Source organism: Heteronotia binoei, chromosome 6, assembly GCF_032191835.1.
Source record: "Heteronotia binoei isolate CCM8104 ecotype False Entrance Well chromosome 6, APGP_CSIRO_Hbin_v1, whole genome shotgun sequence".
Taxonomy (NCBI): domain Eukaryota; kingdom Metazoa; phylum Chordata; class Lepidosauria; order Squamata; family Gekkonidae; genus Heteronotia; species Heteronotia binoei.
Genome location: NC_083228.1, coordinates 73,217,229 through 73,461,021, shown reverse-complemented (window position 1 = coordinate 73,461,021; position 243,793 = coordinate 73,217,229). Strand labels below are relative to the sequence as shown.

Here is a 243,793-nt window from a genome sequence, read left to right as displayed (position 1 = left end):
TTTAGCTCACTATAATTTCTAAAGCATAGCTTATTAGAGAACAGAGAAATGATTCTACATAGTAGGAGCAGAAGATGGATTTTTCCTCTCACCTTCTTCCCCCAACAGCTCCCCAAGAGCCTCAAAAAAGGCAGTACCAAGGGGCTCATGAGGACAGAAAGCTATGCAACTTGTGTGGATGAAATGAGGAAAGAGAAGCAAGTGAAATCATCCCTTTTTGCTTCTTCCAGAATCAGAATCTCAGAAATGCCACTGGCAGAACAATTTCACCCACTTTCCCCTCCTAACTGCCCATGTTGAGTGTCCCCTAACCCTCGGTATCAGCTTTCCAAGGCTCACAGGGAGGCAGGAAGGGGAGAGTTGTGAAAAATCCACTTATTTCATGACCTTCTATTGACATTGCACAGGATTCAGACCTGTTTGGAAAACACTGGGCACAACACAACAGCTTGATGCTTATAACTACGAAAGGCTCAAGAGCAACAGAGTGTTTAAAAATGAAGGTTCCATAGCATTCATTGTACTCATCTCTCTAGGCTGTTAATATTCATCACATTATAGAGCCCAAATGCAAAGTTCGTTTTTTCTCCTATGCAGCCACAAGAGGGCATTCACAACATGACAACTCATTTAAAAAATCCCCACAGTTCCTGGAACATCAGAGTTTTATAAGCCAGTTGCATCTTTTGAAAAGTGAAAAAATAAAAATTTAATGATTTAGCAACTTCTAACTTTTCTGATTTAGAATAAGAATTCAGCCAAGTCTTTGAGAACTGTTGTCCTTACTGTTCATGGCCACTGGATAAAGTTTCACCTCTACAAGTCCATGCCTTAAAAGACAGTGTAATATTCCTCCATGGTAGTGACAACATCACTGTTGCTCTCCATCAGATCCAGGAGGTAACGAATCACAGGTTCAGTGACAAAACAGCTGTAGTTCTGTTGAACGCAGCTAAGAATGTGGCGAAGATGGCAGCCCTTTTCAGCATCTAGAGGAATAAAGGCAAATGGGAAAATGGGCAGATGGTCACTGTAGGTGATCCCACACAAGTGAAGTCTCATGATCCCCACAGCTTGTAGTAGAACAAGGAGCAAGTGTCAAAGGCTGTAGGATATGAAGGCTGCCTCCTAGAATATTACGGGCAATCCAACACTCATGTCTCATTGTGGTAAACAGAACCTGAACTGCACCTTGTTTAACCAGGTCACATCATTTAAAATCATTTAACACTTTCAAGTAACTTAACAGGTTTCACACTTCCAGATACTATGCATGAAAACTGTCTTTCTGGAACTAGAAAGAACAACTGAAATGTACAATTTATATGTCAGTTATGAATGCTGAAGCTAAAGTCTTGCTGGCTGTGCTAAGCATCCTCATGCCACATAAAGACAAAAGAATTGCCAAGTCTTCAGTCATTGTGAATTGCCAGGTCTCCAGTCAAGTTTGCTTTTGTGTTTCTGACTCTAGAGCAGTTTTGTTAGATATGGGGTTTCTTAGACTGCCCTTTGCTAAGTTGTTTTTAATCATATTTTTATCTTGCTGCTTTGTGCCATCGTTTTAGATAGTTTTTAAAATTAGTATTAACTAGAGTTGCCAGGTCTGACTCAGGAAATATCTGGGGACTTCGGGGGTGGAACCAGGAGAAAGGTTTTGACTAGCATGATTGAACTCTAAAGGGAGTTTCAGCCATCACATTTAAAGGGACTACACTACTTTTAAAGGCCTTCCCTTCATTGGAAATAATGCAGGATGGGGACACTTTTTTTGGGGGGGGGGCTAATGCTTAGAAGGAGATGGCTTAAATTCTTCCTTTTATCCTTAGTTGGGATAGACTGATACTACTCAAGACCTGTCGGAGGGAGAGTGAGAGACAGATAGATAGATTTCAGGTGCAATACCAGACTAATATCCTATTAGGTGTAGAACCAAGTCTGACACCCTTGTAGTCCTCTAATAGTGCAGGCACAACACGCCCACAAGAAGGGAAGGCTACACCCGGATAAGCAGGAAAAACTCCATTTTCTCCTTTGAATCCAGTTTGGCAACTAGGTCTTTACTAAGATGCAGATAAAGTTCATTGTTTCTACCAATGTAAGTGTACCAGGGATACATTTACTCTAAATTGGAATGATGCTTTTCTTAGAATCCCCCTCTCACTTTCCCAGAGAGATACCAATTAAATACATGTACACAATAAAATATCCAAAATACTGACGGCAAGGACAATAAGCAGTATGGAATTATCAAGAACCCCTGAAATACTCCTAGTTAGAAGCCACAAGAAGATAGATAGCTAACATGTATATTTGTTAAGCAGTTTATTATAAGACAGGGGTATGAAGCACCCTTTTTTAGCTGCCCAAAGCCCCCCAAATGCAACACCTACCATGAAGATGTGACAGCAAACATAATGATGGAGGAGAGAAGGGTTGTCCTTGGCCAAAGATGCGGGGAACAAGTCAAGCCCCAGTAGCATGGCCAGCATCTCAGGTATTCACCTTAAGAGTAGGCTGGCTGCTGTGCATATCTGGGAGATGATGGGCATAAGCCATACCTACTACCTTCTCCTGTACCACTGGCTCCAGAAGTGATGTTGGTTAATATGGAGTAGATCTGGCTGTAGGGAGATCTGGCCCCAGGAACCAAACAAAATGGTCTGGTGTGTCACTGCTGGCAAGTATGCCAGGGGGTGTTGCTTAAACATGATTTAAACTTTTACTCCCACTACACATCCATCCAATGTAGTTTCCCATTCTAATTTGCATATGCCTACCACAGAATGTCTTCAAATTTTACAGGAAGAAAGGTAGGTCAAATGACAGAGAAAGGAAGGCAGAAGGGAAAGAAAAAAGGAAGGAAATGTGACCAGCTCCATATTTACTGAGGTTAGGAAAAGAAACCTAGCTTCTTCCATCCAAGAAATGGATTGAGTAAAAGATGTGCAATCACCTTTACTTCAGAAAATCATCTTTACTTCAGAAAAATAGCATACCCCTTAGTAATTTCAAAAGTGGGTTAGATTCTGTTCAAAATTTCCACTGACAGATGGAAATTTCATCAGCACAACAGGGTTCTCCCCCTGCAGCTCAAAAATGCCCCTCCCCAAATGCTGCCCCTAAGGAACAGAGCCTCCCAGGAACAACAGGAGGGGAGGGTCAGAGGTCTGCTGTGAAAAGGGGGAATTAGTGAAACCATCCCATTTTGTTTGTTAACACTGGGTTTACTTTCTTTGTTTTATTTGTATAAAGAGAGCTGTCAGTTTTATTACAAATTGTTGCAACTTGGCAATATAGTTTTACAACTCTTAATATTTTAACTTTCATATTGACAATAGTTTGCACCTGTAATTTATATGACTTTCATTACTGGAAGCCACCTAGAAGCTTTTAGCTGAGAGGCAAGGTAGAAATAATTTAAACAAAAAGTAGTCTCAGGTACCTATGGGATAGCATCTCTGGCTTCCTAATGAGCCCCTGCCATCCTACTCCCTAGTCAAGTTTTAAAAGTGAGAACTTGCTTCTTTTATCCCATGAGACTGATGCAGGCGTTTACATGAAAAACAAAACCCACAGCTATTTCTTCTGTGTCAGTGTTGTGCCTTTTCAGCAGCCTTTCTTTTGATTTTTTTTTCTTCAAAGGATGTACACATCTCTTTCCAGCACTAGAATTCATCTTCTGCCCTTCCCAAAGAGACCCCCTGAGCAACAAGGCTCCCACACTCCTTTCCATTTGCACTGGTATTACACTACTGAAGCAGGAAGAGAAATAGCAAAATCATAACACTAAAGTAGGTCCTGTTGCTCCTGTTTATGGCTGCTCAGGGTGGGAAGTCTCCCAGAAATTATATCCTGACTAGAGCGACTGGGGCCTAGGAGAAATATGGCAGCTATAGGCATACACAGCTCAGAGAAGAGAACCTCTAGGTGTTCTGTCCCACCCAGTATCAATGACACAGTCACAGAATGCTAAGAGTGTCTGTGCATTGTGGTTGGCCTCAACCAGTCAGCATGACTCCTCAGCCTTGTTCTACAACCATTTGCTGCAACTGGAGATGGTAAGAACCCGGCTGCATCTGTTAAACCATGTGATCTCCTGGCTGCCCAGTAGCCAGTCGCAATCCCAGGTTGGGTTTTTTTTTTTTTTTAGTTTAAAACAATTTATTGTAATATATTGTAATAACATAGCTTCATTTGTCATTAAATGTTAATACACATTTTTTCACCCCACCCCTTTTGTGACCCCCAGCAGTGCATTCCCCTTTATCAAATGTCCCCGTATTATTATTTAATCTAATTTGTTATACGGTAATAAACTTTGTCTATTAGAAAATCTTTCTCCGAACAACTCAAAAATTATAATCCATCTTCATGATATGTCTTCTTAGTCATTAGGAATAAGAAAAAAAGGTTATAATCCAATAATCATGTCTTTTAAACTGTAATCCATACATCGCTTCTTTAAAAATTAATCATTGTCAAAGATCACCAAATGTCGTTTAACGTTCCATTGTTTTTCAATGTATTTTTGAAACTTTCCCCAGTCATTTTTAAATTTCTCTAAATCTTGTTCTTTTAAGATTCTCGTAAATTTGTCCATTTCACTCCAATGCATAACTTTCAGAGTCCAATCCCATACTTCTGGTATTTTGTCTTGTTTCCACATTTGCACATATAATGTCCGTGCAGCTGAAAGCATATACAAAATTATTGTTCTATCTTGCTTTGAAATTTTTCCATTTGTAATCCCAGCAGGAAGATATCTGGTGCTTTCTTAATATTATATCCCAAAACTTTCAAGATCTCCTGCTGAATCATTTGCCAGAATTGCTTCGCCTTTTCACAAGTCCCCCACATATGGTAAAAGATCCTTCATGACATTTACATTTCCAGCATCTATCTGACAACTGATTGTTCATTTTTGCCAGTTTCTTAGGTGTCATGTACCATCTGTATAACATTTTGAAGCAATTCTCTTTAATGTTATAATATACAGAAATTTTCATAGAGTTCTTCCATAGGTGTTCCCACGACTCCATCTGTATTTCCTTATTTATATTTATCACCCATTTTATCATTTGTGATTTAACTACTTCATCTTCCGTAGACCATTTCAATAATAGTTTATATGTCCTTGAAATCAGCTTTTCACTTTCTCCAAAAAGCATTCTCTCCAGTTCTGTTTGTTCTTGTCTTATTCCATAGTTCTTAATGTCCTGTTCAAGCAAGTTCTTTATTTGTTGCAGTTGAAACCAATTATATTTATGTTGTATTTCTTTATCTGTTTTTAATCCCACCTTTTCCCCTTGGATCTTTAAAAGTTGTTTATATGTTAACCACTTTTTTTCTTTAATATCTGAATACAATTTTATTACTTCTGTTGGTACTATCCAAAGTGGTTTCCTCTCGTCACCATTTTTAAAATATTTTTTAAACCAGGTATTTAACAGATTGATTCTGATATAGCGATGTGAGAAGAAACCATCCATCTTATTTTCCCCATAGTACATATATAAGCATGCCATCCAAAGATATTTCCATGTCCTTCTAATGTCAATAACTTTCTATTTGATAATGCCATCCATTCCTTAATCCACACCAGGCAAACTGCATCATGATACAGCTTTAAGTTAGGCAGCTGGAATCCACCTCTTTCTTTGGCATCAGTCAGAATTTTCATTTTAATTCTTGGTTTTTCCCCAGCCCATACAAATTTTGAAAGTTTCCTTTGCCATCTATCAAATTGTTTATTGTCTTTCACTATTGGGATTGTTTGAAACAGGAACATGATTCTCGGTAAAACATTCATCTTAATTGCAGAGATTCTACCCAGCATAGACAGGTTCAATTTGTTCCATTTAATCATATCTCCATCGAACTTGCACCAGTTTTTCATAATTGTTTTTATACAAATCAATATTTTTTGTTGTTATTTCCACACCTAAATATTTTACTTTTGAAGTAACTTCACACTCTGTTAATTACTGTAGTTCTTCCTGTTTGCTCTTTATCATATTTTTACACAAAATTTTTTCTTTTTCTTTATTTATATAAAAACTTGCCAATTCGCCATATTCTTGTATCTTACAAAGCAGCAATGGTGTTACATGAGTGGGATTTTCATTTATAAACACGTCATCTGCAAATGCTCTATATTTGTAAGAAAAACGTTTCATTTTTAGCCCCTCTATCTGTTTATCATCTTGGATTTGAATTAACAAAACCTCTAAAGTCATTATAAATATCAGTGGAGATAGAGGGCAGCCTTGTCTTGTTCCTTTATTTATCATCATTTTTTCTGTTAAATCTGCATTAATGCAGAGCCTTGCTGAGTGTTCAGAATATATCGCCTTTACCATTCTAATGAAGTCTTCTCCCAATCTCAATTTCTCCATCACTGCAAACATAAAGTCCCAATGCACATTATCAAATGCTTTTTCTGCGTCTGCAAAAAATAATGCTACTTCTTTTTCAGGGTGTTTTTCATAATATTCAATAATATCTATAACTGTCTTTATGTTGTCTCTGATTTGTCTCTTGGGAAGAACTGTTCAAATGCTGTTTAAGGCACTCTGCTAAGATCCTTGCGTATATTTTATAGTCATTGTTTAGTAATGAAATTGGTTTGTAATTTTTCACATTTGTGGTGTCTTTGTCCTCTTTTAGTATCAAAGAGATTACTGCTTCTTTCCATGTACTAGGAACTTTCCTATCTAATCTTATAGTGTTCATCAATGTTTTGGTAATAGCGTCTCAGCGAGAACTTTATAAAATTTTGCCGTGAAGCCATCTGGACCAGGTGCTTTTCCTAATTTCATTAAGTTGATCGCCTCTTCTATTTCTCCTCTCTCAATTAGTTTATTCAACAAATTATCCATGCTTTTTGTTAATTAGTTGACCTTAATATTCTGTAGATACTCACCAATTCTTTTTCTATCAACATTTTGGCTTTTAAACAGCTTGGTGTAATATTTGTAAAATTCCCTTTTAATGCCTTCATGGTCAACAATGTCTTTTTTTCCAGCTACATTTTTAGTTAATTACTTTATTCTCCCTTCTTTTTTTGAGTTGCCATACAAGATATTTTCCAGGTTTATTTGCACCTTCAAAAGATTTCTGCTGTAGTCTTTTTAAATTTCATTCCAATTCTTTATTCAGCAAATCACTCATTTGGCTTTGTAGTATTGTAATTTCTCTTATAATCTTTTTCCCAGGTTGTTTTTTAAGCTCTTTCTCTTTTTTGCCAATTTCTTTCTGAATGTCCGTCATTTGTTTATTTTTGGCTCTTTTATGCTTTTGGTCAGTGTAATCAAAATGCCCCTCATTACTGCTTTATATGCATCCCACACAATTTGAAACTGGGTATCTTCTTTTTCATTTATTTGGAAGAAGAATTTAGTTTCCTTTTCCGGAGAAACCACTATTTCCTGTTTCTGTTGGAAATCCTCATTTATATGCCATCTTAGAGTCTTTTCCCCTGATTTTGCAGACTACAATATTGGATTGTGGTCTGCTGTTATTTTAGGAAGTATCTCTATTTTCTTCGTTAAAAGTCCAAGATCTTTTGTGGTCCAGATCATGTCAATTCTTGAAAAAGAGTTGTGCCTTGCCTAGAAGTAAGTATAATCACGTTCTTTGGGGTTTAATTTCCTCCATATATCCTCTAAACTCTCGTTTTACCAGTTCAAAGAATGATTTCAGTAGTTTCCCTTCGTTATTTTTTCCCCCAGTTCTGTCCAGAGTATTTTTCACTGTTCCATTAAAGTATCCCATTATCATAATTTGATCATGCACAACTTGGTCCAATTGTTGCATTATATCTTCAAAAAAAGTCTTTTGCTCCATTTGGAGCATATACTCCCAGCAACAAAGTTCTTTTATAATTCTGTGTCACTTCTATCGCAATATATCTGCCATCATCTTTACAAATTAATTTCGAGTCAAGTTCTTGTTTGATATAAAATACTACACCTCTTTTTTTCTCCTTAGCCAATGAAAAAAATTCCACACCAAGTTGTTTATTCCATAAAAAGTTGTAATCCGTTTGTCTGATGTGTACTTCTTGTAGACAAATTATGTTACATTTTTGTTTCCCAATCCAGTGAAAAGTTGCCCTTCTTTTCCTGGTGAGTTAAATCCATCTATATTCCAAGATATTAATTTGTAATCCATAATGGTTTTTATTCTTGATCTAATTCCCCAAAGTTTTTATGCTCACTCAAAAAGTTTGCCATTTGCTGAATGGTTGTGATGGTAAATCTCTGTCCTTTGAATTCAAAACTCAAACCCTCTGGAAGTTCCCATCTGTATCTTATTTCTTTTTCTCTCAGCTTTTCTGTCAGCCTTTTGTAGTGTCTCCTGTCACTGATGACTTTCCTTGGCAGTTCTTTCATGATTCTTACTTTGCTGCCATCCACCTCTAGTAGGCTCTTAAATTGTTTACTAAGACTTTCCCGCCATGTTGGATACAGTATTGGAACCCGAGGCTCCGTGCCTGTCTTCTGATTTTAGTTTGGATCACTTCGACGCACTTAGCTTAGGGGAAGTCGATGGAATTCTCTCTACTGTGCGCCCTACAACTTGTGATCTTGACCCATGCCCCTCCTGGCTGATTAAATCTTGTCAGAGGGAGCTAAGATATCCTATACGGGATATCATAAATAGATCCCTCTTGGAAGGGCAATTTCCAACATCTTTGAAAGAGGCCATGGTCTGCCCCCTCTTGAAAAAAAGTACAACAGACCCGGCCAAATTGGCGAATTACTGACCGGTCTCGAATTTACCATTTTTAGGTAAAGTTATTGAGAGGGCAGTGGCGGCACAGTTACAGAGATTTCTGGATGACACTTCCGCCTTAGACTCCCACCAGTCCGGCTTCCGTCCAAGCCATGGGACGGAGACAGTGCTGGTCGCCTTGGTGGATGACCTCCAGTGGCATCTGGATCGAGGCGGCGTGGCGGTGCTGATGTTGTTAGATCTGTCGGCTGCGTTCGACACGGTCGACCATCGGCTACCGGCCCGCCGGCTTGCCGACAAAGGGATTAGGGGGTCCGCCTTACAGTGGCTTTCCTCCTTCCTTGATGGTCGAGGACAAAGGGTGGCAATTGGGGGAAAGCTGTCCCAGAGGCACCCACTAGTGTGCGGGCTGCCACAAGGTGCAGTTCTCTCTCCGATGTTATTTAACATCTACATGCGCCCCCTTGCCCAGATTGCCTGGAGGTTTGGGCTTGGGTGCCACCAATATGCAGATGACACCCAGCTCTATCTACTAATGGACGGCTGGCCTGACTGCGTCCCGGAAAACCTGGACTTAGCATTGCAGGCCGTGGCAGGTTGGCTCAGGCTGAATGGGTTGAAGTTGAATCCAACGAAGACAGAGGTCCTTTGCTTGGGCCGTGGTGCCCTGGGGGGGGGGGAATCCCCCTTCCAGCTTTTGACGGTGTACTGCTGAAAGCGGCCCACAGAGTCAGGACCTTGGGGGTTCTTCTGGAGCCTTCATTGTCAATGGAGGCACAGATAGCGGCCACTACCAAGTTCGCGCTTTTTCATCTTCGACAGGCGAAGCAGTTGGCCCCCTTCCTTGGGCGCCAGGACCTAGCAACGGTGATCCATGCTACGGTCACCTCGAGACTGGACTACTGTAACGCCCTCTACATGGGGCTGCCATGTAGAGGGCGTTACAGTACTCGGCGGCTGCAGCTGGTGCAGAACGCAGCGGCTAGGCTGCTGTTGGGGATCCCAAGATGGGAGCACATACAGCCGGGGCTGCACGGACTGCACTGGCTGCCGGTGGTGTACCGAGTTCGTTACAAGGTGCTGGTTATTACCTTTAAAGCCCTGTATGGCCGAGGACCTGTCTACTTGAGGGATCATCTTTCCCCGTATGAACCCCAGAGAGCGCTGAGGTCAGCTGGAAAGAACCAGCTGAATATCCCTGGGCCAAGGGAGGCCAGATTGAAGTCCACCCGGGATCGGGCCTTCTCCATAGCGGTTCCCCTACTGTGGAACCAACTCCCGGAGGAGGTACGGGCCCTGCGATGTTTAGACCAATTCCGCAGGGCCAGCAAGACCCACCTCTTTAAAATAGCCTTCACCTAATACCGAGCCAAGAAAGTCCTGCTGGATATGTTTTATGTTTTAGTCACTAGATTTTATGAAAGATCGTAACTATAGCACCATAATCTTAACCTTAATGTAATTTTAATGATTTTAAGGATGATTTTATAACTGGAATTGTAATTATTGTATATGGTTTTATTGTACACTGTATTTACGTGTTGTGAGCTGCCCTGAGCCTGCTTGCGGGGAGGGCGGGATACAAATAAAAAGTATTATTATTATTAAGAATTCTTTCCACCATATTTCTTGTCACAAATCTTACCACCACATCTCTTAGTAGTTTATTTTTTTTTGCATATTCCAAATTTACTATGTAAATATAATCATAGTAATGATCAGTTTCTTCTGGGTCCTCTCCTAAAAATTCAGCAATAATTTTAATTATATATGTCCTTAGATCAGTAGTAGTAGACTCAGGCACACCTCTTAGCCGTAGTTGGTTCTCCATAAATTTACAGTCAACTAGTAATGCTTTCTCCTGCAATTTTGTATAGTGGAATCTGCATGGTCCATTCTCATATCTAGGTCTTTCACCTTTTCTTCTATTTTCTGCAAAGCTGCTTGTGAATCTTTTCTAAGATCTTCAATATCTTTTTTCAAATCTTTTTTCACATCTTCTGCACTTATCTCAATATCTCTTTTTAGCTCTGTTTTTGTTTCTCTAATTATATTTGCCAATCTTGCTTCCATAGCATCCATTGCTACTTGCCATTCTGCTTTATCTATCTTGTCTGGTTTAGATTTAGCCATTCCCTCTCCTTCAAGTGATCCAGCCCTCATACGTTGCTGCCTTACTGCTGATCTCAGCTCCGTCATAACTGTTTGGCTGTTGTTTTAAATAGGTTCAAAAGTTGACCTCTCAAATTCAAATTTTGAGCACACATAGATTAGGTTATGCCCTGTTAAAAAAGCCCAAAACCGCCGTTCTCCGATGCTCCTAAGTCAAGATATTAATTTTTTAAAAAAAAAAATTGAAGTTTTTCTATCAGTTTAAAAACTTTTTTCCTTTTTACTCCGAAACAGCACCAAAATTAGTTTTAAGTATATAGTCCAATAGTTTTTACCTTTTAATGATGATATCTGCAGGTTCTGCTATTTTTCAATGTCCAAATTTCTTTTTATTAACTTTTAAAATTTTGACCTTCTTTTAATGGCGTCTGATACTTCGCTATGGTTTTGGGTCCTAGAGAGGGCTGGAGGACTTATTTTTCCCTTCTCATAATGGCGCCATCCTTTACCTTCCATCCTTTCTTGACACAAAGTCTCGTTTTCTATGGTTATGAAGTCTCACGTTGTTTAAGTGACAAAATTTCCTGTACTGTAGTCACCAGCTCAGCTGATCTTCTGGGAGGAGCTTTCTGTTCAAACCGCAGGTATGCCAAACAAAGTCTATTTTTCCTCTTTTAAGCTTGTTTCTCCCAATTTTCAAGTCCCAATTTCAGCCCCACCTTTACACTCCTAGATATATTATTACTTTTCTGGCTCCAGACCTTTGCTTTTAGTTTTATTTAGTCTTTTATTTGCCCCAGAGTGATAGATATAAATCTATTACCTTCAGTTCTTTTATCCTTCTTCGCACTGCTCCGTAAGTTCTCTAATGTTAATCAGTCTCATAGAAGCTTTGTATCTTGGTGGATTTAAGCAAATTAATGGCCTCAGAGATCCTCTGTAGACAATGGAATGCAATCCTTCTTGGGGGACTCTTCAAAGCCAAAAAGAAACCCCACTGGAGTTCCTCGTCAGCCAAAATAAATCCCCTCAGAACTTCACATGCATTTCTTGGCCCCCTCCCTACCTGGAAGGGGTAGGCAGCAGGTGTTGAAGTCACCTTCTCTGCCCAGAACAGAGGTTTTGATCTGCCCATCTGCTGAAGAGCAGCTCAATCCTCCATGACCAAAACCAGAAGCCCCCGCACTCCCAGGTTTTGTTCAGATATTAATAAACAGTTATGATTTTTAAATGGTTAAATGTGAGCTAAGATTTTGGACAGTATGGTATTCCTAATTCATGGCAATACGATAAAGAACAAGCAGCTCATCTCAGAGCTGGCTTCCTTTCCAAGAAAATACCATATCAGTGTAGCTTTCTTAACAGCTGCAGCTATAAAACAAGGCAAGGGATTTTGGTAGCTGGGATCACCAGCCTTATCTTTAATGAGTTACTTCCAGGGCCTTTTTTGAGCAGGAATGTACAGGAATGCAGTTCCAGCTGTCTTGGCACCAGGAGATGTGGCATAATATGCAAATGAGTTCCTGCTGGGCTTTTTCCTACAAGAAAAGCCCTGGTTACTTCTGATCCTGAGCAATGGAAAATATCCCAAATTTATATTCCCTCCCCAGAGCATGTTATCAAGTTCTGTTCTATGCTAGAAACAAAGCATGGACTAGTAAGAATACCAGAAATGAAGCAATGAACTAAGTGGCATTAAGAAGAATCCTATGAAATAAAAGCTTTTTAAAAAGGAGCTTTAAAAGGCTTAGAGACTTTTTTTTTAGATGCAAAAGCTACTCTTCTGCACCTGGTGAGCTACCAGTTGGTAGGGTTGCCTGACTGCCAGCAGGAAATGGGGGAGGGGAGAACTTACCAAGGGGAGTGGGCGTGATCGTTGCCCCCCTACACTGATGTAACTTCCAGTGCAACCAAAACTCTAGTTTGGGACTGAGTGCTGGACTCTTGCCCCCAGTGTGACACCATTGCTTCCAGGTTATGCCAGAAGTTGTATCATTGTGCATGGACAACTATTACACCCCTTTCACCATTTGGAAAATTTCTTTCTATCCATCAACCACCTGTATACTGCCAGGCAACAACAGTAATCCCCTGGAGGTCTTCCACCAGGAGCAGGCAAATGGTAAGCCTACCTGTTAGAGACCCCTACCCTAAAGAATTTTGTTTGCACAGAAAATTAATAAAGATATGTTACTAATTTATGTAAAGCTTGCAACCGAGTTTCAAAGAACTCTGCAAAATTGCTAAATATATTCCACAGCCTGCTTTTTATACGACCAGTTTCTTTCTGTGGAGAGAGAACAGAAGATTTACATGTACGAACTAAGCAGAGAGGGTGCAGTCCCTCAGGCAACCAGACAAACAATGCTAGTCTTTAAACCAACTTCAGTTCCCCCACAGCAACAAGCATACCCTTTGTAGATCTGCCAAAAAGCTGCAAAAGAACATGATAGAAGCCATGTAACCCCCTCTTGAAGCTGGCTATGCTTGTAGCCGCCACCACCTCCTGTGGCAGTGAATTCCACATGTTAATCACCCTTTGGGTGAAGAAGTACCTACTTTTATCCGTTCTAACCCGACTGCTCAGCAATTTCATTGAATGCCCACGAGTTCTTGTATTGTGAGAAAGGGAGAAAAGAACTTCTTTCTCTACCTTCTCCATCCCATGCATAATCTTGTAAACCTCTATCATGTCACCCCGCAGTCGACGTTTCTCCAAGCTAAAGAGCGCCAAGTGTTTTAACCTTTCTTCATAGGGAAAGTGTTCCAAACCTTTAATCATTCTAGTTGCCCTTTTCTGCACTTTTTCCAATGCTATAATATCCTTTTTGAGGTGCGGTGACCAGAATTGCACACATTATTCCAAATGAGACCGCACCATCGATTTATACAGGGGCATTATGATACTGGCTGATTTGTTTTCAATTCCCTTCCTAATAATACCCAGCATGGCGTTGGCCTTTTTTTATTGCAATCGCACACTGTCTTGACATTTTCAGCGAGTTATCTACCATGACCCCAAGATCTCTCTCTTGGTCAGTCTCTGCCAGTTCACACTGGCAGGAAGGGAGGCGCCCACTTGATTGTGGTGTGCCCCAAGGGGCGGTTCTCTCCCCGATGTTATTTAACATCTACATGCGGCCCCTTGCCCAGATTGCCCGAAGGTATGGGTTGGGGTGTCACCAGTATGCTGATGACACCCAGCTCTATCTGCTGATGGATGGCCAGCCTGTCTGCGCCCCGGAAAACCTTGACCAGGCACTACGGGCCGTGGCTGAGTGGCTCAGACTGAGTGGGCTGAAGTTAAATCCTACGAAGACAGAGGTCCTTTGCTTGGGCCGCCGCGGCCCGGGGAGGGGGATCCCCCTGCCGGCTTTTGATGGTGCGCCGCTTATGGCGGCGGACAGGGTCAGGAGCTTGGGGGTGCTATTGGAGCCTTCTTTAAAGATGGAGGCTCAGATAGCAGCCGCTGCCAAGTCCGCATTTTTTCATCTTAGACGGGCAAGGCAGCTGACTCCCTTTCTGGAGCGCGACGACCTAGCAACAGTGATCCATGCTACGGTCACCTCAAGGTTGGACTACTGCAACGCCCTCTACATGGGGCTGCCCTTGTCTCGGACCCGGAAACTGCAGCTGGTGCAGAATGCCGCGGCCCGGCTGTTATTGGGTCTCCCAAAGTGGGAACACATTCAGCCGGGTCTTCGGACCCTGCACTGGCTTCCAGTGATATACCGAGTCCGGTACAAGGTGCTGGTTATTACCTTTAAAGCCCTATATGGCCTGGGACCTGCCTACCTGAAGGACCGTCTCTCCCCACATGTTCCCCAGAGAGCACTGAGGTCAGGAACACAAAATCTCCTCACTATCCCCGGGCCAAAAGAAGCCCGCCTGAAAGCCACCAGGGAAAGGGCTTTCTCCGTTATGGCCCCCGTATGGTGGAATCAGCTGCCGGAAGAGGTGAGGGCCCTGCGGGACTTAGCGCAGTTCCGCAGGGCCTGTAAGACGACCCTCTTCCGGCTAGCCTATACCTAGCCTACATTTAGCTAGGATAACAACCTGAGGAAACTGGCCAGCCATCTGTTCATAGGAAACTGCATTACTCTGTTTTAATGTTTTAACTGTTTAAATTATTTAATTGTTTTACATTTGAAATTGTTTATTTTTAAGTTTGATTAATTGTTGGAAGCCGCCCTGAGCCATCCGTGGGAAGGGCGGGATATAAATCCCAAATAAATAAATAAAAAAATAAATAAATAAAACCCCATCAACTTGTATTTGCAGCTGGGATTCTTGGCCCCAATGTGCATTACTTTGCACATGGCCACACTGAACCTCATCTGCCACGTTAACGCCCACTCACCCAGCCTCAACAGATCCCTTTGGAGTGCCTCACAAGCCTCTCTAGTTCTTACCACCCTGAACAATTTAGTGTCATCCGCAAACTTGGCCACTTCACTGCTTACTCTCAACTCCAAATCATTTATGAACAAGTTAAAGAGCATGGGACCCAGTACTGAGCCCTGCGGCGCTCCACTGCTTACCATCCTCCACTGCAAAAACTGCCCATTTATACTCACTCTCTGCTTCCTATTAATTAGCCAGTTTTTGATCCACAAGAGGACCTGTCCTTTTACTTCATGACTCTCGAGCTTACTAAGGAGCCTTTGATGAGGAACTTTATCAAAAGCTTTCTGGGAGTCAAGGTAAACAATATATTTGTTTGTCCACATGTTTGTTCACCCCCTCAAAGAAATGTAACAGGTTAGTGAAGCAAGATCTTCCCTTACAGAACCCATGCTGAGTATTCCTCAATAACTCGTGTTCATCAATGTGCCTACTCATTCTGTCCTTGATAATGGTTTCTACCAACTTTCCCGGTATTGAAGTCAGACTGACTGGCCTGTAGTTACCCAGATCTCCTCTGGAATCCTTTTTAAAGATGGGGGTGACATTTGCTACCTTCCAGTCCTCAGGAACGGAGGCAGATTTCAATGAAATATTACATATTTTTGTCAGGAGATCCACAAGTTCAACTTTGAGTTCTTTCTGAACTCTTGGATGTATGCCATCCAGACCTGGTGACTTATTAGTTTTTAATTCGTCCATCAGTTGTAGGACCTCCTCTCTTGTCACCTCAATCTGGCTCAGTTCTTTCAACACCCCTTCCAATAGAAGTGGTTCCGGGGCAGACAAACACTTCTCATCTTCCACAGTGAAGACAGAGGCAAAAAATTAATTTAGCTTCTCAGCCATTTCCCTATCCTTCTTCAGTAATCCTTTGACCCCTTGGTCATCCAAGGGCCCCACTGCCTCCCTGGCTGGTTTCCTGCTTCTAATGTATTTGAAGACATTTTTATTGTTGGTCTTTATGTTTTTTGCAATATGCTCCTCATAGTCTCTTTTTGCCTGCCTGATCACAGTCTTGCATTTGATTTGCCACAGCCTGTGTTCCCTTTTATTAATCTCACTTGGACTAGCTTTCCACCACTTAAAGGAGTCCTTCTTACCTTTTACAGCTTCCATTACTTTGTTTGTTAACCATGCAGGCCTTCTCTTATACCTGTTTGTGCCTTTCCTAACTTGTGGTATATATTTTATCTGAGCTTCTAGGATTGTAGTTTTAAATAGCCTCCACGCTTTCCCAAGGGTTTTGACTGTATTTATCTTTCCTTTCAGTTTCCTCTTCACTTGCCTCCACATCTCAGAGAATTTACCCCTTTTAAAGTTAAACGTGGTTGTGCTGGTCTTTTGGGGCAACTCCCTATTTATACAAATAGTGAAATCAATAACGTTATGGTCACTGCTCCCAAGCGGTGCGATCACTTTTACATCTCTCACCAGGTCTTGGGCATTACTTAGGACCAAATCCAGGATCGCCCCAACCCTGGTAGGTTCTGTGACCATCTGCTCCATAGCACAGTCATTGAGAGCATCTAGAAACTCAGTCTCTTTCGACCAGAATACATATTGACCGAATCAATCTGCGGGTAGCTAAAATCACCATCTTTAAGCCTTCCATCATATTATAGTCGTCCTCTGTCTTTTGATTTGGTGGGCGATAACAAACTCCCATAGTTAAATTTCCTTTTGGGCCCTCTATTTCAACTCAAAGCATTTCTAGAAGGGAGTCTAATTCTCTGACCTCAGTTTTATTGGACCGTATACCCTCTCTGACATATAGAGCCACCCCACCTCCAACCCTTCCCTCCCTATCCTTCCAGTATAACTTATATCCAGGAATCACCGTGTCCCACTGATTCTCCTCATTTCACCAAGTTTCTGAAATTCCCACAATGTCTATGTTTTCTCTCAGCAATAAACATTCCAACTCACCAATTTTACTTCGAAGACTTCTAGCATTTGCGTACAAACATCTATAATTTCCTAGGCAAGCTAGGCCCGCCACCTTCCTCCTGCCGCCTCAAGACTCTGGCAGGCAGTCCATTCTGTTTGTCACCGTCTCAGTGGGCAACTCTGTTCCATTAACCTGTAGAAAAGTATCAGCTAACCCTTCATCTCTTTGAGATGAGTCTTCTCGAACCAGAGACATTTCATCTCCTGTTGGCTTTCCCCCTAGATTTAGTTTAAAAACTGCTCTGCCACCTTTTTGATTTTAAGCGCCAGCAGCCTGGTTCCATTCGGGGACAAGTGGAGACCGTCTCTTTTGTACAGATCCTGCTTGTTCCAGAAAGCATCCCAGTGCCTAACAAACTTAAACCCTTCCTCCTTGCACCATCGTCTCAACCACACAATGAGACTTCTAATTTGTGCCTGTCTCTCCAGCCCTGCACGTGGAACAGGTAGGACTTCCGAGAAGGCTACCTTGGAGGTCCTGGCCTTAAGTCTCCCGCCTAGCAGCCTAAATTTTTCCTCCAGGACCTCACGACTGCATTTCCCCACATCGTTGGTGCCAACATGCACCACGACCACCAGCTCCTCCCCAGCACTATCTATCAGCCTATCTACTACACACGTAATGTCCGCTACCTTTGCACCAGGCAGGCAAGTCACCATACGGTCAGTACGCGGTTTTGCCACCCAGCTGTCTACTTGCCTAAGGATCAAATCACCAACTACCAAGACCCTCCCTCTCTCCCCGCCCAGGGATGGTTCCTTAGCGCGAAAGGATTCCCATTCACCAACCAAACCAAACTTGTTTATTCTTTGGTGGTTACATTCAAGCAGAAAAACTTCAGCTCCCACCCAAAACAGGTGGCATGTAACTTTTGTATCTCTGGTACAGTGGTGAGGGTGTTGGTCTATAAATGGAGGCCCTATTTAAATCCCATCTCTGCCATGAAGCTTATTGAGTGACTGTGGTACAGCTACTCTGTATCAACATAGGGTTGTTGGGTAGAAGGGCTGTTAGGTAAAAGAGAACCTCTCCTACTTAAAGAAACAGTGGGATAAAGATTTAACAGTCAAGCAGCTGTTGGCCAACAGAGTGTAAACACCATTAACTAAAAGATCTCAATTTAACTAATTAATACATACCTTTGAGAGAAGGTCATTTTACTTATCCACAAAGCATTTATTTATTTGATTTATATTCTGCCCTTTCCCATGAGCAGATTCAGGGCAGGTCACAACATCGCAATAACGCAAAATAAAACAAAACATTACAACAGACAATAATTTAATGCTTGCAATAAATTCTGCTTGCCAAAATACCATGTAGGAACAGGTTTACACTATTGATCTCATCTGCAAAATACAGTTATTCCAAGCAAATTCTGGTTCAAGTTGTCTTGTTTGACAATGTAAAGTACAAGGTTAAATGTTTTCCTTATATATATTTAAGGGATAAAATGCTAAAATTCTGAGAGAATATCATATGATAGAGATCGAATGTAGTGTAATGCTTTTTCGTGAAGAGATGTAAGTTTTAAAATTATTTTAAACAAACTGCTTTCTCATGAAGAATGAATAAAGCAATGTAAAATCAAACAACATCACCCCAGAGTCGGAAATGACTGGTGCTTGCACAGGGGACTTCCTTTACCATTTTTTTTTACTAGGGATGTGAATTGGGAGGAAAAGACTGGGGGACTGATATATGGTGGGAAATTTAAATTTAAAATTTTCATTTTCATTTCATTTTATTTGATTTATATCCTGCCCTCCCCACCGAAGCGGCTCAGGGCAGCAGGGTAAGGGAGCTCACAGGAAGGGGAGGGTCTGGAGGAGTTGATCTCTGACCTGGAAGTGACACCATAAAATGACATCATATTTCTTGCTGAGTTCTAATCTGCTTGAATGACTGTCTTCAAAAGGCATATCCCCAAAATATGCAAGATTTAGCAGGCAGGGTGTGGACTGCGGACCTGTGATACAGCATCTTTTCTAAAGTTAAGTTAAGTAAGTCTGGGTTTGGTCACTGCCAGAATGGGAAACCTCCCAGCAACTTTACATATGATCTATTGAATTTCATGATGAAAGAAAGGGAAGATATAGATTTAATAAAATCAGAACATAACTTTTTTTCTGCAAAATGTCTGGTTTCAGCATGACGCAGGCAATTGTTAGAAAGTAAAAAAACCCTCAGAGCTCAGGCCCCTGAATCCCTATCAGATGGATGCTTCACTTTCAAAGAAACCCACAGAAGAAAAATTCAGTGACGCTCATAATGGAATAAAGCACAAGCACTTACCCTACCAGAGGTACATTATTCAAAAGACTCAAAACTTTTTGAAGAAAGAAATTTATCAGATTCAAAAGTAGAAGTGCGCACAATCTGGGGAAATAGAAGTTTGTCCCAGTTTGTAAGGTCACACAAATCATGAGCCTCCCTGAACCTCTCCATTTACTGAATCAGTTTGGTTTGTGAGGTTCAGGGAAAGATCTGAGATCTTCCCTCCCTTCTACCCACTAGTGGCAGCTCCCTGAGGCCAGCAGAATGAACCAAGGGGAAGATCTTGCAAAAGCCTTTGAAAGGGAATGTTTCCTTTCAATGGCTTTTGCAAGCGAGCTTTCATGAGCATGGCACCTGCTTGCTAAATCCATTTAAAGGGAACCCTTGGGAATGGGTGGGAGCGAAAGGGATCACTGAAATGGCTTGCATTCATTTTGGTCTAACAGAATGAAATGGATGGAAGACATTTCAGCAATCCCAATCTTGACCCCACTCCGCTTCCCCACACAAGCCCCACGAATCTCCCCAAAACCACATGGAGCATTGTGGGAGAGTCATGGATAAGGGATGGGCACAAACTTCCAATTTGTGAACCACAAACTAGCAATGTTCATCATGAAATAGGTTCATGATGAGATGTGTGCCCATCCCTACTCAAAAGCAAACAGGATGATGATGATGATGATATACATTTCTAAACTGCCCATAGTCAAAGCTCTCAGGGTAGTTTACAACAAAAATCAGAGATGAGCCTTGATCAAGCACACAAGTCAGACCTCCCCTTTGGTCTGTGACAACACAGGCCTTTTCACTCATTCTTACCAGTGACAGCAAGTTTGGGAACTATTCCAAGGATTAAGCTGTTGGAATGTTGAGGATAAAGAAAAGGAACACTTTGTTTTGTGTGATTCCTTCATTTGGCTTGAACAGTAGAAGAGAAGCCTTTTTTGCACCTGATCTACCAGGGCTCTTCTGGGTTCCTTAGCTGGATCAAGTGCTTGAGTGGATTCCAGAAGTTTCATTTCCCTTTATCAAGAAGACCCACCTGTATTCCTGTAAAATGTTTCTAGGCTATATGGGGCTACAGTTGTGGGAAGACTAGAGATTAAGACTGAATCACAGTTACTAGGGAGCAAGCCCCACTAATTTACTTCCAAGTAAGCATGCATTACATGTAAGATTATGCATAAGATTACACAGGTATCTACTTGGGAGGAAGCTTTAGTTCAGAAAGTGAGATTTAGCTCATGAATGAGGACTGGACTGCATAGCCAAGGAAAGGTGCCAAGGAAAAGCACATGTGGCTGAGCCCGCCTGGCGGGGAGGGCGGGATATAAAAATAAAATATTATTATTATTATTATTATTATTATTATTATTATTATTATTATTATTACTATTATTACTAGATGAGAGTAGCAACGTGCCTGGATTCCACCAGAAAGTATAAAGCTGCTTACCATGAGCAGATGGAAAATCTTGGAAAGAAGTCACAATACTGGGTTAAACACACCTTACCTTTGTTCCTGCAGACGTTCAACATTATATTTTCAAAAAATGTGCCAATTCTCTACCCTATCCCCACAATCAATGTAATGTATCCTCCAGAAGAACCCAAAATAATTTTGACTGCAGAAACCAAAAATAAGTAGCAAGGTAGACTACATACTTTTGCACACACTCCCCTGCTCAAATAACTGCAGAGGATTCTCTCTTCCTAAAGCAGCAATTTTGTTTTGGTATCATTCAGAAAAAAATTGCTAACTGAAATTAAATTTTAATGTGAGTCATTAGGGAATTGAAAATACTTACACTTTGGCCTCTTACAATCAGCTTTGATTATTTCAAGGGTCACTCTGTACAATTCGTTATCCTGCTTGGTTACCTAGAGCAAATGAGAGAAATCCCATCAAAGGATTCTTTTTTGTAATGGATGGAACATGGCAACTCTTCTATTTGATTTCTCTCAATTAATACAGAGCTTGAAAGGAAAACTTGAGAGTAGCTTCAAAATGGGAAAAAAAAATCTAGAGGCTACACCTGTCATATTCAAACCATCTTGCTTTGTGGAGATTAAAGAAAACAATCTATGTCCTAATCCATGGCTTCCATTTACTAATTCCTTTCTTTTACACTGAGGCTTGATTTAAATATAGTGTAAGACCCGGCTGATGAAATCTATCCATGTCTATGGTACATCCCTTATTGTATTTAAATGTAATAGGAGCACACATAGCACAAGTACATGATAAGGGGGTTTACCAGTAGTCTCTCTCACTGTCAATTGGGGCTTAGGTACTTACACAGTAGACATCATTGGGATTCTTTGACTTCTGGAAAAGAGCACCCTTTTCCTGGAGCACATTTATTGCTTCAGTGAATGAACTCCTAATTAGCTTAGAGTTGAGGTCAGCTTTGAAATCCATCTGGGTGGAAACACAAACAAAAGATGACATATTTATGGGTGCCACCACAAAGCAGGGAGAAGCAGACAAGTCAAATGCAATAAAAGGTTGAGTCTAGTGGCACCTTTAAGACCAGTGACCAACAAAGTTTTATTCATGGTATAAGCTTTCATGCGCACAAACACTTCTTCAGATACAGTGAAATGGAAGTTATCAGTCCGCACTTCATTCTGCTGCTTCAGACCAACACAGCTAGCCATCTGAAAAGTTGTTTATTCAGATGTACACAGAGAATTAAAGCAACCTAGCTCTCTCCTTCAAATACCAGCAAGAATGCCACCCCCTAGATAAAAAAGGATTTGCTGCCAAAGTAATTGCTTCATGAGAGACTGATCCATTTTTAATATGGAAGAAATGAAACAGAGGATCTAGGAGAGAATAAAGCATGATAATTATTCGCTTTGGTCTAATGCATCAATCCTGTCAGATGAGAGGTTTAATTAAGTATGCGCTTAGTGTGAGCTGACATACTGCACAGCTTGGATGGCTCCTCAAAGAGAATTGCTAATGACAAACTCCCTGATAATGACAGAAAGAGCACAAGAGCAGATGTTAGCCAAAAAATACAAACAAGGAGCTTCTTGGGCATCCCAACAGTCACCTAAGTTTTATGAATCTGTAAGCACACTACAGTTTGGAACATTCATTCTGAATTCTGTCTCAGGAGCAGAAGGATGGCATTTGAACCTTTGCCTCTTCCTGCCTTGCTGAAAATGATTTGCAATTGCCCTAATCCTAAAAGTCAATCCACAGTCCTTGCCATTTGCTCTCCATATCCTTTACAGTTTAGGGACAATTGTAAAAGGCTGAAATTCACCCTGACCTGGATAGACCAGGCAAGCCTGATCTCATCATATCTCAGAAGCTAAGCATGGCTGACCCTGGCAAGTTTTTGGATGGGAGACTTTCACAGAATACTAGAGTCAGGAGGTGGAGGCAGGCTTTCAAGCCACTTCTTCTCCCCAAAAAACCACATTTGATTCAATTGAGTCAAAAAGGTGCTAGCACATAGGACAGACTGTATTGCTCTATTAACTGAAGCTGTATTAGAAAACCAGGTAGCAAAAAGTAGGGATAATTCAGCTGTACTGTAGTGTGCTCCCGTCTGTTATTAAAAATAATTACCAGTCATGCATTCCATAGTGCAATAGCAGTGAATGCTCTATCTGAGGTGGGGCAACTCACAATTTCCTAAGTACAACCCCCCAACAGAAGTGCAAAGGGGGGAAAGTTGTCTGAATAGCGGTGCAAAGAGGGAATAAATGGATTGCACTAAGAACTAAAAGTTTGTAAAGGTTCCCAAATTTTACCCATAATGAATCAGACGCATTAACCAACTGAATGTGATCAAAGGGCTTTTCATAGGGAATATGCAAGTTAAGCAAAAAGCAAGTTTTAAAATAGTAGTATGGTAGCAGATGAGGAACATTACCTTGGGAAAACTGAAAACTGATCTCATTATTCTCTCCACATCCTAATCACCATCTCACTTCGTGTTTATTGATGTGTAATGAATGGATTAAGAACAAGCAATAGTGTGCGTGAAATTACATAAACATAGTAAGAGCTAACACCATTAGCACTCATCTGGCAGAGGATGTGGATTCCGCCAGTGCACTTGAAGCATAAGAAAGACAAACAGGGTGGTGGTGGGGAGTGAAGCACCACTGAGAGTTGACTTCTCTAGAGGCACCTCATAAGGCCATGGCAAAGGTGAGATTTTAACCCAGGATGACTAAGCATCTCAAATATATTATCATAATAACTCCAAATTAATACTTGATACACAGAGCTGGGGAAATCAAGGATAGTTAACATGGTAGTAGCAATACTGTTCCTTTGTGTGTCCATAGTAAGGGGTCTGCATTTAACCCACCAAGCTGTATTAGTAGGAAGAATCTTCAATTTATATCATTATAGCCTTGAAGAAGTTAATTCCTTTCTGCTGTTTGATTTTTTTAATTTGTATTTTTCTGCCACAGACCAGCAGGGTACTTGTTAAAATCCAGGCCTATTTGCTTTATTAAAGTTCAATGACAAGCATTTCTTTTATGAAAACAAATGGTTGCCAGGAAGCAACCACCAGGAAGGAGTTCACAGAGCCCAGTATGAATGGGAGACAGTTTTGTTGTTGCTTTAATTCACTGAACAGTTCTTGGGGAATTTAAATACCCCCCTACAGTGCTGAGAATCTAAAACATCAGCCTTAAGGCTGAAGTAAAACTGTAGCATGCCAAAAAAAGTTTTTCCCTTCTTTTCTTTTCCAAGGTAATGAAAGGCAAAGCCTTTTGTTAAAGAGACACATATTTAAATAATATTCAACTGTTGCTACTAGCACAAGTAAGATTTAAAAATAAATATGCACATTTGGGTCAGATTTGCATCTGATGAGGATATAAATAACTTGATCAGCATTGGAGTCATTCAAATTTACTCCAGGTGCATATCTGGCACATGAATGTAATCTCTGCATGGTACAAAACTTTTATAAACAGAATTTTTATTTAACCAGAAGCACAATAAAAGACAGAAATCTTATGCTATTGAAAAACAGCCCACATCTCAAACAAGTAGTTTCTTTATGTACAACTCTGATTTCAATTAGAATTTTGGACATGGAGCCCCTCTCTCCCCCACCTCAAAGTTTTGCTCTGAAGTGGCTGAAATATCCAAGAAGAGGAATGTGTAACACAGAGCAGATGTCTGCATTCTCTTGACAATTTCCTACAATAAGCGCCATCTATTTAATATGTTGAGATTAATTTATCTTGCCCTTGACTAAATTCAGAGCTACTCAGGCCTGTCACTCAACTGATGCATTGTCTGTGAAAGACCTCCCATGTTCCAATATAGCTATCTAACACAGCTTTGAAAGTTTTCAAGTTGGAGCCATTAAGTTGCATCTTCCAGTTGGGTTCCAGTTTCAATAAGCTTACTCCTCTAAGCAAATACTGAGGCATCTAGTCACTTGCTGTATGTAAAAAAAGCCCTGTATACTTCATCCTGTTCCCTGAAAACCTCAGTTTTCACTAGATTTTTGGTAGTCAAATCTAGCCTTAATGATTGAGAATAAAAAGCTGAGGGGTTTGAAGCGGGCTTACTATTTATGGCTGCAGGTTTTATTGTCTCCATCTGGCAACAATTATGCAAAGATTTAGTTCACTGTTGGTGTTGCTGGATTAGCACTTAAGTGACCTAAGGTGCTCCCAGAATAAGTCGCTATTACTTACATGTTCAGTGGCGGTACTTGGCCCACACTGCTTGATTAGTGATACCAAAGAAGCCACAGTTTCTAATTCCTGCTGATAGAAGTTCTGAGTTTTGTTCTTCGATAGGAAATCCATTATTTTTTCACTCAGTACAGTGATGGAGCCCAGCATGGCTGCTGAACCTGGACCACTATCAACAAAGAGAAGGTAGAATCAATCATGAAAATTATACTGGACTGACCAGACTAAAAGACTATCTGAAGTTTTGTACCTAAGAAAACTGTTAGTTTTCAGTGGCTTAGCATGTTGACCTGAAGCAGAACCAAGTTTGAGCCCAGTGACGCCTTTAAGACCAACAGCATTCAAGGTGTAAGCTTTCCGAAGAAACATGCATGCACATGAAAGCTTATACTTGGATAAAATGTTGTTGGTCTTAAAGGTGTCACTGGATCTGTTAGCTTTCCAGTACCACTGAACACCCAATCAACCATTATAAGGCTGGATCAAGACAGGCACAAAATCATGTAATTGTTTAAGATCTTTTGGACCCAACCATAAATGACAACTCCAAGATTACAATGCACATGTCCTGGAGCATGGACACCATATCCTCCTTGGCTGCAGAGTTACAAAGTATCAGAATGAGGCAACCTTAACCTATGGTCCGAAAACTACTTAATTACAGACACTGCATGACAAGTTTTCAAACTCTCATAGTCCATTTATGCCATAAATAGGCCATTTGAATCTCAGGATCAGGGCTTTTGGGTTAGTCCAGTGGCTGAGGATGATGACAGTGCAAGTGAGGGACATAAAGGAAGAATTCCTGTCACCCTGCCAGCATACTGGTGATTCTCAAATCCAAGGTCGAAAAGAAATCGCATATGCACACACATAGAAGTGTTTCATTGTAAACATCCCAAGCTCTGTGAAACGGGAGCAAGGTTGCAGCAGAGCATTGTCCAGAGTTCTTGCAAAATGAAACATTTATCTATAAATAGTGAAATCAGTCAAATTTTAAGATAGTTCAATTTGGTGACTGGAGCTAGAAACAGGCAAAACAGATCTCTCTACAAACCTGAAAAGGGGCCCCAGGTTTACAGGTAAATATGAAATCTTTTTAAAAAACAAGGTTAAACCCCCCAAAAAACTGCAACTTTAAGCAACAGACTCTCTCAGTGATTGCTGATAGGCAACCATTGTATTGCAGTAGATGACAGAGATAAGTTCTCTTGGAGAAAATGGCTACTTTGGAGGGTGGACTCTATGGCATGATATTCTGCTCACGTCACTTTGCTTTTGATTCATTCTGATTTAAGAACCACTTTGCTTTTGATTCATTCTGATTTAAGAACCACTGGTGTACATGAGGATGCAGTTGTAGGTAACTACCCATGTGAGAAATGTGCAGTATGTCCATTGGCACTGAAGACCAAAGAATTTGTACATCCCAATGGCACAGTTAGGATACCCTTGAAGTCCTTCAACAATTGCAACATGCGCTATTGTGTATACACGGTGATATGTGGGTGTGACAGTGTTTATGTAGGAAATACAACCCATTCTGTCAAAATTAGGATTTTGGAGCACCAGTCCCGCATATGGAACCAAGTTCTATAGGCTCCTTTCATGGAGCACTTCTTGTCCAAACATCATTCTATAGACGATATGAAATTCTGTGTTATTTATAAATATCAGAATGTCCCTAATTACAATTGGGATGCACTTAAAGTGATTCTTCAAGAAGAGAGCTTTTGGATTTTTAAACTCAATTCCATGGCACCTGTGGGCCTGAATTCTGCCACTGATTCTGCTTGTTATTTGCAAAATATAATTGACATAGCCACCATTCGATGTTCTGCTTTATACATTGCACTGTGCTGTATCGCTTGAAGAGCTAGCACAGGTGTGACTGATTGACTGCATATAGTAATGGTATGTGCATAGCTCTATTGAGATACTTTTCTCCAAAGAATGGTGCCTGAGATGTTGCTGCCCATTTTGGAATGGTGATGAGATGAGAGATTAGAAGTTGGTTACTTTTGTATTGATTAATTTTGAAAGGATTTATACTATGATGTATTGACTTTATACCTCCTGTGCTTTTGGCAAGTGTGTTATTGTGAATTATTGATCTACTAGTAATAAGGCCCATTGTGAAGAAAATATAATGGGCTCTAGAAAGAGGCTCTGGGTGAGTGCCCCCCCAATCTTTGCTGTCTTCCACCCACCCAAGTGAAGGCATGCACTTCCCCCATACACACCTGAAGCTGATGTCTGTCATCTGGAGAGCAGTTGTAATTCTGAATGATCTCCAGCCCTCATCTGGAGATTGGCAACAGTGGTTCCCCAGGAGGAAATGGCATTGTATCTGTCTGAGGTCTCATCCCTCCTCAAACCCCACCCCTTAAATCTCCAGGAATCTCCTAACCTGGAGTTGGCAACTGTATCTCCTCTTTATCTGTTCCTCTTTCAGCTTTCCTTTGCCTTCCCCCTACCTGCAGCTTCTACATAGGAAAAGGACAATCTTTCTTCACACTAATGGGGGGAGACCAAAGCAGCTTACATAATTTTCATCTTCCCACTTTGATCTGCACAACCTTGTAAGTTAGGTTAGGCTGAAAGTCTGTGACTGGCCTAAAATCATCCAGTCAGCTTCCATAGCAAAAACCTGGGTATGGCAGACTCTGAAGCCCCCTCCCCACCCCTAAACCTTAGCTTTTACTCACCTCACCAATGTTCCCTCTAAAGCTGTAAAGTCTTGTGAGCAAAAATCTACTTTGTCAGCTACTGGCACTAAAGTTGTGAGCTACGGCATAAATTATTGTGCTCTGGGGCCATTTTTCCTGAGCTAAGACAAAAAGGTGTGAGCTGGAAGTTAAAAAACTGTGAGCTAGCTCATGCTAACTCAGCTTAGAGGGAACACTGCTCCTCACCCTTGCTGTCCTTCCATCCACCTGGCAGCTGAAACAGACACTGGCTTTCCATCCCCTCCCCCACATGTGTGTGTATGTGTGTCAACATGTCTGTGGTGGCTCAAAGCCCTGAAACAGGTCCAGAATGCTGAGAAGGAAGAATGGGGAGGGGGGAGTGCAGGGGGAGCATGACGATGGTCACACAGATACTGAAGCACATCATTCCTTTTGTTTGCAGTGCATTGTTGCCACATTTTCCTGTCATATCCAGCCTTGTGGTGTTTAGCATCAGCATGAGGTTGTGGCATTTGGGGGGGGGGGGTCTGGCATGGTTGTGTTATAGAGTATGTACCTCAAGATTTTATCTGATTTCAGTTTTCCATCTTCTCTCCCCTCCCTACAGCATCTCCCTAGTAAAAGTACAGTCTTTCTCCCCAATGGAGACAAAAGCAGAACGTGACCTCATCAAGGTATAATGACACAGCCCTCACTAGCAGATTGTGTAAACAGAAAAGAGCTACGTGGATAATGGAGCAGGGAAAAGGGTCAGAAAAACCTCTGCGAAAGCCAGCCTCCAAAGGCAATAATGCACGCAAAGTATTTGAATAAGTATCAAAAGAGTTTGTTGCAATACAAATTCAGAGAATAATACATAAGACGACCACAAACCCACACCCAAAGTCACTCTGAAACAAATTAATGTCCAAACATTTTAGGAAAGAGATGCAGGCAACAGTTCCATTGGTAAAGTTGTCCACAGAGAACAAAAGCTCCAAAACTTTTTTCTTCCGCACAACATGGCACAGTAAAAAGAACACAACGCGGTAGTACTTGGACCATACCAGACAGTAATGATTGTAAGCATATTGGATACAAGTGATTGCTAGCATCAGCATGTAAACTGCTTGAGACTTTCTGTAAGCTCGTAGAAGCCTTTGCGAAATGTGGGATCAAGTACTACCGCATCACGTTCTTTTTACTGTGCCTTGCTGTATGGAAGAAAAAAGTTTCTATGTCTTGTTCAAAGGTGAGTGGCCTTCTGATGGGGTTCTGGCCTGACAGGGCCAGCAGTATGTGGGTCATAACAGTACATTATTTCCTTATATTCATGGCTCTCTGTTTTAGATTCCCACCTGAAAGCTGGCAATCCTGGAAGAAGAGAAGAAAGCAGGAAAAAGGGAGAGGCAATGGGGGTTTCAGGAAAGGGAAAGAGAAAATAGTGGGGGATAGAGATGCCTCCTGTAAATCCTTGCAGGTTCCCACTTCTGGTTGTGATCACACACACTAAATAATGCACTTTCAATCCACTTTCAAACTGGATTATACTGTGTGAACTAGCAAAATCCAGTTGGAAAGTGAATTGAAAGTGGATTGAAAGTGCATTATTTAGTGTGTGTGAACACAGCCCTAGTGTTACAATTTCCACTGCCATATAAGCACTGTATTTTGCACAGAATATTGTTTTTGTGGTATCATTACCAGAGTAGGTCAGATTTCCTTTACTAATAGTCAGAGGTTTTAATACTATTTCACCACAATACTCAAGTCATAAGACATGTTAGCTGCATACTCCCACAAGGCAACTACTTTCAAAGGAAACTGTTTCACATTCAGCTGTGGCACACACCTACTGTTCAAGTAAGCATGCACCTGAGAATACTCGGCATCTCCTATTCACTGACCTCTGTCTCTCTTCTGGTAGATGGAATGTCTTATCATAAATCTCTCTGTATAGATGGGGAAGTTCTAGCATCCTTGAAATCTGAGCTTCACAGATAGGATCATCAATTTTGTCTGAAAAGATGAGAGATGCACAAGCATAATCACATTTGAGTTTCTAGGAAGGAAAACTTAATCTGTAGTTTTATTCAATGTATATATTACAAGCCTTTTTATCCATAACTCAATACAGTGTATGGCCCACATAGAACCCCTATGACAGCCAGTGATTAGAATGCTGGAAGAGGGTCTGAGAGACCCAGGTTCAAACTCCCACTCTGCCACAGAAGCTTGTGGGGTGATGATGGGCCAGTCACACACATCCAGCCTAACCTACCTCGTAGGGGGTTTGTGAAGATAAAATGGAGGAGAAAAGAATGATGTAAGCCACTTTGGATCCCAACTGGGGACAAAGGAGAAATATGAATTTAGAAAGTAAGTAAATAGTAGGGCTATGCACACTGTGTCTGTATTTGAAGCTGAGTTTGTAGCTTGCTCCTAGAAAGTGAGGGGAGACTAGCTGCTTTGCTCGGCTACTGGCATAAAAAAGCCCCAAACTCTTGCTTGTTGTATAAGGTAGTGTGTGTGTATGTGTGTTAACTGCTGCTCAGCTTATGCCAACCCTATGATTAATGTCCTCTCAGATGTCCTCAGGGCCAGATGAACAATTAGGCAAATGAGGCAGTTGCCTATGGGTCCCCATGCCTTTAGGGGCCCTGGGCCAGCTTTCCCCCCAGCTGTTTCCCCCCACGGCCCGCAGCTAGTTTGCTTCTTCCTCCGTCGGCCCCTTCCCCTCAGCTTGCCTGCCTCGTCTCCTTCCCATCGCTTCCCCCTTCCTCTGCCCGCCCCCTCCCCCCCTTATTGTTGCTTCCCTGTTTGTTTGCTTCCCTCTTCACCTGACCCCTCCCCATTGTTTCCTTCTTTGTCCGCCTGCCCCGCCTCCTCCCCATCTGCCAGCCCAGCCCCAGGGAAACCCATCTCTGGAGCGAGAAACCCGCTTCTGTGCTTGTGCAAGCCGGCTCCTTCAGCCTCGCCTGCTCTTCAGCAGCTCCTCAGCCCCTCTTCTGCAGTGCCAGGCCAGCCAACACTGGCTCTCACAGAGCAATGGGATAGAGAGAGAGAGCCAGCAGGCTCCCTTCGCAGCCGCCTGCTGCCGTCCCTTGCCTGCACCGTTCACCTCCCCGCAGCCGGCCGCCACTCTCCCCTCCCTGCGGCCACCTGCCAGCTGTCACCATTTACTTGCCCGCTGTCATCCCCTGCCCACCGCCATCCCCGCCCACCCTCTGTGCCAGCTGCCGGCTTGACAAAGTCGGGGGGTGGTGCGTGCCAATGACAATAATGATGTCACTGCCACACGACCCCCCCCCCCCGGACTTTGCCGAGCTGTTGCAGGGGGTGGGCGGGGATGGTGGCAGGCAGGGGACGGCAGCAGGTGAGGGGAAGTAAATGGCGGGCAGTAACGTTATTATGACATCATTGGGGCATGCGCGAAAATAAAAACATAGTGCGGGCGGAGGTCAGGGATTCCTCCTAGGGGCGCAGGCACCCCTAGCCCTGGGCCTGTGTGCAGCCAACAACTGAGCCCCTCTTTCCCTGAGTTGCCTGGTGATGCTGGCATCCTCACCAAGTTTGCCTCTCTCTGCCTCTCCCCCACAGCTTTGTCGAAGCGGCTTTTGAGAAGTTGCCCGCAGGCAGCATTGGGGCAAGCGCTCTGTCTCTGAGATAATTGGCAAAGGGGCCCCTAGATTTTGACTGCCTAGGGTCCTCCACAGGGTTTAATCCGGCACTGGATGTCCTATTGTTAACAGCCTTGCTCAGGTCTTGCAAACCAAGGGCCTTGACTGCCTTTATTAAGTCAGTCTGTCATCTTACGTTGGGTCTTCCTCTTTTCCTTCTGCCTTCAACTTTTCCAGCAACTCCTGTCTTTTCATGATGTGACCAAAATACTAACACATACGGTCATATACAGTACCATTCAAGAGTGTGGAGATCAGAAAGTGACTCAGTTGTGACAAATCTATATAACGATAGACCCTTTGGGTATGGCTTAGATGTCTGATAAATGGCTGGATAAACACACATACTGTTGAACAATTAACTGCTCACAATATATGGAGGCGCTTATTTCTCGCTTCTGTCTATAGGTTCTAACACAACCACGGACTCTCACAACATCACCAATATCCAGTCTACTTTTCAGCCGAACCACTTCTTGGAGCTTCCTCATCTGTTCAACTAGATCCAGGCTACTTGAGGTACTAGGATTAGAGTCATAATCTGTGACAAAAAAGAAATAACTTAGTTGGCACTGCTTTATTAACAATATTGGATGATATTGGATTTATATCCTGCCCTCCACTCTGAATCCCAGATTCTCAGAGCGGCTCACAATCTCCTTTATCTTCCTCCCCCACAATAGATACCCTGTGAGGTGGGTGGGGCTGAGAGGACTCTCACAGCAGCTGCCCTTTCAAGGACAGCCTCTGCCAGAGGTATGGCTGACTCAGGGCCATTCCAGCAGTTGCAAGTGAACAGCCAAATAGATTTTGAGATCTTATGTCAGATATTGCCTAATATACTATAAGCACTGAAGGCAACATCCCAGTCAGTATATTATTTTTAAACTGCAAATCCATGAAGGGTAGGATCCAAGCTCCCACAAATGGAGGTACAGAGTTCACAGAAGTATACATTTCCTGCTGTCTGCCTGCTTTCTCCTATAAAGCCACTGCAGAGTTCCTTCAGAACAATATGCTATGTAACAAAGGGGGCTGCAACAAATGGGGGAAACGTCAAAAACCATTCTGCTCTCATTGCTCTGTGAACTTCATTTACACAAGAGGGATACTACTTGAATACAGATACAATTCAAGAGAACAATATGTTACATTGAGTATTGCTTAGGTCACAATCAGACATTACATTAACTCTGTTTCTCCATATTTTAGAATCTCAGTTTACATTCAGTTTGCTGCAGCAAACTGGGGGCTTCAGTGTTCAATCATATTCCATACGAGGAGGGGAGGGGAATGCGCAAGCATGACAACAAGCTCCACTCATGCTCATCATGAACATAGATTTCTCTTGTTTTTGAATGTGGTCATAGTGAGTCCATAGCAGTGGCAAAGGTTGAACTGCAGACCTTCCTGATTCACAGGAAACAAGGGGAAACAGGTGATAAAAGGCCAACCTGGCAACAGCAGTAACCTGGGCCTCCATTGAAAGTGAGACATCCAGGATCACTCCAAGGCTCCTCACCCTTGGTGCTGGGGTCAACAGAGCCCTGTCAACTCCCATGATTCAAGTACAGGACCTCTATCTTCACTGGATTTAATCTCAGATGGCTCTGCTGTAACCATCCAACCACAGCCTCTAATGCCCTGGCCAAAATATCTGAGGCAGAGTCTGGCTGGCCATCCATCACCAAATAAAGCTGGATGTCATCAGCATACTGAGGGCAACCTAACCCAAGCCCCCAAACCAACTGGGCAAGGGGGTACATGAAGATGTTAAACAACATTGGAGAGAAGATCGCCTGCTGCAGCACTCCACACTCCAGCAGGTATTGCCAAGACATCCTCTCCCCAAGTGTCACTCTCTGTTCTCAACCATGAAGGAAGGAGGAGAGCCATTGTAAAGCAGTCCCCCATATTCCTACATCAGTGAGGCAGTGGATCAAAATGTCATAATCAACTATGTTGAAAGCTGCTAAGTCCAAAACCAACAACAGCACTGACCCGCCTTGATCCAGTTGGGGGGGGACCAGCACAATCTCCATTCCATGGCCAGGGCAGAAACCAGACTGGAATGGATCCAGGAGAAAGAGATAATGGAGGTGACTTAGAAAATATTGTAAAACTGGGTGACTTCAACTATATTCACTATTTAAACATGTGCACAAAACATGAGGTTCCCAGACATCATGCATGACTGTGCACTGGAGCTGTTGGTTATAGCCAGCCAGAAGGATAGTGATCCTAGACTTTGTTCTCAGTGGGGCTTGATCCTTGGTGCAAGATGTGCATGTTGTTGCACCAGCTGGAAACAGTGACCACAATACTATTAAGCTCAGCTTTCATGTCAACAGAAACTTACCCCTAAAGTCCAAAATACTTGATTTCAAAAAAGCTGAACTTCACAAAAATGAAAGGACTATTTGAAGGAAGATGAAACCAACACTTTAATTGGTTAGCCAGCTGCTGCCTTTCCTGAGCAGAAAGGATATGGCCCTGGTACATTCCCTGGTTACATCTAGATTATATTACTGCAATTCACTAAAGATTCCTGAGTAAGTTTAGGAATCAAGGATAAGAGGACAGGTGCTTTTATGGAAATTAATTAAAAGAAGGGAAAGACTAGGAATAAATGGACAGTTCTCTTAATGGACAGAAATAAGCAGTGGAGTTATTGGGGCTGTTATTCGGGCTGGCACTATTTAATTTGTTCATACATAACCTGGAACTGAGAGTGAGCAGTGTAGCCTGCAAATGACACAAAATTATTCAGGATGGTGAAAACTAAGACTGTGAAGAGCTACAGGAGGATCTCTCCAAACTGGGTGAGTGAGCAACCACATAGCAAATGAAGTTCAGTGTGGGGAAATAATAAGTTGATGCACACTGGAACAGAAAGTCTCAACTTTATGTGTGTACTAATGAAGTCTGAACTTGCCAAGACTGAGAGGAATAGGGGATAATTCAATGAAAATGTTAACTGAGTGTACTCCAGCAGTGAAAAGGGCAAACTCTATGCTGGGGAATATTAGGAGATTGAATGAAAATAAAACAGCCAATATTATAATACCCCATGTGAACTAATCTGTGTGCAGTTCTGGTCACCATATCTCAAAATGGGCATTGCAGAGCTGGAAAAAATACAGAAGAAGGCAACCAAGATGATTAGGGGGCTGAAGCACCTTTCCTATGAGGAAAGACTGAAAAGTCTGGGGATTTTCAATTTAGAAAAGAGATAACTAAAGGTCAACATGGTACAGGTTTATAAAATTATGCACATGGTACAGAGTGTGGATAGAGAGAACTGTTTTATCCTCTCCCCAAATAGTCTTGGGACATCAACTGAAACTGATGGACAAAAAATTCAAGACTGACAAAAGGCTTCTTTAAAATATGGAATTTAACTGAGGATATAGTGATGGCCATAGGCATAGATAGCTTTAAAAAGGGATTAGACAGATTCATGGAGGATAGGTCGATTACTGGCTACTAAAGACTAAAGAGAGCCTCCATGTTTTGGGCAGTAAACCTCTGAATACCAATGTCATGAGACAACATCAGAGGAAGCCTTGGCCTCTATGTCCCATTGTTGGCCCTCCAGAAAAACTGGTTGGCCACTGTGCAAGACAGGAAGCTGGACTAAATGGACCACTGGTCTGACTCTTATGTTCTTATGATTCTGTCAGGTGCCAGCACCTGTTCCTTGCCTGTCCAGGCTCCCAGAGCCAGGTTTGGACTTGCCTGGGCTACTGGGGAACCTGGCAACCCCAAACAAAGAGCCCCAGAAGCCTCAAGGGAAGAAGACCCAGCAAGCTGTGGCCAGGCCAATGACTGGGAGTGTCAGCTGCTTCAGTAGCCCAGAGCTGGCCTCAGCGCACCACAGAGAAACAGCCTGGCAAAGAGAAGCCAATGATATCATCAACCAGCACTGTGGAAGAGAAACCTCAGCTGGCCCCAACAATGACCTCTGCCTGGCCTAAGGGCAACCACCATGTCAGTCCACACCCTCTTGACAAGGACAAGGGGGAACTCAGTGGAGGAGGCAAGGGAAGTGTGCTGCCAGGCCAGAGAGGACCATCTCAATCGTGGACAGGCAGTGTCATGATCCCCACTAAGCTGGCTTTGGAATCAAATTCAGAAGCCTCAGAGGAGCCAGAAACATGGCCTGGGTCAGCAGAGATCTGTGGAAGATCTGCCCCTGGCTCATCTGTTCCAGATCCAACTTCATCCAGCAGGATCAGTTGAGACAGAGGACTTGCGCCCAGATAGCCTACTGAAGATGCAGCACCAGACCATGGTTTTGGTGGATGTAATCCTTTACAGGAATCTGGCCCCAGTTAAACTTGGACATAATGAGTCCCAGGTGCTGCTGCTTTCAGAACAGGTGGAGCTGCTTTCCTCTCAGCTTTACTTAAGACTTGGGTTGAGAAGGGAAACTCGCTGGATCAACGTGTCCACTAGGCATAAGCCTAATGTTTCCACCTCCAGCGCCCCAGGGCTAAGAGTCTGGTACCACCTGAGGAGACCATGCTGGCCCTGTCTGCAAAGAACAGGACAGGTGGGACAGGAATTGCGGAGGGACTGGGAATCCAGGGAAGCAGGGGCAGAATGGAAAGCTGCCCAGCCACTGGTTAAGGACAGCAACGGTTCCATCATAACTGCCATCTTCCTCCTCTCTTCTCTTCCCCCACCTCCATCTTTGCTTCAGCCCTCTCCTCACTTGCCTGAGAATTTACAGCACAGTCCAGAACAGGGTAACAAAGACATATCTGATGCCATCTGAAATAATGTAGTGTCTATTTTGGATTTTGTTTTTAATTTGTTTTTATTGATTGTACATCACCTAGAACCTTACATCATAGGGAATAAGCAAATCATAAATGGAATAAGTAAATAAATTAAAATGAGGTTTCAAAAGCAGGCCAAGAGGAAGGTGGAGGACACAACACCCAAGGTTGGGGAGAGCCAATGTTTCAGGGAAGAGTGAAAAGCTGTGTGCTGCAAACCCCTCCTCTTCTCATTCTGAAGCCTGTGGATGTCTTTTTTTGAGCTGATGTCAGAATGGTGGAGCTGCAATGGGTACAGCCTGTTGTGGGGAGGAGAGCCTTCCAGATTCATTTATGATCCCCGTGTGTACCTCTACATGAAATGAAGAATTCTTCATTTGGAGACACAAAGATTAACACAACTCACATATACTATATCTACATTTTGTTATAATCAGAAAGTGATTATGTGCAATCAGAAATGTGAAAGGTAAGCTAGAGAAAACTAAAACAGAACAAGACATTCGCACAAAGGGAAGGTAGTGAAGAATATGGCAGGGCCTGCTACTATGTGAAAAACAACCAAGATTCCTTAGATGAATGAAGGTTGATTGGGAGACACAGCTGTCTGCAGAAAACATCTTTTCAGTCTTCCCTTACCATGGTGGGGAAATCACATCAGGAGCAAGAGCAAAGACTCCTTTGATGTTTTCAGTTGCTGGCTGCAGATTTAATCAAGCAGGAACAGGTACTGTTTGGTTGTCAACAAAGAGATCTTAGAACTGTGTTTTCAATGGTAATCACAAAGCTAAACGAGTATCAATGTCAAGAAAAATGAGATTAGCATCTCATAATGATCCTGCCTCATTTCAGTATCAGGAAATAATTTGAAATTTCAAGCAGAAGGCAAGCAGGGGTTAATACTACAGTAAAAACAGTCAGACTTAAGCAACTACTGGTCTGAATGTTACCTGACAAAGATTTCTGTTCTGCCGAAGGATTTTTCCAACAGATGCAGCTTATAACTCCTGTGCCATCGTCCACTAGAAGATAATAGTAACATTTGCCATTATGTTGGTTTTGCCATTTCCAAATACAAAAGTATAAAATTCAAACCTTTGGCGCTAAAAATCTTTTTGCCCAGCAATGTCTGTCCTTCTGGGGGAGGGGAGCGGGGGGGGGGGTAAAAGGAAGCAAACCATTGTCCAGTACCTCACCAGCATTTTCCCACTGGCTTCCCTTTCTCAGAAAAAACTACTTTCTATTGCAACAAATCAATAGATAGAATCTGGGTGGCCAATTCCAGACACTGAAGTGAGCCACACACACAACAGCTCACCCTCTAAATTCCTTCACTTACAGCCCTTGTCTGGTGGTGATGGATTGAAGGAGAGCAAAAGCATCTTAAATTTGAAGAGATAGGGAGGATGATCAAAGACAGAAACTGTCTGAGGCTAAAGTGTGTTTTTTCAGGGAAAGAAGGAAAGGGAATATCATTGTTACAAGGTTGGGTTGTAAAGATTTGAAGGACAGCTTCCTTATTACAAGAAAAAAAGTGTTCCATTGTTCATTTGTGGATACTGCTAATGTAAGTCAAATCACTGCAACAAGCAGATTTTTAATTCCAGCAGTCTCACTGCTCCCATCCTTCCTGCTCTGTTATATGCAAAAACATCCTATCTTTATACAAGCCCTTTTGTAAAATGGCAAACATTTTGCATGCCCTGTGAAATAAATATGAGAGATATATAAACTGTGCAATAGGGAAAGGACAACATTCATTACCAGCAACAACCAGAAAATGAGTTGCAGAAAGTAGCTGAATGAGGGCAGGGGATGCCCTTTATACAAGTATATCAGCTTTTGGTAATTCTTGAACCTGATATTCATAAATCCTAGTCCCATAATTTCTATCCAAGCACCTCTGCTTCTTTCAGGTGATTTATATTCTTTACAGTTTTTCTGTCTCTTGAATCAGTTGCTGGCTCTTTTAAACAACAGGACAGTTAGCTAGAAGAGCCACTGTTCTACCCTTGCACTTGGAAATTATCACAGCAGACAATCTATAGTTTTCATCATGCTGAATGTGGTTTTTAACAGGCTGCTTTTTAACTTTGTGCTCTTTATCTAGAATATAGGGACATATTTCACTGACCTATGGCCCCTTCCTCTTATTTTTAAACTTACTGTAATTTGCCCTGGGAAATCTGCTTTAGAATAAAAAGGCAGGATGTTAATGCTTAAAAATATGAATATTTGTTTTTCTGCTTAAAAAACCAAGTTTCACAACAAAGCCAACTTTGAAAAGAAAAACCCCAACCACATTTTTTGACATAGAAGTAAAGTACCTATTGATCTCTCCCGCCCCCCTTTGCTATTTCTTTCCACACCAAAGGATGCATAATTTCTAAGGTTCCCAGTGCAGCTGATGCAATCCTTTCTGATTCACTCCCCAGCTAGTAAAGCCTCTTTTTTAAAGCTGCTAGACGCAAATAGAAGTTACAACTTATTTTGGTCGAGTCAGCCTGACTGCGGCTGAAGGAAAGACAGGGAGGGGTAACCTGGCAAGAAGCCTGGAAATTATACTGGGAGCAGTCTGAAAGTGTAGGAGAAAAAGGAAATTGATGCAATGGTAAGCAGGAAGGCAGCCCTAAGCAAAGAAAAGAGTGCAGCCCTTTCAGAGTTTATTTTATTCGATTTTATTCAATTTAATTTTTCGAGTTCACTTTGGAGTACTCAACGTTTAGCTTATGACATTACTTTTCATTTGAATTTGAGGTAATAGAGTCTCTGTGATAAGAAACACGAAGTAACTACAAGGTACTTCACAGCTACAGTTTGGTGTGGTTGTTAAGTGTGCGGACTCTAATCTGGGAGAACTAGATTTGATTCCCTAATCCTCTATGTGCACCTGCTGAGTGACCTTGGGTCAGCCACAAGTTCTGTCAGAGCTCTTCCTTTCAGGAGCAGTTCTGGGAGCACTCTCTCAGCTCCACCTACCTCACAGGGTGTCTGTTGTGGGGAGCAGAAGGGAAAGGAGATTGTAAACTGCTCTGAGACTCCTTCAGGTAGTGAAGGGCAGGATATAAATCCAATCTCCTCTTTTACTGCATTTGTAAGAGAGAAGTCGCAAAGCTGCCATTAGCTGAGTTCGCTTGGTGCCTACCATTGCTGTACCAGCAAACTTCCTAGCCATCTAGACATTTCGATTGGGTGGTAAAAAAGGATATTCAGAGGTAGTTTGGAATGCATAATAGTAGCATCACTCCTCAATGAACCACTTTCTTTATAAGGCAAGGATACCCAAAGCAATATGGACAATCATGTACAAATCCTCCTCTCACTCTACTCTGGGACAGCAGAGAAAACTGAAACCTTAAGCAAAAGGAAATAAGACCACTCAACTGCTATCCCTCAGCATTTCACCTGAGAGCCAGTTCACACATTATAAAGACTGCATGTCCCTCACATGGCTGCTCAGAATCCTGTAGGTGGGACATTCACTTGGAGGAGTGTGGTTGGAATTGGAACCATGGCACGTGAGAAGAGGGAGTTCAAGTTCTCCTAGAGCCACTGTTTCTGACCAGAAACAGGTTCAATGAACTGTTGTTTTCCCAACTGAGGAAACTAGCAGTTCCCTAAGGTATTCACATTTGGAAAATGGCACTGACAGGAAGACTGAAGGCCCCTCTCCCTGCATGCTATAATCCAAATCATCCCCTCCATACACAAACACCCCTGAGAATTAAGTTCCAAGCACAGAACTCGAGGTGCACATCTGATCAACAGGGCTTCTGGGAGACATGAGGGATTTATAATGTGTGAACTGGCCCCAAGAGACAGCTGTTACATCTGACTGTTTCCCATCTGCTACAGGGCAATGAAAATCCCTAAACTCCTAGAAGCAAAATCCCAGAAGCAAACTATGGGATTATTTGACATATTAAAAACTGTATTAGAATATAGCCTTTTCATGGCTTACTAGACAGTGTGAAAGGAAGGCTACTAGATACAAGAGGTGCAGGACTTTTCCAAGTGAGAAGTATGTGTAAAATATCATGGGAGTGCTAAAGGGCTGTTCCTTAGAGGGGTAAAATATGGGTGGGCTGTAAAAGATAAAGAAAGGCAAATTGTATGAGAGAAGGCAAAGTGTATGGGGTATGCAGAAGAAAAAATGTGCCCATTTTTTTTTTGTAAAAGTGAGATTCACAACTAAAATGCACATTGTTCCACACTCTTCAAAGAGAAAAGCTGCCTTACATCATATTGGCTTAATGGTCCAACTTAGCAGTGGCCTCCTCCATTCTCAAGCAAAGGGAACTGAACCTGGGGCCTTTTCCTCACACATCATGCTTTCACTTTATCATTATGTTGCACCTAAAGTGCTTCAGTTGGCACAAGCCCCAATAAGCCTCTTTCCAATGCTCTATAAAACTCAAATCCAAAAAGCCAGGAGTGTGCTTCACTGTCCAGAGAAGATAGATGACCTAGGTTGCCTTTTAAAAGCTGGAGGCTCCTTAATAAACTACTTTTAAATACCTGAAGACAGAATCTACCAGTTTTGACATCTGTGTAAGAGGAACGAGGGTCAAACTTACCCAATTTCCCTCTTCACAGCTGTTCCACTTTTTTGTAGCTATTTGTTCATGCACATCCTGTTATTCCAAACAACCTTGGGGGCGGGAGGTGATCACAACAGTACTCCTCCTTCTTTCTTCTAGCGAAAAAGCTAATGGGATAGGACTCATGGAGTCTTGTCCCTAAAAGTGCAGCTGCTGTGAGAGAACTCTCAGTCCCTCCCACTTCACAGGTTGTCTGTTGTGGGGGAGGAAGATAAAGGAGATTGTGAGCCGCTCTGAGATTGTGAGATTTGGAGTTGAGGGCAGGATATAAATCCAATATAATCTTCTTCTTCTTAAACAAACTGAGATTGTGAGTCCAAGGCTGTTATTGTTTACTGTATGATTTTAAACGATGCTAGACCCAACTGCCACTAGAAAAGTTCAGAATGAGGGAGCGGCAATAAATGGGCATTTTATATCCAGCCCATGAAGGAAAGTTTTTTGTTGCTCATGATGATTAGCATCTGGATAGATGAAGCCCTTTGTTCACATGTGTGAAGGGAATATAGTTGGCAATCCTAATAATACTGTCCTGGAAGTGGACCCCTTTAAATAAAATGGGAGTTACATCTGAGTAGATCACTTTAGGATTGCTCTTATGGCACTCACCACTATTTCAGGCTCGTGATCAATTCTGAAGTCATTCCTCAGGTAAACTCATATCAATATAGCTGTATAACAGCATGCCCAATAATGAACGTTTTGAGCATTTTACAAACACCCCTAGAATACTTGGAAATATGTATTGGTATTCACTTACATTTCTGGATTGTAATGAGGGGAAGTTTCATGCTATAATTCACTAAGTGCTAAGGACCACCCCCCCCCACCACCAACAGAACACTTATTGTCTTGTCAAAAATATTAACTTTGAGGCATTAATAAAACGTTGGAAAATGTTGATGAGAAACAGATGTTCTCTTACCTCCATACATATGAAAGGCATCTCGTTCTTTGGTTAGAACCACAGTTCCAAGAACATCCACTTGCCTTATTGGATGTCTATTGTAAAAGAATATACCTAAGAAGGGAAGGAGCAAAATAAAAGGGTCTAGGTTTTTAATAAAGATACATTTTCATTTTAGCCAGCCACTAACTGCAACAACTCAGTACCTCCATTTTTTCATCACCATAAATTTGTTCCATCTCTGAAAGTTGTGAGTATTATCTATGAAGACTTGGGTCCCTTAAGAACCAGTTGGAAAAGTTTTAATTTAATGGATCCCATAAAACCCAATAAAATTAGTCTGGACCGGTGTTCCCTCTAAGCTGAGTTAGCGTGAGCTAGCTCACAGATTTTTAGCCTTCACCTCACACATTTTTGTCTTAGCTCAGGAAGAATGACCCCAGAACACAATAATTTATGCAATAGCTCACAACTTTAATGCCAGTAGCTCACAAAGTAGAATTTTTGCTCACAAGACTGCAGCTTAGAGGGAACATTGGTCTGGACACCACTGTTTTTATAGATTAGATGTTACAATTTTTAATGTAGTTTAAATATGAATTTTATTGTTATGATTCTATTGTTTATTACCATGTTGTAACCAGTACTGAGCTTGCCTTTTGGGAAGAGTAGACCAGAATAAAATAAATCAAATAATAAGTATTCATGGGCACTGATTTCAAATCTTGATCAAGATACTGCATTGGCCCATCTCATTAACATTTTTTTTAATTAAGCCAGCAAGCCGTAGAACTATGAATATTTATTTTACTGTATTTACAGTAAATCAGGCAACTGGTTCCCTATCTCACTTCTCAGGACCCATTAACCCATGCAATGGTCACTACCAGACTGGATTATTGTAACTCGGTCTATGTTGCAGCTTTCCTTAAACTTGACCTGGAAACGGTAGCTGGTGCAGAATGCAGCAGCATGGATGTTGATGGTGACATCTGTGCAGGCAGGCATCACTCCTTTGCTGCGCCAGCTGGCTACCAATAGAGTTCTGGATCCAGTTCAAGGTTTTGGTCTTAAGTTTCTAAGCCCTATGTGCCCAAGGAACCGCATATCTTCAGGGCTGCCTCTCCCCATATGTGCCTGGCAGAGCTTTATGCTTTAGTGATCAACATCTCATAGTCATCTCTGGTCCTAAGGACATCCAATTAGCCTCAACCAGAGCTTTTTTGGCCCTGGCCCCTAGCACTTCAATAAGCTCCCACTTGAGATCAGGGTCCTGTGGGACTTGTTACAATTTTACAGGGCCTATAAAACAGAGCTATTTTGCCAGGCTTTTGGTTGAAGCAGAAATAAAAAGCACAATGTTCACGATTAACACAAGCTACATACCGTATTTTTCGCACCATAAGACACACTCCCCCCCCCAAAAAAAAAGTGAGGGGGGAAAGTGTGTGCGTCTTATGGAGCGAAGGTACCGGTGCCTACCTTCCTGGGGGGGGCGGGATCCGCTGCCTCCGCCTCTGATCCTGGCGCTTCCCCCGCGCCTGCCTGCCTGGCTCCAGCTCTGACGCTTACAGCAAGCGCCAGGATCGCTCCCTCTGCCCTCTGATCCCGGCGCTTGCTGTAAGCATCAGAGCTGAAGCCAGGCAGGCAGGCACGGAGGAAGCACCTGCCCCCTCTGCAAACCCAGCGCTTTGCGAGCGCCGGCTGTGGAGAGAGCAGCATGCTTCCTCCGTGCCTTTCTGCCTGGCTTCAGCTCTGACGCTCACAGCAAGCGCCAGGATCGCTCCCTCTGCCCTTTGATCCCGGCACTTGCTGTGAGCGTCAGAGCTGAAGCCAGGCAGAAAGGCACGGAGGAAGCACGCTGCCCCCTCCACAGCCGGCGCTCGCAAAGCGCTGGGTTTGCGGAGGGGGCGGGTGCTTTCTCCATGCCTGGCTTCAGCTCTGATGCTTACAGCAAGCGCCGGAATCGGAGGGCAGAGGGAGCAATCCTGGCGCTTGCTGTAAGCGTCAGAGCTGGAGCCAGGCAGACATGGAGGAAGCGTCGGGATTGGAGGCAGCGGATCGCCCCCCCGGGAGGAAGGTGCGTCCTATCATCCGGAGCGCCTTATGGTGCGAAAAATACGGTAATAAATTAAAGAAGAATAAAGAATGATGTGACTGTAAATTTCTTAAACACTACAAATCCCATCTACACATAAGACAAAGTACAATGCAGACTCGACAAAAGAGCACTTGCATAAGAGCATACAAAAAGTTAATCCATTTCTGAGGACACCATTTCCCTCCCCCCATATGGCTGTTTCCCTTCCAGAGGAGGAGAGGGAGGAGCCCTCAGCCAATTGAAGGAAGGATTTCTCGGGCTCTTTCCTTCCTTCTCCCACCCTCAGCCAATCGAGGGAAGGATTTGTTTCTCTCCTCTGAGAAGCAGTGCAACAGGCAGCTCAGCCAATGAGAACGGAGAGTCAGCAACTGCCAGAACCAAGGTTGGTTGCCTTTTACTGACAGATTCAGCTTGACTGGCTAGCAAAAGCCACTCAGGCAGGAAAGAGGAGCAGACTCAACCAATGGCATGCAAGTACTCTTGATTGATGTTTTGACAGGTCAAAGGTTGATGCAGCACAGTCCCAACCAATGAGGAAGCTTGGTTTTGCCAAGACAAAACAGCTTATATATAATGATTATGACTTAATGGTTTACAGCATGTGAAAATTCTGAACTCAATTATCCACCTATTGTCAATCCCACCCTTGTCAAAAAATAATTGAGATTTATAAAACCTGTTCAACAACATTCTTTCCTTGATTAGGGCAATTTATGGACCAGAAATCTCTTTCTCAAGCTAACACCCTGTGAAAAACCTGATATATCAAGTTCCTCAGCCTCTTTATTTTTGACTGGCATGAATCTTATTCACTTCTGATAGGCCACTTCTTACAGAGCACTGGCCATCTTACTTGACTAGCAAAGCTGATTGCCTGGATATAATTGTGTTCCATTTATAGCACACAGTGAGTCCTTAAGAGCATGTGGAGATTCTAACCTGACAATTAAATTGTGAGAAAAGTCCTCCCCTATATGTAAACTCATATTCTGATGTAGAATTGACAGACCATTCAATATCATATCCAAGGAAGTACAAGATTGTAAGTTAGAGTTCAATTCTCCAGTGGTCTATTTCTGACACAAGAAAATGTATGCCAAACTGAATATTTTTTTTCTGACTGCAGAATGTGTTTAGTGCCACAAAATTTGACTTGTGTCAGTGCACATAAAATGGATGTCATCACAGATGTTACTTTAAGTTCTTCCCAATGGTGGATGTCCACACATAGCTCTCAACATGGATTAGTCTGTGTGTTAGCAGGAGCTCTTAACATGGATTAGTCCCTCTGTCAGCCATTTCAGCATGGTTTGGTGGTCACAGTATCAGACTAGGATCCAGGAAATGCAGGTTCAAATCTCCATACTGCCATGGGGATCTTGGGCCAGTAAATCTCCTTTTGAGCCAAAACTGTCTCACAGGGTACAGAAGATAAAATGGAGGAGGGGAGAACAGTGTCATTGGAGAGAAAAGTGGGATATAAACATCTGAATTAATTAATGTGAAACAAACACAATTCAGACATTTCAAAACAATGCTGAGAGGCTTTGTGATGGCAGAGGCTTCATGACTGTTTGACAGCAAGATGCAATTCACTTTCCTCCAACTAAACTCTATTTTTTCATGCTTTTTGCCTAGCCATGCCCCCATGTATGTTTATTTTTCAGGGCAACTTTGCCAGACAAAGATTGTTTTGTCTGGAAATGGTATTAACTTCTGCCCATTATTTCTGATCAGTCTCATGCAGTTTAAGATTTGCCCACTAATCCTTTATGCTTGAAATGACAAGATTCTGAAGACAATAACCAAAAGGGTAGTCTCAGTGCCATTAAAGAAATGTGGGCAATGCTGGCTAGAACACAACAGAAAGTTTAAAAAGAGGTGTGGTGTAGGGTGACACACAGTGACCAGACAGTTTAATGTGAGGCAGTGCTCAGGCATTCCTTTTCTATGGCATGGAGGGAATTATGAAGAATTAGTGGGTTTAAAACTATATATAATTTTGTATTTGTTTAAAGCAATACATGTTCCTGTCCTATCACAGACACATTTCTTTAGCTAACTGTATTTATTAAAAATGTGGTATTTACTTGGCAAGCCCCAGCACCCTTAGGAAACCCTGGTCAGTTTCATTTCCTTGTCGTTCAAGCTTTGCCTTCAGCTTGCAGAGGGTTTTGATACAGTAGTTAAAGGCATACAAGATTTTGCTACCTTTTGCTTTTAGACTGTTGAGGTAGTGTTTCCTACAGATGCCCTTACTGATGAAATTTTCACTGCAACAAGCCTGAGCAAAAGGAAAATGTCCAACCTCAGAAACAAAAACGTTTGCTTGACAGAAGATGTTTGAATCCCCTGCTGCCACAACTGCTCAGTTTCTTGCAGGATAAAGTTGAAAGGTTATTATAGGTTAGGAGCTGAGGGATACGAAGACATTGAACTTCAGTTCCAATAATCCCACAGTTTATTTGTTTAAAGGTCAAGAAAGTTTATGCTAGAGTTGAAGGACCAAATCTAATAAAGTTCAGGACACAACTGGGAATATTCAGCATCATTTTTTATCAATATGATTAGACACACAAAATAAGAATTGGCTCTTGAATTACAACTAAAAAAAAAGATATCTGAAAAGTAAAGTTGCAGTTTGAACCTTGAATTATTCCAGTCAAAAACCTGTATCTTATGCGGTAACAAAATTTTGTGCATTAGCTCTCAGAAAGCGAAACTGTCTAAGGAAAATGTTAAATGATGAAATATGAATTTCCTTTTATCTGTGATCCTACATTTGTGTCAGTTTTAGAAACTTTCTTTTAATCTGTTTTTAACCTTGCTGGTCTTTTAACCATAATAAACTTGATTGAATTATGCCTGCCAAATAAGGATTAGACTAGAACTAAAAACTTCAAACTACAGTTTCATAAGGTAGTTATGGGTTTGGAACTCCAGGTTCCTGTGGTGGAACTCTATGGTGTCACATCCTTTAAGTCAGCTATAACTATGCCTGGTTAACGAGGCAGAAATGGGAGGAGTGCAGCATGGTCAGTTGCATCTTGATGCTGTACTCCCTGAGAGCAAAGTCCCATCTTCCCCTAAGACTGGAAAACACTTCTTCTCAAAATGTGCTGTGGCAGAGCTAGTGTAGTGCAATGATTTCACAGTGCAGGACTAGGACCTAGGAAACCCAGCTTCAGATCCCCAATCTGCCAAGAAGCTTCAGGCCAGTCATTCTCTCTTAGCCTAAGGGACCTCACAGTGTTGTTGTGAGAATAAAAAGCAGGAAAACAATGCATGTCATCCTGAGCTAGAGAAGACAGATAAATATGTAATAAACAAACAAACTGCTAAGGCACAACAAACAGCATAGCTGCTGTCTGCACTTATCCTAGGAAAGCTTCTGCTGCTCCCTCAAACTCCCTGAGCTTTCAGTCTTCCCATCCCATCTCTGACTGGTGAGGACTCATCTGTCCTACAGGTAACATTATAGCACAGGTAACTGACAGAGCATGGACCTACCCCCCAACAGTGAATGCTTAGTATCTTTGTGCATACAACAATGACATGGCTGTTCTATCTACGCTTATGCTACTCAGCACAACTTCCTGACTGCCTGCTATTTTTAGTTATGCTTGTATGACTCATGCATTACAATTACATGTGTTTCTCCAACATGGCTCCCTATACCACTATGAGAATTCCAAAATGTTGTGTGATTCTGGTTTCACTTATTAAAATGATACCTATGATAATTCATAATGTTCACCGGCTTTCTAAGCACAACACACATGGCACATGCTAGATGCATCCAAAACAGGCCTAAATAAAGAAATTCAGAAATAAGGCAAGAAAAAGTGATCAAACCAGAATATTAATGAACCCAGAGTTATTAGAAGAAAGTGTACTAGACAGATGTTTTTGCTACACCTAGTCACTCCAAGAGCTTACAGTATGCCCTGTAAGAAGAGCCCTGTAAGCTCTTGGAGGATTGGCTACCTCAGGGTGAGTGGCCTAATATGTAAAGGAGCTCCTGCTACAAAGTGAGCCCTGACATTAGTTATCTGTGGCTCAAAAGACAGGGTAACATTTACCTGCCTGGTTCCTTGAAAGCAATTTTAACTACAGCAGAGTTGAAAAGAGAGGTTCCTTTTTTGAAAGCTTTTACCAGCTAAAAAAAGCATATCCTTTGGCAATCTGGGATGGGTGAAAACAGTGCAAAACTGTTTACCCATTCCCAGCGAAGGCATTACAAAATCAATGTCCTCATTCTTAACTGATTTCAGGACACTGGCCATTTAGTATCAGGACATATTACAATCCATGTGGATTGGAATCAATTAACAGAAAAATCATACGTTGATGTTAGACAATCCTTATCAGGAGCAAGTTGCACTGATGGGTCCCCCCCACCCCGAGGAATATGTTTAAAGAGATACTTTCAACAACCTACTGGTTAATCTAGCACTGTATTCACTTCCTCACCACCAGCGTCAGTCTACATGTAATTGGATGGAGAAGAAAGGATTCAAGCACATCAGTGATAGAAAAGACATTATTCTGGATAGTGTGGTCCAAGCACTTCATATTTTTCCCAACTTCTTGCTGGGTTAGGTGATTAGAAAGCACAACAAGGCCTGGCAACACCAGCAAAAGGTGGGATCCTCCTCAGGCATGTGTAAAGAAGGAAATACTTCTTTACACATAGAGTGCTTAAACTGTGGAATTTGCTGCCAGACAATGTAGTGATGGTCACAAGAACCGACAGTTTTAAAAGCGAAGTAGACAGATTCATTGAGAATAGGTCTATCAGTGGATACTAGCCACGGTGACTGAGGAGAACCTCCACATTCGAGCACTAAACCTCTGAATCCAGAGCCAAGAGGCAACATCAGAGGAAGGTCTCGGCCTCTATGCCCTGTTGTTGGTCTTGCAGAGGATGTTGGAATTGCAGAGGATGCTGGTCCAGTGAGGCTCTTTTTCTGTTTTTTTAGATTCTTCATGGAAGGCAAAATAATCTGGCACCCCAGTAAGAAGGCCATTCTCATTCACTCCTGCCTGTCTCATCATCTCCTCTGATCTTCAGTCAAGAAAAGGGAAAGACAGTGGAGGTGACAACACTGGCTATACTGCTATGATGCCAATAACACCACTACTGGTTTTAATGAGAAGACCTGCATTATTGTGCTTTAATGGTGGGCAATCTTATCACTCACCTGGCACCTGTTTCGATTCTTTCATTTCTTGTATATCTTTAATGTACATTCTTGCAGAGGCTGAGAAAACAGGGTCCAAGCCCCATAAGAATGAAGGTACCTCCTCTTCCAATTCCATGGATGTGATGAACTTTCGGAAACTCCCCCACAGTCATAGATCAACCATCCACAAGTAGAGCAAAGCAGTCTGCAAGGCTAAAAAATAAAAAAATGCATAAATAAAATCCTCACAGTATCCTAATAGTAGTATTACAGCCTACAGCAGCTGAATGGCAGTAGCCAGTATAATACAAAGCAACTGCTGTCCTGACTATAAGATAATGCAGAACCATTCCAGTTAAGTATGATAAGAGGAAGTCCAATCAAGTTTGACTTTCACTGATTGCCAAGGTCCTGACTTGGCCCAGCTAAAATTGCTCCCAGTGACCAAACCCTCTCAAAGCCTGGATAATGGAAGAATGAGGTGGAGAGAGCAAAAGGAAGCTGATATAGCAGCAGAGAGATCCAGGTGTGCCAGAAATGTCTCCGAATGAACAAGCAACATGTACAGTGGCATTTAGGAAGTTGAGAAAGACTGGTCCCTGAGACCTCCCTTAAGATGGCAGATGGGCCATGAGGGAGAGAAAAGTGTAGCTTAACTTCCTCCTCCCTCTGAAGTAGAAAGGGACGATACTCCACATAAGCCATGGCACTAGAGTATCAAACAATGCCACCTTTCAACTAAAACATTCAAATTATACAATCTAAAAAAGTACTGTTATCATGCTTTTTGTTGTATTAGGTTTATGTACTTTTCTTTCTCATTTTACTGAACAATTATTTGATGGGAACCAATTTTGCATGGTATGTATTATGCTGTTTTGTTCTTTCCTATCTCTAAAGCCCCTCTTTACAACCAAGGAATCCTAAATGGGTGGTGTAGCCCACTCAAGAACCTTGTAAAAATCCAAGTCTCAAAAAGCTTCAGAGTTAATTTGTTGTTATCAATACAAAAGCAATGTTGATGGAAGCAACAGGTCAAATTGTTTATGCAAACTGTGACAGTTTAGTTTTGTATGTAATTATTTGAGTGCAACATCTTATTACATCACATGCTGCTTCCACAAGCATGTCTAAAATGTGCATGACACAGTCTGATTCCTCACATCCAGAGCCCAATGGAACTAAACTGTACAAAATAAGAATGCATTACTAAAAATTAACAGCTGCTATCTTCCTTGCTGATGGCATTTTGCTCTAGTAGCAATTAGAAATGCTTTCTATTCTAACAGGAGTAAAGATCTGCACGTTTTGTTTGAGCGAAGTCTATTCTGACCTAGTCTTAACAACTGCCTGTACGCTCTGTTATGGCCACACCTTGAGGAATAGCCTTCCTGAGACGGTCAAGAGGGTTTCCACACTCCTGTCATTCCACAAAATATGTAAAACAGAGTTGTTCAGGAGACATTTTCTATAAGTTAATGGGGCTGTACCATAAGAAAACAGTTCAGGAAGGTGCCCATAAAAGAAAAGGGACTGTTGATTATACTACAGTGCATAGAGTATATTAATTTGCACATGACGTAAGGTCTCTTCAGCACAAAAGGTGATAGCTACATTACTGTGCAGTCTGATTATGTTTAAAAATAAACATCCTGCAGGCAAATAACCCAATGTACTTTCAAAACTACTGTCACAGATAAGTAGGGCAATAATGTGATTTTTACAGGGGGCAGCAGGGGGAGAGAAACTGAGATATCCAGGTTGCTGAATTCTATAACTCACATTTTAATATGGCTTTGCCATACACAGCAATAGGGTTACATTATTGTTCTGCATTAAAATTTTGGAGCTGTGGACATCTTTTAAGCCTTTTACGACTTGGGAGCCATTTAAAGGATCATCACTGAATCTGCAACTCCAGCCTTACCAGTAGCTCTTCCTTCTGTAGATATGCAAAAACTGCCACTGCCCAGGCTCAGGATTTTATAGTACCAGTCCTCAGTCTTCAGAACAGTCTTATTCAAAACGCCAAGAAGGCATCTACCCACTAGTCCTTTAGGGCAGTGGTTCTCAACGGGTGGTGTGCATGCTACCAGCAGGATGCACTAGAATAGGTGGGATGCAGAGTTTTCATAATACTTATGTGGTGTACTGTTTAAAGTGTCAGACTAAGAACTGGGAAACCCAGCTTCAAATCCCCATTCTGTCATGGATGTTTGCTGTATGACCTTAGGCCAGTCACATACTCTCAGCCTAACCCACATCACAGGAGAAAATAGGATAAAATGAGGGAGTGAACAATGTAAGCTGCTTTGGAGAGAAAGGAGGGATATAAGTAAATTTAAAAAACAGGAATTTGCTGTTTCTCCAGCTCTATGTCTACCTACAGGTGTGACATGCCATATCCTGCTGAGTCTGCCTGGCACAGATTATCCATCTGTGTCCTTTTGGCATTCTAGTAGCAATAAAGCCTGTAAACACTAAATGTCTTTCTTGTGGAAAAAAGCTTTTCTGTTTCTATCGTCCTGGGACCCAGGTTCTTTTGCTAGAGTGCCTGGTGTGACATAAGATATGAAAGACTGAGAAGTACTGTTTTAGGAGATCATGTGAGGGCATGACAGGGAGTGCAATGCAAAACATTGTCAATTGTTCTGGCATTCTGTTTTCATTTCTCAAGCATATTACTTTAATGACTGTTTATTTATATTATGTTGTAAGGTTCTTTGAATTCCTTTGGGAGAAAATAAGAATAAAATGTGTTAAGTAAATTAAGTCTGTAAAAATACAAAATAGGTAAGGGCATCAAGAACTGATATGCATCTCCACTATGTAAAGAACAAAGAGCTGTTGTAGTAACTGAGGAGTGAAAGGTAGCAAATGTCACCCCCATCTTTAAAAAGGGTTCCAGGGGAGATCCGAGAAACTACAGTCCAGTCAGTCTGAGTTCAATACCGGGAAAGTTCGTAGAAACCATTATCAAGGACAGAATGAGTAGGCACATTGATGAACACAAGTTACTGAGGAAGACTCAGCATGGGTTCTGTAAGGGAAGATCTTGCCTCACTAACCTGTTATAGTTCTTTGAGGGGGTGAACAAACATGTGGCAAAGGAGACCCAATAGATGTTGTCTACCTTGACTTCCAAAAAGCTTTTGATAAAGTTCCTCATCAAAGGCTCCTTCGTAAGCTTGAGAGTCATGGAGTAAAAGGACAAGTCCTCTTGTGGATCAAAAACTGGCTAATTAATAGGAAGCAGAGAGTGAGTATAAATGGGCAGTCTTCGCAGTGGAGGATGGTAAGCAGTGGGGTGCCACAGGGCTCAGTACTGGGTCCCATGCTCTTTAACTTGTTCATAAATGATTTGGAGTTGGGAATAAGCAGTGAAGTGGCCAAGTTTGCAGATGACACTGAATTGTTCAGGATGGTGAGAACCAGAGGGGATTGTGAGGCACTCCAAAGGGATCTGTTGAGGCTGGGTGAGTGGGCGTCAACATGACAGATGAGGTTCAGTGTGGCCAAGTGCAAAGTAATACACATTGGGGCCAAAAATCCCAGGCAAAAATACAAGTTGATGGGTTGTGAACTGGCAGAGACTGACCAAAAGAGAGATCTTGGGGTCATTGTAGATAACTCACTGAAAATGTTGAGACAGTGTGCGATTGCAATAAAAAAGGCCAACGCCATGCTGGGAATTATTAGGAAGGAAATTGAAAACAAATCAGCCAGTATCATAATGCCCCTGTATAAATTGATGGTGCAGTCTCATTTCGAATACTGTGTACAATTTTGGTCACCACACCTCAAAAAGGATATTATAGCACTGAAAAAAGTCCAGAAAAGGACAACTAGAATGATTAAAGGTTTGGAACACTTTCCCTATGAAAAAAGGTTAAAACGCTTGGGGCTCTTTAGCTTGGAGAAACGTCGACTGTGGGGTGACATGATAGAGGTTTACAAGATTATGCATGGGATGGAGAAAGTAAAGAAAGAAGTTTTCTCCCTTTCTCACAATACAAGAACTCATGGGCATTCAATGAAATTGCTGAGCAGTAGGGTTAGAATGGATAAAAGGAAGTACTTCTTCACCCAAATAGTGATTAACATGTGGAATTCACTGCCACAGGAGGTGGTGGCAGCTACAAGCATAGCCAGCTTCAAGAGGGGATTGGATAAAAATATGGAGCAGAGATCCATCAGTGGCTATTAGCCACTACATATTATTGGAACTGTCTGGGGCAGTGATGCTCTGTATTCTTGGTGCTTGGGGGGGAGGGACAAAGTGGAAGGGCTTCTAGCCCCATTTGTGAACCTGCTTTTTTTTGGCCACTGTGTGACACAGAGTGTTGGACTGGATGGGCCATTGGCCTGATCCAGCATGGCTTCTCTTAGGTTCTTAGGTAACAACAGTGAAGATGAATTAGGCTGTAGTGGCAGGACTCAATACTTTGCCATGCTCAAGATGGAAGAGTAGGTCCATGGATAATATAAAATAATATGACAAAATACCTAAAATAACATATCATGGTTGTTATTGTTGTTTTGCCGGCACAACTGACTTATAGTGACTCCGTAGCATTTTCAAGGCAAGAGATGTTCAGAGGTGGTTTGCCATTGGCTGTCTCTGAGCAGTGCAGCAACCCTGGTATTCTTTGGTGGTCTCTCATCCAAATACTGACCTTGTGTAGCTTCCAAGAGCTGACAAGATCACACTATACAGGTCAGGGTACAGCATGCTAGAGAGCTCAAAAGGGACTGAAGTGAACTGGCAAGTATAGAAACATATTTAATTTATATCTTTAAATAATCTATTCAAGATGCAAAGGTTAAAAGAGCCAGGAACATTTAGTCTTGCTATTACACTGCTGTGGAGGAAAGGATGTTGTTGCTTAAACATTTAGAGGCTATCAAAAACATAACTGCTCATTACCCCTGATTACAGCTTTGATAAAACAGCATAACATTGGCCAAAAATCAAGATGGTCAGCCATGTTAATCTGTAGGTGGCTCTAGAAAGGAGCAAGAGTCCAGCAGCATCTTAAAGATTAACAAAATTTGTGGCAAGGTATGAGCTTTCAAGAGTCACTGCTCACTTCTTCAGATACAGCAAGAATGTGAGTTATTGGAAAGTGGAGTGATTCCAAATGCTGAATGACATCTCTTACAAAGGAATTTCAAAGATAACTTAGACTGCTGAATTGCAGCTGAGAATGAAGCTCAAAACAATGCATCCACCTGGACGTAATCAAGATCTAGGTTTCCCATCTTATTTCCAATGCTAATTTTCCATGTCTACTACTCTGCATATCACATCCAATCCAGACACACCTGCTATTGCCATTTACCTGCTCTTGTCATTTGAGATCTGAAATAACTCCCTTCTACAAATTTTGTTAGTCTTTAAAATGCTATTGGCTATACATTATATTATCAGTAACATGTTGAAGCTACAACTGTTATATATACATATGTATAATGCCATTTTTTATTTAATTTTGAACAACTGGAATAAATGCATAACAATGATCTTTCTAACTGCTTATGAAAATAAGCACTGTAGGAAAGAGCCATCAGGGACAAAAAAATAATACCTTGCACCATACTTCTGGATCCAGATGTTTAAGTGTTTAAACCTGTATGGGACTTTTGTTTCTGACATCTCTCTTCTTCACCCCAAATAGGCAGTTACCGTCTAATAAGGGCAAAAGACCACATACAGGTTACAATTTATTAGAGAATAAAAGTAGTAATTGAATGATGAAAACTGAAGACCTACACATATATAAAGAATGGAAAGCATATGCTTTCCAGTAGGTCTGTGTTAAGCCCTGTCCACAAGTCACAGTGAGCACATGTACAATCCATGGACAGTGAACATTTGATTTTTCTTTATGCACACAGAGTAATTCTGATGATACTTCAACATGAGTACAAATGAATATGTTGTTTAAACCTCACATTTATCCAGGTACTGGTCCCCAGTTTTATTTGTAAAGTGAACATATACTAGCTCTTGCCTACAAACAGGCAGGCTATATAAGCTAAAAGGAGGTAGAGTTAAGAGGGAAACTGAAGTCAGGAAACATTTTTAAAGAATGAAATCAAAGGCTTCAAATTCATGAAAATAAAAAGGATATTCAACCCATTTTTGATAACAGTAGCTGAAGGGTTTTCCAGAGGAAAGATATTTTACACAAGAAAAAACTTCAAAAAAATTAAACATGTCAGTGCTTTGATCATCTCACGTAAACAGTGACAGTATATATCTGCCATCTCTCAACCCTACCAGTGAGGATTTACAGTAGCTAAAACTCCTTACTCCCACAGCAGCGTGCTTTGATACACCAGCTGGAACAACAAAGCCAATAACACAAGCCTTCCCTTCCCCCCTCCCCCCCCCCCCCAAAAAAACTAGAGCAGCCAGAAGTGCGTGCCACTGACTTCAACGGCACTAGCACCAAGGGAACTGCGCACAGAGCTGGAGACTTTTACTAGCTGCCTGTAACGCATTTACTTGAGAGGACGGAACAAACTAGCAACACATTCTTCCAAGAAAAAGTGCGCAGGGCGAGGCTGCACGAAACATACGAAGGGCCAGACGGAAAACTTTCAACAGAAACCGGCACGAGGCACTTTAATAACATTTTATGAATATGTTATATGAGACAGCTCCATTTCTGATACTGAAAACTATATTCGCGTAGTCTACCGTAAAAAAAATCGGAGATGCCCATTGATACCTACAGCACCACTTTATTTAGTTCAAAGCAGCTTAGCGAAGGGGAGAAAAGCCTTCTCTTTATTTTCACACACCAGTTTTTCTGACAAAAAATTCAGAATAGCCGCCACCAAAAAAGAGGGGGCAACCGCTCTCTTACCGCTCCCGTTGCGCAGACTGAACCCCTTCTTATCAGTGCCACCAAGGCCCTCAATAGCAGTCGTCTCATTCCAGGCACCGCCAACTTGCCCGCCAGAGCGTTCGGAACAATCCTATTGGCAGTTTTTCTGTAGACCCGCCCTCTGACATCATACGCACGGCGAAAGAAACGGAAGGAAATCCACTGATAACCGCAAGTGGGGTTTCGAGTGCTTCCTTACTGCCGCCCCATTTTTAAAAACTTAAGCTTCGCAGAGTATCATAACCGTCTAACTGTATGCTGAGAGGGAGAAACTGTTGAATGCGCTAGCCTGGGAAAAGAACATCAAAGGCGATACTCGGAACTAATGCGCATGCGTAACGGGAGGGAGGGGTGGGAAGTGTTGCTCGGCGAGAGCTAATTGGGAGCGGCTCGATTTGGGTCCTGTCGAGAGCGGTGGTGAGGGGCACGCGCGCACGCGCTTGCGATCGTGGTTGGAAAAGACGCGAGGTGCGCTATGAGGAACTTGGGTGGGGGGAGGAGAGGAAGTCGGCAGAAGCGGCCTTAGCGCTCTGCCCCGCCCCCCGACCCGGAGGAGACGGAGGAAGTGGGAAACTGAGGGACCCGGGGGTTGGCGGCGGCGTCTTCAGCGTCCACAGGTAGTTAATTCTTTCATTTGCCTATTTTCCGCACCTTGTTGGTGGTGACGGCACCTCTATTATAATTATTCGTGTCGGGTGGTTCTTTAGAGATCTCAGATGGGGGCTGTTTTCCTGTTTTGTAGCGAGGAGTTTCTCTCGCCGCTCCCCGAAATAGGCTGATTCCATTTTACTTCAGTAAGCCTGAGAAAGCCGCTTCCTAGTCGTTTAGGGCAGCGCCCACGTTTCTTTTTTACTCTCCCACGGTGAGGAACATTCATGAGCTGAGAAGTAAATTATTTCTGTCCGCCCCTCCTCCACAGGTGAAGAATCGTTTCCAGTCGATGAAGTTTTCTTCTCTTCCCGCTCCCTCCGTGTGTCCTTTCTCACAACTTCGGACTACTGAATCTCTTTTCCCGAAGAAGTGGCTTGTCCCTGGGAATGATGTCTATAGTCTACGGTTCTAAATAAGTACTGTTGGGACTGGATTTGAGTATAGTCATTTGCCTTTCCATTGTTTGGCGCAAGTACTCTCTGCTGGGTTTTGGCATTTGTTAAACAAACAAATAAACATCAAACCGGAGGTGCTGATGGGAATCGTACTTTATCTGGGCCTTGCCACGTGTTGAGACATTATTAGAAGAAACTAACAATCATGTAATTCTTAAGATGCTAAAGCTGGAGTGAGATGCTTGCAAGAATCAACTCATTACTTTTATGTGCCCTACTTGAAGTTTGATGATTCTGCACTAAGTCCAGAAACCTGCTATGAGAACCTGTGCTGTTTTGGCACTGTCTACAGAGTTGTCAAGTTGCAATTAAGTGCCTTGCCTTTGGATCATAACGTAACAAAAACAAAACTGGCTGCAGCAAACCGCTGTTTATTTATTCTGTATTTGTGATCATTCTCAAACTACATTTAAAAAGACAAAAATGTCGTTCTTTAACTTCCGGAAGATCTTTAAGTTGGGAGGTGAAAAGAAAAAGAAGCAGTATGAGCATGTCAAGAGAGATCTGAATCCAGAGGATTATTGGGAAATTATAGGAGAACTTGGTGATGGTGCTTTTGGCAAAGTATTCAAGGTAAGAAATGTTTTTGCTTTATGTTGTCGTGAAATACTTGTCTTTAAACATTAATCTGTACGGTTTGTCACTTGTTGATTTCATGCTATGAACATTTCATAGTTCAGAGAAAGTTTTTGATGATGTATTGATTTAATTCTACAACTTGGTGCTGAGATGAAGGGTTTTTTTATTTTTCAGTCATAACTATTTTTGTCATAAATGGGCATAAGTCACAGTCCTTAATCACTGCCTATAATAATAGAAACAAATATGGCTGGTAGGTCACAGGCCCACCCTTTTCTCTTTGACTATTGCAAAGCTTTTCCGTTGCTGCGTTAGTTCTTTTCTGGAGTTTTATCTGTTTTTTTCTGTATACTAGAAGAACAGGGAACTTTATGTTTGAGGGTATTATATGTATAGTTGCAAGCGTTATAATTTTTTAACTGTTTTGTTGCAAGGATGTTAGCTTACTGTGTTCTTAAACAGTGTACACTGCTGGTGCTTGAAGTGTAAAGTCCAGGAATTTTTTTCTAGGTTGACACTTCTAAGGGGTTCATATAACCTTTTGTATGATATCTATTTATCCATATGTCTCCAACCCCCCCCCCCCCCCGAAGCAACTGTCAAACAAAAGATGTTAAGGGAAGAAGGCTGTGTCTTGAAATGTTATCAATTGTGTTTTGATTTTCACGTTTTTGTTTTATTGGGTGGGGAATGTGTCTTCTCATTTTAAAAAGAAGTAGTTTAAAATACAAACTCATCAGGGACAGAAATGAATATCATGGCCAGGCTGCTAGAAGAGATAAAAGTATTGAGGGGGCGGGGAGAGAACTCAAGTGTTGTTTAAAAGTAACACAAGGTTTCAGACAGTATTCTCATATCTTAGGGTAGCGGTGCTGAAGGACATCTTTTGGCTGAGGCATGATGTATTTTACCTTTCTGACATGTTTTCTTAGTTACGTAAAAGAAAGTTTGATATGGTACTTTCTTTTTTGATTGAACACTTGGATTTAAATAGCTTTTCTGGTTATTTCTCTGCTAGCACATTTGCTATGGTAGATGCAGATAACCAAAGATGATAGTTTACAAGACAATATTTATGTATTTTTAAATGGAAAATATTTTTGGTATCATACTGGAAGTCAGTGCGGAAGGTGTATCTGAAAAACATCTTTAGGCTGTACTGTAAGAGTTCTATATATTTTGATAGCCTTGATGCCAGAACAATTAGCAGGGCTTCTTCAGTGACATGTAAGCATTGCTCACAGTTGCTGTTCATGGAACTTGTCCTTGTTGATTTTACAGTGTGTGCAGAAGGGAGCCTTAGGATTAATTTATAATTCACACACCTTCCTGTGAAAAGCAGGTAGTTCTTCATCACTATGTTGCATATATGTTAAATAAAACAATTGTCGGTCTCCAGTTGGTATAGGAGAGAAAACATCTGGTTCCTGTGATTGATGACTGTTACATACAAATGAAATTGTTATCATATCTGGATGTCACTTAGATCTTGATTCAGAATTTTAAAAACCATTTTTCTTACATTGTCACTAGCTTTCAGAGTAGAATGATGTGTAATTTCTTAATGAGACTGATGATACCTTTTGCTTTAATTGGTTGTTGAGATTTTTTGTTTTTAATTCTGTCAAAATTTACCTTTGTTTTGCAAACTTTGTTTGCTTAATTTAAAATGAGATTTGTACATGCTTCATTTATACATAATTATAAATGTTCATTTTATACGTAGTTATAAATGTCTATTTCTTGATCAAATTGTATAATAATTTGAAAGCTTCTAGAAAGTTATTTCATTTAGTGTACTTCAGAGTCTAACTGCTTATAAGGGTTAAGCTTTCTTGTTTTTATAGGTAGCATTAAAATACTGCAACAATGTCACCAGCAGAGATTAGTTTTTAAATACTGGGCATAAGGCATTTTGAATTTCTTTAATGAGTTAAATTGCAAGTTAACTTTGAAATCTTCTGATTTGGGTTCATCTGTATTTTGACATCCAGAAAGTTATGGGGTACAGTATATAAAAATGGAATTTATGTTAGGCACTTCGTTATGTCCATGTATAGAAATTTTATTATATTTTTTAAAATTTCATAGAATCATAAAATATGTGCATGTTGAACAAGATTTCAGTGCTCAGTTGGAGGGTCTTTTGTTTTGATTACTTAAATAAGAATCAGGCCTTAAAAACTGTTAAGGCTTGCTATCCTACCTTGGTGTCCTTATGGTTTCATGTTTATGTTAGGAAGATATTAATTGTTTTTTTGCGCTGGTTAATAAGACTCACAGTTGAGTTCTAGTCAAAGGTTAGAAAATGAAATAGTAGTAGTATACTGAATGGCAAATGCACAGTCACAGTAATTATAATTGTAAGCCAAGAATTCGTACAAATGGTAGAATAGTTTTTCATGCTTTTAGATAAATATACTCATTCACTGTATATAACAGAAAGGTAATAATTTAAATTCCTCAAACCAAGATGGTATAGTATGCAAGCTGATTCTTGCTTTGCTCTACATTAGTCACTTGTGAGCCAGGTACTTCATGAGTAATCCAGAGACTTTTTCACATGTATGTGTACCTTGTGCTGACAAGTACATGTTGTGTAAATGTTGAATGTATTCATGATCCTCCCATTCCTTTACAGAACAGTCATCCTTTTTCAAAGTATGAATAAAATAATTTGAATTATGAGTACCTCAGCTTAATTTCTCAGTTAACTTTGGGGGCCAAACTACACATTGTGCCAGCCACATCCAACCTGTGGTGGCTGACACAATTTTAGAGGAAAATTTAGCTGTTTAAAAATTGCTGTATGCACTGCATATGCATGCACTTACTCTCCCTCACCCCTGGTGTGCTCTGGGGTTGTTGTTTTGGCACTTGAAGGGGTGGGGGGGGACCTTGCTTGTTGCCACTGCAGGGTGGGCTAATCAGAATTGTACCCTTATGGCAATTTTTAAAAGGCTAAATGCTTCTCTAAAATAGTGTTAGTGGCCAGAGGTTGGACTTACAGCTGCCATCACATGTAGTTTGGTTCTGAGTGTATGGATGCATTAGGTTTCCCAAAGCTTAAAAAATGTTTTTGAGCACAGAACTGTTCAAATACATGCTGGATTTGTATCTCTGAGTTGCATATGGAACTAGGAACCAACTATTTAGGTTCTTTGTCATTTTTTCCTATAGTTCTTGAGGTGTAGAGGTGATTATCAGTTATATGAAGTCCCAGAATTTTTTGAGAGGTGTTTAAAACATCTTCAAGTGTTGTTGCCATTCCCCCCCCCCAGCCATTCATCTTAAGTTTTCTTACTTTCTATATACAATTCCTTGTAGGCTTGTGAAATTCTGTGGCAATGGATCCTTGATGTAGTGGTTATGAGTGGCAGACTCTAATCTGGAGAACCGGGTTTGATTCTCCACTCCTCCACATGCAGCCAGCTGGGTGACCTTGGGCCAGCCAGTTCTCTCAAAGCTTTTCTCTCAAGATTAGTTTTCTCAGAGTTCTTTCAACCCCACCTGCCTCCCTGCTGTGCAGAGAGGAAGGGAAGGAGATTGTAAACCGCTCTGAGACTCCAAGTGAAGGGCAGGGTCTATATCAAACTCTTCTTTTATTTGCAGTTTAATGTAAATTGGTGATAAATTTTAATGGATATTTGACATTTTTCTATGTTTAAGCACTTTCAGTCTTAAACATAACATTTACTTTTGTTCTATTATTACAATTTGTTTCATTCATGTATTTAACTCAATACAATTATTGAAGCAAGACTATGTGAAGTTCTGTCTTTGGTTGTCCACTTGGTACTTTCATTGCATTACCTTGCAAATGTAACATCTTAACACTGGCTGCTTTTGAGGTCTGCCCAGATATTTTAGAAGAATGTTTAGAATGGATGATTGAAATGGTTCATTTTTTTAACATCTGGGGGTCATATCCTGGTGGTTGCCTGCCACTGTGAGTATGTATGATTGCATACCTGAAAGTTAAAACAAGTTATGAGCTCGGCTATCTCTGCTCTTTTTAAAATTGCATACTTTTTTATAATCCACCTTTTTTGCAGAAATGCAAGGTGGAGCACGTAATGTCAACAGAGCAGCAGACATACAATCAACAATATAAAATAGAATTACAAAATTAAGAGTGCACTAAATTGTATACTATATGCCATAAAATAATATGCATACAATGTATAGTGAAACCTGCTTTAGACCATTTGGTCCTTGAAGCATCCTAAGAAGCTGAAATCATCAAGGTTTTTTCTTCTCCTCCACACATATCCAAGGTATCAGCACTAGGCTGCTCTGCCTCAGGTTGTCAACAAGCCATCAACATGCTGTGATCCTGCTGTTTTAGTTTGCTGTCTCTTTCCTTATCCAGAAGATAATGCATACTGAAATGGAAGCAGTCCAGTGGGATTTATCATAGTAAATAATCAGAAGCTTACTAAAAATGTTGAAGGCTGTACTGTAATAAAAGGAGGCTTGGAGGGAGAGACTGAAATGCACCTCAAGTGTATTTCCAGTGTTTAGCTCTCAAATAGTAATTTAGAAACTTTCTAAAAACTAGGCATGAAATGAAGAAGAAAAATGTTTTGATACTTATTTATTTCAATTTCTATCCTGCCCTCGCATAAGGCTCAGGGCAGATTACAACAAATTAAACAGCTTAAAAAGGCAACAAAACAGATCCCATACAAGATATAAACAGAATGATCCCAATTCAAAACTCTGCCTCAACAGCCAATCCAAATCCCCAAACTGGGAAAGCGGGAGGGGGGGAGGTCAAATTAAAAGAACTGCCGCCTCCTCAACTAAAGGCCCAGTGGAAGAGCTCCATTTTGCGGGACCTGCAGAACTGTAATAGATCACGCAGGGCCCTGATCTCCAAGGGGAGCTCATTCCATCAGGCAGGGGCCAAGGCCAAAAATGCCCTGGCTCTAGTTGAGGCAAGCTGGACATTTCTGGGGCCAGGAACCACCAGAAGTTGCAGTTGAGTTGCAGATCATAGGTACCAATGGGGGCTCATATGGGGGAGAAGCAGTCCCGAAGCTATGCTTTAAAGGTAAGCACCAGCATCTTGAAATGGATCCAGTACTCAATGGATAGGCAGCCAGTACAGTTTGCAGAGCACAGGACGGATCCATGCCTGTACAGGTGACAAAGTCATTATCTGTGCAGCCGCATTCTGCACCAGCTAGAGTTTCTGGATAAGAGCCAAGTGCAACCCCACTGAGAGTTACAGTAATCTAGCCTGGAAGTGACTGTCGCATGGGCCACTATGGCCAGGTCATGAGGAGTGAGATACTGGGCCAGTTGCCCTACCACACTATTTGGTTCAAACAGGATGAAATGATAACATTCCAAAGCCAATTGGTCATAATCATGATCAATAAACAGTGTTTGAACTAAATCAGTCTTGTAGTGTAATGAAAATAATGTATTACTTTATTACCTGTTTGCAGATAATAGGCAAAATTCCCTCCTTATTTCATTCTAAAGCATCACCTTATATGACTTGACAGAGTATTTCCTGAGCTAAGGCAGGCAAATATTCTACTGTTATTGTATCAGTTCTATGCACATTTAGGTTTTTGACTTGACATTAGTGGCAAGTAGTCCATTAGAATAAAGCATTGCTCTTAGTGATCACATTACATGATTGAACTTTTGTGGGTGAGTTTTTCACTTCAGTTCACAGAAGGTCAGCCATTTGCTTTTCCCAGAATGAAATGCTTATATCAATATGTTTTTTTTCCAGAAAATGAAAAAATAAGCCATTCAGTAAACAATTGCTATGTTGCATGCAAATGGTAGCCAATGCAAAGCAAATAAGTTTTGTATATTGTCTGAACTTTGGTGTTGGTAGCAAGCTTTGGTGTTGCATAGAACCTCTTTATTAGGTAGAATTAAAAGTAAATAATGTTAGTACTGTTTTACAGCATTATTTTTCTCTGTTCATATACTAGGCACAGTGAAGGAAGGATAAACAGTCTGAAAATAATACAAAGGGGGGAGGGGTCTTACCAGCTATATTGACATTCTGCTCTTATTTTGTTTATGGTTTCACACAGTACAATAACTGCATTTCAGTATAATAATAATAAAATTTTATTTATATCCCGCCCTCCCCGCCAAAGCGGGCTCAGGGCGGCTAACAACATTTTCATAAAATTATACAAAGTTTAAAAACACATTAACTTTACAACGTTCCAGTTACCTAAATACAATACAGATTTCCAGGTGCTAATTCCGTTTATAAATGATAGTAGCGAAAGTCACCCAACAGCACTCTCAGTCAACAAAGGCCATCCTGAAAAGGGTAGTCTTGCAGGCCCTGCGGAACTGGTCAAGGCACCGCAGGGCTTGCACTTCTTCCAGGAGCTGGTTCCATAGGTGTGGAGCTGCGATGGAGAAGGCCCGTGTACGAGTGTTTTGAAGTTTGGCCTCCTTTGGTCCAGGGATAGTCAGCTTGTTCTTCCCTGCTGACCTCAGTGCTCTCTGGGGTTCGTATGGGGAGAGACAGTCCCTTAGGTAGGCAGGTCCTCGGCCATATAGGGCTTTGAAGGTAATAACCAGCACTTTGTAGCGAACCCGGTAAGTAACTGGCAACCAGTGCAGTTCGCGTAGCCTCGGCTGTATGTGCTCCCATTTCAGGAGCCCCAATATCAGCCTAGCCACCGTGTTCTGCACCAGCTGCAACCTCCGGGTTCAGCAGAGAGGCAGCCCCATGTAGAGGTCATTACAGTAATCCAATCTTGAGGTGACCGTTGCATGGATCACTGTTGCTAGGTCCCGGCGCTCCAGGAAGGGAGCCAATTGCTTTGCCCGCTTCAGATGGAAAAACGCCGACTTGGCAGTGGCTGCTATCTGGGCCTCCATTGATAATGAAGGCTCCAGTAGGACTCCCAAGCTCTTGACCCGGTGTGCCGCCTTCAGAGGCACACTGTCAAAAACTGGGAGAGGTATTTCCCTCCCCAGGGCGCCACGACCCATGCAAAGAACCTCTGTCTTTGTTGGGTTCAGCTTCAGCCCACTCAGCCTAAGCCAAGTTGCCACGGCCTGCAATGCCTGGTCCAAATTCCCTGGAACGCAGTCAGGCCGGCCATCCATTAGCAGATAGAGCTGGGTGTTGTCTGCATATTGGTGACACCCAAGCCCATACCTCCGAGCAATCTGGGCAAGGGGGCACATATAGATTTTAAATAGCATCGGGGAGAGAACTGCTCCCTGCGGCACCCCACAATCAAGTGTGTGCCTCTGGGACAGCTCACCCCCGATTGCCACCCTTTGTCCCCGACCTTTGAGGAAGGGGGAAAGCCATTGTAGGGCTAGCCCCCCAACCCCTATGTCGGCGAGGCGGCGGGTCAGTAGCTGATGGTCGACCGTATCAAATGCGGCCGACAGATCTAATAACATCAGCACCGCCACGCCACCTCGGTCCAGATGCCGAGTTGTATAGTTGTTCAGACTGCTGCAGACATTGTAGTTAATGTGTTTTATTTTCTTACATTTGTAAGTAACAGTCAAGTATACCTGTATAGAAAACAGACTAAGCAAAGTTTGTACTGCTAATAAAGGACTGATATTAAGATAGTAGTCTTATTGCAAATTAATTTATAGTACTAGGATGCTGTACCAGGCTCACAAATTGAGTTGGTTGTCTGATGCAGCAAGCTATTGAGAGTGAAAAATAAGCAACATTGAGGCAGACAGCACAGGATCTACAGTTATCAGGCTTTTTGTGACATTAAAGAAGCCTTGACAATAACTTCAGAATCAGACTGTACTACTTTATCCCTTCTGCAGACCTTCCATGTTGCTGCTGCTCTTCCCACCGTATAGTTGCTATATAATGGTTTTGTTACAAAAATGATAGTGCACAATGCCTTGGAGATGAAGGGTCATGCTAATATAGTGGTGCAGCAAACGCTGCATTCTGATTTGGGGAGAATATGCATAATTCTTATAAGGCTGTTTTCTGTTAGGGAGATTTCGATAACTTATTTTATACTTTTGCAGGTCTCTGGAAAGGCAGCATACAGATTCCATGAATAAAAAATAATACCCAAATTTCTCAGTCAACAAATTACATGATCAGCCAGGATGCCTGAGAGCCATCAGGACTAGTTGGACTAAAGTTATTTTAAAATGATGGCAGGCCAAAGTAATAAGAGGAGAAGAAAGAATAAGTAGTTGGCATATACTGAAAGGTTAACTGCTCTGGCTGTTGTCCCTGTTGCTGATAACATAATTTACTGAATGTTTTGTTGATCTAGCAAAACTAGATAATGCAATGAAAGAGAAATAGACTGGTGTTGAATGTGGAAATACAAAATAGGCTGTTTATTCTGGCTGTGGAAAATGAATGGTTCTGATAGAGATGAAGGACTGGAAGGATATATATGAGACCAAAAAAAAGGGATGGGGGAGATTGTAGTCATGGAACCTGTCTTTAAAAACATACAGAATCTGATTTTTATTAACTTAATCTTGTTGAAGTTCCTCATTGATAAAAGATATTAAAAATGTAATTAAGAGGGGGATTTTCTTTTTGAAAGAAGACATTTGGACACACTGAAAAATTTATTTTTTTATATCCTCCTTATGTCCCCAGTGGGGACCCAAAGCATCCTGTAACATTGTTCTCTTTTCCTCTGTGCTGTTCTCACAACAGCAACAAATCTGTCAGATGGTGATGGAGCAAGGTCACCCAACATGCTTCCTTGCAAAGTAGGAATTTGAATCTGGTTCTTCCAGATCCTCATCTGATACTGTAGCCCAATGTCACTTAAGAGTGATGATTACATTATATTAAAAAAAATCCTAACATATTTTTAAAAGCCTTAACATTGGCAAAATATACTTGGGTATACCTTATTTGAGAATATAGATATAAAACTTTCAGTCACTTTTATTTAGAAAAGCTTGTGTCTTGTAATATCTAAACGATGACAAAAGTATCTCTTTTGTTTGTCTTCATGGATTACGCATTACTGACAGTTTAATCTGTGTAAATGTGGTATAATAATACCAATGTCACTATGTAGGCAAAAACTGACAGGTTAGTTTTCTCCCAAATGGAGATGAATGTGATACAGCCTTTTCAACCCTTAAGCCAGGATATATTAGAAGAACTGAATTTGTAAGAGATATAGTAATCATTCAAGAGGTCAAATTAACTGACAGGATAAGTTGCATCTGTACTGGACCCAAAAAATCATGGCAGAATAAATGAAACATGAAGATAAATGAGGAGAGGGACTTTAATGAATAGAGCTGGTTTTTGGCATGGCATCACCAATGTCATTGTTCTGAACTTGGATACCTCCCATTTAATTACTGACCTGGATTGACTCCACATGTATCTCATGACGTCCTGCTTTCGTACAGCACAAAAGCCTTGTTTGCACATTGAGAAAATGTCAAAATGAATTTGGGCATCATGATTGGGCCTTTCTTTCACCTTGTCTTCTTGCCTCCACCCGTTGGGTACAATGTGCAAATGATGTTTGTGGATTAGAGTCCTTGTAAACTATAGTCCTTACCAGACAAAATTGGGGATTAATGGCCATTGCTTGCTAGACTTGTGCATGGTGGAGCAAGTTTGGTGTAGTGGTGAAGTGTGTGGACTTCTGGGAGAACTGGGTTTGATTCCCCATTCCTCCACATGTACCTGCTGATGTGACCTAGGGTCAGCCACAAGTTTTCTCAAAGGTGTTCTGCTTAAGAGCATTTCTGGGAGAGTTCTCTCAGCCCCACCTACCTCACAGGGTGTCTGTTGTAGGCTGGGGAAGAGAAAGGAGATTGCAAGCCACTCTGAGACTCCTTTGGCTAGTGAAGGGTGGGTTATAAATCTAATCTCTTCTATTTGTGTATACATTTTTGGTTTGTGAATGTGTGAAGTGTCTGTTGCACCATTCTACAAGTTTTCACGTCTGGATAAAATGTTAATCTGGGAAGCAAAATAATGCCAATAGATTCAAGTGAGACATGAAGTTCAAGTCTAGCTGAATCTCTTCATATGAAAGTTAATAAGACATGATAGTATATAATAAGAGTTAAACATTATTGGGAAGACATAACCAATTTTATACCACATCGCAAATTGACTCAGCTTATGATAGTGTTTGAAAATAAACATGAAGTGTAAATATGCATCACATATCACAGCAGGAACCTGTAGAATCAGCCTTTCTGGCTATGGAATGCCATGTCTGATATGACCTGTGCATCCAAGATTGAATCTAAAACAAAACACCGGTACTCAGAAGTGCATTCAAGATTGATAATTGATACATTTCAGCCACTTTGTTAAAGATGCATACCCATATTGTAGCTTTAATTTATAACATGGTTAGAAGCTTAGAACAACATTAAGCAGCTTTTCTTATTACTTTCTCCTCCTCTTGTTGCTCTTATAGCTGATATTTCGTTAATGTGGATGGCAATTTGAATCAGTGATAAGCTTATCTAATAGCAAGCATTGTTGCAGGGAGCCTTTTTTCCAGCGGTAAAGGGGCTATCTGATAAACCAAGAATATGACATCATGGTGCTGAAATATAAAACAGGTTTTTAAAAGTTCCTGCAGACCCATAGGCTGTTAGCTCGCTCACTTGGACATGAGTAAGAATCTGTCACATTAAAATTAATGTTAATGATTAGTTTGAAATTTCTGTAAAATAGTAGCATAATAACTGAAATATACTATGGTTTGATTAAGTACAAAGAAACAGTTAATGATAGGTATTTGGTTCCATGTGACATTGTCTTTAGCTTTCTACATCTGCCATCACAATTTAACCTCATAATCCTTTAATCTAGGTCATATTACAGCATGATTATAAATTATTACACAATTATCCGCACACATGAGTGCATGCAGTTGCTGTTAGGCTAGACAGAACAGCTTTACTCAAAGATTATTTGTAGAATCCACCTATTCTCTATAGTGAAAACAACCCACTATTCATATTCATTGTGTCTATAAATCCTTAAGATACATAATTCTGACTTAATATTTGTACTTAAATATTTGCTAACTTTTTGCAAAATGAAAGGGCTAAATAAATTAAGTCATCTTGACCTCTGAAAAGGAGGGACCATTACTCATTAGAGTGTCTACTTTAGAAGTAAAAGTCCCTGGTTTCTGTTTTTGGCATATTTTATTAGGCTGTAGGCCTGGTAAAATGTTCTCCCCGTGTTTGTTAGTATAAAACACAGCATAATGCTCTTAACAATGCAAGTATATTCTCAGTCTGTTTAGAATGGCTCTTTAAAAACTGTATTTATGTTAAGCGTGTGTGTGTAGTTACATAGAGAAAGAGTCCAGTTATTTGTCAGGTTTATGCTAGGAATTTTAAGTCATTATGACACTGCTTTAATGAGCTTTCCATAATTTATAAAAAGAGGGGTAGGGAATCCAAGCAGTTTGACAAAAATAGATGTTTGAGTTATGGTGATCCATTTTTGTATGAGGATTTGGAGGAACTAGGTTTAATTGGAGGGAAATACTAATTAATTGGAGGGAAGTATTCAGGTGTTCAGCCCATATTACACGAATGTTCAGATCTTGGTACTACTTTTCCATTTCTTTCTAGGTCCATTCAGAGTGCTGGTTATTGCCCTTAAAGCTTGCCATGGTTAGTATGATTGAATCTGAGCCACTCTATTAATTCATTAGAACAATAGAGTTGGAAGGGATCTCCAGGGTCATCTAGTCCAAACCCCTGCACAGTACAGGAAATTCACAAGTCCCTCCCCTCCCCCACACACTGCCAGTGTTCCTTGTTCCATGCCCAAAAGATGTCAAAAAACTTTCAGGGTCCCTGTCCAAACTGGCCTGGAGAAAAATCGCTGTCTGACCTCAAAGTGGCAATCAGCATTTCCCTGGGGATGTGTGACAAACTGCAAGGCTTTTATCAAAGCAGCAAGGAGTCAAGAGAGCTGCTGCATCACATGACTAAGAGCTGTGACATCAGACTGCTTAGAATTCTGAGGAACTGGGGGGGAAAGAAGCAGTGAGTGAGTTGAGAGGGTCGGTCAGAGCATTCAGACCTAGAGAGCAGATTTGTGAAGAAGCAGCCAGTTTGAGGGGAAACTCTTGCTAGAGACTAAATTTGTCTGATTACCTCTAGAGAGAGAGGGTAGTTAAATAAAAGGAGCCTCAAACAGGAAAGCTCCTTGGTGTTAAAAGAGTCGCACACACTTCTCAGAGAAAGCTTTTACCCAGTAGAGAAAAGACTCAGAGTCTGGAAAGGCTTGCCAAGGAGCCGGAGTAGAGACAAGGACAGTCTCATGGGTCAGGCAAAACAGAGACATCCTTCTGGCTTCAGAATACTGCGCAATTCTTCCCTGGCACAGTTCCAACCCCTTTTTAACTGCTCTCCTTTCCAGCCCTCTCTGCCTAACGAACCAGCCCAACCCCATCCCTTTTCCAAGTTGTCTTCAGCTGTGCTCATTTCCTGGCCACAGCTGGGTGTGGGGTTCTGCCAAGCGACTTCGGCCTGGGGCATTTTTTTCTCTTTTGTTTGTTGGGGATACTCCTCTCTTGAGTGGCTTCTGGGGATGTGTGGGTTTGAATGAGTTTTCAGTTTTGTTGTTTGACCCTTTGAGAGCCCACCACTCTGTGCTTGGTGATTCAAGATGGGCACAGTCCCCACTTATAGGACTCTCTTTTTCCTTCGGTGACAGGACAAATCCTTGAGGCACTCCACTTGTCACTCCTCTCCAAGAGGATGAGGTACCATTAACAGGCACTCTTTGGGCTCAGTCTGTCAACAGTTATGGATCCCCACCTAATAGTAATAGGATCCAAACAACATTTTACCAACTTGTCAACAAGAATATTATGTGGAATCTTGTCAAAAGCCTTATGATCAGTTAGGGTCCATTAAACCATGGTTTGAATTATCTAATCATAGTTACTGTTAATTATGGTTTCATGTGATGTATATGTTCTAGTTTTTGGTTTTGTGTTTTTGTATTTTAGCTTGGTTTTAATTTTTGAATGATGCATTTTTGTTTGGTTTCAGTGATTTTTACCAATCACATTTATTATGTATGTTTTAAATCTGTTCGTTGCCATGGTGACCTCGATAAGATCAAAGGCGGAGTATAAATTTTATAAATAATAAAACAAATGCAGGTATTTTAGATTATTCCATAGTACCACCCTCACTCACTCCCTGGATCCATTCGGATACCATGCAAAGCCAAGATTTATTTTAAATTTAGTTAAGCTTGTGGAACAGACCCACTCAGAGTCACAAAAACGTGTCTTGTCTTGCTAAATCCTGATTTCATACTTGGTTGGTATCCAAGCTTGCTTCATGGTGTGCATCAAAGTTCACCACATTGCCAACTCCCTTACCATTGACCACTGAGAGTGTGAGGGTGCAGATGCACAGGATGGGGAAGCTGCTTGCCAAATTTGAGGTTGTTCTGCAAAGGTGGTTCTGAGCACTCCTTGAAAAGCATGCCCATTCTTCACTTAAAGATGCTATATAGGGTGCAAAATACCACCAGCACTTTCACCTCCAGGTCTTTGTTGAGAACAGCAATGTTAGCACTTCTTTTGATGGCTGAATATACACTTTATTGGCATTTGACTTTGGCTGTGATGGTAGTAACATTGTAGGGAATCATGTAGAGATATGGTGTAAAAATATTTTTTCATGGAATTTTTTTCTTCGGGGATGTCCAAAAGATAACTATACCAAGGTAGTTCCAAAGGCACTTATTCTAGATGGCCTCCTTCCTCACATCCATGATCAATAGTTTGCTTGGTTGACAACCAATATTCCTCCTCATTCACTTGGATGTACCTACTGCTGTCCAAGATGCTTCCCAGTTATCAGCTGCACAGACTTTTTTCATACCCAAGGGTTGAAATTCTTAAGCTGATGGCCTCTGGAAAAGTAGAGCAGCCATTGAAGCCATAATGGCAGGATGAGAGAGGGACCTTCAGGAGTTCCAGCTTCCTTTTTGTGCCATTGGTGAGGTGGATGCAGTTGTACATCCTTTTAACTGGTGAGCCTATTAAACACTTTATGATCCAGGTTGCTGAGTTCCACCTGGATGCACCACCTTAGCTACAATTAAATTAGTGACTCAGTCTTGACCATCAGTCTGTTCATTGGGCTGGTTTTTCTTAGATTTGAGGTCATTAACTAAAATCAAGAGTGTAACTAAAGCCAACTATGTTGGCATGGTGTGGCAGGTCAGACCTCTGATTCTCTGTTCAGGTACTGATCCTGGAAGTAACGTCTCCGTTACTCATGTGAGTCATATTTGTATTCTGGTGTTAATTGATGAAATGAAATCTCGGTATGATTTATATGTTATATGTTGGTGGAGTTGAAGAGGTCATGTATAACTATTTTTGTGTGGGAAAGATTGATATAATAGTTTTTCCTATAGATCTTTTAAGATGAATTGGAAACATTACATTTACCTTAGCAACTGCTTGTCCTTCTTTAAGGAGGTCCTTTTAAAATGTTGAGAACTACAACTTTGTGCAGAAGCTGGGTTTATTTTTAGCTATTTAAGAACAATTAAAATGCTCATACAATGCCCTGAGATGATTTTACTACATGATGGTTATAATTTGAGTCCTGCGTTCCTCTGGAAAGGCAGATACACAGATGAAAATTAAATATATACAAATAAGAACAGTCACCTAGACCTTTTTCTATACATGCTTCTTGGGTTTTAGACAGCATGCTCTACTTTATGTAAGTAGATCTTCAGATTTTTTTTCCCCCTTACAAGGGGAATAAATCAGTTGCTTCTGCCCAAAGATACCTAATGGTAGGGCATCAGGGGTGGTCTTAGTGGGTGGGGCTGTGGACAAAAGAAAAGGGGCCCAACATCACCCCCAATCAGGGGACGAGTACTTTGTGTTAGATAGGAAGGAGCCATGCTGTTGCCGGAAGTCAGGTGCCTGAGGCCTGAGTCCCAGATGGAGCAGGTGTAAGTGGTGGTGAGAGCATGTTCTTTCCCTGTTAATTAAAAAGAGTGGAATCATGGACATTTGGTGGCCCTCCCATTTGCAGGGCGTGGGGCAGCTGGCCCTGTTGGACTGTGCCCTTCCTCCCCTGTTCACGCCATATGACATGTTTTACAAACGCGTACCTTTTTTGCCCCACTGATTTCCATAAAATGCAAAGTAAAGTGGGAGTGTTGTATCTTGCCCTAGATAATGAATATGAGTAAAGCCATAGACATACTAAAAATAACAAGGGAAATAACGTGGTTCAACATAGATGGAAAAAGTAGTCATTGCCATTTTGCAAATATAATTTTTTGGATGGTATGCAATCATGCTTGAGAGAAAGCAAAACAGCAGCAATAATTGCATTGGCAAATATGTTGCTGTTGTTGTGGATATTCATATGGAAACATCACCAAAAACAGTTGAGGCGAGAAATAATTGTGAAAGCAACCATGGTTTGTAATGAGGTACAAGTTGAAAAGTTGAATTCAGTCCTACTTGCATTATTGTTGCAATTCTTGTAATATATCCTCCATCCAGATCTGAGGTGCAAAAAACATTGATTCTCTTTGCTGTTCATTAATGACTTAAAGCAGGAGTGTCATACATGTGGCCCGAAGGCCAAATCAGGCCCACAGAGAGCTCCTATTAGGCCCGCAAGCAATTCTCTGTCATCTGCTTCCTTCTGTCTCTCTTGCTTCCTTCTTCATCACATTACCAGGCTCACTCAATCACACAGGAGCAATAGAGTAAAACCTCTATATTCTCCATTGGCTGACCAGCACATGAAGCAACTTATGTACACAAGCTCATAATGCCCAGCCATTTCATGCTTTTCCCTGGGTCTTAGGCTTAAAGCATTGACCATGAGATTCTGTAATGAATGTCAATAAATCAGAAGTAGGTTTGCAACTTACAGACACATACCCGAACAACACCTGAATAGCATACTCAAGATTGCTACAGCACAGACCATTGTCTCCAGATTTTGATGCAATAATTCAGAGCAAGAGATGTCAGTTATCAGAAATTTAAATAAACAAAATTTTACAAGAGTGCTAATCTTTTAAGCATGTTTTATTTTAAGTTTTTAAAAAATCTTTGTGCTTGTCTGTGTCCTTTATAAAGTTTGTCTTTGCTACTTGGCATTACATTTTATGACACGCATGGCCCGGCCTGACAAGGGCTTATTTATGTCAGATCCAGCCCTCAGAACAAATGAGTTTGACATGCCTGCCTTAAAGGCGAACAAAATTTGTTACGAGTAAGAGCTTTTGTGAGTCACTGACTCATGAAAGCTCATACCCTGCCACAGATTTTGTTAGTCTCTTTAAGGTGCTGTTGGACTCTTGCATTTTTCTGCTGCTACAGACAGACTAACAAGGCTACCCATCTTGATCCATCTCCGAAGTAGTGGTAATTACCTACGAAGTCAGGTTTGGGATCCAAAGTATATTTTAAAAGTATATTTACATATGAGCCCGCCCATTAATTTAGATTTGCATGAGATGTTCCTCTACATGCATTCAGTCTTTGGAGGTAAGATAAGTGGGCATCATAGGTGATTTTTTTTCCCTGTTGTGATGACAAAGTTATTGAACTCCCTTCCCCATAGAAGTTAAGCATTTGGTGCTTGGTGAAACCATTTTTATTTTCTCAGGGTGGATTTCTGTTGATGTGTTGTAATGAGTAATCTCTCTTTTCTTTTCTGTTTTGTCCTCTCATTTTATTTTAGCAGAATGCTTCTGTAAGCTTTAAAATTAATTTTAAAAGAAATTGTTCCACATGTTTATACTGTTTTTTCCCTGATATTTCTTTTATTGATTTCTTTATAACTTTGATTTTTTAAAATAAGAGCAGTAGTGATAAATGTGAAATATTTTAATATGTATTGTATAGGTCAACACTTTACTGTTAGGCAGTAGTTTCTACACTCCCTAACTCACATGACTCCCACTTCTTTCCCATAGTAGCCTTTATAATGGAAGGTCACCTTAGCAAAGGTAAAAGAGCCAATTTAGAAATCTTTTCAACCTCAAGGAGAGGGGAAGGGAAGAGAGGAGTGTACAATATGGAAGTGAGGGAATTCCTTTCTGCATGTCTTCTCAGTTCATTGTGAATGCCAGCAAGCTTTTGCTAGCTACTATATACTTTCAAGGTTGCCTAAAGAAGGGTGAACACTAAAGATAATGTAAAAACATCAATCTTACAACTTTTTTGATTTTTTTCAGGCTCAAAACAAAGAAACAAATGTCCTGGCTGCTGCAAAGGTGATTGATACCAAATCAGAAGAAGAACTTGAAGACTATATGGTTGAAATTGATATCCTAGCATCATGTGATCATCCCAATATCGTGAAACTTCTAGATGCTTTTTATTATGAAAATAATCTTTGGGTAGGTATCTACTATTGTCCAGAGCTGCATGGTTTGGGGAAATATTGTGGGTTAGTCCATAACTGATCATATTTTGTATAGAAGTTGGCTATCACTTTTAGAGAACAAATTTTTATGCTCTTGTGTTTGCAGACTATCTTATAAAATATCTGTCGAGTACTGTATTGAGTTAGTAAATATTTAAACAATTGAGATGTTTGCTACTGGTGTTGAAAAAGGGTTTCTAGTCTTGTATTCTGAAAGGGATAAGTTACCTGCATATTTCAAAATGTCAGACAGGAATGAAGACATCCAAATTGACCTGGTGAGACTTCACTGAGGGAACTAAGTAGCCTGCTGTTTAAGAAGTATGTGGTTCTAGGGACTTGTTGAGGTGGATGAGCAGCTTTCCTTCCTCAGACTCAGGGAAGGGTTGTTCTGCCAGGCTGAGTGAAGGTATAGTCCTTCCTCAGGACCCTCTGTTATACATATGGGACTTGGAGGAAGGGTGGAAAGAGTCTGCTTCTTGCTTCATATGGGACTGGTCAGTAGCACTCAAACGAAATTTAGTACAAGATGAGAATGTGATCTTTTCCATTGGAGTCAAGAGGTGGTGATTGCAACTGGGTTGGGATGTACTTGGAAACAGAATTTTTCTTGTAGCTTCTGATCAGTGCCAAGTGAGTGTGCAGTGCTGAGTGTGCAGTGCTACTCCTCCCCTTCATACCATGTTTTTTGGGTATTGTTAAGTCCAATGTAAGGTAAGTAGATAACCCATTGCTTTCTTCCTTTCCCCAGTCATCAGTCCTTGGAAAATGAATATTGCTGACTTTCTGTGCTTTGAGCTTAGAGGTGCGGAGAAGCACTTCTGTTTGGTCCCAGTTTAAAGTGGGCTACCATGCAATTAAAATTATCTAGAAATATTTCTTGCTACTTTTTAACTTGTCGCTGCTTAGATTAAAATGAGACATGTTTGTCTGCTGTTTTGTGCATGACGAAATACTGGGAAGGTAGAGGCAGCACCTATAAATGAAGGCTGGTTAAGGCCAGCCAGATCTGTGGTACTCCAAGACAATTGGTAGCATTTGAGCTGTGACTGTAGAATGCCTGGAGAAACAAGCATCTCCTGAAGAAGATTGGCTTTGCTTCATTGTCATCTGTAAACATAACACGGGGCAGTAGTTCCATGCTGCTTTCCTCAGATAGTGGAGTGAAGAAAACACATGTTAGGGAGAGCTTGTCTTCCTAGGCAAATGCTACTTTTTTCTTAGGAGCTGTGAAAGTGCCATGAAGAGCCATGAAAAGTGTAAGGGAAAATGACTTTCCATTTAAGCAGAACAATACATATTTTTGTAAGCAGAAAATTTGGTATTGAGAACAGAACGTGGGAGCCTCAAAGCCTCTGGTATTTTTGTGTGTGTGTCTCCTTGTCGCCTTACTTAACAATTTAAAAGAGTCATGTAAAGGAAGCAGACTTTGTGAGGTTAATTAATCTTCTTCACTTGCTTCAGATATTGGGCTTTTCTTGATGCTGAGTTGCGTCTACCTTTTGTACTTTTTTCTTTGAAGGTATATACAGCTCTACCCATAGGCATTAATTTATGGTTTTCAAGCCTAAATCTACCTTAGAGAGAATGCCTGGGCAGAGGGGAAAAGAATTGCAGTGGGTTTTGTTCTCTGAGATTCTGGCTTACAAAATATCAGATATAAATTTCATCAGATTTCATCTGTAGGCTCTAATCTGATCAGGAAAAAATAATGGAGGGAAGGTAATTGATTAAGCAATGATCAGAAACCTTTGCCTGTATAGATAGCATAGGTTTGTTTGTTTTTTTAAATTAAGTTTCTGTGTACTGCTGATAAGCCAAAAGTTAATCTCAGTTTTAAACAACTGAATGTTTTTTTCTTATGCAGATCCTGATTGAATTCTGTGCTGGTGGTGCAGTGGATGCTGTAATGTTGGGTAAGTGCAATCAGTGCATTACCTTGCGCTATAAATTGTCTTATGCTGTATATTACAGATTTATTTAGTATATGTATATTCTGCTTTTCCATTCATGTTCCACAGTTTATGTAGCACAGTTTAAATAGTAAATGAACATTTTTACAAGGCTTACATTTAATTTTCTGATGTAAAAATAAAGTATATTAATCGTATGGGATATAATGCAGCAATTTCTCAAAGACTAAATCTCTTGCTTTAGATAAAGTTTTAGGGGCACTTTTAAGACCAACAAAATTTTGTTCAAATTGTTCAAAGTTTGAATAAAACTTTCATGGTCTTAAAGGTGCCATTGGACTCAAACTTTGTTCTACTGCTTCAAACAAATATGGATACCCACCTGAATCTATGACTTTGGGTGTTATGTTTAATTTCTCATTGGATTTTTGGATAGATGGAATTGTGTCCCTGAAAATATTTAGTGTGTTAGAAGAAGGTTACATAAACTTACATGACTGTATTGTGGTGGCCGCATATCTGGAAACAATCCTCAAAAATTCTCATGCATTCATGCACCCTTTTCCTTTTATGTGGCTGCTGGACTAAGGATTGCTTGGTTTGTAAGAAACCATAAGTTGTTGTGGCATCTGGATTCATATGCAAGATGGTCCAGTTTTTTATTGGGTTGAGACATCACAACTGCAGCTCATTTCAAATTTTTGGGGGGAGGGGGCACAGAAATGGACTGTTTCATTTATAGCTATTTTTAAATACCTTCCAAAGCTATTTTACTTTGGAGGTATGAAATGCCATAGTAAAACCTTATTTAATGTATATAATAGTCAGATTACGTTTGATTATCCGTATAGTAAAATGAGGCATGATTTGAATTTTGTTGCATGCATTAAGGTATTTAACCTTTATTTGTTTGCTAAGCTGTTTATTTTAGAAGTACCAGTCAATACTAGTTGCAAAGATAATTTTTGTATCTAAGTACATTTGTATTTCTTGTAGAACTTGAGAGGCCGTTAACAGAACCACAGATCAGGGTAGTTTGCAGGCAGTCTCTTGAAGCACTGCATTATCTACATGAAAATAAGATAATCCACCGGGATCTAAAAGCTGGCAATATTCTTTTCACATTAGATGGAGACATAAAACTAGGTGAGTATTGTACAAGTTACTCACCTGCTATCTCTGTTTTGAATTGTACCAGTGTAAAAGGAAACCTCCTGGTTTATATTATTTTTTGGCAGTACTTGCATATCATGCTGCCTAAGAGGCGTAGGTAAGTTTTGTTGACCTGGAAAATAAGTAACTGAAGTGACTATACTAATTAAGCATAGAAGAATTATGCTGAGACTTCAGAGAGGCAGCTCCTGTGTCAGTATTCGTAATTGTTTGAATGTGTGCTGAAAACTGGCAAGTGGCAAAGCTTTTGGTGCACACATACAGGATACTTTTGCATCTAGCTCACTGTTCTAGCACCTGCTCGAGGAAGATTGCCAGCAGTCACTGTTTTTAATTTCATATGATTGGGCAGTCAGTTTAGTCCTAATGGTGTAGCATACGTGCAGAATCTGGTCAAGTCCTATAATGCCTTGCTCAGAAAATGTCATGAGGCTGATTGGCGGTATGGTTAATAAGTCGTCATATCTGCCCATCAAACATTGGCTTAACCACTCAGAAGCAGCACCCACTCTGCACAGAGAGCATATGAATAGGCTCTCTGTATCTTGAAGTTGAATGATACTGTGACTGTCATAGCTTGAGATCTATAGTAGATCTATTTGTGTTGATTTATTCTTTATAAAATTGCTTATGCTATTAACTTGATATTGTAATTAATAGGCAGGTAATGCACTTTGTATAAGTATTATACAAAGGCATTAAAAAAGGTAAAGGATTCCCTTTGCAAGCACCAGTTGTTTCTGACTCTGGGGTGATGTCACATCACGACATTTTCATGGCAGACTTTTTAACAGAGTGGTTTGCCATTGCCTTTCCCAGTCATCTACACTTTGCCCCCAGCAAGCTGGGTACTCATTTTACCAACCTCGGAAGGATGGAAAGCTGAGACAATCTTGAGCCGGCTACCTGAACCCAGCTTCCACCAGGATTGAACTCCTATTGTGAGCAGAGCTTGGATTACAGTACTGCACACTACGGGGCTTTAGGCATTAGGGAAAGCCAAAACAGATTTCAAAAGCAGCAGAGGTAGTAGGGATAGATAAGCAGAAAAATGTATTAACTTTTGACATTTATTTTCACTGTTGCCATTTTTAGGGAGGGATTAAAATCCTTCTGCCATAATAATTGGGCTCATTTTTTTATTTGCGATAGTATATAGAGCTTCTTTATTGAGGGCATACTTTGAAACATTTTGTAATGGATCCAACACAAAATTTCCACTTGCACTAGAGCTCTTGTGCAAGCAGAAATGAAAAAGACTCTAGTAAACATGTGTGCTGTCAAATGTATTATATCCCTTTTTGAGTTTCAGCTTGCATAAGATCATGTGTAACCAATTTTGGGCACCATAAGATATATAGAGGAAAGTGCTAGATGTTGCATAAGATGTTACACAAGTGGAACCATACTAAGCCCAGAGCTTTTTTGGGTAGGAAAAAGCCCAGCAGGAACGCATTTGTGTATTAGGCCACACCCCCTGACCCCAAGCCAGCAGGAACTGTGTTCCTGTTCAAAAAAAGCCCTGACTTTGTCCATTCATTTGCATTCACACATCTTTTTATTCATGCCTGCATATTGGAGCCCGCTGGAGATAGGGATGAACAACTGGGTGATTTACCTCTTGCATACACACATCCACCCAGATTTTTTCTTCCAGGATGTAAGCTCTTTAGTGGCTTGACAAGTCCAATTTCCCTTTCTCCTACATTGCTCCCCACCCCTTAACTGATTCTCAACTGTTTTGAATTTTCAGAGGGCAATAAGTATGCTCAGTTCTGATTCAGTGGTTTTTGGCATGGATTTTTACTTTAATTATGACTTTTCTATTCTTTTCTATGGATGGGCCTTTTGTGGCCTTTGTTATTCATTCAGCTGTGCAGCTTGCTGTAGATACAGTTGTGGTCTGCATGGAGTTGTGGAGGGTGAATGGTTATACAATTTGGAAATTCACACAAGTATGCATAAGAACACAAGAGAAGCCTTGTTGGATCAGGCCAATGGCCCATCCAGTCCAATACTGTGTCACACAGTGGCCAAAAAACCTAGATGTCATCAGGAAGTCCAGGATGCAAAACTCCCATCAGGATTTGATAGGCTCTCATGGGCTTTAGCTCAATGTGCTCCATCTTTTTCTGCTTTTCTCCCCTTTCAGAAGACTCAACTAGAGATGTAGGCTTCAAAAATTTGCATAGTTTCAGATCCATATTTTGAGTAGGATACTGTTTCATTATCCAGTTACCTGTTCAGGATTTGGGTGGGTGGCTGGATTAAGAACCATTGTTTTTGTCATTATTTCCCCCTCAACACTTCAGGAGCAGTGAAGAAGGGATGGAAAGCGAAGAAGGTAGTCCTGGATGTGGAATGCTGGAATTGTCCAGGCTGGAGACCTGGTGCCAGCTTAGATGGCAGCAGAACTGACTTGATGGCTAGGAAAGGGGCAGGCATGCTCCTGGATTCCCACAAGTCTTGGCTGTTGCAGCAGCCATTTCTTCCCCTGCCACTGGCTTTTTGTTTATTTTTTAATCAACAGTTGAAGAGCATTATATTGATATGTGTACCACGTTCTCTGAATTCTCTGCTTTCAGTTTTTTTAAAAGTTTTTAACTCCTTTTACTGATGTGCTATATCAATCAATCAATTTATTTGGCCAATGACCAGTGCAAGTCAATAGCAAGAACTATTCAATAAAACATTTAAGAATAGAATTGGTCTAAAAATAACAGAAATATCTCTAAAATGTAACATTTAAAATCCATATGTAAGAACTTAAGATCTGCACCAGTTAGATATATTTAAAATTTAGATGTACATAATGTACATGTACATAAATTTAGCACAGCTAATAGTGACCTGTGCGTTCACAGCCATCAAAAGCTTCTTTAAAATATCAACATCAGAGCAACCTAGGTAATTCTTAAGCAGAGGGGAAATTACATTAGACCGGACTTGGTGATAGAAACAGTGACAAAATAGTACACATTCTACACATTCTACCTCTTTACATGGACACGTTCTCTCCTTGATTCTAAAACTGTGGATTGGAGGACTTGCCATCACTGCTGTGCTATAAAGAAAGAGTGTTGATCAGGCTGATCCCTTCTACCCTTGCTTTAACTGTCTCTCAACAGCATTGAACATTTCTATTTCCAGAAGCATATTTTCTTAAGGTTGTTTGGGGGATTATTTATTTTTTGTTATTTTACAGTCACGGGTTCCCCCCCCCCCCCGATACCTAAGGAAGTCCCTCAAGTATATAGAAAGCCTTTCTTTATTACTGTGTGGTTGGAAGAGGAGACAGCCCATATAATGTTTGATATAGTGATGATGTTAAAACTGTATCCTAACCTGGAGTTGGCAACGGTGATTCACCAGGAGGAAATGGCATTGTACCTGTCTGAGGCCCTACCCTCTCCTGGCTATACCCCTTAAATCTCCAGGAATTTACTAACCTGGAGTTGGCAACCTATCTCCTTCCCTTTATCTGCTCTGATTCCAGCTTTCCATCACTTTCCACCTCCCTGAAGCCTCAGTGTAGGAAAAGTACAGTATTTCTCCACAGTGGAGGGGGAGGGGTGGCGGCAAAAGCAGCTTACATTATTCTTTTCTCTCCCCCCTTTGATCCACACAACAACCCTGTGAGGTAGGTTAGGCCAGAAGTCTGTGACTGGTCCAAAATCACCCCATTAGCTTCTGCAGCAAGAACCTGGGACTGGCAGATCCCACTGCTCCTGTGTCCTCCTCAGACTGCACCACAGAATCTCCAGGAATTTCCCACCAACCTGGAACTGGCAGCCCTAGTCAGGACTGGCCCCAATGAGTTTTGCCTCAGAGGCCTTTCAGACCAACATCTGTCTGATGATGTTGTTGGTCTTAAGCACAGGACTTCAGTCTGTCTCTGTGTCTTGCTTTCCCTCTATATCTCTCTCTGTGTATCTGGCCTGTTGCCACAGGATGGCATTTTTCCCCCTTTCCAGAGGAGGATAGGGAGGAATCCTCAGCCAATCAAAGGAAGCCTTTCTCTGGCTTTTTCCCTCCTCCTTCCTCCCTCAGCCATCTGAGGGAAGGATTTTTCTCTCCCCTCTGTGAATCAGTGCGACAGCTCATGGGAGGGTAGGGAGAGCAAGTAACTGCAAGAACTAAGGTTGGTTGCCTTTTACTGACAGCTTTGCTTGCTAGCAACAGCCACTCGGGCGGGAGAGAGGAACAGACTCAACCATTGGCACACAAGTATTCTTGATTGATAGTTTGACAGGCCAAAGGTTGATGCACCATGGTCCCACCCTGTCCCAACCAATGAGGGAGCTTGAATTTGCCAAGATGAAAAGATAGCTCAGTGAAAACAGCGCATGTCTCTTAGGTTTGCTCTTAAGATACAATTAACATGTTTGGGCTTCCACGATAGACAGCCAAAATTTGTGGTCACTGATGACAATGACCCTTCACTGCCTCTGAAGAAAATAGTCCCCTTCGGACAATTTGCTAGGCTTCAGAGATTTCTGGAAGCAGTAAGAAGTCTTGTTACTTTAGAATGTGTCTAAAGTTCAGTACAACTGTAGGAGTAACTTCTCCTACCTTGTTCCTACCAGGAGAAGGCTTGCCACAGCACACACGTGGGTCTTCAGAGGTCATCAGATGACAGCTAGTTTTTACTACTTTGGAGTGCATCCAGAGCTGAATATTGCGTTTCAGATTTGCCTGCACTGCTTTCATTATACTTTTGCATGCTTGCTAGATTAAAAGATTCTTGCACTAGTTCTAAACTGATGAGTGTTCTTGCTTAAAAATTCAAAAGTTATAAATATTATAAATGTCTTCAGACTAAGTAGTAGTAAGCATATGAGGAGTTGAGAGTTTTCAGTGATGCAGCTTGGCAGGTGGTAATGAAAAAGAATTTTTTCTGATTTGAAAAAATTGCATGTTATCAAAGTAATCTCATGTTATGAACATAAAATTCTTAACTAGTTTTCTCTCATTTATCTGAAGCCGATTTTGGTGTGTCTGCTAAAAATACAAGGACAATTCAGAGGCGGGATTCTTTCATTGGTACCCCATATTGGTAAGAATGCCACTTCATAGCTGTGTCAGAGTAGACTATTTAATATTATTTATTCATGAGTTATTCAGAGAACTTTTCTATGCAGGCAGTAGTTGCACAATACTAAATGATTCACAAAGTTACTTAGGTAAGTTATTAGGGACTGTGGTCTATACTACTGTGTTTAGTTTACACAGTACATGCTACTATGTAATTTTTGTATAATTTAATATGTCATGTTAAAACTTATGGTTTCCTTCAGTTCTATTTTTAGATTTCTGATTGGCTCTACAACCCTAATCCTGTTGTATTAATATCCCATCCTGTCAACTCTGTTGATTCACTCTGTGTAATCTGCCTTGTGTCCAAGTGAGAAAGGCATACTGTAAATGATATAAATAATAAAATGGAGGGCCTACAAAAAATGCAAGGGGGATTCCACCTACCTCCATCAGTGTCTGGCACAACTCCCTTGGACTTCAGCCACAGCAGTGGTGGTGTCTGGGAGCTCCAAGCCTAGAGCAGCTCCCCACGTCTTCATCTGAGCTCTGAGTGGTTCCTGGGTCTTGCTGCTGCAACTGAGCCCACCAGCAGCTGTCAGGCTCTATGGCCAGGCCCTCCAGTAGCTCCGAGGCGGTGTTAGTAGCACAGCTGTCTCTGTTGCAGCATCAACCACCCAGACCCTCTCTGGCTGCTCCACAGTAGTGCATTGTCTGTGCATGCAGAGACAAGCTTTTTATTGAGGGAAGATTTAACACACCCCATTTTTCTAAACTTTTCAGATTTTTCTGCAAATCTAGGGTGTCACCCAGGTTTGCAGAAAAACCCATTTGGGGTAAGTGTGGCCGCATCTGCGGATTTAGGTATCCACAGATAGGAGGCACACTTGAGAATTAGCTATATGGATAAATAATGCAGTGTCTTGAATACAATAAGCAATTTGAATGACTGAGAACACTTAGAACTTCTATTATTAGTATGTGTGTAGTACCTAATTGTTCAAATGTTGCAGAGTAGTCTTTAACAATCTTATGTAATATTTGGCTTTCTTTTCTTTTTCTTTTTTTACCTTAGGATGGCTCCTGAAGTGGTAATGTGTGAGACATCTAAAGACAGACCTTATGATTATAAGGCTGATGTTTGGTCTTTAGGCGTTACCTTAATAGAAATGGCTGAAATAGAACCACCTCACCATGAACTGAACCCTATGCGTGTTCTGCTGAAAATTGCCAAGTCTGAACCGCCTTCTTTGGCACAACCTTCAAAATGGTTAATTTACTATTTTTTTAACTTTTAATTTCTCTGGACTAGTTATTGAAATAGCATATGCTTTAAATAGAGTTCAAAAGTAGTTTTCACTGAAAAAGCCAACTAATCATATTAAACTTTGCTTGATATAGTTAGAGGTATATATTTCATTTGAAAACTTTGGCAGATGTGGTGTTACAAAGCAGGGGGAAACTGCATCTACTGAAATAACATCTTACATTAAAAAACTCTCACCTTCTTTCCTCTTTCTTTTCCCCTTACTTTAAAAAGAAGCCCAATCAAACATAAAGAGTATAGTAATAGTGACAATGACATTTTCTACCTTGAATCTTCACAAATGTTACATATGAACCAGTTGAAGATCCCTGTTCTAGCTTTCAGTTGAACATGTGCACACTGAAGAAAGGATCTTCTTGTCTCAAGCTGGGAGCATGGTTGTCTGTCTTTAACTATGGAAGCAAACTAGCATATCCAGCGCATCAGGTTTCATATAATGATATACAATATAATTATTATCCTATAGGACAGCAGATATGTGTGACAAAAGGTAAAATTTCTGTTTTGAAACATAATTAGATACATTTGTTACTTTTTTCTTCAAGTAATCTGAAAGACCCCACTGAACTTTGCCATTGTTCATCCTCTTTCTTGCCCTGTTTTTGTGCTAGTAGGTCAGTTATGACAGACCCAGACAGAGGAACAAAATGCCTTTATTCAATTTGCGTGTAGCTGTGTTAGATTTAAGTTTCTTTTATGCAGGTCAGCTGACTTTAAAGACTTCTTAAAAAAATGTTTGGAGAAGAATGTAGATGCCAGATGGAGCACTGCTGAACTTCTCCAGGTAGGAAGAATGAAATGTCTCCTGTGTTTATTCCTTGAGCGTCTACTCATAATGCATTAATTTTACTTAACAAATTCAATTGAATGACACAGCATATGTTCAGAGTGCCATCAGACATGGCTTACTAGAGGGACAGGAGTCTTCATCAGCTGGTGAGCTGCTACAATGTTTATGTATTTACATTATATAACTATTTGTATCTAGTTATGTTTGGATTTGTTATTGAAGTATACATATGAAGTATACAGCCAGGACTCAGCCAACAGAGGGGCTATCGCTGAGTGGCACAGCATCTGCTCGGCTTGCAAAATGTTCCAGGTTTGATCCTGTGCATTTCCAGTTAAAAGGAACCAGTAATAGGTAATATTAAACCCTCAGCTTGAGTCCCTGGAAGGCTGCTGTCAGTCTGAGTAGACAATACTGACCTTGATGGATCAGTTTTCTGATTCAATACAAGACAGCTTTGGGTTTCATGACCCGAAAAAGGCAGCTTGACAACTATGCATAAGGGAATTCTCAAAGAGACAGAGATATGGCAGTTTGTGCTTTCCCCCACCATTATTGCCAAAACCCTTTTTGAAGTTGAGTTTTCAAATATAATTGGGGTGTGTGTGTGAGAGAGAGAGAGAGAGAGAATAAATCACAGTGGAAAAGATATTGGGCATACATGTGACCCTGGGGATCTCAAACCTTGTTGCTACTCATGTTGGGAACCTTTAATGTATGCCTATCTGCCTTTTACTTGTTTCATGTTGTAAGCCACCTTGAGCAGTTTCTGGAGCAGTGCTACATACACTTGCTGCAAACCCCCCCAAAAACTGCTAATTTGAAGAGCCACCAGAAGAAAATGTGGTAGGGTGGATAATTTTTTAATGTAGCTGCATTCTTACTTTTGTCCAGAATGTTGAAAGACCTCTGAAAGAGCACAAAGCAGAACGAATAGTTTTCTGAAAGAACAGCCTTTGTTCTGGCAGTGTAAAAAGCACAGAACTGTTGACCAAAAAGAGCAAATAAATAAGTGGAGTTCGCACTTGCAAATATAAAATGCTAATTTGTTTTTAGAAGTATAATTGGTGTAGGTTGTTCTTAGAAGTCTCATTTGGATTTTAAGTTAATAGATATGATGGACACCCAGATCTTGAAACATAATAACAAAGTCAGTTCCTATTAGGGGAGCAATCCTGAACAGGTCTCTTCAGGAGTCCAGTTTTATTCACTTACTACCAGGAAAGTGTCCTTAAGATTCCAGCCTGAATTTCCTTTAATTTTAAGACTGTGGTCTTGTGATGAGCTCTGCATGGGTCTAACTTTAAAGACTGTCTGGAAACTTAGCTGGTAACGAATGCTGCAGCTTGTCTGCTTGTTGGGAGCCAGAGAGAAATATCCATATTACACATATTTTGTGAGCACTGCACTATCTACCTGTTTATTAACAAGCACAGTTCAAGTTGTTTTTACCTTTAAAGATCTGCATGGCCTGGGGCCTTCATCTCTAAAAGATCATCTCTCCCTCTAAACTCCCCACTAGCAGTTGCATATCAAGGCCTCTTTTAGTACCATGCTTCAGGCAGACTTAAACTTCAGCTGCTCAGGCAGGTTTTCTTCTGTGACAGTACTGTGGGACAGCCTTCTTGCTGAAGGTGGAGAGAGGTGCCTCCTTTGGCTTTGCAGAACTTTTATTGGACTGAACTGCCCCTGATGAGGACCCAAAGCAGCTTGCAACAATTAGAAAATACAATATAAACAAAATAGCAAGCTATATAGTGGGCCAATTTGAATCCAGTGAGACACCTCATCCAAAAATCACAGTTTGAGAGCCAAGGACCAAGAGACCTCCAGACTGAATACTCCTGTCCTTAGCCATGCCTACCTTTACACTTCTAACAAAAAAACAAAAGCTCACCTACAATGTCATGCACTTGGCAGTGAATTGCATTAAAATGTAACTTGATTTAATTTACACTTAAAATAATCTTATTTATGGTTTTTAGTCTGGTTTAATTCTGGTTTAAGAGTTAGAGTTGCTGTTCATATGTTTTGGTTGAACATATGAACAGCAACTGCCACAGGTCCTCTGGGAGGGAGGTGGCATAGGCATAAGCAGACAATACATGTTTGTGTTTGAGATTTTATTCTTTTTACCAGCATCCATTTGTTACTGTCACTTCCAATAAACCAATCCGAGAACTGATTGCAGAAGCTAAGGCTGAGGTTACAGAAGAAGTTGAAGATGGAAAGGATGAAGATGAAGAGGAAGAATCTGAAAATTCTCTGGTACTTTAAAACAGATACTCTTTAAAGTATATTTTAATCTACATCACAGACTAAAGCAGTAAATCCTATTGATTTCCATTGACCAAACTTCCCTGTAAATTAGCTTCAGACTTGAACTTCAGTCATGTTCATGAAACTTTCTGAAATGCCTTCATTTTGATTAAGATGAAGTAAAAGTGCAAAACAGATTAAACTTCTCCAGAGAATATATTTTATATTATACAAAATATATTCTGTAACTTTTTGATGATACCTAGCTTTCAAATTATCATATGGTGAAAATAAACCAAAATATATTAGGTTGGATTCAAAGTGACCGTATGCAGGTGAAGAGTGCTTCCATTATGCAAGGGAGAAGTTTGTGGTTTCCTTGGGCTTAGTCCTGGGAACTGTCTCAATTTTATGGTATTTCCTATGGTTCTCTGAACCTTCAGGAGCAGCTTGTTTTGTGGCATGTGAAGATAGCAAAGATATGGTCTGTGAATGGAACTCTATGGATCACACCCAGAGCATTGCACAAAAGATGGACACACAGTTTTGTTGGTGGTTGTGAGGGAGCTGGTCAGAGCCTACTTGCGGGGGTGGGGGGGGGACAACCACTTTAAATTTCTCCCCAGTCACCTTTCCTCAGTTCACACTCACAGAAATCCTGTCAGACTCCCAAAATAATAGGCACCAGATGGTTTTAAAGTTCAAAACCACAAAAATATTTATTAGATAACAAAAGGCAAGGGAGAAGAATAAAATAATATTGAATAAAACTAATCAATAACAAAGAATCAGTTGACAGGCAGGTGAATGGCAAATAATCAAATACTGAATGCAGAGATTTTATCAGGCTGAGGTAAAATAAATATCTGGTAGAAGATCTTTAAATCTGCCAAACAGGCAGGCTTCAGAATTCTACTAAATTCCACTTCAGGCAGGCTGTGCCTTCTGGGTGCTTAGAGTGCTGTTAGTTCAGTTGTAATAGCCCTATTCTCTGACTACTTAAATCATAAAAATAACAAACCACAATCACTCCTCACACACACACATAGAATTCCTGACTGGTGCCAGTATATTCTCCCTCACAGACACTCCACTAGCTAACTTCCAGGACTTGCACCCCTCAATACTGATGCATCTCAGCCCCACAGCTAGTCTACTGGTCTGAGTCTTGGGTAACCCTGCTGACCACCAGAATCCAGTTCTCCCTTCAGTGTGTCTTTGTGTGATCTAGTTTGTACACGGAGATTGCCTGAAGTACTGGCAACATCTCCCTCAGAGAGCTTCAAACTGCCTGAAAACTCTCTCTTTCAGACAGAGAATACCTAGCGCTCTGGCTGCTCTCAGCCCCCTTGTCCAGTTGCCTTTACAACTGACCGGCCTAAGCCCCACAGTTTTCCCTTCAGACTCCTCCTCTGAAGACCTAACATGAAGACTCCTCGGCTAAGACTCAAATCCTGAGGTGTTCCACTGCTAAGCAAACCTCATATTGTTACTTTTTCGTTGCTAGAGCAACGTTCCAGCCAATAGCTGCATGTCTGTTCCCCAGCTCTCAGGCTAAGTTCCTGAGTCCGTCACAGTGGTCTATAGACATTTTTAATAAACTGGCAAAAGAGGCATACATATTCATTATAAAACATTTGGTAAGAAAAAGAAAACCAGAAATTAGCTTTCTATTTTTGATTTGAGAAATGTTCTTTTTAATGCATTGATGGATTATTTCTGTTGGCAATGTGAATCATGATACTCGCTGAGTAAAAAGCCTTGTTACTTTTTCCCTGTGATTAGAAAACGATCTAGTGTGAAGTAGTGACACAAAACTTTTATTCTCTAACCCAGGGGTGGCAAACTCATTTGTTATGAGGGCCGGATTAGACATAAATGAGACCTTTTCAGGCTATGCCATGTGTGTGCCTATTTAAGATTAGGTAGCAGAGAGATAGGACAGAGACAAACACAATTAAATTTTTTAAAAACTTAAAACATGCTTAAAACATTTGCACTCATTGGTCATAAAGGTACTTTCTTTGTATTTCTCCCATGGGATCCAGGGCACTGGGCAAAGGAAGCTCTGGCCCTCTCCCTCCCCAGAGGACCAGGAGGCAGAGGAGCCTCAAGCAATGGAGAAAATAGCTCCTGTGCAATTGAGCAAGCCTTGAAAAGCAAGCTCTTCCTCCCCAAAGGTGGAGCCTCAGCCAATGGAGAAAATAGAGGCATTGCTCTTTAGTTCCTGTGCAATTGAGCAAGCTTGGCAAAGCAAGCTGTGATGCAGAAGAGAGAGAAGGAAGCAGGTGACAGCCAGTTGCTCGGGGGCCTAATAGGAGCCCTCCAGGGGCCTGATTCGGCCCCTGGGCTGCATGTTTGACACCCCTTAACCATTGTGACCCATTTGAAAAAATACTATCAACATGAGTTTATCAAAGTATTTGGCATTATATTAATATAATTTTGCTGAGGCATTTATAAACCTTGATATTGTTGATGCTTTATAACTTGAAGAAACTAATCAATTTTTCAATGCATATTTTAGCAGTTACCCACAAATAAGCGAGCCTCATCTGACCTCAGTATTGCTAGCTCAGAAGAGGATAAGCTTTCACAGAATACCTGTCTTCTGGAATCCGTTTGTGAAAAAACAGAACATGCATCTTCAGTAGAGACTAGTACTGATACACCTGTAGATGAAAAAGTGACAGTTGAGGCCAACAGAATTAAAATTGAAAAATCCAATGAAAACATAGCTGATTATACTACCCAAGAAAATACTGAAAAGCTGCAGAATGGAACCATTTTACTGGGAGAAGATGTGGAAGCAAAGGAAAGTAGAGTTCAAAGTACAGTGTTGATAGAAGATTTTGTATTGCAAAATGAAGGAAAAGAAATTGATGCTGTTGTAACTGAAACAAATATTGACCCCAAGAAAGAGAATGACTTTGCAAATGAACAAAAAATAACACCTGAACCTGAAAGCAGCAATGCAGATTTTATAGAAGCAATACCTAAAGAGACTGAGAAGGAAGAAGAAAAATGTGGTGGTACAGACTTTCAAGGAAATGAAGCCAGGAAAGAAATGAAAGTAGAAAGAATTGAAAAAGTTAAGGAGTTGCAAGACAGCATATGTGAAAAAAGTGGCCTGACACAATCTGAAATTCAGATAAGTGAAATCATTACTGATGCTGGTGAGTCTCAGGTGAGAAATACAGATTATTCAAGTGAGGAACTACAGGAGCAAATAAAAGTGGATCCCAGCAGTGCTCCAGAGACTGCTGGGAAATCTTTGAACAGTGATGTAGATGAGATGCTTGAAAGTGTACAGAAGTCAACAGAGAATATTGCTGTGGAAGCTCAGGAAAAAGGTTCCTCTGAACCAGTTCCTTTTAAAGAAGGCCAAGTAACTGATTCTGTTCAGCAGCTAGTTGAGAGAAATATGGACAGGGCCACTGAAGTAAAGGAAACAGACATCGAAGTTTCAACAGGAATGGAAGACAAGGAGAAGCAGTCTGTAAAATATGACAGCTGGCATACTGATGAGAAAAGCAAAACTGAGGAAAACAGCATTGGTCACCAAACTGAAGAATCTGACCATAAATTAGAAAGAGCTGAGGAAAATCACAAAGCTGACCTTCAGATAGACACCGAGCTTCCAGTGGTTTCCAGTGACGTAAAGACTGATACAGTCATCAGACAGCCATATACAAATGAGTTATTTCCAGTACCCAATATTAGCATTAGCGATGTTGAAGAAGTGAAAGATCAATTAGGCATCCAGTGTAGTTTTCAAAACTCACGGCATCTTGTTCATGAAAACTCTAAAGAAAATGATACTGATTCAGGCACTGGTTCTACAGCTGACAACAGCAGCATTGATTTGAACTTGTCCATTTCCAGCTTCCTTACTAAAAACAAGGATAGTGGCTCAATGTCTTTACAAGTAAGAGTCAGTAATCTTGGTTTTTAAACTATTCACAGTTAAGCCTTTTGTGGGTGTGTATTCATATATGTTGATAATCAAGTGGGGGAAACCATTGCTAGATTCATTTCCATATTCCAAAACGTTTAAATGTTAATGTACAATGTCTTGATGTTTCTTGTAAAGGTATTTTTATACTGCCTTATATATTGATGAGTGCAATAATCAAATGATGCTTTGAACTACTACAGAACAAGTCTAGGCCTAGGCTAAAGAGGTTTAATGGAGCTGAACTGTTTTAAGATCAGTTCCTCAGTTCAGTTTATCTTTTCCTATCTAGTGAAAATAAGTTGAATTAAGGGCTTCAGGTTGTTTTGTGATTGATAATTCTGTTATTGCTTAGAAACATCATTTAAAGAGTTTTCATACACTTAACAATGAGCAGTTGGAATAATGTGTCATCTCTTATTTAGGAAACTAAAAGACACAAGAAAACTTTAAAGAAAACACGCAAATTTGTTGTTGATGGAGTAGAAGTAAGTGTGACTACTTCTAAAATAGTCTCTGACAGTGATTCTAAAAGTGAAGAATTGCGGTATCTTCGGTAAGTTTGAAAATCTCATTCCAATTGAGAATTTATTTCACTGAGTTACAGCAAAAATTATCTGAAATCCTGTTAAGATTTTAAAAATGATTTGGACTTTTTAAAGAAAGAAAAGCGTTGTTTCTTAAGTAAATGTAAAACAATGGATATGGTGGCTCTGATTGGGCAGAAGGGCAGCATACACATCTTATAAATAAACAGAAAGGTTAAAACACAAAATCTGACTATTTTGCTCATGAGTTTAATCTGTTTCCTTATTTGCTTCCTTCTCCCTTATGATATTAATCTCCTTCTTATGCCCCCAGGCGGCAAGAATTACGGGAATTACGACTTCTTCAAAAAGAAGAGCAGCGAGCTCAACAGCAGCTCAGTAATAAACTGTTACAACAACGAGAACAGCTGTTCAGGCGCTTTGAACAGGAAATGACAGTAAGCGTTCATATTTTTTCCTGCTAGAATGTATTTTGTAGACTCATCATTTTGAGTGCATTTAATGATCTTATAGCATTGTGCAAAATTTTCACACTAATATCTTTGAGATGAAGATTAAGATTTTAAGGAGTGTGAAAAGCCCTTTAAAAATCCTGTTGGTGTTGTTGTGTGTGAATGCCTTTTCAGAGCCTTAATATGCTGGAGTTTCGGTGCCATTTTCAGTGTTCTTCACTGTAATTTTCAGCCAGCCAGGGATCAGATGCCATGGTGCTGTGGTGATGCCACGGTGCTACAAACCAGTCAAGTTTACCATTGATGGCACTTTACTCTAAAGCAGAGTGGATTAAGGGCTTGTGTCACTCTTGCAGAAGGCACCAGTACTGGCACTCCTTGTCTTCTTGTACTGGCAGTTTCATTGCCCATCGGTGTTACGAGGTGCAACATTTACCCTCATCCAGTACTAGTCAGGAACTAGATGAGGATGTGAGTTCAGATATTCGGCCACTAGCTGGATGATTCTGAAAATACTTGATGTGACCACTTATGGACAAATAAGTACAGAAATTCTGGTTTTGCTGGCCTTATTATGCCAAGTATAGCCTTGCATATCATCCTACGTACTTTTGAGTGTGGCTTATATATCAAAAACTTCAGCTTATTTATCAAAAGCGTCAGCAGAAATAGTAATGCTCTTTGTAGATAGTAGATGCCAACAGTGGGTGAGTGATGAAGCTTTGCCCTTGTTTCATAGTGTGAAAATGTCCTATTAAGTCAGGGGCAATACTCCCTCTAAGCTGTGGAGTCTTGTGAGCAACAATTCTGCTTTGTGAGCTACAACCATTAACATTGTGAGTGAACAACTTGGCTGCTGCATAAATTAGTTTGCTCTGGGTCATCCCCCCTGAGCTAAGATAAAAATCTGTGAACCAGAGGTTAAAAAACTTTGAGCTAACACACACTAACTCAGCTTAGAGGGAACATCCGTCATAGGTATAACTGCAGATATATGAGTATGGATATAATTATGGGTATAACTATGTTTAGCAGTTGGAAGAGTCTGTGTTGGTCCTTCGCACACAATACCTTCATTTCCAGTGTATTTCTATAAAGGATTTTGGAATTGTCCCATGCTTGGGCTTCCTGTTAATGGCAGAAACATTCCAAAGTACTATAAACTGTTCCCAAATAAACTGAGACTCGATTCTAGTGGACAATAAAGGAAACCCTGTTGTATTCCATTGTTGTCCACTAGTGCTCTGGATCAGGGGTGGCCAAACTTGCTTAACGTAAGAACCACACAGAATAAACATAAGATGCCTGAGAGCCATGAGACATGAACATCAGATGTTTGAGAGCTGCAAGGAAGGAAGAAATCTGGAGGAGGGAGTGAAAGGTAGAAAGAAAGCAACTTTAAATGCATTCTCCAGTTACCTTGGCTTGGAGAAATGGTTTAAAGAGAGAAATGCCTTCTCCAAGCTGGCCAACAGGGCAGTGGGAGCTTCAAGAGCCACTCAATATGTGTGAAAGAGTCACATATGGCTCCCGAGCCACAGTTTGGCCACCCCTGCTCTGGATCATGACCTATATGCAGTTCTTTTCTTCTAGCAGTGTAAATAGGAGAACCACAGTTTAATGAAGAAGAGTTCTGTGTGCCCATTTGTGGGAAGCTGAGGAATGGCCTCTTCAACTAGAAGTCACCTAAAATACAAAGACCAATAAATATATCTATAGTAAAATAGGTAGGACGTGTTCTCTTCTGCACCTGAATTTCAGATTAGCTATAATGTATATATTCTGAAGAAAAATAATTTCTTGCAATATTAGGCCTACTTGAGAAGCTGAAGAATTCTGCCATTCTTCTGAACTATATAAAGTTATATCTCTGAGTGTTGTAGATGGGGAAATATTGTTTAAGCATTGACCTTGAGGAATTAATGAAAAATTCAGAGAGCAAAGCTGTCACCTAAGTTCTCTCTGGAATGGTATTTCCAAGAAATTTTGGACAGAAAGCCACAGCCTGGTTTGTTTGTTTTTTTTGGCAAGTTCTGTCGCCACAACTTTCTTAAACAGCATACAGATTTAGGCAGTCTTTACATATGGAAACTTCAGTCCCATCAAATGTAGCTCTAAATAAGTGTCTAATTGATTTTCAGAGTAAGAAGCGGCACTATGACCAAGAAATTGAAAACCTTGAAAAACAGCAGAAACAGACAATAGAACGCTTAGAACAGGAACATACAAATCGCTTACGTGATGAAGCAAAACGCATAAAAGCAGAACAGGAGAAAGAGCTGACCAAGTTCCAGAACATGTTGAAAAACAAAAAAAAAGAGGTAAAGACTACTAATTTAGTAGGGAAATATGGCTATGTCTGTCTTCCACAAGAGTTGCATTAAGCCATTGGTTATCAGTTTCAGCATTTTTCCATGGTCACAGCCAGGCTTCACAATTCATCGTAAATTCTGATGTTGTAAAAAATGGTTATTTCCCCATCAAATTGCTGAGTGGTACTGGATTCAGAATGCTTCAAGCAGAGTGGGAGTCTTGGAAAGCATCTTTGTAGTCTTTCTCTTTCTGCAGCTCCTGCAGAGCTGCTCATGAAGGTCAAAGTGCCTGTGAATGGTTTGGGGTGCTGAATGGGGAAATTGGCAATGACTGTCCCTTTCTCTTGTGCAAGCACTGGCTACAGTGGTGCAAGAATGGGATTGATTTCTACTATTTCCTCCTCCTACAGCCCCATGCCTGCATCTCTCTGTTCTCCAAGGTCTCCCAACTTTATGTCATTCTGTATGTTTTTTAAAAGAAAGAGAAGAGCAGCAAAGATAGCTTCCACAAGTGGAGCTCTGCTTGCAACAGTTTTGATCCAACCCAGTGTTTTTCAGCACTGGGAAATATCTTGCTGTTTGGAAGACCGTCATGTGCAATTAAAACAGCAAGTCTAGATACAAAGAAAGTACAGTGACAACTTAGACATATGCTATGAATTCTAGTATGTGAGTGAGAATAGTAGCTATTATCAGCCTTAATTTCAAAGTTCCTTCCACCATAGAAGCATCACTATTTGTTTTGAGTGTTGAGAAAAGTAATGGCTGAAGATCTGTAATGAAGGGAGTGTTTAAAAATAGATTTAATGCAGAGAAATGGTGGACAGAATATTCTCTAAATCCAGTACATGCAGATCTGACAATGGTGCTTCTTCAGATTGTGACGAGTAAATCTATTGAATGAATAAGATAAAAGTGAATGAGAATTTTAAGTAAGTATTTCTTTAAAAATACTATACAGCAAAATGTTTTACTTTGCTTTTCTGAACAAGAACTATTTTGCTTTACTTTTGTGCGTGGAAGCAAAAGATAATTTTACAGTAATGTTGGGTCTAGAACTCTGTGCTGTGGCACATTACTTTTCTGTGTCAGAAAATCTTAAATCAGCAGTTTTCATTTACATATTTTATTCCATTTGTGAAATTTATAGTGATACTGCCTCTGAGTGCGGTGCCTGAAGGCTTGAAATACAATACATATTAAACATTGAAACTGAAGCAAATTTAAAGGAGCAAAACCAATTTGATTTTGGTTTAGTTAAGGTTCGGTAAAGAATGCATAACTGACAAAATATGTTCATTAAAACAAAGGCAAATTGGTTTGATTTACACTGGGTTGAGGCAGACTGCTAGGCAATGTGAAAAACCATGTTTTGCAGAAGCTTCCTATGTCCTGTTTATTTTTGCTTTCAAACAAAAACCATTCTAGTTCTCAGTTGCCAAACTGAGTGACTGATATGGCATTGTTGGAGTTGGGCAGACTTCTAGACCCTCTGCCTGTAAATATCTCTTGAAACATTTTACTGTTTCCAGTGCTTTGATACCAAGCACTATATAATTTTGCTACAGTAATGAAACTCTCTGAGATACATCAACTGTGTATGTGTGTTTTTTAATCTGTACAATATTAACTTTTCTTTTGCTGAACTTCTTGCACTTTGAGCCTCTATTGGTGATTGGGCCTTAACAGGGAAACTGGTGAAATCATTTGATGTCCTTATATCTTTTCGTACAAACAGGAATAGCATGTGGTGATTTGGGCTGTATTTTTCCTGAGGGTTCTTCCATTGATAAACAGTTGTTTGTTCTTGAATGATTGTGAGCTGTAGTTATTGTGAGGAAAACACATCTATAGTATGTAATCTCTCCATAAAAGTATGGAACAATGCAATCAGATTTTTATTGTCTATTTAATCTGCATTATCAACAGACCAGTTGATTTTTCCAGATTATCTTTGAGATTCTTCAATTATTATATATCAATTGCATATTTCTGAAACATAATTATAGTCTTAATTGACATTTTCTTGAATGGCAATATCTAGATAACCTGAAACTGAAAATTCAGTCCTGTGTGATGTAAAATGTCCCTTTGAAGTGGTTATGGCTTTAATGAAAAAAATAGTGAAATTTTTGTTGATAAACTTGATTTCAGCTTGGCAGAAATGTCAGCAGTAGCTGTTTTTTTCTAGTGGTATTAATCCAAACATACAGCAATTTTTTGGAGCTTTTGCCATGACAGTAAAACCTTTTCTGTTACCACTGCAAAATAGTTCATATTTTGGTGACTGTCCTGATTTAGATCTTGTACATACTGTTTACCCTTCTGTAAAAATTGTTTGTGATTGCACATCATGAGTATTTGCATGAAACCTGAATTTAGTGTCTAACCTCTTTGGAATGCAATTAGCACATGCTTCATTCATGTCTGCTTATTCAGTCCACTTACTATTCAGCTAACTCTTCTGGCTTTGATGCATGCTTTTGATACCTTTTAGTGCTTGATCTGCTTCTCTCGTATTTACCATACATGCTTGCTGTGGAGAAAAAGGGTTCTTTTCCCCACCTTCTGCATGCTTGTGCACTGTAGGTTTTTAATGAAGTGGAGAAAGCACCAAAAGAGCTGAGAAAAGAGCTCATGAAACGCAAGAAAGAGGAGCTTACCCAATCCCAGCATGCTCAGGTAACAGCAGCAGCTTCATGCTTCTAAAATCCCCAAAGCCGCTTTTGTTCACATAGCTTTAACCATTTTTTCTATGTGTTGGAGTGAATTTGATATTTTCTTTTCATGCAACTTAGTCTACATAGTGAGTATTGTATAAATAGAAGCACAATACTATAGCTGTTTAGTTGCCTTTAGCTATAGACATATATCCAAAATGCATTAAAAATGTCATTGTGTTAAAGAAGGGCTGATGAAATTAAATATGCTATATAGAGGGAAATACGTCCTCTTTATTCAAAACATTTAGGAGAATTTTTATCAAACATATAAAATCAGCCAATCTCATGATGAAATGCTCAACATTTTACAGTGTTTCAACTGAATCCTTTATTTCAGACAGTGCAAGTGTCTCATTAAGTACTGAAAAACTGTTCAGCGCCTTTTGTATTCCAGGCTTGTACTAACGGATAACAGTGCAGGGGTGGCCAACGGTAGCTCTCTAGATGTTTTTTGCCTACAACTTCCATCAGCCCCAGTCATTGGCCATGCTGGCTGGGGCTGATGGGAGTTGTAAGCAAAAAACATCTAGAGAGTTACCGTTGGCCACCCCTGATATAGTGCATTTAATTTTTTCCACTTGTACTAGGATACAGAGCAGGTCTGGAATATATAAGGATGTGCAGGATTTGTATAGTCCACGCATGTTCACTTTTTGTCAAGGCTGCTGTTATATTAATTTAATCTTGGATTTCATACAACTTCTTGTATCCAAACAATGCCTTTGTATATTCATGTACAGTGGGCTAGTAATGTCTTGCAGATATGCTTGTAAAACAGATTTTGTCTTAGTTTCTAGTTGAAGAGGAAACAAAAGCAACTGAGCCAGGGTGCTAGAGAATAAAACCTGAATGTTTGAGAAAGAAGGAGAGGAAGCCAAACAAGTGATAAGCTTCAGTATGTGGCACTTTAATCACAGCAGCTTGCTTTCTTGCACATAATTCCCCTTAAGGTTGGAGATCCTTACAGAAATCCCACACGTTTACATCAAGCCAGCATTGAGGGTTTGAGGTAGGGTTTGTTTGGGTTTTTTTGCAATGGAGTGACTACAGTGAGCTGCAGTCCTTAAATGGTTCAATACAAGAACAATTTCCACTATGTGCAAGTTTTGGTAGTTTTCTTAAGTCATTAGTCCTGCAGTCACATTATTAATATTCTGTTACTGAGTGCAAGACTTATGCTTACATTCTGACCTGGGAAGTGCATTGTATTCTGCTCCACAGGGCGTTGCTCAGGTTATGATTCAGTCTTTTCAGTTGTCTTCATGCACACTCTTCAATGCAGTAATGCAGGATGTAAGTTCAACATACCAAACCATGGATATTTTCCTCTGTAGTTTTAGCTTGTGTTCTCTGCTTTTTCTGTTGCTCATATGTGCTGAGTAATCTGTTTTAAACTGATTTCTAAAAGTGAGCTCAAATGCTCTTAAAGAAGTGGATGCTGTAAACAAATTGTATAAACTTATTTGTTGATTTTCAGCACATATGCAAATCAAGAGCTACATTTTTGCTTTTTTGTGTGCTGTGAAACTTGGTCATTTTCCAGGATGTTTCCTGATGTTATTTCACAATGAGTTTCCCTTTGCTCTGCCTCATAGGAGGTACCATCCTGAATTTTGATCCATGAGGCAGCGATGGGAACACCACCTGTGTTTGTGTCTTAAACAGTAACATAAGACATTGTCAAGGCACCTAGTTTTATTTCTTTTTTTCCTTTGATGAGTGGCAGTTGGGATTTTAAGGAAAAAAGGGTAGAATCTTTCCCATCCAACAGGCTTTGCTTTGCATGGTTCTCCCCGCCTCCCCCCCTTCCAAGATTGGCAGTGGGTACAACAATCTTTATCCAGAATTGCAGAGTTTCACTTAAGATGCCTAATCATATCTCATGCTTTCTGATCAAGTAACATTAGTGATCCTATATAGAAGGCAGATGTCTTTTGCTTTATTATTTAAGCTGCTTTTTGTTCAACAAAACCATATAATAGATTGTTTCTCATGACAGTAACTTTCTAAATCTTCAAATTGAAGAAATCTCCATCTGTAATATTACTAATCCCCATTTCAGTTAAAAAGTTCTAAATCCAGTTCATTTTGCTGAAAATTACTCCTTGAAAAAGGCAGACAGCTTTGAGAACTTAATCAACGCTATTAAGATACCTAAAGTCTCCTGAAGCTCAGATCATATCTGATTTTTGCTTACAGAATTTCTTTTCATTGCACTTTTGATATTGCTGGAGTGATTTGAGGATTGGGTTATTATCCTGCAGCCCGATGTTTTTGTTAACTTTTATTCACTGGAAAAATAGTAGTTTGTAAGTAGTTTGAGATTTATTATGTAATTAATAGAATGCAGAATCATATTTTTTATTTCTGCATTATAAGCAAATTGATTTCTGTTATGATCCTTTAAATGTGCTATAAAAGTAACATTCCATAAATAAGTTAATAATGTAGGAGCCCCAGTTATTTAATATAATGTGTATGTTACACAAGCACATATTCCATTTATGTTATTATTCAAACGAATTGGTAAACATCATAGCTTCTTTACAATTTTTAGACAAGGCAGTAATTTTCTAAACATTGGTTAGATTAGGAATGTTCAACAAGCTCATACATTTCATCCCCCTTCTTAAGTATGTGGTTACTGTCAAATATGCAATGGACTTCCACCTTTTCAGATCCAGGATCTGCTTTTAAACTATAGATGACAGCATGATGACCTGTGGAGATGCAAGCACATGGCAGGAAGTTCTGTGGCATAATAGCCATAGGACGACATAGTCATGTTTGCTGTAAGAACCAAAATAGTGACATCACCAGTGTCAAGCCCAGGACAATGGGCAGCAAACCAATTTAAGGCATGACACCCTTGCTCTTGGGTCAGTCACAGTTCTTGAAAAAGTTGTCAAAAGAGCTCTCTCCTCCCCACCGACTTTACAGGGTATCTATTGTGGAGAGAGAAGAAGAAAGAAGATCGTAAGCCACTCTAAGAATCTTGAGTGAAGGGCGGGGTATAAATCCAATCTCCTCCTCCTCTTCTTCTTCAAACACGGGGCCAGCCCTATGGTGCATAGCACCCCAGGCAGCCTCACTGCCCGCCATCCCCTTCTGTGGTGCTCCCCACACTGCTGCGCCACATCCATTGCCCCCCTCTGCAGTGCTGCCTCCTCCTCCCTCTCGATTTTAACGCCTGGGCGGGAACCGACGGTAAAGTGCTGTGTTCCAGGGCTCTTTAAAGGCCTCCCCCCACCGATCAGCTGATCGGCGAGTAAAACCATGCCAGAGGCTGGCGGCTCCTATGCCACCCCTCTGGTACACTCACGATCAGTGTGGGGGTGGCGGCGGGAAGGACGAATGAGCTGCTGCCTTGGGCGGAGGCTCGCTCACCCTTCCTGCCAGCGCTCCTGCGCTGATCGTGAGCATGCCAGAGGGGCAGCATAGGAGCCTCCAGTGCAGTTTTACCCACCTATCAGTTGATTGGCAGGGGGCGATAGCCTTTAAAGAGTCTACGGAACACAGCACTTGACCGCAGGTTAGCAACTGGGCATTAAAATCAAGAGGAAGGGAGGGAGGAGGCGGCTAGGGAGGCAAATAGGCATTTGCCTAGGGGCGGGAGGGCAAGGCCGAATTTGGCGCCCCCACCCTGCTGGGGCCCTAGTTGGCAAGTCGGCCCTGTTTAAAAAAGCAGCCTGCAGTGTAGCATATGAATATTGTTAACATGTCCTTCCATGCGTGTGTGTATATATATATAGATCTTCCTTTGTAACTATGGATGAGGAGGACTGATCAGACAAATAACTGCATTGAGTACAGATGTTCTTCTTTATGACAGGGTAATTTAACCAAACAGACTTTTCTAGATATTGTAAGCAAGTAAAGAATTTCCACCTCTGTTGATAATTTCCCTGCAACCCAAGACAGTGCTAGAATTATAAACTTATTTGATTATTTATGTCTTGAAACTGCATGTTTCTTCTGTGTGGACCTTTGAAACCTCACGTACACACATGATTTATATCAAGTAAGAAAAACATGGGTCTGTTATAATGAGCTCATAATCCTTTCAGTATGAACTCAATTGCAAATTTAATTGATTTAGTCATATACATAAAAGCATGCACATATTTAAAAGGAAATAGCATTGAATAATCAGGCATATAGAGTGTTGTATACCTTGCTGGCCATTTGCTTAGCCTGTTGTAAATCTGCAAATGGTAGACTAAGCCTATAGAGTTCTGTCAGCATTTCTTCTTTTATTCTGAGCTTGACATGATTTGTTCTTCAGTCCTGTAGATAAATGTTGATGTGCCAATTTCAACAAGTACAAAATCAAATTCCAGATTAAAACTTGTTTTCAAATTCCTTAATCCTGTTTGAAGGGTACACTTATCTTTTAGAACTGTGGTTCCCAAACTTTCTTGAGCCACCACCCCCTTAGTAGTTCTGTAAACTCAACACCAGTGCCCTCCTACCCTATAGAAAGCATTATTCAGAGTATCAGTTTGCGCTACCTGCAAAGGAAGATAACAGTAAAATTCAAAAGAGTAATGGTTAATTGCACATTTATTCAAAATCCAATTAAAACATTTTAGTTTAATTTATTTGACAAAATTGATTAATTTGATCCAGTGTTACCAGCTTTTCAAAGACCAATAGTTACTTAACAAAAATCTTGGACACCACATTTAATAACTGCTTCACTGTTCAGTGAATTCTTAATGTGATGAGTGGACTTGCTGGATATGAGTTTCTCAATGTCTGATTTAAAGTAACTTAGCAGGAGTATTAAATCACCATGTTTAGTAATTTTTTTTGTTTGTTTGTAGAATGGTTAGATGACCACACTAAAATTGTGCTTCACCAAATATGATATTGAGAATGCAACAAGGAGCTTCTTAAACACTGTCCATAGTACAGAATAGAGATCAGAAATTTCCTGCTGTAACCAAAACTCTTGGTAAAATTTCTTAAACTTTAGCTGTATCTCATTGTCATTTTGCAGCTCAGTTAGTTCTTTCTCCACTACTCCAGCTTCCTCAGTGTTTGAAAACGGATTTATCACCCAATCTGGAATTTCCATTGAAAGAAAACTCTCAAATTGCTCAGATGTATTTTCATGCATCCTAATGGTCACAAATAGCTTTCAGATCATCATCTTGTATTCCACCTTTCTCTTCCAGCTCAGATAGGCCTTGGAAATTGATATAACTTGCAGTTGAATGTATTATGTTTGAATAGAGTTAATTCTGAAATTAACATGGGAGATAGCAGATTTGGCTTTAGTAAAATTGTCCTTCATTTCATTGAATTTTAGATAGTTCTGATAAATAAGCAGTGTGGTGCCTGATCTTTTTCAGTTCATCACTGAACAAAGCATTTGTGTCTTAAAAAACCTCCACACAGCAGATAATAAAAGCATCACACAGTTGCCTTTTTTGATAGTCAACAAACTTCAATATGAACCAGCAAATGTTCAAAATCATTGTCATTCTCAATACAGAGCTCGTGGAATAGCCAAGCTCTGGTAGTGTAATTACTAAAAATTCCAGTAGTTTCTGCCAGAGCCTGATAGTTTCCACTATGCAAAGACAGAAACTTGGAGTGCCATTTGCCTGCAAGGTGTTTTAGCGTGGTCAGTTGTAAATAAGTCCACAGTGTGATTGAAGGGATGCACCTCTAGTGCAACTATGAGGATGAAGCACTATGGCCATCATAATTCCTTCTCCAAATACTTCCCCTTTTTTAGCCTAGGGTTTTCCAAACTCCCCTGCCCCCCGTGGCCTGGTTATTTTTGCAGTTCTCCTTCGTGGCCCACTAAAATTTCGGGGTGGAGCTAGAACACAGGAAATGATGTACAGACAAACCTAAAACTCTTGCAATTTATTTTTTAGGAGAAGTAGGAGATGGTGGAATTTTGCAATGCAATTTTAAAAATAAAAAAATCAAGAAGCACAAGGATCACACAGCAGAAAACTAAAAATATAAAATGCTCTCATCCTGGGAAAACATGAAATAGCAGGACATTTCAAGCTTCTCTCCCCCTCCCCCAGGTCTACTCAGATTAGCAATGGCAAGCAAGGAAGGAGAGAGACGGGGGGGAAAGTCTGACAGAAAGAGAGACAGAGAGAAGGAAGGAAGGAAGGAACCAACCTGAAATGGCAGTGCTGGGAAAACATGAAATGGCAGGGCATCTCCCCCCCATCCCCAGGTCGACTCAGATTAGCAATGGGAAGGAAGGAGAAAAGACTGACAGAAAGAGAGAGGGAGGGAGGATGGGAAAGACTGACTGACAGAAAGAAAGAATGAATGAATGAAAAAGGGAGGGAGGGAGGGGGAGAGAAAGAGAAGGGAAATGTGAAGGAAGGAAAGGGGAAGGAAGGAGTGAAAGGAGGAACAAAAGGAAGAAGGAAAAAAAGGAAAAGAAAAGAAAAATGGGGAAAAAACGTAATGGGAGCAACTCACTTTTAGAAATGCTGACTCTGTGTAAGCGCCTCCTTCTCCCTCCCTTCCCCACCGCTGGTACCCCACCACTGGTATATTAATGGCTTTGTAAAGCTCCCCCTCCCCACCTCCTCGGCGAGGAAAATGGAACTGAGATAATTCAGTGCTGAGGCACGCTGCCGGCATTTTGAAGGGACTGCGCCTGGAAAGGGCACATGGCTGATCCCTTCCCCACTGAAGTGTGTGGGAGGGATCAGCCATGTGCCCTTTCCAGGCACAGTCCCTTCAAAATGCCGGTGGCTTTATCTCAGCTCTGTTTTCCTCGCCGAGGAGATGGTCGGCCGGGGGAGGGGGGGGGAGAAGGGAAACTTTACAAAGCTGGGAATTTACCAGTGATGGGGAAGGGAGGGAGGTGGAGGCGCTACGGCAAGGGGGGGGAGACTGATCACCCGATCGGTGGGAAACTGGCGCTGAGCTCATTCCGCGGTGGGCCAAGCCAGCCGCAGGTCGAACAGACTGTGGCCAAAAAGGGTGCATGGCTCCTCCCTCCCCCGCACTTCTGAAGGATTTCCCACCGATCAGGTGATCAGTCGGGGCGGAAGGGCTTTGCACAGCATGAAACTGACCTGCCAGCGGTGGGGAATGGTGGGAGAAGGAGGCGTGCGACCTGGGGGAGGGAGGCGCAATGTGGAGGAAGGCGGATTGGAGGCCCTGCGGCCCAGCATTGAAGACTCCGCGGCCCAGTGCTGGGTCACAACCCTGCCTTTGGGAAACGCCGTTTTAGCCTCTTGGTGAGCAGACTCATCTGCACTGCCACATCATGCTTGTTTGCGATTAAAGTTCTACATCACTTTTGTTTCTTAAAGTGTTTCTAAAAGAGTATTGTATTTTTGAACTTATAAATGCTAAAAAAAATGTTAAAAATGAAATAAATGGTTCTTATAGCAGTGGTTCCCAATCTTTTTGAGTATGAGGACCCTTTTTAATGTCAATAACTTTAGAATCCATTGATTGAGAAAATACATAGTGACAAAAAGCTACTGTGTATTCAGTTTTAAATAAGCATGTATTGTATTAATCGCAACAGCATCTACAGATATTTGAAAAATAGTATTGCATTTATCTGTGAGACATTTACTTGTTCTACAGAAGGGATGTTTGCTTATTTATTAAACAGAGCCATTTAATGAGCTAGCTGGTTCAGTTTTGCAGCTTTCAGAGATTGGAAGTCTGGTTGAAACATACATAGCACAGACCAATGAATTGACATAGTATAAGAAAGATTCATGTATTTGTATAATTTGAAGTTACTGGTGTAGCTGACCCCTTGCCAACAGCAGGTAGTCTGCGCTCATGGGAATTTGCTTGGATGCCCAATGAACTTTTAGTACTTGACCAAACAGTTGGTGGATGTTTATTTATTTTGATCTTAACTCTGGTTTTCAGTGGTAAGTTTCCTCCAAAAGGTAACAGGAATCTAGCATGAAATAATGATTAAAGGGTAAAATGTGATTCAGTGCTAGAGCATCTCACTGGCATGCGGAAGGTTCTAGGTTCAATCCTTAGCATCTCCAGTTGAAAGGACTGTGTAGTAGTTGATGTGGAAGACCTCTGTCTGAGACCCTGGAGAGCTACTGCCAGTTTGAGTAGACGTTACTGACCTTGATGGACCAAGAGTCTGATTCAGAATAAGTCAGTTTTGTGTATATTCATGTTCCACCCCCCCCTACACACACACTATGATCTTAGTGATGACGTTTGGATTGGAGGAAGAGAGACCATATCTCCAGGAGTGCTGTCAGATCTCTGGGCACATGTGTTGAGTTGTGGTTCTTTTCAGTAGCTGATAATGTTGTGATTACTAATCTAAGTAGCGAAATAAAGGGGAAGCCCAGGGGCACCTTAACAAGCAACAAAATATATCTCCGCTTAAATTTTGAGTTAGATCTCAGTTCATATGCATGAACTATAAACATGAGAACCAGTTTGATGTAGTGGTTAAGACTGGTGGACTCTAATCTGGAGAACTGGGTTTGATTCCCCCACTTCTCCACATGCATCTGCTCAGTGACCTTGAGTCAGTCACATGTCTCTCAGAGCTGTTCTCTCATGAGCAGTTCTCAACGAGCTCTCTCAGCCCCACCAACCTCAAAGGATGTCTGTTTTGGGGTGAGGAAGCTAAAGAGATTGTAAGCCACTTTGAGACTCTGAGTGAAGGGTCGGGTATAAATCCAATGTTGTTGTCTTCCTCTTCTTCATAGAATCATAAGAGTTGGAAGGTACCTCCAGGGTCATCTAGTCCAACCCCCTTCACAATGCAGGAAACTCACAAATACCTCCCCCCAAATTCACAGGATCTTCATTGCTGTCAGATGACTATCTAGCCTCTGTTTAAAAACCCCCAAGGAAGGAGAGCCTGTTAAGGAAGCCTGTTCCACTGAGGAATCACTGCAGCGATCAGGAAGTTCTTCCTAATGTTGAGCCGAAAACTCTTTTGATTTAATTTCAACCCTTTGGTTCTGGTCCTGCCTTCTGGGGCCACAGAAAACAATTGCACACCATCCTCTAGATGACAGCCTTTCAAGTATTTGAAGATGATGATCATATCACCTCTCAGCTGCCTCCTCTCCAGGCTAAACATGCCCAGCTCCTTCAACCTTTCTTCATAGGACTTTGTCTCCAGACCCCTCACCATCTTCATCATCCTCCTCTGGACCCATTCCACTTGTCTATATCCTTCTTAAAATGTGGTGCCCAAAACTGAACACAATACTCCAACTGAGGTCTTACCAGAGCAGAGTAAAGTGATACTATCACTTCATGTGATCTGGACACTATACTTCTGTTGATACAGCCCAAAATTGCATTTGCCTTTTTAGCCACCACATCACACTGTCGACTCGTGTTCAGCGTATGATCCATTAAAACCCCTAGATCCTTTTCGCACATACTACTGCTAAGACAAGTCTCCCCCATCCTATAACCATGCATTGGATTTTTCCTACCTAAATGCAGAACTTTGCATTTATCCCTGTTAAAATTCATTTTGTTGGTTTTAGTCCAGTTTTCCAGCCTGTCAAGGTCATCCTGTATCCTGTTTCTGTCTTCTGCTGTATTTGCAACCACTCCCAATTTAGTATCATTGGCAAATTTAATAAGCATTCCCTCTGTTCCTTCATCCAAATCATTGATAAAGATGTTGAACAAAACAGGTCCCAGGACAGATCCTTGAGGCACTCCACTTGTCACTCCTCTCCAAGAGGATGAGGAACCATTCACAAGCACTCTTTGGGTGCGATCCGTCAACCAGTTACAGATCCACCTAACGGTAACAGGATCCAAACCACATTTTACCAAGTTGTCAACAAGTATAGTATGTGGAACCTTATCAAAAGCCTTACTGAAATCAAGATAAACGACATCTACAGCATTCCCCTGATCCAGCAAGATAGTCACTTTCTCAAAAAAAGTGATCAGGCTAGTCTGACATGACTTGTTCTTGAGAAACCTATGCTGGCTTTTAGTAATCACAGCCATCCTTTCTAAACGTTCCAGGACTGACTGATTGATGATTTGTTCTAAAACTTTTCCAGGTATGGACGTCAAGCTAATGGGTCTGTAGTTACCCAGACCCTCCTTTTTCCCCTTCTTAAAGATGGGGACAATATTCACCCGCCTCCAGTCTTCCGACGTCTCTCCTGTTCTCCAAGAATTCTCAAAAGTAATAGCCAGAGGCTCAGAAATTACATTGGCAAGCTCTTTTAGAACCCTTGAATGCGGTTCATCTGGCCCTGAGGACTTAGTTTCATTTAAAGAAACTAGATGTTTATGTACTACTCCTATGCTGATCCTAGGTTGGAAATTCATACCCTCCTTATATGTTTTGTTTTTGCCATGTTGAGCAATGTTTCCGTCAGAAGAGAAGACTGAGGAGAAAAGTAGGAATTGAGCAGTTCTGCCCTCTCTTCATTACCTGTTACAATTTCACTTTCCTGCCCTCGCAGTGGGCCTTATCTTCTTATATGGGGGCAACTCCTCCTCCCCTGCACTTACTGAGCTATGTCTTGTTGAAGCTTCCTAATGCAGCTCTGAGGCTTCCTGGCTGGCAGAGAGAACAGGAGAGATGTCGGAAGACTGGAGGCGGGTGAATATTGTCCCCATCTTCAAGAAGGGGAAAAAGGAGGATCCGGATAACTACCGTCCCATTAGCTTGACGTCCATACCTGGAAAAGTTTTACAACAAATCTGGGAAGGGCCAGAAAAGGCAGCTGATGGGCCCACAAGGAAGCTACAGGCTGATCAATAGCTCCTTGAAGGGTGTGAGCATTTCCTCTAGTCACCAGAGATAGTGGGTGGACTCTGGGACCCAATATGCTCCTCCCCAGCCTCTGACGAAGAGCACTTCTCTTGAGTAGTCAAGCAGCCCAGAATGAACTGGTGCATACTTGGGGGCCTCAGTCTGAGGATGGGGTGGGGGCTAAGAGTAGGCAATCCCAGTTGGGGAGATGGTGATTGTTCTGCAGCAAGGCATCTGACAGATGAAGACTGCCCATTACGCAGACTTGGGGAGCATAGCCACTATGGAGGCAAAATTGGGAGAGAGAAGTACTGGTGAAGATAGGCCAATAACCTTCCCAAGTAGGATGGATTCATGGGCCCCTCGTAAGAGCTCCAAGACCCCCAAGGGTCCCTCGCCCACAGGTTGGGAACCACTGTTGTAGACTATGACTACTAAATACAATTTTAGAAGGTAGGTCCAGAAACAATAGTTTGAAATTAAATCAGAAGAGTTTCTGGCTCAGCATTAAGAGAAACTTTCTGACAGAGTTCCTCAGTGGAACAGGCTTCCTCAGGAGGTGGTGGGCTCTCCTTCCTTGGAGGTTTTTAAACAAAGGCTAGATGACTATCTGACACCAATGCTGATCCTGTGAACTTAGGGGGGTGAGGTATTTGTGAATTTCCTGCATTGTGCAGGGGGTTGGACTAGATGACCTTGAGGTTCCCTTCCAACTCTATGATTGTAAGTCATTTTTAATTATAAACATGTTCTCTAAAACATAGATTTGTATGTTTTAATCATACTTTTCTCCAGCATTTTGTATGTGAATTTGACTCAAGAAGCTCTCCTGTGTCTATTAAAAGCTATGAGAGAAACACTATAATTTGTTCATTGTCAACATACAGCAAAATAACAGAACATTGCAAACTCTTTATTTTATTTATTTTATGTCACCTTTCTATCCAACTTAGGGTCTGCAGGTACAAAAATCAGTATCTGACTGTCCAAACAGCAAATATTCCTGTTTACATTGGGCAGAAGAGAAACAATGATTTAATCTTACATATTGAGACAGCTGTTTTTCGGATTAGTCAAAATAAGTAGTTGAGGAGCTGTTTCTTATCCATCCTCAAATTCTCAGGCTTATCTTTTTTTTCCACTAGTAGTTTACAGTGGCTTTTTTTCTTTGTTGCTGCTTTAGCTGTTTGTTCCTACTGTTAAATTATTCCTCAGAACATCATTGGAGACCATGTGTGAATATGAGAACATTTCAGTCCTTTGGCTGATTTCACTAAGGGCAAAACAGAGAGAGCAGTTCTTCTAGTACGTATCATGTGGATCATCCTAGTGGAGCAGGGATCATAAACAATCAGGGGAATCACTAAAGCAATACATCTTCATTTCCTTTGCCACAGTTGCCAAAAAGTAGCTAAAAGGCACACAGTTCCCTAGTGCAATTCTGAAGGTTTTGTGAAGTGGGGTGGTTCTTTCAGCTCTGTCTTAAACCTTTGTATGTTTTTGCTTTCCACTTTAACAGATCTTTAGATGGAAATGAAATCTTAGTAAAATTGGGGGGGGGGGGGTGTTTTTCTTTTGACTGAATAGCATAAGGATATTTCAGCCTGGTGTTCAAATACATAACAAAGAAGATTGAGCCATGGGTTTGGCAAAATGGTTACCTGTGGTTGTCCCTTATTCAGTCATATAGAACATCCAATAATAAATATGGAGAAGGGAATGCTTTGATAGATAGGCAGTGAATATCCTTGGCCAAAGATACAGTGGAATTCACATGTCCAGTGTGTGTTTGTGGCTATTCAGAAATGCATGTGTATGATCTGAATTGGCCCTTAGCTAGAAAGTTAGGTTTCTTTGCAATGATCCTATATTCAAACTGCTCCTCAGCTATAATACATACTGAAGGTCTTATTGGAAAGTGTGCCACTCTTTCCCTGTGTTCTTATAACCTACCTCACATGACAGCTGTGAGGCTAACAGAGCAATTGTAAGCGGAGATGCACCCGTCAAAAGTTTATTTAAAAATGGGCTCAGAAGGGTGCAACTCTGCTTATGATTGTGCTATAAAACACTGTCCTGAGTTTCTTGAAACTAAGGATTTGTTACAAATGACAATGCCTGAGTGTTGATTTGATGTTGACTGATTCTTGATAGGAACAAGAGTTTGTGCAGAAGCAGCAACAAGAACTGGATGCATCACTAAAGAAAATAATTCAACAGCAAAAAACTGAGCTAGCCACTATTGAACGGGACTGTCTTAATAACAAGCAACAACTCATGAGAGGTACTTTTTCCCTATGAACTAACAGAGAAGTATTTAAGGGTTCATGCTACACAGTAATGCTCATATGCAAACACCATGGAACATAAGTAATAGTTTTGTGTAAGAAATGTTTGTAGAATAATGTCCAACATTTGTTTGTCCCCCCCACAAAAAAGCAGGAAATCCTGTTAAGACTGTACTCAAATTTTATTATATGAATATATAATGGCATACAGGAGCCATTATATTTTATGAAAACAAAATCCGGTTGTGTCTAATTTTTGTCACTGTAATGGAGAAAAGACCTTGAGCAAATTATTGCTTCACCTAGATTAACATTGCATTTAACAATACCTTATGTGTATCTTCAGGAGAATGTTTTGGAGTCACTTCACTTGAAAACTTGAGATGTATGTAGGCATGAGTGAAATATACAGTGCTTGGTTTAACTTAAATTTGAACTCTCCATTAAAAAAAACATTTCTCAAGAGGTCCTTAAGAAACTTTTCATTCTCTTTAGCCCGTGAAGCTGCAATATGGGAGCTTGAAGAGAGACACTTGCAGGAAAAACACCAACTGCTCAAACAGCAACTGAAAGATCAGTATTTCATGCAGAGACACCAGCTGCTTAAACGTCATGAAAAAGTTAGTGTGATCCCTGTTTGCAAGGCTTTTAACTTGGGAAAAATCTTACTTTAGTACCCTTCCTTTTGCCTGTTTTCCTTTTTTTGTAATGTAATAATACTTGGAAATGTTTTATGTAACCTTGAGGCTCTTAAATTCACCAATATGGAAGGACACCCCTGGAATTACACCTTATCTTACTTATGTTATAATCAAGTGAGAACAGTAAACAGTTGTGGTAGTTGAACAGGGAGTAACAGACTTTAGAAGACCAAATTTCATGACTGTGTGTGTACTTTCCATGGCTGGTGCCAAATGACTATACCATCACCTCTCTTTTTGTTCTTATTGTTATATTGTTTTACCACAGCAAAATTTTAATCACTATTAAATATGTGAATTGGTGAAAGCTTATATGGATATAACAGGAGCACCACCGACATGGTATTTGTTCTCAGGCAGCTCCAAGAGAAATGCAGGGAACAGAACAAGGCTCTGTATGTGACTTTTGTCGACCTTACCAAAGCTTTCGATACCGTTAGCAGGAAAGGCCTGTGGCAAATCTTGGAACGTTTAGGATGTCCCCCAAGGTTCCTCAGCATGATCATCCAGCTACACGAAGACCAGCGAGGCCAAGTCAGACACTGCAACGACCTCTCGGAGACCTTCCCAATAGGCACAGGTGTAAAGCAAAGCTGCGTTCTCGCGCCAACTCTCTTTACGATCTTCTTTAGCATGATGCTTCAAAGAGCCGCAGTAGATCTAGATGATGACGATGGTGTCTACATCCGCTATCGCACTGATGGCAGCCTGTTCAACCTGAGGCGACTAAAGGCCCACTCCAAGACAATGGAAAAACTCATCCGAGAGCTACTGTTTGCTGATGATGCTGCACTCGTCTCCCACTCGGTATCAGCTCTGCAGCATATGACGTCCTGCTTTGCAGAGGCTGCCAAGCTATTCGGCCTAGAAGTTAGTCTGAAGAAGACAGAAGTTCTCCACCAGCCTGCACCCCAGGCAGATTATCACCCTCCCTGCATCACTGTGGATGAATCAATTCTGAAGACAGTCCAGCAGTTCAGCTACCTGGGGTGCATCATCTCCTCAGATGCTAAGATCGACAAGGAGATCGACAACAGGCTGGCAAAGGCAAACTGTGCCTTTGGCTGACTGCACAAAAGAGTGTGGAGCAACAAGCATCTGAAAAAAGGCACAAAGATCAATGTTTACAAAGCGGTTGTGATGACAACCCTCATCTACGGCTCCGAATCGTGGGTTTTATACCGTCATCACCTGCGACTTCTTGAGCGCTTTCATCAGCGCTGCCTTCGCACCATCCTCAACATCCACTGGAGTGACTTTGTGACCAACACTGAAGTTCTCAAGCGGGCGGAGGTTACCAGCATCGAGGCACTGCTGTTGAAGACGCAGCTGCGCTGGGCAGGGCATATTTCTAGGATGGAAAACCACCGCCTTCCCAAGATTGCCCTGTATGGCGAACTCTCCACCGGCCATCGAAATAGAGGGGCACCAAAGAAGAGGTACAAGGACTCCTTGAAGAAATCCCTTGGCACCGGTCGCATCAACCATCACCAGTGGTCTGACCTAGCCTCAGATCGCAAAGCATGGAGGCACACCATCCACCAGGCTGTTTCTTCTTTTGAGAACGCACGCATAGCTGGTCTTGAGGACAAAAGGAGATTGAGGAAGAATCGCACTGCTACAGCACCAACCCTAAATCAGACTTTTCCCTGCAGCCACTGTGGCCGGACCTGCCTGTCCCGCATTGGTCTTGTCAGCCACCAGCGAGCCTGCAGCAGACGTGGACTATTGCACCCTTCTTAAATCTTCGTTCGCGAAGCCAAGCCAAGAGATATGGATTAAAATGTTATAATTCTGAAGATGAGTTAACTATTTCTATAAAATGTTTTAATGTGAATTGGATAAAATTTGTATTAATACTTTATTGAATCAAAGTCCTAAATGCTAAATAAATGTCTTTCTCTCCAAAACACTTTTTAAAGGAAACAGAACAAATGCAAAGATATAACCAGAGGCTTGTTGAGGAGCTAAAAAGCAAGCAAACCCAGGAAAAAGTCAGACTGCCCAAAATCCAACGCAGTGAAGCAAAAACTAGAATGGCAATGTTCAAAAAAAGTCTAAGGATTAACTCATCAAGCACTCCAGAACAGGATCGTGAGAAGATTAAGCAGGTGACAACTAACAGAAAATTATTTTAAATAGAACTAAGGCTTCTTGAACAGCATTGAGCTTCCCAGGGCTTTTTTTGAGCAAGAACACACAGGAACACAGTTCCGGCTGGCTTGGCATCAGGAGGTGTGGTCTGATAAGCAAATGAGTTGCTGCTGGGTTTTTTCTACAAAAAAAGCCCTGCAGCTTCCCACCAAGATCTTAATCTGTGCAGTTCTGAGAACTTGCATACTCCTGAATTGGCTTCATGACTTTAGGTGTTTGAAAAATGTATTTGTTTTGCTTGTGTGATGCTCTCAGCAATGAAACTACTTAATCCATTGGGTCATTAGAAATGGTTTAGAGCCAAATGTCATAGTTTATGTGGCTTGCATATTAAATAGCTCAGGAAAGATTAAATTTGATACATGCACCTGAAATGAATAGGAAGTGCTTGCAACATTTAGCAGCCTATCCGTGCTCGTTTGGCCAACATTAGTAATTTTTCCCATTAGTCAAATGTTTCATTACATGTATTTGTGAGCACCGCTCAGCTTTAATTTATATTCTCCTGACGTTCTAAAAGTTTGCTGTTCAAGAAGAAAAGAGGCATAAAAATGAAAGACTGGCTCAGCATCAGAAGCATGAAAATCAAATGCGGGACCTCCAACTGCAATGTGAAGCCAACATTAGAGAATTGCACCAGCTACAGGTAAAAATATAGTGTGTCCAAAAGAAACATTGTTAATCCAGGTTTGCCTTTTAAGGCATTAGGTTATGGGCCTGTCTTGCATGTGGTATGTTTTGTATGGAATTCTAATGTATACAGATTCCTTATGCAGCTATGGCATTGAGCATACTGACATGTAGTATAGTTAGAAAAAGAAAATCTTACTCTCTATGAACAGGTTAGATTTTTTTTTTATTGATGCACTGAACTCAGTGGCATTCCTGTACTGCATATTGCATTTGTCATAAGTGGTAACTAGCCCTTCACATAGGTCTGTAGGTGATGTGGGTTTCCTTTTATGCAGCTGATTGTGCATGGTAGCTGAAACCAGCCATTTATCGGTAAACTAGTCACTTTTGTCTGCAATAGCAATAGTTTTGTAAAAATGGAAGCTATACCAAAGGTGTTAATGCCATTTCTGTACCCCTTCTAAACAGCCTTTTGTGAGGAGAATGGTAGAGAGGGTTATACTGTATCTGCCTAGCCAGCTAAATGGGTGGTGGTTTGAGAAAGCAAGCTGTATCTGAATGACATCCTGGCCACCTAGAGAACATTGTTGTTTTATGGTAGCTGCTTGGAGGTAAAACTGGAGAGAAAATAGCTTGGGAAATATGGGTGGGTAGGAATGCCTGAATCCACATTTATAGCTGGCAGAATAATTGTTTTGCACCACTGAGGCAGTAATTTTGAGTTAAGTACACGAGCACGTTGAACTCATGGGCTTAAATGCACCTAACTGATTAGAATTTGGCTGTACTGCTTTGTTCAGATGAAAACTTGGGTCACATCTCAGTTCATTTTTGTTCCTTGCTGTCCTGTGTGTGTCTTTTTTTGTTTGTTTTTTATGTTTGTGCTAACCTTCCTCTAGGATGTTCTGCTTGAGAGTGTTTGTTTGGTTATGAATGATGAATTTATATACCTGATACAATTTGCTGAAATAACTCTAGCCAGAACTGTAAAATAGTAGCATATAGCTTCTGCTGGAAGGAATTAGCAGATAGACTAGAATGGTACAGAATTGGCTATATATTTACTATGTGAAAATAAGGCTCCCATAGTGGACTGTGGTTGTAAAGCAGGCAGCATGTGATCTCTACCAAGACTGCTGACATGCAAACTGGTCCTTTTTTATGATAGAAGAGTTTGTGAGAAATTTAAAAAGAGTGCTGACAGATTTGTTGCATTGCGTACAGCATTTGTTGCATTTTTCCCCATGCAACAGAATGGGCAAAATCTGCCAGTCTGCATGTATTAATCAGTTCTTGGACATGCTCATAGTTTGATTAGTGTTAGTGCCCCTGTAAGGGTGAAAAAACATCATTTGTATTTTTAGTACTGTATTTACAGAATGCAAGTTGTAGTTGCTGCTGCAGACCTAAAATTAATAGAGTACTGTACTAGGATGGTATGTAAGAATTAACTTCCACAGACTAAGCTAATTAAAGAATTAGGTCAACATATGCTGCTATGGTTAATTATCTAATCTGATTTAGTTTTGCTAAGGGATTATTTGTATCCCAATTTCAGAATGAAAAATGCCATCTACTGGTTGAACATGAGACTCAAAAATTAAAAGAGCTGGATGAAGAACACAGCCAAGAATTAAAAGAATGGCGAGAGAAACTGAGACCCAGGAAAAAGGTAATATCTGTATCAGTAGTTGGAAGATGATACAATTTAGGTGAAATAGAAACCCAAGCAGATTGAGGCATCCCTGAATTGATGATAAGTCATTCCCATGTTTCCCTTAATTTTTTCTCCTTCTAAGCTACTCTCTGTAGTTGAAGTATCTCCTAGTACAGCCATAAACTGAGATGCAATGTAGAACTCTACTGGTCACTTCAGAACTTCTCATAAACATAGCAATATCAGGCATCACAAATTTAGAATTATTTTGCAGGCGTATATCTAAGTAAATTTTTAAAAACACCATGTATTTCAAAAAATACATTTCTTACATAAAATAAAATTAGCAAAAGGCAATATTTTAGTTTATAGGACTTAAATGTCATAGATGTCTTCTTAGCATAAAAGCCCAGTGTTATGATTCTGAGACTCTATACAGTCCTGACTGGCAGTTAATTTTTGCTGATACTTTCAACTTGAACAAGGCCTAAAGGAGCAGCACTTTGGGCTCTACCCAGCAACTCATTCTACCATGAACTGGGACCCAAGTAAAGGACTCTGTAAGGACTTTATAAAAGTTTGAATAGCAGCACAGGGTTTATCTTAGGAACCCCCACTTAAATGTTCACCTGTGGCTTTGCAAGTGCAGAGGAGGAACAACTGAGGTCTATTATAAAGGCTCTGGAAAGCCTTTTGTTTTGCTATTCATACATCAAGAGGACCCTAACCCTGTATCTCTGTTTAAGAGAAAATGTCTGAGGCTCATAAGAATGTGTGAGTGACAATCCTTGGAATTTAAGACTATACCACAGGCCAGAATTTGGGCTGCAGTTGCTGTTGAGGGTGATACCTTAGAAATGACTGTGGACATTTCCAAATTAAGTGACACCTTCCCTGTTTTTGCCTTGCAGTCTTGCACATAGAATTATAAGAGCTTCCAGGCCACAGATTCCTGGAGAATATTTCAAATTACTTACATTTGTTTCCTGTAGATTATTTAGCTTTTTTGATGCCTTGCCTCTTGCAAATTAGAAGAAAAACTAGAACAATTTCCATCATGTTAACTAATTGCTTTATATCTTGTTATCAGACGTTAGAAGAAGAATTTGCTCGGAAGCTTCAAGAACAGGAGGTTTTCTTTAAAATGTCTGGAGAATCTGAGTGCCTTAATCCATCAACACAAAGTCGGATTTCTAAATTCTATCCAATCCCTAGCCTGCACTCCACTGGATCATGAATCCAGGAACCTCTGCAGGGTTTTGTAGGGTTTCTTCTGTGGTATTTTAAGTTTCCATCTTCAGCTTCTGCAGTGATGAAATCTGCATCCAAGGACCTTTATCCACTTTCAGTGGAGATAGTTGATGGTGTAATTTTTTTTCTTGTTTGTTTTTATGCTGGGAGACTATCTAACATAGAAGCACAGATGCTGGTCTTGAATTGTGACATGGGATCTTTCCTGTAGTTTAAGAATAGATAGCCTTTAGAAAACTGGTCTCAAAGATGTGGTATCCAACTATGTTGGTGTTGAAAAATCATCCTAAATTATTAGTGATAAACTGTAATACCCCAACAATAAATGAATATAAAGGATTCTTAGGCTAGCATACTACTGTTAATTTTAATCAGATCTTCATTATGCCCATTACTTTGTGTGTGAATTGGTTGCCTCATTATATTCAGTGCCTGAAACCCTTGAACATGTTGGGTATTATTATTATTATTTTTTGCAAGAGGGTCATATTTCTTTGTTGTTACAGAAACCCATTTTAGTGTTATTAATATATCTGGAAGAGAAATGCTTGCTTCCTCTTCTGTCAGATCCTTATCCTATAATATTTTGTACCTAAATATATAAAAACTAATTCTGCCAATATTAAAAGGCACGGTACAGTGTTTTTTTCTTCTTCCCTATTTCAGGCTACTTGTTGTCTGCAAACTGAAATGAAACAGCAGAATTGATTTATCAAAATAAAGTGTGCATAATTTACCTATTCTTGATCCTACTTTATAGAATGTGGACTGAATTAGTTGTTAGATTCTCTTCTAATGAAATCCAGTAGTTCAGTGCTCTAGAGCAGAAAATTATCAAAAATGCTTAAATCAGTGCTGACATATCTGGAGCAAGGGGTGCAGTTTCACAGGTAGCAATTTCAAAACATTAATTGATTTATAGATGGGTTTAAGTTAAATTATAGACACATAGCTTAAACTGATTCATGGTTTGGCTATGGTATGACTAAAATGTTAAAATTTTATTTCAGACATTCGTTGTACTGTAACTTATTTGTTGTTGGGGTGGGATGGAAATATTTATCACACTGTTGACAGGGGATGTAACTGCATTTGATAAAAACTGCAGCCTTTGAGGTATCTGATTTGAGTCATATCAAATACAGTATTGTAACTGTGTTTTTGGTATGCCGAATTTGTAATATAAATATCGGTTACTTCTCCTTTGAGGCCTAATCTTTTAGTAGATATGATGATGATATGTAAGTTTTCACATTTTGTGATCTCCATTAAATGCAAAAATAGTTGTTTCTTTAAAACAATATTATGTCAGCAACATTCCTGCATGTGAAGGAAATGGATCATAAAATTAAATAGTCCTTTTATCAGGTTTGGCCAATGGTAGGGTTATAAAACACAAGTACTGAACTTCATATTATCCGGTCAGGTTGTTTAATGGTGATAGTATAGTAACTATAGTTTTTTTGACCATGCATGTTTTAAGTTGCATTTTGTTTTTCCTAAATTATAGTTTACTTAAAAATACTACTTAGCTAGCCTTTAATATCTTGCATTTCATTTTATCAGTACCTATTGTGTAGCAGGTTGCAAATTCACAATGTTCATCACTAAAAATGTTGCATTTTGTTGTATACAACGTTCTGATATTTGTTTATCTCAAATAGCTTAGATAGGATGAAAAACTATTCAAAAGCTTTTACTTTTTTTAACTGCATCTTTACAAAGTAACCAGTATTGATTATAACATTAAATACTATTGTCTGTCTAACAAACAGATAATCTGTTTACAAATCTCAAGTTCATTGATTCATTTGGGGCATTCTGTATATAGATTTTCTCTTGTAAACTTTCTGTTCTTTCAGAAAGACTGCAGGTCTGCAGGTTTTATATCCTCAGTGCTACTATTCTGTGGGAATTCAGAACATCTGTCATATCTCTCAATAAAATAAATGCCAGAATGGAAAGCATCTCTTCCCTCTTCCAGCAACGATGGTATCTGCTGTAGCATGCCCTTCAGTAAGAGATATTCTATACTGTACATAGACAACTTCCTTCAAAGAATATTTCTTGTCTTGCAAAATTGTCCTGGGTTGTCCAAACACAGTTCAAATTTCATGACATATAAAAATAGAATAAGATGACTGTCAGATAGTAGGCTGATATCACTCCTTGTCTATCTCCCTCCACACCCCCCAATTAATGTATCATCTTGCACCTTCCATTAAATGATGGAGAACAGCATTTTAAGCAAAATTAGCCTAAAATACCATCTCAAACCACTTGAAAATCAAGAACAAAAAACTATTCCCCCAGGCAAATTTCAGATGGTAACAACTGTAAAAGTTATGTCTTTATTAGTACTCTGTGGAGGTTGTTCTCATGTAGTTGTGCTCACAGTATAATTACTCCCCTGGCAAAGAGTAAATTGATGGTTTCCAGTTTTGAAAATTAACATGATTAATTCATCTTGCCAGCATCAAGATATCCAGGGTTAGTGCTCCATGTTGCAAAATCTCTGCAAGAGTAGCCATATATTCATAATTCAGTGGTTGCTGTTCCTCAGCCTGAATTGACCCAGGTAGCTCCAGTGTAGCTCTCTTGGTAAGTTTGTACAGCTTTAACACTTCAATCTTTGAGAATTTAGACATAAGTAAATTCAGAAATAAAAAAGTTGTGCTGGTTGGCAGGCACCTTGTATGTGAAATAGTGTTACCAGAGTTCAGCCTTTTGTTACATCACATTATGAATGGCTTCACAAATAATTTTACAAAGTATAATACTGATTCTATTCAGTTATTTCCTTTTCCAGACCAATGCTACTGCTATGAACTACACAGAAGTTCCTTAATCTGACCTTTATTTGTATCAGAATGGCAACACTTTCCCTCAGTTGCTGTTTGACTTTTGATATCAGTAGCTCAGATTGTGCTTCTGAATCAGTTTTGAGTTAAGTTCAGTTCCTAATCTTTAAAATCAGTGAATATGTCAGAGTTCTCCTACATTGAGAAGTTGGCCTCAGTGGTTTAAACCACATCCCAAAATGTATTCCCCTTCTGTTCTGTGGAAAGTGTCCCTTTAATGTTCTGTAGTTTTAAAAAAGTGGAGCTTGGTTTCTTTTCTCTATAAAAATGCATTAAAGTTTCAGTAAGCAGTATTTTAGTTCAGTGCTGTGCTTTGAAGCCTTTGATGTAGTGAGAAGTGTATTTTTTGTTGTTTTTTTTAAGCTGAGGCAGCAGTATCCTGCCCCCACCTGGCTTTCAGCAAGCTTTGAAAGTTAATTAACATTTCCAAGTACCATCATATCTCCTCATTTCTCACAAAGACTTGCTATTTTTTGGTGGAATAAGAATCAGCTTCCCTTTCCTGTCTTGTTGGAATGAATATCTTGCTCCCTATAACTCTGTTTCACCAGTTTATCAGAAGAAAGGGCCTGCACTTAAACAAATGTATGGTGACATGCCGTTTCTTTATCTCGCAAAATGGGTCCAAGTTCCATATAAACCATCTAGTGGACTTGAGTACTTATTACTTTTCTGGTGAAGAAACCTCAATGTGGTATATTTATCATTTACCCTACCACACCTGAGCTCAGAGATAAAATGAGAAGTTCAGGTTTTTTTGGACTGTTACTAAATACACGTGATCTGTTTTGTACTTTGGAGTCACGGGTAGAATAGGTCCTGCAGCCTCCCTTTCTATATCAAGGCCATTTGGATCTGCCCATCTACCTTCGTTTCTGTGGGTCTGTTTAGTGCCTCTGGAAACAAAGTTCTTTGTCTCTTTAAAGACTGCTGCTCAGATAAAGAACTCCAGGGTTTTGTTTTTAACCACATTCTTTGTCCCTTGGTTAGGGTAGATCAAATTTATCCTGCTTCTGCAGCAGGATGTCTGCAGTAAAACACCAAATTTCATAAAAAAAAACTAAAATGAGACTTTGCTTATAATTACGGTAAATCCATTGATTATAGAAAGGAAGTGTTTAGTGAACAAAAGTTGTCTCAATAGCTTAGATAGGATGAAAAACTATTCAAAAGCTTTTACTTTTTTTTAACTGCACCTTTACAAAGTAACCAATATTGATTATAACATTCAATACTATTGTCTGACTGCTGAGCAAAAGATAAGAAATATGCTCTTCTTTTTCTATAAGTTTCTCTCTCTAGTATAAATATATAATAAACCACTTACAATTTTCAGTCTCCTCCTTTTTGTGCTGCTTCAATCCAGGTAATATTCTTGAATCAAATGTTCTTTTCTTTGGCTGGATGATAGCTTTCCAAGATGAATGACATCCAGTCCCTCAGACCTCCACCCTACTTATCTGTTGGGAAATTGTAGACTCTTGGATCCCAAAAATGACTAGGAGTTTATTGCTTTTGTGACGGAACCAGCCCGATTCTGCCTTCAGACCCAGTCCCGTCAACTCCCTATTGAGTCGCCAACTCCTGGAGGGAGCTATTTCTCCTCCGGCCACTTGGGCTCGCTGCCACCACCTGCTCAGTCTAGGGGTTCAGAATGAGAGAAACAGGACTCCCAACCCCCCTCTCCAGCTCTGAGGCCAGGCCTCAAGGTCCTCTGCCACCCTGTACTTGGGTATCACAGAGACCACAGCTCTTCTTCGGGGATCCCCTGGAGGATTGGCACCTTATCCAACTGCATGCCTTCCCCCTTCATAAAGCAGTGTGGTCTAAAGTGGTTGGGGATCTAGGTGGTACAGAGTTTGACTGCCAGCATTCAAAACAGTAAAAATGTTTAATAAGAAGAGAAAGAAAAAAAATAAAAACAAAAACAGTTACATGAGGGACAAATAAAGCTGGATATAAACGCATCCTCTCGTCCCTGGTGTAAACTTGCCCTACCTTGTGAATGACTACCTGGGTCCACTCCGCCTCTCCCACAGGCAGGAGCCCACAGACTGGCAACCTCTTTCCTTGAGCGCCAGCCGAGGATTGACCTTTTCCCGCCTAACTCAAATAATAAAAAAAAAACTTCCTGCCCCTCTAGGAGGCTTTTCCCCTAGAGTTGCTGGTTTAACTCAAGAAGGGAGGAGGGAATGAGGGGAAGGCTAAAGAACTTCCTGCCCTTCTAGGAGGCTTTCCCCCTAGAGGCGCTGGTTTAACTTTGGAAGGGAGTGGGGGGGATGACGGGAAGGCTAGGCCACAAAGCCTGCTTTAGTAGTTTCATGTTCCCCTCCAACCAAGCACCAACATTACCTAAGATGGCGTTTCTCCACAGCCTTCACTAGGGTCCTGAAGAAATTATTTTGCTCTATACTACTAACCATTTATCTGTAAATTGCAATTCAAACACACAAAAAACCCCTGAATACATTGAGCGCCCCAAACAATAGACAAAGATGTAATACCCTAAATGCAGTTGTGCTGTTATTCAAGAACAGCATAGCAGAAATAGGAGTGGTAGTCAAACACTGAGTTAGCTTGGGGCTAGAAAATAGAAGGTCCTTCATAAATTCTGCCTTGAATACCCTGTCTTTGCACAAATACTTTCACAATCGGTTCACTTCATCAGAGAAACGACTCTTAAAAGAGAATTTGCTTGGCGCAGGTGACATGTTTTCAAGGAACAAAGATTTCTACTATGCTCCATCTCTTGACTGCTGAAGAGAGATGGTATGTGTACATACAGGAGACATTTATTTGCTTCATTCTGTGAGAGTGTATATACTGTTTCTTCATAGCATCCCACTGTTCCATGTGAAATTAGTTCATAAGCTCCTCTGTTGTAGCCTTTTATACACAGATGGAAGTGAGGCATTTTCCAGTAGAAGATATGGAGAAGTAAGTGGGGATCCCTGAGAATTGTGGTAACTCCTGCCTCCCTGCCCCCAGCTTTGCCACCTCAGTGATGGTGGCTGCTCCCCCACCAGTCTCTCTACAGCAGTGGCTTCCCTGCAGCCTGCTTGACCCCAACTTAACTGTGGTGGCATTTCTTTCTTCCCCACTCCCTCAACAACCTGGTCACAGTAGGAGTTTTGGATACACTTGCACAAAAAATGCTCTTGTATTTGGGGGGATTTGAACTCCCCCTCCACTTTTCAGATTTCTCTGCAAACCTGGGGGCCTCCTCAAGTTTGCTGAAAAATCTGCCTTCTGTCAGTGTGGCCTTGATAGATGGATTTAGTATTTGCAGATGCAGCGACGCTTTTGCTATTAGAACCCAAAAATTTTTGCAAGGGGAAATATCCTTGCCTCTCCTCCACTCTTTCTTCTTTCCTTTCCTTGACATCTCCCATAGCATTTCCCCCTTTTTTGCTTCTATTCTTTTCCATCCACTAGCCAGCCTATCTCTATTTTCTCCCCATCTAAAAGTTTCTGCCATCCCCTTCCCCTTGCAACCTCTGCCCAGGAAAACTGTGACCCAGGTGCATGGTGCCAGTTGCCAGGGCTGGCCCAGTTGCACTGTGGAAACCTGCAAGGGCTTGTGGAGAACAGACCATTTTCCCTTGCCTCAACTTCCCCACACATATTCTCTTTCCCTGCACATGACAAGATGTGAAAGATTATGGCCACAACGGAGAATCAAAGCATCTCTTCTCCTTCACTTTATCCTCAGAACAACCCTTCGTTCAGGGGCAGACAGAAGTGAAAAGCCTTGTGAAAGGGCCCTTTACCCAGCCCACCATAGCCCTGACCCCAGGCAGAGGAGAGGAAGGGGCAGCCTTCCTAACCAATTGGCCAGGTGTTGCTTTCCTCACATCAGGCAGGCCAAGCACTATTTCATTCATCTCCCATGGGCTGGGCACTGCCTCCTGGACCAGCTCAAGGTTCTCAGGTGGCCTGAGCCAGGCATTGTCCTCTGCCTTACCTCAACCAGGTGACACCTACTGCCTTTTCTTATGTCAGGCCTGGCCTGGCCACTGCTCTCTGCCTTGTCTTTGGCCGAGCTGGGAGACCATTTGCTTAGCTTTGCACAGACCAAGTCAGGGGCCATAACCTTTCACATCTTGCCCCCTTGCATGGGATGCCATTTCTCCCACCTTCTCCAGGACTTTGGTAGGTTGGGCTCAGCCGTCTTGTTTGGTCCCAGTGTGGTGGTTGCAACTGAACATTACTAAGTGGTCAGACCTAGGTGAGTCATGTGTCAAGTTGGGAAGGGATAGACTTCTAAGTTTGGAGGTGTGGAACTCGAGCTTTGGCCAACCTTCTCTTCACTTACTTCATAAAGTAACTGTGTAATATGGATACATTTTAACCCTTGGGAGATAGAATAGGAAAAAACTCAACTTAAAAAAAAAGATTTATTTTTTAAAAAAGCAAATGTCTCTAACATTTACAGAATTTTAATGCACAGCAAGCTCCTTGTACATAGAATGTTGGGTTCTCATAAACAAGAAAATGGCAATTGCAAGATATTCATCATATCCTATTTACATTCATTAGAACAGTTGCTTGAAAGTCTGAATTAGAAGCAGTCATGGTTTCAAAGTGTTTCAGTGATTCAGGATTTTAACACTTCCAGCAAAGTAAAATTTTGAGTTTCACAAGTTCCATTTATTAAGAGCTGAAAACGATAGAGTTTTATTCAAAACTTGCTTTGTAAAAAAAATACTTTAGTTATCTGCATATTGCTGTGCTTTTAGTATGGCCTAAGTTAGGAAGATTATCAGTGTGTCATAACTGCACATTTGTCAAAAGCAATTGACCATGATTCACCACCACCCAATTGCCACCATGGTACATGTATATTTTGTGGCTGTGGAAACCACAGCATGCAGATTTGCTTATGTGAAAGTGAGCTTTAATTGCCTTGTTGGAAACCTCAAGACAATGGCCCAGACCTGTAGCCCATATTCCCCTAAGTGCATATCAGTCCTTGCTAATAGAAGTGGCATATCAAAGACAGATGGCACTTTAGAGAGTGAGTGCTGATCTTGTAAACAAGCGAAAGAGGGCAAAGTTATCCCAGATAAAACTGCTAGCTTTGTCAGGGAGTGACTGAGCTCAGAATGAGAGAGTAAGCCATGTATCCAGTGCTTACTGACCCACAGCACACATTTGACTGTGCTTGCTTGCCCGTACCACCATTCATATCTGTCTGCCATAATACTTAATGTCTAGTTTCTGCTAAAGTCAAATAAAGCTTTGATTGAAAAGCTGTATTGTAAAATGGATTTCTTTTTTACTTAATGCAATATAAAAAGCACCACAGCAAACATTTTTGTTTTTAAACAAGATTCTAGGGGAAAGTGCTTAAATCCTAACAAGCCCCAAGGTCCTTCACATTTTTGCAATGCAGTTAGTGATTTGGCTTAAATGGGGAATTGGTTATGTCCATTACAGCCATATATTAGAGTATAGCCACATCTCTTCTTTAAATCTAGATCTTTGGTCATTTTGGATACACATTTTACACAGTCCTCTCATCAAGGCAATTTATGCAAACTATGAATCTGATTTTTAGTTTCCTCTAAAGAATTCTCATTCTGATTTTCATTTGGAAAAATTAGGTGTGGATGTATCCTAAAGGCTAAATTAAAACACAATGCTATAAAATGCTTAGGCTTAGATACTGGTTGTACTTAGACCAAGTTCTAATCCTTTACAAATCTACTGGCATTAACAAAGAAATAAGGATTTTTTTTACGTCCAGATTTTAGACATCATTGAAATAAAACCATGAGTATCATTTTTCAAATGCCAAGTCTTAGAATAAATTTATAACTGGAAGTCACTGGAAAATAAGGCTTTGTCTCCACTGGGAGGGGAGAAAAATTAATCGTGAACAATTTAGGAAGCCTTTATGTTAAGCCACATTCTTAGGTTAGACCCCAATGCTTCTCCTTTTCCGTCGTCCATATGCATGTTCACCTAAGAAAAGATAAAGAAAAGGTTATTTTACTAAAACTCAACAAGGTGAAACTATAATTGCCAGGAATTAGTGGAATACTGCATTTTTTTTGTGAAGAAACTGAAAGCCATGTATGCCATTGGTATGATCAAATGCAATGGTAAACTATTGTTACATCAACAAAATTGACAGATCTTTGTGCTTGTGGCCCCGCCCCTTGTGTGCTGCAGCCTAATTAGAGTTGGATGCTTTTTTCCAGAAAATCACAGTTCGTTCATTGTTGCTGCACGAAATACTATATTTGCAATCTTCCTTACAAACTGGAGTGTGGAATCTTGGTTTGTAAAGAAAAGAGCAAAGCACAGTTTAGGGTTTGGACATAACTTTAAGCTACTGTTTGCCTTCTAATTTGATTGTTAGTCTGTGGGGACAGGTGAAAAAGCATTCAGTCTTGAGAATCCCTCAGTCATGTCCAAATACTTTAAACCATGTCATTTACTCATGCAATAATCTGCATGTTTCCATTGTGGAAGCAACATGCATACAGGAATTTTATGCCATATAACACATCCTATACTCTGGCCTAAAACATGTGACTGAGAGGGCTGCTTTTTCTACCTTGTCTTGACTGTTGTCTTCACTTGAAAAAGGGGAAATGAATGATTTCCTCAAGGCTAATAATACAGAAGGACATGTTGGAGACATGATGAAAACCAGCACTCTTATATTGTTGGGTGTATATTATGGTTCTCTGTCCTAAACTATATAAAGCATTTGGAAATGACAAACACCTTTCTCGCCTTTTTCACCCTTTGGTCCTCTTGGTCCTTGGCGGCCTGGTGGCCCCATTTGTCCAGTATCACCTGCGAAAGCAAAGAAGATAATTTTATTATGACTATCTAGCCAGGAGTAACAGAGCTGCCTGAAGAACATGCTTTTGTCCCACTAAGGGAGACAGTAAGGTTGGTCCAAATAATTTTTCCATGTCAAACACCTTCATGCCCTGATTTAAGAGAAAGCAGTGTGCCCCAGGACTCCATGCAACATCTGAAGAAGGGTGGGAACACTTCTCAGATTACACACTACTTAATGGCACTAAATATAATACCATTCCAATTAATAACTTGAGTTTGAACCCTTGCAGATGTGTGAATATATAAAAAGCAGGCCACCAAGATCTTTAAATATTATCAATCCATAAGAATGCAGTTTTACCAATTTCTTCAACAGATTAAACCCCAGCCTCCACTTTATGGTATGTCAAATCAAAGTTTTCTAAAGTGACAGTAGTGGTTGTTTTTTTTAATCTAGAATTGTAAATAAAAGCATACCGAACAGAATGGGTGTTTGGGTTAAATTGGCTTACTTCTTCATTTAATCTTTTACAAAAGCTTTTACAAATAACATTAAAGACGGCATGCTGTGAAAATGGCCAGAACCTATGAATTAAAATGAGTTACATCAATGAGATGATTTTGTGGATTTCAGTTGAACTGAGAAACAGAAACCTGTTGCATTTCTGCTATCAGGATGTCCTTCTGCTGCAAATTCAGACTAAAACATCTATGTGTGTAAGTGAGGGAGAGACAGGGAAAGTTAGCCAAAGAGCTTTACTATTCATTTCATGCATATGATGAAGTGAACTGCTTTGTGCTAATATTGCTTTTAAGGTACCCCACCTCTTTGCACTCCTTGGAGGACAAGAATTAAGTTTAGAAACACCATGTCAGGGTTTTACATCTTTTCCCTGACTGTCTTTACAATGCATGGGAGTAAAGCCATTACTTCTGAGCCAAGGACTCTTTCTCAATCACTGTTACTAATCTTTACTAGCCTACATGAAGAATAAACACACACATCCGCTGCTGCCTGGCTGTAATATGGAGAGAAAATGCATCTGAGGCAAAAAAGATAATTTCTAATAACATCAGTAATGGTTAAGGTTAATATTAAGGCTATTAACCTCAACCATTACTAATGTTATTAGAAAATGTCATCACTTTACTTTTGACTCATCCACTTTCTTGCAGGATCCTGATGTGATCCAGATATTTAGTAAAAAATCCACAATTGGCTGTTGAATCAACCAAGTTAATTTGCAGGGGGGCTAAAAATCTTACTGTTCATGACAAAAATATAACATGTTCATCTTTGTAGCTTCTGGACAATCCCATACGCATGTCTTCACAGAAAACTTGATGACATGTTCTTTAAATGCATATTGTTAAATGTATTCTGAACACTAAAATACATGATGTAACTTTTCTAAGTTTCCATTCAGTTTGGGTCATGTGGGGAGGACTGTTGGGCATCCATCTCTGTGTCTTGGATTCTCTAATCTTGGCAGGCATGGCAACCAAATTCTTACCTTTGGGTCCTGGGAATCCCATCTCTCCTTTCTGTCCACGTGGGCCTGGAATAGTTCCATAAGCTACAGAAAATAAAATAGTATGTCTATGAAGATCTACTTATTGCAGCTTTTAATAATGTTGTAACTTCAGACAAGAGTCCTGGCTAACATTCCCTTGATAAGCTCTGTTCTCTAGGGCTGTTAGCTGTGCAAACTAAGAAGTTCCAGGACCCAGGGTGAAGGATTTCAAAGAATGAACAGACACTGAGCAACTGCATTAGCCTCTTTCAGAGGGCTACAAGGTTATGTTAGTCTATTCACAGCTAGGTTACTTTCTACCCAACAAAAGCACAGCACAGCTGCAGGTGGAGATATGCAGTAGCGCCCTATTCTGAGTGACAATCCAGATTCCACTTACTTCTGAAGAAATCCATGAGGTCTTCAGTGACATTTCCATAGGATGCAAACACTCTACTGATGCCAGGAGGCCCTGGAGGCCCAGGTGGTCCTTGCATAGTGTAAGTCATCATGTCCTGGAGGAGCCCTCTGTCTGGGACATTTAAACACAAGTTTGAATGCAACAGCAAAACATGAGAGTGGGTGATTTTTTCATTTTCTAAAGGGTCAGTATAGAAAGTCATTCTTCTTAGAGATTGTTGTTTTCCCCTGTAAGTTAATTGCATCCACAGAATTCTGAAGGAGTTACAATGCATAGCTGATACATTGCGCTTAGCATGGGCACTAATTTGAAGCTAAGTCTGATGTAATGTTTGGCATTTATGAGGTGGGTTTTTGAAGCAATCTATCTGGGCACATACAGAAAAATGACATAAGACTGGACTGTCAACAACAAGAAAAAACATTGCAGTAGCAATCCCAGCTTCAAGAATCTAGGCTTCTGCTCCTGAGACTGTCCCCAGAAAAGCAGACAACTTATTCCAATGTAGCCTCACATGGCTCAATTACATAAGATTTCTTCAATGCTGATATTAAATGACCCTTTTCTGGTGCAAATTTAGCTGCCAGGATTACCTTAACTGGGGAAAACTAACAGGTACCTGTAGTTTTTTCCCAGTGGGGTGATAAGCAGCTAGGTGATGGTTTTCCTGGTGAGAAAACTGGAGGGAAGGAAAATTTTAAGGCTCTGTCTAGTGTCTTTGTTAAAGCTGTCCTGAAGGTAAATTTGCAAAATTAAAAAAAAGACATTTAAAACAAATGCAGAAGAAATCATAACTTGTAGTTGAGCCTTTAAAAAGCCCCCAAGAGTGAATATTGCATATCAACTCAAGTTGCATCCTTACATCACTGAATGTTGCACTGTCATTGGGCTATAGCAATCATTTGCAAATGGATGATCCTGTAGACAAGCCAGTTCAGTTGCAAATGACTGCTATAGCTCTATATCTAGCAATGTGCAGAAGCAGCCTGCCTCTGAAATTCTGTGGAATGCCAGTGCTGATAATATTAGGGCACATCAAGTACAGGACCACTCCTCTATAACCCTTTGAATATGGCACTATACAATATCACCACTATTGTGTTCTGATTCCCTTTTTAGGTAATGCAACACCAGACTGCAGCCCAAGGTCTGTTTTTTTGTTTCGTCTATGGGCTGGTTTATAAATTTAGTCCAATTGTTGGAACTCAAGAGCCATAGCTCTTAATTTTAAATCCTGGTGGCACATTTTCACATTTGCTAAGCATGTAATCCAACCCTGAGAGATTATGTGAATTTGCCTCCATGTGCAGGATTTAGCTTTCAGCAGGTTTTGGCAAACACTGTACAAATGTTTGATGTGCAGTACTAAAAGCTGAATCCTAGACATAAGTAAGAGCATAACTGATGCCCACACCACTGGCAACAAAGATATGCAAAATTTCCAGGCACTTCTTCCACATATAATCCATCATTTTGAGCCTTATGGAAACTTGTTGCACTTTGTTTGCATTGAACAGCTGAAACACAACTTGGTTGTTACTCAAGCTCCGTGTCCCAAATCAATCCACCATCGCCAGAGATTGTGAAAACTGATTAAAGAACAAGATGAGTATCGAGTCCATACAACAAGCTTATCAAAAATAAAACTCTCATCACTTCTCCATTATCTTCAGTAATTTCTCTATACCATCACTGACTATTTTTCCAGAAGCATGTATCTTAATGAAACTGGAAAAATTGGTAGGTTTTAGAGTATGGTTATTGTTTAGATATTTATTTTTAATGAAAAGTATAGCTGTCCAGTCTGAACATTTAAGATAGCAGAAGAATAAACTTACTTTGTATATTTTCATACACTCGAACTGCCAGCTCATTGTAATCCAATGGTCCACCATATGATCCACTATAAGATCCTCCAGCCCCTGTTGACCTCATCTGTGATCCATCTGTGCTCAATGATTCACCATAAGATCCACCTGCTCCAAGTGCACCACTGTGTGCTCCATTGCTTCCCACTGAACCACTGTATCTCCCTGTGGCATCATAGGATACGTCTGAACTCATGGACCTGCCATATGATGCTTCTGAATTTGCAGACCCTCTGTAATATCCAGACATAATGCTTCCATCTCCATATGGTCCAGGTGGCCCTGGTGGCCCAGGGGGACCTCTGATAAAACCACGGATGTCATCACCTACAATAAAAAGTGGGTGTTAATGGCACTGCACTAATCATGAAGACTCTGGTGACAGAGATAGTTTGTTCGGTTGGAGTATGGACAGTCATGAAAGGTAGTAATATTCCACTGCAGCAGGAAGGAATCAGCAGTGCTAACTGCCAAAGGCTGGCCATAGTGCACTGATTGAGGTTGAGTTCTGTCCCACTTGGGTATTGTGGATTACTTGACTAGTTTACAATGATCCATACAACTTCGTAATGTTCAGTTCAATCTCTGACCTCAGAGCTTAGCAGCAGAGCATATACTTCGCATGCAGAAGGTCCCAGTTTCAATCTCCAGCAACTATATTTAAAAATCAATTTCAAGTAGCTATACTAGGAAATATCTCTTTGCCTTAGAAAGCTGCTGTCAGAGCTGATGGTTGTGGGCTAGATGATCAATGGTCTTAATATCTTCTAGATGTGCTGTTGAAGACCCAAACCCTACAGATTGTCAAAATCTGCAACATGTAGAGCTTGTGAAGAAAAATATTTAGCTGGGGGCCAATTTATACGATAGAAAGCATTTGTGGCCAGCATGTATGTGTACTAGGAACCCTGTACCTCCCAGGTATATAAAGGTTTGTATTCCAGTCACAACAGTGGCATACTGGAGAAGGGGCTTTAACCCCACCCCCCACCCCAGTCATTTTCATAAATTTGAAATGGCCTCAAGGAGCTGCTATTTCCTCTGATGGGGAGCTTGCATGTAGTCTTTATTACAACTAAGTTTCACAGCACAGCAAATAGCTCCCCATAGCCATTTCAATTTGTGAAAACAGTGCAAGGGGAAGGCCGAACCCCCTTCTCCACATACACTGTGGCTGTAGCTGCAAAACAACACCTGCATACCAGGAAGGTGTGAAACTCCTGATGCATGTGTTATGCAAATTCTTGTATTGGCCATGAGGGCTTTCAGTCATGTGAATTTACCCTGGGAACATGTAGGAAGAGGAGGATGGTTGGCTTGCTCTTGGATTCCTCCCTTTCATTCTATTTATTGGACCAGTACAAGCAGGCTGCATATGCATGCATCTATCTCTATCACATCTTTATCCTTCCTTCAAGGAGCTCAGGGTGACATACATGGTTCTCCCTCCTGAATTTCACACTCATTACAATGCTATAAAATAGGCTGAGAGAGAGTGTCTGGGTCAATGAGCCTCAGTACAGATTGAATAATAATAATAATAATAAAATTTTATTTATACCCCGCCCTCCCCGCCAAGGCAGGCTCAGGGCGGATTGAGGATTTGAACTTGGGTCTCTTAGATCCTGGTCTGATGCTCTAATTCTTACACTATACTGGGTCTTAAGTACTGAGGTCTTCCAGAAGATTAGCAGTGCCAGGGAGCTTAGAATAACTTCCCAGGATTCTCCTTGGAGGCAAACAACAAACTAGCAGGGATTTACAAAATAAATGTGGTCTGTTATATACAATATACATGGCATGTATGTTGTTGCACAAAAATAACCAGGTTTAGCTCTTGCTTAAACATATTATCCCAGAGTTTACAATTAATGTAACCATGCCCCATAGGAGCAGCATTTCAGGGTAATGTCCAAGACAGTCCCCACAGAAGAGTCCGTTTTTGGAACTACTTTGGGGGGGGCATTCTGAGGAGGTGCAGGTACCCCAGTTCATGTAACCTTTTGCCTCCCATTAAAGAAGCACAAATTAAAATGGTCTCTTCCATAAATGTTACTTCCAAATTAAGAAACCTTATAATAATAAATTTATTTTTGTATCCCGCCCTCCCCCGCCAAAGGCAGGCTCAGGGCGGCTAACAGGCATGGTAAGTACCATGGTTACAATAAAATACAATCATTACTATAGACAGTTAAAATAATTTAAGTTACAGTCATAAATTAAACTATAACTTAGATACAAGAGTTCTCCTTAAGCTAAAACCATAATGAAAACTTTCAGTTTTTCAGGGGACTAGGATAACAGCTGGTGTACGTATTTCTCAGCTGCTACAAAACAGTATGAGATCACCCCTAGGCAGACAGCCAGAATGAGGCCCATACCTAGCATTTGAGGAAAAGCAACAGCTGGTTATAGCAGAATGAAAAGGGTCTTACTAGTAAGGTATTGGATCAATTCACTCCTAAACTCATCGGTCCAAATCTTGTTACCATAGGACTCAAGGCCAGTTCCTGAAAAGCCTGGGGGTCCTGGAGGTCCCTGTGGCCCGGGGGGACCAGGAATTGTGGAGAACCCTGCACCTGAGAGCAAAAAGAAGATATTGTGTTAATTAAACAACTTTTGGAAGAGAGAGACTACACTTTATATGCAGATAGAGCAAGGTCCCTCCCTTAGCATATCCAGCTAAATAATTTTGGGTAGCAGGCACTGATAAAAGCTCCTCGTTGCCTTTGATTTTGAAGAGCTGCTACCAGCCAGAGCAAACAACTCTGAGCTAGATGGACCAATGGTCTGTCTTAGTGTGAAGATAGCTATATGTTCAACATTCAGTAAGGATCTCTCAAGGATAATTTTAATTAGTACATAGTCTACTACACTCTGTTAAAAGCCACCATTGTTTCTTAATATGATTTCCTTGAAATGTTATGATAGTATTTGCAAAATGGTTGGACAGACAAAATTATAAAATAATGGTCCTTCATATGCTCCAAGAAAGGATTAGGCTGCTGATGGTTTTATTGGCCCAGTAGAATTCTGAACAGTTGATCCATCATGCTACACTGCTCCATCTTCCTTTCCCATCTGGATGTCCTAATGTTGGGGAGCACTAGGTTGCTGTGTAAGGAACAGCATGTGGCTAAATTTCCTTATTCTGTCCTAGGATGCCATGCAGATCTTCCCCCTGTGGTGGCTTAGGCTGCTACCTGGCACTACAGGAATATAGCATATGGCAGACTCCATTACTCCTTACTTTGCAAGTATGTGAAGATATCCTCTGCAGTGAAGGTAGAAAGAGAGCTTCCTGGAACTCCTGGTGGGCCTGCGGGGCCAGGTGGCCCTACGATGCCACTGAACTCTGAGGCTGGAAGAACAAAGGAAATAAATGAGTGTTTGAAACACCAACTGCTTTTCTCTATGCCATCTAAGACAAAGCACTTCTGACTCCCATACCCCAACCCGCCCCACGCCTCCCTGGCAGAATCACCATCCTTTACACAAAAGGCTCACTCTGTTATTTGTGTGTATGGGTATGAAGATTGAGCAAATGAAAAAAGCCACAATGAATAGTTAGAATTATCCATCTTGTACATCTGGATTATGTTTCCGCAGTTTGTAGGTGGCTAAAAGCAACCATAAGGTACAAATGTCCTTTGAAAGATGGGCTATAGCTTTCCCCTGGGCAGGGAATCCACTCTCCATCCTGAATTCAATTGCCCAGTTTAATCTCTAGTCATCTGCTTCCAATTAGTGAGGTGAACCTGAATTAAGGAGACCTAAATCTGTGCATCTATACCAGAGTGGGAGAGAGGTGAAGAATGAAACAATGAACCATCAGTTCTTGCTGGCAGCTCCAGTGTGAGATGTCTTATGTTGGCCTGTACATATACATGACCCACCAAGATAGCTTGATAGCACTGCAAGGCATACCTTGGAGCAAGGCTACGATGTCACCATAAGATGCTCCTGGCAGACCAGGAGGACCTGCAGGGCCAGGAAGTCCAATGCCAATTCCTGAACCTAGTATATTAACAAATGAAAGGGTGTAAGAGATCTAGAAAATGAAATGTTTTATAGATTTCAATAAGAAAAATGGAAAAGAAAGTTATATGTTGTCCATAGTTCATACATTGTAGACAGAATGTTAACAACATAACAGTTCTATTTACTACTCTAATTCAAAGCCTTATTCTGGGAATATATGCTGATTAGTGCACTGAAGTAGTAAATGTGATAGAAGAAGCTCATTGAGAGCATCTTTGTAAAATGACCAGCAGGGTGAAATGGCCATTCAACTTATAGGGAAAGTTCCCACTGGGCCATTGCCCTGGGGCCTACTGGCAACAGGAAAAAGCAGAGTCAAACTCCAGTAGCTTTGATAGCACAGCTGGGGCCACTCAGTTCAGCAGACTGGCAGCGATGCAGGAGATGATGGCTGAACTGACACACATTGTTCACCAGGTTGGAGCCAAGTGGTCCCTACCAATGGTTCATGGCACTGCATGTGCCACTCAGCCTAGTGAGTTCCTAGGTCATTTTAACTTCCCAGTCCATTTCTGATGTCCATTTTCAAAGCACTCCTGTAGCACCATGGACACTTGCAAAATCTAATTTATGAGTGACTCTTAACACTATCATGAGCCACAATCCCAAACTGATGGACAAATGTTCTCTGGATAGGGTACAATCTCTATTTTATTCTGACAAATACTGTGAATTAACAAGTCAAGATACATCCATAATTTATGGATTATTCTGTGCAGATGGAAATCAAGAATTGTCTTATCACTGATTATCTTATGGCAGAACATGCGTTATGATTCATAGTCAGAAACACCCTCCTGGCCCAGTAAGGGTGGGAAATAAATAGTTGGGCTTGGATCCCATTAACTGCTAGAAGAACGTGCTGATGATCCAGCATCTTCCCCAACCTCCCCTCCCCCAGAGCCCTTTCCAAGGCTGGGAAAATGTATTCCTGGGGTCAAGTGGCTAGCACATCCTAGCAGCTACAAAAGTCAGATGACTGCAATGAGGAAGGGAACAAGATAATCCTTTCTGCTTCATGCATGCGTGGAGCTTTGCTCATGAAAGAAGAAGAAAGGAGCAATGTTGCCTTTTCCCCTCCCCATTGCAACCACTCAACTCACATGGGCTATTAGTACATACGAATTCCTCCATTTTGGGAATAAACTTCCCTGGTATTGAAAAGGAATCCTGGAAGAGGGGAGGGCAGACGAAATTGTATGATCACAGACAGCAGAATACAACCCTTAGAAAGTTTCACATCAAATGTTGCTGCAGTACAACATCACAACCAGTGGATCTATGCTGATGCTGTAAGCCAATTCTCAATACAGCAATGAGGGCCAGCCAGGGCACACTACAATGAGATACAGCCAAACTTTGTAACGTAAAAATACTAAGTAGCATCAGATGGGTGAAGTATAATCATTGCATGAGTGAAAGCCCTTTACATTTTCAGCATTCTGAGCATTTCTGCACCAAGGAGCCATCAATGCAACTGTACACACAATATCTGGTAGGATGGATAGCATAGCAGGACTGATAGAGCCATACATGGATGCTAGCAGGGTTTTTGGCCTAAATCACAGAATAATAGCTATGCATATTTAAAGGAATGAGTTCTAAAAGGAATTTTTACTAGTCATGTAGCTGACAACTCGTCTGGTTAATTCATCATAGTCCAGTGACACAGATAAACCATCTCTTCCCATTCCAGGTGGCCCAGGAGGACCTGGAGGTCCAGTTAATAGCTGACGAACATCTTCTCCTTAAAAAGATAAGAAAAATCAAAGTTTCACTTGTCTGATTTGCTGGTTTGAATCAAAATTAATTAGCAGAAATCCTTCCTAAAATGCAAGGATTCAATTCTAACCTAATAAAGCAACTCTTCATGTGCTTTTATGTGTATTTAACTTCTAACAAGGCTCACCCAAGCTTTCAGCCATCATGTTGGTACCAAGAAAATTAATTAATTCAGAGAGATCTCCATTGCATGAAGCAGCTTCTTCCTATCTGAGAGCATGGGGATAGAAAATAGTGAAGCACTTTCTAGAAGCCATTCCATAGCCAGAAATGCTATAGAGGCGTTCCCAAAGGTACATGAGACAAGGTCACTATACAAAAAATGGAAAATAGCAAAAATTTGGATGTAAGTAGTCAAATCTTCTTGAAATTATATTACATTAAGCAAGTGTCCCCATGTGCCAAGTATGCTTATGCTGGAGAAATGAACCATGTGTCATGGGCATACAAATATATTATCAAACTGCAGCAAGTGCATGTTGCTAGCCAAGTAAATATAGATAACCATGAGTATAATCCAGCAACTGGAGCAAACAAATTCTAAAATTGCCCTGTCACTGGCTGGTACATGCAGTGTCAGGAAAGTAAAGGTAATTAAAACTGCTTCCCTTGGCTGTCAGTCATCCTAGTATCTCCCTCTTTACTGACCAGAATACTGGAAGGTGGGACTAGGCATCCTTCTTACTTAGAAATATGCTAGCAAACTATTCTGCCTAACAGTAACTTTATAAATACAACCTATAAAATAAATTTTCCTTGTATCTTTTTAAGCATGAAGAATCTTGCATGATGCAAAATCCTTGCCATCTTTGAGCTACCCACTTACTCTGTAGCATGGCAAGAAGATCATCATAAATTGTTGTTGATGAGGATGAATGGGAAGATGTCCAAGAGGCACCTAAAGCTAGAAGAAGAAATGTACTCAGAGAAATGACATCCAAGAGCACAAACATAAAGGAAGACTGGTAGGGAAATTTTAAACTTAAAAGACGTAAATGGCCAAAAATGTTACAAGTTGATAAAAGAGTTTAAGTCCAGAATTTTGCTCCACCATGGTGGAAAACATCACAGTAGTACCATGGTTCTGTAAGTGGATTGATACCTTGCCTATGACCGTGGTGGAATTCTAGCAGGAGCACCTTTGCATATTAGACCACACACCCCTGATGTAGCCAATCCCCCAGGAGCTTACAAGGCTCTTTTTTGTAAACTCTCGAGGGATTGACTATATCAGGGTGTGTGACCTAATATGCAAAGGAGCTCCTGCTAGAATTCCACCACTCCTATGACACTGAAAATGTTTGCTCTATAAACAAAGTGATGGGCTATATGACCAATTAGTGGATTTGAACTTTTATTTGTGGCCTTCCTAATCCAAACTATTTAGTCCCCAGTGGACAACTTTGCCATGTATCTTCCACTCAGTAATGTAATGTAATTCACTAAAAACTTGTGTTTCCAAGGCCTTTAATACATCTGGCCACTGAGTATGTCCAAGGGCATAATCCAGCAAAGGAAGTTGTTAGTTTTTATTGTTATCAACAGAACTAAAGTTTACAAATACATGATTAAGACTGCAATCCTACTCACATTTCCTTAGGAAACAACCTCATGAATTCAGGGGGACTTTTGAGACACATAAGATCAGGCTTTTATTTCAATTAATATTATCAGATTGTATCAAACATATTGCACCTGGTTTGCCAACCAAAGCAACATGGAATGGCTCCAAAGAAATTGTGAGGTATTCTTCTACAGAGCAATTAGAGCTTTTCATACAAAAAGTAGCCTTTTCATTATTGAACATGTGCTTTGACTTTTTTTAAAGCATGGAGAGTCCACAATTAATCGAAAAGCAGTACAGAAGTGTTATGGATTTCAGGGGAATATGGTGCAGAAGGAACCCCTACTGGAGTCTGGCACCACACCTACAGAGAAGGTTCACTAACACCAAAAGCCTATGTCTGCTGCAGAGCAAGACAGCAAAAAGACTGGAAATGTTTAAGATGTTGCTGATGGCCCAAATCTCAAATGAAAGGACACAAGACTGTGACACAACTAGAGGCAAAGGCTGGTAAAGGCTGTTCTCAAGAAAGTGACATTTCTCATGAACAGGAGAATAGTAAATCGTGTTTTCTCTTATGCTCTGGTTTATGGATGAAGGCCTAACTGGAGGAACAGAAACTTGGTTTGTGGAAAGAGAACACTTACCAGACATGTGGTTCATAACATGACGGGCCAGTTTGCCATAGTCTAATGAGTCTTCATCAATGGTAACAATTCCTGGAAGACCTGGAGGACCTGGTGGGCCTTGAGGTGCAACCAGATAACGCCCATCCCCTAAGTAGAAGGATGAAGTTAACTCATTAAGGATATGGATGTGTGTTATGGTTTCATTGATTCCTGATTCTTCAGCAGCACTACTGGAATAATATTGGTAAACCATGCACATTCTTGTTAATTCCCCACACCCCTTCATCCTCGAAGAATTATGTGCCATCTGTTCTCAGAGAAAGGCATGGGTAGAATATTTTGAGAGCCAGACTGAACATCAAACCAATTGATCACTTTGTTTTATTTCATTGACTTTATCTGAAAATTTCCTAAACAATAATCATATACTTATACCAATAAAATAGTCTGTAACACACAGACTTTAGGGGGAGGGGTTGTTACCCAGTGGTTTAACACATGCTTTGCAAATGCAGTATCCTGTTTTTTTTATTCTGGCACTTGCCCTTAGCAGCATCTTAGGTTGGTAGCAGGACTGGAAATTCCTTTGTTTGAAACACGGAAGAACCACTGTCTCTACATAAAGTATTGGGCTAGATTTAATGCTGCTGTTTTTTGTAATTTTCAATAATATAAACAGATGCAAGACACTAAGGAGCGACTTTTCCATTTTTCTGAGTCTTTAGCGTTTATAGTACCTGAAATTACAGTGTTGGACCTACATTCTCAATACAAAGTGGTATAGAGTTAACAATAAAATTAGATATATAATAAGTGCTTTAAAAAAACCCAAATCGTTGCTCTACAGGTATAAACACTTGGAATTCTTTACAACTATTAGGGTATGTTTTGCTAGTTCTAAAAGATAAAAGTTTTTTCCAGCATATTTTAAATGTCTTTAGTTTATTTAGTTTATGTATGACAATTTATCTTGGCAGCCAAGTTAAAATATGATAGCCAATTAAATGTGACAAGAGATCACCATATCTTAAAAGAAAAACTGAACAAATGGCCTTCAGCCTCCCAAACTAGTGGAGCATCAGCTTCCTTGCTACTGAGAGGGCTCAGGAGTGAACTGTGATCTGGAACTTGTGAAAGGCAAACCAAAACCAGAGTCTGTACTGCACTGTACTGTATTGCTTCAGTCAGCAGGTGTTGGGGTCACCTTTTTAAAATACAATCTCCATTAAAAGCAACTTTTTGCACATAAAAAATTAGAAGACAATAATGAAAAATTTAGTAAAGCTTTTTCACGAAGTACCAACTTATTACATACTGGGTACTTTTTCCTTAAAGGAAGTTAAGATGTGTAACACTCCTCACCCCACACTCCAGAATTCCCCTATCCTCATTTTGCATAAAATGCTGATCAGCATACTCCAGACTGACCTACATTCTCCCAGCTATCCCCAGAAGAATTTGCTGCTGCTGCCCCCAAGTAACATCAGGAGCAGAAGGCACAAAACTTTGTGGCTTTGTGAAAATTAGGCAAAAATCTTGTTGGTACTCACTCTGCAGGTAGTCAGCAACATACTGCTGCATCTCATGCACTGAACCAATTCCTAGGCCAGGTGGTCCAGGAGGGCCTGGGGGACCTGGAGGGCCCTGAGAAACTCTTGATCCAGCTGCAGAAGTAACCCATGTTTTAAAAAGCAAGAATATAGCCTGACCTTTGCACTGAAAGCACATCCTGTTGGCATGTATGGCAAAACTACACATTGCAAAGAAAATATACTTCCACATCCCATGTTTGCCTCATTAGGGTCATGTGTATAATGTGAATAAGGGTTTGGTATTTGTAGGGAAGAATCAATAGATTGATAAGCATGAGGTATGTTTAACTTTTCCTGAATTTGCCAGTTCTTCCCTTCCAGTGTTGCTCTGGCATTAGGGTTTGTAGAGTCTTTCGGGCTCAAGTGCCGTGTTCTACTGGAGAAAGTTTTTCTTCCAGACGTTTCGTTCTCAGCTGCAGAGAACATCCTCAGTGGTGTTGCAGCCGGAGCAGGTGCTCTGACCTTCTTGGCTGCTGTGCATTGAATGCACAGCAACCAAGAAGGTCAGAGCGCCTGCTCTGGCTGCAACGCCACTGAGGATGTTCTCCGCAGCTGAGAACAAAACGTCTAGAAGAAAAACTTTCTCCAGTAGAACACGGCACTTGAGCCTGAAAGATTCTACAAACCCTAATTATGCTACCAGCCGTGAAAACCTGAAATCTTTGATTCCTCTGGCATTCTTTGGTTGAGTGGTTTTCCCTGAGCCATGCTTGGAGACCTTATTGCAAAGGAAAATGACTTGGTGGGGGCAGCCACTTTGAATCTGCAGGGTAGAATCAGTTCCTCAAGAATGGTTAAGCATTCCTTTTACCTATTGACTCCATCTACAAATGCATCTCCGCCTCTACAATTCATGTTAACGACCAGACAGGTGATCATCATATCTTAAGAGAGAAACTGAACAAATGGCCTTCAGCCTCCCAAACTAGTGGAGCACATTGTCCACAGATGGTTGTTTATTTGCTAACGCACACCTAGTAATTGCAGTGGTCCAGGCTTTGAAATTGTATGATTGTTAATTGAGGGTCCCACCAAACATATAATCCAAAACAGCACTGCACCAAATTTTCTGACCATTTTCTTTTCAAAGATCCATACAACAACAGAGATTACAAGGATATACTGCAGATGCAAGGGCTACTTACCTTTTATTGCTATCCAGACCAAATGGTCTTCCAATTTATTACACTATATTGCCATTTGATCCTAACTTTGTTTCAGTTTACACTCTTAACCCACCAGCTACATGTATTTCAGCCTACTGTACCCTATCTCCACATCTGAAGAAGTATGCATGCAAACAAAAGCTTACATTCTGAATAAAACTTTGTTGGTCTTAAAGGTGCCACTTGATTCCTACTTTGTTCTATAGGTATACCATCTATAACTATAGTTGTCCCAACATACTCAGCGGTGTCAGTATTTTCCACATCCACAATCACAAATGTTGAAAAGTATTTGACAGAGAAGAGAGCATCCTGGGAATTTTCTCTTTCATTTTTTGGTGGAGAAAGTAAGCATTCTAGCCATTATGGTTTAATAGATATGCTTCTAACAATGCATGTAGCATCTGGTGACATTTGACATCCAACTATGTATTTTAGGATCACCAGCTCTGGATTAGGAATCTCCTGGAGATTTGGGCATGGAGTCTAGGATGGAACCTCAGGGGAATATAACCCCATAGAGTATAATGTCAAAGTTGCCATTTTCTCTAGGGGAACTGATCGTTGTCATCTGGAGATCAACTGTAATTCAAGATCACACCTTGTGGCTGGCATCCCTAAATTGTGTCTGCATGCATCACGTGACTGCCATGGGGACTTGCAGCAAGACATAAGCATTCAGTGTATGTGCAGCACCTTGATGGGTCAAATAACACCCTCCTGGGCAGTTTCAGGCTGGGAAAAATGACACAGGGAGGAAGGCAGAAGCTCCTCTTCCCTGCACAGTCCTGATCTAAGTCTGCCCCTCTTAATACTTCTGAATTGAGTTACTATGGGAAACTCATAATCAGGGGTCATTTTGTAGAAAAATAGGTGGGGGAGATCATCCAGGGATTGTTATGCAGTTGCACATACCATTCAATGGACAAGGAGAAGGAACTCTCAGAAAGGTTCAGGAGCTGTGCTCCTGTGAGCTCCCACTGAATAAGAGGTCAGCTCATAACTATTGTACAGCTACAAGTTTCCATGGCATGTGTGCAGTAGATGCAACATCAAGTCTGGTCCTCAAAGGTCGGGGGTGGGGGGACAGTCTGAGCAGAACTCTGGGTAGTCACCAGGCAGGGCTTTAGAGTTTAGCATAGCTCTTCATACCCCCTTGCAGACAAAACAATAGAATAAACTATGACAACTAAAAAAATGCGTGCAAATTTCCAAAATGCACTCAGGCCACAAAACTGTTTTTGTTAAAACAGAATTTAGTATGCACCTTATAAAATATATAACATGGACTTAATCTTCCAGCACTACCTCCTATTCCTTAGTGCAATTCTAGGCTACAGCCTTCCTTCAGAAATGTGTCTGTAGAACTAAGTGGCTTATTTTAATGGCCACCTCTTTGAAAATTAATCAGATATTCATAATATATTTGCCCCACCTTTCTTCTAACATAGTACTCAAAGGATTTTATACAAGATCCCCAGCAGGTGTCCCATCCAGATGCTGCCCAGGCCTAAAACACATTAGCTTCAGCAAGCTTTCTGAATTATATGCCTCTGACCCCACACTATCCTGGGAAATGGTGTAAATTCATTCACACTGTTAATGGATTTAAGTTTTTTAAAACGGAATTTATACCCAGTCTTTCTCTCCAGCCAGGGACCCAATACAGCTTATATCATTTTCCTCTCCTCCATTATATCCCGTGAGGTAGGTTAGGCTTAGGCTTGCCAATCCCCAGGTCCCAGCGAGGATTGCCCAGCTTTTGCAGGCTCCTTCCCACCCTCAGTCAGCTGGCTGGTGGGGGGAAGCTCCTCCCCCCCCTCCATGTGCTTTCAAACCTCAGAAGGCTTAAGAAGATACTGGGAACAGCTTTCTTCTAGAAAGGTGCTCGTGCCTTTAAATCTTAGACCAGGCTGAATGGGGGCAGGGCGCGCCAACAGAACAACTTGCCTGTTGGAAGGGAAGGAGCCCAGACTGTTTGTTGGTTTTATAATCTTCTCAAAAGCTGTTTGCACAGGAAATGGTAAACTAGAATCTTTGGTTTCCTTTAGAACTTGGAACTTCAGCAACTCATGAATAAATTGCCCTGATAAGACCACACAAGTGTGGGATTGCAAACTGTTTAATTTGGCTGACATGTGATGTGTGTGTGTGAGAGAGAGAGAGAGAGCACACAGGAGGTGCAGCTGGTTGGGGATGAGGAAATGAAGACTGCATTCAGGGGAACTGCACTGCTGTATTTTTACTTATTTCTTTTAGGGAATGTGAAAGTCTCCTGGCTCCACTCCCAAAGTCCCCAGATATTTTCTGAGTCAGATTTGGCAACCCTAGTTAGGCCAAGAGTGTGTTAACTGGCCCAGAGTCACCCAACAAGGTACTACGGCAGAGTCAAAGCTTTGTCTCCCAGATCCTAGTTCAACATTCTAACCACTATACTACAATGGCTGTGAACTGCACCTCTGCTCCTTGACTTAAACCTCTTATGCTATTTTCTCATGAAGGAGTCTCATAATACTTCAGTGTGGTTTAACTGTAAGGAAGCTCTGATAGTTGCACATTATGCAAAGGTGTACATTACATAAATCCAGTGTTCTCAATCAAACAGCATCCTTTTATACATATTCCCTTACCTCCTCCAGGAATGCCAGGGGCTCCTGGAACTCCTGCATCACCTAAAGGAAAGATGAAATAAGTTTCACCAAAATCCTGTTGAACAAATGAGACCATGGTCCATTCTGCAGACAGCTTACTTCTGATTTTCACTGAAGTCAAGTCACTTGGGCTTACTTCGAATGCTGTGCCTGCATTCTACATCTTTTTCTCTCTCTGATTTCTATTGAGAGTTGCAGTGTACATATTCTACATACCAATGAGAAAATCCAGGTAGTGTTCTGGATTGGTTTCTCCTGACTGGTTAGTTTCACATTGGGCACGCTGTTTGAAATAGGAGACTCTCCCAGCTGAATTTACTGTGGGGCTGCTACTAGTCCTATCAGTAGTCAAGGAGTTTGCTGGAAAAAAAATAACACTGCCATGCACTGCTTTAAAAATTTAGTGAGAGTCAATGCTGATCACTTAGCTGGAGAGGAGGCAGAGACACAGTGCTTTGCAGTCTGAATTCTCCCCATTGTTATTTAGAAATGCGTTGACAAAAGGAGATGTTGAGATGGACCAGACTTTTTTTAAAAGGCTGCTGCTGCCACAAACTAGGTTCCACAGCATTATTCTCACATTTGAAATGTTTGTGGTCAGAGTCAATTTAAAAGGAAACTTTTTTTTCCAAATACAAAATATTAATTAACAAATACAGCATCTTAATTAACCAAGCTAACTTGATGTCAGACAAAGGCAATTACTTTCCTAATCTCCTATTTCAAAAGACATGCATAGTGTGAAACTGACCAATAAGAATAGACCAATTAGCCTGCCAGGGGAGGGGTGGGGGAAAGTCCAAGGAAATGTTTCTACTTTTTAAGGCTTGGAAGTAAATTAAGGGGAGGAGGGGGAAATACTCCTCTGAAAAACCACTCTTGGAAACTATGAAGATACAGTAGAGTGACAGCATAATGCTGGAAAAAGGATGTGGAAGGAATTTAAAAATCCAATGGAAGAGTGAGGTGAAAGCGCATGTGAATATGGAAGCAGGTTTTTAAAGAGACGGAGGTGGGAGGTGAGAGTCGTAGTAAACACAAAAGCAGAAAGGGCCCATCTTTCTAGTTAGGATCTTGTAGAAGATGAAAATCCAAATAGGTGTTCAGCAAGACTGTAAGACCTACTTTGTTCTTGTTAAGTGAGATAAAGGAAGGAAAAACTTTTTCTGAAAGGACTGACCATAATTATTTCTATCACTTTAAAATTATTGAATCTCCAGCTATTGAGAACCATTGTTAGGCATATAAGATCACTGAGTAGCAAGTTTCCTCACAGCAAGCCAGAAACACCACACAATTTTGTCCAGAAGCACTCAGCAGTAGTCCAAGTCACAAAATTATGCTCTGTGGGAAGAGGAACTGCTCTTCACAAACCTTTGGGACCAGGTGGTCCGGGCAGTCCAGGTGGTCCTTGGATGGCAACTCCAGAACCTGCTAACAGAGAACACGAGGAAAATGAACCATGAGGAGAAATAAAGCTTTTCCATATGTGATTGTATCAGTGTATATCTAAGATATTTTATGTAAAGGTTTTTAAAAATGTAAAATGTGTATATAACAAACACATTTGAAACCAAATGCATCATACAGGTATCAGGGAGCTGGGAACGGCTGGTTCTTCCTGCCAAATGGACATTTGATGGCAGTCCTGGATTTGCTAACACTCAATGTGAGAAGTAAAGCCCTAAATAAATGTGTGTAGACTCACCATGTGCAGAGGCTCCTGGAAGACCAGGCTGCCCTGGTTCACCTGTGAGGAAGACAACAAGTTAAACAACCAGCTGATTCCCACAGTGAACTCCTGCTCCTTCCACAAGGAAAAAATGACCATGTGTACCTGTGAATCCTCGTGGGCCTGGCAACCCTGCAAACAAGGAGATCTGTTAAATCACTGGTGGTCACAGGGATGGTCCTAGTAGGATATGCTATGACCAACAACAGTACTAGCAGATATGCTAAATCAATAGTTATGCCAAACCTTTTTCACATATGAACTGGATAAATACAGTGTGATGGAAACTCCTTCCATCATATGCAGTCAGGACAACATCCACTGTGATCAAACAGTATTTTACATTAGCACTGCATAAGCACAGCCAGAGCTTGGCCAGTCAATTCAACTCTCTTGTTTGGGCAATTATAGCCCCTGTTTTCTCAACAGCAAGAGACAGATGGCAGATTCTTGTTCTGAAGGAAAGAGAGAACAAAGCTTCCTTCCCAGCAGAATGGTGAATAAACTCCCTGGCATTCTGCAAACTATGTCATACCAACACAGCAATGATCAAGAAGCACAATTCAATCAGCCACATATAGAAAACGCTCCCAAGGTTGCCGTGGGCTGCAAAAAAAGGGATATTTAAAATCATCTGAGAACCACCATTCTGGTCATCACTTCTTGGAGATCAGATTGCTACAGAATTAGGTTAAAGAAAGCACCTGGTTCTCCTTCTGCATCATTACTCTGAACAAAAAATCTGCCAACTGCATCTCTTTCATGCCTCTTGCACAAACATGTTTTTGATTCTGAAACAATTATTTATTATACTATCCTTCTGCCTTGGGATTACAACAGGCTTGCCACCCAGGTTTCTCATCAGATTCTTAGCTTCAGATGCTCCAGACAACTAAAGGGGCCACAGCGGCCCACTCACCTTCTTCTCCTTTTGGCCCTGGAGGGCCTGGTGGACCTGGTGGGCCAGCAAAGAAGTTTCCTGTATTGAAAAAGAGAACTCATCAGAGAAAAGTTTACTTACAGGGGTAACACATTTGGTTGAAGTAGTCATTTCAGCTATTTGATTATTACCTGATCACATTCTCAAATACTAAAGCAAAATGGGAATCCAAACCTAGCAAGCTAAACAAAGCACCTACCATTTGTGGGCACAAAGGATCCTGGAGGGCCTCGAGGTCCTGGTAAACCTTCTCCTGAGGAATAGAAACATTAACATATTAGAGGGAAGAACTGGGAATATATACCACACACATAAAAATTATTTGCAGGAAAAGAATTTGTGCTTGTGATGACTGTTGAGGGAAAATTTTTCTCTGAATAATTTGTGCTTGTGATGACTGTTGACTGCTCTTAAGTGGCTTGGAGCAAATAAGAATTTGTGGGACGATATCAACCCCTCCATGAAGAAGGTCTTAAATAGACCAGAAAGCTGAGGTGGTTTTTGAGACATCCTTCTATTGAGGTGGTTTTTGAGACAGTTAACCTCCAGGTAGGACCTGGAGATCCAAGCTGCAGAGATAACTCTTGGAGGAAATGGCTGCTTTGGAGAGTGGATTATATGATACCCCAACTGAGGTCCCTTAACTCCCCAGACCATCTTTTCCTCAGGCTCTACCCCAAAATCTCCAGGAATATCCCAACCTGGAGCTGGCAACCCTGGTTGCCAAAACAACAAACATAAAATAGTGAGGAATGGATGTCCAAAAACTTCAAACAAAAAATAAGCATTTTTTTTCTAATATATCAGGAGCAGAAAACCATCTGGGGAATAATAAAGCTTTGGATCCATTTTTGGATACTATCATCCAGCTTCGGATGATAAAGATATAAAATGATTGCTTAAGGAAGAAGGGGAGATGGCAGAGAAATGTAATGGATTCTTTGCATCTTTTTTCATACAGAATGAGTAAATACAATAAACAATGAATAGGATTAAGGTTGTAGATCCGATCAGAAATCTAAAAACAGAGCTGAAGCAAAGCAGAAGTATTAACATGACACATTTCCAACTTGGAGTTTCCAAGTTGAATTTGAGGAGAGGCCATTGCATAGTGCTTTACAGTAGCCTAGTTTTAGTGTTGTGTGAATCTACACAGCCAGATCAGCTGTATCTAAGTAACGGGCCATCTTACAGGCTAGGACGAGTGCATTAAGTTGCTTCTCCAGCAATAATTCTGGGTCCAGCATAATCTCAAGGCTCTTAACTGAGTCAGCAAGGGAAAAACTTCTTAACAAGTAATTAACTGTTAAATCCATTGCTGAGGGAATAGTGATGGCCATGAGCATAGATAGCTTTAAAAGGGGGTTAAACAGATTAATGGGGGAGCAGGGTTGCCAGCTCCCACTTAGAAATACCTGGAGATTTGGGGGTGGAGACTGGGCAGAGCAGAGTTTGGATAGTGGAGGGACCTCTGAGGGACATAAAGCCATAGAGTTCACCCTCCAAAGCAGTCATTTTCTCCTGGAGAACTGGAGATCAGTTGTAATCTCAGGAGATTTCTAGACATCATCTGGAGGCTGGCAACGCAATGGAAGACAGATGTGTCAATGGCTAATAGCCATGGTGAATGATGGGAGCCTCCATAGCCAGATGCTGTAAGCGAGGGAGGACCTCTACATCTATGCGCTGTTTGCCCTCCAGGGCAACTGGGTGGCTGTTGTGTGAAACAGGATCCTGGATTCTGTGGACTACAGGACTGCTGGTCCCATCCAGTAGGCGCTTATTTTATTACATTGATTGCAATCCTGGTGAATCTATACCTCAGTAATTCTTTTGACATTAAATCTGTGCATTAGGCAGCAAGAGATCTGTGAACTGATATCCTGTATGTTTCTGGAGTGTTGGTAGCTATAGCATTGAGCTCCTGTTTTAGATCAAACCCATCACATTTATGAAGTGGATCAAGATGAGTAGCCATGTTTGTCCATTTGTAGCAGTAGAAAACAGTAAGAGTCCAATAGCACCATAAAAATTAACAAAATTTGTGGTAGGGTATGAGCTTTCATGAATCACTGTTCACTTCTTCAGAGGAAGTGGGTTAACTGTCTTCCTGATACAAATCTCCCACCCCCACCCTGGAGCTGCTATTTCCATGGCTTGGGAAAACACACAGGGACATATTTCTCTAAAATAATAAAGCAGCTTGGGCAGCTCTCCCAAGAAACAAGCTCTGAAATGACAGAAAAGCTTTACCTGGTGGACCAGGGGGTCCTGGGGGTCCCTGAATAGAAGCTCCTGAAATGGAAAGAAAGGTATTACCTGGTTGTTTAGACGCTGGTTCTTCTTGGCCAAAAAGGTTTCTGCCCCACCTAGTCATACTTACTTGGCCTGATCACATACAGGCAATGTATTTGGAAAGTTTAAAAATATTTTTATTTGTTTAGATCACATTCCTAGATGACTATTAAATACATACTGTGTTTTGTTTCTTTTGATTTAGAATGTACTTCTTGTTAGGGTTGCCAGGTCCTACCTGCTTCCCAGCAGGGGAATCTTTAGGGCTTCCAGGGAGAGCACACAACATAATGACATCACTCAGAAGTGACATTATCATGCAGCCAATGCTCTAGTTCTGGGGCAAAACTCTATGGTTTGAGTCCAAATTTACCACAGAATTTTGCCTGAAAACCAGAGCATTGCTGCATGATATCTGAGGTGTGCTGACATCACTTCTGGGTGACGTCACTGTGCTGTATTTTAGGACATTTGCAGGTGGGGCTTCCCGCTGTCAGCCAGCTGGTCAGTGGTGGGGAGAAACCCACAAAAGCAGGGGAACCCCTGCCTGGACCAGGGGCTGGTAACCCTACTTCTTATGAAGCCAAGTAACAACTCATCTCTTACAATGTTTATGTCCTTTTATTCATTTCCACAAGCATCATTAGTATGTACTAGCAGCTCAGGAAAGATGAATCCCCTCCCCAATCAGTATGATTTTAAGGTATTCAGTGAAGAAATGAATAATTTGCTTCACTTAATGTTAAAATTGGCCTTCAAAGAGCTACAAAATCCTAGATAAAACTGAAAAGCAGTAAAGAGCTAGACTACCTAGAAACCATTGATTTTCTGCCAAAAACATTAAGCAAGCAGGTGTTTATCTCTGAAGTCCAACATTAGAAGCAGTCAAAAATATTTACTTTTATTTTTAAAACATTTATATGCCACCTTTCCTTAACAATCAAATGCAGCTTACATCATAATTTTACAAGGCAAAAGTGCATAAAGACTTAAAGCAATCTCCAGACCTATTATTCCAATATAGCTCTGCCTCAGCTAATATTTTTTATATATATACCTGGTGGGCCGGGGGGTCCAGGTGGTCCAGGTCGTCCTGGCATTTCTGGCAAAGGTAGACAGAGAGTGGAAATGGAAATACTGTTTACAGGCAATAATTGGAGCAAGGGGTGGTTTCTAATAAAAGTCATGAACTAAAGGAGCCCAGCAAACAACTCTTTTCAAAAGTAATGTTGAAATAATGTCCTGTATTTATAAATCAAAGCAAAAAGCAACAAGAAAGTATGCACCCTATCAATCATTTGCAAGTGGTGCAGTCTGCAGTTCTGTAGCATCACTTGTGAATACACTTGGAGAAAGCATTCTGACATGCTGAAGGTTAAGGTCTATTATAGGAAGAGAGCAGTGGAGAATAAGGAATACCAGAAAGCGGGGGAGAAGGAACTTTAGCAGGATACTGAGTTGGAAGAATGTAAGAGAGCATGAAAGACATAAGTAAGCATAGATGGACTGAAAATGAATCATAGTCTGCATTACATCATTGGCAAAATAAATTCAAAATCTCAGTCTCTTTAAATCAAATCAGCAACTCCAGACACAAGCATGTATGTGTATCAATTAAATAGTGATTTAGGATATTACAATTCAATTTAATTTGGTTATAAAATTAGTAGAATAATAAAACAAAATATCAATTCCTATTGCATTTTAAAGATATATAGGGTTACCAGGTCTGTGTTGGATAATACCTATAGACTTTGGGGGTAGATCCGGGAGAGGGTGGGATTTGAGGAGGGGAAGGACCTCAGCATGGTACAATGCCCCAGAGTCCACCCTTGAAAACAGCCATTTTCTCCAGTGGTCAACAATAATAATTCACACGCTCATTGTAAATTTCAGAGAGTTCTGAGAGAGAGCAGAGAAACTCTGAGATAGAGCAGAGAATAACTGATATAAGGATGAGCAGCTGGGGAAGTTGCTGAGAATTTCTGAGTTTGTGTGACTGCTGAAAATTTTGAGTTTGTGGTTGCTGGGGAATTGCTGTTTGTTTGGTTTGAGTGGACTGAAATTGAAGGTGATTGTTGCTGATCGTGACGGAAAGCAATGGGTTAACCATAAGCTGAAGACGCACAGGGCTGCGTCAGGTGACCTGAGGGTGGGGGCAAAGTGCTCAGAACTCTCAGGGAGGGAAAGGAGTGGAGTGAGAGAAACTGCTGAGGCAGGGGGGCAGTCAGTTGATGTCTGACAGAGTGGAGGCCTGTCAGAGAAGTCTGTCAGTGGGGACCTGACAGAGACTGAGAGGATCAGTTAGTGCCGGCCAGAAGGGCTGAGAGGGCAGCTGATCCTGTGAAGAAGCGGGAGACAGAGATGGGGAAGTCTTCCAGAGACTGCCAGCTGGACAAAACCAGCCAAGAGGGCTGTGTGTGTGTGAGTCAGTTAAGACCGGAACGGTCACAAACACCTAGGAACCACTCTGAAGATCTAGTGAGGAGGTTGAGGGAGTGGATGTGGGTCTGAGACACCAAGAAGGGCTGAGAGGAGAGACTCCAGTCGAGGGGTGAGAATAGACACATCAATCCCAAGAGGCCAGACCTTGGTTAGAGGAGGAGAGTGAGTGAAAGGTGAACTGTGTAACTGTGAAAGAAGCAAAACAAAAGAAAAAGTGATTGTAAGCTTGAAACAACTGAACAACATATAAGCCTGTGTAAATATCTCCCATATCCCCAGTTTAAGACTTTTTGTTACAATAAATCTGTGGTTTAAGTTAAAGTTCTCGTGAGCCTATATATTTTGTGGGGAAGAATAAACAAGGCTGCTGTGGTCCCATCAACAGAACAAGTAAAATACCCCGAAGAGACGAAAATATAGAGATCCAGTGAGGCCGTGAGGCAGGCGCTGCTATAATTATTGTAACAAAAAGTCTTAAACTGGGGATATGGGAGATATTTACACAGGCTTATATGTTGTTCAGTTGTTTCAAGCTTACAATCACTTTTTCTTTTGTTTTGCTTCTTTCACAGTTACACAGTTCACCTTTCACTCACTCTCCTCCTCTAACCAAGGTCTGGCCTCTTGGGATTGATGTGTCTAGTCTCACCCCTCGACTGGAGTCTCTCCTCTCAGCCCTTCTTGGTGTCTCAGACCCACATCCACTCCCTCAACCTCCTCACTAGATCTTCAGAGTGGTTCCTAGGTGTTTGTGACCGTTCCGGTCTTAACTGACTCACACACACACAGCCCTCTTGGCTGGTTTTGTCCAGCTGGCAGTCTCTGGAAGACTTCCCCGTCTCCGTCTCCAGCTTCTTCACAGGATCAGCTGCCCTCTCAGCCTCTGTCAGGTCCCCACTGACAGACTTCTCTGACAGGCCTCCACTCTGTCAGACATCAACTGACTGAACTCCTGCCTCAGCAGTTTCTCTCACTCCACTCCTTTCCCTCCCTGAGAGTTCTGAGCACTTTGCCCCCACCCTCAGGTCACCTGACGCAGCCCTGTGTGTCTTCAGCTTATGGTTAACCCATTGCTTTCCATCACACTGATTGATTAGAAGTGGCTGTGTTCCCCACCCTCTTTGCATTGTTAAACTGAGCCTTGCCAGAGAGCTAAAGGGCTCTTGGCCTGTGGCTCTCAGCCTGGGGGCTCTGTAAGGACCAGGAATCCAGATCCCTAATTTCCTTGTGCTCCCAATAAGGTAAGTTGACCCTCCGGAAGGGGAGCCACATAAATCAACAGGATTTAAAGGAGACTGTATATTTTTTTAAAAAAGCTATCATGAAGGTAGAATGCCAGCAGGGGGGTGGGGGCTTTCCAGTGTTTTGCACTGTGTCACATGTATGACTATCTGCCCACAGGACAGAAGTCTTGGGTGTGTGCTCGATGCAAGGAGCTCCTGGTCCTCAGGGAACGAGTTCGTACCCTTGAGGCCGAGGTGACTGACCTGGAGAAGCAGAGACAGTCAGTTAGGCACTCGGGGAAGATTCTTGAGGGTATATTAGATGAGCCCCGCTCTGAACATGGCTGGTGTCTGTAACATAATTACTGTGGCTCCGAAAAACACTGAGAAAAGAGGCTGATGAAGTGTGACGGTCAAAACTGTGAGGACTCCTTTCTATACGGTCCCTCCTTTTTCTCTCTATTGCAACGTCACAGAGGAACATTTAAGGACTCCACCCTAAAGCACTTACTTATGGACTTGGTTAAGGCTGGTTCCTGTGTAGAAACTTTTAAGTGTACATTCGGGGGAGTGCAAATACCTTATTGTTCCCTTGTTCTTTATTTTGTCTTATATTTGCACTACATCAATAGAAGAGGAAGAAGAGGAAGAGGAAGAGGAAGAAGAGGAAGAGGAAGAGGAAGAAGAGGAAGAGGAAGAGGAAGAGGAAGAAGAGGAAGAAGAGGAAGAGGAGGAAGAGGAGGAAGAAGAGGAAGAGGAAGAAGAGGAAGAAGAGGAAGAAGAGGAAGAAGAGGAAGAAGAGGAAGAAGAGGAAGAGGAAGAGGAAGAAGAAGAGGAAGAAGAGGAAGAAGAGGAAGAAGAGGAAGAAGAGGAAGAAGAGGAAGAAGAGGAAGAAGAGGAAGAAGAAGAGGAAGAAGAAGAGGAAGAAGAAGAGGAAGAAGAAGAGGAAGAAGAAGAGGAAGAAGAAGAGGAAGAAGAAGAGGAAGAGGAAGAGGAAGAAGAAGAGGAAGAGGAAGAAGAAGAGGAAGAGGAAGAAGAAGAAGAAGAAGAAGAAGAAGAAGAAGAAGAAGAAGAAGAAGAAGAAGAAGAAGAAGAAGAAGAAGAACAGATTTATATCCCGCCCTTCTCCCTGAATCAGAGACTCAGAGCGGCTTACAATCTCCTATGTCTTCTCCCCTCACAACAGACACCCTGTGAGGTGGGTGGGGCTGGAGAGGGCTCTAACAGCAGCTGCCCTTTCAAGGACAACCTCTGCCAGAGCTATGGCTGATCCAAGGCCATTCCAGCAGGTGCAAGTGGAGGAGTGGGGAATCAAACCTGGTTCTCCCAGATAAGAGTCCGCACACTTAACCACTACACCAAACTGGCTCTACATAGCATGTACACATAATAGCATGTACACACAATGAGAGTTTGAATTATTATTGTTGATCGGTGATTTTATTATTTCCTATTTACACACTGGTACCAGTTATTTATATTGCATTTTCTCCAGAGGAGCTGATGTCTGCCAGCTGGAGATCAGTTGTAAAAGTGGGAGATCACCAGGTGACACCTGAAGGCTGGCAAGCCTAAATATATATGATTGTAGAATTAGGGTTGCCATGTATTTGGCTGAGAACAGGTGCAGTTTACATCTGGCACTCCCACTTCCACTCCCTTCATATTAGAGTTGTCAGGTCTGTGTTGGAAAATACCTGCAGACTTTGGGGGTGGCTCCGGGAGAGGGCAGGGTTTGGGGAGGGGAGAGGCCTCAGCATGGTACAATGCCACAGAGTCCACCCTTCAAAGCAGCTGTTTTCTCCAGGGGAGCTGATTTATGCCAGCTGGAGATCAGTTATAAAAATGGGAGGTCTCCAGGCCACACCTGGAGGCTGGCAATGCTATTTGAGAGAGCAGCAGCACCACCTAATCTTGACACCATCTTGTTTTAGGGAATTGTAATGCTTTTAACTGTTATTTATTTCACTTTTATCATGTTTTTGAAATGTAATTTGTTGTGAACCACCCAAAGCCCGGCTACTGGGAAGGGTGATCAAAAATTCAATTAAGTAAATAAATATTCAAAAATATCTATAGATTTGAGGGTGGCACCTTGGCGAGTGGAGCTTTGGAAGGGTATTATTATTAGTAGTAGTAGTAATTGTATTTATAAATCACCCAATCCCTGCTACTGCAGGGCACTGGGCGATACACAACATATATAAAACCACAACAAACTAAAAACCAGTTAAAATCAATTTACAGAACATTTTAACAAGTAGGGACTTTGGTAGGGTATAATGCCATGCAGTCCACCTTCCAAAGCAGCCATTTTCTCCAGATGAAGAGGAATAAATCTTTCAAATAGAGCAATGAATAATAAATAAGCAATGTATGTAGTCTGGAGAACAGTTGCAATTTTGGGAGATCTGCAGCTCCCATCTGGAGGTTGGCATACCTATCAGAAATTTATAGTGTGATTCAAAGAACACTTTCCTGGAAACAAGCTCTACTAAATAGACCTGAATTGGCTTCTGAGTTGATGAGTTTGGATTACTCTCTTAATCCGTTTCTACCAGTCCTGGTGTGATTCTTTCATATTTCAGAGCTGAAAAGCTAAAAGAGAAAGTGATGATGGCCCTAAAAAGCATTTCTTAATTAGAAACAGATTTAAGATTTTATAGTTCATTATTTCTTCAAGTTGGTGGGAAGGGTTCTCCAGAGTCAAGAGTTGTGGAGTATAATAAACAAATTATACTGTTTGACATTTTAATTTTTTCCCCCCAATGATCAATTGGGTTCTGAGAAATGGATAATGATGATGATAGAAAAATCTGGCGCTCAGCTACTGTAGCATTTTGGGAGCCCTATTTAATATTTCAAAGGCCTCCTTGGTCGTTGTTAAGAGTATTTGAGCTGACTTCACGAACACTGAAGGAACCATCAACCCTACCTTGAGCAGCAGAAGCAGCAACTTCAGGTCTTATTTCCACAACAGTACTTTCACCTGGGGGTCCTCTCTCACCACGAGGGCCTGTATGGAAGACAAGATTGCCAGACTATTTAACTGTCAGGGTAAGTTACTTGCGGTATCGCCTCTACTGGTATGTCCCCCAGAAACTGCTACACTCAGGAGAACAACATCTATTGGAAGTCCCTGGCCCAAGAAGTGTTCGGTTGTCCTCAACCACAGACACAGGCCTCGGCTCTGACTTGGTGGAACTCTTTGCTAAATAACGTCAGGGCCCTGTGGGACATTACAATCCTGCAGGGCATGCAAGGCAGAGATATTCTGCCAAGCATATGGTTGAGGACAGCAACAGCATTTTAACAATGAATCTATCAGTTGCCTTCTCACTGTCCTCCCCCCATGTTAATGTTAATGGGGTCAATTTCTACTTGCCGCCCTGAGCCCGTTAGGGGAGGGCAGGATATAAATCTGATAAAATAAAATAAATACTGTGGCAGCATATAGGCTTGTTTTTATGATAGTTTATTTGATTGTTCTAATTTTTATTTGTTTTAAACTGTTGTACACTGACCTGAGCCCACTTTGGAGGAAGGTCAGTGTAGCAATTTAATAAAATAAATAAGTACAACACTCTGGAGAAATCCAGCTTCTGGAATTAGTAGACACTACAGATGCTGAGCTCCAATTTCCATGTAATACTGATGCCAGCCATGGCACCAAAGCTCTGGAATGCTCTCCTTCAAGAGAGTCCCCAGCTGCCTTTAGTGGCCCTGTGAGGGCAGAAAGGCAAAAACAAATTCTGTAATTAAAACAAAACAAAACAAGTAAAATAATTATTTCTTATCACAATGAGGATAAACCTAAACTAGATTAGATTTGAACTGTTTCCCAGTGTATATCTCTCATACTACAATGGTGCTCTTCTCTTTAGGAATGTGATGGGGCAAAAAACTTTGGGTTTTTGAAATCCGTAATACCAGGGTGGATGAATGCAGAAACACTGGAAACATAAACTGGGTTCAGATGAACAAGCCTGTCACTAAAAGCAGATCATCTATGGCTGCTTGAAATGTTATGAATCTCTTACATATGTTATTTCTTTCAGAAAACAGTTTGATATCCACTGTATGTATTTTTTATTTTATTTTATTCAATTTTTAGCCTGCCCTTCCTGTAGGACAGGCTCAGGGTGGGTTGCATCATAAAAACAATCAACAATAAAAACAATAAAAGATCAATTTAAAATATATAACATCTGAAACTACAGAATGACAATAGACTAAAATGGCAGGTTCTGCCTCACAGACATGGCCTATTGTCCAGGTCCAGTAGATCTTATAGCACTGGGATGAAACGAAGGGGGGAGGCCGGTAACAAGTGGCGTCCACTGCCTCAGCTGAAAGCCTGGCAAAAGAGCTCTGTTTACAGGCCCTGCAGAACTGGAGCAGATCCCGCAGGGCCCAGATCTCCAGGGGAGCTCATTCCACCAGGCAGGGGCCAGGGCTGAAAAGGCCCTGGCCCTTGTCGAGGCCAGATGGACATCTCTGGGGCTGGGTATTACCAAAAGTTGTTGGGTCGCTGATTGTGAAGACCTCTGGGGCTCATACAGGGAGAGGCGGTCTCGAAGGTATGCTGGCCCCTAGCCGTATAGGGCTTTGAAGGTAAGTGCCAACACCTTAAACTGGATCCGGTACTCAATAGGTAGCCAGTGCAGTTCACGCAGCACAGGATGGATCCGTGCCCGTACAGGCAAAAATATCAACATCCATCTATCACGGCATACACACGTGTATATATAATCACTATGCACCACATGCACACCCACAATGTGAGTATCAGCATGTCGATTTTAGTGTCTTCCACAGATATAACGGTTTCTCATACTAAACAATAACCAAATTGAAGGATGGAAACAATACCATGAAAGAAGAAAAAAGTAAGACAGTGGCTGGGATTTTTTGCAACAGACAATGCCCCTCCACAATTTATCCACTGGCCTGTATTGCCTGCATTAATGCTGTTAGCTCTCTAGTCTAGCATATGGATTAGAAAGATTCTCTTGGAGATTGACACACTCCCCAATGTGGTGTCCAGGTTCCTGGTGTACACCATATATAAATGCTACTATTTAACACCCAACATACACCAGCTGCTGAACAGAAACAACTTGGTTCCAGCTCTGAGAATTTACAGTGTAAAGGGAGATGACATGGTTTGCTAAAGGAATGACAAGGGTCAGTAGAAGCAGTGCATATATGCAGGCTTGTGCAGGAGATGCTACACACACACAAAAAAGTGTTTTACAAAGAGTGGGATTTCCTGTGGAGGCCAGAAGCTGCTCCAGGCCAAAACAGCACAAGGCAGGAAAGGGGGAACCAAGGGGGCTGAAGCTAGATTGGCTACTACAGAGCTAAGAGAAAAAGAAAGGATGGAGGGAGATGGTACATAATAGGGGTGTGTGGATAAAAAATGAAGCAGAAGGCCAAGATTGTATGTATTACCTTGAGCTCCAGGAAGACCAGCTGGGCCCACAGGACCTGGATTGAAACGATAAAGCAATAAATAATTGGATCATACCTTCTTACAGGTTTCAAGAAAAGCAGAACATATCAAATAATATGCTTGTCTGCAAGGCTGAATGACATTTCAATCTATGATGCTACATAGTCCTCAAAATGGATGATTTGCAAGTAAAGAATTTATGCTTTCTCCCTATTTCCCCCTAGTTTTTGTCCATATATTTGCTTGACGAGACTGTTCAGAGACTCAGTTTTGACAGATTAGTGCCTCTAACAGTCCCATAACCTCTTTTATTGAGAAGAGAAACTTGGAAGAATCTAAATTTTAAAAATACTGGTATGCACAGATAGTTTAGGAACAACTGTATCTCTGCTAGGTATGGGGATAAAAGGGTAAAGTGTGGATTTAATTCTTTCCAGAAAAGATTTCTTCCATCCACAATGCTGAACTAGTTGCTGCCCATATGACATTATACACCCATGGATACCATTCTTTATGAAAATCGAATTTCTGAAGTGACAATAAACAGCAAGAAATATGACCACATTAGGCTGCTTTACACTGAGGCAGATCATTGATGCATTTATCCATTATTGTCTGTGGGTCTCAAAGGTCATACCAAAGTCTTTCCCAGCTGTGCTACTGAAATCTTTTTAGATGATACTACTGGAATATTCTGCATGCAAATATGGGCTTTATAACCGAGCATGCAGAACATGCACATTGCCAGTTTTGTCTCTTTCCCAAATTTTGCTCCACAGCAAAAGGGAAGGAACGATTTGCACTCAAGATCCCAACAACATATGCTGAAGGCAATGACTACCATTTTCAAACTGCATAATTAAATATTAGGACAAAACAAGTCAGCAACACATAGTATAATGGATTCCTTGCCTGGGACACCAGGTGGTCCTGGAGGTCCAACACTCCCTGGAAGTCCCGGAGGTCCTGGGAGAGCAACAGTTGATGCTCCATCTGAAAACATAAACCATGAAAAATTAAACCAGAGAAGCTGAAATCATTTTATCAGGCAACATAAAGGTAATCAGTTATACATATCCTCATGCTCCTGCTTTGATACATACCTGTACTAGTAATCCGGCCTGGAGCTCCAGGTTCACCTGTGCACGCAAGTAAATAAAGGAAAAACTGATGTTATCAGAGCCTCAATTAACAAACAGGTCAACTGTGGACAAAGTCTATCATTTCATTGGATATCTGTGCCAGTTTCTTTGCTATAATGATTGTTATGATTGGAAATGATTGGAAATGGCTCCTTTGAGAGACTTCTGATCCATGTATGCATCTTGTGTTAAATTAACAGATACCTGTAGTATTATTAGAAACCAATTATGTATATATAGATAAGCATATCAACCAATGTATGTATATGTATTTGAGACTGGAGAAGATGTTGACATTTTCCCTGGACTCAATGCTGTTGGGAAGTGAGTTCTGCAGTGGTCTGGGGGAGGAACAACAGGAGCCACACAACGATGCCAATAGCAGGAGCTCCACTTCCATGTAAGTCTCACATTGGCTCCTTTTCATGCTCTCTTCCACTTTTTTTGTTGGTGATGAATCATTCAGATGGAACCTAATTTATTTATATGTTTTGTATATAATCCAGGACCCCAAACCAAACCAGTCACACCTTGGCAATGCTTTAAGCATTATTTACCTTTAGGTCCTGGACGGCCTGGATTGCCTGGGTTCCCTAGAAAGAGTGAAGATAACAGTTTGGAATGAATAATGTTGTAGATCATAGTAAGCTATCTACATCATAGTTTTATAGATCTGAATGGCAGAGAATCATGCATCCCACCATCTTTTACTTGGAAAGGACCAACAACCTCCATTTGTTAAGGAGATCCCTTTTCTTTAACAACCCCTTTCTTCTTATAACTGTCGGTCCCATCTTACCTCCCATAGCAAGTGTGCAATCTAAATCCAAATAGAAAGAATGTGGATGGATTTTTAATACAATATTTGGAAGATGTAACTGCATGGAGAGGGAGTTGCTTGCAATCTCCATTCATATCACATTCCTAGAATTTCTAGGTTTCTACTTGATTGGATTTCCATAGCCAGGGGCTAAAGGTGAATTCTTCTTCATGCAGTGATGGTGATTTTCCCATCCTATGTACAATTTGGAGCAAATTCATTGAATTCAACAAAATGGGCTGGACTATAAGGCTCCTTTCCTTCTGTGGCAAAATCACCATCACTCATATATAGTAAAGCCCCTTCCATTTCACTTAATTTCTGTTGGGCTGAAGACTGGATGAGAGAATTTGCCACCTACTGATAAAAAATTAGGACCCATCTCTGAGCCTCCTAATTAGACAGAAAACAGAGCTTGGGAGGCAGATCTTAAATGGTGGGCTGGGCAGTATGGGAGGAGACAATCCTTCAGGTAACCTGGCCCCAAGCCATTTAAGGCAAAAAAGCAGTAATTTGAATGTTTGTTTGTTTATATCCAACCCTTCCCAAAATGACCTCAGATGGGTAATGCGTAATGTCATAGTATTGTGCTCAGGAACAGATGAATAGCCAGTGCAGATCTTTCCGCACAAGGATGGTGCAGTCACTGCAATCAAACTCTGACATACTCTGGTTGCCACAATTTGGGCTAAGTTTCTGAACCATTTTCAAAGGCATTCTCATGTAGAACATGTTATAGCAACCTAACCTGGATGTCTTCAGAGCACGGATCACTATGGCCAGATCATGCTTTTCAAGGAATGGACATAGCTAGAGAACAAGCTGGAGCTGATAAAAAGCACTACATGCCAAAAAAGGGAACAAGAGTCTTCAGATCTAAGCCAGGATCTAGTAGCACCCACAGGCTATGAACCTGATAATTCAAAGGGATTGCAACCCCCTCCAGGACAGACTGGCTCTGCAATCACTGTGCAGTTTCTCCACTGACCAACAGTACTTCAGTCTTTTCTGGACTGAGCTTCAGGTTGTTGGCCCTCATCCATCCCAATACTTTCTCCAGGTACCAGATCAGGGTTTCCACAAACCCACCTGGCTTTGCTGTTAAGAAGAAATAGAGCAGGGTGTCATCCACATATTGTTGCCACATCAGTCCAAATTCCTGAATGACTTCTCCCAGCAGTTCCATGTACATGTTCAATAGCATAAGGGATAAGATGGAACCCTGTATGACTGCATAGCATAAATGCCATGGAGCCAAGTAGCAGTCCCCCAGCACCACTGTTTGGAATCAGTTGGTCAAGTAACAGCAAAACCACTGAAGCACAGTGCCTCCTACTCCCAACCCAGTCAGCCTCTTCAGATGGATACCATGGTTGATGGTATCAAAAGCTGCTGAGAGATTCAGGAGAATCAACAGGGATGCACTCCCTTTGTCACATCCTCACACATAGAGGTATTTACTACCTCCTGGACCCAGTCAACCAACCCATTTCAGCATAATAATATTAGCCATGAGGGGCAAAGGTCAAGATTTGGCATGGTAGGTTGTACATCTCACAGCACCTTGTCCATTTCATCAGGCCTCATCATGAACACAGCTAAGTCTAGACTGCACTCCAATAGCATCCTGAGAATGAACCAGTCCAACTGTATTTTCTAAGTCAAAATGCATTGCAATGATATCGCGACAGGCTTGTATGTTTTCCAGGTCAACAACATAGTAAAGCTCCACTGGATGGGATTACTCAGGCAAAATGGTGGCACAAAAATGAGTACTGCCATCAATAATGTGCTCTCACCTGTGTTCAGCTGCATTTGCTTTTAATTTTTTTCCACTTGTGCTCAAACCATCTGCCCAACCATTTCATCATCCAAAACTCCTCAGTAAATCAAGAAGCATTCTGGACTCCATGGAAGGAGATGCTCAGAGGCAATCATGTTCACAGCCCACATGTTAACCAGGCCTGCAACACCAATCTTGCTGACTGAAAAATCCTCAGGAGACATCAGGAAACTGTCTGGGTCCATCAACCTCCTGGAGTGGACCATTCTGAACAGCCATGAGATGCCCATGCTTTTGGAAAGAATATTCATACATGTAGTTTGTACCTAGGTGGTTAGCCTGCTACCCAATCCCTGCTGAAGAGTGAATGTAGCTGTTGAAATTGGCTTAAATTCTAGCGATTTGCAATCTCTTAAGAGATATAGTGCTTTACCTGGTGGTCCTTGAGGTCCTGTGAGACCTAGGCAAATAATTACATGTTAGGAATTTTCTTCCAAGAAGAGGACAAACGTGTAAAGACACACACACACAAACCCTCAACTAAGTAAATACATAATGGAAGGAAGGAAGGAAGGAAGCAGTGGGATTCCATAAGGGTTGGTATTGGGCCCCATACTATTTAATTTGTTCATAAATGATAAGGATCTAGGGGGTAAGTAGTGTAGTGGCCACGTTTGCAGATGACAGAAAATTATTCAGGATGGTGAAAACCAAGGGCAACAGTGAAGAGCCCCAAGAGGATCTCCACAAATTGGGTGAGTGGATGATAATGGTGGTAAGTGTAAGGTGATGCACATTGGGACAAAAAAAAAAACACAATTTCAGGCATAGGCTAAACATAAGAAAAGCTCTACTGAATCCAACTAATGGTCTGTCTAGTCCAGCATCCTGTCTCATATATTGGCCAACCAGTTCCACTGGAGGGCCAACAACAGGGCATAGTGGCTGAGGTCTTTCCCTGATATTGCCTCCTGGCTCTGGGTTTCAGAAATTTAGTACCTCTGAATGTGGAGGTTCCCTTCAGTCACCATGGCTAATAGCCACTGACAGACCTATCCTCCATGAATCTACCTAATCCCCTTTAATTCTGCCATGAATCTATCTAATCCGCTTTAGGCTAATGCGGTCTAAATTTGCTGAGGTCTTGGTATTGTACTGGATGGTTCCATGGAAGTGTCAATCCAGTGTGCTGTAGCAGTGAAAAAGGCAAACTCTACGTTAGTGATTATTAGGAAAGGGACTGAACATAAAACAGTCAATATTCCTGTACAGGATGTTGCAATTCCACATAATCTATAAAATGGAGCTGTTCTGCCAGGCAGCAGATGGTTGAAGCAGCAGATGTCAAACAACATTGGCCTCCCCTGCCTTAATTGTCTCAACTGCCCCAATTACTCCATAGTACTATTCATATTTATTGGTGCCAGGAGCTGTTATGAGTTATTCCATTAGAATGATCCACTGCCTTTCCCTGGCATAAACTCTGAGTACACTAGTAATTTAAATTCTAACTTTGTTGGCATTAATGTTGTAATGATTCTATGTTTTATGGAATTAATTGTTTGACATGATGTAAACCACTCTAAGCCCAGTTGAGGGGTAGGATATCAACATATAAATAAATCTATGGTGCAGCCTCATTTGAATACTGTGTACAGTTCTGCTCACTGTATCTCAAAAAGGTCATTGTAGAGCTGGAAAAAGTGCAGAAGAGGGCAACTAAGATGATTAGGGAGCTGAAGCACCTTCGCTGTGAGGAAAGGCTGGAGAGTCTGGGACTTTTCAGTTTAGAAAAGAGATAAATAAGTGGTGATATAATAAGAGATTTATAAAATTATGCATGAGGGAGAGTTGTCAAAAATAAATTTTTCTCCCTCTCCCAAAATACTAGAATTCAAGGGCATCAGATGAAGTTGAAAGACAGTACATTCAGAACTGTCAAGAAACTGAGGTCCCAAGGTATGAATCTTGGCAGAATCTATGTTGTATTGTTTTAACCCTGGTCTCTAAGTGTTTGTTGGGTTAGTCTTTATCCTTGTGTTAGTGAAAACTTTGTTTTAAGTGTGAGCACCTGGTGAAGTAGAAACGCCTGGTGCTGTCAAAGTCTACTGACAGTACTTCATCTAGCCAGACAGAATGACAGCTCTGATCAGGAAGATCTAGATCCTACGGGCTAAATTGCATGCCAACTGCTATTGGCTAGTGCCTAATGGTTGATGGCTAGTCAAAGATAAGTAGGCTGGGAGTGACCACAGTAAGGAGGGTGTCTACGTCTGAAGAAGACTCTCCAGGGAGCAGACAACCTTTGATGCAGGAGAATATTTCCAGGAGAACATTGGAGAGAGGCAATTGTTCTAGTTACTCCAAGGACAAGGAGGCAAGTTTTTTCTTTTGAAGGTTTGTACAATTCGCCTCAGGAAATCTCCATTCTTCCTCACCAAACTGTGCAGCAGCAAGAGTACTCCTTTTAGGAGCAGCCTTTGAGCAAGTAAGTATTTTGCCAAGTATAGCCCAGGCTAGTTTACACAGGTTGTTTTTGTGTGTGTTATCTGTATGTTGTTTGTATATCCATTTCTGTTCTTTTAACTCTAAACTGTCTTTTGTAAATTCTGTTTTTACATTTTAATTGGAATCTTTCTTTGTTGGCCCTTAAGCACTGGCAGGAAGTTTAGCTGCCAGATATAAACAGCATCAGCAAACAAAAAGAACTCAGGTATTCATTTTGGTTAGTGCAACCCTGTTTCCATATCTTTTTGGGTTGGTCAGAGGGTTAAATTTGGCAACCCTATAGGGCTGGAAAGGTCCTGTGTCTTAATAGCAGTAGCTCGGACATGCCAGTAAGTACTGTAATATTTTCATATATTGACAGGAGCTGCTTGATATTTTCTCAAGAACAGACAAAAGGAAATAGTTCTTCATACAGGGAGTGATTAAAATGTGGAATTCACTACCAGAGGAGGTAGTGATGGCCACAGGAATAGAAAACATTAAAAGAGGGTTAAATAGATCCATGGAGGATACGTTTATCAGTGACTATTAGCCGTGGCAACTGAAGGAAACTTGCATGTTCAGAGGCAAACAACCTCTGAATCCCAGTGCCTGGAGGCAACATCAGAGAAAGCCTCAGCCTCTATGCTCTGTTATTGGCCATTCAGAGGAAGTGGTTGGCCACTGTGTGAGACAGGATGCTGGACTAGATGGATCACTGATTGGGTTTAGCAGGGCTCTTATTTTCTTGACTCGTATTTTCAACAGATTCAGATGTGTCATAGTATTCCTCAGCATGTGTAAAATCTGCCTTTTCTCTTTTGTATCTCCTGTGAAAACCTGAACTCATTAAGTGTTTCTATCTATAACCTCAGTTAATGCAATATTCTATGTATATAGATCCAAGCGGGCAGCCGTGTTGGTCTGAAGCAGTTGAACAAAGCAGGAGTCAAGTGGCACCTTTAAGACCAACCAATTTTTATTTAGAATGTAAGCTTTCGTAAATATTCTATCTATAACCTCAGTTATTGCAATGTTCATCTCCTGCTTAATCTTTGCTTTTGTTAAGATTATTTGAAATGTCTTTGTTAAAAATGTTTTCTTGTCCACTACTCTGATGGTACCACCCCTTCAGAAGTCTCTGCACTGACTCTTTTTCACTTTGTACATCAACTTCCCAGGCTTCAAGGGCCAGTTCTCAAATATCTTCAGAGAATTAGGCCTTGCAATAAAGCAAATACTTAGGTAAAAATGTGACCTCAAGGATCCACATGTCAATCCATCACTTTCCTAGGTTGCATTTCAACAATGAAATGATCTCCCAGTTCCCTGAGAATCTTGAATACCTTCCTAAATCTTACATGTAAAGTTCTATACCACTAACTAGTATTCCCAACCTCCTTTGTGTGAGCCAGCTTCATCCTCTCCATGCCCTTCTTCTCTCTATCAAACATCTCTGTTCTTCTCCGTACACTGGTAAGTCTGATATGACTGCAGAGTCAGTACAAAGATTTAGTGTTTCATCTGCCTAGTCTGTTTCCTGACTGCACCCCCCACCACAGCCTAAAGACAAAACCAAAGTTCTTTTTACTTCATCTTGAATTACCTGGCTGCCCAGCATCTCCAGGGGGCCCAGATGGACCTCGTGGTCCTGCCATTCCCATAAGACCTTGCTCTCCTAGAAAACAGTCAAGATTAAGAAATGGTTTGCATGTAACAGTAAAACACCCACTGTAGTTGTGGAAACGGTTGCCATATGTGAGTAGCATTCTTAGGCCAAGAAGTTTAAATGTTTCCATCAAAATACTATGATGTATCCATTACTCATCAATTTATTTCAGAAATTCCTTGATATCATCCAAAATAATTTTGAGAAATTTAACAAAAATCTTCATCATAATGTTCACATATGTTATTTATGGGAGCTACAAGGATTCAAAGTAACACTGAACACCAAATCCATAAATACGTCTATGATCCTATGCAATGTTGCTTTTACATCACTGCAGTTATATCACTGGAATCCTTGATCCTATGCCACATTGGATAGAGATAAAAGTGGCATTTACAGACAATGTGACCCTCCCAACCTGCACTGCATCCCACCCCCATCCTGCACGGCTTTTTGTCCATGCAGGTCTTCTGATCTCTGGCATAGTTTTTTGGGGAAGCAGATGCTGGGGAGAGGAGAGGAGAGATCCACTTCCACCAACAGAAAGTTGCTAGGAAGGATCCTACCCAATGTAAACAAATATTTGTTATATTCTCATTATGCCAAGGTAGCCATATTCAGATCCATCTAGTGTTATGTTTCTCAGGGATTTGTCTGTCATGAGAAGAAATAGCAAAGTAATATTAATAACTTACCTCTGGGGCCTTGGTGTCCATCTGGCCCTGGTGGACCTATGGAAACATAGTTCATTCACTGTTACTGAAATTGTTCCACAGTATTCCAGTACTTTGCTTAATGCAAAGCTACATGTAAGAACTTACTTTAAAAATTATACCATGGACATGATTAGGGCTCAAGTGCCTTTGGCTGAAGCTTAAATAAAAGGACCACATTTATTTTATTTAAAATATTTAGGGCCCATCTAAAAGGTCTTCAAGCTGGAGTTTTATATAAATCTGTGCAATATCTTATAGTCTAATAGTGAAGTCAGAGAAAACTTTGGATATTTAAATCCAGTAACTGGAGCTGTAAACAGGCAAGACAGATCTTTCTAGAAACTTGAAAAAGGCCCCCAGGTTTTCAGAAAAATGTGAAATCTAATTGGGTGGTTTTAAAATGCAAAAATGATAAAAGGATTGCCTGTAACTTTAAGCAACTGGACTTCCTCAGTGGCTGTTGCTAGGAAACTACAGAGTTCTAAGGTTGGGTTTCAGTGAGTAAAAGGCAGGGGGAGGGGGAAGGGCCTTTTCCAGCCCTATTTTGGCCTTTGAGGGAGGACGTATCTGGGCCAGACCTAAGGTTGCCAACTCCAAGTTGGGAGATTCCTGGAGATTTTGTGGTAGAATTTGAGAAGGGAAGGGAGAAGCCTCAGTCAGATATAATGCCATAGAACCAACCCTCCAAAGTTGACATTTTCTCCATGGGGACAGAATCTGTCATCTGGAATTCAGTTGTAATTCTAGGAGATCTCCAGGTCCCACCTGGAGGCAGGCAATCCTAGGCCTGGCAGCAACCTCTGAGTGACTTGATACTACCAGATTTGCATGACTCAACTGGGCTCAACTGCCTGCTACTGTTCAACAGCAGCCACGCTATAAAAGCCAGTCTAGTGCAGCAGTTAGAGTATGAAATAGGGTCTGGGAGACTTGGGTTCAAATCCCCATCTTTCTGTGCAAGCTCTCTCGGCTTCGCGAACGAAGATTCAAGAAGGGTGCAGTAGTCCACGTCTGCTGCAGGCTCGCTGGTGGCTGACAAGACCAATGCGGGACAGGCAGGTCCAGCCACAGTGGCTGCAGGGAAAAGTCCGACCTAGGGTTGGTGCTGTAGCAGTGAGATTCTTCCTCAGTCTCCTTTTGTCCTCAAGACCAGCTATGCGTGCGTTCTCAAAGGAAGAGACAGCCTGGTGGATGGTGTGTCTCCATGCTTTGCGATCTGAGGCTAGGTCAGACCACTGGTGATGGTTGATGCGACAGGTGCCAAGGGATTTCTTCAAGGAGTCCTTGTACCTCTTCTTTGGTGCCCCTCTATTTCGATGGCCGGTGGAGAGTTCGCCATACAGGGCAATCTTGGGAAGGCGGTGGTTTTCCATCCTAGAAATATGCCCTGCCCAGCGCAGCTGCGTCTTCAGCAGCAGTGCCTCGATACTGGTAACCTCCGCCCACTTGAGGACTTCAAGCAAGCTCACTGGGTGACTTTGGACAAGTCACATTTGTTCAGTCTAACCTACCTCCCAGGGTTGATGTGTGGATAAAAGGAGAAGAAAAAATGTAAACTGTTTTGCTCCCTGCTGTGGAGAGGGATGGGGTATGAATGCAGTAAATAAATAATAAATACAGCTGAAGATGGGACACAGATAGAAGGTAGGCTGGTGAATCACTCAACAGAGAAAATGAGGCAGGGAAAGTCCCCACCTGGAGGTTGGCAATCCTAGAAGGAGAGAAGGAAGTCTGAAAAGGGGATAGGCTAAGGGAGGGGGGTTCAGGAAAGGGAAAGAGAAAGGGTTCCCAGCTCCTAGGTTAAGAAATTCCTGGAGGTTAAGGGTGTGGAGCCTGGGGAGGGTGGGGTTTGAGGTGTGGACTGCCAACCTCCAGGTGGGGGCTAGAGATCACCTGGAATTACAACTGATCTCCAGATGACAGAGACTAGTCCCCCTGGAGAAAACAGCTACTTCAGAAGGTGGACATGGTATTATATCCTGCTGAGGTTGTTTCCTTTGCCCTCCCAAAGGTCCACCCCCAATTCTCCAGGAATTTCCCATCCTGGGACTTGCAACCGTAACAGAGAACTGATATCTGTAGTTGGGAGATCTGTTGTAATTCCAGGAGAACTCCAGGCTTCACCTGGAGGTTGGCAACACTAGAAGGAAAAAGAAAGTAGTAAAAGAGGAGAGGCTATGGGGGTTTCAGGAAAGGGAAAAAGGAAATAGTGGGGGAGGAGGAAGTGAAATGCCACCTACAAATTCTTATGGGTTCCTACTTCTAAGGTCTATAAACTAACAATAAAACACTTAATGATTAGAAAGAAAGCCTACCAAAAAGAACACAGCAAGCAGTGGCCCTGGCAAAAACAAACTTAACCAAATGCCCCAATTGAAACTATATAGTTTTAATTAGTTCCCTGAGAGGTCACAGGACAGGCATCAAAAAGTATTACACAACTTTTGTGCAATTTCTGAAAAAGCCCTGTATTGGGCTGCCACCCACCAAACTGGGTGGGTGTGGAGTGCATACAAGGAGCAGGGTCTCATATGGTGACCTGAGTATTTGGGGAATTTATATGACAAGAAGCATTCCTTGGATACCATGGTCAAAGATTATTACAGTTCTAAAGGTCAAAACCAGCACCATGAATCAGGCTTAGAAACCAGGCGGAAATTAATACAGTTGCTAGGGTTACCAGCAACCAGGTGGAGCCTGGAGATCTCCCACTTTTACAACTGATCTCCAGCTGGCAGAGATCAGCTTCCCTGGAGAAAATGGCTGTTTTGAAGGGTGGACTCTGTGGCATTGTACCTGCTGAGGGCCCTCCCCTCTCCAAACCTCACCCTCTCCTGGATTCACTCCCAAAGTCTCCAGGTATTTTCCAGCACTGACCCGACAACCTTATGCTTCAGCACTGGAGCAAAATGCTCCAAATGGTTTGCCCTGATTAGTAACCTGACCAGGTGGAGTTCTAAAACATTATTTAGAGATAGCCTATTTGAAGTACATTGTGGTAGTCTCATGTGGAGATCACAAGGTTGTACATAACTATGGCAAGATTATATTATGATTAGGAATAAGGCCCATTGTGAAGAAAAATACAACAGGCTCTAGAAAGAGGCTCTGGGCAAGTGCTCCCCCACCCTTGCTGTGTTCCAACCCAAGTAAAGGCATTCACTCCCCACCCCACCTCTGCCATCTGGAGAGGAGTTGTAATTCTGAGTGATCTCCAGCCCTTAGCTGGATATTGGCAACAGTGATTCCCCAGGAGGAAATGGCTGATTTGGAGGGTGGAATCTATGGCATTGTACCTGTCTGAGATCCCACCCCTTCTCAAACCCTACCCTCTCCAGGCTCTACCCCTCAAATCGCCAGGAATTTACAAACCTGGAGTTGGCAACTGCTAAGTCACACTGGCTGTCATAGGGGGGCTGCTGCTGAACAGGAGCAAGCAGTTAAGTCATGCCAGTCAAGTGGCATCAAGTCACCCAGAGGGTGCTGGCAGGCCTAGGGTAGCCAACCTCCAGGTGGAGCCTGAAAATCTCCTGGGATCACAACTGAACTCCAGACAACAAATCTCTGCCCCCATTCTGCAGAAAATAACTGCTTTGGAGGGTGGACTCTGTAGCATTATATTCAGCTGAAGGCTCTCTCTTTACTGCCTAGCAACACCCTCTGGCTAGCAGCTTCCCCAATGGTCCAATCCTTGTTTGTTCTGGGGCAAGGCTGAGGGGAGTGACAGGAAAAAGGCAACCACCATGGCCTCTGAGGAAATGCTCCCAGTGGGGCCAGGCCTTGCTGCCTAGTCGCATTACAGCAGTGGTGGCAGCTCCCTGGCTATTTCGGTGTCCTTTGGAGGCTGAGTGTGCTGGGAGGCCATCTGTATGGGCCACTGATGGGGTGGCAGAGGTCTGTTGTCGGTGAGGCCTTTCGTGAGGCCACAGTAGAGCAGCAGCCCTTTTTGAGACCAGTTGACAGAGGACACACAGAAGTGTCAGAGATGTGTGTCTCTCTCTGACGTAAGACTATTTTGGTGGTCTGTTCAACATTCCTGGGTCTGCAGTAGGCAGGGGAGTCAACTAATGGGAGGTCAGAAACGCTGACTGAGCCGTGAAGGGCCAATGGGAGAGCTCCATTTGGCCACCACCATTGAATGTATATAAGATCCTATACACAACAGAATATTTTGAGTGATAAAATGAAAATAAGGCCAGCATTAAGATTCATGTCCTTACTAGCCTTCACCAAGCTACAGAAATGGGCCATTTTCAAATGAATATGCACATATATGCAAAACACTCCTCCTGATCCCTCCCCCCCCCCCAATACTGTGAGGAATATCTGACATTTAAGATCAGTTCTGAAACTTTCTGGGTTTTGAACACCATTAAGTTTCACTGTCAGACTGTCTTTCATTTGGAGACCTATACTTCAGGGACCCTAGGAGTTGCATGGTATGTTGCAAATATATTCTGCAATGCCATTATGTTACACTACCACTCACCTGCTGATCCTTTAGCTCCAGGTTCACCTGTAGGACCAGCTGGCCCTCTGGAACCAGATTCACCTGCAAATCAATGAAGATGAGTAGCTTTCAACAATGTGTTCAGTTCTGCTTGTGTCATATGTAAGAACAAAAGGGAAAAATTATGTGCCCACCTTGCATCTGATTGTTCAACTATGTGTTACTTCAGACAACTAAAGCCTAGGTTGTACATAGGACTATGAATATTTAAGATATGTATAGTAGACCCTGGCAGCACCCAATCTTCCCAGGGAGACCAATCTCCCTCTATTGTTGTCTTCTGCCAGCAGGTAAAAAAAATAGTTCTGCTTGGCGTTCCCTCCCTGTTATTGGTCTTACTCCCTGGTTGTTTTATGTGTCTGTAAATTTTAAATGCTGTTTTAATGTTGAAATGTTTTGATGTTTCCTGACTGTGAGACCCTATTTGGGTGGAAAAGTAGCACAGAAATGTTTAAACAAAATAAGAAAAATAAAATGTACAAACCTGTAAGACCACGAGGTCCTTTCTCTCCTTGATCACCTAAAAATGTAAGCACAAAGATGCAAAACTTTTTCATTTTAATGGGGTAAGCATATGAACCCACTCGACTACTCTGGTCATCTTTGGTGGCCCTGCTTTGGGTGCCCACTATCTAATGCTGGACAGGTGGCAACCCAAGAAAACACCTTCTCAGTTGTGCCAGCCAAACTTTGGAACTCCCTCCCCAGGTAGATTAATTCATCTGACTCTATCATTGTCTTCTGTTGACAGGTGAAAGTTTTTGGCTTTGTTTGGCATTCCCTCATTAACTTATTAGCCTTCCTCCCTGTTTGTGTTTCTATGCATTTATATTTGTATGTGTTAAATTGTTTTAAATATTTTATACATGGCTATATTTTAATGTCTTTTAATGTTTTCCATTACATTTTAATGTCTTTTAATGTTTTTTAAAAACTTTTTAATGTTTTCCAGGTTTTAATTTTTGTCACAGTGAAGATCTGAAATGAGTGAAAAGGCATCATAGAAGCATTTCAAATAAATGAGATAAATAAAAATTTCATACACAAGTAAAAAAAAATCCTCCTGATAAAAGTACAAAGACTCCTTGCTGATCTGAAGGAAGGAAAACATGTTCAAATAATAATCAAGTCAACTGGTTAACATACCTTTGGGTCCGGGTGTTCCCACGGCTCCTTTCTCACCTATATGAAACAGAGGCAAATGCTTAAAGTAGACCAACATTAAGAGAGAAAATTCTTTACATGCATTCATTTGGAAAGAGATCATCGAAACTCTTTATCCAAGGAAGGATTCCTTACATAAAAGGCAGCCCTAAACTAACCCAGGTGGGCAGCCATGTTGGTCTGAAGCAACAGAACAAAGTTGGAGTCCAGTAGCACCTTTAAGGCCAACGAAGTTTTATTCACAATTCATATGCTAGAAAGCTTACATTGTGAATAAAACGTTGTTGGTCTTAAAGGTGGTACTGGATTCCAACTTTGTTCTAATCTAACCCAGTTATCTTCACTGGAGTATGCCACGAATTGGAGGAATCCTGTGCCTCATATTAAGGTATTTTCTAATATATTTCAGTTCAGTTTGGAATTATATCCCCTTTTCTTCTATTTGCTGTATCCAAGAACCAGTGTAGTGTAGTGGTTAGAATACCAGACTACAGTCATGGAGATTCTGGTTCAAATTCTCACTCTGCTGTGAAGCTCACTGGGTGACTTGGCTTAGTCACTCTCCCTTGGCCTAATTTACATGACTGTTGCGAGTATAAAAGTATGGGAGTGGACCATATGTGTCGCTTCAAGAAGGATAGGATAAAAAAGATCAAAGGAATACATAGAAATTACATCACTCCATAAATGCATAAACCCAGTTTTTAGAATAGTCACTCTCACCACTTACTTACTTATATAACTGCTTTTTTCCCCTAGGCATTTAGTCTGGGAAGATATTGCCCAATCTTCCTCTGTCTATTGGTCCAGCAACCTTCTTATACTCGGGAATGGTAGAAAAACACAGTAATAGCAACACCAACAGGAATGTATGAAGTGCTGGAAAGTCATACCTTTAACACCTGGAGTACCTGGTTCACCTCTGAATCCTTGATTCCCAGGAGGACCTAAAGAATAGCAAGATCAAAAGGAGTTAAGCATTTTATAAATACACATCTTTTCAAAGACAGAAACTGGACAGATTGTTTTATTTTTATATCCCTGTCTTGGTTCATTATCCATTAAGCCAGAAGAATGTAGCACAACAAAATCAATACTGTGGTTTGCTGTATTTTATAACATATCACATATTGAGAACATGACACTTACCAGGGGGACCATGGAGACCAGGTGCACCCATCAGCCCTGCAGAAAAAACACATTTTAAGTTTTTAGAATTTATGTTATTGAAAAGTCAACATCATTGGGCTTGCCACCATGTCAGGGCATATCCTTGTACATTTTGTAACTTTACCCTTTGTATTCTATTATTTTTTATAAAGTTGAACTAGGAGTCTTGGAATCTACCTTAGTGTTCACACAACTAGGTAAAGCAGATCTCTTGCATTTGACATGGGAGTTCTTGAAGGGACAGGTTGTTTTTTTCAGTTTACATTACTTTTGCCCTCAGTTGTTTAGGATAATCACATTTTCTGCATGTAAAAATACATACAGAGACATACAGAGAGTTAGGGCTACTGATTTTCTTAGACACAGATACAATCAGAAAGCTATGAAAGATAGTTGGTATTTTTACAACTGAAACTATTCTGTGATGTCACATCTGAATGAGATTTGCAACTCTGAATACAAAATACTGAGAAACAAAATGTTGATAACACATTTTTTGAGTGACTGTCGCCCCCTCAAATTTGGGCCCAGAAACACAAGTATTCAGAGACATGACTAAAGTTTTGGCACTGAAACATTATCTCCCCTGCCGCCACCACTAACATTAGTTTCATAAAACTTTGAAGAAATGATAGATCAAAATGAATGCATTGGTCTTGACACAAGACAATTTAATTCATCCACCCAGACCACCAGTTCCCATTCATGCTTATGCTACCTTTTAAGCCAAATTCCAAATTTACCTTTGGGGCCAAAAGGACCTGCAGGACCAGGAGCACCTTGTGGTCCTTGATCTCCAGTAGAGCCTACAGAGGAAAAAATTAGACATACTCATTTAAAAAAACCTGCTGAAGCTTGCTTCCTTCTGGCTTCAATTTATGCCCTGAATACTGAATGTCAGCTACAATGCTGTTATTATTCCATAAAGCATTAGTGGAAAGGTACATTGCTACCAGACCCCTGGAAATTGTTAGCTAACATGGAGGTCAGCTGGAGGTCATGTGGTCCATGAGGCAGTCAACTGACCCAACTCAAGGATATTAGGACTTGGCTGAGTTACAGTTAAGCAGCAGTGTGGAAAAGCAACTTAATGGTATTTTACACACTTCTTTTTCCATCACCCATCAGTTCTGTGTGGTGGGGATATATGATAGCAAAAAGAACTCTATAAACATGTAATGTATTGTTTTCACTTCCACAAAAAAACCCCACCAGATACTTGTGTCTTACTGTAGCCCATTACTCATCTGAATGACTGGGGTTGGCAACCTATTTATTAGCGTCTGAATAGGATACAGTTTTAATTCCCAACCCATTTGTTTCTATGATTAATGAATAATTAAAGAGCAACAGAGAAAGAATTATCACAAAACAAACCATTCTTTTGGCCGCGAGTTCCATCCAGACCTTCTGACATGATGTCAGATGCACACATGCCACAAGCTCTTAGTGTCTTTGGGAAAACAATATCTCAGTCATCTTTTTAAATGCTGAAACTAAGGGGGCCCAAGCACTTACATCACAATGATAATTCTCCTGCCTTGTGTAAGACAATGGTTTTCAAACTGTGATTTTGGAAACCCTGAGGTTCCTTGGAGGTGTATAAAAGTTTCCTTTGCAGAAGATTGGTAACGACGGACAAGCCTTCCTTGGAAGTGAGCTTGCCCACAGATAATGAACTTGTCCAGTAATGTTTAGATGCACAAGAGAGCCAGATGTGTTCTGGGGTGCACTCTCAGTCCATGTGGAATTATAGGGAGCGCCAAACGGCAGGCAGTTCCTGACAACTTGCCCCAGAGTCCCTTGCAATGCTCAAAGAATCCTTGGAAGACACTTAGTGTTCCTTAGCAGACAAGATAAATTGGAAAGTGTCCCTGAATATATAAAATTTAAAAACACTGATATAAGATTTTCAGAAACTTGAAAAAATTCTTACTTGGAAGAAAAACCAACAATTCTGCAGTCCTCATGGCTATCATCATGTTCTGTGGACAATAATCTCTTACCTTTGTCACCTTTCTCTCCAAACCCAGGTGGACCAGGCTCCCCACGAGGACCTGGAAGTCCTTCTCGTCCTCTTTGTCCCATGGGTCCCTCCACGCCAGATTCACCTGTAGAGAATAAGAATCTGACAATCCATATTCCAACCTATGCCCTGCTTAATACAGTTCAGTGCTTTCCCTGCTGAAATGCAGTTGTCAAAGTCACATCACATATTGATGAAAGAATCTAATTTATGTAAAGGAACCAGGACACTTATAATGGTAGCCTTGTTCTGCTTACCCATGTTGCCTTTTTGTCCTTTTTGGCCTTCAGGCCCAGGGTGACCTATCAAGCCTGGAGCACCTGTTAAGAGAAAGTATATTTTCAAAGAGCTGTGTCACTTCCTACATACTGCTACTTGGCCACTTAACAAAGCTGGTCACAGAGGGCCATTGAAAGTGAGTTACATGCATATTATATCTATTTGGATCCTAAAATATATTAAATATCTTGAGGCAGCTAAACAACTCCCATGAGTGTTTGGGAAAATGCTAACTGTGTTATCATTCCCTCCATTATCACCTTTCACATCTGCATTCAAGCACCAGCATTAACAAATTGAGCTTAAAAGTAAACCATCTCATCAACAGAGACTAGATTAAGATCTTAACATGACTGATCTACTATTTGCTTAACTTGAGGATTCAGCACCAAGTCAAGTAATAGCCAGCCTTTTCATCTTTTTTTACACATAGACCTTAGGAATAGGGGAGAGCGGTGCAATCCTAAAATGGTCATTGCCCCCTGATTGTGTCCCAGACAGTTAGAAAGCCCACAAATATTGGCCCTGCTGACTGTTTACAAGCTTTGTCTACCTGCCATGCCAGGAAGTCCTCGGTCTCCTATAGAAACAAATAAATAGAGAGTTAGTGATGGCACTTTGTTGTTTCCACATCAACTTTCTATGGGTGACTATTGTTCCACAGGCACCTTCTGCACCAGAGAGTCAGTTTGGTGTAGTGGTTAAGTGTGTGAACTCTTATCTGGGAGAACTGGGTTTGATTCCCCACTCCTCCACTTGCAGCTGCTGGAATGACCTTGGGTCAGCCATAGCTATCACAGGAGTTGTCCTTGAAAGGGCAGTTGCTGTGAGAGCCCTCTCAGCCCCACCTACCTCACAGGGTGTCAGTTGTGGGGGGAGAAGATATAGGAGACTGTAAGCCGCTCTGAGTCTCTGATTCAGAGAGAAGGGCAGGGTATAAATCTGCAGTCTACTTATTTTCATTATTGGTATTTGTAATGTTCAGTAAACTACCTCTTGATAAATTAAACTCCCTACTAGCAGCATACCATCCAATATCTGACAAATTGGGGGGGAGAATACATATATCAGAATCCTCACTTCAAAATGTAAATTTCTCTACTATCAGAACTGATTGTTGGTGTGTTATACAGATCTTGGCATCCACAACTGTATTTCTAAACTCTTCGCATACAACCCACTTTAGCTCTGGTGGGCTGCACAGGGAAGAGTCACCATGCTTATTTTTTTACCTTGGAATGATTAAAAATACGGTACATTCTGCTATTCAGACTAGTTGATCTTTGTTCTACAAACATTCATACAATCAGGTATGCCTATAAAAGTTCATTACACTAGTGATGGCTATGGAAGTTTTGGACACACACAAACTAAAGGAAAATTATTTCATATCTGCTGTTAGAGACCACAGGCATTGGAGCATATGGAAATCACCTTTTGATCCTTGGACGCCCATATCACCTGAAGCAGAACAAAAAGAAAACACATGAATAAGGTTTGTGAAAGTTATTTCCAGACTTTGCTCATTCTATCTTCCTCCCCATCCCACTCATACAAAGGGTGCTTATGGAAAGCAAAACTAACTCCTTTTCTAAAACAAACGACTTCCCTTCTAAAGCAAGCTGGGCTAGTTTGTTCTCCATAACAATCCTCTCTGTTATTTCTGTGGAGAAATACAAAATTCCCCAATCATTTTTCTTAATCTTAAACAAAAGATCACATCTGATCAAGAAATGTAAGGCCATTTGAAACTGTTTTTGAAATTGTCCTGACTGTTACAACTTTCCCTGAAAAAGAAGTCAGTCTTGAGACTATGTTAACAGAACTACAGATCTCTGATTGACAGTTATGGCAGTTTGGGGTTCCCCCCCCCCCCACAAAACAGATTTAAACTTGTAAACAACAAGCTAAAGAGCCACTCACAAACATTGGCTCAGTGACAATGTAACAAAAGGTAATTAAACATGGACGGAGACCCACATCAAACACAGATGTGGTTAACAGGTACCTTTTGGTCCTGGCTCGCCACGGAAATAACCTGTAAAAAAGAACATAATACTATTCAGATTTTATTGTACAAATTATAACAATAGCAAAGCTTTTCATCACTCTTCCAGTGTTCATTGAATTTCACAGAGTGGCTTGTAATAGTCTTTGCAACATCCCTATAAGACAGCCAGTTTGGTGTAGTGGTTAACTGTGCAGACTAATATCTGGGAGAACCGGTTTAATTCACCACTCCTCCACATGAACCTCCTGATGTGACCTTGAGTCAGTCACAAGTTCTTGCAGAGCTGTTCCTCTCAAGAGCAATTTCTGTTAGAGCTCTCTCAGCTCCACCTACCTCACAGGATGTCTGTTGTGGGAAGAGGAAGGAGATCGTAAACTGCTCTGAGACTCCTTTGGGTAGTGAAGGGCAGGGTATAAAGCCAATCACTTGTTCTTCTGTAAATCAGTCTAGTATTATTGTCCTCATATTACAGATAGGAGTGGGGATGAGAATAAGAGAAAGAAGGTTGCCATCTAATGGGATTTAAATCAGGAATCACAGCTCATTCTCTTAGCCACTATACTATGCAAGCTCCCTAATGAGGCAAAGCTATTCCTGGCACAATATGATGGGGAAAAGCAATGAAATGGAAAATAATAGCTTTGGAAAGAGACATATTTGTACCATGGGTCATATTTATACCATTTTCCTACATCACAAAATTAGAGGGTCATGTACTACACAGTCTTTATCCACAATTTTTTTAAACAAGACACATGAATCAAGATGGCATCTAGGACTGAGGAACATGGTAGCCACATTTGCTTTGGATTTGCTGTTCTGAGACTCTCTTATACTGTCTCATCACCTCCCTTCTTTTGTGCAACAGTTAGATAGGTTAAGGCAGGTCTTTTTTATGTAGAAAAAGCCCAGCAGGAATTCGTTTGCATATTAGGCCACAGACCCTGACATCACCATTGTTTCACACAGGGCTTTTTTGTAGAAAAAGCCTAGCAAAAACTCATTTGCATATTAGGCCACACCCTCTGATGCCAAGCCAGCCAGAACTGCATTCCTGTGCGTTCCTGCTTAAAAAAAGCCCTAGGTTAAGGTTGGACTGAGCTCAAAGCTCATCTCCTCTTCTTTTTCCCTCCATAAAGATTCAGGGCTGGCCCTAGACTGTCTGGCAACCTAGGCAAGGCTAACTTCTGGCACCTCCCCCCCCCCCCGCACTGATAACGCCACTGAGTCACATGGGAGGGGTCAATCTGGTGCACCTAGAAGGCCAGCACCCTAGGCAATTGCCTAGTTTGCCTAGTTGCCCTGTAAAGATTACTTTCTCAGACAACACAGTAGCCTGTTTCGTTAATCAGCCTAGTTCCTGATAAATGCGTCTTTACATTACCTGTCCTCATGGAATTGGGTGTGTGTGTGTGTTTCTCACCTTGATTTCTCTCTGCATCCAGCCTCCTCTTCATGAGTAGCCATAGCTGGTCTTCATTCATATCACTCAGAGCTAATGAATGTTTGGCAAACTGCCCAACCTTGCTGACATGCACATTTTCCACAGTATCAGGATTAACCTGCCAGTAGCTGGCACGGGATTCAAGGCTCTCCACACGGGATTTCAGCTTCCTCACTTCATCCGCTGAAAGTTTAGATTTTTAAAAAGGCTTAAATGGTCCTTGGTCAAATCCACTCCCCCTAGTTAGCTCTGTTTGCAGACTAAATATACTGCTTTTATCCCTCTATGCCTTCAGTCTGTCCAAACTAGAGTTGAATTTCATTGAACATAAAATGCCTTCAGAGAGAAGGTACAACAGAGAATTCCTATGAATATTGAAAAACTCAGGAAAACTCTTACAGAGCTGGCTGTTTACAAGTCTACAACCCAATTAACTTGTGTGGATAATCGATCAGATGAGTCAACCGACTACATGAAGTAAAATTGCATAATTAGTTCAACCAGGGATGGATATACTTCCAGCACTGTTCACTAGGAAAAAACACACAAGCACCTGGTTGTCCTAGGACTTTGCCCATCATGAAAAATCCTAACTAATAAAAAGCAGAGACTTTAAACTGGGATTGTTAAACTGGGATTGTTAATATCCCAGTATTCTCATTTTCTTTGATCCCTCACTAGTCACTAGGAGAAGGCATTAAGTTACACTCTTCCTCAGCCATAAGTTATTCTACACTTGGCCTTTTGTAACTTCTTACCTAGAGCAATAAGCCCAAAAAGCAGACCAAGTAGAAGGAGCCAGGCCAGGAGCAAACCGAGGAGCCATTTCCACCAGCTACAGCAGGAGGCACAAGGGCACCAGGCTGGAGCAGCACCTGCCCCTCCGCATCCATCATCACGCTGGATTTCTGTAGTGGAAAAGAACAAGAACAGTGGAAGTATTTATTCACAAAGACTCAAAGTTGGAAGAAAATCATGCAGCCTTTAAATATGTTTCTATTTTTTTAAAAAACCATAAAATAAATTATCATCACCTGTCAAATTGTATTCCTATCATTCTTGAATTACCCAATTTGGAATCCAGCTTACCAACTTCCAGAAGTTGTAATTGTACAACTTCCCCAACCAACTATTAATTATACAGGGTAAGCATTACTAAGAAAATGCATGAGAAGTGCTTTAAACACATAGGAGAAATGCTATGATGAATTCTGCACGTTGATACTATTGCTATAACGAATGCTATTTCATCTATGTATTAGATACACAGAAATAATGATTGAGTACCATGTTATTTTGCAACACATACATTTCATTTTTAATTTTCCAAATGATAAAAGCTTCAAATATCTTTCTAAGTAACTTAGGACTTTCAGTTTCAAGAGGATGATGTCCCCACGCTACCCCAGCCTCTCTGCAGAAGGGTACTGCCATATTGCAACAGACTAACCTGGAACTTCTGTTATGCATTTTCTGATTTCTAGAAACATTATGCATGGAGGCAGTGGTTGGAAAATGGGCAAATGACTAACAGTGCAATCCTCAATGGAGTCAAAGGGCTTAAAAGGTTTAACTCTGCATTGTAAGAGAGGCTCCACTTTTTATGCAGTAATTGTGTTCACTACAAGTTCACCAGGGTTATACCAGGCAAAAACCTGAAGTGCAAGCAACAGTTGCACAAATGTAAACTGCCACAAAAGCCAGGGAGTCTTGATTGCAATCTAAAGGAAACCTAACTGCTTCATCAATTGTGGAGTCACTCTAAGAAAGCAGCTCCAACAGCTGTTTGACAGAGAGGTGCCTGAAGATGGTTTTCTGAACTCTTTCCTAGTTCTGTTGTATTGTTTATCAGATGTCTTAGCCTTTTTGATGCTATTGTTTACACTGTGTAGTCTCCCATGAGAATTGGTGAAGAAGGTGGGCTATAAAAAGAGAAAAATAAATATTCAACATGGTAAACAATTTTTTGTGCATCTGTTCATTTTAAAAAATCTTGGGCAGGAGTCCTGCAGGATTATGCCCCCCTGGCTCTAGTCCTTAGTACATTAGAATGCTTATACTGGAGAGTATCATATTATTTGGAGGAAAGACAGCATGATATAGCCCAATCTTGTCAGATCTCGGAAGCTCAGCAGAGTTGGTACTTGGATGGGGAACTACCAAGAATGGCTCCCCAAAGGAAGGTAATTGCAAAACACTTCTGTTTCTCACTTGCCTTGAAAGCTTCTTGCTGTGACTTGATGGCACCTAATGTACGTATCATATTCTTGAATAATCCTATTGTGAAGTAAATGTGCTTTTGGCTGTAGCCCAGCTATGCACACCAGCCATTAGTGCACCATTCTCTATAGCCACATAAAGGAGGCATGTGGGTACTTTTCTAAAAAGACCATCTTTTATTAATAACCTTTCATTAAAAAGATTTTTAAAAATCTAACAAGTTTTTTTGCTAAAAAAATCTGTTTTCCAGCTAAAGGAAAAGTGTACTCACCTGCATAAGTTGCTTTATCCTTTGTTGAAACAGACTGTAGTCCTCCTATTATAATAAGAAGAACAAAGGAGTTTGTGTCTTCCCACACAAAGCCACACTATTCGCTCAAAATGAATTTTAAACAGAAGCAACAGCTGTCAGTCCAAACAAGGACACTGAGAAATAGCTGAAGTCTGGTTTCACTGGTCCAAGAGGAGGGACACAGACTTGCAGTTTCCACTGTCAAGCATACATTCTCCACTCTACAGTGAAATTTTAAAAACCTGTTAACTGTTTGAGACTACAATGAACTCTCATGAGAGGCACAGCCCTGTAAAATGTAGCCAGGAGGTCGGAAAAGAAGAAGGGGGTGAATGCAGAAGTCTTGTTAGCAATTAGTAGCAGAATACATGACATTCTATAGTGTTCTCTTATGTAGAAGAGACAATCCCGCAAAGATCAATAGGTTTATATCAGGGGTGTCAAACATGCTGCCCAAGGGCCAGATCAGGCCCACAGAGGGCTGCAATCAGGCTCTCCAGCAACTGGCTGTCATTTGCTTAATTTTCCCTTGCCTGCTTTTTTTGGTCGCCATTTTGTGTTTCTCCCCCAACAGACAAGAGCAGCAAAGCAGCCTTTCCCTCTCCCCCTTTTTCCAAAGGGAGGAGCAGCCTCAGCCCATACCATACCATACCAAACCTTTAATGGCATAATAGATTCAGATAAAAATACACAGAATATAAAAATTTAAACATTGGAGATAAAATCAAAATAAAACCGAGCTTACAGATACATTCAAACATGGTCAGAATTAAATTTAAGGATGTCAGCCAGAAATTTTGCCACAGCCTCACTAACCACCCCCTCAGTATCACTCAATAAATAATAACAGGGTGGCAGAATAGACAAATCTGGAGAAAAAGAAAGCTTGCCAAATAAATCTTTACGGAGGTTATGGTAAAAAGAACAATCAAGCAATATATGCTGGATTGAGTCAGGGGTATTCGCTCCACAGGAGCAAAGTCTGTCGGCTAAAGGGACTCGCTGATATCTCCCTTGTAAAACTTTGGAGGGAAACGCGTTTAGTCTGGCCAACATAAATGCCCTGCGATGACTTGGAGTGGTTAGGTCTGATAGATAATTGGGCATTTTGCCACAAAAAGCATAAAGACCTAAGGAAGCTGGAGAGCAAGTATAAGGGAGAGTTGGCCGTAATTTCGTTTCCTCCAATTCCCACAGTCTCAGTTTAATACATCTGAAGATATATGAGTCTTCAGAGGTAGAAAAATCATCTACCTCTAACCCCAATTGATTGAGTTTAGACAGAAGCACTGCTGTCCAGGACGAAATATATGGGTCTCTTTTCATACAATCAAGAAGGCTGTTGGGATCTGTTCTAAAATGAATTTTGAGCCAGAATTTAAACACTGCAATCCAGGCTTTTGTCTCCACCAAAGACTGACCCACTTCAGAGCAGAGAGCAAAGTAGGACACGCATTTTGGCAAACCAAGAATTTGTCTAAAGAATGAGGCTTGAATGCCCTCCACTTTCCTGGTAAAAGCTGAGATCCATATAGGGATACCATAGAGGATTTGGGCAAGCGTTTTGGCTTTGAATACTTTAATAGCTGCTGGAACTAATTGGTTGCCCCTTGCAAAGAAAAACTGTTTAATTTGAGCAGCTGAACACTTAGCCAAGTTGATGGTGTTGTTACGATGTGAAACCCAGCTTAACTTGTGGTTAACTGTTTGAGACTACAATGAACTCTCATGAGAGGCACAGCCCTGTAAAATGTAGCCAGGAGGTCGGAAAAGAAGAAGGGGGTGAATGCAGAAGTCTTGTTAGCAATTAGTAGCAGAATACATGACATTCTATAGTGTTCTCTTATGTAGAAGAGACAATCCCGCAAAGATCAATAGGTTTATATCAGGGGTGTCAAACATGCTGCCCAAGGGCCAGATCAGGCCCACAGAGGGCTGCAATCAGGCTCTCCAGCAACTGGCTGTCATTTGCTTAATTTTCCCTTGCCTGCTTTTTTTGGTCGCCATTTTGTGTTTCTCCCCCAACAGACAAGAGCAGCAAAGCAGCCTTTCCCTCTCCCCCTTTTTCCAAAGGGAGGAGCAGCCTCAGCCAATGAGGGAACTTGGCTCTATAGCTCTGCTGGGTGATTAAGTTTGCCAGGCTCAATTAGTCACACTACAGAGCTACTGAGACAAGCCTCTCTTCCTTCTAATAAATGGCTGAGGCTCCTCCCCCTCCTGTCCTGGGGAAGGAAAGAAAGAGCTAGAGCTTCCTTTGCCCAGTCCTAGGCTTGCCAATTCCCAGGTCCTAGCAGAGGTTCTTCTGCTTTCCCAGGCTCCTTCCCGCCCCCAGTCAGCTGGCCGGCGAGGGGAAGCCCCACCCCCACAGCCACCATGTGACTTTCCACCTCCAGAGGCTTCAGTCTCTGATTGGAAAGGCGTCCTCTTGGGATGGTGTGTCTGTGTTACTTTGAAGAAGTTGGCAGCAACTCGTGAGTAGAGATGCCAATCCCTCGCTTCAGAGCCGCCAGAAATGGGGGGGGAGGGAAATGTCTTCTGGGCACTTCATTATTCCCTATGTGGAGATCGATTCTCATAGGGTATAATGGGGAATTGATCTGGAGGTATCGGGGGCTCTGGGGGGGGCTGTTTTTTGAGACAGAGGTACCAAATTTTCAGCATAGCATCTAGTGCCTCTCCCCAAAATACCCCCAAAGTTTCAAAACGATTGGACCAGGGGGTCCAATTCTATGAGCCCCGAAAGAAGGTGCCCCTATCCTTCATTATTTCCTATGGAAGGAAGGCATTTAAAAAGGTGTGCTGTCCCTTTAAATGTGATAGCCAGAACTCCCTTGGAGTTCAATTACGCTTGTCACACTCTTGCTCCTGGCTCCACCCCAATGTCTCCTGGCTCCACCCCCAAAGTCCCCAGATATTTCTTGAATTGGACTTGGCAACCCTACCCAGTCCCCACCATCAGGAGAGCTACAAAGAATGCTTTTAAGACTAGCAACGTTTTAGTGAAGGTATGAGCTTTTTGCCTTGCTACAGAGAGAAAGAGAGAGAGAGAGAGAGTTTTGTTGGCCTTCTAACTGGGCTCCCCTCCTCTTTTTCACTGTACTCATGCCCTCCAGTCTTCCTTAATAGGAAAGCAGGTGAACTATTTAGAAGAGAAATATCAGCATTAGGCTGAGAGTGTGTTCCACCCCGGGTTTACCTAGCTAATTTTCCTTATTTTTTTCTTTCACATTTTCCTTTGATTGGGGGTCTTGAATTTAGACTTCCCAGATAATAGGCCGACACTGACCACTGTACATGGCTGTCTCTCTGTTCTTGTGGTTGTTTTTGGGAGGAGGAGTTGTATTTTTTTTTTTAGTTATAGTCATTTTTCTGGGGAAAATGATAGTTTTGTAGACAAGCACATAGCCCTCAGTCTGTGCCATGGTGCCTTCACATGTTCTTGACTAGCACTTGAAGCAACTTCTGTACTAAAGCTCACAATGCCCAGCTGCTTCATGTTCCTCTGGGTCTTAGGCTCAAAGCATTGACCATGAGATGTCTGTAATGAATGTCAATGAATCAAAAGTAGGTTTGTAACTTCCGAGGTTGAGTCATGGAGGACTGAACTGCTTTTCACAAGAGGAGCAGACCAGAGCCTCTGTTCTGGACAGAGAAGGTGATCCTAATGCCTGCTGCCTACTTCTCCTAGGTAAGGAGAAGGCCAAGACATGCTTATTAAATTCTGAAGGGATTTACTTTGGCTGATGAGGGATCCCAGAGGGGTTCCTTTTTGGCTTTGAAGAGTTCCCGGAGAAGAATTGCATTCCAACGTCTTCAGAGGATTACTGGGGTCGTTAAATCGACTTAAATTCATCATGATTCAAAGCTTCTTTGGAACTAATTAACATCTACTCTTGAGAAGAACGGTGCTTGAAAGGATCGTGATCTAAAGGTAAAAGATCTTTATCTATCACTCCAGGACTAAAATAAGACTTATTTGAAGTAAAAACGAAGGTCTGGATTAATCTATATTAGTGTAAAGTAAAGAAGATAAAGGAGGGGGTAAATTTGGGACTAACAAAATCAGAGAAACAAGGTTAAAAGAAGAAAAATAACTATTGTTATGCATACCTGTGGTTGGGCTAGACAACCCCCTCCGAAACAGAACTGCTGATCAGAAGGACGTCACAGGAAGTGGCATCATAGAAATAACGTGAGACTTCTCAACCACAGAGAAGGAAACTTTGTGGCAAGAAAGGAAGGAGGTCATTGAAAGAAGGTCAAAAGTTTAAAAATATTTAAAAAGACAACGGGACTTTAAAAATTAGCAGAGCCAGCAAATATCTTCATTAGAAGGCAAGATTTATTGGGCTATATACTTTGAATCAGTTTTGGAGCATTTTAGAAGAAAAAAGAAAAAAATTTTTTAAAAGGGACAGAAAAGCCACAAATGCCATTTTGAAGAAAATAAAAATTTAAAAAATTAATATCTCAACCTAGGAACTTCTGGGAACGGCGATTTTGGGCTCATCTGAAAGGGCATGCTTTAATCTTTAAGACTGATTTGGTGAGGTCAATTTTGAAGCCTATTTTTATAATGGGCAGGCAGTGATGTCTATCCATAAATCAGGAGCAAAGCAGATTCATACGAGGGCTAGGTTAACTTGAGGAAGCAAAAATGTCCAAAATGCAGGAACAAATAGAAGCCATGGAGGCAAGATTGGTTAAAGTGATAAAAGACTCAGTAACTGAGTGTAAGAAGGAATTTTAAAAAAGACACTGAAGAGCTCAGAAAAGATTCCCAAGCAGTGTTAAAGAAAGTGCAGGAGGTAGAAGAAAAGGTGAAAGACCATGATGCAAGAATTGAAACAGTGGATTCCACTATTAAAAAAATCCAGGAGAAAGCAGTACTACAAGACTGTAAATTAATGGAAAATCAGATACGTTTGAGAGGGGTGCCTGAATCTGCTAAGACTGATTTAAGGACATATATAATAAAAATCATTGCTGAATTTTTGGGAGATGACCCTGATGAAACCAGTTATTTTTATGATTATATCTACAGGGTTAATTCAGACTATGCTAGGAAAAATAAACTACCAAGGGATGTGGTAGTGAGATTGGTGACAAGAGATATGGTGGGAAGGATTCTAAGTAAACAATTTGAAAATACACTGGAGGTGGATGGCAGTAGTGTAAGAATCATGAAAGAATTGCCAAGGAAAGTTATAAATGACAGAAGATTGTACAAAAAACTGACTGACAAGCTGAGAGAAAATGAAATGATATACAGATGGATACTTCCAGAGGGTCTAAATTTTGAATACAAAGGAAAGAGATTTACAATTACAAGTACTCAAGGAATGTCGAAGTTTTTGGAGGAACATAAGGAGTTTGGGGGTACAGATTAAAAATAAAAAACCATGATGGATTACAAATTAATTTCTTGGAATGTAAATAGACTAAATTCACCTCAAAAAAGAAGGGCAACTTTTCATTGGATTGGGAAACAAAAATGTAATATAATTTGCCTACAAGAAGTACACATCAAACAAATGGATTACAAATTTTTATGGAATAAACAATTTGGTGTGGAATTTTGTTCATTGGCTTAGGAGAAAAAAAGGGGAGTGGTTTTTTACGTGAAACAAGAATTAGACCCAAAAATGATTTTTAAGGACAATGATGGTAGATTTATTGCGGTGGAAGTGATGTTGAATAATAAAAGAACTTTGTTATTGGGACTGTATGCCCCAAATGGAGCAAAAGACTCTTTCTTTAAAGACATTATGCAACAATTAGATCAAGTGACATATGAGCAAATTATTTTAATGGGAGATTTTAATGGAATGGTTAAAATATTCTGGACAGATCTGGGGGAAAAAATAATGAAGGAAAACTACCAAAGTCATTTTTTGAACTAGTGAAACAAGAAAGTCTGAAGGATATACGGAGGGAATTTAGTCCCAAAGAACGTGACTATACTTTCTTCTCAGCAAGACATAATTCTTTCTCAAGAAACCCGACTAATTTGATGAATGGACAACTAGTCATCTTGTGGATATCACGACTACAGCATTTAGCACCTATTTTATTATATATTTAACTTTTAAATAATTTTTACTGTAACTGATATTTAAAACTGTTTATGTTGTTTTATGATTCATGGGATTCCCATGTCTGTCAGCCGCCCTGAGCCCGCCCCGGCGGGGAGGGCGGGATATAAAAATAAAATATTATTATTATTATTATTATTATATGTTATGGATTACAAAAAATTTGGGACTTATAACAAAAAAAATAGAGATTCTTCCCAAAATAGGGGCAGACCATAATCCATTAATGTGGCCTGCAAAACCCATGAAAAAGATTTTAAGATGGCGGATAAATGAAGATTTGCTGCAGAAAAAGGAAGCAGTAGAGTCTCTGGAAAAGGAGACCAAATCTTTTTTTCAAATAAATGAAAATGAGGACATTCAATTTCAAACGGTGTGGGATGCATATAAAGCGGTAATGAGGGGCATCCTAATTACATTGAATAATAAAGATGTAAGAGCCAAAGAAAAACAAATGATGGATATACAAAAAGAGATTGGAAAGAAGGAAAAGGAGCTTAAAAAGAGGCCTGGGAAAAAGAAAATTATAAGGGAGATTACAATATTACAAAGTCAATTGAGACATTTGTTAAATAAAGAAGTGGAATGGAACTTAAAAAGACTTCAACAGAAATCTTTTGAAGGAGCGTATAAGCCTGGAAAATATTTGGCATGGCTAAAAGAAAAAAAAAGGGAGAGTAAAGTGATTAATAAAATTATATCTGGAGGCAAGGAAATTGTTGATCATGAAGGAATCAAAAGAAAATTTTATAAATATTATGCTAAGTTGTTTAAATGTCAAGAGGTGGCCAAGGAAAAGATTGACACATATCTATGGAAAATTAAGGTAAATCCTTTAACTGAAAATATGAAGAAGATATTAAATGAACCAATTGGAAAAGAAGAAATAGAGGTTGCAATTAATTCAATAAAATTAGGGAAGGCACCCGGTCCAGATGGTTTCACAGCAAAATTTTATAAAGTCCTTGTGGAGGCCCTACTACCAAAACTGCAGAAGTTGATGAATACTATAAGAACAGATGGGAAATTACCTAATACTTGGAAAGAAGCAGTAATTTCGCTGATACAGAAAGAAGATAGAGATGCCACGAACGTAAAAAAATTACAGACCAATTTAATTACTCAGTAATGACTACAAAGTGTATGCTAGAATATTAGCAGAATGCCTTAAACAGCATTTGAATAACTTCATTAAAGAAGAGAAGCAGGATTTCTTCCCAGGAGGCAAATTAGAGACAATATCAGAACGGTTATGGACATTATTGAATATTATGAAAAACACCCTGAAAAAGAGGTGGCATTATTTTTTGCAGATGCAGAGAAAGCATTTGATAATGTGCATTGGGACTTTATGTTTTCAGTGATGGAGAAATTGAGATCGGGAGAAGATTTTATAAGAATGGTGAAGGCGATATATACTGAACAACAAGCAAGGCTCTGTATAAATGCAGATTTGACAGAAAAAATGATAATTAGTAAAGGAACAAGACAAGGTTGCCCTCTATCTCCACTGATATTTATAATGACTTCAGAAGTGTTGCTTATGCAAATCCAAGAGATAGAGGGACTGAAATGGAAAGGTTTTTCTTAAAAATACAGAGCGTTTGCAGATGATGTAATGTTTATAAATGAAAATCCCACTCATGTGACATCACTGTTGCTATGTAAGATACAAGAATATGGAGAATTGGCAGGCTTTTATATAAATAAAGAGAAATCAAAAATTTTGTGTAAAAATATGTCAAAGAATAAACAGAAAGAACTACAACGTTTAATAGAGTGTGAAGTGACCCAAAAAGTAAAATATCTAGGGATAGAAATTACAACAAAAAACATTGACCTGTATAAAAACAAGTATGAGAAACTTTGGCAAAAATTGATGGAGACGTATTAAAATGGAATAAGTTAAACCTGTCTATACTGGGCAGAAGTTCTGCAATCAAAATGAATGTTTTACCAAGAGTTATGTTCTTGTTTCAAACAATTCCAATAGTGAAAGACAATAAACAATTTTATAAATGGCAAAAGAAACTTTCAGAATTTGTATGGGCTGGAAAGAAACCAAGAATTAAAATGAAAATTCTGATTGATGCAAAAGAAAGGGGAGGCTTTCAATTGCCGGATTTAAAGTTGTACCATGATGCAGTTTGTTTGGTGTGGATCAAGGAATGGATGGCGTTATTAAATAGAAAATTATTGGCATTAGAAGGTCATGGAAATGTTTTTGGTTGGCATGCTTATTTCTGTTACGGGAAAAGTAAGATGGACGGCTTCTTCTTACATCATTATATAAGAAGTAACTTGTTAAATACTTGGTCGAAATACAAAAGATATGGGGATGAGAGGAAATCGCCTTGGATTGTGCCAACAGAAGTAATAAAGTTATACTCAGATATTAATGAAGAGAAATGGTTATCGTACAAACAATTGTTAAAAATACATGGAGGCAAGGTGGAATTAAAATCAGCGGAAGAATTAGAATATAAGTATAATTGGTTTCAATTGCAACAAATCAAGAGTTTGCTTGAACAGGATATTAAAAATGATGGAGTGAGACAAGAACAAACAGATTTGGAAAGACAATGAAAAATTGATTTCAAGAATTTATAAATTATTATTGAAATGGTCTACAGAAGATGAAGTAGTTAAATCTCAAAAGATAAAATGGCCGATAAATATAAATAAAGAAATACAGATGGAACAACGGGAGTATCTATGGAAGAATATGAAGATATCAACATGTAATAATATTAAAGAAAATTGTTTTAAAATGCTATATAGGTGGTATATGACACCTAAAAAACTGTCAAAAATGAACAATCAGGTGTCAGATAGATGTTGGAAATGTAAAAAAACATGATCTTTCTACCATATGTGGTGGAATTGTGAAAAGGCAAAACAATTTTGGCAAATGATTCAGCAAGAGATTTCAAAAATTTTGGGTTACAATATTAAGAACGCACCAGACATTTTTGTTGGGATTACAAATGGAAAAATTTCCAAAACAAGATAGAACGATAATTTGGTACATGCTTTCAGCTACACGGACATAATATGCACAGATGTGGAAGCAAGACAAAATACCAGAAAAATGGGACTGGATTATAAAAGTTATGCATTGGAGTGAAATGAACAAACTTACAAGATTCTTAAAAGAGTATGATCTAGAGAAGTTAAAAAATGAATGGGGAAAATTCCAAAAATATGTTGAAAAACAATGGAAGGTAAAAGGTTATTTGATGATTTTTGACAATAGCTAAAAAATTAGACTATGTAATTATATATTTTTTGTTTTCAACTTATTTTGACAAGGATTATAGTTAAAAATGAGACTACGGGAATATATTATCCCTTCAGTTTTATTTTTATGATAAGGACTAAAGGATCATAATGAAGATGCATTATAATTACAGTATATGGTTTTTTCCTTATTTTTATTATACTTTGGACATAAGACTTTTTATGAAGATTCTTAATTGGATAAAATTACCTTTTACTTTTTTATTATTTTAATTAAAATGCACCGTCGGAGGTCACGAAAAGCAGGAGAAAAATATAATGTATTGGTACTAAGTTTTTAATAATAGATGAGTATTATTACAATATATTGCAGAACAATAAAAATTGTTTTTTAAAAAAAGTAGGTTTGCAGCTTACAAATGTGCACACCTGAACAACACATATTCAAGACTGGTACAGCCCAGACATTGTCTACAGTTTTTGATGCAATAATTCATAGCACGAGGTGGCATTTATCAGAGACTGTAAAATAAGATATTGCAAGCAGGCTAATATTTTAAGCATGTTTTATTTTAAGCAAAAAAAATCTTCAATTGTGTGTCTGTGCCCTTTATAAAGTTTATATGTCTGCTACCTGGCATTACATTTTATGATACAAATGGCTTGGCCCTAGGCTTCCCAACCCTCCCGCCCTGGCAGGGGACCCCAGGATTTCCACCCTCTTCCCCTGCTCCCGAAAAAAAAGGAAGCGAGGGGAGGGGGGAAACGGCGCCGGGGAGCATGGTGAGCCGCCCGATCCTGGAGCGGGCGAGGCCGCCGCGCCACTGCCGCCCCCTCCCCGCCCACCGCAGCTGCTCCTCCGAGATGGGCCCAGGCTGAGCCCATCTCGGAGGAGCAGCCAAGAGGCGGCAGCAGCGCAGGCAAAACCAACGAAGCAAAACCAGAGAAGGGGAGGGCAAGGCAGGCCAGGAGCATGGCGAGCCGCGAATCCGGGCCCTTCTAGGACCTGGACTCGCGGTTCGCCACGCCCCCGGCCCGCCTCCACCCCCCCTACGATTTCACCCCAGAGGCGGAGCAGGCGAGGCCGCCGTGCCGCTGCCGCCCCCCCCACCCCACCGCAGCTGCTCCTCCGAGATGGGCTCAGCCTGAGCCCATCTCGGAGGAGCAGCCACGGCGAGCGGAGAAGAGGCGGCAGCCGCACAGCGGCGTCGCCTGCTCCGAGACGGGGCGGCTCGCCACGCTCCCCGGCACCGTTTCCCCCCCCCCTAGCTCCACCCCAGTGTCTCCTGGCTCCACCCCCAAAGTCTCCTGGCTCCACCCCCAAAGTCCCCAGATATTTCTGGGATTGGACTTGGCAACCCTACTCGGCCTGACAAGGTCTCATTTATGTCAAATTCGGCCCTCATAACAAATAAGTTCGACACCCCTGGTTTAGATGGTTGTAACTCAGCTTAGGACCACACTTAAAAAGAAAATTACACAGTTGGGCATGGTTTTACAGGGGATATACATCAGAAGGGAGAAAAGGAAATGTAAAATGGTGCAGAAGCAACCACACAGAGTATAGGCATAAGGGGACCTTTTAGTCCTTCTGTTGTCCCCCAAATGCATTCTAGCATGCACTTGGCAAAGCCCTGTTTTCAGCACATGTGTTTTCTTGCACAGATATCCATGAACATAGAGGAAAAAGTCTCTGACCGTTTTTGCACTAACCTTGCTTGGATGTTGCTCCGCGCCAGGCTTCTGTTTCTCTCCGGAGCAAGCTAGCAATTTTGCACCAGCTGCTCCAAGCCACCATTTTGTGCCGGGGCAACCTGTGATTTGCCATGCGGAAGAGTAAATCTGAAAAAACAGGTTTACGTTGCCATGCGGCAAGTCACGGGTTGCCCCAGGGCAAAATAGTGGCATGGAGCAGTTGGTGCAAAATCGCTAGCTTGCTCTGGAGAGAAACAGAAGCCTGGCACGGAGCAACGTCAGAGCAAGGTTAGTGTGAAAACGGTCTCTGTGTGTGTGTGTTGGGAAACAGAAAGTATCACTGAGTTCCCAGAATAAATAAAACAAATAAACTCAACTTCTTGGGCACGATGGCACACTTAAGTGCATACATCTATTTCTACACAATGTAGGAAAAATCTTATGTGTGAAGGACCCCTGATTTTTCACTTTAAGTGGAAAAACAAAGATTTACCATTTGTTTCTGATTTGAGGAAGGAATCTCCAGTGTAAGAGGAAGAAATAGCCTGCTTTTCTTTCTTCAGGGTGTCTTTGGTACAATAACCTGTAGAGGGCATAAAACAGAAAACTTCTTTGGTGCTTAACAGACCTCACACTCAGCTTGCGTAAACTGGACTCTTTCCATTGACAGTAAAACAAACTTCTCTCTTATTTATATTGGATTTCTTATTCTAGGCTCACATCACTAGTCACCAGAAATGTTAATCCACTATTTATCAGGTTCAGGGGTGGAGTTCTAGCAGGAGCTCCTTTGCATATTAGGCCACACACCCCTGATGTAGCCAATCGTCCAAGTTTACCAGGTTCTTTTTTGTAAGCTCTTGGAGGATTGGCTACATCAGGGGTGTGTAACCTAATATACAAAGGAGCTCCTACTAGAATTCCCCCCCGATCAGGTTTATCAGTACATATATCCCACATTTATTAATCTGTACCAAATTAGCTAAATCTAATGTTGATGCAACAACTGGATGGCCCAGGCTAGCCTGATTTCATCAGATCATGGAAGCTAAGCAGTGTCAGACCTGAATGGGAATATCACTGGATAGGAGACCACCAAGGGATGCTATGCAGAGGCAGGCAATGGCATACCACCTCTGAACGTCCCTTGCCATGAAAAGCCTATGGGATTGCCATAAATTGGCTATGCCTCGGTGGCAGTTTCTACCACCAGTATGTTGAGAGACATGATCAGGTTGAATGCTTTATTTGGGAGGCATAAGGAAATGGTCCCATTCAAGAACAGCAGTGATGTTGCCTTATGACAAATGCACAATTAATAGAGGGATAACATGAAATATCAGACTGAGAGCTATCACATGATCATTTAGGAATGTGGTAGTCAGAGTAATGTTTTGCCCATTGGAAAGCTGGCCCACCATGTGCAAATATACCTTCAAGCAGGGGTGGAAATCTAGCAGGAGCTCCTTTGCATATTAGGCTACACACCCCTGATGTAGCCAATCTTCCAAGAGTTTAAAAGGCTCTTTTTTGTAAGCTTTTGGAGGATTGGCTACATCAGGGGTGTGTGGCTTAATATGCAAAGGAGCTCCTGCTAGAATTTCACCCCTGCCTTCAAGTACTCTGAAAGATGAATCATGCACATAGCAAAAAATAAGCACAAATGGTTGTCCACAGGCTGAGAACCAGCATGTACAAGTTTATTAAACAATATTCATATTACTAACACAGTTGTATGAATAGACCCTGAGAACATATCTCAATGGGAGCTTTCAGGTTAGGGTATTTGACAGTTAACCAGATGTTGTATAAGAGGATATTTTGTTTGATCCTTACAACACGTCTATGCATAATAACAAAAAAACTTTGATGGGAATCCTTATGTCTTGAAACTTGTGGGATGAGGCTAAGTAAGCACAACCAAACATAGAAAAGTTCCTCATGCAAATTTACAGTATCATCAATGCTGTCACAGTTATGCAGGAATGTGCCAGAGGGGGCAAGATATGTATGGGAAGAAATCAACTGAGAAGAAATCATGGTTACCTGAGTGAGCAATTCTGCCTCACTAGTGAAATTCCCTCACTGAAACTGTTCAATGGACATTTACCTTTTTGAGTTTTAGATGCCAGGTGAAGGTTTATTTTTGCAGGCATTTGGTGATACTTAAACTTTCAATTTTGTTTCTGTTGCCCTCCTATCTGCTGCAGCTGTTATTTAGCTGAAAAATTTAGTGCTGGAATTCTAATGATATTGGTTTTCATATTTATTATTAATGAGTTGGATATAATAACACTCTTCAACTAAATGAGGCTCAACCCAGAGGAGGAAAAGAAAGACTCTTCATTTATTTTCACTCATCATCTTCTTCTTAGCTGAAGGGAGTTGCTGGGATTTCACCTCTTGAATATAATTTAATTTTTATTTCTTGTGACTGATGATGATGAGCTGCTTTGAGGACTTTTTATGATAAAGGTAAGATATAAATTCCTTACAATAAAAAGTAAACAATCCTATCTTCTTTTAGACCTTCCTGAATTGCCATGAGAATGAGTTACTAGGATGTGACTCTGGGAAGTGTGTCTGATGCCACAGTGGTGCTGTGTGAATTGAGCATAAGTCACCAGTATGGTCATGTGACAGTGTGTCATGCGACAGTATGTGCCATAAGAAAACAGACCTCCATTGAGACCAGTGTTGGATGCACTGAAGACTTTCCCACTGTCTTTTGTCATGATCAGCAGCTCCACCTCTTTCTTGGGGGCCACATTCTCTTTCTCGAGGAGCAAAAATTTGCAGTCCTTGCGGAGGATGTCATCATTCTGGGAGTTCATGGTGGTGGCAGCTATAAGACAGGCCAAAAGCAGAAGATAAATCAAGAGAAATGAACATATGCACCTGAAGTGGACACAGCCTGTCATATTTGTAGCAGAAAGAAATCCTGCTAACTTCTTTTGAGCCTGAAGATGAGCCTCCTATATTAGAGGAAAGCTCCTTGCACCAAAGGAACACACCACCATTGCCTTAGTAGAGTGGAATTATATACTTGGGACCTGAACATTTTGGGTTTCAGCATTTAGTTCCCAGAATGTGATTTACAACTCCACAAATACTGGATTAAAACATATTTTAAAAATAGGATTTCTAATTTTTGTCTAGCATAGTTCCTATGACTTTAAAAGAATAATAATTAGAGACTGGATTTATACCCCGCCCTTCACTTAGAGTCTCAGAGAGGTTTACAGTCTCCTTTCCTTTCCCCTCCCTACAACAGACAGGTAGGTGTGAGGTAGGTGTGGCTGAGAGAGCTTTTGAGAGAACTGCTTTTGAGCAAAACTGCTCTGAGAGAACTTGTGACTGACCCAAAGTCGCAGTTGCATGTGGATGAGTAGGGAATCAAACCCAATTCTCCCAGATTAGAGTCTGCACACTTAACTACCACACCAAACTGGTGTAGTTATATGAAATGTTGAAGGCAGCATTCATAAAGATTTCCATAACAATATATCTCTGATTGGAAAAGCTACACCCACTGAATCTTGTCATTGGTTAAAGTACTAGAGCCTTGCTGAGGATTAAATGCCAACCTGGTCCAAAACTGTATCCCAATTAAAGTCTGCTGAAGTCACTTGACCTTTTCCTCCAACTGCTCAGCTCAGGCTAATATATACACTTCAGCATTTGGTAGTAAATTTTCCTCTGTATTAATTTTGTAGAGAATCTAATACTTTTAAATTAGAAACAATAGAAAAGCCATTGTACATATCAATATCAATAATGCAGAAGCAGAAAAAAGGGTTACAACAGGAGGTTATACAGAACTGAAAGAGTTATAAATCTTGACAAAACATTTCCCTAATGTTGATCAGCCAGAGATTTTCATTTGTACTGAGAGTGCTTGGGAACTATAAAGGAATTCTGCTATCTGCTACATAGGCTTGTTGTGCAATCAGATCAGAAGTGGAAAAGATCTCTGTACTTTGATTTATTCACTATGTAAGCCCTTTATGTAAAAATTTTCTAGCACAAAGTTGTATTTAAAAACATTGCATTTGGTTTTGCAACTAGATAGCCTGGTGGAAATAGATGTTGCTCCACTTTGAGGGAAATTGTTACAAAATTGGCATTGGCAAGAATTATATCTGGTCCTGCCGCCCTGAGCCATTCGTGGGAAGGGCGGGATATAAATCCCAAATAAATAAAAAATAAATAAAAATCTCCAACCATTTGAACATGCAATGCCTTTATTTTATTTTTAAAATTCAAACAGCAACAGCTGCATCTAGTGGACAATATGGTTAACAACATGACCAATGGTGGGACTTTCTTTTTACACCCAGCAGATGGAAGACCTTCTAGCCAAAACCAAACCCAGCTGTAGGGCAGTAATAAAAATGTTACATTGTAATGAGCAAGCATCTTGAGTTCCCCAGAATTCTGCTTCAGGCTGGAGGCAGTCTCTGTTTAGATTAGGCCATGTTGGGTACAAAACAGATTTCTAGTTGCACCAGTGGCTCCCGGGCCAGAGAAAAAAAGGGCTTTTTTTTAGCAGGAACTCCTTTGCATATTGGGCCACACACCCCTGATGTAGCCAGTCCTCTTGCAACTTACAGCTGGCCCTGTACTAAGAGCCCTGGAAGCTCCAGGAAGATTGACTACATCAGGGGTGTGTGACCAAATATGCAAAGGAGTTCCTGCTACAAAAAAAGCCCTGCCAATACATTATGTATGTGGACTCAAGGGAAGACTTTAGTGTTTCCGCCTGGCTCATTGGAGCCATACGGACTGAGATGGGGGACTTGGGAACAAAGGGCTATAGGATTCAAACCCCCGCAGCCCACGACCAATCACAAGCCCCCACCAATTTGAATTACCCAATAACGTGCTTGCGCGGGAACCCCGAGATGTATATAAGTTTGGCCCATGGGCCCCAATGCCAGTCTTGGGCTGTAACCTTTTACTATGTGATCCCTATTAAAGAGCTTGTTATCACTTATTTCGAGACTCTGCCATGCATGGAACCCACTGTATTATATAATGCCAGAAAAGTAGACTGGTAGGATCACCAGAGGCACTTTTTTCAGGGGATAGCTTTAAAATAATAATTAAAAATATGTTAATGATTGAAAATTAACATAATTCTAAAGATATAAATTGGGTTTAGCAGGGTTAACTCTGCGTAGGATTATACTGCCAATATCTGACCGAAACAATACATGTAAATGAAACTTTTACAACATATGATCATTTTCTTAAACATTCTCTTTTTTAATTAATTTAAATTAGCATACAGGGTATTAAACAGCAAAGCCCTTAATGGAAAGTTTAGATAAATTGGGCAAAATAAGAATTTAATTATATTTTGCATGATAAAGAAGCACATATAAAATTAAAACATATTATACTAATGACAGGAGCCCCGTGGCACACAGCGGTAAAGCAGCAGTACTGCAGTCCGAGCTCTCTGCTCACAACCTGAGTTTGACCCCAGTAGAAGCTGAGTTCAGGTAGCTGGCTCAAGTTTAACTCAGCCTTCCATCCTTCTGAAGTCGGTAAAATGAGTACCCAGCTTGCTGGGGGTAAAGTGTAGATGACTGGAGAAGGCAATGGCAAACCACCCCGTAAAAAGTCTGCCGTGAAAGCGTCATGATGCGACATCACCCCAGAGTCAGAAACGACTGGTGCTTGCACAGGGGATACCTTTACCTTTTATACTAATGATAGTTAATCATTTAGGTCAGGATCCTACCATACCTCAGCTAAACCAGCCCCATCTCACACTGTAATTATTCTATCAATGCAAGGTTAGAATTATTTATTTTAGTTGTATTAATTTGCAGATGTGATCACTCAATGAAGAGCACCTTAGTACAAAACAAATTATTATCTGATATTTGCCTGTTAAAGAAACTCAGTGATAACTTTTTTTTTGGGGGGGGGGGGGAGTCTCTGTCATATTGATGTTACATTTTTTTAAACTTTGAAAAACAGGCCCTGGTAAAATGTGATTCCCTACAACTACTGATAAGGGTTGAAGCAGAAAGTGCCAAAGCAGGATTACAGCTGAAAATCAAAAAGATAAACGTAATGACTATTGGGGAATTATACAGCTTTAAGGCTGATGATGAAGAAATTCAAATTGTTCAAGATTTTCTATTCCTTGGCTCAAACATCAACCCAAAGGGAGACTGCACCCAAGAAGTCAGAAGGAGATTGAAACTGGGGAGGGCAGCCATGAAGGAGCTAGAAAAGATCCTTAAGTGTAAGGATGTGTCAATAGCAACAACCAAGATCAAGTTAACTAAGTGGGCCCTAGACCAAATCAAGCTTGAAGCTAAAATGTCTAAACTGAGGCTATTGTAGTTTTGGTCACATTATAAGAAGACAAGAATCACTGGAAAAGACAATAATGCCAGGAAAAGTTGAAGGTAGCAGAAGGAGAGGAAGACCCAACATGAAATGGATTAACTCGATAAAAGAAGCCACATTCCCCAGTTTGTATAAACTGAGGAAGGCTGATAATGTTTTGGAGAATGTTAATTCATAGGGTCACATAAGTCAGAAGTGACTTGACAGCACTTAACACACAAACATGCTTCTCCTCAGCTAGCAGAGCAAGTAGAATAATAGAATCATAGAGTTGGATGACCTCTAGGGTCATCTAGAAGCAGAAGTCATCTTGGTAAGCAGAAGGTCTCAGGTTCAATCCCCAGCATCTCCAACTAAAAAGGGTCCAGGCAAGTAGGCGTGAAAAACCTCAGCTGGAGACCCTGGAGAGTCATGAATGGGGCTGTGGCTCAGTGGTAGAGCATCTGCTTGGTAAGCAGAAGGTCCCAGGTTCAATCCCCAGCATCTCCAACTAAAAAGGGTTCAGGCAAATAGGCGTGAAAAACCTCAGCTGGAGACCCTGGAGAGTCATGAATGGGGCTGTGGCTCAATGGTAGAGCATCTGCTTGGGAAGCAGAAGGTCCCAGATTCAATCCCTGGCATCTCCAACTCAAAAGGGTCCAGGCAAGTAGGCGTGAAGAACCTCAGCTTGAGACCCTGGAGAGCCGCTGCCAGTCTGAGTAGACAATACTGACTTTGATGGACCAAGGGTCTGATTCAGTATAAGGCAGCTTCATATCTAGTCCAACCCCCTGCACAATGCAGGAAACTCACAAACACTTCCCCCTAAATTCACAGGACCTTTATTGCTGTCAGATGGCCATCTAGCCTCTGTTTAAAAACCTCCAAGGAAGGAGAGCCCACCACCTTCCGAGGAAGCCTGTTCCACTGAGAAATTGCTCTAACGGTCAGGAAGTTCTTCCTAATGTTGAGCCAGAAACTCTTTTGATTTAATTTCAAACCATTGGGTCTGGTCCTACCTTCCGAGGCCACAGAAAACAATTCCACACCATCCTCTATATGACAGCCCTTCAAGTCCTTGAAGATGGTGATCATATCACCTTTCAACCTTTTCTCATAGGACTTGGTCTCCAGACCCCTCACCATCTTCGTTGCCCTCCTCTGGACCCGTTCCAGTTTGTCTATACCCTTCTTAAAATGTGGTGCCCAAAACTGAACACAATACTCTGGGTGAGGCCTTACCAGAGCAGAGTAAAGTGATACCATCACATCATGTGATCACATCAAGTACTGTTACTGCAATGAATAATGTGGGCTGAGATTATCAGGTGCACCTAACCCAACAGTGTCTGTGAAGCACTAGTGACAGGAGATACAGCTCCTTCCCATACATGCAACATACATGTGTATGGCTATCTATTGCAGAAAAGCTACTATCCCCTTGATTATGTGGAGCACAAGATAATGTGGAACACTTACCTGTTGTAACTGAAGTAGAAATGCCAGTATTAGTCACACCAGAGCTCTGGGTAGTGTTTTTCTTTACTCCATATGCTGCTAAAAGGAGTGGGGAGAGATAAGGGAGGAGAAGACTTCTTAAATTCACTTCTTCAAATTACTGGAAGCCAAAGGGAGAGTTTAAGATGGCTGCCTCCCCCAGCACCAGGAGTGCCAAACAGGAAGTACAGAGACATAGAGAAAAATACTAATTAAAAATTATAATAACATTTCAATATTTTTGTAGCAAAAGCCCAGGAAGAACCTATTTACATATTCGGCAACACCCCCTGATGTCACCATTGTTTCACACAGGGCTTTTTTTGTAGAAAAGGCCTAGCAGAAACTCATTTGCATGTTAGGCCGCATCCCCTGACATCAAGCCAGCCAGAACTGCATTCCTGTGCATTCCTGGTCAACAAAAGCCCTGCATGTTCTGATTGTTGAGGAGACAATTATTAACTGTTTTGATTGACTGGAATAAAAAGGGGGAATGGGGTACTTCATAGCAAAATATAAGCCAATATTAACATATTTTTTTTTAAAAAACCCTGACAATCAGTAAGTTGAACATGTCTAGCAATTATGATTTTGGCCCTTAAAAAAAGACACACTCAAATTATAAATGTCTTAGTTGAACCAGTAAACATAGTTCTTCATGACTTTCAGGACCAAACTTGATGTAGTTGGAGGAATCCATATTTATCTGTATATGTGTCCATTGGTTCATGTCTAAAGCAGGTGATTGGGGGTTGTTTTTAAACAAACAGCTTGTTAGTGAGGGAAACAAAACCATTTTCCTGCTCCTCCTTACTGAACCATGTTCTACAGCTTTAATTATTTTCTTCTCAGCACACCTCTGGTACTGAAAATGAACTAAGATCCAGAGTGAACAAGATAAGGATGGAAATGGCACAGTTATTAGGTACTTTTTTGTTTTTTAAAAAAGCCTCAGACTTATCCAAAACCCTATAATGAATTCTGAACCTGATCCCTGTGTGGATTGATAGAGCCCATGAATGGGGCTAGGTTCACACAGGGGATATTTTTCTACAAACCTCGAGAGAACCCCCAGTTTGTAGAAAAACCACAAACATTTTTTAAACAATTAGGGTGGTTAAAAGATTTCCCCAGACTGCAGAAGCACTGTCTGTGTAAGTGCAATGTCCAATGTGAGCATTGGGGGTAGGCATGCACTGAGCAATGGTGATGTTTGGGCTGCTGTAACTGCCCTTCCCTCCTCCTTTTTCATCACTAGGAGGAAAAGCTGATGGTGGCCAGGGATCAGTGTTAGACATGCTGCCACTATCTCTACCCCTCCTTCCACTCCTTCCTATAAGGAAGGAAAGAAGTGGGTAGATGGAGATTGCAGGTACTTGGTGCGAGTGGTAGTTATGCTGGAAGAAAGCCAAAGCATCTGTGACCAGGCCCCTTGTTTTGTCAGTCTCCTCCCTCATCTGGCATGGCCCCTCTGCCACTGCATTAGTTAGCTAGGGAGGAGAAGCTGAGATCCCACCACCACCAGCAGCACTACAGACAAGTGAGTAGGCAGGTGTGGGAGAGTGAGAGGAGTAGCGGGAGCCAGTGGTAGCTGTGTTTAAAGTGGGCAGCTCAGCTGTGCGTGGCCAGCTGGAGAGTGGGAGAGTGGATAGAATTCTTTCCCCTCTCTCTTTCTCTCTCTCTCACATGCACACAAGCAGGGCAGCCAGGGATGCTGGGTGGTTGATCTCACAGGTCCCTGTTTGTAGGCTCATAATAGGAGTTACTGACCTGTTGAGGTTGTAGTTCCACTGTTGGTAGCAGCAAATGTGCTTGGAGCCAGATTGTTTTGGACACCAAACACTAAAAAGCAAATGTCTTAGGATGAAGTCCACACTTATTAAAACAGCAATCATAGTCACAGTAGTGTCTCCCCTTAAGCACCATATTCAGATACTGAAAGTCTTCGCAGCACTGAAGTCAGCAAACTGGCTGATTCATCATGCTTTTGATATACAATTTAAATTACGCTCTCAGATGCCTATAACCATCCAGCTAGCATGAGCAAGCCTGTTTAAAAGAGACACAAATATGGAGTAAATCCATTGAAACAAACTGGATTACTTCCAGTGTTCCTGTTCTTTGGTGCCACAAACATAAGGGATTGATAGGATTGCCAGCTCTGCACTAGGAAATATTTGGAGATTTGGGGAGTGGAGCCTGGGGATGGAGGGGTTTGGAGAGGGGCAGGATCTCAATGAGGTATAAGGTCATAGACTCTACCCTCCAAAGCAGCCATTTTCCCCAGGGAAACTGATCTCTTTAATCTGGAGATGATGAGTTCTAATTCCAGGAGATCTCCAGGCCACACCTGGAGGTTGGAAACCCAAGGGATTGGAGAAGGAAAAATAATCTTATCCAGTGCACACTTCTAATGCTCCAAGCTTCTTGAAAAAGGTGAAGAGGAAAGACAGAGAAAACACACCTGTTGAAGAAGTGCTGAGGCCTGTATTCAGAGTGGGAGAGCTGGGAGCCAGATTGTTTGGGACTCCAAACACTGTAGAGGAAGGTGAAGAATAAAGGAAGAGAACATTGAAAAGTACAGTAATATCACAGCAGCAATGAGGCAGAAAACAGCCTGTTACATTGACAGCTCCAGTAACACAGCCCCATTTTATACAAATTATTTAATAGCCATGAAAGAAAAATTTAATCTAAGTCATTTCAGAAACAAATTGAATATCATGGTAATGAGGAAGCAATTTGGATCAGCCCACCTAAAAGGCCTTGGTAAAATATGTACATTCCCTACTCCCCAAGCTTGTGTGCTTGCCTCCCCATCCATCCTGATAAGTTAAAGACACAAATTTTCCCTTAAATGAACTGTATCAATCTCCAGAAATCTGTATCTATCAATCACATAATGTAGTATATTTTCTCACGCTGACACTTTGAAATGATTTCTACTGTCATTTGTACCATATGAGAGTGTTTGTAAGAGTTGAAATATGAGAAATTAGCATGTTAAATCTGTAGTTCATTACAAGTGGTTGCTTATTTGGTCACTTACAATTCTGTTTCTGCTATCATTTAATCATATTTCAAGTGCCATTGACTTATTTATCTAGAATATTTGTATGCTGCCTTTCCAGCCACCTGCTAGAGGTGATCAACAACAACAACAACAACAACAAAATAATCTAATTCACATCATTAACAAAGTTAAAAACTCAATAAGCCCCTAGCTATACAACCATCTAGATATATAAAACTAGAAGCCAATAAAACTTAAAGCATTAAATAAGTAGATCACAAAAATATGGCCAAGATCATAAAAATAAAACTACTAAGATATGAGATAAAACTTCTGTTAAAAGCTGAGATAAACAGCAGTGTTTCAGTCATGCACCTAAAAGACAGTAACATGGCACAAGGCAAACCTCAAGGTTGAGCATTCCTAAGGTGAAGTGCCACCATTGAGAATGCTTTACATCCCCATATCAGAGAGGAGGGCTAGAGTGGATTATCTTAACGTGTGAGCAGAACAGTACAGCAGAGGTGTATGCTGCAGGGAAGGTAGTCTTTCAGATGCTCTGCCTTCAAGCATATAACCTTAAAGATATCTCAGCATTATGAAAAGTGTCCAGAAACAAATGGGCAATAAATGCAGCAGATATTTCAGCACAATGATAATATGATCTTTGTATCTAGTCTCCATCAATAACACCCTGGCCACCACATTCTGAACCAACAGAAATTTCTGGATCACTTTTAAAGACTGTTCAACTAGTTGTAATCAGAGCACAGAACGTTGTGGACAAATCAAACTCTGTGAAGGTCAGCCAAAGCTGATAAAAGGTGCTATGTGCTACAGGGGGGGAGATATGAGCTCCCAACAAACAGACCAGGATTCAGCACCACCCCCCAAACTGTTATCTAACTCATTAGAGTTTGTAGAATCTTTCGGGATCAAGTGCCGTGTTCTACTGGAGAAAGTTTTCCTTCCAGACGTTTTGTTTTCTGGAAAGAAAACTTTCTCCAGTAGAACACGGCACTTGATCCCGAAAGATTCTACAAACCCTAATGATGTTACCAGCCATGAAAACCTGAATTCTTTGTTATCTAACTTCTTCAAGCCAGTCCAGGACAGGCTGACTCCTCAGTCCTCTAGTGGCTTTGTCACTAACAACCACCACTTCTATTATATGGAATGAACCTGTTTAGTGGCCTTCATCCATCTTATTCCCTTCTTCATGCATGTATTCAGGACTTTGTTAGACTCACCCCCATCCCCAATTCAGCTATTAGGGAAAATAAGAGTGTTATAATGGTAGCGCCTCACATCAAACGCCTGGATAATCTCTCCCAGATGCTAAGCCACATGGCGAAAAGAGGTACCCCTGCAGAATCTCATAGCCAAGTGTTCCAAACCAACTTCAAGAAATGACCAGCCAAGTAGGAAGAGGATCACTGATGTATGCTGCCTCCTTACTCCCAGTTCAGCCAACTTCTCCAAAAGGATATCATAGTCAATGTTAGATCCAGGTGGGCAGCCATGGTTTGAAGCAGTAGAACAAAGTTTGAATTCAGTGGCACCTTTAAGACCAACAAACTTTTATTCAGGGTATAAACTTTTATGTGCAAGCATAATTCTTCTATCTGAAGAAGTGTGCATGCACATGAAAGTTTATAACTAGAATAAAACTTTGTTGGTCTTAAACTTAATTCAAACTTTGTTCTATAGTCAATGTTATTGAAAGCTGCCAAGAAGTCTAGGAAAATCAATGTCTTCAGCATACCCCCCCTGTAATTCTCCTTTGAAGAATATCAGTCAGAGTAATGAAGGCTGTTATCATCATGAATCAGGTATGAATCTGGATTGAAGTGGGTGTAGAATAGTTTAATAATGATAACAAACTTTTAACAGTTATTAAAAGGGAAGTCTGAGTTTAGTAAAACATGTCTCTAGTAAGAGATGTGAGTTGCACACTCCTGAGAATGACAACTTTTCTTCCTATTTTCAAACTCAAGAATAACAAAAGCAATTGGGCTTGAGGGAAGGAAACATTTCCTGCTTATTAGCAATTATAAGACCCAGAAAACAAAAGCAAACTGTGAAACTAATTAGGGGCAGCTGAAAGGGAAAAATAAAATTTATTTAGATGCTTAACCTTCTCATTTTCATTCTTCCTCTGTAGCCCTTAAGACTTCTTATGTCCTTCATACAATTAGTCATTCCTTGAGTCTGAGAAAAATGATACCTAAGCTTGTGTAACATCCAAAGGGTACTGCAATGCTTGTGTACCTGATCCAGTAGAATGAGCTGCAGTGTTGATCAGTGATGAGCTCTGAGCCATGTTGTTGTGATAGCCACTAAGAGATGACCCTGCAGGCAGGGTGGAGGACCACATATATGGTGGGAGGGCAGCATTCAAGATGGTTGTGTCATATGTCCCTGACACTGGAGGAAAAGCAATAAGGAAGGTCCAAAATTATATTTGTATAGTATTTAATAACTATGGTGTATTCTGCACCTCTCACATTAACTGTAAAACATAAAATTCTGGTATTCTAAAAAATGTTTTAGGGGTGATTTTCATAGTCCACACAGAATCTGTCATCCACACTGAAGCAGGGTTTATTTTCGGGATGGGTTCTACATTATATTGTCCCTGATGATGATATTGGATTTATATCCCGCACTATACTTTGAGTCTCAGAATTGCTCACAATCTCCTTTATCTTCTCCTTCCCCCACAACAGACCCCCTGTGAGGTAGGTGGGGCTGAGAGAGCTCTTGCAGCAGCTGCCCTTTCAAGGACAATTCCTACAAGAGCTATGGCTGACCCAAGGGCATTCCAGCAGGTGCAAGTGGAGGAGTGGGGAATCAAACCCAGTTCTCTCAGATAAGAGTCCAAGCACTTAACCACTACACCAAACTGGTTTATTATTCAACATTTCCAGCTTTTCCCCTGCTTTGATGTAATCTTGGTTTAATACAATCTTTTTGAAAATATAGTTGAAGTACCTTTGCACACTGTGTGGATAAGAAAGTTCATATTTTTAAAAGTTCTGCCCACAGTGGCACCATTTTCCTTACTTCAGCCCCTCCCGAGTGCTTTTTAAAAATCTACATCTGCAAGATCACTGAAATATAATGAACCTTTTACACAATCTGCCTGGTAACTTTTTAACTTTTAAGTAAGTCTGTAGCCCTTTATGCTGCCCAGTTGTCATATAGCAGATACAGAGGGGGGGGGGGGAGATGATCTGATAGGGAAAATTTACATAACTGAAGCTACCTAGGGGTGTTTCGATTTGCATAGGGAAGGGAAATTGCTGCAGCTGCATGCCAAACTCAACGAAGTAGGCTAATTTCTACTTGTATTGATTGTACTATTTGCTCTTTACCTTGGACCTCCACACAGACAGGCTCACCGGGTGTTACCATCTGCCCTTGCTTAGATCCCTCCACTAAGGTCCACTTTAATCCCACTATACTCCACCTACTGATCTATCAATCACCATCTCTTGGTTTTCAGGATCCAACTCTTGTCTTTAACACTGAAGAAATCTGTCAATTTGAGGCAGTAGAGTATGTTATAGGAAGAAACATTTGTAAAGCTGACACCAGGAAGACAGCTTCAGTGTAGAGGAGAGGGATTAATAAACCAAGGCTGTGCCAATTTATTAAGTACTGGGGATGCTTCACTGGCACTGAAAGAAACTGATCTATTCCTGAAGAAGCCAATGTAAAAAAAAGGCTTATCATGGTGTCACCAGTTCCATGTAAAGACCGTAAATGCTATGCCTTGCTCCAGTTTGGGAGTTTTAGCAACAATTACTGGCCTTTGGGCAATCCTGTAATCAGCTTTCACCTTCTTTGTATTGTTATGGCCTAAAAGTAAAACACCAAGCTCTATATGATATTGAGAATCAGTGTTCAGTTTCTCAAATGTATAATTTAACTGCAAAAAACAGCTGGGGGAAGTGGTGGTATCTGTCAGAGAGATTTAAATCTTCCTTCATTCACTGTTTTCCAATTTGAAATCCTTGCTTCACTAAGCACTATATGGGAAAAAGGCAGCTACAAAAGCAAGCTGTCCTTTTCTCTGCTGGTGTTTAATGCAGCCTGGATGGGGCATTTCAAGTCAAGGAAATGGAACAGAGGGAAGATTTAACCCCCTTCTTCCCAGTGCCATGACCTTATCCATATGGGGGCCCCCTCAGCAGTTATTTCTGGAATCAGGACATGGACCCCGGAATTATATGTAGATTAATTCTTAGGGTTGCTTTTGTAGCATCTGATACTCAGACTAGTCACTAGATTGTTCTGTGATTGGGCACAAAAATGACAGAATCCTTTGAGTACTTCAGTATTTCATTGGTCTTTAATTCCACAGTCTACCAATGACATACCTGACTGGGAGCTCTCTGTAACCATTTTGGTTTCCACAACAGCTTTCTTGGGGATAGGAAGTGTGCTTGATGATGATCGTGTTGGGCTGGCGCTTGCTGAGCGACTTCCCCGAAGAAGTCTCTTAACATCATCCAGTTCGGTCCCTAAAAGAGACAAGGGATATTGAGACATAACTGCAAACACTGTTTTCCAAACACAAACCGCACCTAAAATCTCAATGAATTATTTCATCTCTTAAAAATATGATGATGTCAGTAGGGACTGGAATGCTTTATTGCTTTGCATCTTAGAAATAACTGATGGATGGTTCTGGCAGCCCTGTTTTAACACCAGGAGTCTTGTTCTCCAAGACCACATATGTGATATTAAGGATAAGTGTTCAGCTTCCCAAATATATAATTTAACTACAAAAAGCAGCTGGGGGTCTTGATAGCTGCCAACATAATAGGATGGTTCAAGTGTAGGACCAAGAGCAGGTCTCACAGGGGTACCTTGTGCCTGACAATCCCCCTCAGATTAATGTACCTTACAGGGTCATTACAGTGATAAAAGAATTGAGAACCATATATGCTACACTTAGCTCCTTATACAAAGGATGTTCTACACATTTATAGGTGGGGGAGGAACTTTTTTAACTGTCAGACTGGGTGACCTTCACTTCTCTATCCATATATATTTTTGTGACTGCTCAGTTACGAATTTACAGCATAGGAAAATATTTTATGACATCATGGAAAAATAAGACGACTAGCAAATGGTCCAAAGGAAGAGGTTATTGCTGAAACTCATAGATTATTAATCAAGAGGAGATCCAGCTACCTTTGTTCAAGCCCAGAAAAACAACTGTAACACTTACACCTGGTTGATGGAGAAGCACTTTGTAGCCTCACTCGGATTTCACTTTCTGTGCAGGACAAAAGGAAAGAAATGGTTCATTGTGAAGTGGGTAATGTATTGGTAACTCAAGGTCCTCTACGTGAGCCTTCAGATCTCCAAATTTCCATTACTGTTGCTGTTCATATTACTACTCCTTCATCTCTTACACCAGCATCTGCACCCTATTCTGATTGTTCACTCTACACTGCATTCTGTTTTTATTTGGAAATTTGTCTAAAATTAATCCTGGCTTTGGAACACATGACATTTTTCAACCCATGCCTTTTTTTTTCTTAAAGGATGACAGTACACTGCATGATATGTTTGTATTGATTAAATTAAGGCAAGCAATATGCGATTGTGATCAGTAATCTTTTTTTTTTGGTATTGAGATAATCTAGAAGAAGATGATGATATTGGATTTATATCCCACCCTCCACTCCGAAGAGTCTCAGAGCGGCTCACAATCTCCTTTACCTTCTTCCCCCACAACAGACACCCTGTGAGGTGGATGGGGCTGGAGAGGGCTCTCAAAGCAGCTGCCCTTTCAAGGACAACCTCTGCCAGAGCTATGGCTGACCCAAGGCCCATGCTAGCAGGTGCAAGTGGAGGAGTGGGGAATCAAACCTGGTTCTCCCAGATAAGAGTCCGTACACTTAACCACTACACCAAACTGCCTCTCTATATATACCAGAGTACATAAAAGCTCAAAAATTCCACCCACCCCTTCTTGGGCACATTTTCCCTGGATCTAAGAATTGAAGCAAAGTCATATTTATTTAGAAATTTAGAAATACATAGATATTATAGCTTACCTCGGGTTTGGCTTCGCCCTCTGGTAGCAGAGGAACCTGTGAAAACAAAAGTAATGTTGAATTCCATTGCTTGAAATATATCTTGGAAAGTTGAAAACAAGACAGTTGCAATTATTACACAAATTTAATTTATTGCAATAAAAGGCTCTGCAATGAAACTAAGAATGACAAGTAAGCACATCTATTTAGTTCGTATAATTTATTCCAGTCAAAGATATGGTGATTTTTCGAACACTGAATTTTAAACTACTTGATCATAAGGCATTCATATTTATGTGACCTCAAGTTGACCTTCACAGTATTAGTAATAGAGAAACATACCCAAATCTTTTCTTGGAAACTCTGGAGATGAATTTGCACTGGAGCTCCCTATGGAAAAAGAGATGATGTTTCTTAGTTAGCATTTCTACAGGGCTTTCAACTGTTCAGACTATTTTACATACCTTCTTGTAACCCTTACAACAGCCCTGTAAAACTTTATCCCACACCATTTTCCTGATATAGTTAGTATATGTGGTTCTGTAGAGCCATTTAGGCCAAGAAAATGGTGCAGAGAAAGGCTTAGACTAGAGTCAAAGAACACATTACAAATGACATGAGTTGAGACACAGGTGTCTAATCTGACTCACTGTCACACATAACAACTCATAAAAATAGGTTTACTTACCTAAAAAGAGTTTTGTAATTCCATTGGGTTCTGGAGTGCTGTGAAAGAGGAGGAAGGGCTTCCAACTTCCCTGCCACACCATTTTCACCAGTGGAAATGACCTCAGGAGGGCCTGTTTGTCCCTTTCCCTAAGTCTACATGGAAATCAAGTTTCTCCTAGAAACTCAGCTCCCTAAGCACATGTTCTTGACATTGCTCTGGCCAGAGATGGGGACAGACCCAGGAACAATGTATTGGGAAGCAGGCCATTAGCCAAACTGGTACTCTACCTCTTACCTTTTATAAACTTTACTACCTATTTTATAACACAAGGCAGGCCTTTTATAAACTTTACTACCTATTTTATAACGCAAGGCAGTCCAATATATTGTATATTGTGTCATGTCTTGAATATATAATATAGACCATCAAATGTTTTGTTTTGGATTTAAAAACGGCACCTGGAGGATGTATTCAGAACATCTGTGGATTAATTTGGAACAGGTGAGGAAAATAGCTTATCAAAAATATGATAAATATTGCTGTTGCTGTGTAGAGTGAAAAAGAGGGGCTATAAATGCTGTACAAGAAATAAACAAACCTCTACAATGAAGCATATTGACATTCTAAAAGGGTCCTGAATAGACACACCAGTATTTTGTCTTTTTTTCCCTACAGGACACAGCAGGATGTTGAAAGAGTAAAAGGATCCCAAATGGCTGAGACCTAACTAGTGTAGATGGCAAACTGCAGACTAATAGATTAGGACACTTGGGATAATTAGTTAATACATTCCTATCCCTCTCCTATTTCCTTGTCACAGTTTATGATACCTTCATATGTTGCATGGCGGGTGGTATAGGTTTTTCGCTCAAAGGTTGATCCAGGTGATTTGGGAAGAGTAGAGGAAGGACTGATGGCTTGCTTGTAGGAGGAAGAGGAGGTATTCATTCTAGCATTTCCACCTGCTGATGAAACATAGCCTCCTCAGATATATGAGAGACATGTACAATGCATTGGACTATTGTGGAAAAAAACAATGTCTGTGGCTGAGCCACAAAGCCTAACTCTGTCTTTTAAAATATCCAAGAAGGGATGAATTTGCAGCCCAATCCAATGCATGTTTACTGACCCCCGCTGACTTCAGTGGGGCTTACACCTAAGTAAATGCATACAGGCTAGCTGCTCTATGGTTAGTCTAGAGGAGATGCTGGAATGGAGATCTATTACTAAATTGGTCTACAGCTTTTTACAACTCAATTACCTTCATGGTCCTGATTCTAGGCCCTTGCAGTTAGGGAAGGGGGATCGCCCTTTCATCCTTGCATGGTTTCATGTTATTAAAACTGCCAATCTCACACAGTCTCGAGAGAAACACAAGTCACTCTGCAGTTTTTTTTTCTTCCTTTTGAAGACTAATACCAGTATGGAAAAGGTGGTTTGGATAAATGAATCTGCAAAGGATTAAAGACACTCTTCCTTCTCCACATTGCCTTAGTCTGCACTGGGGCTGCATATGTTTACAGCTTTGTTTTACAAAAGAATACTGGAAAGATCCAATCACATCTCATCTAGTTACTCAGCCAAATTCTACAAAGACCATTCTAAATCGCTGTTGCTGAACTTAGAGTTGCGTTTAGCACCAGTAGCTCAGAAGAGGAAGCAACATTGTCTTCAAAATATGTATTGTCACTTCTAAATTAAATACAGCAAACAGGAACTATACATTAGTCATCAGTTGGTCCCTTCCCACTCTTCCCTCCAGATGGTTTGTACGTTTTTCTCCTGTCCTCCCTGCCATATGACGCCCTGGTAGTCCACAATATATACAAAATGTTGTAGGGCAGCATCTGGGATTTTTGACAATTTTTAATCTAATTTATGTGTTGCTTTCAACTTTATATTGTTTTATGATGCATGTTGTACATCACCCAGAACTGGTATGAGCCAGGATGGAGCAATTAACAAGTCTAAATAACAACAATAATACACTTAGTTGTGTGATTGTTTTAAAAGACAGATTTTCATCTTTTTTCCCAACTAGAACTCTTTTTTTGAGGGAGAGATTAGTGCGGAGGGGGGCTTTTAATCCTTTTTCTCCCCTGTCCTTTTCAAACTGAAAAATGCTACCCATGAGCGACTTTCACCCCTACTGGGGACAAATACAAGTACCAGTAAGTTTCCTTTTACTGGGTAAATGTTATTTACGAGCAACATTTTTCAGTTAAAAATGACATTGGATGACTGTGATCTTCCCTGTGCCATCTTGTCCCTTGAAAAATCAGCCCCAGCAGCTGCATTGGGAAAAGAGGGGGAAAGTTCATTAAAACCATCACAGAACTAAATGCAATATCTAGTTCTGCGAGTCTTAAGTAAAATATTTGAAACCACTTTCAAAGTGGAACTTCTAGACTTTTGAACATAATGATCAAGATGGTGCTTATTCCAGGAGAGATAGAGCACAAGAGCCCAATGGTGCTTTTAAAACAATTCCTTCTTTTTACAAATATACAGGTACAGCCTAGTAGAGACACAGAGGCATTCCTACAGGGCTGCACATCAGATCCACTACCCCAAGATCTTTTTCATACAGAAAGATCTTGTACCTCCATCAACATTACATTGCATTGCATTTAAAACATTGGTCTCATCTATAAAGCAAGTTAAGGCTGCAACTTGCTTCCTATTGAACTCAGTGGAACTTTTTAGAGCGCATGCATGTGATCAGGCCATTATAAATTTAGACTCTGTTGACTTACTGGCTAGCAAGAGTGAACTTTAAACTTCATTGGAAGTCAATTATTTTGGAGTCTACTAAAGTTACAGTGGAATTTTGATACTGAGCAGAGTTACCTTAACTTTGAACATATGAACATATGAAGCTGCCTTATACTGAATCAGACCTTTGGTCCATCAAAGTCAGTATTGTCTTCTCAGACTGGCAGCAGCTCTCCAGGGTCTCAAGCTGAGGTTTTTCACACCTATTTGCCTGGTCCCTTTTTTTGGAGATGCCAGGGATTGAACCTGGGACCTTCTGCTTCCCAAGCAGATGCTCTACCACTGAGCCACCGTCCCTCCCAAAAAAATAGCTCTTGGACATATGGACATATGAAGCTGCCTTATATTGAATCAGACCCTTGGTCCATCAAAGTCAGTATTGTCTACTCAGACTGGCAACGGCTCTCCAGGGTCTCAAGCGGAGGTTTTACACACCTATGTGCCTGGACCCTTTTTTGGAGATGCCAGGGATTGAACCTGGGACCTTCTGCTTCCCAAGCAGATGCTCTACCACTGAGCCACCGTCCCTCCCCTTTACTTGTAATGTAAACTAGTGGGAGAGAAAGTGAATCAAGGCCCTCAGTGTACCTGCATAAATAATAGAATTAGGTATGGATTTTATCAATTACAACAAACTTAAATCTGCAGGTATGTTGTATGAACAGGGAGTGGTCTTGTGTCTGCCTTCACAATACAAACATGAGGACATAAAACCTAAGAGCAGCCATGCTGAATCATACCATTCTCCAGCTTGTTATCCTGTTCTACTCAGCAGTCAACTAGCTACCCCCAGTTTGCCTGCAAGCAGGGAAAGGAAAGAGAAGCCATGCTGTCAATAATTTGGTGATGGGTTATGGAAAGAACTGACCATTATGTGCTTTCTGACCCTGGATTTTTATCAGCTCTCCTACAAAAAGAAGGATGACTATGATCTAACACGAGCAGTGATGGATACAGTGCTCAAATTTATGAAGAGAGGATGTTCTCTTTGTAATATCATCAGGGAGCTGTTCTCATACATGCTGTCCCTAGTTCCTGTATTGGTTTCTCCATAAAACTTAAGAACAATAAGCTTGTGTCATGGGACCCTTGCTTCCCACGCACCCCTGGCCTTTCAAGCCAATTTGTAAGGCACAGGGTTACACACTCACATCAAGTGTTTATTAACTCAAGTACCTCTGGTACTTTTAGGGTTACTGTGAATATTATACACTTAAAACTGATCAGTGAGGCTTGTAGAAAAAGTGAAGGGATGGATTTTTTAAATACTCTTTTATTCTAGGTCGATTAACTCAGGATGCTACTCTCTCTCTCGGCTTGGCTTCGCGAACGAAGATTTAAGAAGGGTGCAATAGTCCACGTTTGCTGCAGGCTCGCTGGTGGCTGACAAGACCAATGTGGGACAGGATGCTACTACAATAGGCCTTAAAGGAACAGGAAGGCAGCCATCTGGCCTATAGCAAATGATACAACTAGAAGGTTTTAGGAAATGCCATGGGATCTGTCCTATGGGGGCCAAATCATAAGAAATGAAAGTTTATTCCTTCAGCTTTCATCATTTGCTAAAGTGATAAAAGGCCTTGGTTCTGATGACTATGACTGAGTCTATACTATGTGATAAGATGTATAGTAATGTTTCTTGTAGGGGCCCCATGGTGCAGAATGATAAGCTGCAGTACTGCAGTCCAAGCTCTGCTCATGACCTGAGTTCAGTCTCGATGGAAGCTGGGTTCAGGTAGCCAGCTCAAAGTTAACTCAGTCTTCTATCCTTCCGAGGTCGGTAAAATGAGTACCCAGCTTGCTGGGGGTAAAGTGTAGATGACTGGGGAAGGTAATGGCAAACCACCTCATTAAAAAACTGCCAAGAAAATGATGTGGCATCGCTCCATGAGTTGGTAACAACTCAGTGCTTGCACAGGGGACTACCTTTTAAAAAAAATGTTTCTTAACTATTGTGGAATATCCTCTCAGTGGTCCTCTGTTTAAGCAGCCATCGGGGACTGGAAGAAGTAAGCCCAGCTCGCAGCCAAATGAAGCAGACAGGTGAAACTAAAAATCATTCTTTTTAAGATGATGGAAAATCAGAGACAGAAGCAGACAAGTTCTGCTTTCAGTTGGCTGAAGTATCAGGGGGTGCAAGATCTTTCTGTATGAGGAGAAAGATCTTGGGGTAGTGGATCTGATGTGCAGCCCTGTAGGAATGCCTCTGTGCCTCCACTTGACTGTACCTGTATATTTATAAAAAGAAGGAATTATTTTAAAAGCACCATAAGGCTCTTGTGCTCTATCTCTCCTCAAAGGATCCAATCCAGGCAAGGTCTAGCCCTAGAACTTCTTATTATTCAAACAATTAGAAATATAAATAAATATCCTAAAGTAGTGGGGTGAAAATAGACACCTTCTGCCTTCTGTTTGTCGGCTGCTTGGAACTTTACCAACCTCAGAATATAAAGGCCATTCCCTCAGCAAATGCAAGGGAATTATAGAGTCATAGAGTTGGAAGGTACCTCAAAGGTCATCTAGCCCAACACCCTGCACAATGCAGGAAATTCACAAATATCTCACTTGCACACCCAGTTACCCCGCTCCATGCCCAGAAGATAGTAAAAAAACAACAAAAAATCCAGTTAGCATTGATGCAACCTTCTTACCCTCCCTCTCATGATCTTCCTAAGTTAACAGAATCAGCATTGCTGTCAGGTGGCAATCGAGCCTGTTTTTAAACCCTCCAAAGAACGAGAGCTGATCACCTCCAGAGGAAGCCTTTTCCACTGAACAGTATCCATGTTGCTAGTTGCAGCATAGCTAGGATTACTGTACCAGAAACCAGCACATATGGCACAAAATGCCTACACATATTGTGAGATATGAATAATGGTCCAGGGAAAGACAATTTCTCTACAGCTAGCTCTGCAAGCCGGCATGAGTTCAGGAAGAGGAAAGTGTGTGGCATATGGATCAATAACAAATATTTACTTTTTATATAGCATTTCCCAGTATTCAGAGCAGTCCTAAGCTCTGCTCATGACCTGAGTTCGATCCTTGGTGGAAGCTGGGTTTTCAGGTAGCCAGCTCGAGGTTGACTCAGCCTCCCATCCTTTCAAGGTCGGTAAAATGAGTACCCAGCTTGCTGGGGGGAAAGTGTAGATGACTGGAGAAGGCAATGGCAAACCACCCTGTAAAAAGTCTGCCGTGAAAATGTTGTGAAAGCAATGTCACCCCAGAGTCGGAAACAACTGGTGCTTGCACAGGGGACCTTTCCTTTCCTACATGCTTTTAGTGAGTTCAAGGTCAAGACAAAAGTTTACCAGAAGTCTTCCTAGTTAACAGCTCAGTCTCTGAACATTGATCTTTAGAGTGGCACAGGGTTTCAGGTTAAGATTCAACATAGGGACTTCAATCTATCATATGTGTTTCGAGTTATCTGGAGGACTGGTAGGTAGACAAATCAAGGTTGAACACATATCTTTTACATTTGCTAGAACATTAGGTTTGCTTTGCCGTCCCAGCACAAACCATATAAGGGTGGGTATATATACATCTGATTCTTCTGTGCTGCTTTTGTGCTGAAATCAAGACATAATACTGAGAACTAATTAACTGTGGACACATTATAATATAATCTTGTGGGGACTTTTCCTATAATGATGGATTGTATTAATTCCCACCTTAAAAAATCAGCCTTAAAATTTTGCAGTGGGGTCTCATTACTATTTGTGACCTGTATTCTCTTGTAAATATTCCAGTTAGAGATTCTACATCTTCTGCTCATTGTCCACTTATAAAATTCTCTATGATTCACTCTTCCTTCTGCTAATTCCCATTTATGTTTTCATTCATGTTCTTACTTGCTGTTGGTTTAAGGCTCACTTACTGGATGTGACGTAACTGCTGCCATGGGTATACGTCCTCTTTTCCACTCCACTTCCTCCACTGTAGGCTGTTGTTTTGAGCCCACTGCTACCACCTCCTTCTGCCAGACAAATGCCAAATAAACACTTTACATAAGGAAAGGTCAAAGAAATATTCCACTTGAGAGCACAGAGGTCTTTAATGTGGTTCTACAACTTATCTAGAACTCATGCATGTGCGATATTTAGAAGATGTCTCAAGAGAAATACCACAGTACTGTTATGACTGATTCTTGTCAGGGGTATAACTGCTACTTGATCAGTTTTTAAAAGGCCACAATATCCTCTGCTATTTGTTTTTGTTTTCAGCAATTTTAATTTATTTAAATTCAAGTGAGAAACAGATTTTGGGGGATGGAAAATGGTTACGGACCTATTAAAAAGAGCACTGAATAACAGTGCAAGCAATAGCTCTGGTATGAGAATCTCATCAGTGGTATACATTAAACCCCCCAACAATGGAAACAGCCCTTGTAATTCCAAAGCAACTGCTACTAGCTAGTAGTAGAAAACAATTGTTGGTACAGTTCTCACATGCTACCACCTCAAAAACTGTGCTACTACGGCCACCATGCTAATGCTTTGACATTTGAAGTTGGGAGTTATTATATAGACAAAGATTCTGATAACTTGGTCTCAGCTGTGTTTGCCAGCCAAATGTACTGTTCTTGACAGCCACAATCTAAGTTGAGCCATGCCCTACATCTCTTCGCCTTGGCACCACAAAGTTTGAGCAGCTGCCAAGCAGATTTATAGATGCCCTGGTATTACTGACTTTGGAAGCTGACTCTCAGATGATCTCAGCTGAATTTCCCCCCTACCTTGGGAAATTTTGCTGCATCTCTGCTGGGATACTGTTATGTTGCCTGGGCTGAGGATAAGTTGATCACCCAGTCAGCTGATACGTGGCTTCTGATTCCCACCCTCTTTCTTTCTGCATTCCTGCAAGGCTGGGATTCAGTGAGAACTTCCCTGTTCATGACAAATAGGCATGAGCAAGCAAGCAGTCTTTTGATATATTAGCTCCTTGACTGAGCCTAGCAAACTAAACCAGTGCGTCTCCAAAGCATCCCTGTATACAGATTGTTTCAGAACAGAGGAAATGATTTACAAAGGCATCTGCACCAAGCCTCATTAAACCAGTCTATCACTGGTCATAATGGAAATACTGGACACAGAGTATACCAGGTGTCAAAGTCAGCCAAATGCTTTAGTCAGTGCCATATCTCATTGTAGTTTCAGATCCTTCTGAGTTGTGAGAGGAAAGTTAAATTTCCCCAAACTAGAGATTATACCATTCCTATCAACTGTCTGAAGTAAAACATAGTCTAAATGTTCCAGGAATCATGGAATAAGGAGATTAAGGGGAGGGACAGTGGCTCAGTGGTAGAACATCTGCTTGGTAAGCAGAAGGTCCCAGGTTCAATCCCCAGCATCTCCAAGTAAAAAGGGTCCAGAAAATAGGTGTGAAAAACTCTGCTTGAGACCCTGGAGAGTCACTGCCAGTCTGAGTAGACAATACTGACTGTGATGGACGAACGGTCTGATTCAGTATAAGGCAGCTTCATGTGTTCATGATTGGTTTTTTTTAACCTTCTCATTTCTTATATTATTTTGAGCCACATCATCTTCTATGAGCCAAGTGAAGTACAAACTCAGTATCTTTATTCATAACTGGGTAGTATTTGAAAAGACCATTTAAAAGCAATAATATGCTATTTTCCCCTTGGATTTATGACCCTGGGGAAATGCATGGGAGACTTATGCAAAGGAGGCACAGATAGATAAAAATAAAGTGAATGCTTGCAACACACATTTACTAAATTCTGAACACTTGCTACTTACTTGGGGGAAGAGATGTCAGTCTGGTGGTAACAGTTTCTGTGATAACTGTAAAAAGAGTAAAATGAGGTTCCCTCAAGATAAGCACATGAGGTGTAGTACATCATATAATTCTCCTGCACAAGTCCTATTGAACAGATATTGTGAAACAGATTTTTAGGTGGAAACTTCAGCATTCTCCCCTCCAGTTTATCACCTTCAGGTAGTAAACTGGTTTTATCAAAAGTTCACTATGTGATAAAATCATATGTTACTACATGATTTTTAAAAATTGGAAAACAATCACATTTTAGGATATTGTAATGTCATAGAAGATTATTAAAGTGCATGAGCATTAACAGGGGAAGTGACCATGTGCTATCTTTTACCCTTACATGGGCTGAGAGAACTAGTTTAAAGATCCAAGCATTTCCAGAAAGTACTTTACTTACGTCTTTCTGTGACTTCTGTTCCATCCCGTTTGTTTTTCTTTACAGCATCCATATCATTGCTATCTGATGATGAAGACAAGAGTTACTCTTGGACTCCTGATTGCTGCTGAGAAGTGGAGGCTAGGAAGGATCATAGGCTTTCCTCCCTTGTCAGCCAAAACCAAGGGACCAGAGTACAAAGTAATAAGGTAGGTTTGAACTGCAGATTATATACATTCAATGAATCCTAACTATATAAAATGTTATAAGAACCCATTAACTGTATAAGGACTGTAGACTGTATTGACAATTAAAAACACTTTACTTATAAACAGGCCTCAGATTCAGTGGGAGCTCACAGGAGCACAGTTCCTGAACCTTTCTAAGAGTTCCACCTCCTCCTTCTGAGAGTTCCACCTCCTTGTCCATTGAATAGTATTGCAGCTGTATAACAATCTCTGGATGAGCTCCACCACCTATTTTTCTACAAAACAATCCCTGCTTATAAGGATTTTAAAAAACCAACAGAAACTGGTTCCTCTCATTCAGCACTTGGTATATTTTCAGAGGCACTGTTTGTTTAGGTTCTTCCCTTGTCTTTAAATATGCTCAGAGATACTCTGCCTGGGAGCCAACATTTTTGAAATAAAAATACAGCAGCCCTCTTAATGACATTTCTAAACTGGCTTTATGGAACAAATAGAGAGGGTCTACCAAATTTAGACATCATAGTTTTATAAAGTTTAAGAAACAGCATTAAGCAACAGTGTCATCTAGTGGTAAATATTTTGCCAGACCACTTTTTTTTTAATTTATTCTTCCAAAATGTTTCTATAACACAGGGGTGGCCAAACTTGTTTAACGGAAGAGCCACATAAAATAAAAATCAGATGTTTGAGAACCGCAAGACATGAGCATCAGATGTTTGAGAGCCACAGGGAAGGAAGGAAGGAACACAAATAGATAGGGGGAGAGGTGGAAAGAAATGCGTTCTCCAAGCAACCAGCTGGCTTTGCTTGGAGAAGTGATTTAAAGAGAGAAATGCCTTCTCCAAGCCAGCAGGTGGGGTGGGGTGGAGGCTTCAAGAGCCACACATTATGTGTGAAAGAGCCACATTCGGCTCCCAAGTCACAGTTTGGCTACCCCTGCTATAACAGAAAACTAAAACAGTTCTGATGTTAATATAAATTGTTTTTATTAAACTCAAACAAATTTCTCGATTTATTTAAAGGATTATTTATAAGATTTGTATCCTGCCCTTCTACTTAAAAAGCACTTAGGTAAGTTTGCAATAAGCAAAAAAATCAAGAACATTTAAATAACTACATACAAAAATAAAAAAAGGAAAAAGAAATGACAAGGCTCAACCCACTTTAGCTGCAAACTTTTTAAAAGCAGCAAGAATAGAATTATTGCCATGTAATGGGCAAGAGACCTCAACAGAATATATTTCTACAGAGTCCACTCTCAAGACTCAAAATATGCCATTTTCTCCAGCCTGACTCTCTGGAGGTTAGCAACCCTGTCAAAATCTCCACAGTATTGCTAATCACAAAACCAGTCATGTTCTTGTTTGCTTCTAATGGCAGTAAAAGAAGAACACATGTATGGTTTTCCTAGTAAATAATGACTGCTTTAGGTGAAAGAAAAAACTAATGGAGGAAGCAGATACTGTAAGGAGGTGTAATTCAAGGCTCAACTTCATGTTATACGATTCTTGCATGATGCTCAGATCTGCTCCAGGAATGTCTTATCAGCTCCCAGACACACATAATTTGGAGCAGGAGCATAACCTGCTTAAGGTTCCCCTGCATTCCATTTTCTGAACCTAAAACGGCCCTAGGGAATGTATTTGCCCCACTGGAGAAACCTACATGGAGCCCATCAGACCTCTACTGCAAACTGTTGTTGTGACTTGATTTTGGGTTGCCAACCTTCAGGTGGCACCTGGAGATTCCCCACTATTACAATTGATCTCTTCTCTAGAGGAGCAAGGTAAGTTCTGAAGAAAATGGCTGCTTGGAGGGTGGACTCCATGGCATTAAACTGAGGTCCCTTCCCTCCCAAACCCTGCCCTTCTGAGACTCCACTCCCAAAATCTCCAAGTACTGCCCAACCCTGAACTTGAATCAGGCCCTTGTGCACTTGGGATCTTGGGTGTTGAACTCCAGGTGGGGCCTAGAAAACTCACAGAATTACAGCTGATCTCCAGACTACAGAGATCCATTCTCCTAGAGAAAATGGCTGCTTTGAAGTGCAGACTGTGGTATTAGACCCTGTTAAAGTCCCTCCCTTCCCCAAGCAGCACTCTCCCCAGGAACTACCCACAGCTATGTTTGGGTGTGAGAGTAAACCCTTGTGGTGGACCAGGACACAACACAATAGGCTTCCCAAATCCCCCGCTTGGCCTGGAGACCCCCGATTTGGAGCCTCCTCCTCCCGCGCGGCAAAAAAGGGAAAGCGGGAGGGGGGGAGAATGGCAGCCCTTCCCACCCAGCCCAGATCGCAGCAGCCAGAGCTCTTCCGTTTTCTCAGGATGCTTCCTGCCCCCAGTCAGCTGGCCGGTGAAGGGAGGGGAGCCCAGCCCCGCCTCCAAAGGACCATGTGCCTTTGCACGTCCGGAGGTGAGTGAGTTCTGCCGGCTTCCTATTCCATGCCATAAAGTGCCCAGCTGGTGTGCCTGTGTTGCTGTGAGAAGCTGGCAGCAACTCGTGAGTAGAGAGGCCAGTCCCCTGCATCAGATTTGCCAGAAACGGGGGAGGGAAGGGGGGTGAAGAGGGAAACGTCTTCATTATTCCCTCAGCCGCCCTGAGACACCTAGGTGAGAAGGGCGGGGTATAAATCTTAATATAAATAAATAAATAAATAAATAAATGTGAAGATCGATTCTCATAGGGTATAATGGGGAATTGATTTGGAGGTTTCGGGGGCTCTGGGGGAGCTGTTTTTTGAGGTAGAGGCACCAAATTTTCAATATAGTATCTAGTGCCCCTCCCCAAAGTATCCCCCAAATTTCAAAACGATTGGACCAGGGGGTCCAATTCTATGAGCCCCAAAAGAAGGTGCCCTTATCCTTCATTATTTCCTATGGAAGGAAGACATTTTAAAAGGTGTGCTGTCCCTTTAAATGTGATGGCCAGAACTCTCTTGGAGTTCAATTATGCTTGTCACACTCTTGTTCCTGGCTCCGCCCCAATGTCTCCTGGCTCCACCCCCAAAGTCCCCAGATATTTCTTGAATTGGACTTGGCAACCCTACAACACGAGGACTGTATAATGAGTAGCTAGGCCCGCAGTATAGGCTTGCCAATCCCCAGGTCCCAGTGGGGGTTCTTCCACTTTCCCAGGCTCCTTCCCGCCCCCAGTCAGCTGGCTGGTGGGGGGAAGCCCCACCCCCAAAGCCACCATGTGATTTTCCTACTCCGGAGGCTCCAGTCTCTGATTGGAGAGGCTTCCTCTTGGGATGGGGTGTCTGTGTTACTTGGAAGAAGCTGGCTGCAACTCATGAGTAGAGAGACCAATCCCTCGCTTCAGTCGTCAGAAACCAGGTGCGGGGGGGGGGACGTCTGCTGAGCACTTCATTATTCCCTATGTGGAGATCGATTCTCATAGGGTATAATGGGGAATTGAGCTGGAGGTTTTGGGGGCTCTGGGGTAGCTGTTTTTTGAGGTAGAGGCACCAAATTTTCAGTATAGTATCTAGTGCCTCTCCCCAAAGTACCCCCCAAGTTTCAAAACGATTGGACCAGGGGGTCCAATTCTATGAGCCCCAAAAGAAGGTGCCCCTATCCTTCATTATTTCCTATGGAAGGAAGACATTTAAAAAAGTGTGCTGTCCCTTTAAATGTGATGGCCAGAACTCCCTTGTTCCTGGCTCCACCCTCAAAGTCCCCAGATATTTCTTGAATTGGACTTGGCAACCCTACCGCAGTAGTATGGTTACTAATGGGTCCTACTAGAAATTGGGGTAGAGTAGATAATAAGAGAGATAAGCTCAGTCCTTTTCAAGCTGCTGAGATGGAACTGAGAATTTAGAAAATTAATTGGACCTATCCAGTAACTGCAATGGCAATTGATGGTGCCTGCTTTTTGGATTCAGTGTTGCTCTGCAATTAATTTTACTCATTGTAATAATACTAGTACAAACTGGTTAAAGAGAACTGTTAATGCAAGAAATATCAGCTACAAATTAAATGTTAACAAACCCAAGTAGCGAAATCAGATGGGGCTCTATCCTGAATTTATAGGCTTGCCAGGTCCATCTCAGGAAATACCTGGGACTTTGGGGGAGGAGCCAGGAGCAAGCTTGTGCCAAGCACAACTGAACTCCAATGGGAGTTTTGGCCATTACATTTAAAAGGACCACACTTTAAAAATGCCTTCCTTCTATTGGAAATAATGGAGGATAGGGGCACCTTCTTTTGCGGCTCATAGAATTGGACACATTGGTCTACTTTTTTTTGAAACCTGGTGGGTGTTTTGAGGAGAGGCACCAGATGCTAAGCTGAAAATTTGGTGCCTCTGCCTCAGAAAACAGCCCTTCCACAGCCTCAGATACCCATAAATTCTCCACTAGATCCTATGGAGCCCAGAATAATGGAGTGCCCAGCAGTCATTCCCCCTTCCTTTCTGATAACCTTGAAGTGGAGGGAGGGCATCCAAGCTGGGAGATCCCCTGCCCCCAACTGGAAATTTGCAACCCTATTGTTATAAACCTCAATTATCTTTGTCTTTAAATCTCTGAATAAAAAACGCAGGGCTTAGAGTTGTTTAACTTTGGTTGGTCTATCCCATGTTTTTTAACAAATCCTAAAAATGCTCTTGCAAAACAGCTAAAGGAATGAAGAAACCAGGGCTTAAAATGTTTAACTTAGGTTGGATTGTGCCCTTGATTTTAAGGATTAAATAGAGACATTAAAACAGTTTTGAACAGTCTCACTTAAGAGAAGAGAAGCCATGTTAGATCAGGCCAATGGCTCATCCAGTCCAACACTCTGTGGGCGTTTTCGCACTGACCTTAATCAGCAGCGATGCCCCTCTTCACCGCACAGGATCGGCGCGGATTTCGCACTAATTGCCGCGGAGCACCCGGAAGAGCCAGAAAGTCCCGCGGCTTTTGCGGCGCAAACGGAAACCGCCAAAAACCAGTTTCCATTTGCGCCGCAAAAGCCGCAGGACTTTCCGGCTCTTCCGGGTGCTCCGCGGCAATTAGTGCGAAATCCGCGCTGATCCTGCGCGGTGAAGAGGGGCGTCGCTGCTGATTAAGGTCAGTGCAAAAACGCCCTGTGTCACACAGTGGCAAAAAATTTATACACACACACACTGTGGCTAATAGCCACTGATGGACCTCTGCTCCATATTTTTATCTAAACCCCTCTTGAAGGTGGCTATGCTTGTGGCCACAACCACCTCCTGTGGCAGTGAATTCCACATGTTAATCACCCTTTGGGTGAAGAAGTACTTCCTTTTATCCGTTTTAACCTGTCTGCTCAGCAATTTCATCAAATGCCCACGAGTTCTTGTATTGTGAGAAAGGGAGAAAAGTACCTCTTTCTCCACTTTCTCCATCCCATGCATTATCTTGTAAACCTCTATCATGTCACCCCGCAGTCGACGTTTCTCCAAGCTAAAGAGTCCCAAGTGTTTCAACCTTTCTTCATAGGGAATAGTTAAAAAAATGCTCAAGATACAGTTGAATAAATTGATGAAGAGTGTCTTATGATTTGTTCCCTGAGGCTCAGAAACATGATTTGGGGGAGGGGGCGAAATGCCCTCACCCACTCTGTCTTGATTTATGCCCTTCTGCAACCTGCATGTACACATCACTGGGAACATTAAGCAACATGTAAAGTTAGGTTATTAGTTGGTAGCCCAATACAGTTGGGTCTGGAATGATTTTATAAGTGAGTTTTGCTCATGTTGATTGATGGCCATATGTAAAGTTGAGGAGGAATTTCCCCCTAGGTCACATTGACTAAAAGATACCCCAAACAGCTGCTTCATTCATGTGATTGTGGCAAAATCAGACCTCTCACTATGTTTCACATCTGATGGCATGCACACATTTCCCTAGGTGATAACTGTGAAGTGACATGCAGGGTAAATCCACCCAAATTGCTTGTCTAAAACCACATAAGGCTCTTTCCAGCTCATCACTGTGCTCTCTTTCTCAGGATAAGTGATGCCTGAAGCTCTGGCAAACCCACAGCTTCTTAACATATGATTCATGAGTAGAGTCATAATAGGACTTCACGCCGAACAAGCACTGACATTGACGGAGGATGCTTGAAAGATGCAGCCAGAGGGGCAGAACAATAAAACCCTGGAGCCAAACCCAACCCAGTCTTTGGGAAGACTTTGGCTCTGGATTGGCATCCTAACCTTGCTATTTTAGCTTCTGTCTTGTCTTGTTTAAGCTTATTATATACATCCTTTTATTTGCTTGATGTGGGCTTTCACAGTTTCAGACAGTACCTGGCCATACATACTATGATGAGCTGGGAAATTCTCTCTGCCTCCTCCCTACCAAGCCCAGCACTGCTAAAAGTTTTAACAGACTAAATTCAGGTGCTAATTTTAAAACAAATTACAATGGTATCCTAAGCAGAGTTATACCCCTCTAAGCATATTGGTTTAGGAGGGTGTAACTCTGTTAAAGATTATATGATTAATGGAGCACAGAAATTGAATCTGCCTCACAATCATGTTCTGTGGCCAGAAACCTTATACCATAACTACAGGTATGGTTAATGAGGTAAATATATCACACAGGCTCAGAGATAATCTCTTCAAAATTATTATTTGGCATGTTCCTTTATTCAAAATGGATTCTATGAAATGATCAATCTATCTGAACTATAAGCATTTACTATGGATTACAAGAGTCTATAATCCGAAGATTTTGGCAAAGCTTTGGAATCATTAACAGTTGATCAACCTGAACAAAACAGAAACTTCCTAAGTGCCCCAGTTTTCCTTTAGAACATTTTGACCTATTATTCCTACCTGCACTAAAACTAACTTTTACATCTTTCCAGCATCACCAACTTTACAAATCAAAATCACCCTCACAATTAAGTTAATACAGCTGCATAGGCAGTCTTCTCTACCTTTGAGCCCTATGAGACATTCCTTCATATGTTTGGTACCTAATCAAGAATTTGTTGCCATTAGATTGGCAGTTCATTGACTGGTTATGTTTCAGTCATCTGGAGCACTGAAGATTGTCATAGCTGACACGGGTTTTGGCAGGTAAAAGTGCTAAGAAAACTTTACATGGGGACAAGACATTGTATATGGGACACAAAGAATCAGTTACTTTTCTATCACACATGAATGGTGTTAATGCAGGAGATAATCCAGAAACAAAATTGAACTCAGTCCAGTCAATGTTGGCTTTTGTTTGCATATAGCCAATTTAAATCAAAGTGTCATGGGTGGAAAATTACTGATTTCCACGCTATATTAACAGCAGGATTTTATTTTGGGATGACTAGAGTTCAGGATTTTCAGAGTCAATTTCAAGATTGGGAACACACAAAATAAACATATCCAGAAAACAGTGTGCAGAATGTCATTCTAGTTACCAACTACAGCCAGCTTCCACAGTTTTTGGTTAGACAATGAGGAAGTATTTTAGGTCAGAGGGCGTAACACCCAGGCCAGCTTAATGTCCAGCATCTGGCATTATAGAAACTAAATGCTGTTTAAATTAAACAAAGTAAGCTTTGCAAGAGGTTAGCTGCAAGACATACATACTATAAACAGACCTAGACCTAATGCTTGTTTCTCCATATGCAGCTAGTAGTATAGGTTAATGCACACATAAACATGCCATGGTCCTCTATGCCCCTTAACAAGGTCAAAAATCATGCCTGTAGTGGCAGAGTTCCGATGCAGATAGTAACAGTTTGTGTGTCATCCGGAACTCCTATGTTTCCTGAAAAACTCACCTAAAGTAAATTTGAAAATTAAATGGAATAAAATTCATTCAATTCACTGGAATGACTTTTATTCATTCTAAATGTCCCTATCTATAGCTAGGATAGAATACAATATCATTTTAAGACAGCAATGGTCTTTCCTGCCCCCCAGCTCAATGAGCCATCACAGAGCCTATGTTTATGAGAAGCAAGAAAAATGTTATTTTCTTTACATAAAAATAGTGATCAATAAGTAGATGATACAGAATAAGTTTCAAGGCAGGTGAGTTTGTATGCAAATGGATAGACATGGGTGCCAGCTTTTATACTAAGATCGTTGACAAACACTTTTTAGCAAGAGCCAGTTCCAGTTACAAAGCAACCAGTGCAAAGGGTGGCATAGGCAGACCCTCCTCATTCACGAGGATTGGGCATTACAAGCACATGCTATAAACGGGGGTGGGGGGTGGGAAAAGCCCTGCAGGAACTTATTTCCATATTAGACCACACTCCCTGATGTCATTGTTGTTCCACATAGAGCTTTTTTGGGAGAAAAAGTCCAGCAGGAATCATATTAGGCCATACCACCGATGCCAAGCCAGCTGGAACTGTGTTCCTGTGCATTCCTGCTCAAAAAAAGTCCTGGCTATAAGTGATGGAAGGCAACAGGCTCAAGGGGCTATTAGAGTACACTGACTTTGATGGACAGAGATAATTTGCTTGTAGCAAGGGGCTGTACACATAACTTAGCTCCCTCCAGCTGAAGGGGGAAGACCTCTTACTACTTCTTTGACTGGCAATAAAGAGTAATATTCTTAAAGAGCAGCTTTCAATCCCCAAAGATCAGATTGAAAGGCTTGAGGTGTTTGCTCAGGGAATGCCAAGAATGGGACTTTTAATTTCTTGCCTCTGTGAGCAGCATGAATGAGCCACATTTTCAAAGTTCCTCTTTCACTTCTGTGTTGCATTAACAACATCCACAGCTGAAAAATCAGAGACCAGCAGTGCACTGCCAAGGTACCATATGTTGTACTAAGAAGCTCACAGGAACCTCTCTAATGCTTTTTTCTGTCCTCTGTGCATGTTGTCAAAGAGTGAGAAGGAAGAAGTTGGCTGTGTGACCTTGATCCAGTTACATAATCTCACCCTAGACTACCTCAAAGTGTTATGTGGATAAAATGGAGGATAAAAGGGGGGCATAATTGAAGCGAACAAATAAATAAGAGGATTATAAGCATAGCCAAGTGCTTTAACAGAGTAACAAGTAACTCTTCACTCATTTAAGAAAAGTGTTCATTATGAGTGGATTAAAAATCTTGATTTTTAAAACAATTTATCTTATCTAGCATATAGATTCAAGGTTGGCAAGTGGGTAATAGAGCATTCTGCTGGTTAAGACCAAATCCATTATTTTGTCTCCTTTAAAAAAGATAGCTCTATCTTCTTCCATCTAGGCAGGCTAGCTGCTGCAGCTCTTGCTTAAAGGCTTATTTGGCCCAAGCCCTGCACTGAGAAACTATTAACCATACCTTAAAAATAACCCTAGATAGATTATAGCCTCTGCAGTAGAGACCTGTGTCCTGTAATCAGAGTAATGTGCAATATATAACAGAGAGCAAGTTGGACTAATGTCTACAGTATCTCTTATAAGGAGGGATAAATAGGATTAATAAAACATGCCCAAGAGCCCTTAGTCACTGAGAGATGCTATCCAGTGATGCCAGTGCTATTCAGAGATGAAAACCTCTAACCAAAAAAAGTGCTTTCCTGTCCCAAAATATAGTGACTGATTCTATCTATGCTACAACAGTAAACTTGCTAGAAATTGCAATGTCCAGGCACTGCTATTTCATTCTGCTGCTGGTAGACTGCCACAGAAGTAGCATAGCTGCATGGTCCATGTAGCTGCTTCTGATGTTCACCATGAGCTGCCATGAGGAAAATGTACCTGGCTTTCTCTGAGACACTTTCTTCTTTCAATGTTTTGTACCCAGCTAGGATTGCCAAAACCACCACTTGGACAAGCCTTTGGAATACAGCATAAAACATTAAGTGATGTGGAATAGTTTTCTATGGCATTTCAGCTCCTGAACTTTAATGTTCACCATCCCTATATTTATAGACTCTCCAGAGAGCAGGGAGGAATAGAAGGGAGTCTATACTTAAGGCTAGCCCTGACCTGGATACCCCAGCCTAGCCCAATCTCATCAGATCTTGGAAGCTAAACAGAATTCGCTCTGGTTAGTATTTGGATGGGAGACCACCAAGGAAGGAAGTCCAGGGTCATGATGCAGAAACAGGAAATTGCAAACCACAAGAGACTGTTTGTCTCTTGCTTTGAAAACCCTGCAAGGGTTGCCATAAGTCAGCTGCAATTTGACAGCACCATTCTGAAAGGAGGACCCTCAACAACCAATTCTCCTAGCCCATTATCTCCTGTTGCTCATGCTAAACATGCCATAAGTAAGCAGCAAGAACATGTCAGATGTATTATGCCAGAAATGCCTGTAGGGCAAAAAATATGTCCTGTTATGATACATCTAGCCAGCTCATAGAATTTACCTGTGCCGCCTAATATCCTTCATAGACTAATTCGTTTAAATTTTTTGCTCTTTGCCCTGACATATTCTGGGTGATTATTTCAAAGTTTTACTACTAGAACACTCAGAAAACTTCTTTTTAAAGTATTCTTGCATGATATTATCTAGCAGTGTTGATTAAAGTATTTCACTGTTATTTTTGCCATTTCACACATGAGAAGGATGAGTGAAAACATGCCTAAGGTCATGAGCAATGTTAGTTGCAGGGGCCAGTAGGCATTTGATTTATGAAATAACCCTCCACTGAAAATTAATAATAACTTTCAAATCAGCCTTGTGATGTGTACATTAAACTAATTTTTGAATGATCATAGCCCAATGCTAGCTTCTTCACAGTATACCCGGTGGGGGGAGGGTTTCCTGGTAAATTACTGCCTTGAAACAGCTAACTGCCATCTTTCTGTTTTTAAAAGCCACATACAATTTCTTTGCTGAAAAGGAATTGCAAACATCACCTGCATCCACCATCCACAGAGCCGACCCACCATAATTCCATTTTTGGAATGATGGTCCAGTGTCTACTTCCTCAGTCCTTACGTAATTCATTCTGTCCTGCAGTGCAATTGGCACTGTTTAAACTAGCATTCTAACACAGGATATCTATTCATGGTACTAACCGTCATCATCCAGGTGTCTTTCTAATGCTGCATTCCTATGCAAACATCCTAAATCCAATTAAATTTAGTGGAGATTATCTCCAAGAAGATAACCAGAAGATGCAACTGTATGCATTCAGAGGCAAAGTGTTTATCTGGCTTTATTGTATTTCTTTTGTTTCAGAGCCCAAAATCAGCACCAGTAATTTGTCTGGGACTATCATTTATTTGCAGTTGGTATTAGTAATAGTTTTCTTCCTGCATCCCCCTTATTCTGCAGTACATACCTGAAGAGCTTCTGTTGGTATTTCTTGTTTTTGTTTGCTTTCCACCCTCAAACTCTAGTTCTTCTTCCAAGACCCCTTCTGCAGCACCCCTTCAGTAGTATGTTGTTTCTATGTGATCCCCAGAGAATGCTGGGTTTGTCTTCTATTTAATCTATTTTATCTCCGCCTCCCTGAACACGCATGTTCTCTTTCCCAAAACTTTTCATCCAAACAAGTCCAGACAAAGGTGTGTCATGGTTTCCTGCCTTACTCCACCCTATCAATTATCTGACACAGCAAGAAAAAAAATCTGCCTCCAGGAATCAAATTTTACTGTTGAGAACAAAGCTTCAGCCTACTAGCTCAGAGAGATTAACTATATAGAGGCATGCCATCACAGCAGTTCCAAGTTCCAAGGGACAAGTGAGGTCATATATTTTATTTATTTATTAGCTTTCTATTCCATCCTTTCCCAGAGTCTCAGGGTGGATTACAACAATAAAACAACAATTGCATATAAAATATATAATATATAATATATAACAGAGGTGGCCAAACTTGCTTAACATAAGAGCCACATAGAATAAACATCACATATTTAAGAGCCACAAGACATGAACATCAAATGTTTGAGAGCTGCAAGGAAGGAAGGGGTGGAAAGAATGCAGCTTTAACTCTGAGCCATTGGCTGGCTTGGCTTAAGAAGTGATTTAAAGGGAAAAATGCCTTCTCCAAGCCGGCTGATGGGACGATCGGGGTTTTAAGAGCAACACAATATGTGTGAAAGTGCCACATGTGGCTCCGGAGCTACAGTTTGGCCACCCCTGATATATAAGATAATAAAATCATTCAGAAATAACCTATAAAATATTTTTAAAATGAATGAGTAGATAAATTCCAGAAGGGTCAGCAGAACAAGATCAGGAGAGGGCCTCCCCAAACAAGACCGACATAGGCCTTACAAAAGCTCAGAAGGTCCTGCAGGGCTTGAACCTTGTCTGGCAAAGCATTCCACCAGGATGGGGCCAAGGTGGAAAAGGCCCTTGTCCTCGATAGCCAAGTGTACTTCTTGAGAACCTGGCACCACCAACAAATTGCATAGTGATGCGCGCAGTGTGCTAAGGGGATTATATTGACTGAACCAGTCTCTCAGATATGACAGTCTCAGACCATATATTAAATAAATTCCCCTCCCAGGGAAAGAAGCCTCAGTATCTTCACAATATGGGAACATCATTGAAGACAGAATAAATCTGAGGGTCATCTAGTCTGGCCCTCTCCACTTCTAGTGAATTGTCCCATGTTATCTACATTACCTATTCCAGGGGTGGCCAAACAGTTTGCTTGGAAGCCACATGTGGCTGTTTCACATATTTTGTGTGGCTCTCATAGCCCTCACTGTCCTGCTGGCTGGCTTTTCTCTTTAACTCACTTCTCTAAACCAAGCCAGCTGACAGCTTGGAGAATACATTTAAAGTTGCTTTCTTTTCACCTCTCTCCCCCATCTAATTGCCTTCCTTTCTTGTCTTGCAACTTTCAAACATGATGTGACTCTTACGATAAGCATATTAGACCACCCCTGACCTATGCCATTAGCAGACAAGACCAGCATATACTATGTCATAGGTGCATAGGATAATTCATTGCAGTACATATCATTCTACTAAGGAAGGCAATATGGTAGAGAAAGGCAAAAACAAAAATCCATCCTAGAATCAAACTATATGTGATTCTGTGATTACCTGTCAAAACATTTGTGGAATGTTCTGCTTTCCTATACCAGGCAATAAACTCACAGACTGCACTTAGGGTTGCCAATTTCCACCCTCCTTCAAATTCTGGTGTGTATTGTATGAGGTGGAACATAAGGCATGGCAGGAGACGCTCAGGAATGTGGGTGTGAGAAGCCTGACAGCTGCTGCCATCATCCATCTTAACACCTTTGACTCGATAGAGTCTGTGGGGAGGAGCTGTGGAGAAACCATACACACAAACCTTGCCACCTCATAAGCAGTAATCTATTCAATGATTATGGGGGCTGAGGTTAGCCACCTGTGTGCACTAAGTGAAACATTTGTTAACTAGGACCCCTATTTTGAGCATACGTATCTGATGCTGAGAACTCAGGACAGAATGTGGATTCTATTGGTGTACTGCTCATCGCACTGCCCAACCATCTTCATGACTGAATTGACAGAGGTAATCTCAGACTTGAAGCAAAGGACTCTGAACTTTGTTGTCCTCTGGGACATCAATGTTCATGTCAAGACTGCCCTAGCAAGAGCACCTCAGGACTTCATGGCTGCCATGACAACCATTGCACTGTCCCAGAATATTCTGGCATCTAAGCATACAGTGGGTCATACACTTGGAGATAAAGTACACTGAATGATGGGTATCACTCTCAGTTCTTTTCTAGTGTAGTCCTGGTTAAATTTTGTTGATGTTTTAAATTTTAAATTTAGATTGTTAAGGTTCTAAAAGTTTAGAATGTATAGATTTTTAGGTTTTAAAATTTTTATTGACATTTTATTCTAGATATTTTAGGATTGTATGATTTTTTATCGCAGTATGGAATGAGGTACTGGATGCTGCCTTGTGTTTTCTCTTCATTCCCTTTCATCTTATTGCTGTACTTGGTTGGTTGCTATGGCAATACTTTTGCTAATGCAATAAAGATATTGATTGATTGAATGATGGGCAGAAGGTTAGAGCACACTAGGCCAGTGTAATTCCTTTGCAATGCATTTTGCAAATAAAATTGCTCACATTTGCCATAACTTAGACAACTGGTTCAATCTCAGGATGTTACTGGTGCACGGTCTGGTCCTAGTTGTATGGATGACATTCAGTGGTGAGGCCTGATGAAGTGGAGAATGTGCTTCAATATGTGTAGCACACAGAGCCCAGTCTTAACTTTTGTCCCTCATGCTAATAGTATCATAGTGGGCTGGGTTGATTGATTGGGTCCAGGAGGTAATAAGTGCCTACCTGTGGGAGAGTTCTAAAGAGGTAGTTGTGAGAACCCTGAAGAAGGCACCCCTGGTTCCCAACAATCAAAATAACTACAATCCAAGCATTAATATTCCATTCTTGGGCAAGGTACTTGAGTGGGTGGTAGCTACTTAGCTTCTGGTCTTGGATTAGATGGTTTATCTAGACCCATTTCAGTCTGGATTTAGGCCTTGGCTTTGGGATGGAAATGACCTTTGTCACTCTGATTGATGACCTTCATCAGGATAGGAGAGTGTGTCTCCGTTGATCCTCCTGGACGTCTCTGAGACTTCTGATACCATCAACCATGGTATCCTTCTGGCTAGGGTGGGAGTAGGGGGCACTGTGCTTTGATGCTTCCACTCTTACTTGACCAAATAATTCCAGAAGAAAGATGGTACTGGGGGACTGCTGCTTGGCCATGTGGCATTTATGCTATCTAGTCCTGCAGGGTTCCATCTTGTCTCCATGCTATTGAACATCTAACTGAAACCACTCGGAGAGGTCATCCAGGATTTTAGCGTGAGGTATCGCCATTATGTGGATAACACCCAGCCCTATTCCTCTTTAACTGTTACTCTGGGTAAGTCTTGAATAGATGCCTGAAGAATGCAATGGAGTGTATGAGGGCCAAATAACTGAAGCTCAGTCCAGATAAGATCAAGGTGCCATTGGTCAGTAGAGAAGCTGCTCAGGGACTAGTCAAGTCAATTCATCCTGGAGAGGGTTGCACTTCCTGTGAAGCAGGTTCATAGCTTGTGGGTGCCACTGGATCCTGGACTTTGGGTGGAGGCTCAGGTCTTCTCTGTGGCATGTAGTACCTTTTATTTGCTACAGCTAGTTCATCAGCTATGACTATTCCTCAAGAAGATTGATTAGGCCATAGTGCTCCATGCTCTGATCACATTCAGGTTAGATTACTATGTGCTCTTCTTGGAGCTGCCTTTGAAAAATGGTTCAGAAGCTTCAACTGATCCAAAATGCAGCAGACAGGCTATTGTCAGGGGTTGGTTATAGGGACTGTATCACTCCTGTGCTGAAAGATCTGCACTGGTTTTCCAGGCATAGTTTAAAGTGCTGGTTCTTACCTTTAAGGCCTTAAACAGCATGGGTTTTAAAGACTGTCTCATCCCATACTGTGAGTTAAGATCTGTCAAGTTAAGATCTGCCTCTCAAAGCCTGCTGTGTCCATCTTAGAGGTAAGGCAAGTGGCAACTAGACAGGGCATTTTCTGTGACACTGTCTCTGGAATGCCTTCTGCCTTGAGACTTGCTTGACACGATTTATTTTCTTTTAGGTGCCAGGCCAGAACATATCTTTTCACCCAGACACTGAATTATGGGTTTTATTTTATCCACGTTTTAATGATCTGCCTTTTGTTTTATGGATGGTTTTTAGGCTGTCCAATAACTTGTTTTTTTAAAAAAAAATTTCAATGTTGTTTTAATTGAAAGCCACCTCAAGCAGGACTCTGAAGCAGCAGCATGGAAATATGTGAAATAAATAATACTCACAAAGGTTTGGCTAACCAGGTGGACTTCTTTCTGGTCTGTTGCCAACCCTACCAATATGACAATCCACATTGCAATTACTGTGGGAGATATCTATATTAAACCATTGTTTCCTTGCACCAAGTAAATTGTGTGTAACATACACAAACATGTGCCTTTAAACACCAATGCACATCTGTCTGGGAAAGTGGAATGGGTCATTTTCCCAAGATGTGTGTATATACATACATTATGGCCGTATTTCCAAATGCGACAACAGCATTTCCTGCAGCAATTATATTTATTATTATCTATTCATTTATACCTCATCTTTCACCCCAGTGGGGACTCAAAGAAGCTTACAACATTCTCTTCTCCTCCATTTTATCCTCGCATTAACCATATAAAGCAGGTTAGATAGGTTAGAATGTGTGACCAGTCCAAGGTCACCTAGCAAGCTTCCACAGCAGAGCGTGGATTCAAACCTGACTTTCCCAGATCCAAGCCTGACATGCTAACCACTATAACACTCGTTCTCATAATATGTAGGACTGCCTCAACACACAGAAAAATGGCTTTAGAAATTGCCTAGAAATTGCCTTTGTGACTCTCAAGAAAACTGTCTCATATTACAAAAATTGTGGAATCATTCATTAGTATCAGTCCTTTACAGCTTGTGGACACTGCAGTTATAGCTGTCCATATAGCGGGCAGGAACAAGAGAAGCTTGCTATCTCAGAGAGTTGTCTGAATGCAACCAATAATCAGTATGGTCAGTACTGAGTCTGGAGATCCAGTTAAGGCAAGTCATATTAAGCCATGCTGTTTGGAGTGAATGAATGTATTTCATTGTTTAAAAATCGAGGTGGGGTGGGGGGGGGGTGGGGTGGAATTCTTTCCAGACTTCAACAAGACACCATGTAGAAGTAAGCAAGGCTAGTCCCTGGGGGAAATAATCCTAGCACTTTAGCATTGGTTCATCCCATTCAAAAGCCATCTTCAGTTATGTATATATCTGAAATCTCCAAGGATGAATTTGAAATGATCAGTTTGTGAGTAAGACACCGGATAGGTGTTTCTTGGCACACACTATTTAGGATTCCAGTTTAATGACTGACTTTGCCCATTTCTATAGAACTTCCATGATTTTTTCTTTCTTTCAAGTTTTCTTCTATAAAAGGAAACATGATGATAATGATGACTCAGGACTTCTGATAAAGGATGTTTATTTCTTGACTGCAGATTTATACCCTGCCCTTCTCCCTGAATCAGAGACTCAGAGTGGCCTACAATCTCCAATATCTTCTCCCCCCACAACAGACACCCTGTGAGGTGGGTGGGGCTGAGAGGGTTCTCACAGCAGCTGCCCTTTCAAGGACAACCTCTGCCAGAGCTTTGGCTGAGTGAAGGCCATTCCAGCAGGTGCAAGTGGAGGAATGGGGAATCAAACCTGGTTCTCGCAGATAAGAGTCTGCACACTTAACCACTACACCAAACTGGCTCTCATGACTAACACTCAACACTACTTTTATTTATAGCCTGCCTATGGAATAAAATCAGCGTCTGGTGCCCTGCTGAGTATGTTCTCAGCAAGAGAGGTTATTTAACACATGGGGCAGGACATTCTTGGTGGTGGCATACAATTACTGGAATTCTGTACCCTAAGAAAAGGCTGCAGGTAGCCATTTTGATTCATAGCAAAACAAAAAACAAAATACCTTTTTTGAAGACCAAAATAGTGTGAAAACATTTTTGCTCTCTGGAACCTTTTGTCAGGCTGCATATTTTAAAAGGGGAGGTGGAGAGGGAGGGGGGGGAATTCAAGCCTTGCTAAGGCCTCCTGCTGCAACTTGCGCAAAATGCCAGGCAGGTTTGAATAGATGAGTGCTGCTGGGTATAACTGGTATCAAGCTGTACTTGGGGAGGAGGAGGGGGCATCTTAAATTGCAAATATAAAGCTAATTACATCTATATATCTAATTCTCAAGTCTCCACTGCTTGAGGATACGTACTTCTGCAAACAGAGGGCACTCTCTTCCCCAACACCCCCCCATCAGTGGCCTCTCCGAGGGAATGCCTGAGAGGGTGGGCAGACTTGGTTTGGGGGGGGGGACGGTCTATGAGCCGCCACACTGCCCCCTGCATGGCTGGACAGGAGAGGGGAGTGCCACCCCTCAGCCTGCCCGGACTGACAGCCTACCCGACCCCACAGGGCTGTTGTGTGCAGGGCACTGGATGGGGGGGCTGATGAAGTGGACTCAGAGTTCTGAGGCTGATGCACCCGCACTCTGAGTTCTGTGGCCCCCGGGGGACGTGTTCTGTGCACATGGCAGGGGGCGTCAGGGCAACACAGGGGATCTCTGGGTGGGGGGGGGTGTCTGCTGCTGGGCTGCTCACTCCCAGACACACATTCCAGCCGCTATGACAGTGAACTCCTGCACTTGGTACTTCCTGCTTGCCTGCATGCCATTGGCAGAGTCTCTAACAGCGGGAAGGTGTGAGGGGATTGACGGCTTCTCAATGGTCCCATGTGGCCCTGTCTCGCCCCCGCCCCCGCCCCCCACCTCACCATCAAGCCAGGCTTCTCGTGCGCACATGCCCAGCCTCACTCCTGTTCCCTTCCTGTGTTGGTGGGACATCTCTCCTTTGCCTGTGATGGTCTGCCCATCATTGGCTCTGTTTTCTGTTTGGGGGCGGGTTGGGGATGGCTATCATCCTCTCTGGGGCCGCCTCTCCCCATCCCTGACTGTCATGAGCCGCGGCGCATGCACCAGGACTGGCTAATGGGAGGGTGGGCTGGCCCTCCCCTCTGGCTGCCTCCGCCTCCCTTGTGCCTATGCCAGCGGTGTTGCCATGGCGACCATCTTTCTCATGGCAAGTTACGCCTCTCCCCTCCCCACACTCCAGCATGCCGAAGTCCTCAGGAAGTCTACTAGTGGCGCAGCAGCTATGCCGCGGCTGGCCGCCACTTATGTCTAGATTGGGCTGCCCATTTTCTAATGGCCTCAAGCTTGTTTCTGAGCACAATTCAAATAGTTGTTGAAGTCCTACACCCTACATGGTTTAGGATCAGCATGTCTGAAGGAAAGCCTTCTCTCACCTATGTAAATCTTCCTGTCAACTGAAATTATACACACACACATACACACACACAGAGTAAGCCAGCCAACAACCTTTTTCCATTGTATCCCATTTGTGGAACTTAATTAATTAGGGTTTTGGAGCTAGTTTGGCCCAAATTTTTGGCAATGGATATTTTAGTATTTTTTTGCTTCTTTGGTGCTTTACATGCCCACTTTGCATGCTTTTAAGGGCCACTGTCTCTTTCATTAAAATGAGCCTTAAATATATGATATAATTTTTTTTAAAAAGTAACTCACCTTAAATGCCCAAAGAGAGAAAGTTGGCATATAAAATTTTCAAAATGGCAATGCAAATAAATAAATGCAGGCAGTCTGCAGCCTGTACCCATTTAAAGCTGTTAGCTGCCCCAGATGGCACTAACACATTTTAATCAAGGTATATTAAATGCTTCTGCTCCATTTCATTTTTAGAATTAAAAACTTCAAAATTTGCTTCCAAGGCACAAACTCCCTCGTGCGCACATACACACACACAGCAATAGCAAGCAGCTTTGGAGCAGGCAGAAATGGTGTCCCCTGTCCACATGCCCCAACTCCCATGCTGTTTGCTGCTGCTGCCAATTCTCTTCCTCTATTACATCTGGGCAAAAGCAAACATGAAAACTATGCTGCTTCTACCTAGCAAACCCCCCTTCCCTTCCCTTCTGCTTTGCGAGTTGTTCAGAAGAAAAACATACCCCCAGATATTTTCCCCATTGACTATAATAGTCTCATAGGTTATAATTGAGCAGGAAAAAAATCAGGATTCCCCCCCCCCCCCCAAAAAAAAAAAATGAATCTGAATACCATATTGGTATAGGAATTCTTTTCAGGAATTTCAAATTTTCTGGGTCCAATATATCTGAATTTTTTTTAAAAAATCCCCAATTTCAGTGTAGCTTCTAGTGCCTCACCTCAGAAGATTTCCCCAAGTTTCAAAAAGATTGGACCAGGGGGTCAAATTCTATGGGCCACCAGAGAAAGTATCCCCAGCCTTCATTGTTTCCAGTGGTGGGGAAAAAACAGTCAAAAGGAGGGGGGTGTTAGAATTTTGCTCTGCTTCTTCCTCTATTGACTGTGGATGAAGCATCCACATGACCATTTTTCCTATAGCCTCTCTGCAGTTCCTCCTTGAACTGGATCAAAGGGTTTTTAAAGGGGAAGTCCATGAGTCATGTTCAGGATTGAGGGCTTCCTGCATCCCATGCAGGGGAAAATCCCTGTTTTGATGCAGCCAAGGAAATTTTCATGTAAATTTCAAATATGTTCTGGAAAAGCAAAGTGAAATGGCTAATTTTCCTCTAAAGGGGGCATATCAGGAAAGATATTCAGTTGTGACCCTCCTTTCTGCTCCTGCAGTCAATGAGCTCACATCATAGGTAGGGGGGAAAAGTCTGGCTTGACAGTGCATCTGGTTGTATGCAGAAATTCCCAGGATCAATCTCTGATATTTCCAGTTAAAAGGGATCAGATAATAGGTGATGTGAGACCCTGACACCCTGGAGACCTGTTACTGGGCAGAGAAGACAATTCTGATCTTGATATACCAATGGTCTCACTGGGCAGAAAGCCCCTTCATGTGTATTCAAGTGGGATGCTGATATTGTATGTCATACCTCAGCTCAGATATCTTGAAATATTCTTCTTTATTTGCCATAACATGTCCGCATCCTTTAAAAAATCCATGCATGGGTGGCCAACAGTAGCTCTCCAGATGTTTTTTTCCCTACAACTCCCATCAGCCTCAGCCAGCATGACCAATGGCTGGAGCTGATGGGAGTTGTAGGCAAAAAAAAAATCTGGAGAGCTACCGTTGGCCACCCCTGCATTACAGAATAAGATTTCTCCCCCATGTAAATCTGTTGACTCTGAGAACTTTGAAAGGGACAAAATTGAGTAATACACTAAAGTTAAGGGAGCTACTATTGCCTTTCACAGTCTCAAAGAATACCATGCAGACCAGCAATATTTGAAGCAAAAATATCAGTGATGCTATTCTTACTGATGCATGACTCCAGCCCATAGTGTGCGACAGTTGCCAAGGACACACTTTGATGATAATCTTAAAGGTTCGTAGAAAGATTAAAGACCACACCCTAAGCATTGTTGTTTTGTGAATAGGCTCAGCCATGGCAATAGTTAATATAAAGGGCTTCCGTTGTTGATTCATCTAGTTACTCAGAAAAATCACCACCATCAGCATTTACACCTTTCTTCATCATAAGTAGTTTACCAAATGAAAATAATATGCAACTGATTAACTACAGATAGGGCTGCCTGTAATCCATGTGTTCACACACTTTTCACAGATAACAGCTGCATGGAATCTGGTACAGAAACAAATTTCATCTGAATGTTATTTTTCATTCAAATAAAAATCAACCCTCTAGTTCCCATGGTTGTAGAGAAAATTACAGATTTGTACAAGCACTCTATGACAAATTCTAAAAGACAACAGGCTTTTTCTAAATACCCATAATCTTGCTGATTAGGTGCCATCTACTTCATTAGTTTATGTAATTGACCCAACTGAGTAAGGCTTTTCATTAAATGAGGGAAAGGGATTGTGAAATGCTTTCAGTGAACATTGATGAACAGGCTTAAAATGGATAGAGGTGAATTCTAGAATAAGAATGGATGCTACAATTTGAGAGGGAAATGGGATTTGTTAAAAGAAAACAATTTCATACACAGAATCTGTACTTTTAATAACTGTTGTATAGTTGGTCCCAGATGCCTCAAAATTTCATTAGCTATACAGATGGAGGGATTGCATCAGGGCTTTTTTTGTAGAGAAAGCCCAGCAGGATCTCATTGGCATATTAGGCCATACCCCCTGGGAAAAATAAAGGAAAGGTCCCCTGTGCAAGCACCAGTCGTTTCCAACTCTAGGGTGATGTTGCTTTCACAATGTTTTCATGGCAGACTTTTCACGGGGTGGTTTACCATTGCCTTCCCCAGTCATCTACACTTCCCCCCACAAGCAAGCTGGGTACTCATTTTACTGACCTCAGAAGGATGAAAGGCTAAGTCAACCTTGAGTTGGCTACCTGAAAACCGGCGGAGCCAGGGATCGAACTCAGGTCGTTAGCAGAGCTTAGGACTGCAGTACTGAAGCTTTAACACTCTGCGCCATGGGACTTATACCCCCTGACATCACCATTATTTCAAACAGGGCTTTTTTGGTATAAAAAGCCCAGCAGGAACTCATTTGCATATTAGGCCATGCCCCTTGATGCCAAGCTAGCTGGAACTGCATTCTGTGCATTCCTGCTCAAAAAAAGCCCTGGGTTGCATTATAAACTGGAGGGAGTCAGGTAGTCTCTCATTTTTGCTTTTGTATTTTTATTAGGACTGAACTGATTACTTCATTCTAAAAAGGCTTTAATTTTTCCTGCTGGCTCTTGCCTGCCATTGCTACACCTGTTTTCCTTGGGGCACACAACATTTGTCTACCAAGTGCAGACTTGCAACAATGGCGGTCTTTTACTAAAAGGCACATTCCAAAGATATAAAATATAACCCTCTGATTCACATGGGCAGAAGAAACTATGTACAAGATGGGGCATGAAAGGAAAATATCAAGAGACTCTCTTCCTTGTGCCTGTCTCTCACATGGCACCTCAGTGCACTCTGGCTCTGTATTTGGAGCCCTCTGGTGCCTTAGCAGGTAATTAAAAATAAAACAAAATATTTTTCCTCAGCATATCAGCTCTCACTACGGAGAAAAGCAATGGAAACATTAGGAGGTGCAATATATGTAAGAAAAAGCCCCCTACTTTTCATACACATGGACATCGTGATCACCAGTATAGTTGCCAGGGTGCCTGGAGTTTTGACTCGCACACATCTGCTCTAAGAAATGGACTTTGCCCATGGTTTCTAAGGCTTATGTAGATACTATAAGCCTCAGCTTTGCAGCAGCATTCTGAATCTCTGGATGGGTGTTAGCCAGAACTACAGACGAGCTTCCATCTGCTCCTTGTGTGCCCAGTCTTGGCCGCTGCAGTGGAAGAAGCCACGCCACCATGAACTGTACAGGCAAACAGTTTCCAGCCTGTTTCCATGAACCAAAGGCTAACACCACCAGAATCCATCTTGTTTTCCTGACTCCATATCCAACAGCTGCTTCAACTTCTGCATAAGGCAATCAAGCTTATCTTAGGCGTGGATCCTGCCAGACCGCCTAAGCCTTTGTCTAACGGAACTCAAGACAAAGGCTGGTGCCAAGAAGAAGACTGAACAAGAGGAAAACCATCTTCAGCCAGTGCCAAGTTCCTTTGTGTAAGCCGGGTGTTACCTTAGGTAGCAATTTGGCCATCTATTGTCACCTTTTTAGATAAGTTTAATAAACTCAAGCACACCTCCACCCAGTAATTTCCCCCATTCTTTCCCCCATTTTGGAGCCTCACCCTGGTCCATTGCAACCTGAAAGTCCAACCAGGTACCCCTGGACCAAGCTTGTTCATTGGTCAGTCATGGGCATCCAATTAGGTGCCACCAATTAACTTGCTATTGGCTACTCTAGAAGTCCAGCCCTTATGGTCACTGCAGAGCCTCCCCTTTTCTGAGGTCATGTACCAGCTGACCACCTGCCATCCACCCCTGTGCCTCCCATCCCCTAAGGGCTCAAGGTAGTCTATATAACCTGTAACACAGCTCCCCACATGTGTGCTTCTAGTAGTATCCCAATTCCGCTGTCTAGATCCATCCCCGATTCTAAGGCCAAGTTTCAGGTCCCCTCTCCCACTTCCTCGCTCATCGCCATTGGAGCCTTCCTTGAAGACTACAATCGGTAAATATCACCCTGTTCGTCTACCCAAGTGTTTCTCTATCTCTCTCTCTATTTTTCTTAGGACTGTAGTATGATTTTATGAGTATTTTATCTTGTATGGAAGCCTATATTTTTCTGGAATAAATTTTAATTGTTTTACTTAATTAGAGTCCCTAATATTTTTAAGCATTAATTTCTGGACGTGGAATCCTGTATACACAGGTAAAAGATCTTGATTAAGCTAGGTGTCCCCCTGACAATTCCCCAATCTCGTTTTGAGGGCATTTTGGCTTACATACAATGCTGTGATAAAGCAGGAAAACAACTTGCTTCCCAAGAACACTGAACATGGGGCAGGTAACCTGTGTGGAAATAGCCTAGCTCTGATCCCACACCACAGTGTTATATCCCATCCCCATATAACAAACTGCATAGACCTGATGCGTACCATTCAATGTGGCTCTAAAACAAAACATTGATAGACACATGCTCCAGCACTGGTGAGGCAAAGCGATACATCATTTATCACCTTTGAGCAAAACAAATTCAAAGGGAGGTTTCACTGTAAAGTTACTGAGCTGGAATTTATAAATGGATTTGATGCTATCAGGCTTGAGCTCAGTTGGGTTTCTTTTTATAATAATTTTCCCTCCCTCCTTCCTGTACCTATTTCACGTAGCAGATGAATGAAGAATGAAAAACTTGTACCACAGTAAATATGTTAGCCATTAAGGCTCTTTGCTGTTTTATTATCTTATGATT

At 41.2% G+C, this 243,793-nt stretch overlaps 3 protein-coding genes across 5 annotated transcripts; 1 reads left to right on the top strand and 2 right to left on the bottom strand.

Moving 5' to 3' along the window:
• Window positions 1-684: 684 nt before the first annotated feature.
• Window positions 685-56,446, bottom strand: STN1 (STN1 subunit of CST complex). Of its 2 annotated transcripts, XM_060241716.1 has the most exons (11): window positions 55,978-56,446; window positions 54,691-54,791; window positions 49,121-49,315; window positions 41,834-41,929; window positions 37,258-37,329; window positions 31,894-32,064; window positions 29,751-29,862; window positions 25,175-25,343; window positions 21,783-21,905; window positions 21,292-21,364; window positions 685-989 (listed from the first exon to the last, which is right to left on the bottom strand). In XM_060241716.1, the coding sequence occupies exons 3-11, from the start codon at window positions 49,236-49,238 to the stop codon at window positions 832-834; spliced, it is 1,092 nt and encodes a 363-aa protein (XP_060097699.1). In that variant the 5' UTR covers window positions 49,239-49,315; window positions 54,691-54,791; window positions 55,978-56,446; the 3' UTR covers window positions 685-831. The 2 variants fall into 2 exon arrangements, with proteins under 2 accessions (XP_060097699.1, XP_060097700.1); XM_060241717.1 differs by lacking the exon at window positions 54,691-54,791 and having other exon boundaries at window positions 55,978-56,379.
• On the top strand, window positions 56,148-118,797 carry SLK (STE20 like kinase). Of its 2 annotated transcripts, XM_060241714.1 has the most exons (20): window positions 56,148-56,615; window positions 56,918-57,677; window positions 74,902-75,066; window positions 76,960-77,008; window positions 78,002-78,151; window positions 83,162-83,234; window positions 84,288-84,482; window positions 85,242-85,323; window positions 87,469-87,597; window positions 90,116-91,516; window positions 91,969-92,099; window positions 92,405-92,528; window positions 94,685-94,864; window positions 97,445-97,537; window positions 110,471-110,600; window positions 111,100-111,224; window positions 113,228-113,416; window positions 113,980-114,105; window positions 115,651-115,764; window positions 116,840-118,797. In XM_060241714.1, the coding sequence occupies exons 2-20, from the start codon at window positions 57,528-57,530 to the stop codon at window positions 116,984-116,986; spliced, it is 3,753 nt and encodes a 1,250-aa protein (XP_060097697.1). In that variant the 5' UTR covers window positions 56,148-56,615; window positions 56,918-57,527; the 3' UTR covers window positions 116,987-118,797. The 2 variants fall into 2 exon arrangements, with proteins under 2 accessions (XP_060097697.1, XP_060097698.1); XM_060241715.1 differs by lacking the exon at window positions 97,445-97,537 and having other exon boundaries at window positions 56,385-56,615.
• Window positions 118,798-124,246: 5,449 nt separating this feature from the next.
• Window positions 124,247-219,354, bottom strand: COL17A1 (collagen type XVII alpha 1 chain). The gene is made up of 56 exons (XM_060241709.1): window positions 219,290-219,354; window positions 218,862-218,906; window positions 216,980-217,078; window positions 211,161-211,295; window positions 210,003-210,050; window positions 209,682-209,717; window positions 208,847-208,894; window positions 207,990-208,133; window positions 205,876-206,031; window positions 203,056-203,127; window positions 202,362-202,433; window positions 200,574-200,651; window positions 195,427-195,591; window positions 193,240-193,329; window positions 181,696-181,740; window positions 179,963-180,112; window positions 179,184-179,387; window positions 177,758-177,787; window positions 177,184-177,210; window positions 176,303-176,329; window positions 175,728-175,790; window positions 175,451-175,555; window positions 174,188-174,250; window positions 173,424-173,459; window positions 173,168-173,221; window positions 172,257-172,292; window positions 171,595-171,630; window positions 171,090-171,152; window positions 166,580-166,615; window positions 165,819-165,890; window positions 162,159-162,185; window positions 159,680-159,715; window positions 159,084-159,119; window positions 158,893-158,973; window positions 157,980-158,015; window positions 155,461-155,541; window positions 149,915-149,959; window positions 148,816-148,857; window positions 146,762-146,815; window positions 146,542-146,601; window positions 145,728-145,754; window positions 145,599-145,640; window positions 145,265-145,321; window positions 143,870-143,911; window positions 140,032-140,145; window positions 138,500-138,628; window positions 137,115-137,192; window positions 136,125-136,253; window positions 134,393-134,482; window positions 133,716-133,826; window positions 132,901-133,044; window positions 130,436-130,792; window positions 128,577-128,708; window positions 128,177-128,239; window positions 126,600-126,671; window positions 124,247-125,828 (listed from the first exon to the last, which is right to left on the bottom strand). The coding sequence occupies exons 1-56, from the start codon at window positions 219,339-219,341 to the stop codon at window positions 125,782-125,784; spliced, it is 4,419 nt and encodes a 1,472-aa protein (XP_060097692.1). The 5' UTR covers window positions 219,342-219,354; the 3' UTR covers window positions 124,247-125,781.
• Between the last annotated feature and the right edge of the window lie 24,439 nt (window positions 219,355-243,793).

Coding starts and splice junctions, on each gene's coding strand:
- STN1 (XM_060241716.1), bottom strand. CDS start 49,238: ATGGAATTGGAAGAGGAGGTACCTTCATTCTTATGGGGCTTGGACCCT. Junction 32,065..37,257: donor AGAACAGAAATCTTTGTCAG/GTAACATTCAGA, acceptor TTTTTGTCACAG/ATTATGACTCTAATCCTAGT. Junction 25,344..29,750: donor CTACCAGAAGAGAGACAGAG/GTCAGTGAATAG, acceptor CTTTGTTGATAG/TGGTCCAGGTTCAGCAGCCA.
- SLK (XM_060241714.1), top strand. CDS start 57,528: ATGTCGTTCTTTAACTTCCGGAAGATCTTTAAGTTGGGAGGTGAAAAG. Junction 85,324..87,468: donor GCACTGCTGAACTTCTCCAG/GTAGGAAGAATG, acceptor TCTTTTTACCAG/CATCCATTTGTTACTGTCAC. Junction 114,106..115,650: donor GAGAATTGCACCAGCTACAG/GTAAAAATATAG, acceptor TCCCAATTTCAG/AATGAAAAATGCCATCTACT.
- COL17A1 (XM_060241709.1), bottom strand. CDS start 219,341: ATGGATGCTGTAAAGAAAAACAAACGGGATGGAACAGAAGTCACAGAA. Junction 179,388..179,962: donor TTTTGGGCTTATTGCTCTAG/GTAAGAAGTTAC, acceptor CTAAACTTTCAG/CGGATGAAGTGAGGAAGCTG. Junction 149,960..155,460: donor TGCTGCTTCTGCTGCTCAAG/GTAGGGTTGATG, acceptor TACCTTTGCCAG/AAATGCCAGGACGACCTGGA.